Raw genomic sequence first — 288,358 nt, 5'->3', positions numbered from 1 at the left:
TGAAGTGCTGTCATCTTCGGACACTGAAATCAATAACATTTGTGCTAACCTAGATGCAGTGCTGCAGGATGCCGAGAATAGACCCAACAAGGGAAACCTATGCATATGTGGTCTGCCTGAGTCTATCAAAGACCTCCATGGTACAAATACTGCCCTTTTCCAAAAACTAGTCACTAACATTCATGTTGTTCAACTTGAAATAGACGGAGCTCATCATTCTCTCGGTGCCTGTAGAAAGGATAGCAAACCATGGGACATTGATATCAAAATGACCTTCTTCTGCACCAAGGAAGCCATAATGAAAGCAGCACATGAGAAAGGCAATCTCATTTTCTAAGGCCATCACTATCACATTATGTGCAGACCTGGCTTTAATTAATCTTCAAAAAAAAAAAGGCTTCAAACCATACATGGACATGCTACTGAAAGCTAACATTCACTATGCCTTTTACTTTCATTTAACTTGAGCGTCAACTATGCTGGGAAACTCCATGGCTTCACCATTGAAGGTGACCTGAAATCGTACCTACTTGACAAGTCCCCTTGTAGTATATGAATCCACATTCTGAAATTCCTGCACTTCCTTGAGAGACTTCACTTCCATCATGAGTAGACACAGACCGACGAGAAAACGGTAACACTTTCTCGTACAACTGGTAGACCTTCCATTCCATCACAACTAGACTGATGTGCAGGCTTTTGGCTTTGGTTTATACCTGATGTCATGCTGGATGATGATTTTTTTATTTAATTCCTTGTCTCCTTGTGCGGACTTGGTCTGTTGACCATCAGACTTTGGGGCCTGGTTTGTATTTCTGCAAACACATATGTTTTTGTGCATATTTTATAACTACCCATAAACCCTTTTATCTACAGTAGGACTTTCATTGCCTTTCGTTAAGGATGCCCAGTTTATAACTGTTTATGAATATCACCATTATTGGATGAAGGGGCTTTGTTATATTCTGTTAAATAGAGCCCCAATCTATATTATGTAGATCTACTGTATATTATTATCATCTACTTGTTGGTCATTCACTGGACTCATGTTATAATATTTTACTGGTTAATATCCGTCCTCACCTCTGTATGCCAGTGTTAGGACTGTCAAAGCAAATTCATACAGGTAACATACAAACCAGAAAGACAAACTCCTGAATACAACAGGTCCCTGTTCAGACTAGGAAAAGTCCTTTTTTGACCCTAGTCGGTCCCTGACTGACCACAGAGGCTGGCATGATAAGATAATGCAATGGAGCCCCCACTCAATGGCAGCTTACCCTGAATGTCCTTAGCTAGGCTGATTGCTACAGTAGCAATTCCCTAAGAAGTAAAGAAATCATATAGAAATAACTGCAACCAACACAAAATACAGCAAAGTGAATGAACCCAACAAAGTCTATTACCATCAGGAAACACCAGCAGGGGAAGGTATATCAAGCTGCACCTGAAAAGTGATAGGACAGAGTAAATAAAAAACACCCTTTATCCAAAACCGACAAACAAAGATAACAGAACTAAAACACCCAAAGAAAAGGTGAATCTGTTGTGGTTCAGCGGAAAGAAACGCCAACTAGAGAACACAAAACAAAGGGTTTGAATCCGGAAGCATGGCGTACAAAAGAACAAGTGGTGGATGCCGCATTCAGCACATTATCTATTTGGGCTTTTCGCCAACATAATTTGGAAAACTTCCCTGGAAAATGTGTCTTCTCCTCTTTTCATTTTCTACTTGTGACCAAAATGTCTATTTTGTACGTTATACTTAAAATCAAGAAAAATGTTCATCTTGACAGCCAAGTTTGTTTTAATATCCAGATTAGAAAGGAGTCCACACCCAACCTATGTGATATAGATACTGAGATTAAAACTTGCTTCCATGTTTGCAAAAAGTGTTGAGGGAGTATTGATGACTGTTTAGTTTGAACATGTATTTTGTAAGTCCAAGGTAGAGATGTGAGTGTCCAGGGAGAGAGATCCTTTTCCAGTTTCACCCATTGCTTAGGTTCCACAGGTCTGAACCAGTCCACTGCTCACACAAGAATCAGACTGATGGTATTTTTTTTTAGTCGGGCAGACTAGTACCCCCTTTGTTCTTGAGGCCAGCACAATATTTTAAAACGTATTCTAGGCCTCAACGTTCCCCAAACAAACTTTCTAATAGCCTTGTTGAGACGGGAGAAAAAGGTCTGAAGAACGCAGAAAGAAACAGTCTGGAATATAAAAAGATGTTTTGTCAAAATGTCCATTTTAATCAGATTAATACGACCGAGCCAGAATAGGGGTTTCAAGTTATAATTTGTTAGATTTTAAAAAGTTTGTTCAAGGATGGGGATATAATTTTAACGATACAGATCATCCAAGTTCCCTGGAATTTGTATACACAGGTACTTAATTGAATCTGTCTGCCACTTAAAGGGAATCTGTCACCCCATTTTTCGAGTATCAGCTGCCACCACCGCCATCAGGGGCTTATCTACAGCATTCTGTATTGATGACTGTTTAGTTTGAACATGTATTTTGTCAGTCCAAGGTAGAGATGTGAGTGTCCAGGGAGAGAAATCCTTTTCCAGTTTCACCCATTGTTTATGTTCCCCATCAAGCCCCAATGTAAACTGAAAGATAAGAAAAATGAGTTAGATTATACTCACCCCCCCGGGGGGTCCAGTCCGGTCTTGGTCCGATGGATGTTGCGGTCCGGCGCCTCCCATCTTCTAACGGTGACGTCGTCTTCTTTGCTGCCTGTCATGGCTCCTGCACAGGTGCAGTGCTCTGCCCTGTTCAGGGCAGAGCAGAGTCCTGCGGTGCGCAGGCTCCAGGAGAGGTCTGGCACCTGCGCACTGCAGTATTGAGGGCAGAGCAGAATACTGCAGTGCGCAGACGCGGGACCTCTCCTGGCACCTGCGCACTGCAGGACTCTGTTCTGCCTTCAATAGGGCAGAGTGTTGTGAGTTCATTTTTCCCTTCAACATTGAGGTCTGATGAACTCCCTCCTCTGGTGAAGGAAGGTAGTGAGGCTGATTACCAAACACATGGGCAGCTAGATGATGACTGGGTGGCTGGAATTGAGGACTGGATATAAGGCTGCCGACGCCCTTCTTCCTGGCTGGTGATTTTCCGGCTGGATTCTTGGAGACCAGTCTGATTCCTGCATCTCAAAGCTAAGTTTTCTGCTCTTCTTTGTACTCTTCAGTTTTGTTTTTGTTTTGCCTTGTTTTTTGGGGAGTTCTGCCATCACCGGCCGGGGGTGAGCTGAACTCCATTTTTGTCTCTGATCTGTTGATATTTTGCTCTGTCTTCAGAATATATCTGAGTGCTGATATAGTCTTTTGAAGCCTAGCGACTTCAGGGCCTGTTTTTCCTATCAGTCGGTTGGCTCATTTTGATAGGGTTTTTGCGGATGGCAGACAGCAGCTTTCCTATCCTGTCCTATGTAGTTAGCTTGGGCCCCATCATTGCTCAACCTATCTTTCTATCTGTGTTAGTGTTTTCATCTTGCTTCACCGTCATTATATGTTGGGGGCTGCCTATTGCTTTGGGGTCTGCTCTGGGGCAGTTTAGTTTTTCCCTTTCTGTCTTTAGGCTATATAGTTCTCCGGCTGTGATCGAGGGGTCTAGGGCACCGTAGGAACCCCCCACGGCTACTGCTAGTTGTTGTGGATAAGTTCAGGGGTCTGCAATCCGATAGCTGCCAACCTCTCTGGTTTTTCTGGAATTAGCTGGTATTTTGTTTTTTCCTCCTTCGGGGACTCATCATAACAGAATCACCAGCCATACCGCAGATCCTAGGGTACTCAATAGCAGGAGAGAATTGTAAGGAAAGAAAAAAAAAAAGGTGTCAGAATTTTTTTTTTTTTGTGTGCATATTTTTTCCTCTATATCTCTGAGGCCGTAGGGGGAATTTTTCTCTCAATTGAGATGAAGCAATTGTCTGATCGTGTGGAGCAGCTCGCTGCTGAAGTGCGGGGAATTTCCGCCTATCTTGCTCATTCACATGCTGCTGAACCAAAGATTCCTACTCCTGATGTATTTTTGGGGGATCGGTCTAAATTCTTGAATTTCAAGAATAATTGTAAATTATTTTTTGCCTTGAAGCCTAACTCGTTCGGGGAACTCCGCGCAGCAGGTTAAAATTGTCATCTCTTTGCTGCGCGGCGATCCCCAGGATTGGGCGTTTTCTTTGAAACCTGATGATGCTATTCTGAATAATGTGAAGGCATTTTTTCAAGCCTTGGGGTTGTTGTATGATGAACCTAATGCTATTGATCAGGCTGAAAAGACCCTGTTGGCATTAAGCCAGGGTTGGGATTTGGCAGAGTTGTACTGTCAAAAATTCCGAAAGTGGGCGGTCCTTACTACCTGGAATGATGGTGCCTTGGCAGCCCTCTTTCGGAAGGGTTTGTCAGAAACTGTATAAGATACTATGGTGGGATTTCCTTTTCCCTGTGGTCTTGACGATTCTATGTCATTAGCCATTCAAGTGGATCGGCGTTTACGTGAATGCAAAACTACATGAGAGATGTTACCACCTGTTGAACAAATGTCTGAACCTATGCAATGTGATAGAGTTTTGTCTAGGGCGCAACGTCAGGAGTTCAGAAGGCGTAATAAGCTATGTTTTTTTTGTGGAGATGCCTCGCATATTATTTCTGTCTGCCCTAAACGAGAGAAACATTGTGCACACACGTTTTCTGTGGGTGGTGTTCAACCTAAGTTTCTTCTGGCAATTACTCTGATCTGCTCCCTGTCCACATTTTCCGCCAAGGCTTTTGTGGATTCAGGAGCAGCTCTGAACCTGATGGACTTGGATTTTGCTAAACGTTGTGGATTTCCTATGACACCTCTGCGGACGCCTATCCCTTTGAGGGGTATTGATGCTACTCCTTTGGCGAAGAATAAACCTCAGTTTTGGACCAAGGTGGTAATGCGGGTCGCCCCAGACCATCAAGAAAATTGCAGATTTTTGGTGTTGCATAATTTGCATGATACCATTGTTCTGGGGTTTCCCTGGTTGCAAATCCATAATCCAGTTCTGGATTGGAAATCTTTGTCTGTGGTGAGTTGGGGTTGTCGGTGTACCCTTAGTGATGCTCCTGTTTTCTCCACCTCTCCCCAGTCGCATGATGTTCCTGACTATTTGGCTGACTTTTATAATGTATTTAGTGAGAATGAGTCTGCGTCTTTGCCTCCTCATAGGAGTTATGACTGTGCAATTGAGCTGAACCCGGGGTGTAAATTCCCCAAGGGTCGGCTTTTCAATTTATCTGTACCCGAGCATGAGACTATACGATCCTATATTAAGGAGGCATTGGAGAAGGGTCATATTAGACCATCCTCTTCACCCTTAGGTGCTGGGTTTTTTTTTCGTGGCTAAAAAGGATGGTTCATTAAGGCCTTGTATTGACTATCGTGCCCTCAACAAAATTACTGTTAAATATCAGTATCCGTTACCCCTGATTTCTGATCTATTCTCCAGAGTTAAAGGTGCTTGCTGGTTTACCAAGCTTGACCTCAGGGGGGCGTATAATCTTATTCGCATTAAGCATGAGGATGAATGGAAGACGGCGTTTAATACTCCGGAGGGACATGAGTAGTACCTGGTGATGCATTTTGGGCTCACTAATGCCCCTTCTGTCTTCCAGTGCTTCATGAACGATATATTCCGAGACTTTGTGGATAAATTTTTGATTATATATCTGGATGATATTTTGATCTTCTTCAAGAATTGGGACTCTCATGTGGAACATGTTCGGACTGTGTTCCGGATTTTGAGGGAGAATTCCCTGTATGTCAAGGGATCGAAATGCCTTTTTGGGGTACAGAGGATTTCATTTTTGGGATTTATTTTGTCTCCGTCAACTATTGAAATGGACCCGGCCAAGGTACAGGCCATTTATGATTGGGTTCAGCCCACTTCTTTGAAGGCCCTCCAGAAGTTTTTGGGTTTTGCTAATTTTTATCGGAAATTTATAGCTAATTTTTCTGGTATTGCCAAGCCATTGACGGATTTGACTAGGAAGGGTGCTGATGTGCTGAATTGGTCTCCGGAGGCTGTTTCTTCCTTTCAGGAGCTGAAGCGAAGATTCACTTCTGCTCCGGTTTTGCGGCAACCTGATGTCTCACTCCCGTTTCAGGTGGAGGTGGACGCTTCTGAGATTGGTGCAGGAGCGGTGTTATCCCAAAAAGATCCTGTGACATCTAAAATGAATCCTTGTGCTTTCTTTTCCCGAAAGTTCTCCCCATCCGAACGTAACTATGATGTGGGGAATCAGGAACTGTTGGCCATGAAATGGGCATTTGAGGAGTGGAGACATTGGTTGGAGGGAGCCAAACACCAAGTCGTGGTCCTTACTGACCACAAGAATTTGATTTACCTGGAGTCGGCCAAGCGCCTGAATCCTAGATAGGCTAGGTGGGCCTTGTTTTTCACACGTTTTGATTTTGTGGTCTCTTTTCTTCCGGGCACTAAGAATGTCAAGGCAGACGACCTCTCTAGGAGTTTCCTTGCTGATTCTCCTGTTGTGACTAAGCCTGCTACCATCTTAGGCGAGGGGGTAGTTCTTTCTGCCATCTCGCCCGATTTGAGACGTGCTCTGGAAGAGTTTCAGGAGGACAAACCTGAGCGTTGTCCCAGTGGAAAGTTGTATGTTCCTGACCAGTGGAGGAAGAGAGTGATGTCTGAAGTTCATTGCTCTGCATTGGCTGGTCATCCAGGTATTTTTGGTACTAGAGATCTGGTGAGTCGGTCTTTTTGGTGGCCCGCCTTGTCTCATGATGTCAGGAATTTTGTGCAGTCCTGTGGGACTTGCTCCCGGTCTAAACCTTGTTCTCGCTCTAGTGGCTTGTTGATGCCTTTGCCGGTGCCCAGGAGGCCATGGACCCATATTTCAATGGATTTTATCTCTGATATGCTTGTCTCTCAGAGAATGACTGTTATTTGGGTGATTTGTGATAGATTCTCTAAGATGGTCCATCTTGTACCACTCCCTAAGTTGCCATCTTCCTCTGAGTTGGTGCCCTTGTTTTTGCAACAGGTGGTTCGCTTGCACGGGATTCCTGAGAACATTGTATCTGACAGAGGAGTTCAGTTTGTGTCTAGATTTTGGGGGACTTTCTGTTCCAAGCTGGGAATTCAGTTGTCCTTCTCCTCTGCGTTTCACCCTCAGACCAATGGGCAGACGGAGAGAACAAACCAGACTTTGGAGTCGTATTTGAGATGTTTTATTTCTGCCGATCAGGATGATTGGGTTTCATTTTTGCCCTTGGCCGAATTTGCTTTAAATAATAGAGCTAGTTCTGCCACTTTGATGTCACCTTTTTTTTATAACTTTGGTTTTCACCCTCGATTTTCTTCAGGGCAGGTGGAGACTTCTGCCTGCCCAGGTGTTGACACTGTGGTGGAGAGAATGCACCAGATCTGGGACCAAGTAGTGGATAAGTTGTCTCTCTCCCAGGAAAAGGCCCAGCGGTTTTCGATCCGGCGTAGGACCGTTGGTCCCCAGTTTAAGGTGGGTGATATGGTTTGGTTGTCATCAAAAAATATCGCTATGAAGGTGGCTTCTCCTAAGTTTAAGCCTAGATTTATTGGACCTTACAAGATTTTGGAGATTATTAATCCGGTCTCTTTTCGGTTGGCCCTTCCTGTCACATTTAAAATTCATAATGTGTTTCATAAGTCCTTGTTGAAGAGGTTTGTTGAACCAGTAGTTCCTGTGGTGGCACCTCCTGACCCTATATTGGTTGAAGGTAACATGGAATATGAGGTAGAGAAGATACTGGATTCCCGTCTGGCTAGACGGAGACTCCAGTATTTGGTTAAGTGGAAGGGTTATGGTCAGGAGGATAATTCCTGGGTCTCTGCCTCTGATATTCATGCCGAATGATTGGTGCGTGCCTTTCATCGGGCTCACCCGGATCGCCCTGGTGGCATGGATGAGGGTTCGGTGAGGCTTCATTTTTCCCTTCAACATTGAGGTCTGATGAACTCCCTCCTCTGGTGAAGGAAGGTAGTGAGGCTGATTACCAAACACATGGGCAGCTAGATGATGAATGGGTGTCTGGAATTGAGGACTGGATATAAGGCTGCTGACGCCCTTCTTCCTGGCTGGTGATTTTCCGGCTGGATTCTTGGAGACCAGTCTGATTCCTGCATCTCAAAGCTAAGTTTTCTGCTCTTCTTTGTACTCTTCAGTTTTGTTTTTGTTTTGCCTTGTTTTTTGGGGAGTTCTGCCATCACCGGCCGGGGGTGAGCTGAACTCCATTTTTGTCTCTGATCTGTTGATATTTTGCTCTGTCTTCAGAATATACCTGAGTGCTGATATAGTCTTTTGAAGCCTAGCGACTTCAGGGCCTGTTTTTCCTATCAGTCGGTTGGCTCATTTTGATAGGGTTTTGCGGATGGCAGACAGCAGCTTTCCTATCCTGTCCTATGTAGTTAGCTTGGGCCCCATCATTTGCTCAACCTATCTTTCTATCTGTGTTAGTGTTTTCATCTTGCTTCACCGTCATTATATGTTGGGGGCTGCCTATTGCTTTGGGGTCTGCTCTGGGGCAGTTTAGATTTTCCCCTTTCTGTCTTTAGGCTATATAGTTCTCCGGCTGTGATCGAGGGGTCTAGGGCACCGTAGGAACCCCCCACAGCTACTGCTAGTTATTGTGTTTAGGTTCAGGGGTCTGCAATCCGATAGCTGCCAACCTCTCTGGTTTTTCTGGACTTAGCTGGTATTTTGTTTTTTCCTCCTTCGGTGACTCATCATAACAGCAGAGCAGTGCACCTGCACAGGAGCCACGACATGCAACAAAGAAGAGGACGTCACCGTTAGAAGATGGGTGGTGCCGGACCGGACCGCAACACCCATCGGACCAAAATCGGACCTGGACCGCCCCGGGGTGAGTATAATCTAACTAATTTTTCTTATCTTTCAGGTTACATTGGGGGTTTATCTACAGCATTACAGAATGCTGTAGATAATCCCCCGATGGCGGGGGGGCGTGGCTATGCCGTGAACGAGAGAGGACGCTGGCTAGGAGAGCTCCTCAATATCCTGCTAGATCCTGGATTCTGGACCCCTTTCTTAGTGACTTTCTTGGCGCTGTCTGGACCCCCTGGATGTCGGGACCCCGGGTACCCCGCAGCAGGATGTGAGGCGGCTTTTGAGAGCGGGCGGCCGGGAAGACAGGAGCGGGCGGCTGATCCTCCACGAGGCGGCTGCCATCTTGGACGCACAGCTCTGCCACTGAGAGCTGCGGCGTCGGCCCCCACCGCTGCACCACGCCGGGCAGTGAAGACATCGGCTGACGGATTGGAGGGGACATGCGGTGAGTGCCCTGAAAGAGTGGGCCCTGCGTGTTATCCTCTCTTTATCAATTGCTCACTGCGCCGGCTGAAGCCATTACTAAGGGAGGCTTTGTACATCTTCCCCCACTGCTGCTGTCTCTGTGGGGATCCCTCTCCCTCCCCCGGCCACAAGGAACTGTACTGTATAGTGCTGGCTGCCGTCCCCACAATTCATGTGGCCTCCCTCTGCGGCCTGAATCATAATTAACCATTACTAGCCCTGCTGTGATCCCCATCTGTGGTGGGAAATACCCGGAGCGCATGTTTCCAGCTATTTCACTGGATCGCACTGCAGATAACTATGAGTCGATTTAAGGGGTCAAGAGCAGCGGAAAAACTGAAGGAGTTTGTCAGACCCGACCCCACTGAAAGTGCACGTCCTGTTAGGAATACTTCCTCTCAAGTTCAACGCAAAAATCACCCTTCTAGGGGTGAAGAAGAGACGGAACAGGAGGAGTTGACCCTTAAACAGGTGCCTGAGCAGTTGATGCAGGCTATCTCTCTGACCAGGACATCCCTGACGGAGAAAATTGAGGATGTTTACACGGAGGTGGGGAGACTTCGTCACAATGTGCAGGCCATGAAGGGACGCATTACGGAAGTGGAGACGAGGGTGTCCAAGGCAGAAGATACCATTACACCTATGGAGGCTAAATTAACGAAAATGGCGGGCTCCATGAATGCCTGGAAGCAGAAGGCGGATGACTTGGAGAACAGAATGCGCCGGAATAATATCCGCATCATTGGTCTGCCTGAGCGCTCGGAAGTTCAGCATCCTAGAGGATTGACTTAAGACCTCCCTGGGAGATGAATTCTCCTCAATGTTCACTATTGAAAGAGCTCATAGGGTCCCTACAAAACCCCTGCCTGCGGGGGCCCCGCCCCGACCTTTCCTGGCACGCCTGCTCAATTGTAAGAACAGAGATACCATTCTGCGTAAAAAGTCCTATCAAGTTCAATAATGCTGTCATCTCCATCTTTCCAGACTTTTCCACGGAGCTGCAGAAGCAGCGGGCACAATTCATCGAGGTCAAGAAACGGCTCAGGGACAGGAACATTGTATACTCGATGATATATCCGGCCCAACTTCGGGTTGTTCATGAAGGTTCCTCCGTGTTTTTCACAGATCCAGCGGAGGCGACTGAATGGCTGCGGTCCCATAGGGGATCTCCTGTGAAGGAATCCTAATGTGGTGGCGGCTGTTACTTCGGATCCTTTCAACCAAATGTCTAATTGGAGCTCTCTCGGCGAGTATCCAGTTATCAACAATACCGGACACTGTGTTCAGTGATGGTATCCACTTGTTTATTTTTTGATGGGGGCGTGAGACTGTGCTCCTATATTACTAGGTTCTTGTTTTGTTTTTCCTTTTCAAAGGTTTTAGTTTTTACAGTTATTTAGATCAATGCCGCAGCCGACGCCAATTTTGCACTCTAGGTGAGATCCCTGCACCCTGTTCAGGCACCAGTATGCAACATATCCGGATGGACGGGAATGGGTTCTGAGGTGATTTGTATGACTTGGAATGTGAGAGGCATAAAAACTCCTCGAAAGAAAATTAAGGTGTTTTCACAAATTAGACACTATCGCCCTCACATTGTGGCTCTGGTTGAGACGCACCTGACGAGGGATGCGGTTCGGTGGGTGCAAGAACCATGGGTACAATGGTTTATACATGCTTTTCACACCAGTTATTCAAGGGGAGTTTCACTGTTAATTCATAAAGATGTTCGGTGGGAGACCAGGGAGGCCCGGAAAGATCCTGAGGGACGGTTTGTGTTTGTACATGCGCTGATCAACTCTCAGAAATATGTTATTCTGTGTATCTATAATCCCCCCCGGCCAATATGTCAATTATCCAGAAGGCATTGAGTTTCGCCCTGAATTGCCCAAACGCACATGTCACTTGTATGGGAGATTTTAATTTGGTCATGAATAGTCATCTTGATAAATTGAGATTAGATGATGGGGTACAGAGTGGGACCCCCCCGGTTGTGTTCCAACTGTCACAATTCATGGCAGGTAGTGGGTGGCTAGATCTTTGAAGAATGCGCCATCCTGAGACAAGGGAGTATACTTGCCATTCCTCCACTAAACGCTCTCTGTCTCGCATAGACTTCATCTTTGGATCCAGCAGTCTAGCAGTATGGGTAGATGATGTTGAACATGGAAGTAGGGGGATCTCAGATCATAGCCCGGTTGTTCTTAAGCTTAAATACGGGCCATCGACCAATAGGATAGTATGGAAATTGAACCCTTTTTGGCTGAAGTTGATAACATCGCCTGATAGAACGATAGATCAGTTACGTTGCTTCGTCTCGTCCCACCCTGAACCCCGAAATATCAATGTATTTTGGGATGCTCTTAAAGCTTATTTAAGGGGTTGTTTGTCCTCTACGATTTCTTACATTAAACGGGTGACATCGGAGGAGGATGGCGAGATGGAGCGACGTCTGAAAGATTCTGAGGCAGCCTATATATCTGATCAAACTAACAGTAATAGGGTGGAGTGGTTGACGGCTCAAAGGTTATATACTCAACATATTGACACCAAAGCGAAACGTAAATTATTTTTTACCGGACAATCTTATTTTGATATGGGGAATCAGGCAAGCAAATTTTTGGCTTACTTAGTGCGACAGCATAATACAACTAACACAATTCTACAGATTCGCAATTCGGGTGGTACTTTGGTTTCCTCAACTGAGGAGATACTGAAGTGCTTTTCTGATTATTATGGTTCATTATACAGTTCCAAGACTGATGTTGATGGCCCGGGGTGTCTAAATTATCTGTCAGATATAGAGTTTCCCACACTGAGTCCTTCCCAACGGGCCTTTATGGATGCTGAGTTTACTCTAGAGGAGGTGGAGGATGCCATAAAAGATATGGCCTCTGGGAAGGCTCCTGGACCGGATGGTTTTCCTGTTGAACTTTATAGGAAATACCATGAGATACTGGTGCCCCTTTTGTTGACGGTGTTTCATGGGATTTGGGAGGGGGGATGCATGCCGGAATCCTTCTATGAGGCTAATATAATAGTTCTCAAAAAGGAAGGGAAGGACCCTTTAGATTGTGGATCTTATAGGCCCATATCATTAGTAAATGTGGATTATAAGATTTTTACAAAAATTTTGGCCAAAAGGGTGAACGCAGTCATATTGGACCTCATACACTCTAACCAAACTGGTTTTATGCCTGGTAAGGGCACCTCCATCAATATTAGACGAGTCCAGTCAGTGGTCCAATATAGCTCTCTGGTACCGGATAGTGAATGGGCATTGGCATCTCTTGATGCGGCCAAGGCCTTTGACTCTCTTGAATGGCCTTTTTCTCTGTGCATGTTTGCAGAGGTATGAATTTGGAGATAGATTCCAAAAATGGGTCAGTGTTTTATACATGAATCCTAAGGCCCGGGTCATCGTAAATAATTCCATATGTGAGCCATTTTCATTGCATAGGGGAACTCGTCAGGGGTGTCCCCTTTCCCCGCCCCTTTTTGCTCTTGCTATTGAGGCACTGGCAATTTGTATAGGATCTTCCCCTAGTGTTGCTGGTATAGAAATAGCGGGTCGGACAGACACCATAGGCCTATATGCTGACGATATGGTGATATTTATGGACAAAGCGGAGGAGACTCTGACAGGAGTCATCACTACTATAAATAAATTCAGTAAATATTCTGGCCTATATAAATTGGGAGAAATCTGCCTTGATGCCTCTTTCCCATGCTCCAATGCCACGACTGGAGACTCTCTCCTTACTGCCAGGGCCGGTTTTAGGCAAAGTGAGGCCCTAGGCAAAGTTTAAAATCGGGCCCCAAATGCTAGCATATTGCACATCACAGAAGCATTTTGATTGTATTTACATGTGCTGAGTTCAGGCCGCTAAACGAGTGTGATCGACAAAATTGAAGAAGTCGTTCAACACTTGTTTCCCAGCCTCTTTCCACCATCTGAGAAAGAATGATGGGAACAGAATGATCACTAATGGATCACTAAGGGTATGTGCACACGTTGCGGTTTTTGCTGCGGATCTGCAGCGGATTTGGTCCTGTGGATCCGCAGCAGTTTCCATGCGGTTTACAGTACCATGTAAACCTATGGAAAACCAAATCCACCATGCACATGCTGCGGAAAATTCTGCGCAGATTTGCTGCGGTTTATTTTCTGCAGCATGTTACTCCTTTTTTGCGGAACCGCAGCTGCAGTGTACGTTCTGAGACATACAAATCAATCAATCTCTCATCCACACTGCAAAACCGCACTAGAACCTGCATCAAATCCGCTGTACACATGCTAGGAATCTGCAGGAAAAATGCATGTGTTTTACCCTGCGGTTTCTGCCAAGAGATATTGATTCTCTGCAGAAAAAGCCGCAGACTAATCCGCAACGTCTGCGCACACCCTAACAGATCACCATACAATATCATGTTATCAGCAGCACATCTACAGTTTACACCCCATAGTCCTCCATATAATATAATCTGCCCCATAGTCCTCCATATAGTATAATACACTCATCATAGCCCTCCATATATTAAAATACATTGCTCAGTCCTCCATATAGTATAATACACTCTTCATAGTTCTCCATATTGTATAAAGCACCGCCATAGTCACCCATGTAGTGCAATTCACTTCCCATAGCATAATGCACCCCATAGCTCTTCATATAATGTATTCTCCATAGTCTTCAATGCAGTATAATGCAGCCCACATATAGTATAATGCAGCCACCCAATAGAGCATAATGCAGCCCCGCCATACAATATAATGTAACCCTCATAGAATATAATGCAGCCCCCCTCTTATAGTATAATGCAGCCACCCTTTAGAGAATAATGCAGCTACCCCAGAGTATAATGCAGCCACTCCACAGAATATAATGTAACCCCCCATAGAATATAATGCAGCCCCACCCCCCATATAGTATAATGCAGCTCCTCTATAGAATATATGGTAACCCCCTCATAGGAAATAATGCAGCCCCTTATATAGTATAATGTAGCCCCTCCATAGAATACAATGTAGCCCTCCTCATATAGTATAATGCAGCCCCCATCGAATATAATAAATATAATACAGCCCCCCCATAGAATATAATGTAGCCCCAAATAGAATATAATACAGCCCACCTCCCCATAGAATTTAATGTAGCCCCTCATATTATATAACACAGCCTCCCCCTATAGAATGTAATGTAAAATGTACCCCCCATGGTATATAACACAGCCGCATAGTATATAGCCCAGCACCACATGGTATACAGCCCAGCCCACCATGGTATTCAGCCCAGCCCACCATGGTATACAGCCCAGCATGGTATATAGCCCACCATGGTATAATACAGCCCACCATGGTATAATACAGCCCACCATGGTATACAGGCTGTATACCATGCTGGGCTTTATAATACATTCCAGCATGGCATAATACAGCCCAGCATGGTACATAGCCCCCCAGAATGGTATAATACAGCCCAGCATGGTATATAGCCCCCTAGATTGGTATAATACTGCCCAGCATGGTATATAGCCCCACAGAATGGAATAATACAGCCCAGCAAGGTATAATATAGCCCAGCATGGTATATAGCCCCCCACAGAATGGTATAATACAGCCCAGCATGGTATATAGCCCCCTAGAATGGTATAATACTGCCCAGCATGGTATATAGCCCCACAGAATGCAATAATACAGCCCAGCATGGTATAATATAGCCCAGCATGGTATATAGCCCCCCCAGAATGGTATAATACAGCCCAGCACGAAATAATACAGCCCAGCATGGTATATAGCCCCCCCAGAATGGTATAATACAGCCCAGCAAGGTATAATATAGCCCAGCAAGGTATAATACAGCCCAGCATGGTATATAGCCCCCCCAGAATGGTATAATACAGACCAGCAAGGTATAATACAGCCCAGCATGGTATATAATCCCCCAGAATGGTATAATACAGCCCAGCACGTTATAATACAGCCCAGCATGGTATATAGCCCCCCCAGAATGGTGTAATACAGCCCAGCATGGTATAATACAGCCCAGCATGGTATATAGCCCCCCCAGCATGGTATGATACAGCCGAACATGGTATATAGTCCCCCAAGGGTGGCCCCACAGTCCAGTACTCACAATAGAAAATAAAACTCCACCTTTTCCTTGTGCCTGTGTTGCTGGCTGCTCCTGTCTCCTCCTGCTCTGTCTGGCACACAGTGAGAGCGCGATGACGTCATCACACCCCCACTGTGTCAGAGGCAGTGCGGGGAATGATGGGAGAGGGAGCATCAGCTGACGCTCTCTCCTCCATCACTGCTTCCTTCAATGCGGCGGCAGCGGGAGTCGGCGCTGGGGGCAGGCGGGCCCCCCTGCCTCACAGTGACTTCATAGCGGCTGTGTGATGTGCCGCTGGCTGGGGGCCCCTGGAGAAGTGGGGGCCCTAGGCAGCTGCCTGGTCTGCCTGCCCCTAACGCCGGCCCTGCTTACTGCCCATTGTAACCAATTTTAAATATCTGGGTGTTTATATTTCTCAAGGCAGTAAATTTGATCTGCAACTTAATATACAACCATTGCTGGAGACGGTCAGAGGTAAATTTGCGATCTGGGGTAAACTTCCACTGTCTGTAGCCGGGCGTATTAATTTAATTAAAATGATATTGTCGGGGTCGTAAACGACAATGAATCCTCATTCACCAGTCATTCCAAATCATTGTGCGAGCGCAAAACATCTGGTACCGATTAAGAATGACTCAGACACGCAGCTGATTCAGTCTTAGCTAATGTCCTGCATCTACACCTGTCAGGAGCAGTACAACAACTGGCTTTTATTTACAAATACACAATACTATATTGAGTGTTAGGGGAAGGCGTGCATTAGGCGGGGTTTATGCAGTATACATCTAGTGTCCAGTCTCTCTCTGATTCGTCAAAACGTCTCCCGATGGCTACTTCTTCTTCACATTCCTGAGTTATCTTTTTTAGGAGAAATGAAACTTAACTCTTTAGACACTGAATTTAAGTGAAAGTGAACACTGGCAGCCATCTTTAATACAGTTACATTTGCATTAGCAAGCAATTAGGAAAAACTTATTGTTTCACAGTATAAAAATATAAAAGTTATATAAGAAAATATATTTTCACCTTGACAATCCCCCCTAAACACTAAGTTTTTCCCTTAATGAAAGATCCTTCGAGACTGTCCATGTGATGGGAAAAGGGGAGGTGGATTTCTTCATCCAGACACCTCAGAAGCTCTCCCCTAGCGAGAGGCCTCCAGGCAGCTGAACCCTTCACTAACCTCACATGGAGTTCTCCCGCTGTCCCTAAACTAAGTCTCTTAACATCATCTGAGAATGGGGGGTTTTGTCTACTCTCTTGAGGGGAATATACTTAGGGATCTTCCCTAGATCAGTACCATCGTACTCTGGTGGGTCTACTTCTTGATTGAGGAAGGTGCCAGTCGGAGTTGCTTTGGCAATAACCTTTTTATACAAGGGAATAACACAACAAAGAGTTATTGATCCAATTACAAGGAGGGCAATCAGTACTATACAAGCTTGTTGAAGGAATCCCTTGAGTCCACCCAACCAGCCGGAAAAGAAAGATGTGTCTACTCCAGCATTAGTTTTCAATTCTGCTGCTAACCCAGTTATCTTTTTAAGGGCTATCATGGTTTTTCCATTCACTCCAGAGTTCTGAGGGATATAGGTACAACACTCCTCTCCCACCATCCCACAAACTCCTCCTTTCTCATCTAATATCATATCAAGGGCTAGTCGATTTTGGAGTGTCATTCTAGTGTTAGGGCCCAGTTCTTCAACTATACCTTGGAAGGCATCTTGGCTGAAATTGACAAACCTTTGTTCACTGTAATATATGTAATTGATCCATTCAACATTTTTATTAATCTGCACCTGTGGGATTATAGAAGCAAAGCCAGCATAGATATGGTTCTGGGCTTTAAATTGGTCAGGCACCCCCCTTGGCACTCCAATAGCATCAATATATACTAGTGGATCTTCTTCATAACTCATATGGAGCTGATCGAGGCTTCTCCTTTTCCTGGTAGGTTCATCAGGTATCTTTGGATCCCAGGGTAGAATCTTGAACTGCATAGCTAGTTTAACAAGGGTGCATTGGCCTGTCCAGGCATTTGGCAACCTAGGACGGAGCTTACCATCTCCACATAACCAATAAATGTCATACATATATTGTGTATGTTTGATTAACAAGTCAGTATCTAGAGAACTATTCTCTTTGCAGAAACCTGTCTCGAAGATCCCTACTGGTGTACCTGTGTTGTCGTGGGAATTATAGCAGGTGTAATTGTCAGCTAATACAGTTACTTCTCCTGGGACCTTTAGTTTGGGTTCCTTATGAATTAGTGGGACGTAATCTGGGCAATCAGTGGGCTTCAAACCTTTCAACAAATTCATGACACAGGCAGTGGTGTTTAGGTATGCTCTGAGTATTCAACTGGTCATTCGGAATAACAAAGGTAGCTGGAGTCAAACGACTCAGAGTACAAGCACCTTTTACCCCTACTGGCAACCATTTATATGCATTGTCTCCACATACCCAGAACATGTCACTAGGTAGGTCCCATAGGGCTGAATGTTGTAATACCAGTCTATGAACTAAATCTATGAACGCAGATACATTCTGAAGCATACACCAATTTGGAAGTTGTCCTAAAGGGCTACAATACCCTACATCGGGATTTCTACAGGTGGGAGTTCCTTTCTCATATCCAGATGACTCGTTGCAAGGTATATTACCTGAAATATTAAAACAAGTTTCATTATTGCCCTGGGGAAATAAATTGGAATACTCCCAGGACGTGTTATGCAACCTTCTTTCTAGCAGTATTGGTTTGAAGGCATCAGTAGAGTGGGAAGTTACATTAAAACTAACTTGTAGGCCATACATTGGAATTTGCCCCAGGTAGGTTAACCGAGTTCTATTCCTGGGTACCCAAGCCCCCCCTTTATATGCCAGATATTGAAGGTATGTGTTACTTCCTGAAAGATTACCCTGCCACCAAGGGTATCCTACCCATCCCACAATAGGTATTCCAACAGTTGTGTTCCATAACTTCACATTATTTGTGGCATTATTAGCGAGTGTATCAGAACAACTGGTCCAGGCAAATAATTCCTCGGGTGGCACAGGAATAACAAGGAACGGAATACTAGTGGCCGATATTGGTGAATGTGTGCAGATCCAGCAATCTGCTGGAGACTGAGTGTCTTTTGACCAATCATTTAGTATTTTTTTCATGATGTTGTATAAACTTATTATTCAAGGACATTGGAGAATTTAGATTGTCCCACGCAGCTACCATTATTACAGATAATGCAACAAAACCAAACCAAAACATTATGCACTCTTATGCTTTGTTAATTCTTGTGGCTAGTTTGCAATGCGATGCGTGGATCCAGGTTGGTCGTCCTTCCAACTTAACAGCAGTAGGCGTTGTCAGGAGTACTTGGTAAGGTCCTTGATATCGGGGTTCAAGGGTCTTTCTGGAGTGTTTCTTGACATATACGTAATCACCAGGTTGTAGACAGTGAGTTCCTTCCACACTATCTGGATCTGGAATGGAAGAGAAAACTAGAGAATGCATTTGAGTTAAATGCTTTTGCAACTGGATTACATAACTTGTCAAATTATCCACATTGAGTGTTAAGACCTGTGGGTAGTACAACCCTGTGTTCGGTGGTCTTCCAAACAGTATCTCGAAGGGTGACAGTTTAGTTTTCCCCGTGGGTGTGTACCTTACTGAGAATAATGCTAATGGGAGACACTCTGGCCATGGTTTATGGGTTTGTTCCATGGTTTTCTGTATTTTCAATTTTAGTGTCCCGTTCATTCTCTCTACCTTCCCTGAACTCTGTGGGTGGTAGGGTGTATGAAATGCTTGTTCTACACCTATCATTTGCATTACATTTTGCATTACCTCAGCAGTAAAGTGTGTACCTCTGTCTGATTCAATTGTTTCAGGGACACCGAATCGTGGTACTAGTTCCATCACCAGTTTCTTTGCAGTAGCTCGAGCTGTAGCCGTTTTCACCGGGTAGGCCTCTGGCCATCCAGAGAAGAGATCTACACATACTAGGATATTTGCATACACTCCTACCTTGGTAGCTGTATGTCGTCAATCTGCCGTCTCTGAAACGGGTAGAGAGGCCTAGGTGTTTGCTTTCTTAGGGACTTTTACTGTTTTACCTGGGTTGTGCTGTGCACAGATGAGGCATGATTGTACAAGTTTCGCGGCTGCGCAACTGAAGCCAGGAGCGATCCAGAAGGCATCTACCATGGCACACATGTGACTTTTTGAGGTGTGATTGGGGCCATGTGCTGCTTGCGCCATGATTGGGAACAGGGACTTTGGTGGGCACATTTTATCCTTATTCTCCCATACTCCATTTGAGTTCAGCTCAGCTCCCAGTCTCCCTCGGTGTACCTTCTCTGTTTGGGCAGCCTTTTGCTGGAGGGATTTCAGGACATCTAGACCCAATGTGGCTGGAATACGCTGACTCCCCGCCACCGTCCACTGCTCTCTCTAGGCCGCCTTGTGCTATTTTAGCAGCCTCGTTCGCCCTTCTATTGCCCTCTACCTCCACGGAGTCACCTTTGTGTGTGCTTTTACCTTGACAATGCCAACCTGGACTGGTAACATCAATGCCTCCATCAATTGTTTCACCAGCTCTGCATTTTTAATGGGCTTCGAATCTGTGAAAATATTAGCGACTTTACCTGCAGCGGCTCTACACGCCTCAGTGAGTGCCTTCAACTCTGCCTCCTGCGCCGACATGTGAGGAGAGAGTGGTTCCGCTCGGATTACCTCATGTGAGGATACTACTGCATATCCAGTGTAGAATCGTCCATCCTGGTGGTATCTGGGGCCATCTACAAAAAAGAAACTCAAAGTCTGCATTAGGAACAGGTTTTTCATGAATGTGTGCAAACCCAACTGTCTCCTGACTCATCAGTTCTATGCAGACATGTTCATGCGTCATGTCAAAGTATCTTTCCTCACGCGCTAATATGGTCACCAATTCCCCCTTTTCTGAATCCACAGGCAGGAGGGTGGCTGGATTCAGAACGTTACATCTTTTGAGGAGTGACATACTCAGGAATTAGTAGAGCACACTCAAGTCAGAGCTGTCTGGCCATAGACAGATGTTTTGGTTGAACTTGTAGGAGTATGGCATGGATGTCATGTGGGGAATAGATTGTCAAAAGAAACGTCAGTGTCATCTCACATGCCTTTCCTATTACGTCTCCACTTTTTTCCTTGTGCTCCAGCATACATGACAGGTCGTTTTATTGTCCTTGTTTGCTCAATTTCTTTAGCTACCTTAAGGAGGTCTTTCGGATCTACATGTCTCCATTCAGGTCTGGCTGTCTGTACTGCGTCTCGTAAGTCTTTGTTCATACCGTCAATGAATGCATCCACCAGTATTCTAACATCAAGTGGGTTTATGCAAATGTACCCCATGTCTGCCCATTTCAGCTGTAACCGTCCAAGGTATATCTCTACTCTCTCTCCTCTTTGCTGTGTCACATTAGTCAGGAGTACAGACTGCTCTGATTGTTCCACTGCAGCCCATTGTCTTAGTGACTCACAGTACGTCTCCCCAGATCGTGCAGATTTATCATCCATGCCCCAAGCCTGATTCTTTGTCACATCTGTGTGTCTTAATTATATGATCTAGTGCGTCACCTGCCTTTAAACTCACCAACCTCTCTAAGTCTGCCCAGGTACACTTATATGTTTGCTGTACTTCCTTTATGTGTCTGTAAAACGGGAATGGTTGGTCTTCAGGGGCAGGCAGCTGCTTCAGCAAAGCTAGCTGGTCAGAGGGGCTCCAGGGATAATACACCTGTATCTTTCTTATTCTAGTCACACTTCTAGGTCCTGATGGGGTTGGCCGTCTGATGTCTACTGTCAGCTTACTCCTCAAGGGCCAATGTCCCCACTACCCACTATCCACACTATTATGTCAGCTTCTTATGATCTTGTCTGGATAGGATTTAGTGCAATTCTCTTAGGTCAGTAGCACAGGTCACACAAGTAGCTATTCAGTCTGGATTTGTCTGAGTCTGACCACAGTGTTTACAAGTCCATCTGTTTTGTCTGGGTCTCTGGTTACACTTTGTCAATCAAACATTCATAATACACCTTCCATACTGCTGCACATTCTCAAGCATCATTTATTCACTTGCTATTTTCTTCCCTTGTCTGTGCCTTTTTGTACATCCAAACATTCACACTCTGGTATTTTTGCCTTTTTCAATGTTTGTCCCACTTGTTTTACTGCTTCCTTCCTTCTCTGTCTCTTGTAATTTGACACAATTTGCTATACAAATCAATCACACAACTAGAAGCAGGTTCAAACACATTAATGACCAAGCAATCACTTACAATTCCCTTCTAAATTAGGCACCATATCTTACTTTTAACTTCCAATCTTCAATTAAGTACTGTTGCTTTAAAATGCACAAATCTTTCAGCGTGTACCTTACGGATAGAATTACAGAGAATTTTGAGCACAGCTCACACTCAGCAGAGATAAGAGCGAAGGGAGAAGAAAAACTACGCAGCGCCATCCTTCACCCCTCCCGTCAGAATGCAGCGTCGTCCTTAACAGAATTCTGTAGTTCTTTAGACTTATCAAAATCAATTTCTACAAAGAAACTCAAAATCACGGGATTTCACTGTAAGAGCAGATAACTGTATAATGAGATTAACCATGCCTTGCCCTTTTTCAGGCCAAATGCATTCAGGAAACTTTACAATGCAATGCCACATATAACACGAACTATATCATTACTCAATTCATTCAGTCTCAGATGTAGATTTGAAATATCTATAACGCATCTGTCCGGGATACGGCAATGCTCGGGTGTCCTGTAATCATATATAGGGCCTGCAGTGTGTAACACTATATCACAGGGCAAATTCCCTCCCTGGGTGGACATAGCGTCTCCTGGATGCAAGGGGCCATAATTGGCAAGGTAGGCCTGACACTCTTGGGTTATGGCTGGGCCTCCCTTTTTAGCTATCTGTTGGGCCAAACCACCTCTATGCGACAGGGTAGAGTTAGCTGGGTTCACTATGGCTCCTACCTGGTGGGTAACTATGTCCCCATACCCCACTGAGAAAAGAACCTGGGAGCCCTGAGGTGTGATGTAATAGCGTGAATGACAGGGGAACCAGATTTCAGGGTCATGGGGCAACCTAGAGGATTTGTTGAGAGGGGTAGGTAGTGGGCTCCTTCCGGGCCGGGGGGATTCGAACGGACCTAATAGCAGTGGCGGGGCAGGGGGAATTGTAGCAACCTGATTGTCAGAATCTTCTGATCCCTCATCATCTCCGATGGCTTGGCGCCTCATACGCATTACGGACCGGAAAGCCGTACTGCCGGTCAGGGCATCAAGAGTGAAGGGACCTTGACCAGGTGTATTTACAAATATCACAGTGGGTTGCACCGGGAGACTAGGCCCAGAGGCCGGAACAGAAACAGGAACATTAGAGGTGGGAACAGCATCGGTCGGTGCCGGAGGTTTCTCAGGAAGTGGTGGTCCCTGATAGTACTCGCCGGAAAGTGTTACCAGCGGACATAGTGGCTGGGGAGGAATTCCGGGTGCACCAAGATGGCTGCCGGTGGAGGCGTGGCATGCCCCACTTCCGTCCATGGTCTGGGCGGAACCCCAAGGACGGCCCGCCCCACACACACGGCAGGTTTCCACCCAGGTTGGATTCTGCACGCCACAAACAGGACACACCCACGTTTCTGGAGAGCTCGTCTTGTCGCCATTATAGGGCGGTGGTTGGGACTGCATTTTCATCATCAGTGGCACGGCGGCCATTTTACAATCTATAAGATCACAGTTCAAAGGCATTTTATAACCAAACACAGGTTCCGCATTGTCTGATCCTCCTTCCCCATCAATCTCTTTCCATCCTTCATTCTTCAAGCCTCGCGCAACTCGCAGATGAGCTTGTGCTTGTTCTAACAATCCTTTATCTTTCAACATGCCTCGTTTGTTCTCTATGAGATTATGCCACATAGCCGGCTGTAATCTCCCTGACGAGGGCAATCCTACATGCTTATACAATCTCTCAACATTCTTGACTGCCTTCTTGCCTTCCCGTGACGCTACTATTGCCTTGACCTCCACAGCATCCTCATCTAACTTGTGGGGCACAGACTTCTTCTGCTTTAAGATACGCAGCATGACTCTTACAGAATACTATGGTTCTCTGCAGAAAAACCACTGGTAGCGATATCAACACTGATGTTCCACAGTACGGAGCCTCACGTTCGACGTACTAGGAAAAGAGCCTCGCGCTCAATATTTCCTTTCCCTAACCTTGAACAGCAGTGATTAACAGATTATCCTGCCACGATATTCCAACAGTCGGGAGGCGGTCTCCTAGTGAGAGCCCTCCACAGAAATACAGGTGGTCCCTTCTCGGGACGTCTTAATTACCTAGCTGGTACAATATCACAGAGGCTGCGTCTCCTATCCCTTCCTCTAGGTTGCCCCACAATCTGCAACTAGCTCAATTTATCACTCCACTTCACTACTAGACAATAGTCACGGGTAGGGTGGTTGAATGGAGTACAATGACCGGTGGAGGAGGTGTGGTGTACACGAGGACGCGCAGAATGCGACGTCTCTCAGTTGCTGGTTCAGAGCGTGGCACAGGATCGCACTCAGTCTCACCACTCGACCGGTCACCCCTCAGACCCAAGGAGACCACAGACAAACCAATAACGGCTGAGACACTAGCAAGTGTGACACATACAGTGTATATGATCTCACTTACCGTGTTTTGGAGGGTGATCAGTCCTCGAGGTCAGCCACTACAGGTATCATCCACAGACATCCAGGCATGGGTCCAGAGGAGCCTCGGATCACTGTCCACGCCCCCCGTTGGGCTCCAAATTGTCAGGGTCGTAAACGACAATGAATCCTCATTCACCAGTCATTCCAAATCATTGTGCGAGCGCAAAACATCTGGTACCGATTAAGAATGACTCAGACACGCAGCTGATTCAGTCTTAGCTAATGTCCTGCATCCACACCTGTCATGAGCAGTACAACAACTGGCTTTTATTTACAAATACACAATACTATATTGAGTGTTAGGGGAAGGCGTGCATTAGGCGGGGTTTATGCAGTATACATCTAGTGTCCAGTCTCTCTCTGATTCGTCAAAACGTCTCCCGATGGCTACTTCTTCTTCACATTCCTGAGTTATCTTTTTTAGGAGAAATGAAACTTAACTTAACTCTTTAGACACTGAATTTAAGTGAAAGTGAACACTGGCAGCCATCTTTAATACAGTTACATTTGCATTAGCAAGCAATTAGGAAAAACTTATTGTTTCACAGTATAAAAATATAAAAGTTATATAAGAAAATATATTTTCACCTTGACAATATTACTCCCCAAGCTTAGTTACTCTCTCCAACATAGTGCTGTAGTGGTGCCCAAATGCTTTTTCGCTAATCTGAATTCCCAGATCACATCCTTTATATGGGGGAAATCCAGGCCAAAACTTAAACTAACCACTCTACAGAGGCCCGGTGGGGGTGGGGGGGCAGCATTACCCGATTTCTTCCTGTATTATCTGGCTGGGCAGGCCAAAGCCATAAGTACATGGATGCCCGGAGGTCACCTTCCTAATTCTGAAAATCATCTACTTCATGCTGCACAAATTGCCCACTGGGTTTTTTGGAAAATAAGGAGGAAATAAATGTCTCGCGACTGTTACCCATGCTTCATCTGGCACGATCGATATGGATACAGAGTAGGGGGGTGGTTGGATTTGTGGATATTATAGCTGAAATGCCCCTATGGAATAATGGCTACCTCCCGGCGCTACTTGAACATCCATCCGCCTAGTTTTGGGCTCAGTATGGTGTCTCTACGATAGGTGATCTATATGATCATGGAACTTTGATGTCCTTTGAACAATTACAAGTTAATCGCAGTGTCCCGAGATCCCAGTTTTTTCGTTATTTACAACTAAGGTCAGCTTTTCAATCGCACATGAGATGTATAGGTATAAATAATACTATTTCGTCTTTACCCTTGATAGGGATCCTTAAATCACAGGGCCCCCAAGGTCTCATCTCCTCTCTGTATACATATATGTTGTCAGTGGGGACAGAATGTACCTTAGATTCCGTTAAGAAGAAATGGGAGAGGCTCATCCCAGATATACAGGGAGAGGAGTGGGAAGAAATCCTGGAGTCACCAATCTGGGTGTCTCCGTCTGCCAATAACAGGATGATACAGTTATATATTATAAATCAATCATATTTGACTCCAATTCGACTCTTTAAGATGGGCCGATACCAATCATCGGAATGTTTGAGATGTCATTCAATAGATGCAGACTTTATCCATATGATCTGGTACTGTCCTATTGTTGCACAATATTGGAGGGACGTGACATCACTATTGACATCTCTGGTACAAATCCCTGTTCCCCTTGAGCCGCTGGTCTGTCTATTTGGAGTATGGGATGAGGCATGGGGTCAATATGTTGGGATTTTTCTACGGGAGACAATATTTATGGCACGAAAGGTACTAGCATTACGGTAGATGGGAAATTCACCTCCTTCTCTCGGTCCTGGATCAATTTGGTGAATTCGATTATCCCATATGAACGTACGCTGTATCAGAACAGAGGGTGCCTGGGTAAATTCGAGAAGATTTGGGAGAGGTGGAATCCCTCTCACCTCACTTTGCAGAGTAGAGATGTCGCATAGTAAACAGCTAACTATGTGGAAGTAGGCTGCGGAATTGTTTATGTTCTTGTAGACGTAGGTATGGTTTAGAAGTTAAAGGGAAGGTGACATCCCCAAAAAAAATTTTTCAGCATTTGAAAAAATGTAAAGAATTAATGTTTACATTTTCTTAAAAAATATTATCATTTGTTTTTAATTTTGTAAAATATGAAAAATAATTTTAAAAAGTTTGGCATTTCCACTTGTTAACACTAGGGGGAGCAGCTACTGAAGTTTGGCACAAAAACCTAGTGCTACTAGCTCACATTACTGCACTGGAGTAAATATGGGCGGAGTCTGCTGACATGGGTGTGATGTCACTCCTCTCCTCCCCTTCTGGGTGTTTGCTAAGGGAAAAGAGAGGATGACATCTAGGAACACAGTGAGCAGCCATTTTGATGGGGCCTGCAAAGTTACTGATTGTCTTTTCATGTAAAGTCTGGATCAGAACAGGCCATCAGTCAGCAGAAATGTTTCCTGGATTTCTGTGGAGCAGACAAGCAGACGGTCCATCCATGTATATAAAACACAGCACTCTATGTACAATCCCTGGCACCGAACAGGGCGCCCCACCATAGACCAGCGCACTGCTCTCCTGAAATACTCTGTGCTGCTGTCACCCTGCTCCTTCCACCATACATCAGGCCCTGTCGCCTCGCTTTCACACATTGCCAGGACAGGATCTGAGGAGAGGAATGGGGTCTTCGGTCACTGAGGATGGCAGGCAGCAAGGATTCTGGGAGCAGGGAGACAGCAGCACAGAGTATTTCAGGAGAGCAGTATCACACGGGATAGGATTAAGGGCCTGTCACACTAACAGATATCGCTAGCAATATCGCTATAACTTGTGACGTTATAGCGATATTGCTAGCGATATCGCTGTGTCTGATACTTACCTCCGACCCGCTCCCCCGCTGGTTATTGCTGATCGCGCGAGAACGTCCAGGACTGTTTCTCGTTGTCAGCTTCCTGCGGCGCTTCCTGCTGTGACGACGAGTGACGCGTGGAGCCGGGCGGGAGGACGCAGGATCGCCTGGTGTGACAGGTAAGTAGCGACCCCCGTCCCCAGCGATGTCGCTGGTGAGATCTGCCTGTGTGGCAGCTCACTAGCGACCACTTAGCGATGCACCAGCGATCCTGACCGGGTCATATCGCTGGTCGGGATCGCTGGTGCATCGCTAAGGCTGGTTTCAACGCAGCATGTTGCATTTTTTGGCCCTGCAAAAAAGCGCATGCGCACATATGCGCACGTTTTGCGCTAAAAATGGCCATTATAGCCTATGGATGCGCATATGTGCGCACTGGCATGCTCATGTATGCGTTTTTTTGCATATGCGTTTTTTTTTTTTAACCATGGAATTTAGGGGTTTGGGTTAGAGTTAGGGTTAGTTAAGGGGGTTTAGGGTTAGGGTTAGGGTCAGGGTCAGGGTTAGGGTTGGGGTTTGGGTCAGGGTTAGGGTTAAGTATGGTTTTGTTAAGGGTTAGGGTCAGGGTTAGGGTTAGGGTTAGGGTCAGGGTTAGGGTTGGGGTCAGGGTTAGGGTTAGGGTCAGGGTTAGGGTTAAGTATGGTTTTGTTAAGGGTTAGGGTCAGGGTTAGGGTCAGGATTAGGGTTAAGTATGGTTTTGTTAAGGGTTAGGGTCAGGGTTAGGGTTAGGGTTAGGGTTAGGGTCAGGGTTAGGGTTAGGGTTAGGGTTAGGGTTAGGGTTAGGGTCAGGGTTAGGGTTAGGGTCAGGGTTAGGGTTAGGGTTAGTTAGGGTTTAGGGTTTGGGTTAGGGTTAAGTATGATTTGGTTAAGGGTTAGGGTCAGGGTTAGGGTTAGGGTTAGGGTCAGGGTTAGGGTTAGTAAAGTCATGGTTTGGGTAGTGTGAGGGGCCACCTAAAAATGTTGGAAAAAAACGCAAACGCGGTAAAAACGCACTAAAAACGCATACAAACGCATAAAAACGCTGCGTTTTTTTCATGCATGCTCATAAAAATGCTTGAAAAAAACGCAGCAGTTGTATGCTTATGTATGCGTTTTTTCAATGCGTTTTTTTGCGGGAAAAACGCGCTGCAAAAAAAAGCAAGTGTGAAACTAGCCTAAGTGTGACGATACCTTCAGATACACGGCTCAGCAGTCAGTATCACACAGGATAGGATTAGATACACAGCTCAGCAGTCAGTATCACACAGGAGAGGATTAGATACACGGCTCAGCAGTCAGTATCACACAGGAGGATTAGATACACAGCTCAGCAGACAGTATCACACAGGAGAGGGTTAGATACACGGCTCAGCAGTCAGTATCACACAGGAGAGGATTAGATACACGGCTCAGCAGTCAGTATCACACAGGATAGGATTAGATACACAGCTCAGCAGTCAGTATCACACAGGATAGGATTAGATACACAGCTCAGCAGTCAGTATCACACAGGAGAGGATTAGATACACGGCTCAGCAGACAGTATCACACAGGATTAGATACACAGCTCAGCAGTCAGTATCACACAGGAGAGGATTAGATACACGGCTCAGCACATAGTGTTATGATTGAGTCACCGTAGGAGGCAAAAACAGAAATGCTAGCTAAGTCCTGAAAACCAGAGAAGTTGGCAACTATCAGATTGCAGACCCCTGAACCTATCAACACAACTAGCAGTAGCCGTGGGGGGTTCCTACGATGACCTAGACCCCTCGATCACAGCCGGAGAGATACATAGGCCTAAAGAAGGAAAGGGGAAATCTAACTGCCCCAGAGCAGACCCCAAAGCAATAGGCAGCCCCCCACATATAATGACGGTGAACCATGATGAAAACACTTACACAGACAGAAAGACAGGCTGAGCAAAGACGGGGCCCAAAAACTACCTAGATAGGAACGGATAGGAAGGCTGCTGTCTGCAATCTGCCAAAACCCTATCAGAGACAAAAGCCAACAAGCTGATATAAAAATGGCCCTGAAGCAACTAAGCTTCAAAAACTAAATCAGTGCTCAGGTACTTTCAGAAGACAGAGCTCAAGGAACACTGCACACTCCAGCAGGGAGTGGCAGAATCCAAAAAGCAAGAAAAACAAAAACAAATCTTAAATGCAAAAGGCAAAACAGAAAACTTAGCTTTAGGAGAGCAGGAATCAGACTGGTGTCCAAGAGTCCACAGAGAAATCACCCGCAGGGCAGAAAGGGCGTAGGCTGCCTTAAATCCAGTCAGTGACTCCACTCAGCCAATCGTCTTCATTAGTCCCAGGTGTCTGATAATCAGGCTCACTACCTTCCTTCACTAGAATAGGGAGTTCACCCGGCCTCAGTGACGGAGGGGAAAATGAACTCACAACAACATAGTATCACACAGGAGGATTAGATACACGGCTCAGCACACAGTATCACACAGGAGAGGATTAGATACACAGCTCAGAAGACAGTATCACAGGAGAGGATTAGATACACGGCTCAGCACACAGGAGAGGATTAGATACATAGCTCAGCAGTCAGTATCACACAGGAGAGGATTAGATACACGGCTCAGCAGTCAGTGTCACACAGGAGAGGATTAGATACACGGCTCACCAGACAGTATCACACAGGAGAGGATTAGATGTCCAGCAGATTGCCAAGTGTTTTGAAAGAGCATGGAGCAGCTCCTCCTATGTTTTGCAGGGGCAGCAGCTGGTCGGGTGTTTTGGAAAGAGCAGCTGGGTCTCCAGCAGCTCGTCCTGGTTCCTCTCTTACAGCTGGTATGTGCAGAGTGAACATCCAAGCCCTGTTATGCTGGAACAGTACAGCATCCAGGGCTTGCAACAGAGTGTAACTGGAGCTAACAGGAAAGCACTGGGCTCTAATAAGATGGCGCCTGGCCACACCTACAGCTGTGATTGAGATGCCCACAGAGGCGTGGCCAGTTCCCTCCTGATGCAGCTGCAATGATACAGATAGGGTCGGGAGCCGACCGTTATGTCTTATGTCCAGGGACTGCCATAAATGAGCATGGAAAGTGTCGTTCAGCAGCCAGAGAGGTAAGATGGCAGCCCCCAGTGGCTGCATTACTACAGAAAAAAAAAAATCCAAACACACCACTGAGTCAAGCTTAGGGGACAATATCTTTTTAAACTATTTTCTTTTTTACATTCAATTATGAAAAAACACGGCACCTTCCCTTTAAGTAGATTTCATCACTGGAATAATAACGCAAGACCATTGTGATTTAACTGGCATTATGTTTTGCTTTATTTGTATACAACCGATGCGCACATTTTGCTATGCATTTTCATGTCATATGAAGCATTTGTATATTTTGTATTAAACTTGACATCGTATACCAGCGTGTGTATTGTATAGCTGTTTGTGGTTCAATAAGCAAATTTAAAAAAAATAAGCCCCTGATGGCGGTGCCGGCAGCTGATACTCAAAAAATGGGGTGACAGATTCCCTTTAAAGGGAAAGTTAGAAATTAGTTGTTGTGTTACTTGTGGTTGGGGATTCTAAAATAGATTTAGACCCTGCTTTAGATACAGAGCAGGGACAGAGCTTTTTGACCTTTTCGACTGTTGGAGGAAACTGCATCCTACAACAAAAGACTTTACTTTCTACTTAAATCTCCATTCCTCTTTGTGTTCGCGAGATCACATATACACCTGACTTCATCTCCATCCCCAAATTAAGTCAGCTAACATCATAATCCCTCAATAGTCAGACTAGAGTTTCAGTCTAATATTCATCTATAAACCCATCTCCTCAGTCTTTTATATGGTGCCTTAATAATTTCCTCTTTACAATTAAGGATGTTGTTTCCAAAATTTCCAAAATTGAAAATGCTTTTGAAACATACTTTCAATTTAATATCGGTTCTGCATCTTCTCCTGTATCTGTGAGAATCCCACAAGACTACTCTCTGAGGTATCTTAATAGTCTCCATTAGTAAGTCTTCACACCTTATCCACATACAATTGCTATTTAGTGGGTTGGGTCGCCTGGAGTCCGTATTGAAGCAGTCCTTATCTAATGTATTTAAAACCTGAACATCTGAACAATGTCTAAAATGAACAGGATTCAGACAGGCGCTTCTTACTATGGGCTTGTGGTGCAAGACAGCTCTTTTGTGCATGCCACACAAGAGAGGGGTGGGGTCTCTCAAACCATGCTAGGCAAGGAAAAAACGGATTAAAAACACATGTGACATGCAGAAGTGTGAACAAGTCGGTAAGACAACGTTCACACCACCCACTAACTGAGACACAACAAGAAAACAGATTTGCAAAAATACTCTGCAGTAAAATATATGACAGTAATCAGCAAGTGCTGGATAACAAATACAGGGTATTTAGTCGATACTTTTTTTGCAAAAAAATGTATACCAAGCTGCTTCACCGCGTCAAGGTAACCCGTATTGAAGCAGTCCCTATCTAATGTATTTAAAACCTGAACTTCTGAACAATGTCTAAAATGAACAGGATTCGGACAGGCGCTTCTTAGTATGGGCTTGTGGTGCAAGACAGCTCTTTTGTGCATGCCACACAAGAGACGGGTGGGGTCTCTCAAACCATGCTAGGCAAGGAAAAAACAGATTAAAAACACATGTGACATGCACAAGTGTGAACAAGTCGGTAAAACAACGTTCACACCACCCACTAACTGAGACACAACAAGAAAACAAATTTGCAAAAATACTCTGCAGTAAAATATATGACAGTAATCAGCAAGTGCTGGATAACAAATACAGGGTATTTAGTCAATACGTTTTTTTTCAAAAAAATGTATACCAAGCTGCTTCACCGCGTCAAGGTAACCCGTATTGAAGCAGTCCCTATCTAATGTATTTAAAACCTGAACATCTGAACAATGTCTAAAATGAACAGGATTCGGACAGGCGCTTCTTAGTATGGGCTTGTGGTGCAAGACAGCTCTTTTGTGCATGCCACACAAGAGAGGGGTGGGGTCTCTCAAACTATGCTAGGCAAGGAAAAAACGGATTAAAAACACGTGACATGCACAAGTGTGAACAAGTCGGTAAGACAACGTTCACACCACCCACTATCTGAGACACAACAAGAAAACAGATTTGCAAAAATTCTCTGCAGTAAAATATATGACAATGTATTTATCTAATGTATTTAAGAAGCGCCTGTCCGAATCCTGTTCATTTTAGACATTGTTCAGATGTTCAGGTTTTCAATACATTAGATAGGGACTGCTTCAATACGGGTTACCTTGACGCGGTGAAGCAGCTTGGTATACATTTTTTTGCAAAAAAAGTATCGACTAAATACCCTGTATTTGTTATCCAGCACTTGCTGATTGCTGCCATATATTTTACTGCAGAGAATTTTTCCAAATCTGTTTTCTTGTTGTGTCTCAGTTAGTGGGTGGTGTGAACTTTGTCTTACCGACTTGTTCACACTTGTGCATGTCACATGTGTTTTTAATCTGACAATGGGAAGTAGACCAAAATATCCTCATAAGCTAGACATCCTGCTATGATCCAAAGTAATTCTGGAACAAATGAGAGACAAAGTAATTGAGATCTCAGTCTGAAAAGATTATAAAGCTATTTCTTCAAAGCTTTGGGACTCCAGCAAACCACAGTGAGAGCCAATATCTACAAATGGGGAAAATATGGAACAGTGGTGAACCTTCCCAGGAGTGGCAGGTAGACCAAAATTACCCCAAGAGTGAAGCAACGATTCATCCAAAAGGTCACAAAAGACCCCACAAATGCCATCATCCAGACCGGGTTTTGAGTCCTGTTTTCCCTTTTTCCCGGTCTGGTCATGTCGAGAGTTAACCTTTCCCAGCCTCACTCTGGGTTCAGGTTGGCTATTTATCTCTGCTTCCTGCAGGCGATGTCAGTTATAGTTTTTGCCTAGGGCTGCTGTAGCTGACTCTAATTGCTCTCATTTGTCCTGCTGCATTTGCTGTCTGAGCCCATGTCTCTGTTTTCCCCTATTCCCGTATTGACTCGGTGTTTCCCTTTAGTGTGCTGACTCCCTGGTTTTGACTTGGCTGGTATCCTAACCTGCTTCTGTCTTATCTGCTCCTAACCGTTACTGACCTTCTCGGTTAGCTTCTGACTCTGAGTTTGTTCATTCCGTTTGGTACCGTGCTACTTTTTGTTTCTTGACTTGGCTTGCTTGACTATTCTGCTGCCTCGTGTGGTGTCCTCACTGCTGCACTGCAGGCCACCTTTGTTTAGGTGCAGTCCTGCTTCCATTCTGCTTCCATCTAGTGGAGCCCGCACCTACCTGCATTGCAGCAGCGTGATAACAACTACATTCAAAGAACTGCAGACCTCACTTGCCTCAGTTAAGGTCAGTGTTCATGACTCCACCATAAGAAAGAGACTGGGCAAAAACGGACTGCATGGCACAGTTCCAAGACGAAAATCACTGATGAGCAATAAGAACATAAAAGCTCATCTCAGTTTTGCCAGAAAACATCTTGATGATCCCAGAGACTTTTGGGAGAATACGCTGTGAACTGATGAAACAAAAAAGTTAAACTTTTTGGAAGTTGTATGTCTCATTACATCTGGTGTAGAAGTAACACAGTATTTCAGAAAAGGAACATTATACCAACAATAAAATATGGTGGTGTTAGTGTGATGGTCTTGGGCTGTTTTGCTGCTTCAGAACATGGAAGACCTGCTATGGCAAATGGAACCAAGAATTCTGCGGTCAAACAAAAAATCTTGAAGAAGAATGTCTGGCCATCTATTCATGACCGCCAGCTGAAACACACTTGGGTTATGTAGCAGGACAATGATCCAATACAGACCAGCAAGTCCACCTCTGAATGGCTTAAGAAAAACAAATGTAAGAGTAAACTGGTCAAAGTCCTGACTTTAATCCGATTGAGATGCTGTGGTATGACCTTAAAAAGGCTGTTCATGGTCAGAAACCCTCCAATGTGGCTGAATTACAACAATTCTGCAAAGATGAGTAGGCCAAAATTCCTCCAGAGTGTGGTAAAAGACTCATTGCCAGTTATTGCAAATGCTTGATTACAGTTGTTGCTGCTAAGGGTGGCCCAACGAGTTATTAGGTTTAGAGGGCAATCACTTTTTTTACACAGAGCCCTGTATATTTGGATGTCTTTTTCCCTTAATAATAAAGATCTTAATTTAAAAACTGCATTTTGTGTTTCCTTGTGTTAGTTTTGTCTAATATTTAAATTTGTTTGGTGATCTGAAACATTTAAGTGTGACAAACATGCAAAAGAACAGGAAATCAGGAAGGAGGCAAACACTTTTTCATAAACTGTATTTAGAATCCTAGAATCGTAGAGTTGGAGGGGACCTCCTGGGCCATCTGGTCCAACCCCCTGCTCAAAGCAGGATTCGCTAAATCATCCCAGTCAGATGTCTGTCCAGCCTCTGTTTGAAGACTTCTATTGAAGGAGAACTCACCATCTCTCGTGGCAGCCTGTTCCACTCAATGATCACTCTAACTGTCAAAAAGTTTTGTCTAATATCTAATCTGTGTCTCCTCCCATTCAGTTTCAACCCATTGCTTCTAGTCTTTCCTTGCGCAAATGAGAATAAAGATGATCCTTCTACAATGTGACAGCCCTTGAGATATTTGTAGACCGTTATTAAGATGATGTAGATGTGCATATATTTGTATATGGACATCTACAGCAACCATTACCGCTAACTCCCCAAAAATCTCAGTCAAGTCTTGTCAACACCTCTGTCAGCTATACTTTATAGCAAGTAGCCTACATTTAATTCATACACTGCTACCAGTTTCTTCATTCGCCTCATAGTTCCCACTCAATGTCCTCAGGATGTCAATATTATGGGAACAAACATAACTTCGTTGGACATCTAAGCGGTGATTAAATCTCTGAAGGCTTCTAAATCTCTAAGCCCTGATGGCTTCTCAGCTCTTTCATATAAAAATAAATGCGCTTGTCTTCATAGTCACCATCTTGGAACCACAAAGAAGGAGGGAGTCTATAAACTACCACCAAAGAGTATAATCCTTTAAAATAGAATTTTATTAAATTATTCACTAAAAATAGGATAGGTAATAACCAACTGCTGAACACCAGTTTAACAGGGACAGGAGTTATCAGCAAAATGCAAAAGTGCAAAACATATCAACAGAACCAGATAAGTACACCTCCATGTACTAACTAATACATTATACAAATTTAGCAGCAAAAATAGAAAAAAGTGCAAAGTGCAAAAAATTGCATCAGTGATAATACATACTAAAAAGGAAATCTAATTTAGGACAATTCATTTTCCAAATAACTTTATTAAAATTTTCAAAATTAACAGTAGTGATTCTACAGTAGTATAATAAAGTAGAAGTTACATTAATTAGAATTTTCAAAATTAACAGTAATGGTTCTACAATAGAATGGTAAAGTAGAGGTTACATTACAATATAAATTATATAAACTAACAGTATTGTTTCTCTTCAGTATGATTAGGAGTTAAATAAACCCCTATAAAAAATAAAGACAAGCATACATATATTAATACAACAGCTGCAATAAAGGTATTAATATCGCTTAATACATTGCTTACTAACAGACTCAAAATATAAATTATATGTAGACTTGTCGCATTAGAACAGAGGAAGAATCCGCAACTTGCAGATAGACTTCCTAAATTGGGAAAGTTCGTGGAAACTCTGCAGATGTTCTGCATATTAAAGGATTCAAGACATAACGGGATATGAGGTCTCATCCAGGATTCATCCAGGCGTTTCTCTTCATTTATTCAAGGACGCAAGAAAGGACATTCCCTCTTGAGCGGAAAGAATTGAGATAACTTTTCCCCCATGGTTAACCAAAAGCTTAGTGGGAAACCCCCACCTATATAATACACCTTTTTTGCGAAGTAGTGTAGTAACCTCACTAAAATTCTTTCTCGACTGGATAGTATCTTTTGAGAGGTCTGCAAATATTTTGATGTGATCGTAAGGGTGGGGAAGTTGTTTGTTAGTTTTAAGATAGTTTAGAAGTTTTTCTTTAGTAGAGAAAAAATGGAAACTCAGAATTGTGTCCCTGGGGATTTCGGCCGAAATAGATCTAGGGCGGGGCAATCTATGTATTCTGTCCATCATTAATTCTGATTTTGGGATGGAGGGTAAAATTTTAGTTAGAATCTCCTTAACATAGTTTTGTAGACTATTTTGATTTATTTTTTCTGAGATTCCTCTTAGTTTGATGTTGTTCCGCCTATTGCGGTCTTCAAGGTCAGCTACAGTCATATGTAAAAGTTTGGGCACCCCAATTAATGTTAACCTTTTTTCTTTATAACAATTTTGGTTTTTGCAACAGCTATTTCAGTTTCATATATCTAATTACTGATGGACTCAGTTATCTTTCTGGATTCAAATGAGGTTTATTGTACTAACAGAAAATGTGCAATCTGCATTTAAACAAAATTTGTCCGGTGCAAAAGTATGGGCACCTCAACATAAAAGTGACATTAATATTTTGCAGATCCTCCTTTTGCAAAAATAACAGCCTCTAGTCACTTCCTGTAGCTATCATTGAGTTCCTGGATCCTGGATGAAGGTATTTGTGACCATTCCTGTTTACAAAACAATTCCAGTTCAGTTAAGTTTGATGGTCGCCGAGCATGGACAGCCCGCTTCAAATCATCCCACAGATGTTCAATGATATTCAGGTCTGGGGACTGGGATGGCCATTCCAGAACATTGTAATTGTTCCTCTGCATGAATGCCTGAGTAGATTTGGAGCGGTGTTTTGGATCATTGTCTTGCTGAAATATCCATCCCCTGCGTAACTTCAACTTCGTCACTGATTCTTGCACATTTTTGTCAAGAATCTGCTGATACCGAGTTGAATCCATGCGACCCTCAACTTTAACAAGATTCCCGATGCCGCCATTGGCCACACAGCCCCAAGGCATGATGGAACCTCCACCAAATTTTACTGTGGGTAGCAAGTGTTTTTCTTGGAATGCTGTGTTTTTTAGCCTCCATGCATAACGCCTTTTTGTATGACCAAACAACTCAATCTTTGTTTCATCAGTCCACAGGACCTTCTTCCAAAATGTAACTGGCTTGTCCAAATGTGCTTTTGCATACCTCAGGCGACTCTGTTTGTGGCGTGCTTGCAGAAACGGCTTCTTTCGCATCACTCTCCCATACAGCTTCTCCTTGTGCAAAGTGCGCTGTATTGTTGACCGATGCACAGTGACACCATCTGCAGCAAGATGATGCTGCAGGTCTTTGGAGGTGGTCTGTGGATTGTCCTTGACTGTTCTCACCATTCTTCTTCTCTGCCTTTCTGATATTTTTCTTGGCCTGCCACTTCTGGGCTTAACAAGAACTGTACCTGTGTTCTTCCATTTCCTTACTATGTTCCTCACAGTGGAAACTGACAGGTTAAATCTCTGAGACAACTTTTTGTATCCTTGCCCTGAAAAGCTATGTTGAATAATCTTTGTTTTCAGATCATTTGAGAGTTGTTTTGAGGAGCCCATGATGCCACTCTTCATAGGAGAATCAAATAGGAGAACTACTTGCAAGTGGCCACCTTAAATACCTTTTCTCATGATTTGGTACACCTGGCTATGAAGTTCAAAGCTCAATGAGGTTACAAAACCAATTTAGTGCTTCAGGAAGTCAGTAAAAAGTAGTTAGGAGTGCTCAAATCAAGAAAATGATAAGGGTGCCCATACTTTTGCACCGGACAAATTTTGTTTAAATGCAGATTGCACATTTTCTGTTAGTACAATAAACCTCATTTGAATCCAGAAATATAACTGAGTCCATCAGTTATTAGATATATGAAACTGAAATAGCTGTTGCAAAAACCAAAATTGTTATAAAGAAAAAAGGTTAACATTAATAGGGGTGCCCAAACTTTTACATATGACTGTAGTTTACTGCGCAAAAGCTGTATTTCTTTTTGGGAATTTGTCTGTTCTTTTTGTAAAGAGCCTCTATTTTTTTATCATTTTTATCATTTTTGTCAATTCTATTATTTAATGAGTCTAGATTTGTTTGTAATAATTTAGCATGTTTATCAAGAGTGGATTCTAGATTCCTGTTAGCGCCAGAATTAGATCTTTAACATATTGTTCCGAAGCTCCTCTCCCAGATGCCTGAATACTGTCTAATTCAAGGACATTCAAGGACAATTCATGAAGCAATACTCCATTGAAATAATCAATTATAAAAATGAAATAACATATTGACCAATTGGAGATGTGCAAGAAGAAAGCACATTAAGGTGTGCAAACATCAGCTAAAATAAAGTGCCAAGTGCTAAACGCTGGTTGCACAAAAGGTGCTATTCTCTGCAGTGACAAGTGTACAACCCACAATGGGTTAAGAAATACAATAAAGGGTGTAGGAGACATAGAAATTGCAACTTACTGGCTGTTTAAGGATAACGGCAGTGTCCCTGCTGCCTCAACGCACGTTTCGTAACAGACTTCTTCTGGAGGCATGTGTTGGGGAGTGATTCAGGGCTATTTAAATAACGCCCAATCAATCGCAATGGTTGAAATACAATTAACCAAACAGATCATGTGTTTAATACCGCTGGTTGTTAACTAAAGGTGCCGTAATGACAGCTAGGTCCCAGCGCATATGGTGCATGCGCAGCCAATCCCGCATCCTACAGGATCTTCCGGTTTTGGACAGCAAGCAACACACAGCCGTCAAGGAGACGGCACATGCGCAGTGCGGTCCTTTGTCCGCACACCCAAAGAACAGACGCCGGGCTGGCGGCACATGCGCACTGGGTAAAGCAGCTGAAAAAAACAAAAGAACGGCAGAAGATGCTTGGAGCTTACGTGAGGGTATGAAGTGTATATACGGCGCTTATGCACCTGGAGGCAGTGAAGGAGCATGAAGTGAAAAACATAAATAGGAAAAGAAACAAATATAAAAGTGAGAGTGTAGTGAATAAGTGAAAGAATGGGGAAAGAGCCTAATTTGGCAAAAAAATACCGCAGGGAATCTGTATTAGTCCAAAGGGCAAAAAGAAAAACTAAAAACTAAATAAATATAAGTAATCAATTATGATAAATATATACCATTCCTGATATACATACACTGCATATAAATGAGAGAGAAAAAATAAAAATGAAAAAGACAATAAAAAATAAATGAAAATACACAATAAAAAATAAACCAATGGGTACGAAAAACCTATCCATAATTATTATAGTGTAAAAGTCCAAACAATCTTCTGCAGATTTTATTTGTCTTCCTGATTGAGGGCATCTTCCGTGATAGAATAAACCAATGGAATCAAAGGCTTCCATCAAAGATATGTCTTCGGATAAATTAACCCAAACAGCAAAAGGCACAAACCACTGGAAACGAGCGGTTAGAGATACGATATAAACCTAAAATGTATATACATGAAGAAAAAGATTAAATATCAAACAAGAAAAATAAATCCTTTACAAAGGATAAGGACAAGATAAAACCCCATAAAAAATCCTACCCCTAAAAAAAGTGAACATAATCCCTATAAGAAAGAACCAAAACCAAAATTTTCATTTAGACCTCCCGGAGCAACCGTCCCCAATCGGTATATCCAGTGACTCTTCACCTGCGCTAAAACCTAGAGAGAACCCCCCCTCGAGGACCCGGAGAGACCTGATCTATGGCTCTAATATCTATTTATTAGAGCCATAGATCAGGTCTCTCTGGGTCCAGCTGTCATTACGGCACCTTTAGTTAACAACCTCCGGTATTATACACCTGATCTATTTTGTTAATTGTATTTCAACAGTTGCGATTAGTTTGGCGTTCTTTAAATAGCACTGAATCCCTCCTCAACACACGTATCCTGAAGAAGTCTGTTATGAAACGTGCGTTGGGGCGGCAGGGACACTGCGGTTATCCTTAACCCCTTTACCCCCAAGGGTGGTTTGCACGTTCATGACCGAACCAATTTTTACAATTCTGACCACTGTCCCTTTATGAGGTTATAACCCTGGAACGCTTCAATGGATCTAGGCGATTCTGGGTTTGTTTTCTCGTGACATATTGTACTTCACTTTAGTGGTAAAAATTTTTCGCTATAACTTGCGTTTATTTATGAAAAAAACAGAAATATGGAGAAAATTTTTAAAATTTGCAATTTTCAAACTTTGAATTTTTATGCCCTTAAAACAGAGAATATGTGACACAAAATAGTTACTAAATAACATTTCTCACATGTCTACTTTACATCAGCACAATTTGACATTTTTTTTGTTAGGAAGTTATAAGGGTTAAAAGTTGACCAACAATTTCTCATTTTTACAACAAAACTTACAAAACCATTTTTTTAGGGCCCACCTCACATATGAAGTCACTTTGAGGGGTCTATATGGCAGAGAATACCCAAAAGTGACACCATTCTAAAAACTGCACCCCTGAAGCTAATCAAAACTACATTCAAGAAGATTATTAACCCTTCAGGTGCTTCACAGGAGCAGAAGCAACGTGGAAGGAAAAAATGAACATTTAACTTTTTAGTCACAAAAATGATATTTTAGCAACAATTATTAATTTTCCCTAGGGTAACAGGAGAAATTGGACCCCAAAAGTTGTTGTCCAACTTGTCCTGAGTACGCTGATACCAAATATGTGGGGGGAACCACTGTTTGGGCACATGGCAGGGCTCAAAAGGGAAGGAGCCCCGTTTGACTTTTTCAACCTAAAATTGGCTGGAATTGAGATCGGACGCCATGTCGCGTTTGACGAACGTCTGATGTGCCTAAACAGTGGAAACCCCCTACAAATGACCCCATTTTGGAAACAAGACCCCCTAAGGAACTTATCTAGATGTGTGGTGAGCACTTTGAACCCCCAAAGACTTCACAGAAGTTTATAACGCCCGGGCGTGAAAATAAAAAATCATATTTTTTCCACAAACATGATCATTTAGTCCCCAATATTTTGTTTTCCCAAGGGTAACAGGAGAAATTGGACCCCAAAGGTTGTTGTCAAATTTGTCCTGAGTACGCTCATACCCAATATGTGGTGGGGAACCACTGTTTGGGCACACGGCAGGGCTCAGAAGGGAAGGAGCCCCGCTTGACTTTTTCAACCTAAATTTGGCTGGAATTGAGATTGGACGCCATGTCGCGTTTGACGAACGTTTGATGTCCCTAAACAGTGGAAACCCCCCACAAGTGACCCCATTTTGGAAACTATACCCCCTAAGGAACTTATCTAGATGTGTGGTGAGCACTTTGAACCCCCAAGGGCTTCACAGAAGTTTATAACGCCCGGGCGAGAAAATAAAAAATCAGATTTTTTCCACAAACATGATCATTTAGTAGTCCCCAATATTTTGTTTTCCCAAGGGTAACAGGAGAAATTGGACCCCAAAAGTAGTTGTTCAATTTGTCCTGAGTACGCTGATACCCAATATGTGGTGGGGAGCCACTGTTTGGGCACATGGCAGTGCTCAGAAGGGAAGGAGCCCCGTTTGACTTCTTCAACCTAAATTTGGCTGGAATTGAGATCGGACGCCATGTTGCGTTTGACGAGCGTCTGATGTGCCTAAACAGTGGAAACCCCCCACAATTGACCCCATTTTGGAAACTAGACCCCCTAAGGAACTTATCTAGATGTGTGGTGAGCACTTTGAACCCCCAAGGGCTTCACAGAAGTTTATAACGCCCGGGCGAGAAAATAAAAAATCAGATTTTTTCCACAAACATGATCATTTAGTAGTCCCCAATATTTTGTTTTCCCAAGGAAATTGGACCCCAAAAGTAGTTGTTCAATTTGTCCTGAGTACGCTGATACCCAATATGTGGTGGGGAGCCACTGTTTGGGCACATGGCAGTGCTCAGAAGGGAAGGAGCCCCGTTTGACTTTTTCAACCTAAATTTGGCTGGAATTGAGATCGGACGCCATGTTGCGTTTGACGAGCGTCTGATGTGCCTAAACAGTGGAAACCCCCCACAATTGACCCCATTTTGGAAACTAGACCCCCTAAGGAACTTATCTAGATGTGTGGTGAGCACTTTGAACCCCCAAGGGCTTCACAGAAGTTTATAACGCCCGGGCGTGAAATTAAAAAATCTAATTTTTTCCTCAAACATGATCATTTAGTCCCCAATATTTTGTTTTCCCAAGGGTAATAGGAGAAATTGGACCACAAAAGTTGTTGTCCAATTTGTCCTGAGTACGCTGATACCCAATATGTGGGGGGAACCACTTTGTGGTCACATGGCAGGGCTCAGAAGGGAAGGAACCCTGTTATGAATGGGTGACCGAGGAGAAAAAAGCAAAACAAGCTAAGTCACAGAAAACCAGAGAGGTTGGTAACTATGCAGATTGCAGATCCCTGATCCTTCCACACAACTAGCAGCAGCCGTGGAGTGTACCTACGATGTTCCTAGACGCTTCGTCACAGCCGGAGGCCTAAATAAGCCTGAAGCATGAAAAGGGGAAAACTAACTGCCCCAGAGCAGACCCCAAAGGAATAGATAGCTCCCACACATGTATTGACGGTGAAACAAGATGAAAGCACAAACACAGGCAAGAAAATAGGCTGAGCAAACGATGGGGCCAAAACTAACTAGCAAGGAAAGGAAAGACACTGTCTGCAATCTGCAAAAAACCCTACAAAAATAATGTCCAACACTTCTGATAGCAAAATTAACCCTGAAGTCACTAGACTTCTCCCACTATATCAGCACTCTGAAATATTCTGAGACAGAGCAAAAACAGACCAAACTAGTAAGGGACAAAAAGCAAATTGGCAAAATACTGTTAAATAAGAGTGGAAATTCAGCACAGCCCCCAGCCGGGGCTGGCTGACCACACAAAAAACTGAATAGACCAACAAAATCAAGTGTGAACATTAGCAGAAAAACTTAGCTTTAGATGACTGGAACAGAGCTGAAAACCAAGAGCTGACAAGCCAGAAGGAATCACCAGCAACTGAATAGGGCGTTGGCTGTCTTAAATCCAATCTGAGACTCCTGAGGTCCAATCGTCATCCTCTTTCTCAGGTGGCAGATCTCCACCGATCAAATCAGCCTCACTACCTCCTGTTACCACCAGAGGGAGTCTGGAAGGAGAACTCACAACTGGTGAACCAGAGAATGAACTCACAACAGAACCCCGTTTGACTTTTTCAACCTAAAATTGACTGGAATTGAGATCGGACGCGTTTGACGAGCGTCTGATGTGCCTAAACAGTGGAAACCCCCCACAAGTGACCCCATTTTGGAAACTAGACCCCTTAAGGAACTTATCTAGATGTGTGGTGATCACTTTGAACCCCCAAGTGTTTCAGTAAAGATTATAATGCCCGGGCGTGAAAATATAAAGTCCTGTTTTGTTCCCACATAAATGATCATTTAGTCCCCAATTTTTAATTTTCCCAAGAGTAACAGGAGAAATTTGACCCCAAAAGTCGTTGTCCAATTTGTCCTGAGTACGCTGATGCCCCACGTGTGGGAGAAAACTACTGTTTGGGCACACGGCAGGGCTCGAAAGGGAAGTAATGACGATTTGGAGAGCAGACTTTGATGGAATGGTCTGCGGGCGTCATGTTCCATTTGCAGAGCCCTTGATGTTCCTAAACAGTAGAAACCCCCCATAAGTGACCCCATTTTGGAAACTAGACCCCCTAAGGAACTTATCTAGATGTGTGGTGAGCACTTTGAACCCCCAAGTGTTTCACTAAAGATTATAATGCCCGGGCTTGAAAATATAAAATCCTGTTTTGTTACCACATAAATGATCATTTAGTCCCCAATTTTTAATTTTCCCAAGAGTAACAGGAGAAATTGGACCCCAAAAGTCGTTGTCCAATTTGTCCTGAGTACTCTGGTACCCCACATATGGGAAAAAACTGTTTAGGCACACGTCGGGGCTCGAAAGGAAAGTAGTGTCGTTTTGGAATGCAGACTTTGATGGTCTGCGGGCGTCATGTTCCGCTTGCAGAGCCCCTAATGTGCCTAAACAGGAAAAAACCCCACATGTGACATCATTTTGGATACTAAACCCCAAAGAACAAATCTAGATGTGCCCCCAACTAATCTAATGTAAATTAGTAGTGCATGGAGGTGTGGTACAATTTGAAGCAATCCTTCATACACAGGCCAGGTTTTTCGGGGCAGGTGTCGCATTGATAAGTGGTGTCCCTGCGTATTCCTTTTTTGTAACACACTCGACACCTTTTTTGCGGCTTACCTTTTCTTGGGGTTGGCGGGACCACCCCCGGAAAACGCTGACCTGGTACAATACGAGCACCTTCAGTTCCAGTAGTACTGGGGCCTGCTCCTTCCTGAGTGCCAAACATCAGGGCCTTAACCACTACCTCCTGGAACTGAAGGTACGACGTATCGCTGGGGCATGCACATTGTGACAGCAGGAATGCATTGATAATTTCCATTTGGACGATGTGCACGGCCAGCTTTTTATACCACACCTTGGCCTCCCTCAATGCATTGTACAGTTGGAGGAGTTGATCGGAGAGATCAACGCCCCCATGTTTTTGTTGTACCCCACTACACATATCGGTTTGTGGAGCTGTGTAGAGGTACCTAGTACAGTGCAGAGGGTACTGCCATCACCGTGTGTGGTGGTCAAGAGATGGACATCTCTCTTGTCCTTGTACTTGACCACCAGCAGGTGGTCGCTACATTGGGCTCTGCTCTCGCCTTTTCGGAGCATCTGCCCAAGTAGCGTCTTCGGGAGGCCTCTCTGATTTTTGCGGACAGTACCGCAGGCTGCAGTACGTCGCTCAGAGAGGGATTTATAGAGTGGGATGCTGGTATAAAAGTTATCATTGTAGAGGTGATATCCTTTATCCAGCAGTGGGTGCACCAAATCCCACACAATTTTCCCACTCACTCCCAGGAAAGGAGGACACTCAGGGGGTTCAATCCGGGTGTCCTTCCCTTCGTAAACTCTAAACCTGTGGATGTACCCTGAGGTACTCTCACACAGCTTATAGAGTTTGATTCCGTACCTGGCCCTCTTACTGGGCACGTATTGACGGAATCGCAGCCTTCCTTTGAAGTGAACCAAGGACTCATCCACGCAGATGTCCCTTTGGGGCAAGTACACTTCAGCAAACTTTTTGTTGAAGTGTTCGATGACCAGCCAAACTTTGAAAAGATGGTCAAAGTTGGGATCATCTCGTGCGGGACACTGTGCTTTATCAGTATAATGCAGAAACTTGTGGATGGCCTCAAAACGCGTCCAGGCCAAGACCATTCGGAACACTGGAGTGTTGTATAAAATATCAACACTCCAATATTGCCGAATTTCCGGCTTCTTCAGTATCCCCATATGGAGGACCAGGCCCCAAAACTGCGTCATTTCAACTGCGTCTACAGGAGATCAGTTTGAAAATAATGAACGCGGGTTTTGCTCCAAAAATTGACGAGCGTACAAATTAGTTTGCTCCACCATGATGTTAACAAAATCCTAAGAGATAAAGACTTTGAAAAAGTCAATTTCTGTGAGGCCGGTGGTGTCAAACTTGATTCCTGATTCTGCCACAAAATCAGTGTCTCGTAATTTTCGGGGGGGCGAGGTCCATACGGGGAGCACTTGGTCAGCTGCGGGCATGGTGGGCGCTGCCTCATCTTCTGTCCTGGAGCGTCTGCGTGGCGGTTCCGCTGGACCCGAGGAGGAAGATGAGGAGGGGAAGAGGATGAAGAATCCGAAAAATAAAGAAAAGTGGGATCGCCATCCTCGCTATCAGTGTCGGAGGCAAGTATAGCATATGCCTCCTCCATTGAATAGCGCTGTTGGGATGAATTTGATGACATTTTTGTGTAAATATGGTGCTTGGGTGTACATGTACACTTTATTGAAAACTATGTGTACGTGAGGGGGGAAGTGATTGGTGTAAACTTTCTGTAAAGAAAAAGCTGTGGAAAAAAGTCTAAAACAGCAGGCCCTAGCTGATGTGTCACTTATCAAAATTAGGCTGCTGGATGTGCGCACAGGATGGCGCAAGGGAGGGTGAAAAAAAAAAAAGGAAAACGGCAGGCACAAACGCTGATAAGTGAACTGTGTCACTTATCAAACTTTGCCAGCTGGGGGATGTGTGTGCAGAGTTGGCGCTAAGGGGGCTGAGAAAAAAAAGGGAGCACGAGTGTTGCTCGATGAACTGCGTCACCAATCAACGCTCGGCGGCTGCGCAAAGGTGGGTGGAGGGGGGTACAAAAAAGGGGGATGGGGGATTGGGGTGGATGAAGAGAGATTGGGCAGGGATCAACAGTTAGGGTTGTAGTTAGGTGGCACAAAGGGGTGTGAAAAAAATGAAAAACGGCAGGCACAAGCTTGGATAAGTGACGTGTGTCACTTATCCAAGTTTTGCGGCTTCGGGATGTGTGTACGGAGGTGGCGCAAAGGGGGCTAAGGAAAAATCAGTGAGCACGAGTGTTGATCGGTGAACTGCATCACCGATCAACGCTCGGCGGCTGCGCACGGAGGCAGCGCAAAAATGGGGTGGAGGGGGGTAAAAATAGGGGGATGGGGGGATTAGGGTGGATGAAGAGAAATTGGCCAGGGATCAGTTAGGGTTGTAGTTGGTGTCACAAAGGGGGGTGAAAAAAATGAAAAACTACAGGCACAAGCTTGGATAAGTGACGTGGTGGAGGGGGGTAAAAAGAGGGGGAAGGAGGGATGGGGGTGAAGATAGATTGGGCAGGGGATCAGGGACACTTACAGTTGGCGTTTTTTTCTTTCTTCTTTCTTTTCTGCAGGGATTGTGATGCTACTAGTTGTGGTACCACAATACCCAGCACAGGAGCTCTTGCTGCGTCCGACCTCTCTGCAGGAATCCTCAGCTAGAGTGAGGACCCCTGCAGACAGGTCAGAGGCAGGGCAGGGGCAGGTCACAGAGCGGTCACATCGCTGCTGTGACCTGTCATTGGTGGGATCGAATGATTACATCGATCCACCAATCCCTGATCTGGCTGGTGACCATGGCAACTGCCTAGGATCGGAGCTCACAGCTCCGATTCCTAGGCAGGTCATGCCCAGGTCACCAGCAGGGCACAGAGCGGTCACATCGTGATACCTGGAGCGTCTCCGCTAGCCCCTCTGCCTCGTTCATCACAGGCACCTGGAGTGCATCTTTTTGCTCACATGCTGCGTATCCCGCAGGTTCAATAGAGCATTTAGTGCCACATTCAAAGACCCTCTTCCATACAGATCAATTGAAAAAAGGCAACTAACGCCTAAACGTTGCAGGATTATATCTGTCTACCCCAGGGTCATTTTTTCATTTTTTTGTTATGTTGTGGTGTTTTGCCTTATTTCATTTGACTATTGGTGAATAAACTTATCATATGAGTGCCGAAGTTTTTGTACTACTATTTGGCCTTTTTTCTTCAGAGAACCATAACCGCAATTAGACAGTGAGCACCCCTTATATATTTTAATAGGAACAAGACCTGCACAAAGCTGGAATGGGCAACAAAACCATAAGTAAGACGCTGGGTGAGAAGGAGACAACTGTTTATGCAATAATAAGAAAAAGGAAGAAATACAAAATGGCAATCGATATTGATCTGGGGCACCATGCAAACTCTCACCGTGTGGGGTTTCCTTGATCATGAGGAAGGTGAGAGATCAGCCTAAAACTACACGGGGGGTTAATGATGTTAATGATCTCAAGGCAGCTGGGACCACAGTCACCATGAAAACCATTGGTAACACATTACGCCGTAAAGGTTTAAAATACTGCAGTGCCCGTGAGGTCCCCCTGCTCAAGAAGGCACATGTGCAGGCCTGGATGATTCTGTGAGAGATTGGGAGAAGATGCTCTGGTCAGATGAGACAAAAATTTAGCTCTCTGGCATCAACTCAACTCGCTGCGTTTGGAGGAAGAGAAATGCTGCCTATGACCCAAAGAACACTGTCAAGCATGGAAGTGGAAACATTATATTTTGGGGGTGTTTGTTTCTCTGCTAAGGGCACAAGACTACTTCACTGCATCAATGGAATAATTGATGGAGCCATGTACCATAAAATCCCGAGTGAGAACCTCGTTCCCTCCGCCAGGACATTAAAAATGGGTCATGGCTGGTGTGACGTCTGTCCGCGGATCTGGGCTGCAGTAGGGACAGCACCCCAAGAAACCCCGAGACCCTTAACCCCTATACAGGGATCTGGAATTGTAGCAAGGCCCAGGGGGTGGCTGTCTTGAAGCAGTGCGCCAGAGCAGGACAGTCGCCAATAGGGAAGAAGGCAGGGAGCCAAAAACGTAGTCAGAAACCGGTCGAGCAGCGGAGGTACAGAAGCGGCAGGCAGTGGCAGAGTCGAGAGTCCAGGCCAAGGTCACAAAACGGGAGAATAGCAGAGGTACAAAATCGTCAGGCAGTAGAGGGGTCAGAAATCCAGGCTGAGGTCAGAGTCAAACTGTCATGGTTTGAACAGGGTTCTTGCCCTGCACTCACAGGGTTAAGTGTTCGTGGCCTCTTTCTGGATCTGGGAGGGGTATTTATACTCACTCTTTACCAGGGTTCTCTGTCAGCTATACTGTTGTTCTGGTGTGTCAGACCCCTGGTGTGCGTGTATTCTGCGTTGCTTGTTTGATTCCCGTGTATGACCCGGCCTGTTCCCTCACTCTGTACTCCGTCTCTCGCTTTCGTACTACTGTCTTCTCCGGTTCTGACCTCCTGGCTTGGCTATCGTTACTCCGTTACAGTTTGTCCCTATTGTACCGTCTATTGCCCGTTCTGGTTTTCTGACCTATTGCTACGTCCTGACTATCCTTTCTGTCTAAACCCCGTGGTACTGTATTGCTATCTGGTGCTTTGACCCTGGCTTCGTCTGGTTTCTGTCTCTGTCTATGCCCCTTGGTAACATTGCCCCGTAGTTACCTTTCTAGGAGTTTCCCTGCAGCTCCTAGATCTGTGGAGCTTAGGCCACGCCCCCAGCAGTCATGTGCTTCAGGTCCTGATACTCTGAAGCACGCATCGTCACCGCTTCTGCCCTGCTCCACAGGTATCTGTGAGTACTGTCTTTGTACTCAGGACACCCGCACTGGCACAGTGAGCAAGTGCAGTGCGGTGTTCCTGACATTATAGCTGACCATTTCAGGTTTTTTTTTCCCCCTCTGAGAGGAAAAAAAAAAAAAAAGTGTGCTATCCTCATGGATCCCATACAAGCCTTGGCTGATCAGGTCAAGCACCTGACCCAAATGTTCCACAAACTTAATGTGGAACAGCGCATGATGGCCCAGACCCAGCAACAGTTGGTGGATACGGTACAGGGGATTCTTGTGCTGGGGATAGAGATGTGTCATTGGCATTCCCAGAATCTCCGGTCAAATTGCCAGACCATTTCTCAGGGGATAAAAAGGAGTTCAGGTCTTTCAGAGAAGGATGCAAGCTTTTTTTTTCTCTGAGGCCCCGCTCTTCCGGGGATGAGTTCCAGAGGGTGGGGGTCGTCATTTCCCTACTTCGGGGGGCTCCACAGGCATGGGCTTTCTCTCTCTCTTCCTCTGCTCCTGAACGCATGTCTGTGAATTTGTTCTTTGAGGCTCTGGGGCACATTTATGATGAGCCTGATAGAGTGCGTCTGGCAGAGGATATGGTGATGAGTGTGACACAGGGAAGGAACTCTGCTGAATGGTTCTGCTGAGTTCAGACGCTGGGCAGCGGAGGTCTCCTGGGATGACGCTGCCCTCCGGGGTTTGTTCTGTAGAGGCCTGTCCGAACGTTTGAAAGATGCCCTAGCCCTTCATCTTCCACCGGATTCTTTGGAGGACGCTATGATCCAGGCTGTCCGCATGGACCGTAGGCTGCGGGCAAGAGGGGTCATGCTGCAGGAGACCCCTTTATTCTCCAGTCTGAGAGACTCTGCATCTAGTCCTGAGCCCATGGAGGTTGGTGCCACGTCATTGGAGGAAAAAGAGAGGAGACACCGAAGAAACAACCAATTGTGCTTTTACAGTGGATCCGCTGGACATTGGAGAAGGAACTGTCCTTCTTGCCCTTCTTCAGTGAAGCCGTCAGGAAAACGACTGAGTCTGGGTAACAATCGAGGAGGTTGCCCAGACTCCCAGGTACCCTTTTACTCGCTTACTAAAATTCTGCTTCCGGTGGAACTGGAACTTACAGGCGGTCCGGTTGGGACTACCGCCTTTGTTGACTGTGGTTCTTCTATTAATCTGATCGATGCCAAAGTTGTGACTTTTCATAAGATAGGGACAGTCAGGTTAAAAGATCCTGTTAAAATCGTGGCAATTGATTCTTCTCCTATCACCCAGGAGGGAATTTGTTTCATGACTGATACCTTTTCTCTGAAAGTGGGTTCCACTCACGTGGAAAAATTAAGATGTTTTGTCATAAATAATCTGCCGGCTGGACTGATACTGGGTATGCCTTGGCTTCAACGTCACAATCCTACTATTGACTGGGTCACAGGGGAGATCATTCAGTGGGGTTGTATGGCTAATGGTCTATGTTGTAACTTGACAACCCTTGTCACCCCAGTAAAATCTGTGTCAGTGTCGTCTGTCGATCTGGAAGGTATTCCGGAGTGCCTGAAAGATTTTCAAGACGTATTTTCTGAAAGTGAGGCTGAGGCGCTACCACCACATAGACCCTTTGATTGTGCCATTAATCTAGTCCCTGGAGCCAAGTTACCCAAGGCTCGCCTGTTCAATTTGTCCGGGCCCGAACGTCTAGCCATGAAGGAGTACATTACTGAGAGTCTCCGCAAAGGGCATATTAGGCCTTCTGTTTCACCTGTGGCAGCGGGCTTCTTTTTTGTTAAGAAAAAAGATGGTGGTTTGCGGCCGTGCCTCGACTTTTGGGAATTAAACAAAATTACTGTGAAAAATACATACCCTCTCCCCCTAATTCCTGATCTATGTAACCAACTCACCGGGGCCAAGTGGTTCTCTAAACTGGATTTACGTGGGGCATATAACCTTATAAGAGTCCGTGAAGGGGACGAATGGAAAACAGCATTCCTGACGACTGAAGGGCTGTTCGAAAACTTGGTTTTGCCCTTTGGTCTCACCAACGCTCCTGCTGTTTTTCAGAATTTTATTAATGTAATTTTCTCTGATTTAATCGGTCGTTTTGTGGTTATCTATTTGGATGACATTCTGGTGTACTCGGTGGACAGTCAATCTCACTTGCACCATTTGCGGATGGTTCTCATGAGACTGAGGGAGAATCATTTGTATGCCAAGCTGGAAAAATGCTCATTTTTCATGCAAGAAGTATCCTTTCTGGGGTTGATTGTGTCAGGAGAGGGGTTCCGCATGGATCCTAAGAAAGTCCAGGCTGTTACGGAGTGGGTGCAACCTCATAACTTGAAAGGGTTGCAGCGATTTTTGGGCTTTGCCAACTTTTATAGGAAATTTATTAAGGGCTTTTCGCAGGTGGTAAAGCCTCTAACGGACCTCACTCTCAAGGGAGCTGATGTAAAAAATTGGTCTGTAGCTGCAAAAAACTCTTTCATGACATTAAAAAAGTGCTTTTCTTCAGCCCCTGTATTGGTACAACCCGACCCGTCAAGACCTTTTGTCGTGGAGGTTGACGCCTCGGAAGTGGGGGTGGGGGCAGTTTTGTCTCAGGGCCCTCCTACCCTTACTAACCTGAGGCCTTGCGCCTTCTTCTCTAAAAAATTTTCCTCTGCTGAGAGAAATTACGATGTCGGCAATAGAGAGTTGTTGGCGGTAAAGTTGGCTTTTGAAGAATGGAGGCATTTCCTGGAGGGGTCTGTTCATCCCATTACAGTCATCACTGATCACAAAAATTTTGCCTATATCGAGTCTGCCAAGAGATTGACCCCCAGACAGGCTCGGTGGGCACTTTTTTTTTCTCGTTTTCAGTTTACCATCACATTCCGCCCAGGATCTAAAAACATCAAGGCTGATGCCTTATCCCGAAGCTTTGATTCGTTGTCCCCTCCAGAACCTCCCTCCTCCATTCTTCAGCCAGGAGTAATGGTGGCCCAAATCTCATCTGAGTTACAGAGAGGGATTTTGGAGGCCCAGGCTCGGGCTCCTGGTGGTAAACCCCCGGGTAAATTGTTTGTACCGGAACGTTTCCGTCTCGGACTTATGCAAGAATTTCATGATTCTGTGTTGAGTGCTCATCCTGGGATTGCAGCTACCCGGGGGGGGCAATTGCGAGGGATTTCTGGTGGCCCTCTATGGTAACAGATATTAAAAAGTTTGTGACTGCATGTGGGGTGTGCGCTCGTTCTAAAAGTTCTCAGGTCCGGCCGGCCGGGGAATTGGTGCCTTTGCCAATTCCGGATAGACCATGGACACATTTGTCCATGGATTTTATCACAAATCTTCATCCTTCCAGGGGCAACTCGGTGATATGGGTGGTGGTGGATAGGTTTTCAAAACAAGCTCACTTTGTACCTCTCCCCGCGTTACCATCTGCTGAAACCCTGGCCCGCTTATTTATGCAGCATATAATTAGGTTACATGGAGTGCCTATGAATGTGGTGTCAGACAGAGGGGTACAGTTTGTAGCCAGGTTCTGGAGGGCTTTTTGCAAAAAGCTGGGGATTTCGTTGTCCTTCTCCTCTGCCTACCACCCAGAGTCTAATGGACAGACAGAGCGCACGAACCAATCGTTGGAGCAGATTCTGAGATGCTTGGCCTCTTCCAGGCAGGAGGACTGGTGTGAGGTATTGCCCATGGCAGAGTTTGCATTCAACGGTCGTGTGAGTCAGTCTACTGGGAAGTCTCCTTTTCAGGTCAACTATGGCTTTAACCCACATTTTGGAGAGTTTTCCCGTATGGATTCAGGTTGTCCTGGTGCTGAGGATGTGACACAACGTCTTAGAATTCTTTGGAGGGAGGTTCAGAGGAATATTTCCAAGGCCCAGGAAAACTATAAGCGGTTTGCTGACAGGAGGAGGGGGCCAGGTCCAGCATTTGCAGTAGGGGAGAAGGTGTGGCTATCCACCCGCAATATCAAGCTTAAGATACCTTCTATAAAGCTGGGCCCCAAGTTTATTGGCCCATACAAAGTTGTGGAGGTTGTTAACCCAGTAGCCTACCGACTGCAGCTGCCCACCTCCTTTAAAATTTCTAATGTCTTCCACAGGTCCCTGTTAAAGCCTGTGGGGACGGTGAGAGGATCCCTCATCAAATGCTCCACCAGTGCTGGTAGAGGGGCAGCTGGAGTATGAAGTAGGGCGCATTGTTGACTCCTGGTGGGTGCGCCGGAGACTCCAGTATCTGATACACTGGAAGGGGTACTCTCTGGAGGATCGGTCATGGGTTCCGGCCAGTTCGGTGCATGCCGATCGTCTGGTGCGGGCTTTCCACGCCAGATAACCAGACAAGCCTGGGGGTCCAGTGGCCCCCCATTAAGAGGGGGGTACTGTCATGGTTTGAACAGGGTTCTTGCCCTGCACTCACAGGGTTAAGTGTTCGTGGCCTCTTTCTGGATCTGGGAGGGGTATTTATACTCACTCTTTACCAGGGTTCTCTGTCAGCTATACTGTTGTTCTGGTGTGTCAGACCCCTGGTGTGCGTGTATTCTGCGTTGCTTGTTTGATTCCCGTGTATGACCCGGCCTGTTCCCTCACTCTGTACTCCGTCTCTCGCTTTCGTACTACTGTCTTCTCCGGTTCTGACCTCCTGGCTTGGCTATCGTTACTCCGTTACAGTTTGTCCCTATTGTACCGTCTATTGCCCGTTCTGGTTTTCTGACCTATTGCTACGTCCTGACTATCCTTTCTGTCTAAACCCCGTGGTACTGTATTGCTATCTGGTGCTTTGACCCTGGCTTCGTCTGGTTTCTGTCTCTGTCTATGCCCCTTGGTAACATTGCCCCGTAGTTACCTTTCTAGGAGTTTCCCTGCAGCTCCTAGATCTGTGGAGCTTAGGCCACGCCCCCAGCAGTCATGTGCTTCAGGTCCTGATACTCTGAAGCACGCATCGTCACCGCTGCTGCCCTGCTCCACAGGTATCTGTGAGTACTGTCTTTGTACTCAGGACACCCGCACTGGCACAGTGAGCAAGTGCAGTGCGGTGTTCCTGACACAAACAATAGCAAATCACACAGTAGCACATAGGGGAACCAAGAATATATCCGGCGGCTTGCAAGACCAGTCCCAAGGTATTTGAGGGATCAGGTCATCCCTCACAGGCTCCTGGACTGATGTCATCAGGACCGCCCCCAGGACCAGGCCAGATGGCGATGCACCAACCCCTCCATGACCGACAGAGGAGCGGAGCCTGCGTCCATCAGATGCCTGCACAGGAGCCACTTCTCTGTCGCCGCCATCACTCCCAGTGGCCGAGGCAGGAACAGCAGGCCCCGAGTCTGACGGCGATGTGACACTCCAGCGCCTCCTAGTGGCCGAGGCTGGGACAGCAGGCCCCGAGTCTGACGGCGACGTGAAAGTCCGGCGCCTCCTAGTGGCCGAGGCCGGGACAGCGGGCCCCGAGTCTGAAGGAGACGTGACAGCTGGGTGTACAAGCAAGACAATGACTCAAAACTTACAGCCAAGGCAACAAAGGAGTGGCTCAAAAATAAAATGAGACTTACCGGTAATTCGGTTTCTAATAACCTACCATGACAGCACACAGGAGGAGGATGTCATCTCATCCTAATAGGGACAGGACACACGAAAGAGGTCAAATAGCCCCTCCTTCCACCTCCTTTCCTCAGTGTTATTATAAAGGACCACAATAGTATGAATGCTTAACTATATTTATTACTACCAGTTCAAAATGATTAAGCAGAGGAGTGGGAATTAACAGTGCTGTCGTGGTAGGTTATTAGAAAGCAAATTACTAGTAAATCTGATTCTATTTTCTCTAATAACCCCCCACAACAGCACACAGGAGGAATGCCAAAGACTAATGCATATCAGCACAAACTGAAGGACACTCAGTTCACTGCCATTATTTGCACATGACATGTTCATAAATACTAATTATATATTTTTTATGGGTGCAAATTTATTATAATTTTTTACCTACCTCCTAAATACCTGTTTTTACTCTTTAGCATATCGAATTTAATTTTTTGGAAGATATTCACTACACTTCGTCCAGATTTACAAGGTTTCTTCACAACTATTGCAGGTATCTGTCATATTTACAATTGATCAGTAATGTTTTCTTGTGTCTGAATCATAGCGCGAGTACTCTTTTGTTTAATTTAATTTAATTACACAGGTCTGCAAAAAAAATTTTTTCAAGAGCTGTTTTGGTTATTCCACGTAATCGTTATGTTTTTGAGTGCGCTGAATCCGAAAATGACCTCCGTTTTGTCATAGGACATCACGTTTTCTGACAATTTAAGTAACTATGTTAAATAAGACAATACCTCAAAATAAATGAAAATAGACTCATAAAATAAATTTTTAATTACAAATGTTTCATGAAAATCATTTTTTTAACTGCAATGAGCTCACTAACACACACTAAAATCTATTCTTCTTCCCTGTGAGGCTTCTCTTGGTACATTTACGCTTGTGAGTAGCATCTGTAATGTCTCTCTGAAGCGTCCAACAGTAGTCTGCCATCATTGTAATGCTCCATCTTCCCTGGTATCTTCTTTCCATCTCTTTAATGTCCTGGTGGAATCGTTCACCTTGCTTTTCTCTCACAGCTCCCAAATTTTCAGGAAAGTTGTCAAGGTGGGAATGGAGGAAATTCACTTTCAAACTCATCAGGCAACCTAAAGCTTTAAATGCTTTCAGCATTCGTCCGACGATTTTTTTGTAGTCAGGGTCTTTGTTATTGCCTAAAAATTTCTCTACGACCTCTTTAAATGCAATCCACCCTTCTTTTTGAGGATGCGTCATAGTATTGATAAACTCTTGATCAGCTATAAGCCTTCTAATGTCTGGTCCGACGAACACACCTTCCTTCAATTTTGAAAACTTGGTGACCAAGTATTTGAAGCATTCTCCATCTTTTGGAAGTGATTTTACGAATTGCTTCATCAATCCCAATTTGATGTGGAGAGGTGGTAGAAGAACTTTATGGGGAGGAACCAAAGTTTCTCGGAGGACATTTTTTTCACCAACTGTGAGCACCCTCGGCTGCCAATTCTTCTTGGTCCAGTGATTTTGTCGGTCTCGACTGTCCCATAGACACAGAAAACAAGGGTATTTGGTATACCCAGCTTGTTGCCCGAGCAGCATGCACAAGACTTTCAAATCCCCGCACACTTGCCAACCGTGGTCTTCATATTTAAGTTTACGAAGAACCAATTCCAAGTTCTCGTAGGTTTCCTTGAGGTGTACGGAATGACCTACAGGGATGGAAGCATAAAAACCGCCGTTGTGGAGTAAAACTGCTTTGAGACATCTTTTTGAAAAATCTATAAAAAGAAGCCATGGCACTGAATCATATTGGATTTTGAATTGACCCATCAAACCTTTGACATCGATGCAATAAACCAACTCATCTTCCTGGGCAAAGTAAGGAACGAACTCGTCTTCACGATGCCTGAACCATGAAAAAGACACTCCTGGCAACAATAAATTCTTGCTTTTGAGCCTTCATCCGAGTAACTCAACGGCATCTTTGGGAAGATTCAAGTCTCTTACCAAATCATTCATCTTCTCCTGGGAAAACAATTTTGGTCTTGTATCATCTTCAAAGTCAGAAATTGATTCATCATCTGGTTCAGGTATGACTCCACCTTCATCGGAGCTAGTTATCTCTTCCAAGGTAGCAGGGGCCTTTGGTACTGTTATTATCTGTGCCATGGGGGATGGGATGAATTGCTGAGTGAATATTGGGGTATGAAATGGAATGCTTTCATTTTGAATTATACCCTTTCACATCGCATGAACAAAAGTAACAATCGTCACTATGGTTCTTTTGCTCTCGCCATACCAAAGGATTCCCATAACGGAAAGCTTTTTCCTTACCCTTGAACCAATTTCGGAGGTCCTCCACACACCGTTTGCACACTTTATGAGGCGCCCAAGCTTTATCTTGATCTCTAAGCTTTAGTCCGAAATATGCGAAGTATACTTTTTTTCACAAAGTCTGTAATATTCAGCTGTTGCTTCAATACTGTATATTCACCACAAATGTAACAGAAACTGTCAGGTGAATTAATACACTTCCACTGAGCCATAATGCTAATTTTGGGAAACACGGTTGAATATGAAGAGCTAACACGAACTGAGATTAAAAAGTGTGAACAGGCGAGAACCAAGATAAAACAATTGAAACAAGCCCGGGCATGTCAGAGCCCGCTCGTTCAGCTTGCAACATGTTGATGCTGGTTTCTTTAGCTCACTCTGCAAGTTCTTTTCTTTGAAAGTTATATTTTTTTGGCATTGTATATCTTCATTGCATTTATGTGAATTAATTAATAGTAATTTTGACTTTCAAAACCCTAAGATAAAAAAAAAAATTGAGAAAAATTTACTAAATTTGAAGAGAATTTTGCATTTTGTGGCAAATCCTGACATCCAGGATTTTTTTCAATATTTTTTTCGTTTTCAGCACACCAAAATACATGGAAAATAGATGAAAATAATCAAACAGCTTTTTAGTCGCAGACCTGTGTTATTAATAACTCCACTGTGGTAGGGGTCTTTGGTACTTGCAGCCGATTCAGCCCACATATACTAGCGCCGCTATTATTATTATTTTTGGATGTTAAATCAAGTCTATAATGTCTAATAAAGGTGTGGACAGACGACCAGGTAGCAGTTCTGCATATCTGCTTGATGGAGGCGCTAGCCTTTTCCACCCATGAAACTGCTACTGCTTTGGTGGAATGAGCCGTGTATTTCTCTGAAGGTGTGAGGTTCTGAATCTGATAGGCCTCAACAACTGCCCTCTTGATCCAATTCTTGGATACCTTTCTTCCCCTATTCTGGCCATAGGGTTGAATAAATAGGTTTTTATCTTTCCTCCTTGGTTATGTGGAAATAGTGTAAAACCACCCTCCTTACGTCAAGAGAATGTAAATCTTCCTATTTTTTTTTTATTCAGGCAAAATGAAGGTATTATTATGTCCGGATTCCTGTGGAAATCTGAAAGCACCTTTATTAAAAATCGGATTGCAATCGTTCGATTTTACCGCCAATGGGTATGAGGCCTAACAGTCATGGTGGTACCGAGCCTCCACTCCCCGATATAGAGAGAGAAGAGGAATTCCATCTATCCCAGATTTTATCGAGTTTCCCTAGACAGCCCCTGTTTTGATAAAGTGTTCGCTCATATGGAATGACCGAGTTTACCAGGTCAATCCAGGCTCTGCGAGGGGGGTTCGACCCTCCCATCCAACGTAACGCCAGCACCTTCTTAGCCAAAAAAAGTGTCTTGCATAGAAAAATCCTAATACAGTGCCTTGCAAAAGTATTCAGGCCCCCGGAACTTTTCACCCTTTTCCCACATATCATGCTTCAAACATAAAGATACCAAATGTAAATTTTTGGTGAAGAATCAACAACAAGTGGAACACAATTGTGAATTTGAACCAAATTAATTTGTTTATTTTAAATTTTTGTGGAAATTCAAAAACTGAAAAGTGGGGCGTTCAATATTATTCGGCCCCTTTAACTTAATACTTTGTTGCGCCACCTTTTGTTCCGATTACAGCTGCAAGTCGCTTGGGGTATATCTCTATCAGTTTTGTACATCGAGAGACTGAAATTTTTGCCCATTCTTCCTTGGCAAACAGCTCGAGCTCAGTGAGGTTTGATGGAGATCGTTTGTGAACAGCAGTTTTCAGCTCTTTCCACAGATTCTCGATTGGATTCAGGTCTGGACTTTGATTTGGCCATTCTAACATCTGGAACCAGCGCGGCTACTGAAGACAAAAGGACACATGCGCAGCTCCCGGGAGCTAGCTGAGAACTGTCGGCAGAGACGTCTGCCCTGACTGTCTTCATACTCCTGCTTACAGCTTACAGCCGTGCCACGGTCTGTCCTGCACACCTGTACACACTGACCACTGATGATGAAGATATGTAACAAAGCTTTTTTGACCACCAGTATCACTTCCCCTGATGAAGCTGTTTCATAACAGCGATATGCGTGGGGTACTGGTTTTTGTTTCTCTCCCTCCTTCTCCACCTGTTTGATCTTTCCCCAGGTGCCTCTCCACATGGATTTAGGATGGCTGCATATCACAATTCTTTCTGGCATTTTCAAGGATCACTTGGGCTAGATATTTTTGCAGCGCTTCTTTGAGCTGCTACTATTTATACTTCAACCTAGAGTTTGATCCTGGGGTGAATACATGGACCTCATTGACTATAGCAGGCACATTGGGTCTGGTTGTCTGCGTTAGCTGTTATACACAGCACTAGGGTTTTGTGCAAGTAATTCTATAGCTCTGCACATATTTATTATCTTTTGGTGAGCATGCGGTTGATTCTAGCATTCATATTTCATAGTATAAGGCTGGGTTCTCACATAACGGAATTCCAGCGGAAGTTATCACGAGAATTCCGGAAATTCCGTGGGAAAATAGCATTTTAAATTCCCATGATTTTCCCGCGGAAAAGCGTAATTAGCATGCAGAATGCTAGCGTTTTCCAAGCGATCTTTAGCATCGCTTGGAGAACTGATTGACAGGTTGGTCACACTCATCAAACATTGTGTTTGACGAGTGTGATCAACTTTTTACTATTGAGGCTGCCTATGCAGCATCAGTAGTAAAAAGATCTAATGCTGAAAAAAAATAAATAAAAAAAAATCGGGTTATATTCACCTTCCGATGTCCCTCGCAGCGTCCCCAGGCCTCTGCGATGCTCCGGCAGGTCCCGCTCCCAGTGATCCACTGCGGCAATGACCTTTGATGACGTCGCGGTCTCACGAGATTTCTACAGCATCGCGAGACGCGACTTCAGCAAAGGTCATCGCAATGCATCACTGGGAATGGGACCTGCCGCATGTATCGTTGAAGCCTGGGGACGTCGGAAGGTGAATATAACCCGATTTTTTAAATTTCAGTTCTATTTTTTACAGGGATATGGTTCCCACAGTCTCCTCTCCTCCGGACCGTGGGTACCACCCGCAAATGTTCTGCTTACTTTTCGCATGGTGGGCACAGCCACATGCAGAAAGTAAGCAGAACAATGCATTCCTATGTGGGCGGAATCGCCGTGATTCCGCAAATTAATGAGCATGCTGCGGATTTTTCCGTGATGCGATTCCGCCATGGGAAAATCCGCAGCATTAGCACAGCATTGCGGAATCCCATAGGATTGCATGGGATGCTTTTTTGGCGTTTTCGCTGCAAAATCGCGTGGTAAAAACCGCCGCGGAAACGCGAAAAAACCTGAACGTGTGAACGCAGCCTAAATGTGGCTATGTGTCTGTTCTATTGATTTATTTATATAGATTCATGTGATAGGTCATGTCAGTAATGTTGCATTAGTATATTTATGACACATCTTATTATATTTGGATGTACATTTGGGGCTGCCTTATTTACACTGTGGATTGTCTCAAACAGGTCGTACGACTATTTGATGTTGATTCATGCATTTGGAGGTGGATTATGTATGTGTTTTTACTGTTTTAACAATTTGTCAATAAAGTTGTTGTTACTTTTATATCTAATGTTGTTGGTGTGCGTATCTTCTAGTAGCATAACACATCTAACACCATACTCTAGATCCGAACATCGGATAATTCAATAATGACCTCAACTGAAGATATACTTCACTGTTTTTATGAGTATTGTACAACATTATATAATTATAATTATCAGATATAGAATTACCCACACTGGATACTACCCAGCGGGCCTTTTTGGATGCTGATTTCACTATAGAGGAAATTAAAAATGCTATGATAGGTATGGCCTCTGGAAAGGCTCCTGGACCAGATGGGTTCCCTGTTGAAATGTACAGAAACTATCAAGATATTCTGGCACCACTTCTTCTAAAAGTATTTCAAGGGATTTGGAGGGGGGACTGCTTGCCTGCCTCCTTTTAGAAAGCAAACATTATCATACTTAAGAAAGAAGGGAAGGACCCCCATGATTGTGGATCTTATCCCCCCATAACAATGGCAAATGTAGATTATAAAATTTTCACTAAGATTCTAGCCACTAGATTAAACTCAGTAATATTAGATCTTATACACCCGGACCAGACGGGCTTCATGCCCGGTAAGAGCACCTCTATAAATATCAGGAGGGTCCAGTCAGTGGTTCAATATAGCTCCCTGGTACCGGATAATAACTGGGCTCTGGCATCACTAGACGCAGCTAGAGCCTTTGATTCCCTAGAATGGCCATTCTTGTTTGCATGTTTACAGAGATATGGCTTTGATGCTAAATTCCAAAAATGGATTGGTGTAATATACGCAAAACCTAAAGCTCATATAGTTATAAATACCTTCATATCGGAATTCTTTTCTCTTTCTAGGGGAACGCGCCAGGGGTGCCCCCTCTCTCCGGCCCTCTTTGCCCTCGGTATAGAAGAGTTGGCAATACGTATGAGGTCCTCTCCGAGTATTAGAGGTATAAAAATAGCAGATAGTTTAGACACTATTGGTCTATATGCTGACGACATGGTGATGTTTATGGATAAAGCAGATGAGACGTTGCCATGTGATTACTACCATAGATAAATTTAGTAAATACTCCGGCCTATATATTAACTGGAACAAGTCCACTCTCTTGCCCCTCTTTCATGGCCCTGCGATCATCTTAGCTCTTTGTCCCCATTGCCCGTAGTATCTTATTTTAAATATCTAGGAATTAATATATCTAAAAGCAGTGATCTTGACCTACAAATTAATATCTTCCCATTACTGGAACTGGTCAAACTCAAATTCGCCTCTTGGAGTAAACTTCCCCTATCTGTTGCTGGCCATATTAATCTAATTAAAATGATTCTACTTCCCAAACTTAGTTACTCCCTCCAGCATAGTGTGGTGCTGGTTCCTAAATTCATCTTCACCAATCTGAACTCCCTGACCACGTCCTTTATATGGGGGAAATCTAGACCCAAACTTAAATTATCCACTCTACAGAGGTCTAGATGGATGGGGGAGCGGCACTGCCGAATTTGTATTTATACTATATGGCAGGACAAATTAAAGCTTTGAGTAAGTGGATGCCGGATAATAATCTATATAACTCGGAACATCATTTCACTTATGCTGCAGAGATTGACTGTCCATTAGGCTTTTTAGAAACAGATATACTTATTGCCCCCTGATTGTTGCCTCTACTCCGTTTAGCGAGGTCGGTCTGTACACAGATCAAAAAAGTGATACGCTTTGAGGGCACTATAGCTGAAATGCCACTATGGAACAATAACTATTTCCCGGTACTGTTGAACCACCCATCCGCTGGCTTTTGGATCTCACATAATGTTTCTTTGATTAAAGACTTACTGTATATGAAGGTAATATACTTATGTCTTTTGAACAAATCCAATATAAATATAATGTCCCTAGATCCCAATTCTTTCGTTTCTTCAACTCAGATCAGGCTGTCCATTTACATTTACGGTATTCATGTACGACCCAAGCTATCTCATCTCTCCCTTTAATAGGAATCCTTAAATCCCAAGGACCTCAGGGCCTTATCTCTACTCTTTACACGTACATGTTGTCTGCGGGAACTGACTCTGATATAAAGACAATGAAGGGGAAGTGGGAGGGTCTCATTCCTGATGCTCACGCAGAGGATTGGGAGGAGATTCTAGAATCTTGAACTAAAGTATCTCCAACTATCAATAATAAAATGACGCAATTATATATCTTAGCGTACTGTTTCACTTAGCGACGCACCAGCAATCCCGACAACGATACGACCTGGTAAGGATCGCTGGTGCGTCGCTAAATGGTCACTAGTAAGCTGCCACACAGGCAGATTTACCCAACGATGCAGCAACGATCCAGCGATCCGTATAACGACCTTGGCAGTCATTGGAACCTTGTCACACAGCAGCGATTCTGACGACTCCCGCCTGCCTCCATGATTTCTGAGTCGCTAACGAGGTCGCTTGTCAGTGTCAAACACAGCGATGCGCGCTGGCCAGCGGGACACCAGCGATCAAAAAATGGCCCAGGACATTCGAGCACGATCAGTGACATCGCAGCGGGGGCCTGGTCGCCGCTACGTGGCACACATAGCGAGATCACTGGCGAGGTCGCTGTTGCGTCACAAAATCGGTGACGCTTCAGCGATCTATGTGAGACGGGGCCTTTACACCAGTCATATCTGACTCCATCGTGACTTTTCAGGATGGGTCGTCTGCAATCCTCGGAATGCTTGAGGTGTCATACAATGGAAGCAAACTGTACACATGGTGTGGGGATGCCCCATTGTCCCATCATACTGGGCTGATGTAACATCACTGTTAACATCCTTAGTGCAAATTCCTGTTCCTCTTAGTCCATTATTTTGTTTATTCGGGGTGTTAGACGAGGAGAACTGGGGACACTATACAGTGCCTTGCGAAAGTATTCTGCCCCCTGGAACCTTTCAACCTTTTCCCACATATCAGGCTTCAAACATAAAGATACCAAATGTAAATCTAATTGGTCTATAGTTCTGTCATTAGAGCCTATCAATTTCAGCCAAAATGGATTTAGTTTCCAAAAAGTATTATGTTTTGATTGGCCAAAAAGTATAATCGAACTATGATCTGAAATTCCTTTGTTACCATGTTCTATGTTGACTACCCACATTGCTAAGCTACTGGAAACAAATATATAGTCTATATGGGATAGAGTACGTTTAGTAGATGAGTGACAAGTGTACTCCTTTACCCCGCGGTGGCACATCCTCCACAGATCCAGCCAACCACTATCCTCCATAAACAGCGCCACTGAAGAGGGAGATGAGGGTAAAGAGGAGGTCCCTCCTGAAATCTCACCGTCTAGTCTAATTCTATCGAGACAGTTAACCATAACTAGATTAAAGTCCCCCATACATATAATGTGTGCATCAGGATAATTTAGAGCAAAGCTCATTGCCATCTGAAGAATTTACATATTGGCTGGGGGGGGGATTGTATATGGGTCACCCTCCCAGGGCCATGGCGTACTCGGTACCGGGCCGGTATCAGTGGGATGTGTCACAGTGGCGGTGACCCGGACCGTGGCCCTGGGTGCCCAAGTAATAGGAAGATGCGAATGGTGAAATGTAGTTAGATGAATAGTTCGTGACGCCACCTGTGGTGCTCGGCAAGGGAGGTGTTAAGCCGACGCTGCATGCAGATCCGCTGGGACTGATGTTGTGGTGCAGCAAAGATGTAAAAGCTCCCCACAGGTGAAGCTATAGTCCCAGGGCAGTGTATATGTGGTCGGCATGGGGATGTAGCGGTGCCGGAAAGGTAGGAAGCAGACAAGACACAGCGGGGTGCAATTTCTGTACCTTTGCTTGGTAACTAAAGTCCAGGGTCCTGATTACAGATGGTATTGGAGCAGGCTAGCCTGGAAGCAATTCAGGGATTCTCTCTCAGCAGATGGGCTGTGCAGTCTCCTTACTAGTGCTGATTTGCGGGATCTCCAGTACCGAGTTACACTGAAGTTACTCCTGTCAGATGTTCTCAAGGACTCTACTTGCACGGCAGACAGCTGTAACCTCTCTCGGGGACTCCTCGCTCCTGAGTCCTGGCTCACTATCCAAGCTGCTGTTGTGCCCTCAAGTCTTAGATGGGAGCAGGGCATTTACAGCCTCATACTCCACTGGTGTCTGTTGCAGGGCCGTTAGTATCCGTACAACCGTGTAGACCAGGCTCCAGTTCATGCGCTCTCTCCAGAGATGAGCTCTTCCTCTCAGCTCTATCTCAGCGCTCCTTCCACACGTCTGCACACTTCACCTTCCGCAGACTAACTGACTACTCCTTCCTCTTGGCCCTCAGAGAGCACTCCTCCCCTTCATCCCGGTTCAGAGTTCCCCCTGCTGGCCTGGAGTGGAACTGTATTGCATGCATAGATTGACTGCGAGAGAGACCCATCATTGCCTCCAAGCCTGGCATTACCCTCCCCTGGAGGAAGGCAAAGCCACTGTGGCGACCATACTCCTGGGGGCACCACATTCCCCCCTAGTGCAAGTCAGCACTCCTGGGCTGAACAAAACATGAAACATATAAACAGACAATAATAATTGTACAAGAGTTAAAAACGTAAAAGTTACAAAAACCAAAAGCTTCAAAAATGGTCCTATGATGATAAGTCCAAGCATCAATGTCCATGGTCCATTCCTGGGCAAATGGTGAAATATACACAGGAAAGTTTTTGACCACACAAGTCCTGTGGTACGATGTCCATAAAATAAAACTGGCAAATCCAAAGGAAACTCTTACAGGTTACCTGTAGGCACAAAGCTTGAAAAACAGTTACATATATACACATACAATTTCAACATTTACATTTATCTATATACGATATCTGATGGGTGGTATCCCTTGTGTAATGCGGGTAGACCTGCGTAATACTGGTGTAGTGGGTAATGTACTGGATACACTACTGGGGGTTCTGCATGGCACAGGGATCCTAGATTGTCTGTGAACTCTTAGACTCACCAGGGGCATAACAGGTTCACCACTGGCAGGGCGAGGGTTCTCTGGCTCCACTGCTGGTGTGGCACCTGCTGCCTGATTTTCCTGATCCTCAGGATTTCCTTGAGTCACGTCTTCCTGTGCTGCCAATTGGGGAAACGTCAACACTGGCACCACTATAGCATCATTTACTTTGGTCCAATTCGCAGGGAATTCCCCCAGTATTGAGCAGACATTCGCTTCTTCCTCTGTGAGTTGGAGGTTATCTGGTTCTTCCACTCTTTCCTTCAGCAGGTCAGGACATAGTTTCAGGTGATCTCTTGATATTGCTGCTGAGGTTTCTTCTCCATCTTTGCTAATAAGGCATACCTAGGTATTATCAAAGTTCGAGGGCAGAATGGTATAAGGTTCAGCTTCCCATTGATCATCCAATTTGTGCAATCTTCTCTTCCTTTTTAAGACTTGTTCTCCCGGCGACAAATGAACGGCAGGTGCATTTTGATTGTAAAACTTTTCCTGCTTTGGTCTTGCCTGGGCTAGACTCTTTTCCACGCATTCTTGAACTCTTCTGTACTGTTGTTGTCTTTCTGTATCCCAGTCAGCATCTTGTGACGTTACTTCGGGCTTAAGGACTCCCATGTCCAAATCAATAGGCAGTTTACCAGGTCTTGCTCTCATTAAGTAGGCTGGGGTACAGTCGGTGGAATTTACTGGAATATGGTTGTAGAGGTCCACCAGATCTGGCAACTTCTCAGGCCACAGATTCCTCTCCTCCATGGGCAAAGTCTTCAGGAGGTCAATCACTACCTGGTTCATCTTCTCACACATGCAATTGGTCTGTGGGTGATACGGTGTTGTCCGGTTCTTCTTACAACCATACAAGTTACAGAATTCTTGGAACACTTCTGCCTCGAAAGCTGGACCCTGATCAGTAAGCACTCTTTCAGGATATCCATGTGGTCTACAGAAGTGCTGTTGGAATGCTCTGGCTGCTGTCCTGGCTGTCTGATCTTTGACAGCACAACTACCAGGAATCTTGAGTAGTGGTCCACAATGGTAAGAGCATAGATGTAGCCAGAACGGCTTGGAACCAGCTTCACATGGTCCAGGGCTACCAACACAAGGGGCTGTTTGGTGATGATTGGTTGTAGAGGAGCTCTCTGGCTGTTTCGATCCTTTCTGCGCAGGTTACATTGTCCACACTCCCGACACCACCTCTCAATGGCTTTCCTCATACCAGCCCAGTAGAACCTCTCCCGGAGCAATGCTTCCAACTTCTTCCATCTGAAGTGTCCAGCTCCATTGTGGTATGCTTCCAGGACCATTGATGCCTCTCTCTTTGGGACTATCACCTGCCAAACCAGCTCATGAGTACGGGCATTGATACTCCTCCGACACAGTTTTCCTTCATAAATGAACAGCCGACCTCTTTCCTTCCACAACTGCTGGGTTTCTTCAGGAGCATCCGACTCTGGACGTAAGTCAGCTTGTGACAGTAGCTCCTTCACCAGGCGGACTGCAGGGTCACTATCTTGCGTTTCTGCCCAATCATGATGGGGCAATGGATTCAGGGTGAGCTCCTTCAAGCCAGACCGTCTGTTTCTCACTCCTTGAGCACGCTGGGCCGCAAATGGCCGGTGGAAGGGAGGTAACTCTATTTCTTCAAGAGCCTCTGGGTCTTCTCCTGCATCTGGTAGGTTAGGCATTCTGGACAGCGCATCAGCATTGGCATTCTTGTGCCCTGCCCGGTACTTAATGTTAAACTCATAGTTAGATAGCCGAGCCATCCATCGCTGTTCCAGTGCACCTAGTTTTGCAGTGTCCAAGTGCGCCAACGGATTGTTGTCCATGAAGATAGTGAACTTGGTGGAGGCTAGGTAATGTTTGAACCTTTTGGTGACAGCCCAGACTATGGCAAGGAACTCCAGCTTGAAAGAATTGTAGTTGTCAGGGTTCCTTTCAGTGGGGCGCAGCTTCCTGCTGGCATAGGAGATCACTCTTTCTTTCTGTACCTGCGACAGTACTGCTCCTAGTCCCACGTTGCTGGCATCAGTGTACAGCACAAAGGGTTTGTCAATCTGGGTAGGCCAGAACTTCATCTCCTGTGAGAGCCATCTTGAATCTGGTGAAGGACGTTTCCAACGCTTCAGTCCATTCAAAGGTGGAATTTTTCTGTTTGGTCTTCTTGGACTGCCCCACCAGAAGATTTTGCATAGGGGTGGCTATTTCAGTAAAGCCTTTGATGAATCTTCGGTAGTAGCCTACCAGTCCAAGGAATTGGCGTACTTCATGAAGGTTGCTGGGCTTCGGCCAGTCCCGGATGACTGTGATCTTATCAGGATCTGGTGCCACACCTTCTGCACTGACCACATGACCGAGGTACTGCACCTTGGGTTTCAGGAAGTGTTACTTGGAGGGCTTCACCTTCAGGCCAAAATTGGACAAAACTTCAAACACTTCAGCCAGGTGTTCCAGATGATCTTCATAGGTATCATCCAGATACAACAGGACCGTCTCAAAGTTCATGTGTCCAAGGCAGCACTCCATCAGCCGTTGAAATGTTCCTGGGGCTGTGCAGAGTCCGAATGGCATATAATTGAACTCACAGAGACCCATTGGAGTGGTAAATGCTGTTTTATCCTTGTCTGCCTCTGCCTCGGGAACCTGCCAATACCCACTAGTGAGATCCAAGGTGGAAAAGTAGTTAGCAGTTTTAAGTGCAGCTAATGATTCCTCAATTCTAGGTAGTGGGTAGGCATCTTTATGTGTAATGCTGTTAATTTTCCTGTAATCAACACATATTCTCATGGTACCATCCTTTTTCTTTACAAAAACTATGGGAGCTGCCCATGGGCTACAACTGTCTCTGATAACGCCTGCTTCCTTCATCTCCCTCAACATACTCCTAGCACATTGGTATTGTGTTGGGGGTATAGGTCTGTACCTCTCCTTTATGGGTGGATGGTCTCCAGTGGGGATATGATGTTGAACCCCTTTTGCCTGCCCAAAATCTAGTGGGTGTTTGCTGAATACCCGCTCATACTCTTGTGTCACTCTGTAAACCCCATTTTTCTGGTAGGAGGGCGTAGAGTCAGTTCCCACCTGCAGTTGCTGGCACCACTCCTCCATCTGCTTCACAGAGCCATTGTCCTCCACCTGATCGGATGAGACCAAGGGCTCTGCTGCCTGCAAAGAGTTGTTATTGACAGTGAGCAGCTTAGCAACTGTGGCATACAGAGGGATCGTGGCCTCCTCCTCCCCACAATTCAAAAGGCGTACAGGTACTCTCCCCTTTCGTGCATCAACCACCCCTCTGGCTGTCAGGACAGTAGGCCTGCTATCGGAGTATACTGGTTCTACCAATGCCTGGTAATCTCTCCCTCTAAGACCTATAGCTGCCCAACACCAAACCAACATTTCACATCTAGGGGGTATTGCAATGGGGAAGGGATCACTCACTTTGACACTGCCAATTTCTCCACCAGAGAGTTCTACCTGTTGTCTTTGCATCAGGGCTCTGATCTCTTTTTGTTCACTGGAACCAGCAGTCTCAGCCACCTGTTGCAACAAGACAATAACCTCGGACAGACAGTTTTCAATTACATTTGTACCAAGAGTCATCATGGGATTACATTCACGTCGATCAATATCAACAACTATCAGACCTTGAGATTTTAGCTCTACCCGACCCACTTTAAGGCTGAGTTCACACGTGGCGTTTTTTTCACGTTTCCGCGGCGGTTTTAACCGCGCGATTTTGCTGCGAAAACGCGAAAAATAAGCATCCCATGCATTCCTATGGGATTCCACAATGCTGTGCTAATGCTGCGGTTTTTACCGCGGCGGAATCGCTTCACGGTAAAAACCGCAGCATGCTCATTAATTTGCGGAATCGCGGCGATCCCGCACCCATAGGAATGCATTGTTCCGCTTACTTCCCGCATGTGGCTGTGCACACCATGCGGAAAGTAAGCAGAACAATGGCGGATGGTACCCACGGTCCGGAGGAGAGGAGACTGTCCTCCTGGCTTTGGGTACCATATCCCTGTAAAAAATAGAATTTAAAATAAAAAATATTGTTATTCTCACCCTCCGACGTCCCGCGCAGCCTTCCCGCTTCTCTTCACGCTCCGGTCCCAGTAGTCCTTTGCGAAAATGCCCGCGATGACGTCCCTTCTCACGGGATCGCGAAGTCTCGCGGTCATTCGCGCGACGTCATCGCGAATTACCGCGAGACGTCGCGATCCCGCGAGAACGGACGTCATCGCGGGCATTTTCGCAAGGGATTACTGGGAACGCCTGCGCGGGACGTCGGAAGGTGAGAATAACACCGTTTTTTATTTTTTTTTTACATTCTATCTTTTACTATTGATGCTGCATAGGCGGCCTCAGTAGTAAAAAGTTGGTCACACTGTCAAACACTATGTTTGACGAGTGTGACCAATCTGTCAATCAGTTCTACAAGCGATGCTACAGATCGCTTGGAAAACGCTAGCATTCTGCAAGCTAAATACGCTTGCAAAATGCTAGTTTTTCCGCGGGAAAATCGCGGGAATTTAAAATGCGATTTTCCCGCGGACTGGAATTCCGGAATTCTCGCGGTAATTTCCGCGAGAATTCCGGTACGTGTGCACTTAGCCTAACAGTAATCTCTTTACATCCTATCTGCGGCAAAGACTGACCGTTACTGGCAACTACTGTCAGTTCATCAGTTGGGCCATGGGTAAGTTCTGAATCAGCCCAATACCTCTTGCAAAGAATGTACGGCATAGTGGTCACCTGGGAGCCAGTGTCCAGCAAAGCGTTCATGGGGATGCTGTCAATCACCACAGGAAGGATCGGTCTCCCTCCGACATACTTGGCTCTCCAGTTCTTTGGGCCTTGTGGTCCTACTCCTGGGGGTTGGCCCTCTGCCCCAGGGGTTGCTCATTTAAAGGACAAAATCTTGCAAGATGACCAGCCTTGTAGCAGCGATGACAGATGGGACGTCCGTCCTGGTCATAGCGATCGTTGTTCCTCCCTCGAAGTGGCGGGGTTCTCCTCCTCCGGAGCCACGGGACATCCTCTGGACTGGAAGCAAGCTGGATCTTTTCCTTGGAGGACACCTGCAGGGACTGAGCGGTATTGGTAAGTGCAGCCATCCCTTTGGTCAACTCCTGGACCTGAAGACGCATCTCCTCGGTTGGATCTTTATCCAGAGTCTGTGCATCAGCCTCCACAGGGATGGAAGGGAAAGATGTTCCTTCCTTGTGATAAGTCATCGCTGGGCGCCTAGGGGGCGCTGGACGGCTGTCAGTTGATTCCTGCAGTACCCGAATAGCCCTGTCCTTAAAATCAGCAAAGTCCAGATCAGGGTTTTGCAGGGTTATGATACGCAACTGTCCTCTGTGGTACTGGACAGGAGTCCTTCAATGAACTGCTCCATTAACAGCTTGTCTTCCTCCTTCACACTGTCAGGATCAACTTGCTTAACTGCTCGCAGCGCCTCCTGCAGGTTGAGAGCATAGTCCCTTATATTGTTCTGCGCCTTCTGTTTACAGCCAAAGAACCTCATCTAGATTTCAGCTGCAGGGCGGGTGTCAAAGGTGCTTCTCAGCTTGGCCAGGATCTTTGTAACAGTCTCTTTATCAGTGTCCTGCCAGGCTTTCACTTCTCTCTGCGCTGCACCCGTTAGCTGTCCAATTAGGATATTCACTTTCTGGCTCTCAGACAGAGGGTAGACTTTAAACAAACTTCACAGTCTCTCTTTGAATTCACTCAGGGTATGTGACTCACCTGAGTACTGCTGTAGCCAGGCCGCTCCCGGTATGTAGGGCATACATGAAGAGAGAAGGAAGATCCGGCACTGGAGACTTGATAAAATCCACGATAAGTTTTATTCACATAATTTCATGATAAAACCATAAAGGGGAAAACAGACCCCCACGCCTGACGCGTTTCGAACCTTAACCAGGTTCTTTCTCAGAGACATGAAACAAAACAGTTCACAAAATGATTATATACATTCCTAATCAGCAGAGGGACTCCACACGTGTATAATCAAAGAGGCAGACAACTAAGCCCTCAAATCACTGGTGGAGTCACTCCCTTGCAAGAAGAAAAAAAAAAAAAAAAAATGTAGGGCATAGACAGCGGCATTATGGGGACCGCTGCGGCGGGCGCTCCTCCTTGCGGTGCTGCGGGGTTGGCGGCGGCGGCCGCCGCTGCATTGCCGTGTGGCGCGGACATTCTCTTCCCCCCTAGTTAACGTTAGCCAGGGCCGGGGCTTGTGTGAGCTCACCGGCGGCCGCTTCGCAGGCCCGATACTCCGGGCTGTAGGCAGCAGCTCCTCCTCTTCTCGCACGCTGTCCTCTCTTCCCGCGCGGCACTTCACTTCTTCACGCTCTGTGGCAGGCTCCGCCCACAAAGGCCTGCCCCTTCTTCTTCTCGCGAGCGCCAAGCAGCGCGGCAATTGGCGCCAATTTCACACACAGTCTTTTACACAAACACAGTCTATGGCACACAGGACCCGGGGGTACCGGGCTCCGTAATCCTGTTCGTGACGCCAAATTTGGTCGCCCTCCCAGGGCCGTGGGGTACTCGGTACCGGGCCGGTATCAGTGGGATGTGTCACAGTGGCGGTGACCCGGACCGTGGCCTTGGGCGCCCAAGTAATAGGAAGATGCGAATGGTGGAATGTAGTTAGATGAATAGTTTGTGACGCCACCTGTGGTGCTCTGCAAGGGAGGTGTTAAGCCGACGCTGCATGCAGATCCGCTGGGACTGATGTTGTGGTGCAGCAAAGATGTAAAAGCCCCCCACAGGTGAAGCTATAGTCCCAGGGCAGTGTAGATGTGGTCTGCACGGGGATGTAGCGGTCCCAGAAAGGTAGGAAGCAGACAAGAGACAGCGGGGTGCAATTTCTGTACCTTTACTTGGTAACTGCAGTCCAGGGTCCTGATTACAGATGGTATTGAAGCAGGCTAGCCTGGAAGCAATTCAGGGATTCTCTCTCAGCAGATGGGCTGTGCAGTCTCCTTACTAGCGCTGATTTGCGGGATCTCCAGTACCGAGTTATACTGAAGTTCCTCCTGTCAGATGTTCTCAAGAACTCTACTTGCACGGCAGACAGCTGTAGCCTCTATCGGGGACTCCTTTCTCCTGAGTCCTGGCTCACTATCCAAGCTGCTGTTGTGCCCTCAAGTCTTAGATGGGAGCAGGGCATTTACAGCCTCCTACTCCTCTGGTGTCTGTTGCAGGACCGTTAGTATCCATACAACCGTGGAGACCAGGCTCCAGTTCATGCGCTCTCTCCAGAGATGAGCTCTTCCTCTCAGCTCTATCTCAGTGCTCCTTCCACACTTCTGCACACTTCACCCTCCGCAGACTAACTGACCACTCCTTCCTCTTGGCCCTCAGAGAGCACTCCTCCCTTTCATCCTGGTTCAGAGTTCCCCCTGCTGGCCTGCAGTGGAACTGTGTTGCATGCATAAATTGACTGTGAGAGAGACACATCATTGCCTCCAAGCCTGGCATTACCCTCCCCTGGAGGAAGGCAAAGCCACTGTGGCGACCATATTCCTGTGGGCGCCACATATACACATAGTATAACATGTGTCTTGGAGTTGATCAGTGCGTTTACAAAAGCAAAGCGTCCTTCCAGGTCTCTTCGAGCCTCCCTGACCTCCCATCTCGCAACACTATGTAGCAACAATGAAACTCCCTCTAGTAGCTAGTATGAAATGAGTGAATAAACCACTGTATCCATGGCTTCTGTACATGTCATTTGAATCTCTGGTGAGGTGCGTCTCAATCAGAGCTACGATGTGAGGGTGATGGTGCTTAATCTCAAAAAAAACCTTAATTCTCTTGAGAGGAGTCCCAAGACCCCTCACATTCCAGGTCTTACAGACAATTTCAGAATCCATGTCGCCTCATTTAGGTATGAGGTGCCGTATCATGCGAGTGGAGTTTACAGGCAACACACAGAGATGTTTGGCGGCAATATCTATAAAAACTACAACAAACAGGACTAACAAGAAAAAGAGAACAATAAGAAGCTCAAAAATAAAGGAGCAAAGTCCTGTGCTAATATCGTAGATCAAACAAGGGGATACCCTCGCTGGAAACAGTGTCCGGTATGGTTGTTAAGTCGGACGCCAGTGGAAGGAGCTCCAATTCTACAGTACTTCGGATAAATCTCAATTAGCTACAAACATATCAGGACTTATTTTCACGAGATGCCGTGAGAGCGTAACCACACAGCTGCCTCCGCCGGATCCGTAAAAAACATGGAAGAGCTCTCATGGACAATGCAGAGACGAGCTGGATATATCATTGAATACAGGATGTTCTTTTCTCTGAGCTGCATGTCCATGAATTGTGCCCTTTGCTTTTCGAGTTCCAAAGAGAAATCAGTATTGCAAAAAAAGGGGGAGACAAAAAAGCGCAATAGGGTCTTATCCACGTTACAAAAGACAGTATATCATGAAATATGCTCACCTGGTTAGGATGAGATAAGAGCGTGTAGGTAGCGGCTGCTGCAGATCCACAGGTCTTCAGTGACCAAAGAAATGATGAATCCAAAGGGAGTTTGTAGCTATATTCCGCGCTTCCGCTTTAGACAAATTCCAGGAGAATGCTGTATGATTGCAGTGGTTTTATTCTACGCGTTTCAGGGGTCTCATGCCCCCTTCATCAGGAAATACCACAAATACATACAGGTATCACAGACATAAATAGGTTTGTAAGGATGCTGGATTTCAAAAAAATGAGTGCCAACAAGTCAGATGGTGCAGTGTCAAAGTTCAATGACACCACATGGTTAACAGTTAACCTAAGATATATTACAAAAGAATACGTATTTTAAAAGATTTTTTGATTAAATTTTCGTTTACAAAACAGATAATAAAGTCAAATTTACGATTTAAACAAAAAAAAAAAAAAAAAAAAGGGGAAGGGGGGAGTTTATTCCTGTTTAGAGGTGGATACCTTACAAGTGGACTATCGTATGGAAACAGCAAACCGCTTTTTTTTCATTGAAACATTGCAATCTTAATACAAAAAGGGGAAAAAAGTAAAAACATAATTTTAATTCATTACCAATAAAAAATATATAATTTTAGTTAAATTCTAAAAAATTAAATATAAATTATTTTTTAGTATATGGGTGGCTTCATTAAAAGACTTATGTGTCAGGGGGTGAACACTAAAGCTGCCTGCGATCTTATCTATTAATGAAGCCACCCATTCACTCTGCCGCTTTATCCTGCGTTTTTTCTTTGAGCAGTAGTTGGCTCCTGCACAGCGTCCTGTGTGTTGCTGCATCTGATATTAACCCCCTTTTTTATGTGCTTCATGTTATATCTAAAATTTGCCCATGATCTTTGTATTAGTGAAGTAATGAATCCATGCTGTTTGCGTTCTCATTCTGAGCAGCGCTGGCTGCTGTGCAGCTTCTCGTGTGTTGCTGCTTTTAGCATCCTTTATTATTTTTTAACCCATTTCCTCTATACTAAAAAATAATTTATATTTAATTTTTTAGAATTTAACTAAAATTATATATTTTTTATTGGTAATGAATTAAAATTATGTTTTTACTTTTTTCCCCTTTTTGTATTAAGATTGCAATGCTTTCAATGAAAAAAAAGCGGTTTGCTGTTTCCATACGATAGTCCACTTGTAAGGTATCCACCTCTAAACAGGAATAAACTCCCCCCTTCCCCTTTTTTTTTTTTTTTTTTTTTTTTGTTTAAATCGTAAATTTGACTTTATTATCTGTTTTGTAAACGAAAATTTAATCAAAAAATCTTTTAAAATACGTATTCTTTTGTAATATATCTTAGGTTAACTGTTAACCATGTGGTGTCATTGAACTTTGACACTGCATCATCTGACTTGTTGGCGCTCATTTTTTTGAAATCCAGCATCCTTACAAACCTATTTATGTCTGTGATACCTGTATGTATTTGAGGTATTTCCTGATGAAGGGGGCATGAGACCCCTGAAACGCGTAGAATAAAACCACTGCAATCATACAGCATTCTCCTGGAATTTGTCTAAAGCGGCAGCGCGGAATATAGCTACAAACTCCCTTTGGATTCATCAAAGAGAAATCAGGGAAGATCGAATTGGCATTGTTAAACTTAATAGGGCTTTTTTGTTTTGACGTGCCAGACGTAATATAGCATCTCTGTCCTTACAATTGAGGAGGCGTGCCAGGAATGGTCTAGGTGGACTGCCCGGTGGAAGTGGCTTTGTGGGGACCCTGTGAGCCCTTTCCACAGAAAACGTGGAGGAGAATTCATCTTCTAGAGTATCCTTAAGCCAGCCCTCTAAGAATTGCTCAGGTTGTTGACCCTCCGAGCGCTTCGGCAATCCTATAATCTGAATGTTATTTTGGCGGTCTATTTTCAAGATCATTCGCTTTTTGCTTCCAGGCACTTATAGAGCCAGCCACTCTTGTTAACTTAGTTTCCATGGGTGGGAGATTATCTTCCAAGTGGAATACTCTCGTTTCCACTTCTGTAATGCGCCCCCTCGTGGTTTGCATATCCTGCCAGAGATGGCCCACCTCAGAGTGCACATCCTCTATCTTTTCGGTCAGGGATGCTCTAGTTAAAGATATGGTCTGCATTAACTGTTCGGATGCTTGCCTAAAGGGGGTTTTACACTAAGCGATATTGCTAGCAATATCGCTAAAACGTCACTGGTTTTGTGACGTTATAGCGATATTGCTAGCGATATCGCTATATGTGATACTTACCAGCGACCGCCTCCCCCGCTGTCCATCGCTGATCGCGCGAGAATGTCCGGCTCCATTTCTCGTCGGGGGCTTCCTGCTGAGACTTCCTGCTGTGACGACGAGCGACGCTGGATGCGGGCGGGAGGACGTCAGGATCGCTGTGTGTGAAAGGTGAGTATCGTGCGCTGCGTCGCTGCTGCATCGCTGTGAGATCTTTCTGTATGAAAGCTCACTAGCGATCATTTAGCGATGCACCAGCGATCCTGACCGGGTCGGATCGCTGGTCGGATCGCTGGTGCATCGCTAAATGTAAAAGGGCCTTAAGAGTGAGATCGTCTTGGTCCCCACCTCCCTATCAGAAGCATGGTTTTTACGCAGATCTGTAGCTTTAGCATGTGATGAATTGTGCCTGAGAGATCGTGCACGATCGGACGGATCAGTTCTTGCAAATTCTTTTAGTTTGTCAGCCGCCCCCGACCCTTTTGAGCGATTCATATTGAACAGCGATGCAAAATGGCAAGCTGAATAAACGTGTGCACACAAAGTCCCCTTTTTCCTCAGACTCCAGCAGCAATAGTGTTAATCTAGAATATATATATAAATATGCTCATTTATACTTGGTAGTAAAGAGGAGTGCAGGGAGCTCAGAATGGGGTCGTAGGATGAAGTGCTGAGTTGTGACTGGCCTGGGGTCGTCACCCAGGTCCCACAGCGCAGGGTGTATAGAAGTGCCTGCAGGGGGGGCCACAATCTGAGTGTACAGACCCCTGAAATGGCGGGAGCCGTGGGCTAGCTTAATGTGACCAGGGAGCGCGGGGCTCATTTCTCAGAGCTCACATCTCACTTCCCCTGCAAGTACCTCAAAGAATCGCTGAGTCAGCCCGCCGGTCCCATCAGGAGCGGGATCCGACAGATGGCGTATGTCTCTTTGCAGGAGACACAGGAGAAGATGGCTGCCGTCCACCACAGGCCTCACTCCCTCGCTGGAACAGCCGCGGGGCTGCCTCACCGAAGCCACTCAACACACCTCCCTGGGAGCTGGAAGCTGTCAGAAGCCTGGGGGACCGTGCCACAGGCAGGTATAGCGCTCTCAGCGGGTTCTATGCTCAGGATATTTGCCCGCATTATAGGAGCTCTCCCGAGATGCGTCCTCACGGCTCTGCTACATTGCCCCGCCCCCCGGATATACTGGTTTAGAGGCTTCAGGTTTATTATAACTCTGTGGGACCCATCTGGTTTCTTTATTAAGAGCTTAGAGTAGTGACCCCTGTTCTTCTCCCTCTCTGGGACTAGAGAGATTGCTCCTGAAGCTAGTAGTTTTCTGAGGCCTGACTCTAGAGTGGATTGGAGTGTCTGCGTAGAGAGCTGAGGGCAGGGGGTAAATTCTATTTTCACTCCTTCCTGGATGGATTTTAGGACCCATGGGCTGGAGGATATAACCCGCCATCTTGGAAGGAAGTGAGAAATATGCCTACTTTTCTGTGAGCATCATGGCTTACTTTGACGCTGGTCAAGGAAGAGAAAGATATTTCTGCCCCAGCCTCCTTTGGAGTAGCTTCACCTTCCTGATTTCCCTTTGCTTTTGTATTGGGAAGGCTGTTCCTGTGAGGGTCAAAAGGATCCTTTTTTGGGGTTCTTTATGGCTGTCTTTGATTCTGGTAGTGACTTCTTTTTGTCTGAAACTTTTTCCAATAACTCATCCAATGACGGCCCGAAAATATACTTCCCTTTAAAGGGGATGGAACATATTTTGATTTTAGGTGCTACGTCCCTGCTCCAAGATCTCAGCCACAGGGCTTGTCTCACTGAGTTAGATAGGGCAGCCGATATAGCCGCCACTCTGAGGGATTCCGCCAATGCATCAGCTTGTAAGGCTGTAGCATTTTGGAGAAGGGGGAGTGAAGCGAGGAACTCTTCTCTGGGGGTCCCTGCTGCCAGATGTTCCTCCAGCTGCCCCAACCAGCGAGACATTGACCAAGTGACTGATGTAGAGACCTGCTTTTGTGTTTAACAAGGCTGCTGACGTCTCCCAGGTTTTTCTGGAGACCCTCCATTTTGCGCTACAGAGTCTGGCATAAAGCCATATATAGTATCAGGCTGGTTGCAGCTCGGCGGTGCGCTGAGCTCTGGGTCACGTGGGGCCCCACGTGACTCTGACTTTCTGGTGGAGCGCAATCCGGTGGATGTGACGTCATCGGGGGGCCGCGCGGCTGCAATGGTGATTTCCGGGTCTGTTACTATTAACACAAGCCGCGGAGACACCATCACGTGTTTCTCAACGCAAGCAATGACTAGCCAGGACTTTCCCCGGGAAAGAACAACCACGGGAAGGGCAGTCTCCAATGAAGGAAACCACCTATGCCAAAACATGGTATCCATCCACAGACAGCTGTTTCGGGGTATTGCCCCTCATCAGTGTGGAGTAGGAAACTGGCTAGTAGGAGCAATGCCTAGTAAAAGACTGTGAAAATGAGGATGAGTGACCTCGTGGAGATCAAACATCCAACACTGCGGAGACACCATCACATGTTTCTCAACGCAGTGATCTAGAGCAATGCCCCCATCCCTTATGGGAAATATGCAAAAACATGCAAAACACAAGCCGCGGAGACACCATCACATGTTTCTCAACGCAAGCAATGACTAGCCAGGTCTTTCCCCGGGAAGGAACAACCACGGGAAGGGCAGTCTCCAATGAAGGAAACCACCTATGCCAAAACATGGTATCCATCCACAGACAGCTGTTTCGGGGTATTGCCCCTCATCAGTGTGGAGTAGGAAACTGGCTAGTAGGAGCAATGCCTAGTAAAAGACTGTGAAAATGAGGATGAGTGACCTCATGGAGATCAAACATCCAACACTGCGGAGACACCATCACGTTTCTCAACGCAGTGATCTAGAGCAATGCCCCCATCCCTTATGGGAAATATGCAAAAACATGCAAAACACAAGCCGCGGAGACACCATCACGTGTTTCTCAACGCAAGCAATGACTAGCCAGGTCTTTCCCCGGGAAGGAACAACCACGGGAAGGGCAGTCTCCAATGAAAAAAACCACCTATGCCAAAACATGGTATCCATCCACAGACAGCTGTTTCGGGGTATTGCCCCTCATCAGTGTGGAGTAGGAAACTGGCTAGTAGGAGCAATGCCTAGTAAAAGACTGTGAAAATGAGGATGAGTGACCTCGTGGAGATCAAACATCCAACACTGCGGAGACACCATCACATGTTTCTCAACGCAGTGATCTAGAGCAATGCCCCCATCCCTTATGGGAAATATGCAAAAACATGCAAAACACAAGCCGCGGAGACACCATCACGTGTTTCTCAACGCAATGACTAGCCAGGTCTCCGCAGCTTGTGTTTTGCATGTTTTTGCATATTTCCCATAAGGGATGGGGGCATTGCTCTAGATCACTGCGTTGAGAAACATGTGATGGTGTCTCCGCAGTGTTGGATGTTTGATCTCCACGAGGTCACTCATCCTCATTTTCACAGTCTTTTACTAGGCATTGCTCCTACTAGCCAGTTTCCTACTCCACACTGATGAGGGGCAATACCCCGAAACAGCTGTCTGTGGATGGATACCATGTTTTGGCATAGGTGGTTTCCTTCATTGGAGACTGCTCTTCCCGGGGAAAGACCTGGCTAGTCATTGCTTGCGTTGAGAAACATGTGATGGTGTCTCCGCGGCTTGTGTTTTGCATGTTTTTGCATATTTCCCATAAGGGATGGGGGCATTGCTCTAGATCACTGCGTTGAGAAACATGTGATGGTGTCTCCGCAGTGTTGGATGTTTGATCTCCACGAGGTCACTCATCCTCATTTTCACAGTCTTTTACTAGGCATTGCTCCTACTAGCCAGTTTCCTACTCCACACTGATGAGGGGCAATACCCCGAAACAGCTGTCTGTGGATGGATACCATGTTTTGGCATAGGTGGTTTCCTTCATTGGAGACTGCCCTTCCCGGGGAAAGACCTGGCTAGTCATTGCTTGCGTTGAGAAACACGTGATGGTGTCTCCGCGGCTTGTGTTTTGCATGTTTTTGCATATTTCCCATAAGGGATGGTGGCATTGCTCTAGATCACTGCGTTGAGAAACATGTGATGGTGTCTCCGCAGTGTTGGATGTTTGATCTCCACGAGGTCACTCATCCTCATTTTCACAGTCTTTTACTAGGCATTGCTCCTACTAGCCAGTTTCCTACTCCACACTGATGAGGGGCAATACCCCGAAACAGCTGTCTGTGGATGGATACCATGTTTTGGCATAGGTGGTTTCCTTCATTAGAGACTGCCCTTCCCGTGGTTGTTCCTTCCCGGGGAAAGACCTGGCTAGTCATTGCTTGCGTTGAGAAACACGTGATGGTGTCTCCGCGGCTTGTGTTTTGCATGTTTTTGCATATTTTCCATAAGGGATGGGGGCATTGCTCTAGATCACTGCGTTGAGAAATGTGATGGTGTCTCCGCAGTGTTGGATGTTTGATCTCCACGAGGTCACTCATCCTCATTTTCACAGTCTTTTACTAGGCATTGCTCCTACTAGCCAGTTTCCTACTCCACACTGATGAGGGGCAATACCCCGAAACAGCTGTCTGTGGATGGATACCATGTTTTGGCATAGGTGGTTTCCTTCATTGGAGACTGCCCTTCCCGGGGAAAGACCTGGCTAGTCATTGCTTGCGTTGAGAAACACGTGATGGTGTCTCCGCGGCTTGTGTTTTGCATGTTTTTGCATATTTCCCATAAGGGATGGGGTCATTGCTCTAGATCACTGCATTGAGAAACATGTGATGGTGTCTCCGCAGTGTTGGATGTTTGATCTCCACTAGGTCACTCATCCTCATTTTCACTGTTACTATTAACAGACCATACATACAACCTGGACCTTATGCCCCTTGATAAAGGCACGCCGAAACGCGCGTCGGGGCAGATAAGGCTGTCGGGGAAGGTGTTCCATTCTGCTCCTCATAAGGTAATTGCATCCTGATTTTGTGAACCTTTATGTTGCGCTATTAGCCTGATACTTTATATGGCTTTAAGCCAGACTCTCTGTTATGGATGCTCGATATAGTTACCTTATACCTGTAGTTATATTTATTCGTAGAGGAGCTATGTGTGAGATATATATGCACTAGCATGATGTTTTCTGTATGCCTGCTTCCCTGCAGTTTTGTCCTGGGCCTCGGTAGTGTGGTTGGAATGACGTGTTCCACCTTATAGCCCCATCTTTTATCTGTCCGTCTGTATACATTTTTATACTTGTATTCTAATAAAATTAATCTTATTGTTGACCTGATGACTGTATTGCCTTTTGACTGTGATTATATCATTGCAGTTGGTCACATACTGTCCTAGTTGGGTGTTTTTTTCTGAGATTGTGTTTCTACTCTGTACAAGTTTGGTTGACTTTTTCCACCAATTATGTTCATTAGACTTATCTTATATGTACATTTTACTGTGTTATGCACAGGTTATCTATCCGATGAAATGGACTATCGAGCCAAAGAGAAAGTATGGCTCAATCAACTGGAACAGACCTTCGGTGCTGGTGGGGCTACTGCACAGTGTGCTGGCGGCTCTGATTACGATGATAGGCTGTTGGTGATTAAAAACTCAGTAATTAAACGTTCCAAGTTATGGTGGAACAAAACATTTCTGGATAAATATATCCTTAACAAAATGATTCCCAGGGTCTTGAGGGTCTGTGTGATCCCCACCTTTCCTGTCGAGGATGATCAATTTATTAAAAAATGGGAGGAGACTTGTAATAGCCGCTCTGTCACCATTATGCAACTTTTGATTAATCTAAATAATTCTAATATTAGTGAACTAGATAAATTAATTGATGATACACAAGCAGCTTTGAGAACTGACTGCCCTAAGGATAGGCTACAACAATTTGATAGTGATTTGGAGAAATCCCTGGATAGTGTAGTGAAGAATATTCAAGAGAATCAACTTTCTAAATTCAGCAGGGATTTGAAGGACTATCAGAATAACAAAGCTTATTTTTGGAGGAAAACTCATTCTAGCCTACCTCGTATGCCATCAAATACTTCACTTTCCTCTGGTACTCTGCGGCTACGTGATCACTCATACCATCCCTATAGGAGGAAACATATTTATCCAACGGGCTTGGACAAAAGGGACAATAGGGTAATTAATTTAAGCCATTATGTATTATCTCCTTCTGATATATCACTTCTGGGGAGGGGTCTTTCTTTCTCACTGACTTCAGAATTTGACACATTTGCCACTGTTAAAGATCTAAACCTCTTTGCTAGGTCATTATTGCTGAAGAGGCATTTTTTCAATAATGATAGTAATGGACTTTTTCCCACAGAGGAGGAACAAAAGGCCCTAAGAACCCTGGAGGAGTTGGTGGTAGAACTTGTCCATGAGGGAGGTAAGATCCCTCCTTCAATACGTCCTCGTTCTACGAAGTTCCCCCCTGGCTACATGTTCACATGTTGATCTATTTGTCCAGGTGGTGACCCAGGAACTTATTCAGATCCCTAGATTTTCTGGGGAGGATAATCTGACTAGGGAGGAGCGTACTCGATTTAGGTACTTCCAGAGTCTCCCCGATGTGGTGCTGAAGCCAGCTGATAAGGGTGGTAATGTCGTCCTGTGGCCTATTAAACTATGCGAAAAGGAAACTTATGTGTCTGTTACAAAAAACTGACCTATAATCCTTTGAGTGCCTATTCTAGTCAATTGGAAACCATCATTAGAAGGGCTACACAGGACGACATCACCAAGGAGCTGGCTTCGGCGCTACTAGTAAGCCCACTGTGGCCACCTTTTACTTACTACCTAAAATTCATAAGGATCTGAGGTCACCGCCTGGACGCCCTATTGTGTCAGGGAGGGGAAACTTTTTGGAGCATGTCAATCGCTGGATTGACTTCCACCTCCAGCCCCTCGTTACGGTCCTCCCTTCCTATTTGAAAGACACTGGGGAGCTTTTGCGCAAGGTCGATGGTCTATGCCTCGAGGGTGAATCCCTGTTAGTTTCAGCAGATGTAGAGTCCCTTTATACTAACATCAAGCATACAGATGGTATTATGGCGGTTAAATTTTTTCTTCAAACCTCGAATCTATCTATTGGTTTGAGGGGACTCCTGCTGGAACTGCTGGAATTCACCCTCACACACAATTTCTTTGTTTTTAAGGGGTCCTTCTTCCTGCAGCTCCAGGGGACAGCCATGGGCGCGGCCTTTGCACCAACCTATGCTAATCTGTTCCTGGGGCTGTGGGAGAGGGACCTCTTTCTGTCAGGCCGGATGTTATCGATAGACCGCGTCCCCTTTTGGATGCGGTATATTGATGACATCCTGTTTGTCTGGCAGGGCACGGCCATCGACCTTGCGCAATTTGTCAAATGCCTCAATAACAGTGATCTCAATATCACCTTGACCTGCGAATGGGATAAAACTAGTATCAACTTCCTTGATGTTACAATCTCTAAGGATAGCAGTGGCAATGTGAAAACGGATATTTTCCGTAAGCCGACATCTACCAACACACTGTTACATGCCTCCTCCTGCTATCCACGCCATATGGTTACTTCCATACCGGTGGGACAATTCCTCCGCTTGCGACGTCTATGTTCCACGGATATGGACTTTGAGAAGTGAGCGGATGAATTGAAATTGCGGTTCTTGGAGCATGGGTACAGTAAGCGGATTATTAAGAAGGGCAAAATATTCTACACGCAATCAGTTGCTTTATAAAAAACAGGCTGTGGAATCTGACACTATGAATCAATGTAGGTTTATAGCGATGTTTCATCCATTCTCGGATCGTGTCAGATTCACATAAACAAAGGCATGGCCCATTTTGCAAGTAGACCCTGTAATTAGTCAATTTTTGCCTAAGCGTCCACTTATGTTTCGACGTGCTTGGAACCTACGCGATCTCCTAACTAGGAGTCATGACGTGGGCCTACAGTCACAAACATTTTTGGATACTGTTCCGATTGGGGGTGGTTGTACTCCTTATGGCCGCTGTGTCGCATGTCCCAATGTTGATAGATGCAATGATTTTTATAATTACGGTGGTACGAGGAATTATAAAATCAAAAAATGGATTACATGTACCACACGTTATGTCATCTATTTTGCCACCTGCCCTTGTGGGCTGATATACGTTGGGATTACGACCAATTAAAAGTTCGTATTAGAGAACATGTCTTGGGTATCCAGGCGGCCAGCGGACATGATGAGACAACCACCCTCAAAACAATCCCCAAACACTTCAAGTTATTCCATCAATGTGATAGTACCCTTCTAAGAGTACGGGGTATTGATATTTTGGATATAAATATTTGGGGAGGCAAGCTAAGCGCCTTGGCCAGTTGGAAAGTCCGTGGATTTGGACCCTCAATACTGTTCAGCCACTGGAATTAAATGAAAACCTCAGCTTTTTGTCGTTTTCTGTAGTCGCCAGCTCTCTGTGTTGTGCTATTCCTCCGCATAAACTGTTTTTATTTGGTTTTAATATTTCTTCTTTTTTACTTATTCTCTTGTAGATGTTCGTTGTATTGAATTTGGCTACCATTACCTGGATAGGTCGTGGACGTCCCTCAATCTTTTGGCTTGTTCCGCAGTCGTCGTTGTCTTCTACTTGTGCCATGTCTTCTTGGATACATATGTATATGCTTGCCTATGATTATGGTTTAGGGCATTGTATGCTGCCTTATTGACATACATGTATGTATGTGTTTCTTTAGATATACAGTATGCGTATTCCAACCATGTATTCATAAAATATATATATTTGTAATGTTCTATTCTAGTTTTGGCTATTCTTCATATGTTTCTGTAATACATATGTTAATACATCTAGTTATGGTCCAATATATGAATATATTTTCATTATAGTGATTATTTTGATCAATTGGACCGTTCTAATGTGTTTTACAATTGTATGTATGGATATATTTCTTATATGTATTACCTTGAATGGCCATAAAATGATATATATGGATGTGTATATGGGGGGTTTCTGTATTAATCCCTGTATTTTTGTAAAGGGTGCTTGGCGGTAATTGGCACGAACTGCGTTGTGGGATGATTTATTATGTTAATAATGTACTACACTGTGAGAATAATCTCTTGCTACTATATTGTCAGCCGTATTTACAATGCTGTTGTTCATGTGGCCGTTATGTGTATATTACTGCATCTATAATTGCTAATAATGATTTATTAATACCCTGTAATTATATGCATTTATTTATCTGGCCACATTTTGCACAGTTTATGTATAGTTTATGTACATTTTTGCACTATTCCGGCTGTCATTCTTTGCCAGCACTTGTGATGGTGCCTCCAGCACTTGAGATGGTGCCTCCTGTCTCACATTGCGGCGCGCGTGTGCCCTGCTCTCAGCATGTCGGCTGGTTGCAGCTCGGCGGTGCGCTGAGCTCTGGAACACGTGGGGCCCACGTGACTCTTTCGGCTGCCCGCTGGAGCGCGATCCGGCGGATGTGACGCCATCAGGGGGCCGCGCGGCTGCAATGGTGATTTCCGGGTCTGTTACTATTAATAGACCATACATACAACATGGACCTTATGCCCCTTGATAAAGGCACGCCGAAATGCGCGTCGGGGCGGATAAGGCTGTCGGGGAAGGTGGTCCATTCTGCTCCTCATAAGGTAATTGCATCCTGATTTTGTGAACCATTATGTTGCGCTATTAGCCTGATACTTTATATGGCTTTATGCCAGACTCTCTGTTATGGATGCTCGATATAGTTACCTTATACCTGTGGTTATATTTATTCATAGAGGAGCTATGTGTGAGATATATATGCACTAGCATGATGTTTTCTGTATGCCTGTTTCCCTGCAGTTTTGTCCTGGGCCTCGGTAGTGTGGTTGGAATGACGTGTTCCACCTTATAGCCCCATCTTTTATCTGTCCGTCTGTATACATTTTTATACTTGTATTCTAATAAAATTAATCTTTTTGTTGACCTGATGACAGTATTGCCTTTTGACTGTGATAGACTCCTGGGAGTCTGAGTCCTCTACCTGCTGAATCTTCCTCTTTTTTGCTGCTGGGGGAGCACTAGGGGCTGGTATTAGCTGGGAGAAGGATGCCAAGGAAGCTTGTATCTCCTGACGCACAATGTCCTTAATGTCCTTTTTCAAGGAGGGCTGTTATTCTTTCAAAACTTTCTCAATACACTCCTGACATAAGGGTTTGCCATGTGAGGAGGAGAGTCTGTTGGCATATAACGCACATTTGCGGCTAGTGACGTTGGATCCTGGGTGCAGGATCCCTGTCCCCCTGAAAGAGAGAAGGTAGAACATGACCTTAGTATCAATATGAGTATAGCTAGGAGTCTCCTTTCTTAATAAAACATAACTTTTAATACAACACTAAAATCATGGACAAAAAATGACAAAAAAGAAACCATGTATAAAAGTGCTCGTGCATACGTTTTCCATAGCAGGTCCACCTTTAACCATTTGTTTTCATAAAGCGGGAAGGGATAGAAAACCAATGGTTCTCTCTGACTCCCTGTCGTGCCACTGTACAGCTCCCGTCCTCACAAGGACAGGCTCCAAGTATGCCCTGCTATGGACAACCCACCAACCACAGGAAAAATGTATGTATATAAACTATATATGTGTATCTTCCCTACGCGTTTCCTCCCCATTCCTGGGGATTCATCATTCTGAAATGCCGTCTGTGGAAAATTCATATGTGTCTGTCTTCATTAAAGGGACCTGCAGTGGCAGGATATCCCTAGAGCCGGTGTGGCCGTCTGTGCCTCAGCCTATGTATGGGTCATTGGAAGGGGTATCACAGCACAACTTCATTCTTATTTACACTTATTCCATGAGGAATGCCCACGGCGTGTGACCTCATCATGGCAGCCCCTCTCCATGGTTGTACTTATAATCTATTGGAAATTTCAAAGGGTGGTGTCATTATCGCACAATGTCTGGCGACCCCCATTGGACAATGCGTCATCGTATCTCCGCCTGAGATTACACATGGTAAACTTCCATGTGTTCCATGTGGTGGAGCGCAAATCAACCGGAAATGGACACGCCATCTTGTGCGCGTCATATCCGGCAGGACAATAGTAGTTGGAACTTCCTGCATTCCATGTAGTGGAGCGCAAGTTGACAGGAAGTGGATGCGCTATCTTGTACATGTCACATCCGGCGGGCCAATGATAGCGGAAATCAGGATACTCAGTGCATTCCACTTAAGTGAAACACAAACCTGACGGAAATACAAGAAATACAAGAGACGTAGTGTTCTGTTATACCATCATCTAGGACATACATACACTCCCTTCCATAATGTACAAACTATATTTGTATTTCAAACATGTCTTGTTTTTTTATAAAGTCAAATCATGCATGTTATCTAATCCTTCAAGTACATTCATCAGATGCGAACTTCAACCAGATATATAAACACGGAGAATTTTCTCTATCTCCACACGTGTTTTCCTTCTAGATGTTCCCCTACATGGGGGTTCATCACTTTGTACATAACAATGTCTATAGCCTTCATGACAATATAAAAGTCCAGTGTAATTGATTAGGTCCCCTTATACTCAACCCTCAGTGTTTCCACCCATAATAGGGGCCCAGAGTTAGCATATATTTTATAGGAAACCTACCACTACCCCTTATAAACTGCAAAAGGGGCAAAAAGGGGGAGATCGGGGGATAGGTTAATTCAATAAAATGAGCCAGGAGTAAAAATAAGGGGAGGGAAGGGAAGGGGGGGTAGTTGGGTAAGGAGGGGGGCAGTGTTGGGGGGGACATACTGTAGATGTAAATAGAAGTTCTTTTTTGGGGGATGGATCTACAAAAAGTATCAAAATTCAATTGTTCATTCAATCCACAAGGATGGCAAGTATCCAATCTGAAGATCCATCTTGCCACTGTTAGGCATCAGGTTCCTGTTGCTGCACAGCAGGAATCCCGAGCCTTGCCTTCTGCGGTCTCCCATTCCTCTTCGGCGGCAGAGGAGGCTGCTCAGCAGATTCGTTGATCCCAGCGCTCTGCTCAGACTAGCACTATGGGTTTGGCTGCTGCTACCAGCTCTGGTCCAGCTATAGCAATGCATGTTAGTCAGTAGCGAGCTACTCCAGGGACTAAGTCCTCCTTTCGGTCCACTGAGCATGCCCGTGGGACGATCTCTCATTGGAGATCGGAGGTCACATGCTCAGGTCCTGCTCCTGCTCTAATTGGACCGTCAGGAAGGTCCCAGAAGGTCGTGGCTATAAAAGCCTCGCATGGCCGCCCCGCCATGCGCTATGATAGAGATTAACTCTTATCTCCAGGTGCTGCTGGCAGGCTTCTTTGGCTCAGACGCCGTTGTTGGCATACTCGTCTGCCAGGGCGGCTGTAGCAGAAGCCCCCTTTGGTTTCCGGTCACGGAGGAACTGCTGGAGGTCCTCTGGGCAGTTCCACAAGAACTGCTCAGTGACGAACAGTTCCTTGATCTCCTGGCGGGTGGTAAGCTCTAGACCCGAGGTCTAGTGCTCCGCAGCTCTCAGCAGTGCCCGCATGTGGTCGGTCCAGGTGTCCTTTGAGCCCCGCTGCAGGCTCCGGAACTTCCTGCGGTACGACTCCGGGGTGAGGTTGTAGTGCTGGATCAGGGCCCGCTTGATGCTGTTGTAGTCCTGCTCCTCCCCGGCAGGTAAGTCCCCCAAAACTTCCAGGGACTTACCCCTCAAATGGGGGGTCAGGTACCTTGCCCACTGATCCAGGGCCAGATGGTGTTGGAGGCAGTTTCTCTCAAAGGCCAGCAGAAAGGAATCCTGGTCTCCATCCTTTTCAAGCAGGGGGAAGTCCTCCGCCCAGACCTTGGAAGCCTTAGTCCCCGATGGGGCTGGAACGTCCAGCGGGAGCCCGTGCTGAGCTATCTCCAGTCGGTGCCGGCGCTCCGCGGCTTCACGGCATTCTAAAGCCTGCAGCACACGTTCGGCATGCTCACGCTCTGCTGCTTTCTCTGCCGCCACCAGGAGTCTGTCATGGGCGGCGTCGTTACCAGCCTCGAGCTGTGCCATAACCGCTTGGAAAAGGGCCTCCGATCTGGACAGGCTGGGGCGGGTAGGTGGTGGACAGTCCACTGCGGGACTGAGCACGAGGGTCTGGCTCCTTGGGGAGCCCTGGCTGAGCTCCCCCTCGCCTTCATTGGTATTGTCCTCCACCACCTCCTCATAGATCATAGCATTGGCCTCCCCCTTTGTCCTACTCCTGGTGCCTTCTGCCATCTTGGGAACCTCTGGTTACTGACACAGCTGCAACCCTGACCTCGCACACAACTTATTATATTTACACTCTGACCTTCTAGTGCTGGGCTGACCTTAAGACCCCGGCAGTGGAAGTTACCGCTGGTAGTCTTTAGTGTCTGGGAGTAGGTACCTGGATGTTCTCCCTAGGCTCCCAAGATCTCTCCTCAGGACCAAAACCCTTCCAGTCCACCAGGTAGTAGGTCTCACCCCTTACTTTTTTTTACGGCCAGGATATGTTTTACCTCAAAAACATCATCCTCCGAGACAGGGTCAGGAGTGGTACCCGGATCCTTAAAGAAGGGACTCAAAACTACTGGTTTGAGGAGAGAAACATGAAAGGAGTTAGGCACACGTAGGGAAGTGGGCAACTTCAGCTTGTATGAGACTGGATTGATCTGTCTCAAGATCTCAAATGGTCCGATGAACCGGGGACCCAATTTGTAGGATGGCATCTTTAACCGGATGTACTTAGAAAAGAGCCATACCTTGTCTCCGGGATGAAAGATAGGCGCATCCAAACGTCTCTTGTCCGCATGCCTTTTCATACGCTGGGAGGCTTTCTCCAGAGCAGTTTTGGTATCCATCCAGACCTTAGAAAAATCTTCGGAGAAAGTATCGGCAGCTGGAATGCCAGATGATCCGGAGATGGGAAGAGTTATTCCGGGTTGCAATCCGAAGACAATCTGAAAGGGAGACTTTCCAAAAGATTCACTTACTTGATTGTTGTAAGAAAATTCGGCCCAGGACAGTAAGTCTACCCAGTCGTCATGATGGGTGTTGACAAAGTGACGCAGGAATTCAGCCATGATTTCATTTGTCCTCTCCACTTGTCCATTGGACTGGGGATGGTACGCTGAGGAAAAATCCAGTTCAGTTCTTACCAGTTTACAAACTGCTCTCCAGAATCTTGAGGTGAACTGGACTCCTCTGTCGGACACGATGTGGAGAGGGAAACCATGGAGACGGAAGATGTGCCGGATGAACAGGTCCGCCAACTCAAGAGCAGTTGAAAGACCGGGTAGTGGAACGAAGTCAGCCATTTTAGAGAAGCGATCCACCACTACCCACACCACAGAACAGCCAGATGAGATCGGGAGATCTGTGATGAAGTCCATCGCGATATGTTGCCAGGGAGCAGACGGAATTGGAAGAGGCTGAAGCCTACCTGCGGGTAGATGCTTGGCCGTCTTGTTATGAGCACAGGAAGGACAGGCTGTGACGTACTCCAGAATGTCCTTAGCCATGGCAGGCAACCAGTAGTACCGGGAGATGAGTTGCAGAGTCTTTCTCTGGCGTGACCAGCCAACTTGGACGAGTGACCCCACTGACGGACACGAGTACGCTTAGAAGCTGACACGAAAGTCTTCCCGGGAGGCAGCCGGGCAAGATCAGTAGAAGCGACCGCAACTACCTTGAGGGTTCAATGATGTGCTGCGGTTCTTCTTCTTGATCAGGAGGTGGAAAGTGCGTCTGCTTTGACATTTTTGTCAGCTGGGCGAAAATGAAGAACAAAGTTAAAACGAGCAAAAAACAAAGCCCAGCGGGCTTGATGAGGATTCAGCCTTTGTGCAGTTTGGAGGTAAGCAAGGTTTTTGTGATCGGTGTATACGACTACCTGATGAAGAGCTCCTTCTAGAAGATGCCTCCACTCCTGACAATTTGATAGCCAACAATTCCCGATCTCCAACAGAATAATTCCTCTCTGCGGAAGAAAAAACCTTGGAAAAAAACCACAGGAATGCATTCGCCCGGAGGACGATTTCTGGGTAAGTACAGCTCCCGCACCTACTGAAGAGGCATCGACCTCAAGGAAAAATTGTTCATTGGAGTTACGACGATGAAGAACAGGTGCGACAGCAAAGGCCTTTTTGAGAGAAACAAGGGCCTCCTCAGCCTCAGGAGGCCAATCCTTCGGATTTGTACCTTTCCAGGTTAGAGCTGAGATGGGCTCCACTCTGGTGGAGAAGTTAGGAATGAATTGACTGTAGTAGTTGGGGAAGCCCAGGAATCGCTGTATGGCCTTCAACCCAGACGGACGAGGCCACTTGAGTACAGCCGATAACTTCTCTGGATCCATTTTTAATCCTGTGGAGGAAACAATGTAACCGAGGAAAGGCAAATAGGATTGTTCAAAGAGGCACTTTTCAAACTTGGCATAGAGTCTGTTCTCCCTGAGCCTCTGTAAGACCAGGCGCACTTGTCTGCGATGCGAGACCAAGTCAGTAGAAAAAATCAGAATGTCGTCTAGGTAGACAACAACACAGGTGTAAAGCAGATCCCTGAAAATGTCATTGACGAACTCTTGGAAAACAGCGGGATCATTGCTTAGACCAAACGGCATTACCAGGTACTCGTAGTGGCCATCACGGGTGTTGAAGGCTGTTTTCCATTCGTCTCCATCTCTGATTCGGATCAAATTGTAAGCCCCTCTGAGATCCAGCTTGGTGAAGATCCTGGCCCCTCGGAGACGGTCAAACAGTTCTGAAATTAGAGGCAAAGGGTACCTGTTTTTTACCGTGATCTGGTTCAGTCCTCGGTAGTCGATACAGGGCCGCAGGGATCCGTCCTTTTTCTTCACGAAGAAGCCTGCTCCTGCCGGTGACATTGGTTTTTGCATAAACCCTCTGGCCAAGTTCTCCTGGATGTAGTCCGACATAGCCTGAGTCTCTGCCTGGGAAAGAGGGTAAACTCTCCCACGGGGAGATGTTCCAGGAAGAAGGTCTATTGGACAGTCATACGACCTGTGAGGAGGAAGTTTTTCAGCCTCCTTTTTCCCGAAGACATCCGAGAAGGACCAGTAAGCGGATGGTAATCCAGGCAGGGTAGCAGGTTGGACCGGGGGTGAAGCTGGTTCAATCCGGGTCAAACAACGGTCCGAGCAGGAATCTCCCCAACATAGAATTTCGCCTGTTCTCCAATTAAGGACTGGTTCATGTTTCTGAAGCCAAGGCAAACCTAGAAGCAAGGGGTGAGACAAACCAGGGTACACATAAAAATGGATTCTTTCAGAATGCATAAGACCTACCCGGAGTTCCACTGGCTCAGTCTGGAACTGGATGGGTTCGGTCAGAGGCTGGCCAATGATAGCGGTTACCCGCAACGGGTTGGGAAGAGCCTGAACTGGTAAGTGGTAGCGATCCACAAGCGTCTGCTGGATAAAGCTTCCGGCGGCTCCGGAGTCCAACAGACAGAGTCCAGAAAATGTTATTGCTCCGCAGGTCACGGAGACTGAGATCTGCAACGAAAGAGAGGAACGTTCTCTACCTAGGGTGGCCTCTCCTACCGAGCCTAGGCACAGGAGTTTTCCGACTTCTTTGGACAGAAGCGGATCAGATGTTCGGAACTACCACAGTACAGACAGCTTCCGTTTTTGTGACGCGCCTCCTGGCGGCGGCTGGCCAGACTTACTCGATCTACCTCCATAGCTCCAGGAGAAGAGGATGAGGTAGACGTCTTGGAAGAATTAGAGTCCGTGTGGTAGGACCTCCTGTCAAGCTTTATCTCCATGGAACGCTCCTGAAAAAGCAGGTTAATCCGGGTCGCCAAGGAAATCAGGTCATCCAAGATGGTAGGCCTGTCCTGTCCCGCCAGCTCATCCTTAATTTTTCCAGATAGGCCCTCCCAGAAGGTAGCAAGGTCTCATTGTTCCAGGATAACTCAGACGAGAGGGTGTGGAACTGAACAGCATACTGAGCCACCGTGAGGGTTCCTTGGCGCAAGCGAAGCAGGGCAGAAGTGGTCGACGTGACCCAGCCAGGTTCATCAAAGGTCCTGCGAAAAGTTTCTAGGAAAGATTGAAGATCATTAACCAGCGGTTTTCCTCTCTCCCATAACGGATTCAGCCAGGCGAGAGCCTCTCCTGCTAGATGTGACATAATGAAGCACACTTTGGCACAGTCAGAAGCAAACATATGCCCCAAGATTTCGAAGTGTAGGGTACACTGACTGAGAAAACCCTGACACTGAGTGGGATCACCATGGAAGCGGGTAGGAGCCGCCAGGCGGGTGCCCTTGCTTGTCATGACAGCAGGTACCTGGGTGTTGCTAGGTGAATGAGGAGCAGCCGGGTTCTGCAGAGAATCCATGCGGGTGGACAGGTTACGTAGATACGTCGTGATCTTATCCTGTTGATTTCTTAAACGGGTCACCTCTTGGCACAACTCCAACGTCGGAGGCCTCTGGGGTCCAGCGGATTCCATGGCCGGAGCAATCTGTAATGAATGGAAGCGGAGGCAGAGATGGTGAAGTTCACATTCGTTTTTATTTTTTAAGTGGAACCTCGGGATCACGGTCCGGTGGGCTCCGAAGGGGGCGTGACTAGTGAGCCTCGGGCACCCGTAGTAAAGCCCCTCAGGCAGGGCCAGAATGGAATACCCAGAGGACACAGGTGCTACCTCCTGTTAGACCCCGAACACTTGGCAGCTGTCCCAGCGGGACCAAAAGGGATAACAAAAGTTACAGCAGAGTCCGTAATGCACTGGGTCCTGGATCCGGTTAGTTGGTATGGAGTCGGTTCCAGTGACCTTCACACAGTCCTTGGACTCGGATGGCTGTAGGCGGAACGGGATGGCTTAAGCCAAGATGGTTGCTGACATAACCAGGTAACACAGGATACTGATATGCTGTGGAAACAGAGAGCATTAGACAATGCACAGAGACTGCAGATGCAGCACAGACAGGTTAGCATGAGAACCGGCTGTAGCAATGATAGATACTCGTTGCTCCGTCGCTCTCCCTATGGAGGAGAGGCCAGAAATAGCAGCCAGTGCGCTGCCATTGGTTGATTGCAATTTTTGAATAATGCACGCCGCCCCTTTAAGAAGGCAAGAGAGCCGGTGGGCGTGCCCTAATAGCCTTAGCTACAGATCTCCTCACAGGGCGCCAGGAGGAGGAGGCAGAAGGGAGGACAGGACGCTGAGCAGCAGCATGAGAGGCTCGAGGTGAGTGCCCAGAACGGAGAGCAGCGGCAGGCCTGGACGCAGCGCCAGGACGGGGGCCAGGTGTAATAGTGGCAGACCTGGGCGCAGCGCCAGGACGGGGACCAGGTTTTACAGAAGGTATTCTGGAGTACCTGAAAGAATTCGAAGATGTCTTCTCTGAAAGCGAAGCCGAGATGTTGCCACCACATAGACCCTTTGACTGCGCTATCGAGTTAGTCCCGGGGGCTAAACTGCCTAAAGCCCGTCTGTTTAATTTGTCTGGCCCTGAGCACTTGGCCATGAAAGATTACATTGCTGAGAGTCTTCACAAAGGACACATACGTCTCTCAGTCTCACCTGTGGCGGCAGGGTTTTTTTTGTAAAGAAAAAAGATGGCGGTTTACGTCTCTGCCTCGATTTTCGTGAGCTCAACAAGATTACTGTACGAAATACGTACACCCTTCCGTTGATTCCCGATTTGTGTAACCAACTTTCAGGGGCAGGGGTCTCGTCTGAATTGGAATGGGAGATTCAGGGGGCCAAGTTGCGGGCTCCGGCGGCCAAGCCGGGGGGTAAGTTGTTTGTCCCAGAGAAACTTCGCCTGAAACTCTTGCAAGAGTTCCATGAATCCAAGCTGAGTTCTCACCCTGGTATTTCAGCAACGCATCTGGCGGTGGCTAGGATCTTTTGGTGGCCTACCCTTGGTTCGGACATAAAAAAATTCATTGTTGGTTGTGGGGTCTGCGCTCGTTCTAAAAGCTCTCATAGCCGGCCGGCAGGGGAGCTGATGCCCTTGGCAGTGCCCGAAAGACCATGGACTCACTTATCCATGGATTTTGTTACCAATCTCCCTCCATCTAAGGGTAATACGGTGGTATGGGTAGTGGTGGACAGGTTTTCTAAGCAGGCTCATTTTGTACCCCTGTCCGCACTACCGTCAGCTGAGACGTTGTCCAGGTTGTTTGTGCAGCATGTGATCCGGTTGCATGGAGTACCCCTGAATGTGGTGTCTGATCGTGGTGTGCAGTTTGTGGCTAAGTTTTGGCGTGCTTTCTGCAAAAAATTAGGGATGTCTCTGTCCTTTTCGTCTGCAAACCATCCTGAGAGCAATGGTCAGACGGAATGCACTAGTCAGTTCCTGGAACAGATCCTCAGGTGTCTAACTTCTGCTAGACAGAATGACTGGTGCGATACACTGCCGTTGGCTGAATTTGCCTTCAATAGTCGGGTGAGTCTATCCACGGATATGACTCCTTTTTTGATCAATTATGGGTTCAGTCCTCATTTTGGTGAGTTTTCTCGTCTGGACTCGGGGTTTCCCGGGGCTGAGGGCTCTGTTCAGCGATTACAGAATACGTGGGCAGAAGTCCAGCGGAGAATATTTAGGTCTCAGGGCAGGTATATATTTTTCGCGGACAGGAAACGAACACCAGGGCCCACGTTTCAGGTTGGAGACAAGGTTTGGCTCTCCATGCGAAACATTAAGTTGAAGGTTCCTTCAGCCAAGTTAGGGCCCAAATTCATTGGCCCATACAAGAAAGTGGAAAAAATCAATCCAGTGGCGTATAGGCTGTGCCTTCCACCCTCTTTCAAGATCCCTAACGTCTTCCACAAATCTCTACTGAAACCTTTTGAAGCAGTCCGGGGAGACTCCGAGTCCGCTGCTCCTCCTGTTTTGGTCGAGGGGCAGGTGGAGTACGAGGTTGGTCATATCGTAGATTCCAGGTTGGTACGGCGGTCGGTACAGTACCTGGTTCATTGGAAGGGGTATGGACCGGAAGACAGGTCCTGGGTACCGGCCCAGTTGATGCATGCTGATCGCCTGGTGCGGGCTTTCCATGCTAAGTACCCGGGCAAGCCTGGGGGTCCAGAGGCCCCCTGTTGAGAGGGGGGTACTTTCATGATCTCAGTGCCGGTTTGACTCGTACATGTGGGGTTAATGTCTGGAACCAGTACTGATGACTGGCATTTCTGGGGTTAAAGGTTGTGATCCCAGTGCAGGTTTACCTGCACACCTGGGGCTTATGATTGTGGCCTCTCCCTGGTTCTGGGAAAGGCTTCTTATAGCCTCAGGAAGCTCCTATCCCCGTCAGTTATACTTTTGCCCTTGGCATAGTGTGGTGACCCGAGTGTGTTTGTGCTGTGTTCTTGTTTATCTGATACTCTGTGTACGACTCGGTCTGTTCTCTGGATACTGCTTGTTGGATTCTGCTTGGCACCTTCTATGTCTGTTTGGCTTTGACCACTGCCTGGCCCCAACTCTCCGTTCTGTCTCATCCCTGGTACTTTACTGTTATCTCTGTGTATGACCCGGTTTGTCTGACTTTGAGAATTCATGTATTAGTGTTCTGCCTATCTCTGACAGCAGGACGCTAAGCCCCACCCTCTTGTAGTCACATGACCGTAGGTCCTTCACTGCTCACTGACTTTAGCTTCTCCAGGTCCTGTTTGCCTGAACTATCCGGCCGTGTCTGACCCCGGGCCCCTCTGCAGTATGGGAGAGTCCTTGCTCAGCGGTGGCTGCATGCCGACCTTAACAGGACCGTGACACTGTGCTTGCCAAGAAGGGTTTTGCCACCAAGTATTAAGTCATATTTGTCAGAGGGATCAAATACTTATTTTTTACTGCAAAATGCAAATACATTTATATAATGTGATTTTCTGGATTTTAATTTTGATATTCTATTGTTGAGGGAGGGCTAAATTAACCCTTCACGGTTGACCAGGTGATTTCCAAATTAATCCACAAGATGTTGCTATCAACTGAGAATGACCAGACGGAGATGTGTCTCTGTATGGGAGGATCAAAGGAGATCGCTAACCCCATTTATTATGTCACTTTTTTTATAGTATTTTGCTTAATTATGCAAAGTACGTAGCTACCAATAGCATCGTCGTGATACATTTACTTTATAAGCCAATAGTATTGCAAGAAAATCGGAATATGTCCCTAGCTACGTGACGTAGAGAATAGAACAACAGCACATTCATTAGAGTCTCATATCTTATATCTTGTTCGGACTGGGACAGTCTGGTTTCATTACAGCCGTGAACTTTCCCCTAGTTACAAAATTTAACTCGTGAACAACAAAATGGCGTCGCAAACACAAAAATTGAATCTTTGAGAACAAGATGTCCCATACATCTAAATACTGTACTTCACACTATCTCTCAATATTAAAATTAACCTACCCTTAAATTTATAGACTGTTCATGTTTTTGACAGTGGGCAAACTTACAAAATCAGCAAGGGATCAAATACTTATTTCCCCCACTGTACAGTAGAATGCACATCCCATAGTCATCCATATAGTAGTATAATGCACAGTCCAGTCATCCATATAGTAGTATAATGCACAGCCCAGTTTTTCATTTAGTAGTATAATGCACAGCCCATAGTCATCCAAGCAGTATAATGCACCAGCCATAATCATACATGTAATATTATGCACAGCTCATAGTCATCCATATAATAGTATAATGCAGTCTGTGCGCCGCATAAAATTCAGCTTGATGTGGTCGGTTATTCCACCAATTTTGGATACTCTGACCTAAGGTTCTCTTGCTCCGGACTGCCCAACATAGGTGGTCGAATGGGGGTTCTGGGACACTATGTGGCCGGAACAATGGCAATGCAGATCGGGCTGCATCTCTGGCACCACCTGTATTAACCCGTAGCCTTTGGTAGAGTCGAAGTGCCGCATGACTCCCTGTGTTATCCAGTGGCCAACCTTGCCACCTCTGGGGCGCTTCAATTGGGCTTGCACCCACTTCTACAGCTCCTTCTTGTTCTACACAACCAGCGCCACCCACGTAGCTTTAGCAGGGTCCGGGACCAGAGGCTATTCTACATACTCCCAGGGGAAGGGGGCTGAGGACGCTGGCTGAGATGGGACCCCTGCAGGGGGCTAAAGTCTACTCACTGCGAGGTCCGCCACCATCACCTTCAGTTGCACTGCCCGGCAGCATGGCTTCAGCCATACCAACACAGCCACTTGTGCGTGAGGTTCAGGTTTGGGCTCAGGGACCGACCGGGGAACCTTGGTCTTGGGGTCCGGCTCTGGGTATTGAACCATGCAGAGGGTTCAAGTAGATTATCTGATGGCTACAATCTTCCCAACCAAATTTCCTGACCCAGCTCCTGAATTTTCTTTTGCCATTTAGCCAGTCTGGGCTCACAGCAGAGTGTCGCATTATAGAATTGCTCCATGATAACTTGCTTATGACTCTCTCTGCTTACCAATGGTGCCACCCTGCTGTACCGAGGGTCTATTCTTTCAGCGCTTCCCCCTTTTCCTGGGTGGAGCTACTTCCGGCTCACCTGCCCGTTTTCTGGGAGTCTACGCCCGTTCTCCATTGACTTTCTGCAGTGGGCCTGGATTATTTTTCTTCTGCAGCGCCCATTGGGGCAGGCACCACTCACTACAGGCTAGTCTCTCTGGACAGGACACTTCCCATGCCGGATGGATTTCTGCTCTGTTTCACTTTGTTGACGCCCACGATGGGTCAGTTTTGCTATTTCGCCCCACTCACCACCATCTTGAAGTTGATGTTCAGCACCATCTCCGTTTTCACTGGATCCTTCCCTGCATGTGTCAAGTTTTCTTTATTCATCAATGGATCCCTTTTATCAACACTAGCTCCCACCCACTGGGCTAGTCCTATCATTAACTCTTTCCTATCCTAAAGACTAAACTTTTTGTCCTTATCCTATGCTGTTCATAAACCATTTACTATATAAACCGTACTTCTGGTATCCTCAGCTTACCTCGCACTATACACTACTCACATCGTACATTAACACTTTGCATGATTTATATAGTGTACCTTAGAGTCATAGAATCGTAGAGTTGGAAGGGACCTCCTGGGTCATCTGGTCCAACCCCCTGCTCAAAGCAGGATTCGCTAAATCATCCCAGACAGATGTCAGTCCGGCATCTGTTTGAAGACTTCTATTGATGGAGAATTCACTACCTCTCGTGGCAGCCTGTTCCACTCATTGATCACCCTAAGGCTATGTGCACACGTAGCGGAACTCTCGTGGAAGTTACCGCTAGAATTTCGGAATTCCTTTCAGTGGGAAAATCGCATTTTAAATTCCCGCGATTTTCCAGCGGAAAAACTAGCGATTTGGAAGCGTAATTAGCTTGCAGAATGCTAGCGTTTTCCAAGCGATCTGGAGCATCACTTGGAGAACTGATTGACAGGTTGGTCACACTTGTCAAACATAGTGTTTGACAAGTGTGACCAACTTTTTACTATTGAGGCTGCCTATGCGGCATCAGTAGTAAAAGATAGAATGTAAAAAATAATAAAAAAAAGTGTTATATTCACCTTCCGGCGTCCCGCGTCTTGCGAGGAACAGGGACCACTACAGTATCGCGAGACCGCGACGTCATCAAAGGTCTCGCAAGGCATTACTGGGAACGGAAGCATCGCTGAGGCCCGGGAAGGCTGCACGGGACGCCGGAAGGTGACTATAACACCATTTTTAATTCTATTTTTTACAGAGATATGGTACCCAGAGCCCAGAGGACAGTCTCCTCTCCTCCGGACCGTGGGTACCATCCCCAAATGTTCTGCTTACTTTTCGCATGGTGGGCACAGCCACATGCAGGAAGTAACCGGAACAATGCATTCCTATGGGTGCGGGATCGCCGCGATTCCGCAAAATAATGAGCACGCTGCGTATTTTTCCGTGATGCGATTCCGCCGCGGGAAAATCCACATTAGCACAGCATTGCGGAATCCCATAGGATTGCATGAGATGCTGTTTTTTTGCGTTTTCGCGGCAAAATCGCGCGTTAAAAAACACAGCAAAAACGCGACGTGTGAACGCAGCCTAAGGCCTCTTTCACACATCAGTTTTTTGCCGTCAGGCGCGATACGGCTTTGTTTTGCAAAACCGGATCCGGCGAAATGCAATGCCGGATCCAGTTTTTCCCCATTGACTTGTATTAGCGCTGGATCGCTCCGGATGGCATTGCGGTTCGTCCGTTTTTTGCCGGATCCGGCTACTTGTCTCATTCCGGCGCCTGGAAAAAACGGCTACTGTAATGTTTTTTGACTCCGGCGAAAAAGCCGGAAGCGCCGGATCCGACGCTTCCGGCTTTTTGCCACAATGAAAGTCTATGGGCGCCGGATCCAGAAAAAGACGGATCCAGCCACCGGATCCGTTTTTTTAAGTCTGCGCATGCTCAGATCCAATTGGCCAGCCCCCAGGAAAAAGATATAACCTGCTAGACGGATCCAGCAGAAAAACGGATCCGTTTCTACAGTTCTCCAAAATTTATGCCGGATCCGTTTTTTCTAAAAATAGCCGGATCCTGCCTGACGGCAAAAAACTGATGTGTGAAAGTAGCCTAACAGTCAAAAAGATTTTCTAATCTGTGTCTCCTCCCATTCAGTTTCATCCCATTGCTTCTATTCTTTCCTTGTGCAAATGAGAATAAAGATGATCCTTCTACAATGTGACAGCCCTTGAGATATTTGTAGACAGCTATTAAGTCTCCTCTCAGCCATAGTTTACCATAATACAGTACAAGACGCTCATCACTATTACATATAAACCCGCATGACGCTGTACACACAGTGCGATGTGCTGTCTTCTGGCCCAGGGTCAGACTGTCCACATCTCTACACATTGACCATCATGATGGCAGCAGTCCATGGGTTGGTATCGGTGGCAGTGCGCCTCCTAAGGCTGTGTGCACACGCTGCGGATTTTGCTGCGGTTCCACAGCAGTTTTTGCTGCGGTGTACAGTACCATGATTCCCTATGGGAATCAAAAACCGCAATACAGACGGTGCAGAATTTTCCGCGTGGATTATCTGCAGTTTTCAATCCGCAGAAAGAATTGACATGTCAATTCTTTCTGCGGATTCTGCTGCGGTTTGCCATCTCCTCCATTGAGGAGATGAAAAACCGCAGGTAAAACCGCAGGTATTTTGACCTGCGGTTTCACCTGCGGATTTTACAAAATCCGCGCGGATGAATCCACACCTAATCCACAGCGTGTGCACACACCCTCATGCTCCTCACCCCCAGCAGTATACTTGTGGGGTGCAGATGGGAGTGTCATGGTGGTGGGGGGCTCTGAAGGTCCCCATATCTCTCATGTGTGGTACCTGCGCCTACCAGTATTACATGAAACACTCTGCTAATTATGCAAATTGTCTCTTCAGAGAGGAAGAGGACTAGAGGACTAGGACCTCTTCCTCTCTGAAGAGACAATTTGCATAATTAGCATATTTCCCAGAGGAGCATTGCGGCTTTAAGTCTCCTCACCTCGACATGCTTAGCATGTTATTCTCCGTAAGGAGAAATGATACTTCTTGGATATCGGTCAGACGCCTCTCTCACAGCCAAACCAGATCTTCTCCCACTTTGCACTGATGAGGGGCAGTACCCCGAAACACAGTGTCTGCAAATGGAGATTCTGGCTTGGCTTTTATCCTAAGTCATGTAACTAGGCTCGTTAAAGGGTCAACATTGACTTTTAGGATTGCTACCTCCAATAGGTGGCACTAGAGTTCTAGTCCTCTTCCTCTCTGAAGAGACAATTTGCATAATTAGCATATTTCCCAGAGGAGCATTGCGGCTTTAAGTCTCCTCACCTCGACATGCTTAGCATGTTATTCTCCGTAAGGAGAAATGATACTTCTTGGATATGAAACACTCTGGTCACGTGCTTACTGCTGCTGGGACCCCCAAATATCCATAACTACGGCTGTAGACCCCCAGCTACCCGAGCAGCCAACTGACGCCACATCTTACACGCGTAGCCACTCCTGTCACCTGGGAGCCCCAGCTCTAGGCCCGTTGCCTGGCAACCTCCTCACTCACACGCTGTGGGCTGAAGCCCATGCATATACCTCGCCAGTAGTGGGACGTGCATTCTGATTGGCTGAGTTTTCTACTTCCCTGCTTTCCATTGGCTGCCGCTCTCTGGCCATACAACGTCACTTTCTCACACCATCCCATAGTGGAGTGCCGGAGAGCCGCCGCGATAGGTGGATGTGCGGTGCCGGTAGGCGTGTCCTGTAGTCCTCGCGCTGCCCGGTGCGCTCTGCTATTGGCTGGGGAGCGCTGTCAGTCAGGTGGCCGCCGTGTGGTGGCGCGGGAGGGCAGTGCTGTTATAAGGAGTATACTGCAGGCGCCGCACGCAGTGCTGACGGTCAGCAGCAGGCACCGAGCCGGGAGCATCGCCACCACGTACAGGTGAGCAGGTTCTGCAGCTGGGGAACTAACAGTCCCAGCATGTCTCACTAGCCGGATGTGCTGTGTAACTAGCCAGGGGCTGAAGGCTCAGCTCTCCCAGATGCTAGGGGCCAGGTTCTCCCCTGGCACTACAAGTCTCAGCATGTGGTGATTTGCGTGGCAGCAGATTAGGTGCCCTGTACATCTCATCCTGCCTTCCAGAACTACAGGTCCCAGCGTGGCTCTTGCTCCTTGCTGCTGTGCATTGTTTTGGAGAACTACAAGTCTCAGCCTGATTATTTAGCTGTGTGGCACTACAAGTCTCCTCATGCACTGATCGTTGTTCTGTCAGCTGATTTTCCACTTGTGGGGGAACTACAAGGCTCAGCATGTTTGTATCGTCCCTTGCTGCATTCTTGTATGGGTTGTAGACAAGCTGTGGATCTTGTGCAGACCAAGAACTACAAGTCCCAGCATTCCTTACTGGTTTGTTGTATAGGAGGTTTGGAGAACTACAAGTCTCAGCATGTATTAATGTCCTCATTAGCCGGCTATCCAAATGTGGTGGACTACAAGTCTCAGCATGAAGTGACGTTTTCATTAAGTGGCTTTTCTGCTTGTGAGGGGAACTATAAGTCTCAGCAGTCATGGATGGCTTCCTGTGCCTGGATGTGAGCGGTGGTCAGGGTCTCTTTCCTGTCTTTCCACCCTCCGCTGTTAATAGGAATCACTTTTTTTTGTTTTCTTCTTATTGGCATTTCTTCCATATTGAAGACACATTGGGTGGCACACGCAGGGTTACAGGAAGCCGGTCACAGACAGGCTACTGTAGGTGTCTGCATCTGGATGCTGGAACCTGTAGTCCTCCAAACCCCAGTGCAGAATATCTGGGCAGGTGAGCGATGCTCCTGGTTATGGCACCGCTCCATCCCAGCTAGGACGATGTGATCCTCAGGAGCAGTTGTCAGGTAGTCACCAGCTATAATGTCCTGGCTGTGCAATCCCTCCTGGGTATAATAAGCCGCACATCACCAGCGTGCAACGTGTCCGCACTAATCATACCAGATGCTGGGGGGATTCCCGTCTTATCATGTGGGGTTACGCCCTAGAGCTCCCACCTTCCCATATTACCCAGGAGCCTATAGACCGGCCCGGACCACCAATCACAACAAAACACCCCCTCAGACTTAAAGCGAATCTGTCGCCAGGTTTTTGCTACCCCGTCTGAGAGCAGCCTGAAGTAGGGGCAGAGACCTTGATTCCAGCGATTTAGCACTTAATTTACTGGGTGCAGCCGTTCTGACGCGATCAGAGTTATTAGCTGTAGCAGAGCTGAGAAAGCTAACCCCGCCCACACCACCGCTTTCTGTGTACATTGTCTTTTGACAGCAGGGAGCAGGGTTGGACACCTTGGCACTCAGCAGCTAGTCCCAGCAATGAGGCTTTGTTCGCACGTCCGGAATTCCTGCAGAGTTTATGCGTTTTTGCCGTGTTTTTTTCGCTGCAGAAATGCATAAAATAAGCAACCCATTGCAGTCAATGGCATTCCGCACATGCTGTGCTAATGCTGCATATTTTTCCGCAGCAAAATCGCATTGCGGAAAAATACGCAGCTTGCTCATTCTTTGTGCAGAATCGTGGGAATTCCGCACCCATAGGAATCCATTGTTCCGCTTACTTTCCGCATGTGGCTATGCCCACCATGCGCAAAGTAAGCGGAAAATGTGCGGATGGTACCCAGGGTCTGGAGGAGAGGAGACTGTCCTCACGGCCCTGGGTACCATATCTCTGTTAAAAAAAAGAATTAAAAAAAAAAATGGTGTTTTTCTCACCGTCCCGCGCAGCGTCCCCAGGCCTCACCAATGCTCCCAGCAATTCCCGTTCCCAGTGAAGCATTGCGCCAATGACCTTTGATGACGTCGCGGTCTCGATACGCGACGTCATCAAAGGTCATTGGCACAATGCTTCACTGGGAACGGGACCTGCCGGGAGCATCGCGATGATCGGGAAGGCTGCGCGGGACGCGGGAAGGTGAGAAAAACACCATTTTTTTTTTTTATTTTTAACAGATCTTTTTACTAATGATGCTGCATAGGCAGCCTCCATAGCAAGGCTACTTTCACATTAGTGTTTCTTAGCGCAGTGCTTCGTGTGCAATAGAAACGCGTCATGCGTTTTTTAGGCGCATGCGTTTTAACCAGTCTCAAGCCATGTTAACTCTTAAAACGCATGCATTTTTTAATGCAAGCGTGCGCATGTCCATGCGCACGCCTGCGTTCCCATAGACTGTAATCCTTTATTTTGTCGCATTCCGTGCGCAAGTGTGCGCATGCGGGTTTTTTGCGCCGTTGGACGGACCCAAAAATGCAACAGGCGCGTCTGGCGTCCCTGGGCGCACACCTTAAAAAACCGCATTTGCACGAAAATGCATATGAACGCGTGCAAACGCTAGACCATGCGCCCCCCATGTTAAACATAGGTGCGCATGACGCATGGACGCGCACGATGCGCTGAGCAAAAAAACCGCTAATGTGAAACCAGCCTAAAAAGTTGGTCACACTTGTCAAACACTATGTTTGACGAGTGTGACCAACCTCTCAATCAGTTCTCTAAGCGATGCTAGAGATCGCTTGGAAAACGCTAGCATTCTGCAAGCTAATTACACTTGCAAATCGCTAGTTTTTACGCGGGAAATACGCGGTTTTTCTTGCATATTTCCCGCGGAATGGAATTCCTGCGGAAATTTCCGCGGCAATTCCGAAATGTGTAGCCTTAAACAGAATCTGTCACCACCTGGGGAACGTGTATGACCTATTAATATGGGCATACAGGTAATAGAAATGTTACACTGCTCCACCTGTCTGCCTCATATTAATGGTCTAGTTGTGGAGAAATGTTATCTTCTGTCTTCATTATAATACTACCTCCATCCCATTGGTGTCAGTTATGGCCCCGGAATCCTGCGCCCTGCACACCCTCAGAAATCCTCACCTCATCCTCCCTTCTGAGGGCGCTGCATTCAGGGATCTTCTGCGCAGGCGACTTCTGCTCCAGCGACCTCCGGTGTGCGCGCCGATAAGGTGTCTCTCCCTCCCTGCACAGTCATCACTAGGAACCCTGTGTACATGGCGAGGACTATGCAGGGAGGAAATGGGGAGAGCACTTTATCAGCGCGCACACTGGAGGTCACTGGAGCGGACATCGCCTGTGCAGAAGATCCCTGAATGCAGCGCCCACAGAAGGGAGGATGAGGTATTTCTGAGGGAGTGCAGGGCGCAGGCGTGGGATTCCGGAGCAATAATTGACTCTGATGGGAGAGGGTAGTATTGTAATGAGGACAGGAGGCAGGGATTTCTTATAGCACCGCACAACCCGGAGCCTGGAAGAAAGCATTAAGAGAGAGAATATAACACTTCTCTACAACAAGACCATTAATATGGGCATACAGCTAAGACTAGTGTAACATTTCTATCACCTGTATATAATAGGTCATATACGTCTCGGGGAGGGGGAGGGGGGGTGACAGATTCCCTTTAAATTTTTTGTTTGTTTTTAAATAATGGCTGACCAGACAATGTGACATTTGCATTTTGTGTTCCTCTAGTCCATTTGCAACAATGAATTGATCCCTCAAAAAATGAAGCTGAGGGGACAGAATAGCGGAGCAGTGTGCCTGCGGAGCCTGTAGACACCAGCCTGGGGTCACTAAGGACCCCCTCCTCGCTGTCTCAGCCTTCCGCTCTCTGCTCGCCGGACTTTGCCCTTCCAGTATTCATTCCTATTTTGGAGCGTCTTATTTAGAATTTAGAAAAGTCAAAGATGCTATAGGATTTTTACAGGATGAAAATGATGAAATGGTAAGACAGGATGTTGAGAAGGCTGAACTTTTAAATTCCTATTTTGCATCTGTTTTCTCTCAGAAAGGAAATGTAACACCAACTGTTATTCACTGTCCTATTAAGGGAATAGAAGAATCCAGGATATCTATAAACAGAAAGATAGTGAGGAAACACTTAGCTAACCTAAATGAATTCAAGTCTCCAGGTCCAGATGAATTACACCCCAGAGTACTGAAGGAGATAGCAGAAGAAATTTCTGAACCACTCTCCATAATCTTTGAAAATTCTTGGAGAACAGGAGAAGTGCCAGAAGACTGGAGAAGAGCAAATGTTGTTCCTATCTTCAAAAAGGGGAAGAAGGTGGACCCAGGCAACTATAGGCCGGTGAGTCTGACTTCTATACCAGGAAAGATCTTTGAACAAATTATTAAACAACATGTATGTCAGTACCTGGATAAGAATGAAGTGATCAAACAGAGTCAGCATGGGTTTGTAACTAATAAGTCATGTCAGACTAACTTAATTTCCTTCTATGAAGGTATCACTGATTGGGTGGATCAAGGAAATGCTGTAGATATAGTATATCTTGACTTCAGCAAAGCATTTGACAAAGTCTCTCATACAATCCTTATTGAAAAAATGACTAAGTATGGAATGGACAAGGCAACTGTTAGGTGGATTCATAACTGGCTTAGTGATCGGACCCAAAGAGTGGTCGTAAATGGCTGCACATCCAGTTGGAAGAATGTCTCAAGTGGGGTACCACAGGGCTCTGTCCTGGGCCCTGTATTGTTCAACATCTTTATCAACGATTTAGATGAAGGAATTGAGGGTAAACTGATTAAATTTGCTGATGACACAAAGCTAGGAGGGATAGCTAATACTAGAGAAGAGAGAGAGAGGATTCAAAAAGATTTAAATAAACTGGAGAAGTGGGCAGTAACTAACAGAATGGTTTTTAACAGGGAGAAATGCAAAGTACTACATCTGGGCAATAAAAATGAAAAAAGCATATATAGAATGGGAGGAATAGTGCTAAGTGACAGCACATGTGAAAAAGACTTGGGTATACTAATAGATCACAGACTGAATATGAGTCAACAGTGTGATGCAGCAGCAAAAAAGGCAAATGCAGTTCTAGGATGTATTAACAGAAGCATACAGTCTAGATCACGTGAAGTCATTATTTCCCTCTACTCCTCTTTGGTCAGACCTCATCTGGAATATTGTGTCCAGTTTTGGGCACCACATTTTAAAAAAGACATCAACAAACTGGAGCAAGTTCAGAAAAGAGCGACCAGAATGGTGACCGGTCTGCAAACCCTGTCTTATGAGGAAAGGTTGCAGGATTTGGGAATGTTTAGTTTGCAAAAGAGAAGACTGAGAGGAGACTTAATAGCTGTCTACAAATATCTAAAGGGCTGTCACATTGTAGAAGGATCAACTTTATTCTCATTTGCACAAGGAAAGACTAGAAGCAATGGGATGAAACTGAATGGGAGGAGACACAGATTAGATATTAGAAAAAACTTTTTGACAGTTAGAGTGATCAATGAGTGGAACAGGCTGCCACGAGAAGTGGTGAGTTCTCCTTCAATGGAAGTCTTCAAACAGAGGCTGGACAGACATCTGACTGGGATGATTTAGCGAATCCTGCTTTGAGCAGGGGGTTGGACCAGATGGCCCAGGAGGTCCCTTCCAACTCTACGATTCTATGATTCTGGCTTTTCCCTCCGTCATAAAGGTGTAAAGTGACAACTGTGTCGCTTCTCATCTCATCAAGAAAAATGCCATTTTATCAGTTCTTCCTAGATGTGGTGGCGCGGCCACAACCTACAAGTCACAGAGCATAGATCGCAGACTTCATTGTCCTCCCAGAAAGCTTTTGGGGCCCCAATTGGTGGCGGACCCTCTCTGCCACCGTAAGACCGGGGAGCAGAAGCTGGCTCTACAAGGGACAGGCCGTGCATTCCGGTCCAGTCCGGGGGCCATGTATACGGCTGTTTGGCTGCACGGCCGGGGTCACACTTGTGAGAAAGTCGCGTGAGTCTCTCGTCTCAATCCTTGGCACCGGCACTCGGACCGGAGCGCTCAGCTGCATGTATATCTATCCGAGTGCCGGATATTGAGGTGCGAGACTCGTGTGAGTTTCCCGCAAGTGTGATTCCCGGCCTAAGACTCAAAGACGAGCTCACTGACAGGTGCCTAGTTAACTCATTGTGCAGCCAGCAATACACGGCGCAACACCGGCTGTAAGAGGAAAACGATGCAAAATGGAAAAATCCTTTTTAGCCCCAAATACATGTATTTAAGTTAACGACCGACCGATATGTGAAAGGTTGTTTTTTTTTTTTTCACCTTTTTATGTAATGTTTGTGCAGTAAAATGTATATCTCACTAATGAGCCTCTATTTGTGTGGGGAGGGGGCACTTTTTCATTTAACACTGATTGCCTTTTTTTATTTTTTGCCCATTATGTCCCCAGTACAAACATCTCATGGGGAGACTGAATTTTTTTTTTTATTGTTCAGTTTATCACTGAAGTCCAGGGTCATTACCTCTCCTTCACCTGGATCTATTCCTAGATGTGGCTCTTCGCATGTAAACATGGACTGTGGACGTGGAGTTTCTAGGGGCAGAATTACTAAAAAAAACACTCGTGATCAGACACGCCACTAGGGGGAGCTCTCTACACCCCCACTTCAGTCATTAGGAGCACTAACCCTGTAGGAAAGTATCCTATGCAGCCAGCTCCCTCTAGTGGCCGCTTCTAGGAGCATGTCGCGGACGATTTTGCAGCGAGTCCCCTGGTCCTGAAAGCCGTGATGGCAGCCGTGCCACACACAGTGTGACGGTGTATTGGTCACATGATACGATTGACCTTCGTGAAGAAACTACCGCGGCGTCAGCCTGTGTGGGGGGAGAGTCGTCTTGCCCTCATTAAATATGGCGGCGTGAAGCCTAGTCATGGACAGTGCCGCAGTGAGAGGCAGCGCGCGTGCGCAGTGTGGGCGGCGCCGGCTGTGTCAGTGCGGGCAGGAGTGTGATGAGCGCGTGTGACCTCTCCGCGGAGTGACTGCCGGGGACACGGGCGGGCTGGCCGGGCACCGCCTGCGGTAAGAGGGGCGGCGGAGCACTACAAGTCTCAGGTGGCTTCACACTCGTTGCCGGTAATGTGCACAGTGGCCTGATCTGCTAGGAGTTGTAGTGCTGGCTCTGTGAGGTGATGGTGGCCCCCATCCCACAGCGAGGAGGTGCTGGTCATTGTAGTGCCGCACGCTCCGATGCCCTCCGTCTCTGTGGATTGTGGGGTTTGGCCTTTAGCATTAAACATCCTGATAATCCGCTGACGACCAAGGATTTCGGGGAGCCCCGCGGTGTGCCCCCTGACCAAGCAGCGACGTCCCCGCGGTGTGCCCCCTGACCAAGCAGCGACGTCCCCGCGGTGTGCCCCCTGACCAAGCAGCGACGTCCCCGCGGTGTGCCCCCTGACCAAGCAGCGACGTCCCCGCGGTGTGCCCCCTGACCAAGCAGCGACGTCCCCGCGGTGTGCCCCCTGACCAAGCAGCGACGTCCCCGCGGTGTGCCCCCTGACCAAGCAGCGACGTCCCCGCGGTGTGCCCCCCTGACCAAGCAGCGACGTCCCCGCGGTGTGCCCCCCTGACCAAGCAGCGAGGGCCCCGCGGTGTGCCCCCCTGACCAAGCAGCGACGTCCCCGCGGTGTGCCCCCCTGACCAAGCAGCGAGGGCCCCGCGGTGTGCCCCCCTGACCAAGCAGCGACGTCCCCGCGGTGTGCCCCCCTGACCAAGCAGCGAGGGCCCCGCGGTGTGCCCCCCTGACCAAGCAGCGAGGGCCCCGCGGTGTGCCCCCCTGACCAAGCAGCGAGGGCCCCGCGGTGTGCCCCCCTGACCAAGCAGCGAGGGCCCCGCGGTGTGCCCCCCTGACCAAGCAGCGAGGGCCCCGCGGTGTGCCCCCCTGACCAAGCAGCGAGGGCCCCGCGGTGTGCCCCCCTGACCAAGCAGCGAGGGCCCCGCGGTGTGCCCCCCTGACCAAGCAGCGAGGGCCCCGCGGTGTGCCCCCCTGACCAGCCGCACCCGCAATCCACCTCAGTAAGGGTTTTTTTTTTTTTTTTTTCAGCCCTATGATTAAAGGGATCCGTCCGTCCTTGTGGCCCAAGTGTGCAGTCACTCTGATTGTCCTGGTGATGGCGGTCATGCGACCCCCAATTCTGCAGTTGGGCAGCTCCTGGCCACATCCAGACTAGACTGTTTCCGGCCTTCCTCAATCCCCCTACACTAAGGCCGGACACGTCTAGTCGGGATGTGGCCAGGAGCGTGCATGTCGCATTCTTGTGGTCACATGATACTCCTGACCGTGCGATGTAAGGACTCACAATCTGCAGTGACTCGAGGCCGGACAGCGCCTCGGACAGAGCAGACTACCTGTCCCTCACCCTCTTGTCTCCCTGAACACACAAACAGTGGCTTTACAATAATACTCGCACAATCGTCCGTCCTGATGGGATCATTACTGGGTATTTGGGTTTTTCTTGTTTTCTCCTTCTCACTTTGTGCCCCTCCACACTCGGGTCTTGTTTCGTGGCATATTGGCCTACATAGGAGCTGTGTACACCGAACACTAGCGGATATTGGGGGGAAAACTCAAAGCCCCCTTTCCCTTAGATTGGGTTTCTGTACCCCAGAGAATGAGGGATCTTCAGGCCCGTCCTGAACGGCGTGAGGTGCAGCTTCTCGGCCTAGCGCCGTCCCATAGACAATGAATGGGGCAGAGCACTTGCACCTTCACGAGCGTCCAGAGCCCTGATCTCGGTGGTCTCACCCCCTGAGATCAGCAGGATTTCCCTATGCTGTAAATGGCTTATTATTTGGGGGCTTCCGTCCACTTAAGATTATTTGCACATTTTTATGTTTATTGTTTTGGCAGCAGGAAAAGAAAGCATCCATGTCTGTAATCATAAAGGATCGGCTGTATGCGCCGTCCTACAGCAATAGTGCGGGGGATATGCATGCCCCCCAAGCCTTTGCTGCAGTTCAGAGATCGGTGGATTGTAATTATTCTGTGACCTCACCCCATTACCTTGCCTTTCTTCTGCTTCTTCCCCCTCTGTCCAGATTGATCACCATGCCTGGATCTCTTCCTGTCTCCGCTGAAGCTTCCTGGCCTAAAGATGTGGGAATCGTCGCTCTGGAGATTTACTTCCCGTCCCAGTATGTTGACCAGGAAGAGCTGGAGAAGTTCGATGGGGTCGGAGCGGGGAAATACACCATTGGCTTGGGTCAGTCCAAGATGGGCTTCTGCTCGGACCGAGAAGACATCAACTCCCTGTGCCTGACCGTGGTCCAGAAGCTGATGGAGAGGAACAGCCTGTCCTACGACTGTATCGGAAGGTTGGAAGTGGGAACGGAAACCATCATCGACAAGTCCAAGTCTGTGAAGACCGTCCTGATGCAGCTGTTCGAAGAGTCTGGCAATACAGACGTTGAAGGCATCGACACGACTAATGCATGTTATGGGGGCACCGCTGCCCTCTTTAACGCCGCCAACTGGGTGGAGTCCAGCTCTTGGGACGGTAAGTTTCACAGCAGAAAACTGCAAATTGTCTCTTCAGAGAGGAAGAGGACTAGAACTCTAGCGCCACCTATAGGAAATGGCAATCGTAAAAGTCATTGTCGACCCTTTAATGAGCCTTGTTACATGACTTAGGATAAACACCAAACCAGAATCTCCATGTGCAGACACTGTGTTTCAGGGTGCTGCCCCTCCTCAGTGCAAAGTGAGATCTGGTTTGGGTGTGTGAGAGGCATCTGACCGGGATCCAAGGAGTAACGATTCTCCTTTTGTCTTATTTCCCAACGAGCATTGCGGCTTAAAAGTCTCCTTATCTCTGCATGCCTGACATGTTCGCTCTTCGTAAGGTGCTTCTTATAATCATAGAATCGTAGAGTTGGAAGGGACCTCCTGGGCCATCTGGTCCAACCCCCTGCTCAAAGCAGGATTTACTAAATCATCCCAGACAGATATTTGTCCAGCCTCTGTTTGAAGACTTCTATTGAAGGAGAACTCACCACCTCTCCTGGCAGCCTGTTCCACTCATTGATCACTCTAAAAAAATTTTCTAATATCTAATCTGTGTCTCCTCCCATTCAGTTTCATCCCATTGCTTCTAGTCTTTCCTTGTGCAAATGAGAATAAAGATGATCCTTCTACAATGTGACAGCCCTTGAGATATTTGTAGACAGCTATTAAGTCTCCTCTCAGTTTTCTCTTCTGCAAACTAAACAATCCCAAATCCTGCAACCTTTCCTCATAAGACAGGGTTTGCAGACCGGTCACCATTCTGGTCGCTCTTTTCTGAACTTGCTCCAGTTTGTTGATGTCTTTTTTAAAATGTGGTGCCCAAAACTGGACACAATATTCCAGATGAGGTCTGACCAAAGAGGAGTAGAGGGAAATAATGACTTCACGTCGTGATCTAGACTGTATGCTTCTGTTAATACATCCTAGAATAGCATTTGCCTTTTTTGCTGCTGCATTACACTGTTGACTCATATTTAGTCTGTGATCTATTAGTGTACCCAAGTCTTAATCCATGCATCTTATTGCTTACCGGAGGGTGGTGGCTGCAGTGAAGTGGGGTAGCTGCTGGTGGAGGCAAGAGTGGAGCGTTGCTACAGGCGGAAATAAGGGCATCTCCGGTGCTGCTGTGGGTGTCTCTGGTGCTGCGGACATTTTGTGAAAGGCCAGAGTTCCCACAGGTCCACTGTTTCCCATGCGGTGGACTGGACTCCAGGAAAATGGCTGCTGGCTGGGGGCGGCGCATGCACCGATGGAGATCTTGGGAGATGAGATTTTGAGCCGAGATCTCAATCATTGCAAGTGCTGCCCCCGGCCAGCAGCCATTTTCCTGGAGTCCAGTCCACCGCATGGGAAACCGTGGACCTGCGGGAACTCTGGCCTTTCACAAAATGTCAGTAGAGCCCCCGCAGCACCGACGGGCACCTCCTCATTGCGGCCTGTACTGAGCAATTTCATGGGTGCCAACACTTTCGGCCATGACTGTAGAACTGTAGTTCTTTCTGACGCTGGCTTTTACACCGTGAATGCTGCAGGCTCTGCTCCTGAACCCTCACCGTACACAACCTGGAGACTTCTGCCATGAATATGAGGCGGATGTGACTCAGGCAGTTGTGTGTTTTAATACCTGTCCTGTGACTCCCTTCTGCCAATACCAAAATTGTACAGTTGGGTCTATTGCAAAAAAAAAGCAAAGTGCTTGGTGCAAAAAAAAAAAAAAAAAATGAAACTTGACCCCTCATCACAGCAGCTCATTCAACCTATGCGTTTCATTCCACTGTATAACATCGGACCTATTCTGCAGGACGCTATGCTCTGGTGGTCGCTGGAGACATTGCCGTGTACGCCACAGGAAGCGCCAGACCCACAGGAGGGGCCGGAGCCGTCGCCATGCTGGTGGGGCCGAATGCAACTCTGGTATTAGAAAGAGGTTAGTTTAGCTCCGTGTGCATGACGGCATGGAACACCGCTGCCCTCTAGTGTCCTGATACTACGCCAACAGACAAATATAAAAGTTTTTGGTGGTGCTTAACCCTTTCCCAACAAAACTTATTTTTATTTTTGCGCTTCCCCTTTTTTTTTTTTTTTTTTTCTTTATCCTCCCTTCCAAGAGCCATATTATTTTTTTTTTTTTTAAATTCCATCAATGATTAACCCCTTCCTGACATGAGACGTACTATCCCGTCCACGGTACCCGGGCCCGTATGACCGGGGACGGGATAGTACGTCTACCGCGATCAGCGGCGCCCACGTGGTGAGCGCCGCTGATCGCGGCCGGGTGTCAGCTGATTATCACAGCTGACACCCGACACAATGTGTCAGGGGCGGTCACGGACCGCCCCCGACACGTTAACCCCTTGCACACCGCGATCAAACGCGATCGCTGTGTACCGGGAGTTAAAGGGAAGCATCGGCAGGGAGGGGGCTCCCTCCGTGCTTCCCTGAGCCCCCCACGGCAGCGCAATGTGCAGCGCTGCTGCGGGGGGCTCCTTTCCTCCAGGCCCCCGAATACAAGATGGCGACGGGGGCCTTCGGGGGCCTGGGGAAGCTGGCTTCCTCAGTGCCTGCAAAGCGCAGGCATGAGGAAGCCTTGTGCACTGCCTGTGACAGATTGCTGATCTGTCACAGTGATCTGTGATGTGACAGATCAGCGATCTGTCACAGGACAGTGATGTCCCACCTGGGACTATGTAATAAAGTAAAAAAAAAAATTAAAAAAAAGTGTAAAAATAAATTTAAAAAAATCGTCAAATTAGTAAAAAAAAAAAAAAATATTCCCCAATAAATTCATTTTTTGAAAATAATAATAAAAAAAAACAATAAAAGTACACATATTAGGTATCGCCGCGTCCGTAACGACCTGCCCTATAAAACTGTCCCATTAGTTAACCCCTTTAGCGAACCACTTAAAAAATAAAAATAAAAAACGAAGCAAAAAATAATGATTTATTATCATACCGCCAAACAAAAAGTGCAATAACGCGCGATCAAAAAGACGCATATAAATATCCATGGTACCGCTGAAAACGTCATCTTGTCCCGCAAAAAACAAGCCGCCACACAGCATCATCAGCGAAAAAATAAAGTTATAACTCGCAGAATAAAGCGATGCAAAAATAATTATTTTTTATATAAAATAGTTTTCATTGCATAAAACCGACAAAAACATAAAAAAACGACCTAAATGAGGTATCGCTGTAACCGTACTGACCCGAAGAATAAAACCGCTTTATCAATTTTACCGCACGCGGAACGGTGTAAACGCACCCCCCCCAAAAGAAATTCATGAAACGCTGGTTTTTGTTCATTCTGCGTCCCAAAAATCGGAATAAAAAGCGATCAAAAAATTTCACGTGCCCGAAAATGGTACCAATAAAAACGTCAACTCGTCCCGCAAAAAATAAGACCTCACATGACTCGGTGGGTCAAAATAAGGAAAAATTATAGCTCTCAATATGTGGTGATGCAAAAACTATTTTTACAATAAAAAGCGTCTTTTAGCGTGCGACAGCCGCCAAACATAAAAACCGCCATAAATAGTAAATCAAACCCCCCGTTATCACCCCCTTAGTTAGGGAAAAATAATAAAATAAAAAAAATGTATTTATTTCCATTTTTCCATTAGGGTTAGGGCTAGGGGTGTGTTGGGCTAGGGTTAGGGCTAGGGTTAGGGCTAGGGTTAGGGCTAGGGTTAGGGCTAGGGTTAGGGGCGTGTTGGGGTTCGGGTTGGAGTTAGAATTGGGGGTTTCCACTGTTTGGGCACATCAGGGGCTCTCCAAATGCAACATGGCGTCTGATCTCAATTCCAGCCAATTCTGAGTTGAAAAAGTCAAATGGTGCTCCTTCCCTTCCAAGCTCTGCTATGCGCCCAAACAGTGTTTTACCCCCACATGTAGGGTAGCAGCCTACTCAGGACAAATTGCAAAACAATTTTTGGGGTCCAATTTCTCCTGTTACCCTTAGGAAAATAAAAAATTGGGGGCAAAAATATCATTTTTGTGGAAAAAAATGATTTTTTTATTTTCACATCCGAGTGTTATAAACTTCTGTGAAGCACTTGGGGGTTCAAAGTGCTCACCACACATCTAGATAAGTTCCGTGGGGGGTCTAGTGTCCAAAATGGGGTCACTTGTGGGGAGTTTCAATAGTTTAGGTACATCAGGGGCTCTCCAAACGCACATGACACCCGCAGACCATTCCATCAAAGTCTGCATTCAAAAACGTCACTGCTTCCCTTCCGAGCCCCGACGTGTGCCCATACAGTAGTTTTCTCCCACATATGGGGTGTCAGCGTACTCAGGACAAATTGGACAACAACTTTTGGGGTCCAATTTCTCCTGGTACCCTTGGGAAAATAAAAAAATGGTGACTAAAAGATCATGTTTGTGGAAAAAATACGAATTTTTTATTTTCACGCCCGGGCGTTGTAAACTTCTGTGAAGCACTGGGGAGGTCAAAGTGCTCACCACACATCTAGATAAGTTCCTTAGGGGGTCTAGTTTCCAAAATGGTGTCATTTGTGGGGGGGTTCCACTGTTTTGGTACATCAGGGGTTTTCCAATCGCGACATGGTGTCCGATCTCAATTCCAGCCAAAAACGTCAAATGGCGCTGCTTCCCTTCCGAGCTCTGCCATGCGCCCAAATAGTGGTTTACCCCCACATGTGGGGTATCAGCGTACTCAGGACAAATTGCACAGTAACTTTTAGGGTCCTGTTACCCTTGGAAAAATAAGAATTGAGGGTGAAAAGATCATTTTTGTGGAAAAAATATCATTTTTTAATTGTATGGCTTTATGTTATAAACTTCTGTGAAGCCCATGGGGGTTCAAAGTTCTCACCACACATCTAGATAAGTTCCTTAGGGGGTCTAGTTTCCAAAATGGTGTCATTTGTGGGGGGTTTCCACTGTTTTGGTACATCAGGGGTTTTCCAAACGCGACATGGTGTCCGATCTCAATTCCAGCCAAAAACGTCAAATGGCGCTGCTTCCCTTCCGAGCTCTGCCATGCGCCCAAATAGTGGTTTACCCCCACATGTGGGGTATCAGCGTACTCAGGACAAATTGCACAATAACTTTTAGGGTCCTGTTACCCTTGGGAAAATAAAAATTGGGGTGAAAAGATCATTTTTGTGGAAAAAATATGATTTTTTAAGTGTACCGCTGTACGTTATAAACTTCTGTAAAGCCCTTGTGGGTTCAAAGTTCTCACCACATATCTAGATAAGTTCCTTGGGGGGGTCTAGTTTCCAAAATGGGGTCACTTGTAGGGGGTTTCCACTGTTTAGGTACATCAGGGACTCTCCAAACGTGACATGGCGTCCAATCTGAATTCCAGCCAATTTTGCATTGAAAAAGTCAAACGGCGCTCCTTCCATTCTGAGCTCTGCCATGCGCCGAAACAGTCGTTCCCCCCCCACATATCAGGTATCTGCGTACTCAGGACAAATTGCACAATAACTTTTGCAGTTCAATTTCTCCTGTTACCCTTGGTAAAATAAAAATAATTGAACCTGAAGTATTTTTTTTATGAAAAAAAGTTAGATGTTCATTTTTTTTAAATATTCAAAAAAATTCCTGTGACGCACCTAAAGGGTTAATAAACTTCTTGAATGTGGTTTTGAGCACCTTAAGGGGTGCAGTTTTTAGAATGGTGTCACTTTTGGGTATTTTCTATCATATAGACCCCTCAAAGTGGCTTCAAATGTGATGTGGTCCTAAAAATAAAATGGTGTTGTAAAAATGAGAAATCGCTGGTCAACTTTTAACCCTTATAACTTCCTAACAAAAAAAAATTTTGGTTCCAAAATTGTGCTGATGTAAAGTAAACATGTGGGAAATGTTAGTTATCAAGTTTTTTGTGTGCCGTATCTCTGTGATTTAAGGGCATAAAAATTCAAAGTTGGAAAATTGCGAAATTTTCGCCAAATTTCCGTTTGTCTCACAAATAAACGCAAGTTATTTGAATGAAATTTTACCACTATCATGAAGTACAATATGTCACGAGAAAACAATGTCAGAATCACCGGGATCCATGGAAGCGTTCGAGAGTTATGACCTCATAAAGGTACAGTGGTCAGAATTGTAAAAATTGGCCCGGTCATGAACGTGCAAACCACTCTTGGGGGTGAAGGGGTTAAGGCATAACTTGTATAGGTTTTTTAAATTTTATTTTACATGTTTTAGAGGTTAAAAACCAGAACTTTTTATGTAAGAAAAAAATTAGGGTTTCAGTTAAAAAAAAAATAAAAAAACGAGATAGATATATCTTTTTTTTTTTTCCAATTTTGTAAGTCGCGAAGGAGATGTATAAATTAAAAAAAAAAAAAAAAAAAGTTTTCAAACTATATAATTCAGTATTGCAGCATGTAATGAAAGAGACAATCTGTTGCATTGGAACCATTTAAATGCTTTTGTCAGACTTACTGTGGCAACTAAATGGTTAAGCAGCAGTGATCGTCTCTAGCTCTGGTCGCTGCTGGTAGAGGCATGTGCTGGCTGTATAGCACAGCCGGCTCCCCGCCTTTGGAGGACGGAGCTTGCTCCATACACACGCCTTACACTAGGGAGTAGAAGGTCGCCTTCGCCGGTTTGGTAGCCTCCTTCCACCGCTGACCTGTGCTCTTCCTAATGTTGCAGGGTTGCGTGGGACCCACATGCAGCACGCGTACGACTTCTACAAGCCTGACATGGTGTCTGAGTATCCGGTGGTCGATGGGAAATTGTCTATCCAGTGCTATCTCAGTGCATTGGACCGCTGCTACTCCACCTACCGCAAGAAGATCCAGTCACAGTGGCAGAAAGGTACCCGGGCTTCCGTCTGCTGCCGGCAACTTGGCATTTGGAAAAATTCTGACTTTTTTTTTTTTTTTTTTCCTAGAGGGAAACGATAGGCCGTTCACCCTGGATGACTTCGGCTTCATGATTTTCCACTCTCCTTACTGCAAACTTGTGCAGAAATCTCTTGCTCGTCTGTTACTGAACGACTTCATTAGCGATCCCAGCCCGAACCTGGAGGATGGCATCTACGCCGGCCTGGACTCATTCCAGTAAGAGCTTCTGTATAGATGATATTTTTGTTAATGTAAATTGTTAATGACCGGGTGATTGTGTTTCTTCTTTTTTTTTTCTTTCTAAAGAGATAGAGAGAGATATATATATTTTTACAAAGAAAAAAAAAAGAATATAATATCGCTTCATTGGGGGACACAGGAACCATGGGTGTGTGCTGCTGACACTATGTAGAGAAAAAGGTTAGCTCCTCCTCCGCAGTGTACACCCCACCGACTGGCACTAATTTGCTCAGTTTAGCTTAGTGTCAGTAGGAGGTGGACACGGGTCTTTCATTAGACCCATATCTACCTCAGTGTGCGTAGTTTCTTTTCAGGTTTTCGGAGGGATACAGAGTGAATGGTCACAACTGTACTCCCACAAAGAGACTGAGTACGGCGTGTACTGCCACCCCGTATCCTCATAGCTCTCCACAGCAGGACCAAGAGCTCCTAGCACGGATGCGTGTCAGGCGATCCAGACTGGTCCTCGTCCCCCCGTCTCCCACCTACTTGCCCACAACAGCCTGTTGGTCTGGAAGAGACGCGGACATCCTTCTACACTGGATGATGAAGGTACCATCTTCCACAGGGTTTTGCCCCTCAGAACACAGGAACAGGTAGAGGGTAAGTATGGGACCCCTGAGTGGCATGTCTCCCGAGGTATCACGGCTCCTCTCAGCAGCCTCTTCCTCACCCTGCCCCCCCCCCCCTCCCTCCCTGGCTGCACTTATCTCATCTCATTTCATCTCAGCAGCCGGGCTTCAAGCAAAGATCCACTGTGGAGCGGTCGCCGCGGCACTGCAGCAGTGTCTCCGCGCCGCCCTGCGCTTCCCAGTGGCCGCCGCATTTACTCCTGGCCCCGGCTTAAATTTGGGCCTTGCTCTGCGTCGCGGCCACGCCCCCCCCCCCCCCCCGCCTTCATCCTTAGGCGGGCTTCTCTCCCGCTTGTTTTAGGTCCGCCCACTGCTCTCTCCCTCGGTGTCTGTGCTCCTGAGGTGGGGCTTGGCCCACCCACTCCTTGCCTGCCTATTGGCAGCGGGCAGCGCCATCTTCGGCCTCCTTACTGTGGTTAGCCCCGCCCACTCCTCCCTGTCTCCTCAAGGAAGTGCGTGCTTTTCTATCCTGCTCCTCTCAGGCTGCCTCCATTTTCTCAGCCTGTCAGCCGGACTCTGTCTCCTCTATCTGTGGCCCTGCAGGTCCAGACGAGCTGTACAGCATCGCTCGCTGGAAGCATCTACAGGACACCGGACCGTGAGTAGCTCTGCTTTGCAGACTGACACCCTCCTCTGCCTCCTATCCCCCATCCTTCTGGCACTGCTTCAGTGACTTTCCTTCATTATGTGTAACTCTAAGCCTGATCGTGCTCGTCCTCCTGCTTCCTCCACTTGCACTTTAGTCAAGTACTTTGCATGTTCTTCTTGCAAACGCAAACTTTCCTCAGGTCAGTCCACTCCCCTCTGCCTCGACTGCAGCAATCTCATTGAGCCCGCCGCCCAGGAACCCCCTATGGCTCCACGAGACAGTGAATCCCAGATTCCTGGGTGGGCTTCTTCTTTATCACAATCTGTGGCGGATCTCACCAGGGTGTTACAGTCCCTAGTGGCTGTTCTTGATAAGTTGCCCCTGGACACTTCTGCAGGATCCAGCAGGTCACAATGCGCCATCCGAAGGGATTTTAGAGCTGGATTTGGACCATACCGCGGACATGAAGGTTACAGTACAGAACCTCATTGCAGGGATCAACCACACTTTCGAGATCAGACTCCCCTGCGAAACCCTCAGATCAGGAGGTTTCGTTCTGACGGGCAGAAGCACCTTCCAGAGTCTTCGCTTCTCACTCTGAGTTTGACAAGCTACTTACCAGGGAAAGAGCAAATCCGACCAGGCGCTTTCAAAGAGGGAAATGTCTCGGCGTGCTGTATCCATTTTCTCGAGCGCTCACCGACAACTGGTCGGCTTCCCCCTCTGTAGACGCTCCTGTGTCCAGACTATCTAACAACACGGTCCTTCTGATTTCAGGTGTGGTGTCTCTGAAGGATTCTAACGACCGGATCATAGAATCCTTAGCAAAGTCAGCATTCGAAGCGGCTGTGACGGTGCTAAGCCCGGTCTTTGCTTCCACTTGGGTAGCAAAGGTCATAGCAACTTGGGCGGAGGATCTCCGCCAAGGCATTCTTGATGGAGCCCAACCGGAGCGACTGGCCGAGCTAGCCAACCAGATCTCCCATGCAGGGGAATATTTGGTCTCTGCCTCCTTAGATGCTGCGTCTTGCGCAGCTCAAGCGTCCAGCAGCAATCCGGCGTACAATTTGGCTTAAGGCTTGGCAGGCGGATTTGTCATCAAAAAAGTCCCTTATCAATCTGCCTTTTCAGGGAGCACGTCTCTTCGGATCCCAGCTGGACCACATTATTAAAGACGCCACTGGGGGCACAAGCTCTCTTCTCCCTCAGTCCAAGCCTTGTAGACCCCCCCAAGGCATCAGTTTCGGCCCTTTCGGTCTTTCCGCCGCATCGCGACGGCAGAACCTTTTTCCAACCAACAAAGGCCGCAAGCACACCAGGATAGGACGAAGGTCTCCTTTAGGCCCACTCCCTCCTGGCGATCTCACTCCTCCCAGGGCAGATCCTCCAGGTCCAGAACTGGACGGTCCACATCGGCATGACTATCAACAAAGTTCTGAGGCGCATTCCCAACTGGACGGCCGACTCCTTTTCTTCAGAGACGTCTGGTTTGCCTCTGTGGAAGACGCTTGGGTCAAGGAAGTTATATCCTCAGGATACAAGATAGAGTTCGTTTCTCGGCCCTGGGATCGCTTCTTCGAGTCCCGACCTCCAAAAGACCCCGCCTTAGTTCTGGGTTTCTTTGCATCCATCGCCTCTCTTCTCCGTTCTGGGGTGATTGTGCCCGTTCCCGAAATGGAACGATTCACAGGGTTTTGCTCAAACCTGTTTGTAGTGCCGAAAAAAGGCAGCGTGGTTCGGCCCATTCTGGATCTCAAATTACTGAACAAAAGGGTCCGCCTGCGACATTTCAGGATGGAGTCCCTTCGTTCAGTAATCGCTTCCATGGAGGCACAGGAATTCATGTGCTCAATAGACATTCAAGATGCCTATCTGCATGTCCCCATCTTTCCCAGGCATCAGAAATTCATGTGTTTCGCTATTCATCAGGACCACTACCAGTTTGTCGCCCTGCCCTTCGGTCTCGCCACCGTGCCCAGAGTGTTTACAAAGATCATGGTGGCGTTGATGGCCCTGTTGAGGATCAGAGATCTCGTCCTCTTTCTGTACCTCGACGACATTCTAATCAAAGCTCCGTCCTTTCCCCAGGCTCACCAAAGTCTTACCATCGTTTTCGACACCCTGTCCAGATTCGGGTGGCTCGTAAACAAAAGGAAGTCCTGCCTTGTTCTGACTCAACGTCTTGTGTTTCTAGGCTTATTGTTCAACACCCGTCAATCGAGGGTCTTTCTCCCCGAAGAGATGATCTCTCTGCGGCGAGATATACGATCGCTGCAGAGCCCCCAACTTCCATCTTTCCGGTCAGCCATGAAAGTCTTGGGAAAGATGGTGGCGACGGCCGACCGCTTCAACAGGCCATCCTGTCTCGTTGGAATAGGTCTGTCCTTTCCCTGGATCATCCAATTCGCCTCTCGTGCCGGGTCAAACAGTTCCTCAATTGGTGTCTGACCTCACCTCTCATTTCCCTAGGCCGGTCATTCCTTCCGATTCACTGGCAGATTGTGACAACGGACGCCAGCCTTCTCGGCTTGGGTACAGTGTTTCGCAATCAGACTGTTCAGGGTCGGTGGTCGACTCAAGAGACAACTCTGCCGATCAGCGTCCTCGAGATATGGGCAATTTATCTGTCTCTCAATCACTGGGAAAGGCTTCTCAGGGGTCTGCTGATCCGGATTCAGACAGACAATGCCACAGCGGTGGCATACGTTAACCACAAAGGGGGGGACACGAAGTTCCTCGGCTCCAGCAGAAGTATCCAAGATTCTCCACTGGGCAGAGGTTTCAGTCCCAGCAATATCCGCGGCGCACATCCCGGCGTGGACAACTGGGCTGCCGATTTTCTCAGCCACGAGGGTCTCGCGGCAGGAGAGTGGTCCTTACATCCGGACGTCTTTCATCAGCTTTGCCGTCGTTGGGGGACTCCGGACGTAGATCTTCTGGCGTCTTGCCTGAACAGGAAGGTCCCACAATTCGTATCCAGGGCCCGAGATCCTCTCGCAGTGGGCGCCGATGCTCTGGCCATTCCCTGGTCGCAGTTCAAGCTCCCTTATCTGTTCCCTCCCCTTCCTCTTCTTCCCAAGCTGTTGGAGAAAATCAAGGTGGAAGGGGTACCAGTCATCCTCATCGCTCCGGATTGGCCCAGAAGGTCTTGGTTCGCGGACATCGTCAACCTTCTCGCGGACGCCCCCTGGAAGCTTCCAGACAGAGCAGATCTGCTGTCTCAGGGTCCAATCTGCCACCCCAATTCTCGGCCGCTCAATTTAACAGCGTGGCTGTTGAAACCGCGGTTCTGAAACGATCGGGTTATTCACACCATGATCCGGGCTAGAAAGCCATCGTCTTCCAGAATTTATACATATGTGGAAGGCCTATTTCACTTGGTGCGAGGCCAATGACATTCCTCCCATGTCCTTTTCACTCCCTTCTATCCTGGGGTTCCTCCAGGCAGGCCTAGATGCGGGCCTTGCCCTCAGCTCTTTAAAGGGTCAAGTCTCGGCGCTTTCCATTCTTTTCCAGAAGATGTCCTCCCGTCCGCAGGTCAAGACTCTTCTTCAGGGAGTGGCTCATGCGGCACCTCCATACCACGCTCCCGTGGATCCATGGGATCTCAATCTGGTCCTGGAGGCTCTACAAGGTTCACCCTTTGAACCTCTCAGGGAAGTTTCCCTATCCCTTCTCTCCTGGAAAGTAGCCTTTCTGGTGGCCATCGCCTTCATCCGGCGCGTGTCGGAATTGGCGGCCCTTTCTTGTCGCCCCCCTCCCTTCTTGGATATGGTGGTCCTGCGGCCCCTGCCTTCCTTCCAAAGTTGGTGTCCACTTTCCACCTAGATGAAGACCTTGTTCTCCCGTCCTTTTGTCCGGGTCCAATCCACCCTCTTGAGCGCTCCTTGAACAAGCTACACCTGGCCAGGGCGATGAAGGTCTACCTGGCTAGGATGACTCCCTTGCGGAAGACAGACTCACTTTTCATCATTCCAGATGGTGCGCGGAAAGGTCAGCCGGCCTCCAAGGCTACTATTGCTCGCTGGATAAGATCAGCAATTTTGGAAGCCTACCGGGTCAAGCATCGAGTGCCCCCCTCCTGGAATTAGAGCTCACTCTACCCGGCAGTGGGTGCCTCCTGGGCGGTGCGCCACAGAGCTTCTGCGCTGCAGCTTTGCAAAGCTGCAACCTGGTCTTCGATCCACACGTTTGCCAAATTTTACAAGGTCGACACCTACGCTACGGCGGACGCCAGCCTAGGCAGAAGGATCTTGCAGGCGGCGGTGGTGAGTTCTCAGACCTAATGTAAGTTTGCTTCTCCCTCCCCAGGACTGCTTTGGGACGTCCCATGGTTCCTGTGTCCCCCAATGAAGCGATAGAGAAAACAGGATTTTTGGGTTGCTTACCGTAAAATCTGTTTCACGGAGCCTTCATTGGGTTACACAGCACCCTCCCATGTTCTGCAACTCCTGTTCTTCTGTTTGTTGGTTACAGTTGAGTTGTCTGTTCTGTTTTTACTCTATTTGTTACTTCTCCTACTGCTTTCTCACTAACTGAGGATATTGGTGCTGGTCGGTGGGGTGTATACTGTGGAGGAGGAGCTAACCTTTTCCTGTACATAATGTGTGTGTGTGTGTGTGTGTGTGTGTGTGTGTGTGTGTGTGTGTGTGTGTGTGTGTGTGTGTGTGTATATTAAAAATTTTAATGGTTTTATAGTCACTGGCACAAAATGGGGGTGATTTCAACTTATGTCTTTGTTTTTTCATTTCTTTAAAAACTTTATTTTCTTTATTTAATAATCCCCTTAAAAGTCTTGCAGGTCTGACCTCCTGTGCTAGACATAGTAATGCATCAGTACTGCTCTGTATAGCAGAAATCATGATCTACAAATACTGGCCGTGATCGGCAGACATCCAGCTGTCATGTCAACCCATCGGTGCCCCCACAATCACGTCATAGATGTGCCGAAGGGAGCATGGAGTGATGCGCTCCCCTGTCGGTGCATGTTAGCCCCTTTACAACCTCCGCCGTACTAGTACAGCGGAGGTCGCTTCCCTCCCTTTGATGTGGGCTTCAGCGCTGAGCCCACATCTTTCCCAGCACATGTCAGTTGTTTTAACAGCTGCCATGTGCCTGGAACAGCCGCGGGTGGAATCGAGATCCACCCGCCGCTATTAACCCGTTAAATGCCGCTGTCAATCTGACAGCAGTATTTAACGTGCGATTCCGGCCATTTCGCCGGATATTCTCCCACCTTTGACCCCTGTTACATGATCGCAGGTCACTGGTGAGTTGGCATGACAACCAGAGGTCTCCTGGAGACCTCTGTGGTGGTCAGTGCCATATTACTATGAGCGCCGTTTGGTAGTCAGCACTCATAGCAAGTCAGCAATTCTGCTACATACAGGCTGATCATCACCTGTATGTAGCAGAGCCAATCAGGTTATGGCAGCTTCTAGTCTCCCATGGAGACTATTGAAGCATGCGAAAAGTTATTTAAAAAAAAAAGTTTAAATTGCCCCATTCAAACTAAAACAATACAAAAACCAGACATATTTGGTATCGCCAAGTTTAGAATTGCCCGATCAATAAAAAAAAAAAAAGTAAAAACGACAATTACTTCTTTTTTTTTTTTTTCTTGCCGCAACATTGCAATAACCCCTTAACCCCTGGAGCTTTTTTCAGTTTTGCGGTTTCCTTTTTCGCTCCTCTTTTTCCCAGAGCCATAACTTTTTTTTTTTTTTTTTTTTTTTTCTGTCAATATGGCTGTGTTATGGTTTGTTTTTTGCGGGACGAGTTGTACTTTTGAACATCACCATTGTTTCTACTATATCAGGTACTATAAAACGGGGGGAAAGAATTCCAAGTGCGGTGAAATTGCAAAAAAGTGCAATCCCACACTTGTTTTTTTGTTTGGCTTTTTTGCTAGGTTCACTAAATGCTAAAACTGACCTGCCATTCTGATTCTCCAGGTCATTACGAGTTCATAGACACCAAACATGTCTAGGCTTTCTTTTATCTAAGTGGTTAAAAAAAATTCCAAAGTTTGCTAAAAAAAAAAAAAAAGCGTCAATTTCACAAAACCCGTAAGCATCTCCATTTTTCATGATCTCGGGTTGGGTGAGCGTTTATTTTTTGCGTGCCGAGCTGACATTTTTAGTGATACCATTTTGCCGCAGATACGATCTTTTGATCACTCGTTATTGCATTTTTATGCCAAGTCGCGGCGACCAAAAATCATAATTCTAGTGTTTTGATCTTTTTTTTTTCCCTCACTTCATGGTTGAACACAGGTTCGTTTTTTATTAATCGGGCGATTCTGAACGCGGTGATACCAAATGTGTATGTTTGATTTTAATTTTTTGTTTTACTTTGAAAGGGGGAGCTTTGAACTTTTTATGTATTGTTTAATTTTTTTTTTTTTTTTTAAACTTTTGGCATGCTTCAATAGACTCCATGGGAGACTAGAAGCTGCCATAGCCTGATCATCTCTGCTACATAGAAGCGATGGTCAGATCGCCTCTATGTAGTAGAATTGCTCACTTGCTATGAGCGCCGACCATTGGGTGACGCTCACAGCAATCTGGCACTGACAACCATAGAGGTCTCCAGGAGACCTCGGATTTTCATTACGTGACGCGGGTCACTGGTGTGCGTATTTCCAGAAGCCCTTGTTAAATGCCGCTGTCAGTTTGACAGCGGCATTTAACTGGTTGTTGGCCGCGGGTGGATCACAATTGCATCCGCGGCTATTGCGGGTACATAGCTGTTCAAAACAGCTGACATGTCCTGAGAAAGATGTAGACTCGCCGCCGGAACCCACATCAAAGGGAGGGAGTCCGACATCAGCGTAAATGTACGCCTGATGTCAGAAAGGGATTAAAATGCAATAATGGGTGATCAAAAGATCGTATCTGCACCAAAATGGTATCATTAAAAATGTCTGCTCTGCACACAAAAAATAAGCCCTCACCCAACCCGAAATCACGAAAAATGGAGGCTTACGGGTCTTGGAAAATGGCACAAAAATTTTTTTTACCTAAATAAAAAAGAACCTAGACATGTCTGGTGCCTGTGAACTCGTAATGACCTGGAGAATCATAATGGCAGGTCAGTTTTCTCATTTGGCAAACAATGTGGAATTGCACTTTTTTTGCAATTTCAACGCAATTTGTTTTCCTGTTAATGGGCACACAATATGGTAAAACCAATGATGTTGTTCAAAAGTACAACTCATCATGCAAAAAACAAGCCCTCACATGGCCATATTGGTAGAGAAATAAAAAAGGGGAGGGGAAAAACATAAAAACGAAAATGGGCAGGGTCTCTAAGGGGTTAAATCCCGCTGTCAGATTAACCTCGGGATTTAACAGGTTAACAGTCGCAGGTGGAGCACCGATCCACCCACGGCTGTAAAAGGCACATGTTGGCTGATTAAATCGCTTACCATGTGTCAGGAAAGATGTGATGCCTCATCAAAGTCAGGGACAAGACATATGATATAAATCAAGTGTCGTTAAGGGGTTTAAAGTAACCTTATGTTAAAATCCCGTATTGGTGCCAGAATGACATCATTGAATAATGAGCCTAATAGTAGAATTTATTCTGATCTGTCAAGTAATTGTCACTTTGGGGGGAGCTTCTTTCATTCAAAGATTACACTTCGTGTCATTTGAAGAAAAGCCTGATCTTTTTGGAAAGGACCATGTGCAGAGACTGTGCTGTTGTTCATCAGTATTGGGCAAAAGTCCTGGAAAAAATGGTGATGTCCCAGGATACAGGCTTCCATAAACGGCAGCTACAGGGGAAAGTGCTCACTATACAGCTCTGGAGTGGGACTGATGGAGCTTCTCTTAGTAGACCCTTAATGGCTGTCTACAAATATCTCAAGGGCTGTCACATTGTAGAAGGATCATCTTTATTCTCATTTGCACAAGGAAAGACTAGAAGCAATGGGATGAAACTGAATGGGAGGAGACACAGATTAGATATTAGAAAAAACTTTTTGACAGAGTGGACAGAGTGATCAATGAGTGGAACAAGCTGCCACGAGAAGTGGTGAGTTCTCCTTCAATGGATGTCTTCAAACAGAGGCTGGACAGACATCTGACTGGGATGATTTAGCGAATCCTGCTTTGAGCAGGGGGTTGGACCAGATGGCCCAGGAGGTCCCTTCCAACTCTACGATTCTATGATTCTACTTATCTGTGGCTGCCCCTTTTTAATTAAATCAGTGGGCAGCCACGGACAGACAGGTGATCAAATTTCATGTAACATATTGGCAAAAAATGTCCAGAATTGCTCATATGCTGTCAGGTGAAAGGACCCGGCCTGTTAAGCCAAAGTCTAGTCTGAACGTCTGAGTTTTGGGATCCCAGCATTCAGAACAAGATCCCACAACAGTCTTGCACGTTCTGCTGCTGCTTCAAGCAATTACCGATCAGTAACCTCTCTAATGGGGTGTCCTATTTATCGCTAAGTAAACGATGCAGCAGTGCTAGGTTTGGTCAGTATCAGATTCCAAATTACCAGGCGAGATCTCGCACTTTCACCCTTAGAAGGGCTGTGAGGGTTGTGGGGTCCTGCTCTGTATACCGGGATCCCACAACTTAAACTTGGTAATAAGTGTTGTTCAGGATCAGGTCACTGGCCGCACAAGGACCAGGGACTTTGGGTTCAGGTCACTGGCCGCACAAGGACCAGGGACTTTGGGTTCAGGTCACTGGCCGCACAAGGATCAGGGGACCTAACAACTCACTAGTTCTTCTAAACCCTAATGATACAATGTTTGTTTAGAGGAGGGTGCCTTTTATGCACGGCGTTACAGTGACCATGTGGTTTCGCTGCTAACAATCTGTTTGTAATTCTCTCCGACTTTAACCACTGATCCACATTTTGACCATCCTCTGGGAGTGAGGTGGCACAGATGTCTGCAGTACTGGCAATGTAGAATAGCTATCCGGCTGAAGATGGTAAGTGCAGCCTGCTTTTTCTCTTTTAGGGATGTGAAATTGGAGGACACGTACTTCGACAGAGATGTAGAAAAAGCTTTCCTGAAATCCAGCGCGGAGTTCTTTGATCAGAAGACTAAAGCGTCATTGTTGGTGTCGCGGGAGAACGGGAATATGTACACGCCGTCTGTGTATGGCTGCCTGGCCTCCGTCCTGGCTCAGTGAGTACTGTCTGATTTCTCTCGCTGTGGGGAAAATAAAAAAAAAATGCCATACAAATATTAAATTGTTACATTTGTATAATGTAATTTTTCTCCCTTCAGGTATTCCCCTCAGCAGTTAGCAGGACAGAGGATTGGAGTATTTTCATATGGATCTGGTTTTGCTGCTACTTTGTACTCCATTAGCGTTTCCCAAGACGCCACACCGGGTAAGAGTGACATTATCAGAATATTAATCTGTTGTCCAAATCTCTGTTTCCTCCTGTGGTGGCGTTGCGGGGGATCTGCACACTTTCTGCTGGATCTCTGGTGCATGGAGGGTTTTTTTTTATTCTGGAAGCAACCCTTTAACATAATGGGATTAGGAAAGCCGCACTTTGAGCTTCGAAAAACCCTTTAAAGTAATGTGTATTTTCATAGTAAAGTCCCGGTGCTGCCGTCTGATCTTGCACCTTGCTGTCTCCAATAGGCTCGTCTCTGGATAAGCTGACGGCCAGTCTGTCTGACTTGAAAGTAAGATTGGACTCCAGGAAAAACGTTCCCCCCAGTGTGTTTGCAGAAAACATGAAGTTAAGAGAAGACACCCACCATTTAGGTAAAGGCTCCGGGGTGACTCCATTAGTGACTCGTTTTGACAGTACGGTGATAATGTGTTTTTGTTCTGAACTTGCCATTTTCTGTTCTATGCAGCCAGTTACATACCTAAGGGCTCCGTGGATGAGCTGTTTGCTGGCACGTGGTACCTGGTGCGGGTGGATGAGAAACACCGGAGGTTTTATGGACGGACCTCTGTACTGAATGACGGCCCTCTGGAGGCAACTCAGGGATTGGTCCACTCAGCAAATGCTAGTGAGGTAATAAAACTACCGTCATGGCGTCTATGCTGGGCAGCATGCACTCACCTCAACTTTGAGATCACAAAGCAATGCTTTAAAGGGAACCTGTCACCCCCCCCCCGGGTGTTTTTAATTAAAAGAGCCACCTTCAGTAGTACTAAGGCTGCATTCTGTGAAGGTGGCTCTTCTGTTTCTGACCCCTAGTAACGCCGAAACATTGGCTTTTAGAAATAGGTCCCCATACCTGTTGTGCGTCCCATAGGTATGGTGTGTCCCCCTGGATCATCCGCCTCCCAGCCGTCCATCATGCCCCTTGTCTTACCTCTGGACACCGCCTCCAAGCCATCCATCATGCCCTTGTCTTACCTCTGGGCACCGCCTCAAGGACCTCAATCATGCCCTTTGTCTTACCTCTGGGCGCCGCCTCCCAGCCGTCCATCATGCCCCTGTTGCGTCTGGACAACGCCTCCAAACCATCCATCATGCCCCTTGTCTTACCTCTGGGCGCTGCCTCCGAGCCATCCATCATGCCCCTTGTCTTACCTCTGGGCACCGCCTCCAAGCCATCCATCATGCCCCTGTTGTGTCTGCATTACTAGGGGTCAGAAACAGAAGCCACTTTCAGCAGCACTAAGGCTATGTGCACACGTAGATTTTGGTCCTGCAGATTTGGAAAAATCGGCAGGTAAATTCTCAGGTCAAAAGACCTGCGGTTTACATGCAGATTAGCCTGCGGTTTAGCCCTGCGGTTTCACACCTCTAAAATGGAGGTGTGAAACCGCAGCGGAATCCGTACAAAGAATTGACATGCTGCGGATTTGAACCTAGCAAGTCCGCAGCATGTGCACATCGTTTTCCAGTTTACCATTGAAAACAATGGTACTGTACAACGCAGCTAAATCTACTGCGGACTCGCAGAGCCTGAAACGCACATAGCCTGAAACGCACATAGCCTAAGGCTAGTTTCACACTAGCACTTTTGAGCGCAGCGACGGCCTGCGCATGGCCGCCGCTAAGCCCTGCCACGCCTCCGCCGGTAGCTCCGCCTACCGGCGCATGACGCTGCATGCGTCCTGCGTCCCCTATCTTTATCACTGGGGGCGCAGGCCGTGCGCAGTATGCGTTTGACGGTGTGCCGACCTGCGCCAAACGCAACCTGCTGCAGTTTGGTTGCGCTGGCGCACCGTCAAAAAGGCGCATGCGCCGCCAAACGCATACTGCGCACGGCCTGCGCCCCCAGTGATAAAGCTAGGGGACGCATGCAGCGTCATGCACCGGTAGGCGGGGCTTAGCGGCGGCCGTGCGCAGGCCGTCGCTGCGCTCAAAAGCGCTAGTGTGAAACTAGCCTTAGGCTGCATTCTGTGAAGGTAGCTCTTTTACTTAAAAATGCCCTGGGGGAGGGGGTGACAGGTTCCCTTTAAGCCCTTTACGGTCTTGGACATGTAGGTATGTCCCAGGTCGCCGCCCCCTGTCTGATGCAAGCTCCAACGTTGAGCCCCCAACTTTTACAGCACATGTGCCCCTAACAGCCGCAGGTGGAATCGCAATCCACCCGCATCTGTTAACATGTTAAATGCCACTATCAATCTGACAGACATTTAACATGATTGCATAGAAAGAACACCGTGAGCACAACTCAAGATGGTGCTAAGGTTAGGTTCCCAAACCGTTAAAGCAACAAATATGAACCTACCACTCAACTTAAAGGTATTTGTAAGGCGGTTTATTGTAGTACTACAATAAACCGCCTTAGGCTAGTTTCACACTAGCGTTTATGAGCGCAGCGACGGCCTGCGCACGGCTGTCGCTAAGCCCCGCACCCGCCGGTAGCTCCGCCCACCGGCGCATGACGCTGCATGCGCCCTGCGTCCCCTATCTTTATCACAGGGGGCGCAGGCCGTGCGCAGTATGCGTTTGGAGGCGCATGCGCCTTTTTGACAGTGCGCCGACGCAACCAAACTGCAGCAGGTTGCGTTTGGCGCAGGTCAGCGCACCGTTAAAAAGGACGCATGCGCCGCCAAACGCATACTGCGCACGGCCTGCGCCCCCAGTGATACAGATAGGGGACGCAGGGCGCATGCAGCGTCATGCGCCGGTGGGCGGAGCTACCGGTGGAGAGGGGGCGGGGCTTAGTTGCGGCCGTGCACAGGCCGTCGCTGCGCTCATAAACGCTAGTGTGAAACTAGTCTTACAAATACCTTTAAGTTGAGTGGTAGGTTCATATTTAACATGATTGCGGCGGAAGTGCATCACAAACCCCACCTATCGGCGTCTGTGTCACATGACCGTGGGTCACCGAAGGGTTAGCATGATGACCCGTGGTCTTTGGGAGACCCCTGTGGTTGTCATCGGCGAACTACTATGATCGCTGGCCAATCGCTGAAGCCCCGCTATGTGTAGCACAAGTGATCAGAAGATCGCAACCTCTAGTCTCCCATAGATTAGATTAGATTAGATTAGATTAGATTAGAGACTATTAAAGTTAGTAAAAAAAATATATTAAACAAAATCATCACCCCCCCGCTTTTGCCTCATTCAAAATGAAACTTATATATATATAAAATATACATATTTGGAAACGCCCGTTTCAGAATCGCCCAAATCAGTATAAAAAGAATTAATCTGATTGGTAAACTGCTTAATGAGAAAAAAATCAAAACCGCAGAATTGCATTAAAATGCAATAACAGGTGATCAAAAGATTGTATCTACACCAAAAGGGTATCAACAAAAAAATTTCATCTCGGCACAAAAAAGCCATCACACCCCGCCCCAGATCTCGAAAAATGAAGACGCTACGGGTCTCTGAAAATGGCCCTTTTTTTGTGAAAATTTGGATATTTTTTTTTTTCCACCACTTAAATAAAAAAAATAAAAAAAAACAAAACAAATATACAGTACAGACCAAAAGTTTGGACACACCTTCTCATTCAAAGAGTTTTCTTTATTTTCATAACTATGAAAATTTTAGATTCACTCTGAAGGCATCAAAACTATGAATTAACACATGTGGAATTATATACTTAACAAAAAAGTGTGAAACAACTGAAAATATGTCTTATATTCTAGGTTTTTCAAAGTAGCCACCTTTTGCTTTGATTACTGCTTTGCACACTCTTGGCATTCTCTTGAACCTGTTGGGTGATCCGTTCTGTCTGTACCATGAGCAGCACGAATCCGGGAGAGCCTCCGTAATTGTAGGCGGTGGCCTTAGGCCTCTTTCACACATCAGTTTTTTGCCTTCAGGCGTGATCCGGCTTTTTTTTGTAAAACCGGATCCGGCAAAATGCAATGCCGGATCCAGTTTTTCCCCATTGACTTGCATTAGCGCCGGATCGTGCCGGATGGCATTGCGTTTCATCCGTTTTTTGCCGGATCCGGCAACTTGTCTCATTCCGGCGTCTGGAAAAAACGGCTACTGTAACGTTTTTTGTCTCCGGCGAAAAAGCCGGAAGCGCCGGATCCGGCGCTTCCAGCTTTTTGCTACAATGAAAGTCTATGGGCGCCGGAATGCGCCGTATCCAGAAAAAGACGGATCCAGCCACCGGATCCGGTTTTTTTAAGTCTGCGCATGCTCAGATCCAATTGGCCAGCCCCCAGGAACAGATATAACCTGCTAGACGGATCCAGCAAAAAAAACGATCCGTTTCTACGGTTCTCCAAAATTTATGCCGGATCCGTTTTTTCTAAAAATAGCCGGATCCTGCCTGACGGCAAAAAACTGATGTGTGAAAGTAGCCTTACTGTGAAACCCAAAGGCATTTCATTAAATAAAAATCCATAACAATAACCTGGAATAAAGAGATTGGTCATGGGGGTGGGTCCTCATTGCCTTTTGTCCCACTTGCTCTGCCCAATTGACAAGTCTCCAGTGGCGTAACTATAAAGTTATGGGCCCCGGTGCGAACTTTCAAATGAGGCCCCCCCATGCCAAAATACACACGCGGCTCTGCTCCGTACACCTCGTACACACGCGGCTCTGCTCCGTACACACGCGGCTCTGCTCCGTACACACGCGGCTCTGCTCCGTACACCCTGCAAACCCCTCCTGACCCCACACAAACTTTACCTCATCCAGCATCATGACAACCAGCAGAGTCCTGTAGACAACGAGGCTCCTGATCATGTGACCCCTGACTCCTCCCCTCCTGTGACGTTATCACAGGTCCTGTGCGCACAGAAATGAACAGCCTAGGACTTCATTGCAGGCTGTGGGGGCTGCGGTGGGTCTATCTGGGAGGGTGAGGATGGGGGGGGGGCTTGGCGGTTCAGTGCACGACGCGGGGGGTCAAAAATGGGACTATCCCGTGAGAATCTGCACGGTTGGGAGATATCATGGTCTGACCTACCGGGCCCCTGACTCCCCCCGGGCGCAGTGGCATAGTTTTCCCTGAAATGACATAGTTTCAAAGTAAAGCATGGATCTCTGGAGTTAAGGCCGCATGAATAACCTAGCAAGTTCGCTTTTGAAGGAAAAAGGCTTGTTTTCTGTTTTGTCCTAATCACATCTTCTCTGATAACAGCACTTCCTGAGCCCGGCTAAGAAGGTGCCGAGAATCCCCACAGAGATGGAGGCCATTTCTGTAGCTAATGGAGACCACTGACCCGACTTTCTGGACCGAAGCATTTCACGTTCATGGATTGAGCTACAAATATCATCCTCCCTGAAACCTGCACCTTTTTATTTTTTAATAGAATCGCTACAAGATATAAAAGTGTTTAAAGAACAACTCTAAATATGTAATATTGTAAATAGTGAAAGGGCTTCTCGCTCCTGGGATCCGCCGTCTACAGAATGTTTTCTATCTTTTTAAAAAAAAAAAAAAAAAAAATAGGGAATTGGATATTTTTGGTTGTTTGCTGCACTTTGTTTCTAGTTCTCCTAGATCGGGGAATATCCCTCTGTTGTAATTGGGAACCATTGTGATTTATAAAGAAAACCTGTATAGTGTCCACCCCAGAGGTGCCTGAGCGAGTGCCCCGTCTCCCAGAGCAAGGCTCCCAGAAACCGTGTCCTTCTATCACTAGAATACACTTTATTTTCTTGCTTTTAGCAAGTTGTCCTGAAACCACATACCTCAGACAGTATTTATTTCTTCCTACCCGGCGCAGTGCGTTTTTGATGTACAGAATTGTTTCTCGTCACCAGGAGAAGGCTCTGAAGATCACATTGGTGCTAAATCTTAACTGTAAAAAAATGTAGAAAACTTATGTAAATTGAGGTTTGTTTTTTAATTTTTAGCTATATCTGCCACCTACATATAATGGAGGTGGCTTTCTAGTACGTTGGGTACATATACACATGGATCCTAAGGGGAGATGTACATTTCCTTCTATATTTCTGCCGCTCGTGGGATCCAATAGCAGCAGGAGGCTCCTCAGGAACCGTTGACTCTGTCACTCACTTACTAGGGAATTGGTAAATCGCTAATGCTGCCTACTCTGTGTGAACTTGTAAAAGGGATATCACTAAAAGGCCCTGCAGACCTTCACAACCACTTTCCTACGTTTTTAATGCATCTAAAAGGAAAAAATGTAAAAGCCCCTTTGTAAATAGTATTCATTTAGGACACATTTTTCTTTTCCTACAGCTTTTATGATGACTGTTCTATCTCCATGGTAACAGACTACAAACAAACCAAGTGTAGTCAGTGTCTGCGGTCATAATTTATATCTTACCTCTACTTCTTGATCGTAACATTATATCAGTTTATTATCTATTGCCAGAATTGGAGGACAGGTAAAAGGAGGTATGACTTTGGAATTATTTGTGGTCTGTTACCATGGAGAAGAGGCTTTGGTCTGAATAGCGACTAGTTACATTAACTTCGTTAGCGGCTTCGTTTATATTTTTTTTTTCATTTTGGACACATTAGGACAAAGTATTACAACGTTCGTTATGTTTGACACAAAGTGGTGTAACTTGGTTCTGAAAATCTATCTGGTTCAGTTCCTTTAATGATGATTTCCTTCTACAACTCACTTTGTATCTTGGTTGTGTAATTATTCTCTGATTTGTATAATAGTGTACTCTCTATATAATTTTTTTTTTTTTTTTTTTTTGTACAGGTGTTTTTTTTTTTTTTTTTTTGTTTTTTTTTTCAATTAATCCCCATAGGAAATGTACAGGACACAAATCTAAAATTTATTTTAGATTAGGGCTGATGGGTTTAAAATTATGGGCAAATTGGTTCTGTAGAAAAGAGAAGGATGAAAAAACGAACTTGGAAGTGATGTAAAACCTTTAAAAATAAAGTTTTCACAGGATTGTCTGCTGGTGTATTATTTATTTTTTTTTTTATTTTGTATGTTCTCTGTAGAAAAAGGCATGGGGCTGCGCATCTGAAAAAATTATTTCATCTATTGCGGCTAAGCAAAAATTCCATAAGTTGCTACGTACCTGCCTGTTGTGCACTGCGCATTCTGCCTTGCTGGGGATTCGGCTGCCTCTGCTGACGTCACTTCGACACCGCAGCGGATTCTCTTCTGTTCCACTCTGACAGGGCGGGACCGCTGACATCATTCTAATTCCCGCTGCTTTACTGCGGGAGCCAGCTGTCAATCAGAATGACGGAAGTCCCGCCCCTTCGACAGCAGGGCGGAAAAGAAGCCGCTTCTCAGAAGAAGTGACGTCAGCAGAAATTCAGTCGTGCTGAAGCCTTTACTTAACGAGATCCTATACGGACATCTCCAACACTGAGGATATGTGCAAGTACTGAGGTGTTGCAGGAAAAATGCAGCATAAGATACATGCATTTTTGATAAGCGGTGTCCCCCCCGCTCCCATCTTCATTCATTACGGTGAAATCTGCAGCATCTAAATCTGCAATAAAAAAGTAACGTGCGCGACCTTCAGGAGTCTGATTCACTTTGCTGGTACTAGGAAATTCTTCAGGTTTTGTGACCTCTGCATGGAAAGAAAAAACCTACAAAACCGCAGTGTGTGCGCAGGCCCTAAAGGTAGAAGGGGAGCATTGTGCTGGGAAACAGCAGTAGTGCGGGGGCTACCATCCCATCCGGTGTCTGCGCTTTATAACCCACCTGTACTTGTGTTGCTATTGAATGGCGGCCATGTAATACATTTCCCCGGCAGGAGCTGGATCGTTTGCTGCTTCCTGACTCTTCCAGGTGGACCGTCCGGCAACTTCATTTCTTTATCCCTCCCAGCCTTTTTTTTAAGAGTTTGTGTCCCTAATAAATACCATTGAAGTCGCGCCATTAACGACAGTACCCAAATAATAGTAAAATAGTGATTTATAGAACATTTAACATCACATTGCAAGATGCTCAATACCACCTGCACGGAATTACAAAGGGTGTCATTAATGTAGTCCTCAGCTTGCAGTACAGAAAAACACAAAAAAATGCAAAATAACACAATATTTAATCGAACATGGTCTGATAATTTACAGGTAGAGAAGAAGCTAAACAAGAATAAAGTGCACATGCCGATAACCAGTGGACGGTACAGTAGAGCGCCATGTGAAATATAGCTGCAACATGCACGTACGAGGCTGCAAACCGCGGACGGGATTCGCAAGCAGGGCCGCCAAGGACTGTGAGCACCCGGGGGGCGTTTATGGGTTTTCACTGTCCTCACTGGGGGCTGATCCCAGGAAAAGATAAGTTTCCCATTTCCTAAACCGAAAGGGGGTCCGTAGATTCAACTTCTCAGCCTAGTGATGGCGGCTCATGGAGACGTCCATGGATCTCTGTCCAAGCACGGATTGTCCACGGTTCTCCGCATGACTGTCCCTTAGAAACACATAAAGCTGTCATGCTCTGGAGGGGAGATCCACGGACCTCTCTTTGACCCCTTAGGCTTCATTCACCATCAGTGTATTTTTGTTAGGGAGACATTTCCCCAGAACTGTTGGCATGTGCACGTGGTTTTTTGTTCTTTTTTTCTCGGAATGATGGTCTGTAAAAGGAAAAAAAAAAATCTCATTTGTCTGATTTTGATCCAATTCAATGAGTCCATAATGGGAAAAAAAAAAAGATGAACACTCAGAAGCCATTCTACGTCCATCCTTGTGCTGTCTGTTCTTTTTACTTATAATGCTGGGAGAAGTTTGGAAAACCACCATCAATTTTTTTTTTTTTTTTTTTTTTTTTTTTTACGTGAGGAAAAAAGGATAGTAAGAAGCGCCACACGGTCCGAACGATTAAAATCCGACTCGGCGCACTGGGGTATGACAAAGACAACTGTCATTGTGAATGAGGCCCTGCCTTTAGGGGGAAGGGTTGCACGAATTCTCCAAAGAAGTTTTTCTATATAAATAATTATAGAAGTAGTGTAACCAAAAGTCCCATGCTAAAGGGGGTCATCCGCTTAGAAATTAAAAAAATGATTAGATTGGCATAAAAAAAACAAGGCAGTTGTAATCACCTTAGTGATCCACCAACACTCCTGCGTCCCCCACTAGCCTCTACTTTCTGCTCCTCTCCACACCGGAAGGGACTGCTCGGCTAGGCAGTGACCCACTGCAGACAGTAATTGCTCACAACTCCCCATGTCAAGGACGTTATCACCCCACCAGGCAGCTGATACTAGGGCTAGGGTGGGAGGGAAGTGTTGGAATGGGACTGACGGGTATCAGTGACGTGAGGATCGCTTCTGTTTGTTTTTTTTGTTTTTTATTTCACACTAACCATGTAAAAACAAAATGGCTCATTCCTAAAGAATTTTTATATTTCCCCCAAATCAGTGCCAAAGATTATGGAAAATTCCAGGACTGGTTTGATTTACAAATGATTTTCAAAGTGTTGAGCAAAAATTGAAAAAGTGCAAAAATTGAAGGTGGATGAACATTTCCTCGCTCCGAATTCACAAAACAGGTCCGATGTCAACGGCTTCTATGTTACTTAGCCGAAATCACTGCCGTCCTCTACACCTTGAAAAGTAAGGATGTAATGATATCTTTCTGATATGAACACTCATTATTGGGCAACACTAAAATATACTCGGGAAGACGAATCAGTATCAAAAATAGTGATTTCCAAAATGTCTCCTGTCAAACAGTGGTCACCAGTAACTGTAAAGCTCAATTCTTTGTGTATGACAGACGTAGGAAAATAACCCAAAGTCCACTGGTTAATAAAAAGTTCAGTACGAAATCCTATCAGTATGGTAAACGCTATATATAGGGTTCAACCAAAAATGTAGGGTCTTTATGTTAATTCTGTTACATAGTAAAGACAAAAAGTAACATTGATAAAAATGTACTTATATCCAATACTCATGCGGCTACGTACAATTGAGGTGGAACAGTCAAAAATTACGCCAAGTATTTCAAAACCCAACACGACTGCCAAAGCTTAGTGTTGCACATTTTTGCAGAAGGTATGTCTCTTATTGGAGAGGCCTGTTAATGCATTTTGTATAGTGGGTCCAGGTTCATGAACTGAAAGAGTTGCAGATAATTTTGCCTGCCATACATTAGTCTGCCTCTCCGTGCTTCACAGACCTGTTTTAGGTCCACACCACCCCCACAAAATCAGTGAAAAAAAAGAAAAGTATACATAAAAAATCCTAAACTTCAAGATGAAAACGAGCAGATATAGGTTTTAGAAATGACTAAGTTATGTAGTCAGGCTTACCCACTAACTCAATTTTTTTGGTGGGATGGTCCTGCAAGCCAAACCCCTCTAGTGGCTGGGCTGAAATTAACGCTTTGTAGTCACACATCTGTACAAGTCGGACTGAGATCGGAGCGCAATGCTTGGACTAATCAGCGGCTCTCCCTAACCGAGTGTGACGGTAGAAATATATGAAGCTGTCACGCTCGGGTCGGCAGAGCCACCGGCCAGTCTGGCATTGTGTTCCGATCTCGGTACGATTTGTACAGACGGCCTGTAAGGATGTGTAATGTTTGGAAAAAAAAAGGTAAGAGTATAAATAATGGGTTTACCCATAAGTTACATTGACAAATATCTAATCACTGGGATTCCTATTGACTAGGACCGGAGTGCCAAGTCTCCCAGTCCTCCTCTCTGCCACTGGGATTGATTAGAGCCACATGGTCCCACATATACCCTGCCGCTCTATTCACTGTCTACTGGGCCGATGGGGCTAGTAAGCATTCAAGCAACGGGGCACCCAGTCGTCAGACATCAAAGGTGATAAATATTAATTTTGGGAAAAAAAACAATTTTAAATATTGATAATCATTCATAAATATCTGTTTTCATGGTGCATGTATAATGGCATATGGAGTCTCTGTGGCTCATTGCCATACAGTGTGCCAACATATTATGGCGATATTTGGTCCTAGAAGTATGGGACTAATGTAAGATATAACAGGCAGCGATCTCTAGGGATACCACAAAGAATATGACCTTTTAGAGGGACCAGCGCAGGAGTCGAACAGATTACAGAGATCTTTAATAAGCAGCCTGAACAGCTGCTAATTGTCACGTATTCACTTATCGGAAGTCTCCAGTGGATGCAGATTCCCGGTCTGGTATTATTATGCATATCTGCTTTATTCCACTTATGAGCGATCTGCTGATTTATATCTTATTCCAGGACCCCTTGACGTCACTCGATTTTTGAAGCTTTTATCATGGTCACCCTGCTCCGAACAGAAGGAGAGAGAACATCTGCAATATCTGACTGGTTTCCTACTGTAGGTAACGTCTTCTAGCGTGGACAGTCAATGACAAGATCTACAGTTTTACTAAAGGAGCGTAATATTAGAATAAAGATGAAAATGGAAGATTCAATCATAACGAACGTTCACCGGGTGGAATAAGATGACAACTGATCGTTTCGTTTTGGCCAACCGATGACACGTTGTCCATCATGAAGACGGCCATGTTTGAAGTTTACTGCTGATACACGAACAATCTTTCAGTGAAAGGAATCCTTCTATAATGCATGCCGCTTCTGGCAATACATCGGTTCTTAGGCTAATTTCACATTAGCATTTACGGCCGCAGCGTGGGGCTGCGCACGGCCGCCGCTAAGCCCCGCCCCTGTCGCGCCTCCGCCGGTAGCTCCGCCTACGGGCGCATGACGATGCATGCGTCCTGCGTCCCCTATCTTTAGCACTGGGGACGCAGGCCGTGCGCAAGTATGCGTTTGGCGGCGCATGTGTCCTTTTGACGGTGCACCGACCAGCGCCAAACGCAACCTGTAGCAATTTGGTGCGCTCTGCGCACCGTCAAAAGGACGCATGCGCCGCCAAACGCATACCTGCGCACGGCCTGCGTCCCCAGTGCTAAAGATAGGGGACGCAGGACGCATGCAGCGTCATGCGCCCGTAGGCGGAGCTACCGGCGGAGGCGCATCAGGGGGCGGGGCTTAGCGGCGGCCGTGCGCAGCCCGACCCTGCGGCCGTAAACGCTAATGTGAAATTAGCCTTACTCATCTGAACATGTATGGTCGCGTCAAACAATTATAACCGCCAATGTCAATTAAAATTTGTATGTCCGCGTAGGCGAAATGACTCAACGACTGTTCATCCATTAGCTAACGTTTATCTAAGATTTGAAGGCCCCACCTGCATGGACATTAGATAAAGTCAACTGAACCTACTGATTTTGCAGGATCAGATGGAGATTTAACGTGTAAGGGGGCCTCCTAACCCTTCCCTGACAGATGATGTCAGGTGGAAGAAAAGGATCCGGCCTGTCAAGTTTTATTTGCCAATTACTTTGTTCAGTGTGGGGATAAGACACTGCCAGAAGAGCCTGGCAGCAGCTTTTTCATAAAGAACACATGCAAATTAACCTGGAAGTGCATTGAGGGAGTGTCACTGCTTTCGGCGTACATGAACACCACCTTTATCCCCCAATGTACTTCCAGGATAATTTCCCTACACCTTCAAATCTTGATTTATCAGTGCTGACCCATCAGTGTACAGGTATCATCATACCAGATATCATTTCTCTTCTTGCACTAGGACTTATACAGCCATATCATATTTCAGTAGTAAAATCATCCTGAAAGGTTGACTTTAAGATCGGATCTCTTGTCGATTGCTATATTGGTTAATCAACTGATAATTTTGATCAGCGAGTCTCATTGTGTTATGTATGGCGTAAAGAATACCCCAGAGTAACCTGTGTCCCTACCCTTCAGCCTCTGAAGTAAGCGTAACACAGTTTTACCTGGAGCATTCCATTATTTTTTTTAATGATTGCCTATCTTCAGACAATAGCTCCCCTGATCTGGGGATCTATACAAATGATCGATATTTTATGACACTCCTGTAAAGCGTTGATCATTGCACCCTGGCACAAATTTGTAGAGCAAGACTAATATTGGCATCTAAAATAATGTTAGGCCTAAAAATTATACCAAAATATTTTTAATGTTAGAATTTGTTACTTTGCCATAAATATGTTTTTTTTTTGTTTTTTTTTATTTGGTGTAAATGCCATTGCTCTCCTCAATCTGGAGCTGCTTTTCTTTTTTTCCTGCTCCTCTCTGTTCCTGAGCTATGGACAATATTCCATGTACATTATATTTAGTCCGTTTAGCCAAGTGGGCATGGTTCTTGACTCTTCTATACGGGAGTCTTAATGAGGCTCAGTTGGCCAAAAATAAACAACAGATACATTTCTGGGGGCACATCTAATTAATGGAGAGGCGCAGAAGCAAAAGAAAACCAACGACAGATTCGGGACAACAGCGGAATTTAGAATAAGTTAAAAAAACACATATTTATGGGAAGTGACAGCTCCTCATACAGTGTCCAAGTCTCATTGACAGATTCTGTGCTTGCTCGGTAGGGCCTCCCACTAGGCCTAAAAGCAGTAGAATATCCCAGAATCCCGAGGCTATAAAGCTGCATTTTGAGGCTTGAGAAAGGCCAGATATAGCCAAAACGTTGCCTCGTCTTCTTATTATTGTGATTTTTTTTAAATATATGGAATAAAGATCTAACTTTTTAAGGAGTATCCTCCGGTGCCTCAGGATTCTTGGATACTCTAAGTGACTGGTCCTCTTGAACGTTATGATGACTAGTGCAAAGATTGACACTAAGGAGGTTGCCATTTTCTCAAGTGAACCACACTTCTTGCCTGTTCTATTATTGCGTAGATGTGAATTTGTTGAACGACACCATTGGCACTCTCAATTTCCTTAAAGCAAACCATTTAGACAAACATTGAAGCTGTTTGAGGGTGAAATATTTGCAAAAAGGTATTAAAGGCATCACTGAAAAACTGTAAAAAGTTATAAAAGTAAGTAAGCAGCCTCTCGTTTCTGGGGTATTTCAGTTCATTTTATCAAGCATTTTTAAAAGTCTTATAAAATGGAACAAAGTTTAGATGTGTGCCGGGTTTCTCGGCGGGTTCGGTGAGGCCTCTTTGTGGTCTTTTCTTTTGGTTCTGGATTGGTTATTATCGGGACGCACTCTACGGCTCTTTTCTTCTGGACTCTGTGAAGAACAATCCGATAAATCCCGGTTATTGAGCTTCGTGAGTCTTTGCCTCGATTGTTAAGAATATGATCCTCTGTAATCCCCAAATTTTCCAGAGTGTTCTTCACTTCTGTTTCATCGTCCTTTAGGGTACTCTTATCCAATAAGTGTTTTGGATCCAATTTGAATGGTTCTAATGGTTTTGGATACTGGATGGTTTGCATCCATTCACTGTTCATGATGTAATCCACACTGCATCTTTCTGATGGTATGGGCTGAAGCATCCCTTTAATCAACCTCTGGCAGGGTTCAGATACGATAGGAGGAATGACATATGTACCATCAAGAATGCACTTCTTTAATTTGGCCACTGTGTCTGCTCGGAACGGCATACTGCCTGTCACCATGAAGTATAGAAGTATGCCTAACGCCCAGATATCAACAAAAATGCCAATGTAGTGTTCATCTCGAAAAAGTTCCGGGGCGGCGTATGGAGGAGAACCACAAAATGTGTTTAGAGTTTCTTCTTTTTTACTTATTGTGCTAAATCCAAAGTCTCCGACCTTCACGCATGTGTTACTTGTGTAGAAGACGTTTTCGGCTTTCAAGTCTCTGTGTATGATTTGGTTGTCATGCTGAGGATTAAAGAAAAATAAAGGTTGGATGGCAGTTAATCAGATTTGCAAAGTATTATTAAAGGATTAGGCATTTTACAATTATTGTTGGACGGATCATTATGAACAAAGGACAGAACGTGCTGAATTGATTGTAACACGGAACAGAGGAATAGATGGGTGAATTTCCATTGAGCAGTAATCTGAAACTTCTCTTGTGCTGCACCTATCCTTTAGAACCTGATCTCTGACCTCAAAAGGCACTTAAAGTATCCACTTACTATTACAGTTATTACTATCTACGGCTCATTCACAAGACCAATTTTTATGGCATGACATCACATGCGCATCCTACCATAAACATGATGTTGTGTCAGTCTGGCTAATCCAAAGAGTATACAAAAGTGTCAGTTCAACTCACCCCTCCTGTGTTAGGCCACGTGCACACGTTGAGGTTTTGGTCAGTCTTTTACATCAGTATTTGTAAGCCAAAGCCAAGAATGGGTGATAAATACAGAAGTGGTGACGTGTTTCTATTATACTATTCCTCTGAATGTTACACTCCTGGTTTTGGCTTACAGATACTGATGTGAAAAAAACTCACCAGATACTCAACATGTGCACGTGGCCCTAGAGATAAGTGTCGCAGGAGACTTCAAGGGTAGACCATCTGTGGTTTGAGTGTGGTGTAAGGAGTATGGACTGGTCTTCCAGGTCAACTAGCTCTCCATGGTCCAATAGGGAATGTTCTCCAGCATCAGATAAAAGTAGTTAAAACGTGACCTGTAGTCGTGTAGGATAGAAAAAATAGCGGAATGAGCAAATATAAAAAAAAAAAACAATTCTTACGCGTTTCAGTCAGAAAAACCCTTAATAGCTGGATGATTAAGGGTTTTTCTGACTGAAAAGCGTAAGCATTTTTTTTTTTTAATATTTGTTCATTCTGCCAATGTTTTCATCCTATATGATTAAGGGCTACGTTTTAATTACTTTCCTTTGCTGCTGGAGCACATTGGACCATTGAGAGCTAATAAAAAGAGTAGCCAGTGATGCCGTCAGGTTAGAGGTGGTTTGCAGGGCTCTGTCTCTGGTGACCACAGACTACCGATGTGGCCGCTGGACAGGATCCTTTCGAATCTATTTGCGCCATCTCTAACACATAGTCTTTAAAGGGGTTCTTCAATCTTAGGCATTTATGGCATATCCACAAGATCTGGAACCAGTGCCATACACTTCAATAAAGAGGTGTCCAATCCAATATTCATCCAAAATGTGTACAATACTATCTCCATTTGAACACCATTGTTACTGGTCTAGGGTAAATCTTCGAATGCACCGTGTTTGGACATTGGTTCAACAGACAAAGACCTTCAAGGCGTATATCTCACACATGATCGAAAACACCAAGTGTAGAATATGTGGAAGCCATGCCTCACCATATGCTTCACAGCAGACAATATCTGAGAGAAGATCACTTTGCTTTCTGATTCAGTTAATTTTCCATCTGTGTTAATTTTGGCAAATAGCTCCCCTCCTCCAGCATACTCCATCACAAGATGCAGCTTAGACAGAGTCTCCACCACCTCGTAAAGTCGGATGATGTTAGGGTGATGCAATTTCTCCATACTGGAAATCTCTCGTGATAGCAGTCGTTGAGTCTTCTGGTCCAGCTTGGTCTTGTCCAATATTTTGATTGCAACTTTTTCTAGAGTTAGAGAATAAAAACAAGTTTACTACCATTAAATTATACCAGGGATTGGCTGCAGTGGTCAAAACATCAGGCTGCTGAGACAAATGTGGTACCTTGGAAGTGGTGGTGGGAATTCATGTTGTCATTTTATATATTTTTAAGTCGGACCACTTCTTTAAGTAACGTAATCTGTGGCACAATTCCCATTTCCAAAATTCAAGAGTTACCAAAAAAATTATAAAATGAAAAAAAAAAACCTTTAAAGTTGTATGTATCCCCCAGCTGCTGTAGTAATGTCAAACAGCAGCTCTCAAGTGCGGCCCCTTTAGCTGTATGAGTCATGTACCATCCATTCTGGGCCACCAATGACAGGAACTTGTATCTGTGCCAAGAGACAGCACAGTCAGGATCTGTGTGAGAGAAGGCGGCCGAGAGGAACTTTCATCCACTCTATGGGGTCGCATTTGTCGTGCGCAGCTAAGTGCTAAAGCTGAGACACTTCACATACTAAAGGCAATTCAAAAGGATTCACCATTTTGCTGCTGCAGAGCCAAGTGCTCTGCAAAATTACTACAAATCTGTTAGACCTATTGCTCAGTCCTGACAACCCTCTCTGCTCCCCTCTCCCTTCTCTCAGTGTTAAAGATAACAGCATGAAGGGGGTTATAAACAGATCTGAAGTGGAAAGGGGGAAAAGTCTCTAACTCTATATGGAGGGCAGAGAAAACAGCCTATAGATAAAGAGGAAAACAGAAAGGAAATAAGTGCAGCTCTGGAGCTGTGCTGTTAGATGAAAGCGAGTGCAGACAGTAGTACTCTGGATACCACAGTGCTCTCATCCAGCCTGTATTACCAGGAGAAACACTCCTACTAGAGAAAAAGCAGAAACTTGGATCCAGCTGCAAACTGTTTCAAGAGGGCTGAAAATGAATGAAGGAATGAAGATTATAGACTACAGACTGAAACTGCAATTTTACTATAGGGGTTATCTCAAAATCATAAATGGGTAAAATTGCAAAGAATTGCAAAATTGCAAGATATCTCTTATTAAAAAATCCCCTGAGCTCTCAAGAACACCGGGATTTTCAATTTTATTGTTACCAGCCACCCTGGCTACCTAGGCAAGGAGCAAGAGGCACAAGCAGTCTCTCTCTCTATGCTTTAGAGGGAACCTGTCTGCAGGATTGTAGGATTGTGCTGAGTAACCTACAGACAGTGTCAGGTTGGTGCTGTTATACTGATTCAAATTATACCTTCTGGAGACCTAGACTGCGCTAAAAGATGAGCAGCAAGGTGTATATCTTCTTTAATATTTTCTTTGCCCATGGTGAATGTTTGTTTTTCAATTCTGGAGTGGAAAACCCATTTGACATCATTGTAAGTCCTAACACAATGAAAGAAATTAGAAACTCCTATGCTACAATGCAAAATCCATTATCAGGCCCCCAACGGTCATGATTTTGTAAATGTGGTCCCCTTAGGCCCCAACTATAACTGCAAACTATTCCCGCCTCCTTATAGATAAGCTCATGCAAAACAAAATACACAAAGAACAAACTAAAGCCCAAAATGTCTATATATTTTTAAAAAATAAATGAGAACCATTTACCCTTGACATGAATGTTACCTTTGGTAAGGACATGAATCCCAAGTTTGACTTGTGAGAAATTTCCACTTCCTATTTCCCCGCGCAGCCTGTAAAGGCCGATCCTTTTACCCAGTGCCATCTCCTTGACCGTCTTCTCGTCGTGTGACATATCATGGGTGAGCTTCTGGAAGGGCGTCAGCTTGCGCTGCTTCCCTTCTCCATCTTGTTCATAGCATTCTGACCGGGCATAATCTTCCAGGCTGTCCTGCTTGTTCCAGCGGGAGTACCGCTGGTGTCCTGGACCCCCTCCATTCATGTACATTGCTGTCATGGTCAACATTTGGACACCTTTAGTTAGTAGTCTTATTATACAAGGGTGGAATATAACAAGTCACTGCCAGATGGTCTAATAATCAAAAATGTCAAGCGAATGAGAGAGGAAGCACTTTTTTTTATAGAATGAAATATCTCCAAGTCTTATCGATGGGTGTTAGGTTCCTCCTTAAAAAAATGTTCTTCAAAAAATGGTTCCAGAAGACGTCATGTAGGAGACACCTCACGTCTCCTTCTCAATTCACCAGAGGAGGATATTTCAGCTTTCTTCTTCAGTTTCATCTTCCAGTTGACTGCAAGCACTGCCTTGTCCGATGTCCTCAGCTCCGAAAGGTCTACACGTGAGGCACAGCTTCCAGCCTTAGGGAAAAATCCTGCAGATCTGCAGACGCTGGCTAGTGCTCCAGGGTGATAAGTCACTTTCTGAGTCACATGACATAACAGAGCAGGATTAAGCGACTGCAATGTCACATTAGCCTCCTAAGCACAGACAAGTCTGCATTAGATGCCTCTGAGCCTCCTCAAAAGTTATCCAGACGTCTGGTCCCACTAAGGAGAGAAATGGAAAGAATATCATCAACACATATGTAAAACACTTTTTTCACACACATGGGTGAACTTTTTATGGAGTGGTATGATGTCATGGTCAAAACTTTGTTCTAAATTGAAGAACTACAAAAGTAATTCATAAAATGTAACCCCCATATACCAAATATAAATGTGCTTTAGGTATCAAGTATCAAGAGACAGTAATATGGCTCCATACAGACTCCAAGTTTTAAACTACATCCAAAAACGACTATGGATCAAGCACCTAGTTGTAAGATACATAATACTACATCCATAGAAGTCTATGGGGCCATGTTGCACAACACTTGTTAAAGGGATAGTCCGGCCTTAGGCTACAAGTCGGCGTGACTGCAAGTATGTGATTTGCATACATTGCTCAAAACAAGTGAATTGAGCGAGGCAGGTAATAGTCTAGTCGTAATGTGGCCAGAAGTATGCAAATCACATACTTGCGGTTACATGTCCTTTGCTCCTGGCGCCGGGAAATTCCCACAGCACGCAGTGCATGTGATGTGAGGATTCACAAGTCTGCAGTCACATTGGGTGACTGTAGACTTGTAACCTAAAGCTGGACAACCCATTTAAGCTTTGTTGGCCAGAGCAGAGCACCGTCCTGGATACTTCGGGCCATCCATGACATGGTGGTCATTCAGCTCTATGGCTGCCATGTAACAGCTCCTACAGTAAACAACTTTCCAGCAAGAAAAAAAAAGGGTCTCCGATGGTTGACTCTCAATGATCTGCTGGTTGGTGCTCTGGCTCAAACATTAAGGGGGATGTTTGCAAAAAATAAACTTTTAAAGAAATTATATTACATTAAGAACCAGAAGATAACAGAAAAAATGCAGGGAAAAACGGAATGCCTCACCGTGTCAATGTGCTTGGAAGCCTTGAATTTGCCAGCAGCGATCCAAAAAATTCCGTCTGATCGTCAGATCACAATGAGAGGAAAAAAAAAAAGTTGTCGGATCACACAGCTGAATAATTAAAAACAATCATACCATCATAAAAACGTGTAGATATATCCACAAATAGATAAAAACAGAGTCACATTCTTACGCGTTTCTGGCTATCAGTCCTTAGTCATAGAATGTCAACCAGAAGATACTTTTTCTTTTTTAACCTCCCATTCTGGCAGTCATACGTTTTTATTTTTATGTTTGAGGTCTCGTATTTTTGCTTCTTAAATTGTACTTTCTATTGACTGTTCGCAATGATTTTTTTCTGGGTTGTCTCCGTGTCTGTCCTTTATCACTAAATAATACAATAGCCAATAAACCAAACCCTGTCCATCTGCTGAACATCAAGAGGACCTCATGTATGTGGAAAAGGTGACCCTATGAGTAATCAACGGGATGTGTGGATACGCAGAAGTCTTAATTAGTATGTGTCCAGCAGTGCCGTAAGCTTCCATTCCCAGGCTCTTCATGGCGGTTACCATAGGGAAAGTGGAGGGTGAGCAGAGCCCTAGTGACTGAGCCTTGCCTCAAAAGTGTTCCCACCTATCGTTATAGGGAAATGTATCACATCTACACTGATCTCCTGAATACGACATTATCCCCTGGACTGTCCTGTTTCCTAGACTAGGAAATGGAAATAATGGCGTGTCCAGCAGAACTTTATCTGGACTGTCCCAGAAATGTGGTTATCCCAGTTTTATAGCCATAGAATTAGTGGAATACATGATCGACATCTTTGTCAGAGTCAGGTGTATAAAGCCTCATTCAGACATCCATTTTTTACGTATGTGGTTTTCTTGGATAGCACACGTCCCTGTTATAGTCCATAGGACTGTTCATGTCAGAGCTTTTTTACGGACCGTGTGACTCCAAGTGGGATCCAAATCTTGGATCAAGAACACCCATACAAGTCTAAGGATCTGTGAAAATCGAGGACAGCACGCAGCGTATCTAGGGGGAGAGGCAGGCAGGGCACCCAATGTGGAGGTCTGAGGTGTCTCCCCGGGTGGCTGCATTTTGGCGCCCTCCCTCCTCCAGACTGGGAGTTTCGTTCACTGAGCCGACTGGCAAGGTGCAGCGCGTTGGCTCAAAAGTGAACAACTGTACTCGTGTCTTTCAGCTTCAGAAATTGAAGGTTTTCAGAATGTCGTCAGCAGCTTGATCTGGTCACGTGATCACGCTGCAGACGTCACTTGACGGTCACAGATGAGCGTGAAGAGCATCGGTGGTAAGTGCTTCAGTGGAGATGTACTGCACATTAAATTATCCCTTTTCACCGCAATTACTCGAGTGTGCCCAGTTTTCGATACTATAATTCACGGTTTGGGAACCTACTGGATGCACCTCCATGCCTGGCTGCGCTAGCAGTATTACTTTTCATTAGTGGAGATGAAGACACCGAAGACTCAGTGTAAAGAGGGGGAGGATTTAGTGTGGAGGTGACATTTACTCTGTGGGGGGAGATTCAGTGTGGGGGAGATTTACCCTATGGGGAGGGGATTTGCTCTGTTGGGGTGAAATTTAGCATGCAGGGGTGGGGGAGGTTTATTGTCAGGAGATATTTAATGTGAGGGGAGGGGTAGAGGAGATTTTAATGTGGGGGCAGGGATGGGAGAGATTTAGTGTGGGGGAGATTTAGTGTAGTGGAGATTTAGCTTAATGGGAGAACATTTTAGGCCATAAGTTTGGGGACTGCGGACACAATATGGGGAGTGGGAGACATTTGAAGACACAGTATGAGGAGCAAGGGAGAAATGTGGGGCATGTATGAGGAAACAGTATGGGGAGACGGGTGCAGACACAGTATGGTGAGTGGGGGAGATAGGTGCGAACAAAGTATGAGGAGCGAGTAGGGGAAAATATGAGGGAGGATGGGTGCAAGTGTAAAAAGGTGGCACGGAGTGGTAGTCATGGGCGAGTTCACTAAGCAACAGTCAGTGAGCACCCCGGCACCTTGTACATGAAAAGATAAATAAAGTTCCGGTACTGCTATACAGTTGATTACCTCCATGCCACGTTCACTTCTCATTGCCAGGGAGGAGAAGAGACAGACAATGACACATCCAATGCTTTTTATAACAGGAACATTTATTTGCATCAGTACCTTCAGGCACAGATTATAAGCAGGTTTAGCAGTATCAATATCTTCAAGCACAGATTCTAAGCAGCAGGCAGTCCTTCACATTCAGCACACACTCTGTCCTAGTTGCTGAACCTCTAATCTTTTCCTGGGGTGCTGTGCTACTTGGATATGGATTCTGTCCCTTCTCCACAGCCTCTATTCAGTCCTCAGCCTCAGCTGCTGACTCTCTTCTTGTGCACTAGTCCGCGCACCATCTTGACCCTGTCTTGGCCTCAGACTGCTGGACTCTCTTCTAGCACCCTAGCCCGCACACCGTCTTGACCCTGTCTTGGTCTCAGGCTGTCGGGCTCTTGTACTCACGTGGACCCTTGACTCAACGTGTATGGCCTCTTGTCTGAGCGTGCTTACACCATCATTGGTCCACACTGTTTCGGTAATGCTGCTTTGCCTCTACAGGGCGTCCTCAGGATGATACTTCCAACCACTGACTCTGGTCCCAGAGGTCTGGAATCTTCCTACTCTTGCCCCATCTCTGCAACACAGCTTCTATTTACTCCTTGCCCTTGGCATGGCCACCCAGGCACTGCACTCTATTCACTTCTTGCCTGGGGCATGGCTGCCCAGGCTCTGACTGACACTGACTTCCTGCTGCTATTTCCTTATCTACTTGCTCTCTCCTACAAGTTAACCCATGCCTGCTTGTAGTCTACCACCTAGTGGCCATCCTGTCACAACATTCACTCACATGCACAACACATTTGCAGTATATATTAGAACACACATGTGGGGATGAGTAGCAAGAGAAGAAGAGGCACCATACTACCCCCCACACAGACACAGTATGGTGAGTGGGGGAAGTGGTGCAGACACAGAATGGGGAGGATAAGTGCGAACGCAGTATGAGGAGTGAAATGAAAAATGTATGTGGGCACAGTATGGGGAGCGAGGATGATGTGAAAGGTAGCAGGAGGGATGTGAGAGGAGACAGTATGAGTAGGGAAGGGGAAACATGTGAGGAGACTATTGTGCAGGGAATATAGTGAGGGATAGTTATTTTTTCAGGGGCTCAGTGTAGGGCAGATATTTTGATTCAGGAGCATTATAATGACTGTTATTTTTAAGGGTATCATGTGGGGATATGTTGCACAAGACAGGGGAAGATGGAAGTCTGCAGAGATGAGCTGTGGATGAGAAATGTCACCATGGAGTCTGGACAAGATAAAGAAAAAAATAAATTGAACGACTCCAGAGACAACATCATCTATCAGGTGCCTGGGCGTAAATGTTTTTTTTGTGATACTAATTCTCATTTATATTTATGTGAGGAGCATTAAAGGGGTTTTCCTAGTTTGTGATGAGTCTGCAGTCATTCTATGTGACTGCAGACTTCTGAATTCTCATAGTGCACACTGCACGCTGTCAGGATTCTCTAGTGCCGGAGATTTGCATACATGCGGTCGCCAGTCACATACCAACGAGACATGTGTGGTCTCACTCAATGAAAATGAGTTGAGAGAGGCTGGACAAATCTATTTGGAATATGGCCAGAAGTATACAAATTGCATACTTGTGCTCACATAACGGTCCTCTCTTGGCATCGGCAAGGGAGAATCCTTAAAGTGTGCAGTGAAGGCGCTGTGAGAATTCAGAGGCCTGCAGCCACCTACAGTGACTGCAGACTTTCATGTGAAACCAGGGTGCACGCTTTAATTATAAAATGAAGCCCTGCAGCCAAGCGTGTAATATCCTCACTGTCATGATTCAGCTCTGTTTGCAGGTTCCAGCAGTCATCACATGGCCGCTTCGCTCATATGCGATTTTCACACTTACGGTCATATGACAATGAGCTTCTCTCAGTTTATGACTGAACATTGAGAGAATTAGTTAGAGCAGCTCGTCGACATGTGACAGTAAGGCTATGTGTCAACGTTGCAGAAATGCTGTGGAAATGTCTGCAGCATTTGCACAACTCCCTGCCGCGGGTAAAACGCATGTGGAATTCGCATGCGTTTTCCCGCACAACACAAGCGCTTTTAGCTTGCAGATTGCTTGCGCTTTTCCAAGCGATTTGAAGCATCGCTTGGAAAAGTGATTGACAGGTTGGTCACACACAAGCATAGTGCTGGACAAGTGTGACCAACTTTTTACTATTGATGCTGCCTATGTAGCATCAATAGAATGTTAAAAAAAAAAAATAAATAAAAACTAGGGATATACTCACCTTCTGTTGGCCCCTGGAGCCCTCCCGCCTGTCAGCCACGTTCCGTTCCCAGATTAACCTGCAGATGTGGGGTTAATCTGCGGATTAATAGCGTTATTATGGAATAAAGTTGATTTTCTCCCGATAGCGTTCGGCTACGTGCAGGCGCCGGGCAGGTTAGTAGATTAGCCCCATATCTGCAGGTTAATTGCGTTTTTTCTGGAGACCTGTTCCCTTTAATATGAGATCTGTAGTGGTCCAATTCTTGGCACCACCACCCATCGGCAAAATATAAAGGCTTCAAATCTCCGATCAGCTTAACGTATCCTTGATCGTTTACGAGCCACAGGTTTGTACACTTCGTGGCGGTCATGTCTGGTATTACAGCTCAGAGGAGCTTCAAGTCCCTCAGTTCACAATATTAAACTTTTCAACCAAAGTTTAACTTTAAATTTTTTTAAAGCTTTTTTTTAAGTCCAGTGACTATTGTATCACACTGCTTTACTGGGAAATAATAATGCAAATTGGTGCAAAATTTCCCCCAGAATGTTTACCTCAGCTGCTCCCCCTAGTGTTTAAAAGTGGAAATACCAAACCTTTTAAAATTATTTTTCATATTTTACTAAATCATAAACAAATGATAATATTTTTTAAGAAAATTTAAACATTAATTCTTTACATATTTTCAATTGCTGGAAAAAAAATTTTTTTTTGATGCGTCCTTCCCTTTAAAATAATGCTAATTAGTGACTTTCAGCAATGTTTCCTCCTTTGTAAAACCTCTTGACAGCCTGTCTCTGATCTCCACCAAACAAGGGATGGAAGTGACATGAAAGGACATCACACGGAGTCATAATTACAGTGCACTTTGTCCATGAAAATAATAGTAAATCACAATAAAATGATGAAAGTGCTGCACTGTGATGAAGAGCTCGTGATTAACAGATGGCCACGACAGCTGAATGGCTTGTATCCAAGGACGACATTTAGGCTAAGTAACCTTTTTTTTAGCTAATCAAAAATACATATTCACACCATGGTCACACCACACTCAGTATTTGGTGAGTTTTTTACCTCAGTATCTGTAAGCGTGAGAAATACAGACGTGGTGACGGGTTTCTATTGGTTTTGGCTTACAAATACTGAGGTAAAAATCTCACCAAATACTGAACGTGAGCATTTTTTTTTTTTTAAACTGAACATAAGAAAATTAAGGCTGTATTTCCATGTGTCGGCTCGGTCACAACACTATAAAAATCACAGACTCGTTACACTTAGGCTGCATTCACACGCATGGTCATGGCGCAGTTTTATCCCACAGCAGCGCTGTGCCACTAGGGTCTTTCACCAGTATTATTGCCCAATCATCTCATAGCTACAAGAAACAATGGGCCATTTCTCCTCAGTGCACTGTACGGTGTGTATGACCTCCATATGGTGTCTAAATTTTTATTCCCCCATAGAAACTGATTTTATCACCAGTCTTAATGAAGGCAATTCGCAGTTAGACACTCCGATGTCATTAAGACGTGCACGCATCATCTAATATATAAAGCTCAATGTGGGTGTGTGTGTATGTCCGGGATAGGCATCCGCACCGTTGCAGCTACAGCCACAAAATTTGGCACAGTCACACATCTGGACCCCGAGAGTGTCCTAGGCTATGTTGTGAGGCGAAATTTTAACCCCGCGCGTTCCAATTCACCAATGGGGAAAAAGTGTATGGGCACTGGACTATGGGATGGAGGATATGTGATGGGTATATGGGCACTTGACTATGGGATGGAGGATATGTTTGACAGGTATATGGGCACGGGACTATGGGATGGCGGATATGTATATGGGCACGGGACTATGGGATGGAGGATGTGTGATGGGTATATGGGCACGGGACTATGGGATGGAGGATGTGTGATGGGTATATGGGCACTGGACTATGGGATGGAGGATATGTATGATGGGTATATGGGCACGGGACTATGGGATGGAGGATGTATGACGGGTATATGGGCACGGGACTATGGGATGGTGGATATGTATGATGGGCATATGGGCACGGGACTATGGGATGGAGGATATGTGATGGGTATATGGGCATGGGACTATGGGATGGAGGATGTGTGATGGGTATATGGGCACTGAACTATGGGATGGAGGATATGTATGATGGGTATATGGGCATGGGACTATGGGATGGAGGATGTATGACGGGTATATGGGCACGGGACTATGGGATGGTGGATATGTATGATGGGCATATGGGCACGGGACTATGAGATGAAGGATGTTTGATGGGAATATGGGCACTCGACTATGGGATGGCGAATATGTATGACGGGTATATGGGCAGGGGACTATGGGATGGAGGATGTGTTATGGGTATATGGGCACTGGACTATGGGATGGAGGATATGTATGACGGGTATATGGGCACGGGACTATGGGATGGTGGATATGTATGATGGGCATATGGGCACGGGACTATGAGATGAAGGATGTTTGATGGGAATATGGGCACTCGACTATGGGATGGCGAATATGTATGACGGGTATATGGGCAGGGGACTATGGGATGGAGGATGTGTTATGGGTATATGGGCACTGGACTATGGGATGGAGGATATGTATGACGGGTATATGGGCATGGGACTATGGGATGGTGGATATGTATGATGGGTATATGGGCACGGGACTATGGGATGGAGGATATGTATGACGGGTATATGGGCACTGGACTATGGGATGGAGGATGTGTGATGGGTATATGGGCACGGGACTATGGGATGGCGGATATGTATGATGGGTATATGGGCATGGGACTATGGGATGGAGGATATGCATGATGGGTATATGGGCATGGGACTATGGGATGGAGGATATGTATGATGGGTATATGGGCATGGGACTATGGGATGGAGGATGTATGACGGGTATATGGGCACGGGACTATGGGATGGAGGATGTATGATGGGTATATGGGCACGGGACTATGGGATGGTGGATATGTATGATGGGCATATGGGCACGGGACTATGAGATGAAGGATGTTTGATGGGAATATGGGCACTCGACTATGGGATGGCGAATATGTATGACGGGTATATGGGCATGGGACTATGGGATGGAGGCTGTGTTATGGGTATATGGGCACTGGACTATGGGATGGAGGATATGTATGACGGGTATATGGGCATGGGACTATGGGATGGTGGATATGTATGATGGGTATATGGGCACGGGACTATGGGATGGAGGATATGTATGACGGGTATATGGGCACTGGACTATGGGATGGAGGATGTGTGATGGGTATATTGGCACGGGACTATGGGATGGCGGATATGTATGATGGGTATATGGGCATGGGACTATGGGATGGAGGATATGCATGATGGGTATATGGGCATGGGACTATGGGATGGAGGATATGTATGATGGGTATATGGGCATGGGACTATGAGATGAAGGATGTTTGATGGGTATATGGGCACTCGACTATGGAATGGCGAATATGTATGATGGGTATATGGGCATGGGACTATGGGATGGAGGATGTGTGATGGGTATATGGGCACGGGACTATGGGATGGCGGATATGTATGATGGGTATATGGGCATGGGACTATGGGATGGAGGATATGCATGATGGGTATATGGGCATGGGACTATGGGATGGAGGATATGTATGATGGGTATATGGGCATGGGACAATGAGATGAAGGATATGTATGATGGGTATATGGGCACTCGACTATGGAATGGCGAATATGTATGATGGGTATATGGGCATGGGACTATGGGATGGAGGATGTGTGATGGGTATATGGGCATGGGACTATGGGATGGAGGATAATTATAATTTGCTACAACTAACCACAGTTAGTTACTATGCCCGGGCAGCGCCGGGCTCTTCAGCTAGTTCTTAATAAATCAGGAGCGTCTGACAAGTGGCATCCACTTCTGTGCGCCATGCCAAACATATTACTCTAGTGCCTGACTGGAGTAAGATTTGCAGTGTAAAGAAAGTTAAAGCTCATTATGAATTAGCCAAGCTATAGAATCATGCCTCTGCCATGCCCTGTCCCATCCCAGCTCAGTCCAATTTGGGGGACATGGGAGAAACTGGATTGAAAACGTCTAAAGACGAAAAAGTTTTGCACAATTCTGAGTTAAGAGAGAATTCTGGCAAAATTGCTTTGCTGAATTACACCAGTTTATTTGGAGACCTTGATCTGAAAAATGGACTAGCAGAGTGTATGCTGCATTTCTATCTGTCCATGTGTAAAAAAAAACCTCTTAATGTGAAGTACCCCATTCACTTGCTGTCAGTATGCGGTCCTTTTGGCACATGGGAAAAAATATGCTTGAAAGATCTAAAAAGGCAGCTTTAATAACACAATACAAGCACATGTAAAAGAATGCAATAAAATTACGTTAAAAACCGCAATAAAAACACATGTAAAAAATGCAAAAAACATGTAAAAAAAAGTAATAAAAACACATGTAAAAATGCAATAAAAACACATGTAAAAAAATAATAAAAACACTTGTAAAAATGCAATAAAACCACATGTAAAAATATTATAAAAACACGTTACAAAAAGCAAAAAACACAATAAAAACACATGCAAAAACGCAATAAAAACACATAAAAAGTAATAAAAACACATACGAAATGCAATAAAAACACGTAAAAAGATGTAAAAAACGCAATAAAAACACATGTGAAAAATGCAATAAAAACACGTTTAAAAAATGCAATAAATACACGTAAAAAACGCAAAAACACGTAAAAAAAGCAATAAAAACACATGTAAAAATGCAATAAAAAATTGTAAAAAGTGTAATAACATCATGTTAAAAAATGCAATAAAAGCACATGTAAAAAAAATCGCAATAAAAAAGTAATAAAATACACACATAACCTAATTATTATAATAGATGCAGAAAATCTGCAACATCAACAATTCACCAAATTCTCATTGTGGGAATGTCGCTTCAATGTTGGGTTAGGGCTCACTAGTTTTTTTTTCATGAGAGAAATGAATCGATTTTGATCACTGTTTTTTAACTGATTTTCAGCCGTTTTTTTGGCTCGTGTTTCCATTTTTACCACCAGTGTGGCATCCTTTTTTCTCATATACAAGAAAAAACATAAAACCATTTCCCGGCTTCTCCTGTCTGTCAGTCTGGATTCAGATGAGCACAAGTAGAACTGTCCGTTTTGCAGACAGTAAGATTCCGTATTGTCGTTTACACCCTTGTCGCCCCATTTATACTTCAACAATTAAACTCTTTACCAGACCCAAATACAGTTTCCTATATTAGAAAGGCTGGCGTGGATCCCGTACTTACGGCATCGGTCTTAATCACCTATTGAGTTTGATGGGTGCGTCTGATCCAGATTGCTTAGCGTGATCTGTGATTTTGCCCTCGGGGTCAGCGTAATAACATTCACCTTGCATTGGCCTGTGCGCAGCCTGGCGTGCTAACAGAGTATGGTCGATCCCAAAATACACTGGTCTGAATAAGCCCTATAAACGCCACACACTCGGATGCAGCAGACGACATTTGTGCATTATCCAGTTAAATTGGATATTTTCATCAACAAATTTAAACAAAAATTGGACATTTTTCCTTCTTTATTTATGGATCAATGAGCTACAAAAGCACCCTAGAACTGGAGATGTGAAAAGGCACGTAGACGATAACGCGTACATGTTTTATTAGGTGCAAAAATGTGTGAAAGGGGCCTTACTGGAACATCCGTAAGGAACATGAAACCACAGCGGCCGCCCCAAGAGCCTGGTATATAACAGCTGCACTGTGAGAATACAGCCGCACTGACAGCTACAGCGGGTTTGTCCTCTTATGGAAGTAAAACACAGAACAAAAATAGTGCCGGCATGTAAACATCCCTGTGATCCCCCTTCTGCCCGATTATTTGTAATTCTGTGTTATGATATCACTTATTTTCCCTGCTGCGACAAGATATGAAGAACGCTCGCTCTCTGTCGCCTCTGGTGCTTGAACTATTTTATGGATACTCAGAGCAATTAAAAGGGACCTCCCTGAGACTCTGGGTCCTCAGAAGTTCCGGGAAATCCTCACTGTTGGATGCATTCTTCCATAATGGAAAAATCCTGACAATGTCTGCTACACAACCAGGCCCATTTGGGCCCTAAGACCCCATTCAGACATCCGGTAGTCACGTACATGTTCTTTCTGTGCTTTTTCTCTGGATAGCGCATGTAACCATTATAGTCTATGGAGCTGTTCACGTACCAGTGTTTTTTTTTTCTTTGGACCAAGCAGTCAAAATAAAGTCTACGAGATATGTCCATTTTTATTCCGAGTCACTGATTAGACATCAGTTTTTCTCATACAGTGGTATCCATGATTTTTGATGATGAAAAGCACCGATGAAACCCTAATCAAAAACACTAAGGAAACTGATCAAAAACTCTGATCAAAACCACTGACGAAACTGATCAAAAACACTGATGAAATGCTGATCAAAAACACTGACAAAACTGATCAAAACCACTGACGTACCACTGATCAAAACGCTGATTAAAAACACTGACGAAACTCAGATCAAAAACACTGATAAAACACTGATGAAACTCTAACCAAAAACACTGACAAAACTGATCAAAAACACTGATGAGACTCTAACCAAAAACACTGAAGAAACTGATAGAAAAACTCTGATCAAAAACACCAATGAAACTTTGATCAAAAACACTGACAAAACTGATCAAAAACACTGACAAGACTCTGATCAAAAACACTGATGAAACTCGGCCTGTTTGTCTCATACATGAAAAAAAACAACAGTGGCCTGATTGAACCCTAAGGCCGGGGTCACACTGGCGAGGAATACGGCTGAGTGAGAGGCGCTAAAAGCACGCATTACACACGGACCAATGATTCCCTATGGGGTCCCTCGCACCAGGCGTATATTTCTCATCCGTATTCTAGGCTCCGTGCCAATCGCAGCATGCTGCGATTGTCAGCGTACTACGCCCGTAATACGCCAACGCAAGACTATGGGTGCGCAAAAAATACGGATTACACACGGACCACACATGTGACTTGCGAGAAATACGCACCCGGTGTCTTTTAGCAAAGCCGGCAATTCAGTGCGCTATACAGTAAACTCACACTGACAGGTTTAATAAAGAAATGAATGAATAGATATAGACACATAAAATACATATATATATATATATATATGCATTCTATGTGTATATATCTATTCTTTCGCTTCTGTTTAGAAACCCTGTCATTGGGCTCCATTATATGTCCATTTTGCAAGCCTGCGAGAAAATCTCGCCATACGGATGGCATACGGATGCTAACATGCGCAAAATACGCGACCACACCTTGATTACGGATGACATACTGAGCACTATTTAGGGGTCTGTCATCCGTATTACGCATGTAAAATACTGACCGTATTTTGCGTCGGTTAGTGTGACCCCGGCCTTAGCCTTACAAGTCTACAAGTCTATGGCTCCATCAAAAATCACCTACAGCACAAATGGAGGGGAGAAGCTTTGCAATTTACTTTATTTTTCATCAGTGAAAATCACAGATGATAAAAACAGACACACTGACCAAACACTGATGAAATCGGTTCCATACAAGAAAAATCACACACTTCTGAATGAGGGAATCTGTCGGCAGTTTTTTTGCCATGTAATCAGAGAGCACCATAATGTAGGGACAGAGAGCCTGGTTACAGTGATGTGTCACTTACTGAGCTGTGTTTTGGTGTTTCAATACAATCAGTGTTTTATGAGCAGGAAATTATCACTACAGGACAACTGGTCTCATGCCAACCCCCACCCCTCCAACACTACTGGTTATCAGCTGTCACTATACAATGTACTGAGAAAGCTGTGGTGTGGCCGGGGTTACACACAACTCAACAACTGAGCTCTGCTAGATCAGTAACAGAGAAAACTGTGACTCTATCATACCTGCACCAGTAAGCCAAGTGAGACATTGCGGGATTCAGGGTCCCTGCCTCCTTCTGCTGTCAGATTACATAGCTAAAACCTACTGACAGATTCCCTTTAAGGACCAAGACCTTTTTATTATTATTTTTTTCATCCTGACAAAAAAAAGCCATAATTTTTGTATTATTATTTTTCAGCTATGTAGCTGTGTGAGGGCTTTTGTTGTTTTTTCCGGAGGAGTTATATTTTTCAGTGTCCCCATTTTGAAGTGACTAGAACTTATTGATTTATTTTTATTTTTGGAAGGAAATGTAAAACAGCAATTCAGCCTTTGTTTTTTTTGCATTTTTTTTACATGGTAAAAATAACGAGTTAACACTATTCTATGTGTTGGTATAAATGTATCAGTATCCAATATGTCTTTTATATTTTGCTACTTTTGAAAAAAATACTATGGAAAAATAAGTCAGATTTGTGTTGCTACATCTGGATAAACGTAAGTTTTTCTTTATTTTTCGGCCATATTATTTACAGAATGAATACTATTTTTTTAAAAATCTGCCATATGGTTACAGTACATAGATATGGGCCTTTTTAGTGCTGATTTTTATGGTGTTTACAAGGGGAAAGAGCTCACAGGATTTGTTCTTAAACTTCTGTACATTATTATCCTGGGAGCCATTCACCCTTGGTTTGGAACAAGAAACTAGCACAAAATAAAAAAAGCCCCTATCTCTGGAACTGTATGGCAGATTTAAAAAAAAACCTCAAGGCAAAACTCAAAAGAACAAAAAATGGCCAACACGGTGACAGGTGATCTTTAAATGCATTTACAATTTGGGTCACCTTTTTATGTGGCCTATGGTTCTAGCACCATAATTTACATCTTTCTTATGCTGTAAAGATGACCTAATGCGGTTGATAAATTCTTCATCTAAACTAATAATTATGTCACAAAGCTCGTCCTCATCGTCACATCACTGTCTTTAAAAGCTCTTGGCCAAAATGTTTTGGAAGAACCTAATTTTGTTTTGAAAAGAGAGTACATAAAAGGTCACACTGTAATTTTTCTGCTTAAATAATACCCCCATACAATGCCAAATAAATACTATACAATATCATAGTTGTGTCTACATAATCGTGTTAGATGATGCTCAAATAGCAGTGCTATATAGTATTGCTATACAGTGCCGGAATAATGTCACAGTAATAAAGTGGAAGATCACAAGACAGTAGATGCCATAACCTATGATGGAAACATGCTAGATGTCCTTTTTGCCCTCATTTTGAAACACACAACTCAAATTTGGCCTGTAGGATGATTATATTTGGCCCACGATGCCGGCACCAGTACCCTCCAACCCGCCCAGCATTGCACTTTCAACTGTATCAGTATTCTGGATGCCGATACAATTGAAAGCAATTATGGTAGAGGGAGCTGTCAGCTGACACTCCCTCCACCATCATTCTACCTCTGCGTCTGACGTCTCAGCGTAGCAGGTGCGATGATGTCATTACAGTGTACCCGGTGTACTGAGCAAGGAAGAGCTTCAGAGCAATCGCTGTCAAGATTGGAGCAGCAGGGGAATAAGGAGAGGTGAGTGTTTATTTATTTTTAATGAGTGGCCCATTATACTGTATGGAGGACTATGTGGGGCCATTATACTGTACAGCGGACTATGTGGTGCCATTATACTGCATGGAGGACCATGTGAGGCCAATTTTACTGTATGGAGAACTATGTAAGGCCTATTATACTGTATAGAGGACTATGTGGTGCCATTATACTGTATATAGGACTATGTGCGGCCCATTATACTGTATAGAGGACTATGTGGTGCCATTGTACTGCATGGAGGACTGTGTGAGGCCCATTACACTGTATGGAGGACTATGTAGGGCTTTCATACTGTATGGAGGCTTTTGTGGGGCCTTTATACTGTATGAAGGAGTATGTGGGGCCTTTATACTGTATGGCTGACTATGTGGGATCATTATACTGTATGGAGAACTATGTGGGGCCATTATAGTGTATGGAGGACTATGTGAGGTCAGATATTCTGTATGAAGAACTATGTGAGGCCCATTATACTGTATATAGGACTATGTGGTGCCCATTGTACTGTATGAAGGACTATGTGGTACCATTATATTTTATGGATGACTATATGGGACCCATGATACTCTTTTAAGGGCTGTGTGGGGATCATAATTGGGCATTATACTATGTTAGGGTCACCATACTTTGCAGGGGGTATAGTAGGATCATCATGTTGTGCGTGTGGAGGGTACTGTGAAGGAATTCACTGTGGGAATATCATACTGTGTTTGGGGGACACTTGTGTTGGCATCATACTTTATTATCTCTATTATTTATTCATTCAAGTTTTTTTACCCTTTGTTATTACAAATTTAAATTAGGCTATTGGGCCATAAGCTTTTTACTGCTCTTACATAGCATATTATTATTATTCCAGTATGCCCCATTTGTGATTATGTGTTTATTTTATTTGTTGGTGGGACAACCCCTTCAAGTTTGCTTCCATATGAAACGGTTCATTGTTATATTTGATGACAAGTAAAAATTTCCTAAATTGTAGACATTTTATTTTAATAAATATCAAGGTTGGCCTCGACTTTGTCCAAGTTTTTTCATTTTGTCCTTCTGTGTATTTGAGTTTGTCATCCCTGTTTAAAGCTACAGTACAGAACTGTATATAATTATTATTTTTGCGTCTCTACGAGGCTAAATAATAAAGAAAAAAAGGGAATCTCATTAAACATTTCATTTTGGAAAGCGACAGAAATGCAATCCTAAAAAAGACAATTGGTTATTGCTGAGCATCGAGTCTCGTGGGCCAGACAGGATTACAGGCCTCTGCTAATGACACACAGGTGAGAAACCTACAAGCTTAGGCAAATCCCGTCCATGAACTAGGCCGACATTGTGAAATCCTGCCAGAATAAAAGCCAGCACACATTGTTCCAGAGCATAGGCTGGTAATGACTATAGAGCAGGCGTGCCGCATCAGCCAAAGGAACAATGGTTCTCCGTGCTACAAATCACCTTATTTTTCCTAAATGTAATTTTATTAGGAACAGCAGGTATAGAAGAAATGTTTTCATCTTGATTTTAACAGTTTTGCTAGATCTGAGTCACAGGTACCATGTTATAAGGAAAACATTCTAACTCCTTAAAGGGAATCTTTCAGCGCAAACCAACAGTATAAACTAAGGACATACCCTTGTAGGTTATATGGCATCTTTAATAATTGCTCCTTTCATGATCTAATCACTTTCTGCAGAAACTGAAGTTTAATCAAATATGCTAATTAGGGCGCTTAGTGCACCCTGAGTGTGCACCTGTTTTTCGTGCCCGACCTCCCTCAAAATGATTGACAGCACTGGCCCGCTGAGGTTTTGCCAAAGGCAGTGTTCAGCGCAGGCAAGACTATGCTCTAAATCACAAATGATTGAGGCTGAACATGCCAAACCAGTGGATGGAGTAGTGCACTGAGCTTCTTGGCCACACCGAGGGTGCACCGAGCACCGTAATTAGCATATTTGTTAAACCTCAGTTTTTTTCAGAAATGATGCAAGGATTAGAACACTAAGGCCATGATTCATCAAGACTGGCATTGTTTGATGGACTTGATGAGGGGCAGTGCTGGAATCAGACACTTGTACTTCATGAAGAGGTGCATGCAGTCCTTCCTGGAGTAAGATTTGTAGTGAAAGCTGTCGTTTGTCACCACACCCCCATCATAGCTCTGCCCAATTTATCAAAGTTGGACAAAAATGCGGTTAGAATGCAATTATTCAAACCTGCCGGAATAGAAGCTTTTGTGAATCGGGCCCTATCGGTGTGACTTTTATATTGGCTATGTCCCCTAGAAGACTATATGTTTAGTTTATACTGTCAGTTTGGGCTGACAAGACTCTCTTTAAAGAGTAACTTCTAACACTGATTACACAAGGACTACAAGACGGATTTCTTCTCCCAGGTATCATTTTAATCTGTATAACAGCGGCAACCTGACAATGCCTGTAGTTTACTTAGCAAAATTCTGCTGACAGGTTCGCTGCAGCCAATTTTTCATTTTTGGGCAGATTCATTTTTTTTATCCTTCAAGCAGCCATACCTTTTTATTTTTCCACTGACATATGATGACTTGTTTTTTTTTTTCTTTTTGCAGGATGAGCTCTAGTTTTGAATGGCTCAACCGCAATGGAAAAATAATTCCAAGTGAGGTCAAATGGAGGAAAAAATCTAACAACATGATTCTTCAGAACAGTACAATTATAGTGATATGACAAAATTACTAATTTAGTGGTTCAAAACAATTATGAGTCAAGATGAAATGTTTAATGATACCATTCTGGGGTATCGATGCTTTCAGAATTGCCTAATCTATCAAGTTATAAAAATAATTAATCTGATTGGTAAACGATGTAGCGTAAAAAAAGTCAAAGCCCCAGAATTACGTTTCTTTGGTCACCTCTACTTTGCATTAAAATACAATAACGGGCGATCAAAAGATCATATCTACACCAACGTGGTGTCATTAAAAACAACAGATCCGCATGCAAAAAATAAGCCCTCACCCAGCCCAAGATCACGAAAAATGGAGACGCTACGGGTCTCGGAAAATGACGCTATATTTTTTTTTAACAAACTTTGGATTTTTTTTCACCACTTAAATAAAATAGAACCTAGACATGTTTGGTGTCTATGAACTTGTAATGACCTGGACAATCATAATGGCAGGTCAGTTTTAGCATTTGGTGAACATGGTAGAAAACAACCCAAAAAAACAGTTGTGGAATTGCACTTTTTTGCAATTTCACTGCACTTGGAATTTTTTTCCCGTTTTCTAGTACACGATATGGTAAAACCAATGGTGTCATTTAAAAGTACAACTCGTCCTGCAAAAAACAAACCCTCACATAGCCATACTGACGGGAAAAAAAGAAACTCAAAAACGAAAATGGGCTGCGGCGTGAAGGGGTTAATGCTTCTCTGTGTAAAACTAAGTAGTGAAGTTAGTGGAAGGTTCAAGGAGCAAAACATAATTTTTCCACTTTGGTCCTGGTGCTCATAGATAATTGAGAGGGGCTTTTTCTTCCTATTCGTGCTTCTAAAGGACCTATCCTGTTCGGTATTACACAGACTGCTACTGATTTAATGTGGCACAGTGTAATACCTCCTTATCCCTGTGGTGGCGCTGCATGAAAACTGAACACACGCTGCCTAGTTTCCTCACAGAAGACAGATGATTGCTGCAGCAAGAAGGCACATTAATCTGTTTAGAGCCAATAATCCATCTAATGTGTAGAGATTTTCAATAGTGACCAGCCCCTTTAAAAAAGATTTGCTGTCTATTTCCTACACAATTTATCACACTACCTAGAAGCAAAGATAATTTGATGCTAAAACGTCCATCCTCTATATCACAGTGCCTGTAGCGGCAGAATTAATGCTCACATGTTCTACATGCCTACCTCCTACTCCCACGTCGGCTCGTTACCTTCCCCCACTTCCCAAAAACAAAAATGTCGTTCTAAGAAAAACGATGTCGTTTGTACCACAAATAGCAATGTTGTGCAAACCGCTGAGAGCAAACATGAACATTTTTCCATTACGTTATTAAAATAATGTCTGCATACAGGAATTCTAGATTTTTTTTCCTATATAAAAATTGCAAACAGAGAAGTATTTGTAAAGTATTATGTCTGCAATACTGAGTACTACACAGATTAATTACCAAGCGATGCTGTCTGGGATGCAATAATCTCTGGGGTGACAATATTGGGAACATATGACAAAGTCCTTGTAATTATTGTCAGGGGTTTAGCTAAGGGGGCACTGGCGGGTCATGTATCCCGGATGTCAAGCAGAGGTCACCATAAGCGCCTCTGCCTTGCCCAGGGTACATTAGAAGAGCTAGGTCAGAATACTGAACCTTTACCGCAGATGAAAGGAAACCAAGCTACAACTCTGGTTAAAGCAAAGAATCATTATCAGAAAGTTGTGCGAGATGATTACAGAGCTTAATACCAACCAGGCTCGGACTGGCCCATAGGAGAACATGAGAATCCTCCGGTGGGCCCCTGTGAGGGAGTGCTAATGAATAGTGCTATTACACTTGAATCACAATTTGCAGAAAAAGGTATAATCTAATCATTCATTAAACAAGCTATCCAAATTAATATTACATAGAAGCAAAAGTAAATTCATGTATAAGGGTCAGGTTATTTTTGCGTGTAGCTGAATAATCCAATCGAAGCCATCGTTCTCCTGTAAAAAATCCAAAATAAAAAAGGCAACAATATCCAACACCTGTCCACCATACAGTCTTGTCCCACGCTGCAATCTATCTGAAGGGGTTAAATAGTTTACAACTGGGAGCAGCGCTAACACGATCGGCCCGGCTGTAAACTACGGAGGAATGAAGGAAAATCTGCCTGCGCAGCCTCCCCGCCTGACCGAAGATGAACTGATTAGCGTGGGAAAGTTTCTGAACATTTTCCCATGCTATCCAAATTAATATTACATAGAAGCAAAAGTAAATTCATGTAATAGGGTCAGGTTATTTTTGCATCTTTACCAATCCTGTCCGACACTGACTGCTACCAATTTCAATTTTCCTAAGACCTTCCAGAGAGCCAGAGCTCAAAATTCCAAACCCCACTCAAAATTGGCATTTTGGAGCATTTCATGCCTGTTTAGGGGCATTTGGGGACAAGTTTTTTGTAATTATTGCCCTGATTATAACTGATGAAGTATTGGCAGGGTGAGAGGGGGGATCCTGAGAGCTATGCTGTTAAGGGATGTACGATAACTATATAGGTTCAGAAATTGCAGTTGCACCCAGGTCCCCAATCCTCAGAGATCCCAAAGGGTTCCTCCTACTCCACAAAAGAACACCAGTACAATAAATAGAGTATGCTAGTTTTGCATCCGGTTCTTTGTTAGAATTCAGAACCAGTCACTTGCCATAAATATGTAATTTTTGTATCAGCTGTAAACGCCGCTGTTCTCTTGAATCTGGCCTTGTTTTACTTTTATTCCTGCTTCTCTCCATTCCTAAGATATGCCCATCTCTTCTCTGTATGTAAATCTAATCCTTTAAGCCAAGTGGGCATGGTCATCAACTCACCCAACTGGCTAAGAATATATGATTATACAAGGAAGAAAGGGCCTTATCTCAGGAACAGAGAGGTGCAGGTACAAAAGAAAAACAACAACGGATTCTGAAGAACAACAGCATTTCCACAGATTACTAAGTGAATACCATGTGTGATACTTCTAGAAGATATCTACTCAAATGTGCCATGTCTGTGATTTGTAGATGCATATTTATGGCATGAGACAGGTCCTCTATAAAGTTATGTCTGAAGATATTCCTACTGGATCCACATGGTGGATATTTGATTGACAAATATACCAAAATCCACAACCGGAATATCCCACGAAACTATTTAGCTACAGGAGACAGCACCTTGAAGAAAAATTACAAGCAATCCATGGAAAATTAAGATTATTTAGGATAAGACTTAAGGGAACATTTGGGAATTTTTCCACTCCTCCCTTGTCTAGACTTTCCCTTTCCCTGGGTAAATAATAGTGAATGTGAGAACTGATCTGAACACCAGTGTGAGTTCTCACTTACATTCCATCCGTTCAGTAGAAAATATTTTTCACTGCAGGTATGTTAGAAAGTTTAGCCAATGCATACTGATGTGGACAACATATTTGGTTAGAACGTCAGGGGGGTGGTCCTGACAGAAAGAACCGCAGTAGAGACGAGGCTCTGGGTGTAGGACACCGTATTTGTAACGACGAAACTGCAGAGTAAAGTGCTGATGTTGTACGGGCCTAAGGCGGCCACAGTGACTGAGCTGACAGGATCATCACAGAGTGAAAAGGGGCGGTACGTATAGATACGGTGTGTGAAGCGGCCCTGGACACGGAGGGCCGTGAGAAAGAGATATTGCGGTGTGCTGTGAGGGCCGTCAGTCGGACGGTGGAAAATAAACTTGGACCTGTTGCACCCAGAACCTGTCTCCATCTTGTCTCTGTTTCGTCTCTGCGCGGTAAGGAGAGGGACCACCCCCCAGCCCGGCCCACGACCCTACATACGCCTACTGGAGGTGGACACTCAAACATAATAAACTGCGTCAGAACCCCAGCTTGGGGGTGGATCAATCATGCTTTGGGGTTGTGTTGCTGCCAATGGCACGGGGAACATTTCACGGATAGAGGATGACCCAGGAATCTCACAAAACTGGAAGAATTTTCCAAGGAAGAATGGTTGAAAATCCCTCAAACAAGAATTGAAAGTCTCTTGTCTGGCTACAAAAAGCATTTAGAAGCTGTGATACTTGCAAAAGGGGGTGCTATTGGTGCTAATCATGCAGGGTGCCCAAACTTTTACATAAGCCCATTTTATTTTTTTTAATATTTAAAATGTAAAAGATGAAAATATATATACTGTATATATATTTTTCTTAACATACAAAGGAAATGTGTCATATTTAACTTTAGGCCTTTTAGAGATCATTTCATCTTCAACTTGCTTAACTGTTCACAATAACAGTAATTTTGACTAAGCGTTCCCAAACATTACTATGCCACTGTACATAATGCAGAGGTATATGCCTGTTTAAGGCACCCAGCTACCATGGTAACTGTGATGACACAGCATTTTACCTTAATTAGCCAGATGTCTGTTTTCAGTAAGCCAGGGGGAATATACTGTTATATATATGTTGACTTTTGAATTTATGTTTTTGTTCTTTGGCTGGTCAAGAAAACACAGACTTTAGTTCATATAAGCCTGTAATATTTACTTTTAAGTTGACGTTTGTTGTAACATATTGTGCTGTTATCCTTGATGATAGAGACACAGGGTAATAGAACAATGATGTTTGCTGATATGATATGATTACACATTGTTCAGGCCAACCAGTTTGTTGACTTTCAAAACAGTGGAGGAAAAACTATGCAAATATATGAAATAATCTAAGAATGCCAGTTAATCTCATCACCATTCTGTCCCTTGACCTGTGAATTATTGTTTGAATAACATACGGTAACGATATATATAAAGGGGTTATGCCTTTGTAACGATAAATCCAAGACATCCAGAGATTCTGCAAAACACCACAGCTAGGAACACTCTACAAGTCAGCAGCCAAGACATCTTGGCTCCATCACGATGGACAAAGATTTAACATTCTACAGGATGTCAGTGTAGGAGATCATGGCACCAACTGAAAGATTACAGATCTACTCAATTGATCATCATTGAACATATGGATACATTTGAGGTTGTCAGGATTTGGACCCACTGGTCACTTTAGCCCCTTTGGATACATATGGGAAAGCCAGGTTTGGGACCCATCGGTCACCTGGCTCCATGGAGATGTTCGGAGAAGCCAGGATGTGACCCTCCTGTCACCTGGCCTTGTACCTCAATGGACTATCATCTTCCTAAACTTTTCGTTAACTTTTCTCTGTGCCACAAGTGGGGGTAGTCGGCCCTGGAAGCTCTGAATTCACAGCTGCACTTATCCCGGTGAGTCAGCAGAAGGGTGAGACTCTGTAATTGTGCACCATCTTGGGTATTTGCTGGGACTGTTCAATGTGTTATTTGACTGTTTTGTGGTTCAACAAAGTATTGCCACACTGTTTTACCCTCACCCTGTGTAGTCTGAGTAGTATTACGCCCACGGTAAAAGAGAGTGGGCTTTCGGTGGGATGATTCCCGGTTCATGCTTTTTCGACTATTGGACTAAGGCATCTACTGACCCCTGTGTCTTCACAATATGATATAACCCATCTGCGTCCCCCAATATGATATAATTTCAATGCTCTTTTAGGGATTGACAGTAGCATCTAAATGGTTATGAGCAGTAGAAAGAGCTCAGCTCCTGTCACTGCTGTTTTTAGAGACTGATGCCGGCTGTACAACAGAACCGACATTGACTGCACCGGAACTCTAGTGGAGGGCGCACTGGTACACCAGTACGCCTTTAAGCTTTGCCGCTGACCAGGAACATTAAATTACAACTGAGTAGTCCAATAAGACTAAAATGAAAAAATAGCCCAACCATAGAACAGGCACATTTTATTGTTCAAATCAATGCAGATCAAATGAACCAGCATTAGATCAGCATGGCATCCTTAGATAATTAAAATTGATTTTAATAAGAAATGCAGGAGTTGTGTAGACATCTTCGTGTAAGGGTCTTCCAAACTCCCCAGTCTATTTACCTGCCTTCTGCTGCATCGATATCAGAACATACTCATTTGGAGTACAGATGATGCCAGTGAAATGGGTCACCTCAGCACCTGTTGTTCTCAAAAGTACAACATTTATAGAAGGACCATTTAACTGCAAGCATTTGTACTCCGAATGAGTACGTTTTGAAATTCCGTAATAAAATGATTTGGAGTTTCATAACTTTCCACACTGGACAAAATAGTATAAAGTTTAGTTACTTTTAAACCAATGTTACAATTCTCAGCAGATATAGGGTTAACTTAAACTACTGCAGACTTCAAAAAACAATTAAACTTCAAAGATAGAGAACATAAAGGCTTGCCTGTATATTAACAGAGTTGTTTGCATAGAAGCAGGCCACCCATTCACAAAGCATTTAGTATTATATCCTATGGTCACCTTCTGTGCAGATCTGTGCAGTGTGACTGAACTAATCATCCAGCTCATCCTCTGGAAACAAGTATCACACACATTTTATGTTATATACTGTACGGTATATTCTATTTTAAAATGTGAGGAGAATTAAAATATCTGATAATTGTGTATGAGTATATATAATGAGATACATTATTTTTACTCCTCTCTATGGTATATTGCATGCAGACATAGGTTGCCCATAGACAGAACTTAAAACGGGTTGTCCACTACTAGGACAACCCCTTCTCGATCGAAATGTTTGGCCTCAATAAAATAATAAAGCCTATACTCCCCTACCATTCTGGCCCCGTTCCAGTGGTGTTGGCATTCGCTCTCCCCGGGGCTCTCATGCGATTGTTATGACACGTGGACCCAATCCGCGCTGGCGTCATCCTCCCCGCCTTCGTGCCGATTGAACATGAAGAAGTCAGAGATTAGTTGCAGCCCTGACGACAGAAGGCGGGGGCCAGTGAAGCCAGCGCTGATTGGGCATCGGGTACCACGTGTCATGCAACCTTGTCAGAACCCCGGGACCACGAGTGCCGACACCGCTAAAACGGCGCCATCACAGGAGGTGAGTATAGGTTATTTCATTTTATCGGGGGCCAGCCATTGAGATCGAGAAGGGGTTGTCTTAGTAGTGGACAACCCCTTTAAGTTTTGAGGCAATCCATACGAAAGATGTGGACTTTTCCCTCAGAGATTACCGTGTACATGTAACACAGTTCCAAAGACGTGAATGACAAATGTGAATTTGCTGAAAACTCCTTTAGAGAGGACCTGTCACTTGCCGTAGATATGTACATATTGACGCTTTCTTGTGAATCTGGAGTTGTGTTCTTCTTCTCCATTCCTGAGATATGGTCCCCTCTTCCTCGTATGTAAATCTAGTCTTTTATCCAAGCAGGAGTGGTCTTCTTCAGCTGTTCTCTTTTAGCATATTCTTGAGGACCACATCCAGTTGGCTAAAAAGACTAGATTTATATACAGGGAAGAGGGAGCCATATCTTAGGAACGGAGAGGAACCAGAGGAAAAAATAAACCATACTATTTTCAGGAGAGCACCAGCATTTATACCACATAAAAAGTATGACATATTTATAGTCAGTGATTGTTCATCTTTAAGAATCGCAATGACATATTTTATTACATTAAGATAAACAGCACAGACGGAAAAAAGTGAGTGTGTGGTCCAAAAGGTCACATACCCGGCTTGACTTTCCATCCAAATTCAATGGATGGAACATCGACATCGTATTACAGTACTGGTATTGTATATGACATTTTTAGAAATTTCATCCATGTCCCACAGAGAAAATCTGCGGTGTATAATGAGCAGTAGGGCCAATTTAACACGTCCAATTTAGTCTGCAGATCTACTCCACAGTTTTCACCCTTTTGTGCAGATTTTGGTGCTGCAGATTTTCAGCGGTGACCCATGAGGACCTACGCTAACAAGATACCGAACAGTGAACAACCAGGGATCTGATAGTTCATCATTTCTACATTTAAGGCAGAGATTATTCCTATTTAATGAAGGATGTTAGAAGTCTTGTCAGACATTGAAAACATTCTTGATCTAGTCATGGATATTTTCAAAGTAAGAAACAGAAGTATGTTCACCTTTTTTCACCACCATGGATCCTGCACATGTTGGAAGTCTGTGCTGGCTACAGAAGTGATGTTTATTCTGTCTGAATGTCAAAAGGACCATAGAACTCTGTGATTGGCTGCAGCAGTCAGATAACTAGAAGAGAGAGTGTTTATAGAAAAGGTTGCGCGGCACTCCGAGTGAATGGGGTGCACGAATAGGATACCACTCCGAAATATTTAAAGAAGAATTCGGCATTCCCAAATATGTGATGCAAAAATCATAGATAAGGTTTTATTGAGTAGCTACTCCTTCCAGCACTTTTGTGCTATTCTCCCTAGCGCACCAGTACGCGACACCATTTTGTCTAACTTGTTCTTGCGGTCCACAAACACTGAACACAATAGTTCTGATGAAGGCCTAAGAATTGGCCGCAACGGCAACGTTTTTGTCTACAGTGGATAAATTGTCAATAAAACCTTATCTATGATTTTTGCATCACATATTTGGGAGTGCCGAATTTTTCTTTAAATATGATTGGATTATACATCACTCTTTACGTAATTGCGCTGCACACAACCTGATCAGGTGAGTGGCCAACCCTCCAACTCACCTCACCAGTTGACCACGGGGTTACTCGGAGAGCGCCTCTTGTTTTTAATCTCCCCAGAAGCGCTCTTCTAGTCACTTGACCGCTGCAGACAATTATAGGCTTTAGTGCCCCTGTTGACACCGGGACGGTACAGACATTGCTTCCAGAGCCGTCAAAGACATCTGGAGTGTCATTTGCTGGATCCTCGGGTGTGATGGAAGGAGAATATGCCTCTGTTTATTACTTGTAAAACATCTCTGCCCAAAAGAATTGCTTTCGACATCACACAGCCTCTTTAAGATAATTAAAGGGCGAACATACCAAATGTGCAATCTGTGCAACTACCCAAGGGGACAAGGGTATCTGTAAGAAAAATAACCAAGTTCCCCACTGTCTATTCGAAGGGCCTAGACTAATGGGTCCCATCGACGGCTCAAAAGATGATTGTGCATTGGCACTTTGAGGAATTTTCTGGAGAAATAAGGGGCCCATATACTGCTCTTGTAGGATCTCGGATTAATCAGATAGAATCGCCATGTCCTTACGCTCAGCTTTATATTTGGGGCGCTCGCTGTAGATTCTACGCTTTTGGGTGAACTTACCTTATGTGTGGTTGACCGTCAGCACATCGGATCTATGCTCCTGTCCCTCAGTGGATTTCGACTCTTATTCACCATGTGGCTAGGGCTTCTCCAGAATATTCTTCTCTCTGGGTCTTACTCTCTTTTTATACAGAACACCATAAGAAATCAGAGTTGCGCAGATAATCTGCTTCCTCCTGCCTGGAATACTAGGAGCGTTTTGATCTGCCTCTTGTACAAGATGTGAGCTTGGCTGTTTGTGCAGTTTCCTCCAATTTACATGTTCCCACTAAGACAGCCTGTCTGGCTCTGAATCTTCCTGTGCTGTTCCTGCCTGCTCCACACAATGCACCGCTGTGCTGGATAATTGACACTCTTCTCACAGAGCAGAATCTGTTTAGGAATAGCACATAATGACATTCTGGAGGGTCATACAAGAGTCAGGCAAGGACAAAGAGGTTTAATGGCGGAAAATATCACAAAACTTTCAAGCTGGTACAAAACATCTTTATATACCTACCGAGCAAACTGAGGCGTACTTCACGGCCAAATCTTACTCTCTGGCCTGAGTCATGAGGAACATTTTAACCCGACACCTGATAGCTGGATTTTTATCAAAGAAGGAAAGAACATGGCAGAATTTAGTAAGGGATCTGGTAGGAAGGACCCAACCAGGCTTGGACTGGCCCACAGGCAAACAGAAGAATCCTCCGGTGGGCCCCTTTGCAAGACTGAGCCACCACTTTCTTATATGAGCAGTACTTGGCACAATATACTTGAATCAGTATGTACAGTCAGAGGCGGCATCTTATTCATTTATCAAACTACTCAGTTCATTGTTATAGAAATTTGTGACAGAGGATAATGTCACATTTGTACAAAAGGGGGTCCTGGAGTTGGTTACTGGTGGGCCCTTTGCACCCCAGTCCAACACTTGAATCAACACCTATATAAAACACCTATATAAAAAGGGTTAAGTGAGCTAAGTAGGCAGAGGTGGGTTGCAATGTCCCCTTGGTCTCCCTTTCACTGCACTTTCAACAGTCTCCATATCTTGAAAAATACTGATGTGGAGCAGGGAGCCATTGGCTTTCTGCATCACCGAACGCTCTGCTATGCTTCAGGCCTGTGTCCCGTGAGGTGCCAGGAATATATTCTAATCTACATTGTGCCACCAACAAGAGCAGGCCATATGCCAAAAGAGGTCTGATGACTCAGCTGCTCAGGGGTTTAGTGAATATTCCTTTTTTGGGGGGAGGTGAGAGGGCACTTTAGCTGTCTTTGGGCATTAACAGGAGACTCTAAAGGTACTGTCACACTTAGCGATGCACCAGCGATCCCGACCAGCGATATGACGCGGTCAGGATCGCTGGTGCATCGCTAAGTGGTCGCTAGTGAGCTGCCACACAGGCAGATCTCACCAGCGACATAGCAGGGGTCGGGGGTCACTACTTACCTGTCAGACGAGGCGATCCTGACGTCCTCCTGCCCGCGTCCACGTGTCGCTCGTCGGCGCCACAGGAAGCCCAGCAGGAAGCTGATGACGAGAAATGGTCCAGGACGTTCTCGCGCCATCAGCGATAATCAGCGGGGGAGCCGGTCGGAGGTAAGTATCAGACATAGCGATATCGCTAGCAATATCGCTGCTACGTCACAAAAACCAGTGACGTTACAGCGATATTGCAAGCGATATTGCTTAGTGTGACAGGCCCTTAACTGCATGGAGCACTATAATTGTAAAGGGAACCTAAGGGGGCATTATTAATGTGTAGGGGACACAGAGTTGGGACTATTATTGTCAATCGGACACTAGAATCATAGAATCATAGAATGGTAGCGTTAGAAGAGACCTCCTGGACCGTCTGGTCCAACCCCCTGCTTAAAGCAGGATTCACTAAATCATCCCAGACAGATGTCTCTCCAGCCTCTGTTTGAAGGCTTCTATTGAAGGAGAACTCACCACCTCTCGTGGCAGCCTGTTCCACTCATTGATCACCCTAACTGACAAAAAGTTTTTTCTAATATCTAATCTGTGTCTCCTCCCATTCAGTTTCATCCCATTGCTTCTAGTCTTTCCTTGTGCAAATGAGAATAAAGCTGATCCTTCTACAATGTGACAGTCCTTCAGATACTTGAAGACAGCTATTAAGTCTTCTCTAAACCTTCTCTTTTGCAAGCTAAACATTCACAAATTCTGTAACCATTCCTCATAGGACATGGTTTGCAGAGTGGTCACCATTCTGGTCGCTCTTCTCTGAAATTGCTCCAGTTTGATGCCTTTTTTAAAATGTGGTGCCCATTGGGCCGTATTACTCTGTGGAGGCACTATTATTGTTTTAGGGGCACTGATACTGTGTGAGGACACAAAGGGGGGGCACTAATATTATTTGGAACACTATTAACATTTGGGGCACTATCTAGTTAACACTTAGGGGAAATCATAGATACAAAGTAATGATGAAGCAGCAGGATGGGTTGGTAGAATCGATATCTACCAATATGGTGGTGTTCTTGTAAGGAGATGGCCCGTCCCCCTCCTTCTGCTATGTGACTCTCCTGCGCACTTCCTGTGTACCCATGATACATGTGAGGGGCTGGGTCAGCAGCAGAGAGAGGAAGCTGCTGTTTCCCTCCAGTTCTGCCCAGAGTGTCAACCAGGGCAGATGTGGACAACAAGAGGGGCACTGCCAGACTCTCGGTTGGGAGAGATCTGCTGCCCCGGACCAAGAGCCTTTACGGACTAAAGAATTGCAACACAGGCCCTCAGGACTTTGAAGGGGCTTTCACTGAAGGGGTCTCAGGTGCCCAGATTCCAGTGAGCGGTTTACTGTGAACTTTGGCTGCTGCGGTCATTGTGGGTGCGACTGCAGCGAACGTCAGGGAAAGAGCAGGAAAGCCAGTGTTGTATTTGTCTTTCATGTCCATTCTTCAACTCCGTTCAATTAAAAGTTACTGTTCTCTCTTGGAATACAGCTGCATTCCTGGACTCTTAATTGCCCGGACTGCTGCGACCAGGAGAAAGAGAAGGTAACTCTGGGGAAAAGACTGAATCCATCCCAGATTGCTTGTATAAGGGGCCGGGGTGTCTACAGACTGTGTTTAGTGGGTGAGCTCGGTCCGGACTACCACCCCGGTGCCCCTTGTATTACACTCGTATAGTACTATTTATGCAGTAACCAACAGTTTGTCGGTATTATTTAGTCATGATGTAGTGATAATGTGCTGTCCTGGTGTGGAGGTGTTAAAATTTACATACTGGAATGTTGACAAACACATTAAATCACAATCTGCTTGGAATTTGGCTAAAGTGGGGTGAAGACTATAAGAGATCCCCTCGCCGATTTTAAACCCTTTGAGAAGGCAATCGTGGGGTGATGGAGAAGGCAGTGACGGGGATGATGGGGAGAAGGCAATGATGTGGAGAAGGCAATGATGGGGTGATTGAGAAGGCAATGATGGGGGTGATGGGGAGAAGGCAATAATGGGGGTGATGGAGAAGGCAATAATGGGGGTGATGGAGAAGGTAATGATGGGGGTGATGGGGAGAAAGTAATGATGGGGATGGTGGAATGGGCAAGGATGGGAATGTGGGGGAGGATGAAATGATGGAGGTGATGGAAAGGGCATTGATGGGGTGGGGGAGAAGGCAATGATGGAGATGGGGCAGAAGGGAATGATGGTGGTAGTGGAAAAGACAATGATGGGAGTGGTGGGGAAGGAGGTAATGATGGAGGTGGTGGAAAGGGCAATGATGGGGTGGTGGGGGAAAAAGCAATGATGATGGGGGTGGTGGGGGAGAATGCAATGATGGTGGTGATGGAAAGGACAATAATGGGGGTGGTGGGGGAGGAGGAAATGATGGAGGTGGTGGAATGGGCAATGATCGGAGTGGTGGGGGAAGAGACAATGATGGGGTGGTGGGGGAGGAGGAAATGATGGAGGTGGTGGAATGGGCAATGATGGGGTGGGGGAGAGGACAATAATGGGATGCGGGGGGAGGAAGACAATGAGGGGTGTGGGGAATCGGGATGGGAGGAAGGAGGACGTATAATGGATTTAGGAACAGGTAGAAGTGGAGGAAGACATTATTATCACTTATTATATCTAACACAGGCCCTTATTATATAGTGTACGTACTTATTAAGTATAACACAGTCCCTTAGTATATAGTGTACTCACTTATTAAGTCTAATACAGTCCCTTAGTATATAGTGTACATACTTATTATGTATAACACAGTCCCTTAGTATATCATGTACGCACTAATTCTGTATAACACCATCCTTAGTTACATAGTTTCCTCTTTTATCATAATAGTGTCCCTTATTACATACCATCCTCTCTAGTTATATATGGTGCCATCCATTATTATATAGCTTCCTCTGCTGTTATGTACAATGCTTTCTCTTACATAGTGTATTCTTGTTAATTTTGTTATTCACAGCGCCCTCTTTTATTACATAGATCTGTCTCTTTTTAGATATAAAATGACTGCTGATGGAGGAGCCGGTGACCAGACTACCAGTCCATCATCTCCTCCATTAGAAAGGAAGCTTTCCCACGCTCCATCAGCCATCACTGCATTATACAGCCAACAAGACAGGATGGTATGCAATAAAAAACAGGGCTCTATACAATCCAATATGTAAGGGACTGTGCTGTACATAACAAGAGAGGGCACTGTATAAAGGACAGCAATGTACATAATAAAGGAGACTATGTAACATGTATGTGTGTGTGGCTATATATATATATATATATGTATATATATATATAGCTTTGTCGCCATAACAGGAAGGGGGCCCAGACACATTTCTTGCACAGGAGACCCAAGCTGTCAGTGTCTGCCCCTGACTAACACATTTTTTTCATTAAAAATGGCGGTCTAATCATGTGCAAAAAGCACTTTATATAGTTATATCATGCCTGCTCATTTAGTCATAGGGTGTGCTTCATTTCATTCAGTCACGGTTGTCACAATTTTAATGATGTTCCCGGTGTTGTGCTGACGTCACTCAAATACACCTTGAAAAATCCTGCGCTTGTGCAGTGTACCGTGAAGCCGCACTTCTGCAGTGTCAATCGGAGAGCCGTGCATGTGCTGAGACAAGCGGTTCCGGACACACAGTCAGTGAAGCTGGGTACTACGCACAGCTTCAGTAGGCATGCATGGGAAGTCGCTTGTCACGGCGCAGGCGTAGCTCCCCGATCGACAATGCGCAAGCGCAGGATTTTTCAAAGCGGATTTGTGTGATGTCAGCACAACCCCGGGAACATCATTCAAATTGCAATAACTGTGACTGAATGACATGAAGCACCCCCTATGACTAAATGGGCAGGTACTATATAACTACAGTATATAACGTGCTTTTTGCACATGATTAGACTGCTGCTTTTAAATTAAAAAATGTCTTAGTGATGCACAGTGCACATCAGTAACAACGCACTCTGGACAGTTAACATGCTAAAAAGGATATGACAGGATCCCTTTAACCCCTTAAACCCCCAAGGGTGGTTTGCACGTTCATGACCGGGCTAATTTTTACAATTCTGACGACTGTCCCTTTATGAGGTAATAACTCTGAAACGCTTCCATGGATCCTGGTGATTCTGACATTGTTTTCTCGTGACATATTGTACTTCATGTCAGTGGTAAAATCTCATTCAAATAACTTGCGTTTATTTGTGAAAAAAACAGAAATTTGGCGAAAATTTTGAACATTTCGCAATTTTCCAACTTTGGATTTTTATGCTCTTAAATCACAGAGATATGGCACACAAAAAACTTAATAAGTAACATTTCACATATGTTTACTTTACATCAGCACAATTTTGGAACCAAAATTCTTTTTTGTTAGGAAGTTATAAGGGTTAAAAGTTGACAAGCGATTTCTCATTTTTACAACATCATTTTGTTTTTACGGACCACATCACATTTGAAACAGGAAAGATGTATATCTTTGTACCGTGTTAGCCAGTAGATAGAAAAATATTCAGGATTGAGAGTCCTCAGTAGTTGATACCTTTTAATGGCTAACTGAAAAGATGGTAATACATTGCAAGCTTTCGAGACTACTCAGGTCTCTTCATCAGGCTAGACTAATACAAAATCTGAAGTCACATATTTATGCACAATACAGCCTAGAAAAAATGCAATAGATAAGACAAGTGACGTGAAGCAGAACTATCAATGTGGGAGAGGGAGAAACATAAATATAAACATTGGACCAGTTCATAGATAAGGAGTCTGGATGTTTTATGGTCCTCTGATTGGGGTCTAGTTCTGTGTTGTGATGCCCCGCAAGGTTTTAAAAGGGAATTCCTTAATTGGTGTAAAAAGACATAAATCCATGCGACACATTCATTCCAGCACTGAGAGTGTCAAAGTTCGTCATAAATTTGTACTCACATAAATTTGCAATCACATTTGAAGTCACTTTGAGGGTCTATATGATAGAAAATACGCAAAAGTGACATCATTCTTAAAACTGCACCCCTCAAGGTGCTGAAAACCACATTCAAGAAGTTTATTAACCCTTCAGGTACTTCACAGGAATTTTTTGAATGTTTAAAAAAATGAACATTTAACTTTTTTCACAAAAAAAATTACTTCAGGTCCAATTTTTTTTATTTTACCAAGGGTAACAGGAGAAATTGGACTGCAAAAGTTATTGTGCAATTTGTCCTGAGTATGCTGATACCTGATATGTTGGGGGGAACCACTGTTTCGGCGCATGGCAGAGCCCGGAAGGGAAGGAGCGCCATTTGACTTTTTCAATGCAAAAGTGGCTGGAATTCAGATCGGACTCCATGTCACGTTTGGAGAGCTCCTGATGTGCCTAAACAGTGGAAACCCCCCACAAGTGACCCCATTTTGGAAACTAGACCCCCCAAGGAACTTATCTAGATATGTGGTGAGAACTTTGAACCCACAAGGGCTTCACAGAAGTTTATAACGTACAGCGGTACAATTAAAAAATCATATTTTTTCCACAAAAATGATCTTTTCACCTCCAATTATTATTTTCCCAAGGGTAACAGGACCCTAAAAGTTATTGTGCAATTTGTCCTGAGTACGCTAATACCCCATATGTGGGTGTAAACGACTATTTGGGCACATGGCAGAGCTCGGAAGGGAAGCAGCGCCATTTGACTTTTTTTGGCTGGAATTGAGATCGGACACCATGTTGCGTTTGGAAAGCCCCTGATGTGCCAAAACAGTAGAAACCCCCCACAAATAACACCATTTTGGAAACTAGACCCTCCAATGAACTTATCTAGATGTGTGGTGAGAAATTTGAACCTCCAGGGCTTCACAGAAGTTTATAATGTACAGTTATAAATAGAGATGAGCGACTTTGCCTTTTTTCGGGTCGAGTCGGGTTTCACGAAACCCGACTTTCGCAGAAGTCGGGTTGAACGAAATCGGCCGATTATCGTGAAAAGTTGAAGGCCGACTGAAACACGAAACCCAATGTAAGTCAATGGGGAAGAAAAGTAGGCAGTGAGTGGAGGACAGGAAACACACCTAGAGTGCCCATTTTAATGCCAAAAACATCAATTCTTATTCCTTAAGCTTGTCAACCTTAATTTACTTTATAATAATAGTTAGGCATTGAATATTGGGGGTTATTTGGCTAAAGTTGTGGGAGGGGGGGTCGTGGGCCCAGGGCAAAAGAGTGTCACTGGGCTCCTTTAACACATGACACAATTGAGAAAACTGGGTCTCCCTCAGAGGTCATGGGTCTTCCAGCAGGTCAATGACCCAAAACACACTTCAAAAAGCACTAGAAAATGGTTTGAGAGAAAGCACTGGAGACTTCTAAGGTGGCCAGCAATGAGTCCAGACCTGAATCCCATAGAACACCTGTGGAGAGATCTAAAAATGGCAGTTTGGAGAAGGCACCCTTCAAATATCAGGGACCTGGAGCAGTTTGCCAAAGAAGAATGGTCTAAAATTCCAGCAGAGCATTGTAAGAAACTCATTGATGGTTACCGGAAGCGGTTGGTCGCAGTTATTTTGGCTAAAGGTTGTGCAACCAAGTGTTAGGCTAAGGGTGCCAATACTTTTGTCTGGCCCATTTTTGGAGTTTTGTGTGAAATGATCAATGTTTTGCTTTTTGCTTCATTCTCTTTTGTGTTTTTTTCATTTAAGACAAAATAAATGAAGATAATAATACCAAAGAATTTGTGTTTGCAAGCATTTTCAGGAAGAAACTGAGTATTATCTGACAGAATTGCAGGGGTGTCAATACTTTTGGCCACAACTGTAGCATAGTTTAAACATTTAAAATCTCCATGTTTATTTAAGGAGTCCGACAAAGACACTCACAGCCTCAGTATGGATTAGACAACAATCTAAAAAGTAGAAAAAAGGAAATGTTTTTGAAGCGTACACCAGTATACACTCTTGGGGTATTTTTAAATCTTCATATATATTTCTGTCTCAGTAAGACAGTTCAGACTCTCCGCAAGAGGAAACGAGATGGATAAAAGTACAGACATAAAGTCGAGTGATTGCAGAAATTTAGGAATTACTAATCAGGGGAAAAACTCCCGGGAGAATTCTCAGAGGCGATGCTGACCCACAATTACTTTGTGTGTGGAGACAGCGAAAACAATTCTTTGTGAAGAAAGGGTTGCTGTATTGCAGTACCGTTGATCCCATCACCGTTACTCATTTCCATCAAATTTTGATCACAGGGAGAGATGTAGACATGGTTCTCACTGCCTATCATGATCTGTCAGGTAACTTTGGAGTGCAAAAGACAGAAGCCACAGGCTGTAGGCGATCCTATTGGATTGGCATGAGAGGGCACATTTAAAAATGTGGGCAGGAATGTCACACGTCTGTGAGTAGGAAAACTGAAAGCTGATGATAAACCATCACTGCATCTCATTGTGAGTCGACCTCCATAAGAAATGGAAGCCATTGATCATCTGAAGCCAGAGCCCGGCCAGCAGGACAGGGCATAGCTACATCTTAACCATCATCTATCAGTTCACCAAATTTGTAGTGGCAGTCCCAGGGAAGGATTTGACAGCCCAGACTACACAGCAGAGGAGCAGGGAGAGGTAAATATTGCAAATGCTGGGGCCCTGCCCAAGCAAGGCGGCCCACTTGTGGGCGTCGTTACTGGTACTGGGCCCCTCATAGTATGCCGGTGTGTCTCACAGCGGGTCTGCACCCCCACCGTCAGAGACACTTGATTGCACTATGAGGGACCCTGTGCCAGTGCCAGTGCTGGCGCCCAAGAGTCAGCCCACCCATCTGTCCAGGGCAATGGCACTTGCACGGTTGCGTGCACTAGGTGGTGACCCCGGCCATGGGAGGGGAGGCAGCCCAGTTAGGGAGGTTTAAAAAATGGCATATGTTGATGTTGGAGAAGTCCGAGGAAGAGGAGGACAAAATCGAGCCATTTTTCTGGCAACCTATGTGTCATCAGGGGAAGGTGGGACAAAATCCTTTGAAACCCATGCATGGTTCATTTTAATGAAGGTTAGATCATCAACATTTTGGGTCGACAGACGGGTCCTTTTTTCTGTCAGGATTGAGCCAGCAGCACTGAAGACTCTTTCCGATAGCACACTAGCAGCAGGGCAAGCGAGCTCCTGTAAGGCATATTGTGCCAATTCAGGCCAGGCGTCCAGTTTAGAGGTGGATCGCCCTCCCAGGGCTGTGGGGTACTTGGTACCGGGCCCGATGAGCTTCAATAGGAGATGTCACGGCAGCTGTGGCCCTGGGCGCCCATTGGAAAAAGGGGTTGTTTCAGTGTGCTTGTGGTGATGAAAGTTTATAAGTGATTCGTGACGCCACCTGTGGTGTTCGGCAAAGAAAATATAAGCCGACGCTGCAAACAGATCCTCTGGGACAGATGGTGTGGTGCAGCATTGATGGTATAGCCCTCCACAGGCAGGGCTGTAGTCCCAGGGCAGAGTAAATGGAGTGACACGTAGATGGTGCAGTGTCAGGTGCAAGAGATGTAGCAGTGCTGGGCAGGTTGGAGCAGGAATAAGTGGAGGACACCAGGGCATGTAGTTCCAAAGCTTTATTCACAGTCTGTTGTACAAACAGGTGCCTGCCTCTGTCCCGTGTCCTCCGGGTCAGGGACTCAGTCAACCTCCAGGCCCGATGGAATACTCCTTTCCAACACTCCGCCAACATGTACCTTTCTGAACGTCTCCTCTTATAGCGCCTTTAGGTGAAGTACTCCTAGTACTGAGTTACACTGGAGTTCCTCCTGTCCGATGTTCTTATGAACTCTACTTGTACGGCAGACAGCTGTAGCCTGCTTCGGGGACTCCTTGCTACTAAGTCCCGGCTCACTATTATGTTGCTGTTGTGCCCGCAAGTCTTGTGTGGGAATAAAGTGGTCACTACTTCTATTCCTCCGGAGTCTGCTGCAGGACCATTAGTATCCGTACAACCTCGGGGACCGGGCCCCGGCCTTGCGCTTAGAACTTCAAGGAAGGGTTCTCTTCTAACCCAAGTCCTCTGTTCTCTTTTACTCCTCACGTTCCGTACTGATCTTCCTCTCTATGGAGAGTCAGGCTTCCAGTCTACGTTGCTCTCTCTCTCTTCCTTTCCCGTGCCAGCAGACCCAGGTCACTGGGATCTGCTGCAGCACTTCCATTCATCTATCCCTCTCTCCGGGGATCTTCTTCTCTCCAACTCTCTAACCAACTGACTGACTGACTAATCCTAAACTCTTCCCGCTCTTTGTAATGTCATCTAACTCCACCCAGCATGTTTCATGTTCCAAGCAGGGAGCCACCAAAGGGTGCTTTGCTATACTCCAAGCAGGGAGCCGCCGAAGGTGCTTTGCTACACTACTTTGTGGTGTGGGGTGCAGGTGTTGGAGTGTGGTCAGGAGTCTCCACCTTACCTGGATGGTAGGATACCACACCTCAGGAGGAGGTGCAGTACCTCTGTAGCGACTGAGCCTCAGGGGCGCCACAGAGGCCAATAGTCAAAGGGGAATGACCTGTGAGGGAGAACATTGATATGGGACGAGAAGTAGTTTGTAACCATAGTTGACAACTGCTGTCTCCTGTCACTTTCAATCGATGCAGTATTAAAAGTCGTGTAAGCGGGACTTGAAAAATCAGTCCACAACATGGTCATGAAACCCCTGTCTCCAATGCCACTTCTGATGTGTGCACCACAAACACCTCTTCCATGTTGCCCCCTACGGCTCGTTGGAGAACTATCACCGCTGCTGTGTGCTGGGAATGCCTCAAACAAATGGTTTACCTGAGTTGCTTATTTGTTAGCCAATATTAGGTCAAGGTTCTCCTGTGGCATGATGTTTTGGAATTTGCCTTTATAGCGTGGATCCAGGATGCTGGCCAACCAGTAGTCGTCATCGTTCATCATTTTGCGGGGGTCCCTTTTAGGATCTGCAAGGCATAATCTGACGTGTGGGCCAATGTTCCAGGTGTCAAAGATGCACTGCGAGTGCTGGGTGGAGGAGCACTTTCTGGCAAATCCACATCCCTCCAGTCATGCACAAACCCTGTACCAGACCTTGCCACGCCAACATTTTTTCTTGCCCCATGAGAAGCATCCTCCTCCCCTAAATAATCATCTCCATCATCATCCTCCTCCTCCTCTTCCTCCACCTCGTCCAGGAGAGGTCCCGGAGCAGACAATGGCTGACTGTCATCAAGGCTTCCCTCCTCCTCTTCCTCATCCTCCTCGGCTGCAGACGCCTGCTCCTTAATGTGCGTCAAAGTTTGCATGAGCAGATGCATAAGTGGGATGCTCATGCTTATGATGGCGTCGTCTGCACTTACCAGCCGTGTGTATTCCTCAAAACACTGAAGGAATTTACAGGGGTCTTTCAGCTTCGACCACTGCACACCCGACAACTCCATGTCTGCCCTCAAAGTGCCTGGCCGTGTATCCTCCCACAAATGCATTACAGCCTGCCTCTGTTCGCACAGCCTCTCAACCATGTGCAGGGTGGAGTTCCACCTTGTTGCAACATCCATAATTAGGCGGTGCTTGGGAAGTTGGAGCAATCGCTGCAGCTTCTGCATGCGACTGGAGTGTACGGGCGACCGGCGGATGTGCGAGCACAGTCTTCGGACCTTCTCGAGCAGGCCTGTTAACTCCGGATAATTATTGAGGAAGCACTACACCACCAGGTTCAAGGTGTGAGCCAGGCAAGGTATGTGTCCGAGTTTTGAAAGGGCTATGGCTGCCACAAAATTCCGGCCGTTATCACTAACTACCTTGCCTGCCTCAAGATGTACACTGCCCAGCCATGACTCAGTTTGTCGCTGCAAGTAGTCGGCCAGTACCTCCGCGGTGTGTCTGTCGCCCAAACACATCATCTTCAACACAGCCTGCTGACACTTACCACTAGCTGTTAGATAGTGGGACACCGAGTGTGCAACACTGGCAGCTGCAGATGGAGTGCTCATGCGACTGCGCTCTGTGGACGAGCTTTTGCTTCTGGAGGAGGAGGAGGGTCGAACGCCTACAGCCAACTGTTTCCTATACCGTGGGCTAGGCAGCACTGTCCCACCGCCGCTGTCCCCTGTGGACCCTACATCCACCACATTAACTCAGTGCGCAGTGATGGACACGTAACGGCCCTGGCCATGCCTACTGGACCATGCATCTGTTGTGAGGTGCACCTTTCCACTCACTGATTGCTTGAGTGCATGGACTATGTGGTCTTTCACATGAAGGTGGAGGGCTGGGATGGCTTTGCGAGAAAAGAAGTGCCGACCGGGTAGGTCATAGCGTGGTACTGCGTAGGCCATGAGTTCGCGGAAAGCTTCGCTTTCAACCAACCGGTAGGGCATCATCTCTAACGAGATTAGTTTGGCAATGTGGGCGTTCAAACCCAGTGTACACGGATGAGAGGATGAGTACTTTCTTGTCCTACTCATAGTCTCTGGTAGGGTGAGCTGGACTTGAGAGCTGTATATGGTGGAATTAGCGGTGGACATGGCGGACTGAGAGAGGGTTGATGATGGTGATGGATTTTGTGTTCTTTCTGATGGCCTAGATTCAGTCTTTCGTAGCAATAACATTGTGATTCCCTGACTGCTTTGGCCATGCGACGACACCTCAACATTTGCTGCTGGTGGTGTGCTAACCGGTGGGCTTACAATGGGGGAAACGATGTAGCGTTGCTCACTACCTTCATTGGGAGCAGTTGCACATGTGGTACGTGAGGTTTGGTAGACCATCCACACTTGCAAGTGCATGGTGGTTAAATGTCTAAGCATGCAACTGCCATTCAAATTTCTCAGATTTTTCCCTCGGCTAAAGGTCTTTGCACACTTCTTACAGATAACCTTTGCCTGATCATTAGGATTTTGTTCAAAAAAATGCCACACTGCACTCTTCCTACTATGGAAGACATTTTGAGGCCTTGCAAGCTGAGCTAATTTGACTGTCTGGCCTAGCTGTCCTGCAACTCTTTTGGTTTTTGTAACCCGTTTTTGGACTGCTCCGGGCCTGCCAGATAACAGCTGTTGCGATGTCGATGCCTGCAGCGGATGTTCCTCCTCCTCTTCTGAGCTATTGGCAGCGGCACCCTCTTCCCCCAATGGATGCCAATCTGGGTCAACAACTGGGTCATCCATCACCTCCTCTTCAATGTCATGTGCACCTTCCTCTGTGTCACCATGTAAGGTGGTATAGTATGCGGGAAGGGGCACCTGAGTTTCATCAGGGTCAGATTCTGGCTCAGTACACTGCGAGGACAATGTAGTGCTCTGAGTGAATGTACCAGCAGATAAATCTGGCAGTGGCTGTGCATCAGTGCACTCCATGTCAGATTCTTCTTTGACTGGGTAATTCACGATTTGACTTGATAACCCAGGCATGGTATGTGAAAAGAGCTCCATGGAGTAATCTGTAGTGTGGCCTGCCGCATCCTTTACTTTTGGTAGGGGTGAAGGACACAAGGAAAGGTGTGGTTCCTGACCATGAGCCTCCAATGATGACTCAGTGCTTTTACTTTTTGAAAGTTCAGAAGAAGAGGCGATAGAGCTGGAGGCTGTGTCAGCAATGTAAGCCAAAACTTGTTCCTGAAGCTCTGGCTTTAAAAGCGGTTTACCTACTCCCAGAAAAGGGAGCCTTCAAAGTCTTGTGGAGCCAGATGATGACGCAGGCTCAACACCTCCTGCATTAGGTGCTATTGTGCTTTTGCCACTACCAGCAGATCCACCACCACCACCAACACCATCATTACCAGCTGGCAACCCCCGCCCACTTCCACTGCCTCTTCCAACACACTTCCTCATTTTTGGGAAAATGTACCAAAATACCACCAGCAATATGGTACTGTAAAACAAGGTACAAGGTGTATATAGTATTGGGGAGAATTTGAATCTCCCTACAGACTTGAGGACACTGAACTATTATCTCAGGCCCAGTGTAGATTACACCTCAATATAACAGGCTGAAATTGGATGGTGTATAAAATGTCTATATAGGACTGGGGAGAATTTGACTCTCCCTAGAGATTTTAGCAAACTGACAATGATGCTCTCAGTCCCAAGTATGGCAGCAGGCAGCCTAATAAGCAGGACTGCTGCACACAAAAGTGTGGAAAAATGAATGCAGGGCAAAAAAGAGGATGAAAAGCATTTTTGCTTTTAAAAAAGCAGTTTGCACAGCAGTGTGAAAACAGCAATGCAGCTATCAGGGAGCCTAATAAGGCAGCCTAATAACCAACAGAGCTGATGCACCAAAATATAGCCTCCCCTTGCACTGCACACTAACTGGTGTGTTGTACAGGCAAAATCGCTAGCAGCAGAAGCAGTGTTTTGTATCTTCTTCCCTGCCTAACGCTCTCCCTACAGAATCAGCTCTCCCTATTCTGAGATCAGCACAAGTAAGATGGTGGTCTGTGTGCACGCCCTTTTATAGCCCCTGTGATGTCACACAAAGCAAGCCAATCACTTGCATGCCCTTCTCAAAGATGGTGGTGACCGCTGCCTATGTCATCGCGTTGCCCACAGTGTGCGTCCTCCATCATTGGCTGAAAAAGGGCGCTGGAAGCATCTTTTGAAACGCGACTTTGGCGCTCTGGTCGCCGACCTCGTGGCCGACCTCACGCTATGGTCGGGTTTCATTTCATGAAACCCGACTTTTGCGAAAGTCGGCGACTTTTGAAATTGACCGACCGGTTTCGCTCAAGTCGTCATAAAATTAAAAAATCAAATTTTTTCCACAAAAATGATCTTTTCACCCCCAATTTTTATTTTCCCAAGGGTAACAGGACACTTAAAGTTATTGTGCAAATTGTCCTGAGTATGCTGATACTCCACATGTGGGGGTAAACCACTATTTGGGCGCATGGCAGAACTCGGAAGGGAAGCAGCGCCATTTGACTTTTTTGGCTGGAATTGGGATTGGACGCCATGCCACATTTGGAAAGCAAAGCCCCTGATGTGCCTAAACAGTGGGAACCCACCACTATGGAACATATCTAGATGTGTGGTGAGCATTTTGAACCCCCAAGGGCTTCACAGAAGTTTATAATGCCCGGGCGTGAAAATAAAAAAAATCATATTTTTTCCACAAACATGATCTTTTAGTCCCCAATATTTTTATTTTCCCAAGGGTAACAGGAGAAATTGGACCCCAAAAGTTGTTGTCCAATTTGTCCTGAGTACGCTGATACCCCATATGTGGGAGAAAACTACTGTTCGGGCACACGTCGGGCCTAGGAAGGGAAGTAGTGACGTTTTGGAATGCAGACTTTGATGGAATGGTCTGTGTGTGTCATGTCACGTTTGGAGAACCTCTGATGTGCCTAAACTGTTGAAACTCCCCACAAGTGACCCCATTTTGGAAACTAGGCCCCCCATGGAACTTATCTAGATGTGTGGTGAGCACTTTGAACCCCCAAGTGCTTCACAGAAGTTTATAATGCCCGGGCGTGAAAATAAAAAAATCATATTTTTTTTTCCACAAAAATGATGTTTTTGCCCCCAATTTTTTATTTTCATAAGGGTAACAGGAGAAATTGGACCCCAAAAGTTGTTTTGCAATTTGTCCTGAGTAGGCTGATACCCCATATGTGGGGGTAAAACACTGTTTGGGCGCATAGCAGAGCTTGGAAGGGAAGGAGCACCATTTGACTATTTCAACGCAGAATTGGCTGGAATTGAGATCAGACGCCATGTTGCGTTTGGAGAGCACCTGATGTGCCCAAACAGTGGAAACCCCCCAATTATAACTCCAACCCTAAGGGTACCGTTACACCTAGCGATGCACCAGCGATCCCGACTAGCGATATGACGCGGTCAGGATCGCTGGTGCATCGCTAGGTGGTCGCTAGTGAGCTGCCACACAGGCAGATCTCACCAGCGACATCCCTGCGGACGGGGGTCGCTACTTACCTGTCAGACGCGGCGATCCTGCGTCCTCCCACCCGGCTCCACGCGTCGCTCGTCGGCGCCACAGGAAGCCCAGCAGGAAGTGGCCGACGAGGAATGGTCCAGCAGCTTCTCGCGCGATCAGCGATAACCAGCGGGGGAGCCGGTCGGAGGTAAGTATCACATGCAGCGATATCGCTAGCAATATCGCTGCTATGTCACAAAATCGGTGACTTTACAGCGATATTGCTAGCAATATCGCAGTGTGTAACGGGGGCTTAACCCCAACACACCCCTAACCCTAATCTCAGCCCTAACCCTAGCCCTAACCCTAACCCTAGCCCTAACCCTAACCCTAGCCCTAATGGGAAAATGGAAATAAATACATTTTATACATTTCCCTAACTAAGGGGGTGATAACGGGGGGTTTGATTTACTATTTATGGCGGTTTTTATGTTTGGCAGCTGTCATACGCTAAAAGACGCTTTTTATTGTAAAAATAGTTTTTGCATCACCACATTTTGAGAGCTATAATTTTTCCATATTTTGATCCACCGAGTCATGCGAGGTCTTATTTTTTGCGGGACGAGTTGACATTTTTATTGGTACCATTTTCAGGCACGTGACATTTTTGATCACTTTTTATTCCGATTTTTGGGACGCAGAATGAACAAAAACCAGCATTTCAAGAATTTCTTTTGGGGGTGCATTTACACCATTCCGCGTGCAGTAAAATTGATAAAGCGGTTTTATTCTTCGGGTCAGTACGGTTACAGCGATACCTCATTTATATGGTTTTTTATGTTTTGGCGCTTTTATGCAATAAAAACAATTTAATATAAAAAATAATTATTTTTGCATCGCTTTATTCTGCGAGCTATAACTTTTATATTTTTTCACTGAAGATGCTGTATGGTGGCTCGTTTTTTGAGGGACAAGATGACGTTTTCAGCGGTACCATGGATATTTATATCCGTCTTTTTGATCGCGCATTATTGCACTTTTTGTTCGGTGGTATGATAATAAAGCATTATTTTTTGCTTTGTTTTTTATTTTTATTTTTTAAGGGGTTCGCTAAAGGGGTTAACTAATGGGACAGTTTTATAGGGCGGGTCGTTACGGACGTGGCGATACCAAATATGTGTACTTTTATTGTTTTGTTTTTTTTTATTTCCAAAAAATGAATTTATTAGGGAGTATTTTTTTTTTAATTTATTTAGTGATTTTTTTATAAATTATTTTTATACTTTTTTTTTATTTTAACTTTAATACAATGTCCCAGGGGGGACATCACTGTCATGTGACATATCACTGATCTGTCACATCACAGATCGCTGTGACAGATCAGCGATCTGTCACAGGCAGTGCTGCAGGCTTTCTCATGCCGGTGCTTTGCAGGCATGAGGAAGCTGCCTCCCTGCAGACCTCCGAAGGTCCCCATCGCCATTTTGGATTCGGGGGCCTGTAGGGAAAGAGCCCCCCGCAACAGCGCTGCACATTGCGCTGCTGTGGTGGTCTTAGGGAAGCACGGAGGGAGCCCCCTCCCTGCCGATGCTTCCCTAAACCCCCGGTACACTGCGATCGTGATTGATCGCAGTGTGCCAGGGGTTAATGTGTCGGGGGTGATCCGTGACCGCCCCTGACACATAGTGCCGGGTGTCAGCTGTGATAATCAGCTGACACCCGGCCACGATCAGCGGCGCTCACTACATGAGCGCCGCTGATCGCTATGACGTACTATCCCGTCCATGGGCATAGAGGCCCGGGTCCCATGGACGGGATAGTACGTCAGATGGCAGAAAGGGGTTAAAGTCCACTTTATTTTTTGCATTAATTGGAGTAGTAACATAGTCTACTGTAGATTTAATGTTTTAAGTGTTTGGCTTATGCTATCTATTATCTATCTATCTATGTATCCATCTATCTATTATTTATTATCTATTTATATATATAGTATCTATATATTATCTATGTCTATCAAATATCTATTATCTACCTATCTATCTATCTTATATTATTTATCTATTATCTATCTATTCATCCATCCATTTATCTTTGCCTTATGACAGTGAATGAACTAAGCTCAATTAACAAGACCTAAAGTAATCTATCAAATTAAACATTGTCCCAATAAAGTCTCCATCTTTCTATCATTCTCATTGGACATATGTTATTTCAGGCGGCAGTGTCGCTGGCATGTAATAAGCTTCTTCTGGCACAGGGTATATACAGTACTGAGTAATCCATCCAGGATTTCCTCGCTGCCTGGCTGAGCTTAGTGATGCCCCAGTACACACACAGCTGTTTGTCAAAGACGAAGGCCAAGAAGACAGCACAGAAATGGCCTCAGGTGGAGAAAAGACTGAGCAACATGCAAGGAACTATTCTCTTTGGAGAGAGGATACAGCTAGAAATTTGTAGCAAGCAGTCTTTCTTTCTAATGAGCAGAAAACTAAAAAGACACTGAGGTCACCATCACCATCTAGGCTTCCCCGAAAGGCCACAAAATGGAGCAGTGTCTGGGTGCTGCTTCTCATTGATGTACTATAAGGACCCTGTACCAGGACTGGGCAATCTTCTGTCGCTTATGAAGTAACAGTATGGTGTTATACTGGGTCATTTCCTCTCTATAGCTTTTCTTTAATCCTTTGAATGTAAACAGCACCCACGAGACTCCATTGACAATAATCCGGCATGTTGGGTTTCTGTAATTGTGTCTGTTTTACAGGGAAAAAAAAAATTCTCTACATGCCCTCCATGCGTAATGTGGGGTCTGTCACTCTCTACTGCCCTCCATATGTGGTGCAGGATTAGTCACTCTCTAACTGCTCTCAATGTAGAATACTGTGTACAATTTTGGGATCCAGTGTATAAGAAGGAAATGGTGTTACTTTTGGGGGCGGCGCTGGTCTCTGCTCGCTCATTCTCACAGTGCGCTCTGTTGCCGAATTGTCACTTCCATTAGAGTCAGTGAGGGAGCGCACTGTCACTGTACACCGAGAAGAACAGTGCACAGTGACAAGATACTACTGAGCATCTGCTGGAATTGACAACGATGCATGCTCAGTAGAGCAAGGAGTAACCCAGACCCTGAAACAGACCTCACTGATGACATTTCGATTCAAGGTGGGGGCAGAGGCTGTGGCAGTGACCACTGGGATTCTCAAAGCATCGTCACACAGGACGTAGTAAAAAAAAAAAGTAAGATAATTTAGTGAGGCAATGATAGAATTTTTAATTAAAGTTTAATTAAAGTACATTAGAAAAAAAAGATTATGACATTATATAGATAGAGATTTTGGATGAAGATAAATTTTAGTTTCAGAACACTCATTTAATGAAGCAAGGTCCAAATGTCTTGTTTCAACCTGTCATTAGGTCAGATTTTAGATGCCTCACATGCTTGGTTGGAGGGAACAGGGATGTTGCACATGCTATGGACATGTCCACAGCTAGTTTATGGTGTCTCAATACCTCAAGGACCCTTTTATTTGCATATTAGGGTATATAGAGGAATTATTAACCTATGGGTTGATGGGGGTAAACTCGCTATTGGTCGTTTATTATATATAGCTAGGAAGGTTATTGTTAAAATCTTAGGACAATTGTTCTCTGATACAACTGGGAAAGGAAGTAAATCCTAAATGTAATAGAATGGTCCAGTGTGAGAGATTATGGTATCCATGGATGGAGACCCCTGGGTTGGATCCTAGGTATCTCCTAATGGATAGGATGTGTCCATGTGTCAGATGTTCTTTATATCCTCAATATATACGGTAATAAGAATAGAACTACTGGAAAACAACACGTTTGTTATATGTCTTTATGGGACTACATTCTACAACAACCGTGATGAAGAATAGAGTTAAGCAAATTTTTCAAAATTCGGTTCCGATTATGATCGGCGACGAATATTGTTTTTGCAATATTCGCCCGAACACAGCCGACCGCCATTGGTGTAGAAATGAATGAATATGTTCATCAAGCATAAATTCGGCATGGATAGGGTATCAATATGGCACGAATATGGCAAATTCAGATTCGGCGACTGATTCCGAACATATTGGCTCAACTCTAATGAAGATCTCTTGGACTATTCCACCATTTTACACCTTCAAAAAAGAACATAGAGCTCACCAGCAGTAAAGATGAGAAGATCGGGTGGTTGAGGGATGGTTTTGGGAAGATTTCTTTGCATGTTCTTGAAAAGGTCAATAAAAAGTGTTCTCGAAAAAAAGTTCAATAAAAGTTCAAAAAACCCTCATCTGATTAAAAAAGGGGAATTGGTTGAAGAGTAGATCTGATTAATCAGTAACAATACTTCTGTACTTTTACAAATACCCTTCTTACATTTCATATTAACTGTGTACAATATGTGAAATTCCCAGAAAAATAAAGAATATATCACACGGACTCTCAGAGGACATCACTTAGCTTGGTGTGAGGTCTCGTGTGACTTAGCGTTAGCCATGTGGATTCTCTGTTGACTTGTTAGTCTTTTGGATTAATGTAGTTAAATCCCATAATAACAAAGGTCTCTAATTTATCACGGCACTCTGAGTACAGCATAAGTCCCATCAAATATATGGTTACCTAATATTCCTCCTGCACAATAACTGGGTTATAGAATAGAATGTATAGAATGTAACTAATATTTACATGTAGTACCATTTATGTTAATAATGGTCAATGACGTCCCATCGGTCAGCCCCATTCCTAAGGCTGTGTTCACACCTAGCGTAAATACTGTTTCGTTTTCTGCTTCTTCATAATAAGCAATAACAATCTTTTCTGATTATTGTGTTTTTGCTATGTGGGCTTTTTCAAGTGTTTTCTTTCTTGGTGCAGATTTAAGGCAGTGGTTTTGTATGTGTTTCTTTTCTTTAGCACAGAAAAGCTTTTATTCTACACTTTAAAGGGAATCTGTCACGGGAAGTTGGCGGCCTATGTAAATGGCCTGTGTCCGGTCATTTGAGCGGTGTTTCTTCTTAATAATAATAATAATAAATTTTGTTTCTATAGCGCCGACATATTCCGCAGCACTTTACATTTCAGAGGGGATTTGTACAGACAATAGACATTACAGCATAACAATAATCACATAGATCATAACAGATACCAAGAGGAATGAGGGCCCTGCTCGCAAGCTTACAGTCTATGAGGAAAGAGGTAGACACGAAAGGTGGGTGGTAACAGTTGCCCTGATTTTATGGACCAGCCATAATGTTAAGTGTGTAACAGTACAGACACAGAGGGCTAATGGATGCATAAAGCTTGTGGGAACATGATGTGGGGAACCTGGTTATGGTAAAACTTTTGGCTGTGCCACACAGGGATAGATTCGGTTAATGTGTTGAGGCAATAGGCCAGTCTGAATAAATGCGTTTTCAGGGCATGCTTAAAGTTGTGGGGATTGGGGACTAATCGTATTGACCTGGGAAGTGCATTCCAAAGAATTGGCGCAGCACGTGTAAAGTCTTGGAGACGGGAGTGGGAGGTTCTGACTATTGAAGATGCTAACCTCAGGTAATCAGCAGAACGGAGGGCGCGGGTAGGGTGGCATGCTGAAACAAGGGAGAAGATGTAGGGTGGCGCTGAGCCATGGAGGGCTTTGTGGGTGAGGGTAATAAGTTTATACTAAATTCTGGAGTGGATGGGTAGCCAGTGTAATGACTGGCACAGGGTAGAGGCATCGGTGTAATGATTGGTGAGGAATATGATCCTGGCTGCAGCATTCAAGACAGATTGGAGAGGGGAGAGTTTGGTAAGAGGGAGACCGATTAGAAGAGAGTTACAATAGTCGAGACGAGAATGAATAAGAGAAACAGTAAGAGTTTTTGCAGAGTCAAAAGTAAGAAAAGGTCGAATTCTAGAAATGTTTTTGAGGTGCAGATGACAAGAGCGAGCCAGTGATCGAATGTGGGGGGCAAAGGAAAGCTTGGAATCAAGTATGACCCCAAGACAGCGGGCCTGTTGCTGGGGAGTAATAGTGGAACCACCCACAGAAATTGCAATGTCGGGTATAGGTACATTAGTAGAGGGAGGAAACACGAGGAGTTCAGTCTTTGACAGGTTCAGTTTCAGATATAGTGAGGACATGATGTTAGACACAGCGTTTAGACAATCGCCGGTGTTTTCTAGAAAGGCTGGCGTGATGTCAGGAGAAGAAGCGTATAATTGGGTGTCATCAGCATAGAGATGGTACTGGAACCCAAATCTACTGATTGTTTGACCAATAGGGGCAGTGTACAAGGAAAAGAGGAGGGGGCCTAGAACTGATCCTTGAGGAACCCCAACAGTAAGGGGAAGGTGAGATGAGGAGGAACCAGCAAAAGATACAGTAAAGGAGCGGTCAGAGAGATAGGAGGAGAACCATGTGAGATTGCTTTATGCACGCGCGAACTATGGAGTTGAACTTCTCTAATATCGGCAAAGATCGCGGACGGGGGCCACGGATGGGGTGGAGAAAGAAGAAGAAACACCGCCCATCGGACCAGACACAGGCCATTTACATAGGCCGCCAACTTCCCGTGACAGATTCCCTTTAAAAACACAACTGAGTTTTTACCATAATTTTTAAATGCTTCAAAACCTTCAGAGAAAAAAAACAAAGCTAACAAAGCACAGTTCAAAAGCCACTTCAGACACACAGAGAGCAGGAGTTTTCCTTAAATCACATCCACTGAACAGTTCATTGTAGCACATTTTCAGCGCAAAAAAAAAAATAACGAAAAAAAACACGCAGTATTTAGGCTTTATGGGAACATTGCCTGAATCACCATCTGACTTTGCAAAAGCAGCAGCTGCTTGCCTGGGACAGAACAATTTGGTCGGAGGTTTAGTCAAGGGCTTACTTAGCTAAACACGACCGTGTTGTATCCTTTATTTCACAGATACAACACGTAACCATTATAGTCTATGGTGCTATTCATATGTCCGTTTTTTTTTCAGTGTCACGGATGACAAGGGCCAATACAAGTTAGATATTAGAAAAAAACTTTTTGATAGTGAGGGTGATCAAAGAGTGGAACAGGCTGCCACAGGAGGTGGTGAGTTCTCCTACAATGGAAGTCTTCAAACAGAGGAATCCTGCATTGAGAAGGGGGTTGGATATAATGACTCCGGAGGCCTCTTCCAACTCAATGGTAAAAACGGACACACGGATGACACGCAAATCAAACACATTCGACACACTGATCCAAAGAGCTGGTGACACGTTACCATTTTTCATGTACATGTTTAAGCACGGACGTCTCAATGAGGCCTAACAAACAGTAGTTGCTATGGGGTCAGTTGCAGAGGCGCTCAACTTCATTTCCCCATGACCGGAGGTTCACAATGACACAGCGCTCAGCGAAATTAGTGTGTATTGTAAATGAATAAAAGTAAAATAATAAATTGGCCAATATGAAATATTCCATAAAGTGGGTTGTCTAAATACAATTGACCGGGCAAACATTGTACTGACGAGATAACATGCAAGGGCATCACTAGACGTGAGGTCTCTAAGGTCTAAGTATCATTATATAATATCAATTAACTGCAGGTGCAGCTGGTGAGGTATCATAGAATGTGAGGTTTGCACAAGCCTAGGCTAGAAACCACAGGTTTAGAACGGCTTGTCAGTAGCATAGCTACCGGGGGAAGGACAGAGGGGGGCGGTCGCCCCGAACCTCGCACTCTGAGGGGGCCCACCCGAAGCTACGCTACTGTAACTCGCGCCTATACATTTACATTCTATGGCAGAGCAGGCAGAATCGATCTCCCTGCACTGCCGCCCAGCCGCTATGGGGCCCCTCAGCAGGTGGGGGGCCCCTCGTGCCAGCAGTGCGCCCCACCCGTAATCGCAGGTTCAGCTGTATCGGCTACATGCCAATACAGCTGACCGCACTGATGAGAGGAGCATTACGCTCCCTCTCCCATCATTCCCCTGTCAGTGTCTGACGTCACAGACGCCGACACTGACAGCGGGTGCGATGACTTCACCACTACTCGGCACCTGTGGTCCGGAGATGTGCGGGCGCTCGGAGCAGCGGAGAAACCAGGAAGAAGAGAGGTGAGTATTTATTTATTTTTTATGGGGTTGCATTATACTATAGAGTTTGCCTATGGGGAGTGCATTATATTAGGGCCTGCATTACATTATAGAAGCTGCCTATGGGGGTGCATTATACTATAGAAGCTGCCTATGGGATGCATTATACTATATGGTGACCTATGGGGATGGGGAGTGCATTATGCTATATGGAGACCTATGGGGAGTGCATTATACTATATAGAGTCTTCCTATGGGGAGTGCATTATACTATATGGAGCCCTATGGGGAGTGCATTATACTATATAGAGTCTTCCTATGGTGAGTGCATTATTCTATATTGAGACCTATGGGGAGTGCATTATACAATATAGAGTCTGCCTATGGGGAGTGCATTATACTATATGGAGACCTATGAGGAGTGCATTATACTATATAGAGTCTTCCTATGGTGAGTGCATTATACTATATGGAGACCTATGGGGAGTGCATTATACTATATAGAGTCTGCCTATGGTGAGTGCATTATACTATATAGAGTCTGCCTATGGTGAGTGCATTATACTATATGGAGACATATGGGGAGTGTATTATACAATATAGAGTCTGCCTATGGGGAGTGCATTATACTATATGGAGACCTATGAGGAGTGCATTATACTATATTGAGGACTATCTGGTGTATTATGATATGGATGCTATCTAGGGGGCCATCATACAGTGTGGGGATTATAGTGACGGGGCCATCATACAGTGTTGGAGCCATTAAACAGTTTGTGGGATATTAAGGGGTCAGTATATATACAGTGAGGGGGCATTATACTGTGTATAGGGGAGTTGTACAGGGGGAGATTCGGGACATTATTAACTGTAAAGTGGGCACTTATTGTTATAGGGAACTCAGGTTACTGTGACTGTCAAAGGGGTACACAGGGCAATATTACTTTCTAGGGGACAAAATGTGGGCAGTGTTTTCTAGGACACTTGCACCCGGCATCGCTATATTATAGAGGGTTGCTTTAGAATTTAGAGGGCACAGAGAACCACACAGCAGGTGCATTAATAGGGTCACATACGGCAGCAGCGGATCACCATTGGAATATCAGCAGGATGAGGAGTTTGTGCAGGATGGGAATAGATGGAGACGGTGCTGAAAATATGAGATGTGAATGTGTCTTTGTTGTATTCTCTGCAGACGAGTCCTGGCTGGAAGATGTTGTCATGTCGGTCTGGGCCAGATGGAAAAGACGTGAAAAGTGAACGATTCCATCAGAAAGATCGTCAGCGGTAAGTCATTATCTGTAACTGTGCTGTGATCTCTTATATGTTCTGTAGGACTGGTATCTACCACTGACCACATGGCGGTAATATCCATGTTGGTCTTTATATAGAGATTATTTTCAGTAACAGCGCGGTCATCTGCTGAGGTTCTCCTCCACTATTAGGATGCACTGGTTAGGGGTCCACTCCTGGTCCAAGTTTAACATTTTTGTCTTGTGGGAGTGTCCCTCCCTGTAAAATAGGCTGGATGTGAAGTCTGTGTGTAGCCAGTGGGCTGAAGTATTCTCATATTTAGCTCATATGTCTTCACAATTTCTATCCTGCACTTATTTCTTCTTCATGCTTTTCCACCCTTTTATAAAGCCTGCTGTTCTCCCTGACACTATACAAGCTTTCTCCCCTCTCCACACTGTGGAGATCTGTTTATAAGCCGTTCTCTGGTGCTGTCTCTAAGGGCTCGCACACACAACCAATTATACATGAGTGGTTTTCACGGATAGCACCCGTACCCCTGCTATTCTGAGTGGCTGTGCGCATGTCCAATTTTTTCCTTGGATGCAGTGGTCCAAGGGAAAAATAGGTACCATGTCCGATTTTGATCTCATCAAAACCGACAATGCAAGTCTATGAATTTGTGGAAAACATTGGACTGCATTCGGATGACATCTGAGTGCAATCCGATTTTTCACGAACTGACATAATGGAGGAGGTGGAGAAACTTTTTTTTTCTCTCCACCTCCGAGAAAAACTGATCAAACTCTGGTCAGAAAAACTGGACGACCGTAAAACAAATTTACTTTCATTTTGTCAGCTTTTGAAAAATTAAGGAAATTTGAAGTGGCAAAACAATGTGACTAGTGATCATGCCCATACTCTGTGTCATAAAACATGATGACAGCCATAATCTAATGTGATCCCCATTCCAGTCTCTGCCACATGACAACCCTTCCTGTCCCAGCGATCACAGATCCTAGTCTTTTAAGTCAACTACCAGATTCATTTGAATGAGGGTGACCTGCAATACCGAACTCAAACTACTGGCAAAAGTGGCGCTGTTTATGGAAAACGCAGACCCCTTTTTTTTTCTAGTGCCCCTTTAACTTCTATCATACGACAGGTTTCTAATGATCCTAAAATAACATTCTCAGTAAGTAAATGTCAGAGGCGGCCGTACATTGTGCAGTGTTCACTTGTCCTTCTGATTATCAGATCTCCATTGGCTGCTTAGTGTTGAAGTTGGCACAGGACCCATGACTCTGGAAGGAACCGGCTGGCGTAACACGCTTGTTCACCACCAGGATAAATATTTTTTTAATTTTCGACACGACAATGACATTCACAATACAAGTAAGAATGAGCCTCTTATCTAAATGCTGCCATGTTTGCCCATGTTTTCCGCACACTATGAAGCATGTCACCACCAATCCTTCATAGAGACGAGTTTAGTGTAAAGCTACACATAGGGATACCTTTTTTATTTACTTTTATTATTAGCCCCATACGCAAAAATAATAAAAGTAAGAGATAACCCTGTTCATTTCGAGTCCAGGCTGCTTTACTGCGGAAAACAGGCTGTCAATCAGCATGCCGTTTTCACTGTCGCCCCACTGATAGAGCAAAGTAAGAGATAACCCCTTTCATTTCTATATATGAGTGGAGAAGAAAATCTCTCTAAAGACTATTTTTGCTGTGGCGATCATTGTGGCGCCCCTGAGGCTCAGTCGCACAGAGGTCCTGCACCTTCTCCTAAGGTGTAGTGCCCCACCATCCAGGTAAGTTGGGAACTCCTTGCCACACTCCAACACCTGCACCCACACACAGGATAGTTCAGCACAGGACCACATTGCGGCTCCATGCTTAGAGGGTAGCAGAGCACCTTTCGTGGGTCCTTGCTTCGTAACACGAGATGTGCTGGGAGGTGGGTGGAGTTCAGATTCATATAAAAGGTTGGGAAGGTTTAGAATTACAGTTCAGTTCAGACCGGGAGGTCAGGCAGTCAGAGGAGTCTGACCGCAGGATAGAGAGAAAGGAGCCACTCAGACAGGAGTGAGGATCCCTGGAAGAAGGGATGGAGGAAGGAGTGCTGCAGCTGCCTCAGTGACCTGAGTCAGCTGGCACGGCAAAGAGAAGAGAAGGAGAAAGATGTAGAACTGTAACCTAAGCATCCATAAGAGAGAAAGACAAGTACGGAACGAAGGAGTAGAGAGAACAGAGAGGAGTTGTGGGTTGGAAGAGGAACCCTGCCTATAGGTTTTTAGCGCAAGGCCGGTGCCCGGTCCCCGAGGTTGTATGGACACTTATGGTTCTGCAGCAGACACCGGTGGAGTAGTTGGCTGTAAATGCACTACTCCCATCCAAGACCTGGGACACAACAGCAACACGGATAGAGAGCCGGGATCCAGGAGCATCCCCGAGCAGGCTACAGCTGTCTGTCATACAAGTAGAGTTCTAGGAACATCTAGTAAGGAGGCATTCCAGGGTAACTAAGTACTGGAGTGCTTCACCATTAAAGGCACATTGGCGGAGTCGTTCAGGAAGGTACATGTTGGCGGGGTGTTGGCGAGGAAAGTCCTATCTTGCCTGGAGGTTGGCTGGGCCTCTGCCCCGGAGGACACAGTACTGAAGCAGGCACCTGTGTGCACTACGAACTGTGAGTAATGCTTTGAAACTGCAAGCTCTGGTGTCCTCCGTTACTTCTCGCATCAGCACCGCTACATCTGGGTATCAGCATCCACACCATTCGGTGCCTCTCCTCATCCATTGCACCTACACTGCCCTGGGACTACAGCTCCACCTGTGGGGAGCTACACCATCTTTGCTGCACCACACCATCAGTCCCAGCGGATCTGCACGCAGCGTTGGCTTAACATCTTATTTGCCAAACACCACAGGTGGCGTCACAAACTATTACATTAACCACAACCCCCATTGATTTGGGCGCCCAGGGCCACGGACCGGGTCACCGCTGCTGTGACACAACCCCCTGACACTGGCCCGGTACCGAGTACCCCACAGCCCTGGGAGGGCGACCCAGAAACATTCAGCGATCAGTCGAAGAATGAGCAAATGTGGCCTAAAAAAAAATTGTTGTAATGTTGTCAGCAGCAGCACATCTTCATGTGTAAATGCTGACAAAGTGCAATCTGTATGGGGAGCAAACATCATATTAACAAGGCCTTAAATAATTGTCAGTCGACCTGTTTCATCATTCATCAGACTGTAGAATAGAACCTCAACTTAGTAGTAAAGTTATTCAATAGTGATGAGCGAACGTGCTCGGATAAGGTGTTATCGGAACATCCTCTGAGTCCCCGCGGCTGCATGTCTCGAGGCTGTTCGACAACCACAACACATGCAGGGATTGCCTAACAACCTGGGAGGAAGGATCTTTAACTGCACTGTCGAAGACACCATATTATGAAAAAGGAGATCCAGGATTTTATTAGCCAACGTGTTTCAAAGTTCACAGACTTCTTCATCAGGACAAAACCTATGGTGTCTTCATCAGGAAAGTTAGAGATCCTTCCTCCATGGTTGTTCTTTCCGTTGTATCCTAGATCTGCAGCAGCTGTTCTTCTGAACTTTCTTTTGTGTTGTGGTACACAACCCTACCAGGTCAGCACATCCTGGCACCTATCGTTCTCCTATCCTCTATCTATTGTCTTCCAGTTTTCTCCTATTGAACATTTGCATATTATCTCCAGGGAAATTTAGAAGATCAGCTCACACAATGGATCAAGAAAATTGTTGGGCACGTGACCATTTTTCAAACCCATTTTTATAGCCAACAAGAGTAAGAGCCTTAAAACAGGGGAAAAACGTGAAATAGGTGGAAATGTTTGTCTGAAGGTGAGGGGGGCGGGCAAAGAACCGGGAAGGGAGGATAGGGAGAAGAACCCAGACCTAAGGCTCTAAAGGACAAAATTGCTAGGAGCAGGGACATTAATGGTGACACAAGGGGGGCGCCTGTAGCATAGGCACTAGAGAGGAACCTGGAGCAAATAATGGTTCAATTCACAGCCATGGTCCCCTGAGAAATGCAGTCACTGACTGGCTAAAGTGCCTAATGCAGTGCAATGGCTGAGCAGACTGCGTATAATAGTCATCTGCATCCATAACACACATAAAAACGTGATGTCCCTTGAGTCTTTGAAAAACATCCCGTCAGTAGAATTTGCCTTTGCTGAGTTGATGAGATAATTGTCACAAAGCGTAATTAAGTGCCACAGATTACAATGTCGTACAGCTGAAGGATAAAAGTCACGGTTCCCACAATGGCAAATCAAGAATGTATCTAGCTAATCCACTCTATGTTCTGTAAGATCAGGGTTATCCTTAGCGCAGGCACATGGCTGCTTCCGTGCCTGTTATGTAACCAGCAGAAACACTATAGTAGAAGACTTGAGAAAATCCAGAGGAAGCACAAATCTATAGATTTTAACAAATTAATGTGAAATTCGGCTTTTAACAATTTTTTATAGTTTAAATCTACACAAAGAGGTGAGTAACGTTTAAGTTTTAGTAAGGCTAGGATCACAAGACCTATCTGAGAAAATCAGTTCAACTATGCTGATCACACTCTGATCAGATTGAAAACTGCCTCTTCACAGAAGAAGAGGACTTGAACTCTATAGTTCCACCTGTTGGATGGGACCAGGAGCCCTGACCCGACTCAATCCTCAGGTCATCCGATCCCTTTTCCCCTTCCCCCTTTTTGTGAACCATGGTCCCATTAAAAATTAGTCCCATCAGTCCCTGGGGAAAGTTCAAGTTGAAAAGCATTAAGCACAGTTCATGGGAACAATGGGACACAGTCCATAGGGCAGCTACACACAGTCCTTAAAGTTACAAAGGTTGTTGGCCCTTTAAGGGTTCACAGTCCCACAATCCAGCAGGGGGTGTACAAAAGAACTGGGAAGGGGGAAAACACACACATAAAAACCTTTTCTTTATCTGTGGCTGTACCAGCCAGTACCGAATGCTTTCATTTTTTTAGAGCCTCCTGCCCTCAGGAATGCTCAACAGTTCCTGCAATTGTGCAACATTCATGCTGTAATCTGTCCGCTTTTTTAACTTTAGACGACATTTTATGTGGCCACATTTAAATAAGGGTCTCCTTGAACTCTCCACCACAGCCAAAGTAGGTGGCCGCTCCTAGGCTTTGGTAAATTATCACTGTTGTGCCCGATGAGAAGCTGGACGAGGACTCTCCACTCCCTCTCCTGACTCTCCATGGACTGTGGAGCTCGGAGGTTTGGGCACGGCCCAACTCGGGTCTCTGCTGCCAACTGCTGGGCAACCAGGTTTTGGGGCCTAGCAGTGGTGGCCCTCACTTCAGGAGCCGCCGCCACCTGTGGTTGCGTGGCCTTCTGAACCTCCGCCGCCCGCCGGTCCTCTTCTGGGGAGATCAGGGTGACCGCCACCGCAAATTTTCCCTAGGCTCGTCTTCCTTGATGAAAGTGACCCAGTCGTACTCAAGTGGAGAATGTTCAAACCGGATGGATCCGTCATTCATGTACATTTGGTCCCTGTTTCAGCCCCTCGAATAAAACCGTAGCCACGTTTCTTATTAAAATATTGGATCAGGCGGTGAGTCATGCGGCTGGCCATCTCCCCTTACCTGGGTCCCTGCAACTCTGCCTGGATCAGCTTTTCTCGACGCTTCTTCTCATGTACAACCCCTGCTATCCACTCATCCTCCTCAGGGTGGGGATCAGGATCGCCTCCTCATACATCACGGGTAGTGGTTTAGGGGAAGGAGATGGTGTCAGACTCACAGTATGAGTTAATTCTGGTGGTAACACTGCCGCAACTGCTCCTCGGCCACTCCTGCTCTCTGCATCTGACCATGTCAGAGGAATTATCTCCAATGGTTTAGGAAGAGACACGTCTGTGGGGTCCTCATCGGGGACGTCCACCTCAAGTAGGTCTCCAGGCCGTTGCTCCCGCTCTTTGCACACCATGTTCCCCTCCCAGTTCATACAGTTAATACCGCAGCGGAAAGACATACTGCATTTTATAAGACTAGTGACAGAGTTAGGAAACTAGAGTATGAGTGTAGGATTTGGACACAGTAGTAAGAACAGTTATGATTGGTTTAGTACAGTGAGGGACACTGTAGTTTAGGAAGTTAGATACTGTAAGTTCAGGACAGAAGTAATTAAGGATATAGGGAATTTCCCAGTTGGGCATGGTAGGGGTAGTTATAGTTGTGACACTTCCTGTTTTAGATTAGCTACTAGTTAGTGAGTTGGATGGAGATCAGTAAGATTGTTCCAGAAACTAATTCAGTGGAAGCAACAGTTCTGGGCCATAGGGCTGAAAGTCACACGGATACGAAGAAACAGAAGCCTCATGAGAACGGCAGCGACTAGGTTTAGTGGGATATACCAGAAGGTCTGAGACCTACGGTCTGAAAAAGAAATGGAAAAGCTATCCTTATTTTCGCCCTCGGAGGGGAAAACGGGCGGGGATACCCAAGCAAGAACTAGATCGGAAAATCAGGAAGCTGCGGTACAGTATGCTACATCTCAAAGGCAAGGATTGCCAGGAGAGCAATGGGCAGCACAGGTGGAAGGAACTCTGACTAATGAAAATAACTGTGCGGCATCTGTGACTGAACTGAACTTGTTGAGTAATGTTGATAAGTTAAAAATGGAGTTGGAGTCTATCAGTCAATGTGTGCTGACATCTGGAACTGGGACCGTGCAACCCATGGAGATCTCCAATCCAAAAGTGAATGATGTGAACTGCACACAAACCACAGGACAGAAAGGACATTATATTTTCTTTGCAGAGTGCCGGAACAGCAGCCCCTCGCCATGACTACTATCCTGGCCACCTCATGACATGACAGTCCCTGTTACACCCTTACATGTTCACATTAGGTGATTGATTAGTTCTACCAAAATTGTCAAGTTCGACTGTCATTCATATGGCTACACTTACTGTCACCAAGACTCCAACAATGCCCTACTCTCTGGAAACAGAACAGCAAAAAAATATATCAAAATGTGTATTTCGACTCAAATTCAAAGACTCAACATCAGAAAGACAGTAAAGATTTCCCTAAAGAAACTAAAAACCTTCAGTCTCACGTCTAAACCCTGATCCAAAATTATGCTTAAGCGATGAGACACTTCATTAAAATTTCTCCTAAGGTAAATAGGTCTCTTAAGTTCCTCAATCCTCTCTTGTTTTAGATCTTATGGTTGTAATCACCTTGTGGTTCAGATATCATCCTGAAGATCACCTCCTGGTTTCAGCTATTATCCTGCAGAGTCAGCATATGGTATAGATGTTGTCCTGGGGATCACCTCATAGAGGACTGGATTATCTTGGAGATCACATTGTGGTCCTGGAAATTCACCCAAGGTTTTTTTTTTTTAAATCACATAGTTTTTATTGAAGAAAATGAGAAGGATAACAATACATACATAAGCAAGTATAAACATATCAGCAATATTACTTTTCTTACATTTTTAGTAATACAAGAAAATCTCCCCTTAGAAACTAAGAAAACCCTCCCCGCACCCCCCGTCATCACGCTTACACGAGCCCTGGCTTTGATGAGTTCCAGAGAGGCTAACCCCGGAAAGTCCAACCAACCCCCCATATATCGTCATAGCGCTTCATTTTGCCTCTCTTCATATACACACTCCGCTCCATAAGTATCACAAAATTGACTCTGTTCACAAATTCCTTTCTAGTAGGATGATCTTCATCCTACCAATGTTATTTAGTAGTCTTCCTTGCAACATATAACATCTTGGCTATCGCCATTCTGCCCCATTCGTCCGTCGCCACCCCTTCTACATGCTCTAAAATACACGTCAATGGGTCTCGAGTAATATTTAATCCCATCTCTCTCTCTATCACATTCAAGACCACTATCCTGAATGCCAAGGTTTCGAGGTTATCGTGAGAATCAACTTATGGTACATAGGTTATATGAGAAGTCATCTGATGGTTCAGACATAATTCTAGTCATTTCTTTAACCCCTTCTTGACATCCGATGTACTATCCCGTCCATGGGACCCGGGCCCCTATGCCCATGGACGGGATAGTACGTCTACCGCGATCAGCGGCGCCCACGTGGTGAGCGCCGCTGATCGCAGCCGGGTGTCAGCTGATTATCACAGCTGACACCCGGCACAATGTGTCAGGGGCGGTCACGGACCGCCCCTGACACGTTAACCACTTGCACACCGCGATCAAACATGATCGCGGTGTACCGGGGGTTAAAGGGAAGCATCGGCAGGGAGGGGGCTCCCTCCGTGCTTCCCTGAGCCCCCCACGGCAGCGCAATATGCAGCGCTGCTGCGGGGGGCTCCTTTCCTGCAGGCCCCCGAATCCAAGATGGCGACGAGGGCCTTCGGGGGCCTGCAGGAAGCTGGCTTCCTCAGTGCCTGCAAAGCGCAGGCATGAGGAAGCCTTCTGCACTGCCTGTGACAGATCGCCAAACAAAAAGTGTAATAACGCGCAATCAAAAAGACACATATAAATATCCATGGTACCGCTGAAAACGTCATCTTGTCCCGCAAAAAACGAGCCACTACACAGCATCATCAGCAAAAAAATATAAAAGTTATAGCTCGCAGAATAAAGCGATGCAAAAATAATTATTTTTTATATAAAATAGTTTTCATTGCATAAAACTGACAAAACATAAAAAAACGACCTAAATGAGGTATCGCTGTAACCGTACTGACCCGAAGAATAAAACCGCTTTATCAATTTTACCGCACGCGGAATGGTGTAAACACACCCCCCCAAAAGAAATTCATGAAACGCTGGTTTTTGTTCATTCTGCGTCCCAAGAATCGGAATAAAAAGCGATCAAAAAATGTCACGTGCCCGAACATGGTACCAATAAAAACGTCAACTTGTCCCGCAAAAAATAAGACCTCACATGACTCGGTGGGTCAAAATACGGAAAAATTATAGCTCTCAATATGTGGTGATGCAAAAACTATTTTTACAATAAAAAGCATCTTTTAGGCCTCTTTCACACATCAGGTTTTCGGCGTCAGGCGCGATCCGGCGCTTTTGACTAAAACCGGATCCGGCGAAATGCAATGCCGGATCCGGTTTCCCCCCCATTGACTTGCATTAGAGCCGGATCGAGCCGGATGGCCATGCGTTTCATCCGATTTTCGCCGGATCCGGCAATGTGACGCGATCCGGCGTCTGGAAAAAACGGCTACTGTAACGTTTTTTGTCTCCGGTGAAAAAGACGGACATGCCGGATCCGGCGCGTCCGGCTTTTTCACACAATGAAAGCCTATGAGCGCCGCAATGCGCCTGATCCGGCGACAGCCGGATCCGGCGGCCGGATCCGGTTTCTTTGGTCTGAGCATGCTCAGTAGCTCTGCCCACAGGACATATATAAAAGCAAGACAATGGGACCCTCAGCCACACCCAACATGCCACCCAAGCCAAGAACCAGGAGCAGGAGAAGGCAGCAGACATCTGCAGCAGCAGCACCATCAGCACCACCCCAAATGGAGCAGCATGCTGAACAACGGGAGGGGAGTCCAGCAGCAGATGAGAGACGGTAATTATCAAATCCCCCATTCCTCCAAACTAGGGCTATGGAATATCAAGATATTCATTGGCCCTTTGTTTCTCTTTATTCAACAGCCGCCCAATAGATGCAGCAGCAGCAGCAGCAATGGCAGCAGCAGAAACACCACCCACAGCCATGGAGTCTGGCCATGAGGAAGACAGCACATCTTCTGGGAGCCCTCCCTCGCATCGTCAGCGTTTGACGGTAAGTTTTTATTTCCAAAATCCATCATCTCTGTAATATATGTGTATTCATTGCCTTTTATTTCAAAACAGGAATCACAAGATGAAGAGGAGCTCCCAGAAGAAGAAGGAAGGGGTGGACAGACACTTGGAGTGGGCTCACAATTGGTAAGTTTTTTGCATCAAACGCAGAAACACAACATCACACTACACACAACTCATAGAAAACAATGTTCTGCAGACCACACACAGCAAACAAATGCCTACATCCAAAGACATAACATTTTTTGTTTTCTTCTCTAGTCTTCCCAATCTGGTGCTCGGCCAAGAGGTCCTCGCAGTGCCTCCCAGGGTCGTCGGCGACAGCAACGCGGCGGTCACCAGCGTGTAAGTATAAATATTTTTGCTTTGTTTTTTTTGCACTTTTTATTTCATTTCTTTTGTGGAGGCTAATTATGTTATTTTTGTCTTTTTCTTTAACAGCCTTCACAGCGTGCTCCCGACTCTGACGGTGAGGATGGAGGGATTGATGTGGACCACCTCATCGATCTCGTCAGAGAAAGGGAGCCGCTCTGGAATATGGCTGACCGCCGCCACGCTGACCTGATCGTTACCCGACGACTCTGGGAGGAAATCTGTTCGCTCCTTGTGGACCGCTGGGAGGACCTCGAAGCTCGGGCCCAGATTAAAGAGCATAAGTATATACAGTACCGGTTGCTTGATTTAAACCAGTGTTTCCCGAACTCCAGTCCTCGTGGTCCCCACGGATCATGTGTTCAGGATTTCTATTTACTTTGGAAATCCTGAAAACATGACCCCTGGGGACCATGAGGACTGGAGTTTGGGAAACACTGATGTTGTATACTAACCACTTTGTCCTTTCTCGTTTCAGGGGAGAGAATTGTGAAGCGGTGGCGGTCGGTGAGGGATCGTTTCAAGAAGGAGTTCAATAAAGAGATGCGGGCCACGAGTGGATCTGGAGGACGCAGGAACAAGTACAAGTACGCACGAGCCCTGTCGTTCCTCCGGGAGACAATGCTCACCAGAAGGTAAATATTACACACCACATGTGACAAAAAAATGTTTAGATGTAACTTTTTTTTTCAGCCAGGGCCATACCATGTCACTATTTTAATTGTTTTTTTCTCTTTATTCCACAGCACGGAGAGCAGCACTCGGGAGCCTGCACGATTGGACCCTTCTGAGGCGATCCCTGAGGAGACCGGCACCGAGGGACACTTCGACCGCCCCGGTACATCTGCACCTTCCCAGCCTTCCCACACATTCGACCCATCTGTCCCATCCACCAGCACAGGAGCATCGTGGCCGCCTACATTACATGAAGCTGCTGGTGAGGAGATCGCTTTCCCTTTACCCCACCCTTCTGCCCCTGCCACCTCTAGTACACCTGCGGGTACTGGGCGGCAGCGGCAGAGGGGTCAGGAAAAGACTTATGCGCCAGAGTTCTTGCATCTGAATGCATCTTTCCAGAACTGTCTAAAAGTCTTGTCAGAGCAAATCTCCGCAGGCTTTCAGCAGATCAACTCCAGCATTCTGGAGGTGAAGACACTTCTGCAAACCATGCATTCAGAAGCAAGATCTTCGCCAAACCACACCTTTTTCAGGTCTGTTGTGGAGCGCATGGAAACGCTCTCTCCTGCCCAGCAGATGCATGTAATGCATTCATGCCACGCTGCTCTCCAGCAAGTTACCTCCCAACCTCCTCCTCCCACCACAGTAGTTCCTCCACCTGCACCCCCTCCAGCCACTTTCCATCCTCCCCCTCCTATTACATCTACACCCCCTCCAGCCACTTTCCATCCTCCCCCTCCTATTACATCTACACCCCCTCCAGCCACTTTCCATCCTCCCCCTCCTATTACATACCATCCACCTCCCCAGCACCAGCAACCTCCCCAGCACCAGCAACCTCCCCAGTACCAGCAACCTCCCCAGCACCAGAAACCTCCCCAGTACCAGCAACCTCCCCAGTACCTGCAAACTCCCCAGTACCAGCAACCTCCCCAGTACCTGCAAACTCCCCAGTACCAGCAACCTCCCCAGTACCAGACATCTCCCCACTTCCAGCAACCTCCCCAGTACCAGACATCTCCCCACTTCCAGCAACCTGCCCCGTACCAGACATCTCCCCACTTCCAGCAACCTGCCCCGTACCAGACATCTCCCCACTTCCAGCAACCTGCCCCGTACCAAACTCCTTCCCCATACAACTTGCCATCAACATCATCTGCTCCTACAGTCCCTGCCCAACCCTCCACTCCACCACCCACCACCTCTTCTGCTTCCCACATGTCCACCCATTCTGTAGTTTTTTCCACACCTTCACCTCTAACTGTTCCTTCCCCACCACGATCCCAGTCCTCTCTCCACACTCCCAGTGTCGAAGTGTCCCGCAGCCCCTCCAGCAGTATTTCCACCACACACTACACAGATTTATAATGTGTGTATTTAAATAAAAATGACCAGTTTTATGGTTTCAAAGCTTTATTAAACAAGTTTATTAAAATTTTAAAAAAGTTTACTAAAAAAAACATTTTTCAATAAAAGTTAAATTATTTTACACTGGTTGTCTGTCATTTCTTTCTGCGGCGAAAAAGGTTAAATACAGGGTATTTAAAAGGTGAAATGGTATTCAAAACTAGGTATATAACTGTGGGTAAATTTTAGTTTTTTGCCACAGTTGTGTTCCTGGTTGTGTTTGAAGCAAAGTATTTCACCTAAAAAGTTGTGTTTATTGTTGGTGATTTCCTAACAATGTACACAACTTTTGTTAAAAGGTGAAATACTTTGCATAAAACACAACCAGGTACACACCTGTGGCCTAAAGCTAAAAATAGAGACCATGACAAGATAGCCAACTTTGGTTGGCAAAGGTATATACTGTTGGTACAGAAGGTACACAAGTTTGGTTGGGCACAAATCTTTCACACTCTGTCATCCTGCCAGTGTACTCTGCCTTGAGGTGACATAAAGTATAGTGCAAAATTGTCCCTCATTACTGAAACCGTCACAGAACTTCTAGTGGTAATGTCATGGTAATCTTGCAAGGTGGTTTCTTCAGAGGTGTCCTCAATGGAAATGGGTTCCTTGCAGATAACAAAATTGTGGAGTACCACGCACGCTTTGATCACCTCGTCCACAGTTTCTGTCTTGAGGTTGATCGCAGTCAATAGGACCCGCCATTTGGCTGTCAGAATACCAAAGGTACATTCAACCATTCTTCTTGCTCTTGTGAGGCGGTAATTAAAAATGCGTTTTGGTCTTGTAAATCCTCTGCTAGAGTACGGTTTCAAAAGGTGTTCTGACAGCTGGAAGGCTTCATCCCCTACACAGACAAATGGCATAGGTGGACCAGATGTTTGCAGCAGCGGTCTAGGTGGTGGGAACTGGAAGGTGTTTCCATACAGTTTACGCCCCATGGCAGACAGTTTGAAAACTTGAGAGTCATTGGAGCGGCCATAGGCCCCAATATCAACCGCAATAAATTTGTATTCCGCGTCAGCGATGGCCATGAGGACAATTGAAAAATATTTCTTGTAATTGAAATATTCCGATCCCAATCCAGCTGGCTTTACAATGCGGATATGTTTCCCGTCCACAGCGCCCAAGCAGTTGGGAAACTGACATATCTGTTGAAACTTGTCAGCAATTTCAATCCACCTCTCTGTTGTGGGCTCTGGTAAAAACTCTTCAGCTAAGGAGTCCCACAGTGCACGGCATGTGTACTTCACAATTCCAGATATGGTGGAAATCCCGAGTCTGTACTGGAAATGCAGTGACGAAAGGGATTCTCCAGTTGCAAGAAATCTGTGGGGAATTAAAAAACAATAAATTAGTTTTAAATCACAGCATTACATACCAAAACTGAGCTATAACACTTGGAGATACAAACTACCACCAACAAGATTGCAGTGAAAGTGTGCTCTGATGCGATCACATCCAATAAATGTGGCTTACCTTAAAGTCACCATCAGACGCTCTGCGGGTGAAACAGAGAAGCGGCAATAGGTGTCCGCTTTTCTTATGAGGTGTACAATGCGCTCCACCAAGTAATCAAAATTCTCCATTTTCATCCTAACATATCCAAAAAATTTATCCGGGTTTCGTCGAAGGTCCATGCAGAGTGTAGAATAGACCCCACGCGTCATTCTCTTGGCTGTGATGGGGTGGATCCACAAACGTCGTCTACGATGCCTGATGCGCTGCTGTCTCGCTCTCTCCTTCTCCAGAACAATCACCCTCAAACGATTCGCCTCCGCTATAAAATCCGCCAAATTCTTCAAAATATTTCCAATGACAACATCCATCTTCGCCAGTAACTTGCTCTTCTCTCCAACCTGCACTTTCTCCTCGACAACCTGTCAAAGAAGGGCTGTAGGAACACTCTATATATAGTTTTCCAGTAGCCAATCCCGTTCGGAAGGCCACAAGGGTCAATTTTAAAAACCGGATCCTGCGTAATCCGTCGAAAAACGGATAGAAAAACGGATGAACCGGATGAGACGGATCCGGTTTTGTCTGTCAAGAAAAAGACGGGTCCAGCAGAAAACCGGATCCGTCACATCCGGTTTTACTAAACATTTGCCGGATCCGGCGTTCCGGCACGACGCCGGATCGCGCCTGACGCCGAAAACCTGATGTGTGAAAGTAGCCTTAGCGTGCGCCATAAATAGTAAATCAAACCCCCCGTTATCACCGCCTTAGTTAGGGAAAAACAATAAAATAAAAAAAATGTATTTATTTCCATTTTTCCATTAGGGTCAGGGTTAGGGCTAGGGTTAGGGTTAGGGTAGGGTTAGGGCTAGGGTTAGGGTTAGGGCTAGGGTTAGGGTTAGGGTTAGGGCTGAGATTAGGGTTAGGGGTGTGTTGGGGTTCGGGTTGGAGTTAGAATTGGGGGTTTCCACTGTTTGGGCACATCAGGGGCTCTCCAAATGCAACATGGCGTCTGATCTCAATTCCAGCCAATTCTGAGTTGAAAAAGTCAAATGGTGCTCCTTCCCTTCCAAGCTCTGCCATGCGCCCAAACAGTGTTTTACCCCCACATGTAGGGTATCAGCCTACTCAGGACAAATTGCAAAACAATTTTTGGGGTCCAATTTCTCCTGTTACACTTAGGAAAATAAAAAATTGGGGGCAAAAATATCATTTTTGTGGAAAAAAATGATTTTTTTATTTTCACGTCCGAGCGTTATAAACTTCTGTGAAGCACTTGGGGGTTCAAAGTGCTCACCACACATCTAGATAAGTTCCGTGGGGGGTCTAGTGACCAAAATGGGGTCACTTGTGGGGAGTTTCAATAGTTTAGGTACATCAGGGCTCTCCAAACGCACATGACACCCGCAGACCATTCCATCAAAGTCTGCATTCCAAAACGTCACTGCTTCCCTTCCGAGCCCCGACGTGTGTCCATACAGTAGTTTTCTCCCACATATGGGGCGTCAGCGTACTCATGACAAATTGGACAACAACTTTTGGGGTCCAATTTCTCCTGTTACCCTTGGGAAAATGAAAAAATTGGGGACTAATTGATCATGTTTGTGGAAAAAATACGATTTTTTTTATTTTCATGCCCAGGCATTATAAACTTCTGTGAAGCCCTTGGGGGTTCAAAGTGCTAACCACACAACTAGATAAGTTCCTTAGGGGGTCTCGTTTCCAAAATGGCGTCATTTGTGGGGGGTTTCCACTGTTTAGGCACGTTAGGGGCTCTCCAAAGGCAACATGACACCCGCAGAACATTCCCTCAAAGTCTGCATTCCAAAACGTCACTACTTCCCTTCCGAGCCCCGACGTGTGTCCATACAGTAGTTTTCTCCCACATATGGGGTGTCAGCGTACTCAGGACAAATTGGACAACAACTTTTGGGGTTCAATTTCTCCTGTTACCCTTGGGAAAATAAAAAAATTGGGGACTAATTGATCATGTTTGTGGAAAAAATAAGATTTTTTTATTTTCATGCCCTGGCATTATAAACTTCTGTGAAGCCCTTGGGGGTTCAAAGTGCTCACCTCACATCTAGATAAGTTCCTTAGGGGGTCTAGTTTACAAAATGGGGTCATTTGTGGGGGGTTTCCACTGTTTAGGTACATCAGGGGTTTTCCAATCGCGACATGGTGTCCGATCTCAATTCCAGCCAAAAACGTCAAATGGCGCTGCTTCCCTTCCAAGCTCTGCCATGCGCCCAAATAGTGGTTTACCCCCACATGTGGGGTATCAGCGTACTCAGGACAAATTGCACAATAACGTTTAGGGTCCTGTTACCCTTGGAAAAATAAGAATTGAGGGTGAAAAGATCATTTTTGTGGAAAAAATATGATTTTTTAATTGTACGGCTGTATGTTATAAACTTCTGTGAAGCCCTTGGGGGTTCAAAGTTCTCACCACACATCTAGATAAGTTCCTTAGGGGGTCTAGTTTCCAAAATGGGGTCATTTTTGGGGGGTTTCCACTGTTTTGGTACATCAGGGGCTTTCCAATCGCGACATGGTGTCCGATCTCAATTCCAGCCAAAAACGTCAAATGGCGCTGCTTCCCTTCCGAGCTCTGCCATGCGCCCAAATAGTGGTTTACCCCCACATGTGGGGTATCAGCGTACTCAGGACAAATTGCACAATAAAGTTTAGGGTCCTGTTACCCTTGGAAAAATAAGAATTGAGCGTGAAAAGATCATTTTTGTGGAAAAAATATGATTTTTTAATTGTACGGCTGTATGTTATAAACTTCTGTGAAGCCCTTGGGGGTTCAAAGTTCTCACCACACATCTAGATAAGTTCCTTAGGGGGTCTAGTTTCCAAAATGGGGTCATTTTTGGGGGGTTTCCACTGTTTTGGTACATCAGGGGCTTTCCAATCGCGACATGGTGTCCGATCTCAATTCCAGCCAAAAACGTCAAATGGCGCTGCTTCCCTTCCGAGCTCTGCCATGCGCCCAAATAGTGGTTTACCCCCACATGTGGGGTATCAGCGTACTCAGGACAAATTGCACAATAAAGTTTAGGGTCCTGTTACCCTTGGAAAAATAAGAATTGAGCGTGAAAAGATCATTTTTGTGGAAAAAATATGATTTTTTAATTGTACGGCTGTATGTTATAAACTTCTGTGAAGCCCTTGGGGGTTCAAAGTTCTCACCACACATCTAGATAAGTTCCTTAGGGGGTCTAGTTTCCAAAATGGGGTCATTTTTGGGGGGTTTCCACTGTTTTGGTACATCAGGGGCTTTCCAATCGCGACATGGTGTCCGATCTCAATTCCAGCCAAAAACGTCAAATGGCGCTGCTTCCCTTCCGAGCTCTGCCATGCGCCCAAATAGTGGTTTACCCCCACATGTGGGGTATCAGCGTACTCAGGACAAATTGCACAATAAAGTTTAGGGTCCTGTTACCCTTGGAAAAATAAGAATTGAGGGTGAAAAGATCATTTTTGTGGAAAAAATATGATTTTTTAATTGTACGGCTGTATGTTATAAACTTCTGTAAAGCCCTTGGGGGTTCAAAGTTCTCACCACACATCTAGATAAGTTCCTTAGGGGGTCTAGTTTCTAAAATGCGGTCATTTTTGGGGGGTTTCCACTGTTTTGGTACATCAGGGGTTTTCCAATCGCGACATGGTGTCCGATCTCAATTCCAGCCAAAAACGTCAAATGGCGCTGCTTCCCTTCTGAGCTCTGCCATGCGCCCAAATAGTGGTTTACCCCCACATGTGGGGTATCAGCGTACTCAGGACAAATTGCCCAATAACGTTTAGGGTCCTGTTACCCTTGGAAAAATAAGAATTGAGGGTGAAAAGATCATTTTTGTGGAAAAAATATGATTTTTTAATTGTACCGCTGTACGTTATAAACTTCTGTAAAGCCCTTGTGGGTTCAAAGTTCTCACCACATATCTAGATAAGCTCCTTGGGGGGTCTAGTTTCCAAAATGGGGTCACTTGTAGGGGGTTTCCACTGATTAGGTACATCAGGGACTCTCCAAACGTGACATGGCGTCCGATCTGAATTCCAGCCAATTTTGCATTGAAAAAGTCAAACGGCGCTCCTTCCATTCTCCGCTCTGCCATGCGCCGAAACAGTCGTCCCCCCCCACATATCAGGTATCAGCGTACTCAGGACAAATTGCACAATAACTTTTGCAGTCCAATTTCTCCTGTTACCCTTGGTAAAATAAAAAAAATTGAACCTGGAGTATTTTTTTTGTGAAAAAAAGTTAGATGTTCATTTTTTTTTAAATATTCAAAAAAATTCCTGTGAAGCACCTAAAGGGTTAATAAACTTCTTGAATGTGGTTTTGAGCACCTTAAGGGGTGCAGTTTTTAGAATGGTGTCACTTTTGGGTATTTTCTATCATATAGACCCTCAAAGTGGCTTCAAATGTGATGTGGTCCTAAAAATAAAATGGTGTTGTAAAAATGAGAAATCGCTGGTCAACTTTTAACCCTTATAACTTCCTAACAAAAAAAAATTGTGCTGATGTAAAGTAAACATGTGGGAAATGCTAGTTATCAAGTTTTTTGTGTGCCGTATCTCTGTGATTTAAGGGCATAAAAATTCAAAGTTGGAAAATTGCGAAATTTTCAAAATTTTCGCCAAATTTCCATTTTTCTCACAAATAAACGCAAGTTATTTGAGTGAAATTTTACCACTAACATGAAGTACAATATGTCACGAGAAAACAATGTCAGAATCACCGGGATCCATGGAAGCGGTCCAGAGTTATGACCTCATAAAGGTACAGTGGTCAGAATTGTAAAAATTGGCCCGGTCATGAACGTGCAAACCACCCTTGGGGGTGAAGGGGTTAATGAGTACCTATCGCCAACCTGGGACTGCCTTTTTTAATTAATAAGAGTGGGCAGCCCCAGATTGGTGATTTGTTTAAATATTATATATTAAAAAAGTCCCTCAGAAGGTTTCCCAAAGTTCCCCTAAAGGTTCCGACTTTCTAGCAAAAGTTGGGCCTGAACTATCGATTTTTTTGACCACAACATGCAGAGCGGGATCCCACAACCCTCTGCGGCTGCTCTCACAGTGAAAGCCTGTGTACTTTACTACTGTGTTAAAGAGAACCTGTCACTAGAAATAACGCCATTAACCTGCAGATATGGGGTTAATCTGCCGGTTAACAGCCTTACGATGCTGTCCGTTCCTCATTGTGGATTGGTATGAGACAGCGAGAAGGAGCTGACCCATGCCTGGTGTACTGGGTTATCTGTGCTCCAGGTGTCAAAAAAGGTTATGTACACCTTGGCACATAATTTTTTATTTATTGTCCATTTGCTTCAAATATAAAAAGTTAAGCAACTTTCTAAACATTCTTTCTTCATTAACAAAATCCTAGCATTTTGCTGCTCCAGAGTATGTGTTAGTTCTTTATCTAGCTGAGTGATCTGCAAAACTAATACAAATATGTTAGCTCCCGCTTAGCTCTTCCCCTTCCATCTTGCAGTGTTATAGATAACAGAAGAAATGTGGAGAGGATTATGCACAGAATTCCACAGTGAAGCGAGAGGAGAAAGCAGCTACAGTCTCTGAGAGAGCAGAGAAAGAGAGGAAAGCAGGTGAACATAAGCTAAAAGCAGGGTATAAGCTATGTTGATATATGAGATAATGAAAATAGCGGAACTCTGGATACGCACAGTCCTCCATACCAATCTATACTACTATTAAGGCCGGGGTTAGACTTGGGAGAAACTCGGACGAGTCTCGCACGTCAATTCCCGCCACTGCCACCGGGACTCGGGACCGGAGCGCTCAGGTGCATAGAAAGACATGCAGCTGAACGCTCCGATCCAAGTGTCGGCGGCAGTGGTGGATATTGGCGTGCGAGACTCGTCCGAGTTTCTGGCAATTCTGACCCCGGTCTAAGAAAGACACTCCCACAAAAAAGAAAAATCTGAAGCTTCGATTAGGCTACAAACTGCATATGATAAGGCATAAAAAGAATGAAGACATATGATGACTGAAGCAATTTTATCAACTAAATGTAACCACTATGAAAAATTGAAACTTTCCATGTAGAAGGTAGCCATGGCCTTTTGTATCCCAAGTGGTTGCACATTTGTATTCTGGCAAATCTCCAAAAACCTTAAAAGCAGCCATTTTAATGCATAAGTTGCATAATCAATATCCCATCTATGATCCAATTTGTGGCAGTCCGGTGAATAAATAGGGCTCTTGGTACTTGTTTGTTTTTAAACATTTTTAGAATTTGTAATTAGAATTAAAGGGAACCTGTCATGTAAAAAATGCTATTAACCTGCAGATATGGGGTTAATCTGCAGGTTGATAGTGTTCTGAAGCTCCCTGGCACCGGAACTGAGAGCCCCATTGCTGGGAGGAAATTATTTTTTTTCCCCCTAGTAGACTCCGACTTTCAGTTATAGGGGTACGGTCGGCACGGCTTCAGTCACTGATCAGTGCATAATGAGGAACAGGTGTAACCTCGACCCCAGCACTGACTGACAGCCGGATCAGAGAAAGGCTGCCGGGAGGAATAAAGTTCATTTCCTCCTGGCAGCGGGGCTCTCAGTGTGGGCATCGGACAGCTTCAGATCATTATTAACCTGAATATTAACCCCCAGATCTGCAGGTTAATAGTGTTCTTTTATATGACCGGTTCCCTTTAACTATGTAAGGTCGCGTAAATATGCATGTGCCCATACAATAGGCAGTATAAATCTGAGAAATCTAGCCTAGGTCTGTGCAAACAAACAATTCTATAATATCACAGTCGCTGGCACCTGCAAATAATATGTAAATGATCTTTTTACCCGGGCAAAGGCGTCTAAGGCCTTTAACAATTACTATCGCTACAATAACCACTAATATGCTGGTATATATATACACTGCCGATTTTGCAATGTTTCTCCTCTACAAAGAATAGTGATTCTATCTCCCAGAGTGAAGTGTACTTACGATAAAAAATTCAGACCTCTTCATCCTTTGTAGGTGGGAAAACGTGCAAATTCGGCAGCGTGTCAAATACTTATTTTCCCCACTGTACGTGTATTACAGAATTATATTGTAGAGGTGTATCGGATAATAGTACAACGTATAATCATTATATTGTCAATTATCTGAGTAAAATGATGAACCTAGCGTATGATCAGTAAAACATTGGAAGTTTTGTAATTAACAGCCCATTCAAAAATGGCAGGCAGCTTTAGTTCAGAAAGCACTGGCGAGCCCATTCACCGACAGCTGCGATTGCGAATATCCAGCTCTCTGTCAGGCAGCCATATCTTAATGTGCATCTGAATAAACAGTAGAACATTCCTGTAGCCCGGGGGAGATGGGATGACGATCTCTGCGCTAATTAGCTTCTACATAATGCGTTGTGGGTGATTTATCATTTCTTACAGCACAAACATTGACATAATATAAAAATATTTCACAAGCACAGGTTACGAAACCCCCTAATAAACCACCATGGAAGGCGGGAATGAACATATACTGGAGAGGAAAATGCTCTCCTTTACAATACTGCATTGTGTTGTTCCTCTGTTATTCCTCCTGGAAATGTGTGATGAAATTGATTTTGGAGTGTCATCATAAGGCATGGTATCTAGAAGGGATTGTCCGGCCTTAGGTTACAAGTCTGCAGCCATTCTGTGTGACTGCAGACTTGAGAATCCTCACCATGTGCACACTGCGTGCTATGATCCACATTCTAGGAGTGGTGAGCGGCCGAGCGCGTGACTGCAAGTACATGATTTTCATACATGAGGTCACATGCCAACTAGATGGGCACTGCCTCCATCAATATATGTGTATTGAACAAGGACGCAAACGTCTAGTCGGAACATGGCCGGAAGTATGCAAATAACATACTTGGAGTCATATGACCGCTGGCTCCCAGCACTAGCACTGGAGAACCTTGACAGCACGCAGTGTTCACTATGTGAGGATTCGCAAGTCTGCAGTGACATAGAGTGACTGCAGAATTATACCTTTAAAGGGGTATTCCCATCTCCAAGATTTTATCCCAATATGTAGTAGATGTAATAATAATAATAATTGCAAATATCTCCAATTAGAAATTTTTGCAAATTTATTAAAAAAGAAAAACTGAAATGTCACATGGTCATGAGTATTCAGACCCTTTGCTCAGACACTCATATTTAAGTCACATGCTGTCTATTTCCTTGTGATCCTCCTTGAGATGGTTCTACTCCTTCATTGGAGTCCAGCTGTGGTTAATTAAACTGATAGGACTTGATTTGTAAAGGCGCACACCTGTCTATATAAGACCTCCCAGCTCACAGTGCATGTCAGACCAAATGAGAATCATGAGGTCAAAGGAACTGGCCAAGGAGATCAGAGACAGAACTGTGGCAAGGCACAGATGTGGCCAAGGTTACAAAAGAATTTCTGCAGTGCTCAAGGTTCCTAAGAGCACAGTGGCCTCCATAATCCATAAATGGAAGAAGTTTGGGACCACCAGAAGTCTTCCTAGACCTGGCCGTCCTGCCAAACTGAGCAATCGTGGGAGAAGAGCATTGGAGAGAGAGGTAAAGAAGAACCCCAAGATCACTGTGGCTGAGCTCCACAGATGCAATAAGGAGAAGGGAGAAAGTTCCACAAAGTCAACTATCACTGCAGCCCTCCACCAGTCGGGCCTTTATGGCAGAGTGGCCCAACGGAAGCCTCTCCACAGCGCCAGACATATGGAAGCCCTCATAGAGTTTACTAAAAAAACACATGAAGGTCTCCCAGACTATGAAAAATAAGATTCTCTGGTCTGATGAAACGAAGATAGAAATTTTTGGTGATAATTCTGAGTGGTATGTGTGGAGAAAACCAGGCACTGCTCATCACCTGCCCAATACAATCCCAACAGTGAAAGATGGTGGTGGCAGCATCATGTGGTTGTTTTTCAGCTGCAGGGACAGGACGACTGGTTGCAATTGAAGCAAACATGAATGCGGCCAAGTACAGAGATATCCAGGATGAAAACCTCACCAGAATGCTCTGCACCTCAGACTTGGCTGAAGGTTCACCTTCCAACAAGACAATGACCCTAAGCATACAGCTAAAATAACAAAGGAGTGGCTTCAGAACAACTCTGTGACCATTCTTGACTGGCCCAGCCAGAGCCCTGACCTAAACCCAATTGAGCATCTCTGGAGAGACCTGATAATGGCTGTCCACCAACGTCCACCATCCAACCTGACGGAACTGGAGAGGATCTGCAAGGAAGAATGGCAGAGGATCCCCAAATCCAGGTGTGAAAAAACTTGTTGCATCATTCCCAAGAAGACTCATGGCTGTACTAGCTCGAAAGGGTGCTTCTACTCAATACTGAGCAAAGGGTCTGAATACTTATGACCATGGGATATTTCAGTTTTTCTTTTTTAATAAATTTGCAAAAATTTCTACATTTCTGTTTTTTTTTGTCAAGATGGGGTGCAGAGTGTACATTAACGAGTAAAAAATGAACTTTTTTGAAATTACCAAATGGCTGCAATGAAACAAAAAGCGAAAAATTTAAAGGGGTCTGAATACTTTCCGTACCCACTGTAGGTAGGAGAAACTGAAAAATGTTTGGTATTCAGAAAATGAGGTGTTGTGATAGTTTTCTAGGTTTGTTATGAATAAGTTAGAATGATAAAAATATATTTATTCATGATTACTACTAGTGATGAGCAAACGTGCTTGGATAAGGTGTTATCTGAGCATGCTCAGAAGCTAACGGAGTGTCTTCGGCATGCTCGAAAAATATGTTTGAGTCCCCACAGCTGCATGTCTGTTTGACAGTTGCAACACGTGGAGGGATTGCCTGTTTGTTAGACAATCCCTGCATTTATTGCGGCTGTCTAACAGCCGCGAGACATGCAGCCACAGGGACTTGCTTAGCACATGAGCATGCTCAGATAACACCTTATCCGAGCACTATCACTCATCACTAATTACTACCATATCTGTCCAAACAAGACAGAAATGGCAGTGGGATAACTAAAGCCATAGAGCATGAATACACAGCAAAAGTCGATAAAGCTTTTTGTTTGCAATCATCAGAGCTGGAGCTCTGTGCAAACAGGTCTGTGTGAGACTGAACACAGGCCAGAGAAAGCAAAGCTACCGACACATCCACGAGTGATACAGCAGTGCAGTCGCCCATGGCAACATTTTGATATTGACTGTTATGGACAATCTGGCTGTGAACCCGGAGGATAAAGTTTGAGTTATTTTTGTAAGTTGACCAAATAAAGATGTTTAAGTTGGACTAACCTGGGTCATTGCCTCTTTACCACACTGTTGTGAAAGCCGCAGCATTACAATATCATTTTTTACATTTTAAAAATTACAAAAAAGGAAAATGGGCAGATGCAAAAGTTTGGCCACCCTGCATGGTTGGTACCTAATAGCACCCCCTTTTGCAGGGGTGAACCTAGCCTCTCTGCTGCCTGAGGCAAACAGCAAAATGATGCCCCCCCCCGCACACAAAAGGCCCCGTTACATTTAGCGATGCACCAGCGATCCCGACCACGATATGACCCGGTCAGGATCGCTGATGCATCGCTAAATGGTCGCTAGTGAGCTGCCACACAGGCAGATCTCACTAGCGATGCAGCAGCGGTCGGCGGTCTATACTTACCGTCAGACACAGCGATGATGTCTTCTTCCGCCCGCGTCCATGGCTCGCTCGTCGGCGCCTGCAGGAAGCCGAAGATGAGAAATGGACCAGGCCGATCTCACGCGATCAGCGATAACCAGCGGGGGAGCCGGTCGGAGGTAAGTATCGCATGTAGCGATATTGCTAGTGATATCGCTGCTGCGTCACAAAATCGGTGACGCTTTAGAGATATTGCTAGCGATATCACTATGTGTAAAGGGCCCTAAAGTAAATTTTTATATCTATCCTGTAAAACTGAGTACAATAGTGGACATTTTGATTTCGATAAATAGAAAAAAAAGTTGTCCAACACAAGGATGTCAGCACCATCACACGCACATACAAGAGCAACACAGAAGTATCCAGAACAAGGGTCATTAATGGCAATAATAGGCCTGGTACAGGGCAGAACTGAGACAAAAATGCAGCCCTGCCACACAAATCCCACCAGCCCACAAACTATAACACTTCTCACCCCGATCAGTGAATTTTTGCTATACTTTGTTATCCCCTCATCACTCTCTTATAGGAGTTATTTGGAGCCACATGTGAATGGCGCCACAGTGTGTATGATCGACCACAGCTCGATTTACATGGTGCTCTTCAAAGCTACGTTTCTCCCCATACCCGGCTGCTCTGGTCTCCTCAGTGTATTCTGATCTTCCGCACTGCTTGGCACAGGGACATCATTAACTTTACTTATATAATTGTCCACTTGGAGTGATAGTAATAGTGATTTGTTTGTACCCTGTTGTCTAGAGCTGGCCCACTTTATGGGGGTGCTCAGGGCATATGATTATACACCAGTAAAAAGTATGAGAGGCTCAATGTGACCAGTGCCACCTAGTTTCCTACCCCTCTTATTCTACTGGTACTGTGGGCACACTGACTGGTACTGAGGAAAAGAAAGAAAGAACAGAGAGAAAAAAGAAAGCAGAGGGAAAGAAAGAACAGAGAAAGAAAGAAAGGAGAGAGAACGAAAGAGGGGAAAGAACAGAGAAAGAAAGAAAGGAGAGAGAAAGAGAGGAAAGAACAGAGAGAGAGAGAAAGAAAGATTAGAGAAAGAAAGAAAGAACAGAGAGAAAGAAAGATTCTATAAAGATACTATAGCAGCCCAGCTCCCATTGTAATGCCCATCTGAGCGTCCCGATGCAGGACATATCATGATCCTCTCACATGGCCGGCATCCCCGAGTCCAAGGCGATCCTGCTGTCCGCGCTGTTGGAGGAGGACACGGTGATAGATCTGAAGCATTCCCTGAAGTGCCTCCATGGGTCTGTCACAATCTCCTCCCTAAATTACCTCATTTCCGGTCAGCTTCTAGCATGTCACTTCCGGTGGAACGTCACATGCGAATTTTAAAGTGCTCCTCTGGGCTCCATGTAGTCCTGTGTCCATCAGAAAAGTAAGCTCCCGGCTGGGGCAGACTCTCTCTCAAAATCGGGACTGTCCCGCTCGGAGGTATGAATGCTCCCCACCATACACCTTGTACACATATGGCTCCGCACACCTCATACACATACGGTTCCGCTTTTTATGCCTCGTACACACATGGCTCCACTCTGTACACCTCGCACACACCTCGCACACACACGGCTCCACTCAGTACACACATGGCTCATGCCGTAAACCTCGTACACATGCGGCTCTGCTCCGTACACCTTTTACACACGTGGCCATGCTCTGTACATCTTGTACACACATGGCTCCACTCCGTAAACCTTGTACACATGCGGCTTTGCTCAATACACCTCGTACACACGCGGCTCCGCTCTGTGCACACACGGCTCCGTTTTGTACGCCCCATACACACGCGGCTCCGCTCCGTACACATCTCTGCTCCGTACACGCGTGGCTCCGTACACCTCACACATGCGCAGCCTGGCTCTGCACACCTTATACACACATGGGTCTGCTCCGTACACCTTGCACTCGCGTGGCTCCACTCCATACACCATTTACACACATGGCTCTGCTCCGTACACCTCACACACGTGGCTCCGTTCTGTACACCCTGTACACGCGCGGCTCTGCTCCGTACACCCTGTAAACACATGGCTCCGCTCCGTACACCTCACACACAAGCGGCTCTGCTCTGTACACCTTGTACACACATGGCTCTGCTCCGTACACCCTGTACACATGCGGCTCTGCTCCGTACACCTTGTACACACATGGCTCCACTCCGTACACCTTGCACACGCGTGGCTCCACTCCATACACACATGGCTCTGCTCCGTACACCTCACACACGTGGCTCCGTTCTGTACATCCTGTACACACGCGGCTCTGCTCCGTACACCATGTACACACATGGCTCCGCTCCGTACACCTCACACACAAGCGGCTCTGCTCCGTACACCCTGTACACACATGGCTCCGCTCCGTACACCTTGTACACACATGGCTCTGCTCCACACACCCTGTATACGTGCGCCTCTGCTCCGTACACCTTGTACACACATGGCTCCACTCCGTACACCTCACACACAAGCGACTCTGCTCTGTACACCTTGTACACACATGGCTCTGCTCCGTACACCTTGCACATGTGGCTCTGCTCCGTACACCTCGTACACACATGGCTCTGCTCCATACACCTCACACACACGGCTCTGCTCCATACACCCTGTAAACCCCCCCGACCCCACACATAAACTTACTGATCCAGCACCATGGCAACCAGCACAGCAGAGTCCTGCACACACTGAGGGCTGTGCCACAGGACCTGTGTTGAGGTCACAGGAGGGGAGGAGTCAGGGGTCACATGATCAGGGTGCCCTGACTCCTTCCCTCCTGTGACCTCATCAATTACAAGAGTTATAAGACTCTGCACGCTACCGCAGCACCAGCGTGCAGAGGCTAATTGTAGGTGCTGCGGGTAGCAGAGCGCATAATGCCGCCCCCTGCTGCCAGCCGCTTCAGCAGCTGGCTCAAATCACCTCGTTATAGGTGCGGCCCTGCCCTTTTGCAAGTATCACAGCTTGTAAACGCATTTTGAAGCAAGACAAGAGTCTTTTAATTCTTTTTTGAGAGATTTTCATCCATTCTTCCTTGGAAAATTCTTCCAGTTCTCTGAGATTTCTGGTTTGTCATGTATGCACTGCTATTTTGAGACTTAGCCACAAATTTTCAAAAATGTTCAGACTAGGGGACTGTGAGGGCTTTTTTCTTACAGACAGTCCAGATGATGTTATGTTTGCATCAATAATTTGTTGTAATTTCATTGAATCCATTCTTCCCTCTACTCATGAAATGTTCCCCGTGCCATTGGCTGCAACACAACCCCAAAGCATGATTGATCCAATGCTTAATGGTTGGCGAGATGTTCTTTCCTGAAATTATGTGCCCTTTTTTCTTCACATACCTTTGCTATGTTCTTATAGCCTTCTCCTGCTTTGTAGGCCTCCACCATTATCATTTTCAGAGTGCTGGCCAGCTGCTTAGAAGAAGCAATGGCTGCTGTATTTTGGCACAAGGATAAAGTTTGGTAATTTGCATCACTTGGCCTTTCTTTACGATGACAGTGAACAAACATAACCCTAACAGGCTAATTAAGGTCTGAAACCTTGGTCAAAGTTATTGGAGATCACAAATCTCCAAGAATGCGCAAACTATTGCATCTGCCCATTTTCATTTTTGTAATTTTTAAAATGGAAAAAAAGACTATATATATATATATATATATATATATATAAATTTTTTTTTTTTCCCCTAAAATACAAATGAAATGTGTCATCTTTAACTTTTGGCCTTTTAGAGATCATTTCATTTTCAGCTTGCATAACTGTTCACAATAACCGTAATTTTTACCAGGGGTGCCCAAACTATTACATGTCACTGTACCTCCGCCATCCAGTACTGAGGATTAAGACGCAAATTTATATTTCTTATTTAAAGGGAAGTTTGCTCTTCATTTCATCTAACAATATGCTTATGGATTGTGGAGAGAACCAGATCCAGGGTAACGAGGGGAGGACTCCGCAATCGTGTTATCCTGATCAGAACTGCTTACTATGACTGCATAGAAACCCATTGTATCCAGTATTACATTATTCTTCATTGTCAACACCATGTGATTTCAGTGTCTGCACATATTATAGTGGGTGACAAGTAAGTGATGAAAGGCAAACACCAGCACGGGTAAACTGGAAGCTGAGGCTGCTCTGATGCTTCTAATCTCTTCCACGTTGTGTAATCATCACGTGTCCTAAAGCAATGGTCGTCCCAGTGTGGTGCTCCCGCTATGGCAAAAGCACAACACCCAGTGGGTCTGCATGATGGGACTTGTGATCTTACAACAGACGGAAGGTCACAGGTTGCCTACAGGCTGTATACTATTCTGTATCTATGCCAGATGTTGCTCTTTTAAAGGGAGGGTAGAAGAAAGTTCCTGGGTTTGCAAATGCTGTTCTTGGGGCCCCCAACTAAGAGCTATGACTTCACCTGCACTTTACAGTTTATCTATATCACACTGTGTTATGTCAATGTATTCATTGACGCAGCTCTACCCCTAGATCATCAAGACCCAATTGGCCTTGGACCTCCAGTGTTAATCACATCACGTGTCCCACCATCAACTCCCAGGCAGCTTGTCATGAACTTGAATCATAGTGTTTTGTCCACACTTGTGCTCTTCCATGTTACCCTCTTCAGTTTTGTCAGACTTTAAGGCAGCGCTATTCTTGCCATCAATATGATGGAACCATGACATGGCCCATTACAAGTTGAAGTCAATAGAGGTCTGTCTGGTGCCATTTGGATCTTGCAGCCCTCCTTTCATTCCATGCTGAAGAAGGGGTCCAGGATTGGACCCTTCAAGACAAATTTGCAGAGGGTTAGTATGCAACTCGCCTTTTCAAAGACATACCCATAGGGAATCTAGATTGTGAGCCCCAATGGGGACAGTGATGATAATGTGTGGAAAGCGCTACAGAATAATGGCGCTATATAAGTGAGTAAAATGAATAAATCTAGGTCAAAGGCAATATTTGGGCTATCCCATGTAATGACTGAGACTTCACCTCACCTCCATGACCCTACTATATGTCCTCCACCCGCAAAACTTAGACTTACCCCTTTGCAAATTGGCACAAACCTAAATCATAGCATGGGGTATAATATTCCTTAGAAGCTATACAGTGATATAATCAGTGCACTGCACGGCATCGTTATGGTTCAGTATCATAATTTAGAGGCACCCAAATGCATCGATTGCGATTTTTAGGGACATGATAATACTATCTGGCCTATTTATTTTCTTCCCAGAAATGAGAACGAACTTGTAGAAAATTCCCATTAGGACATAGGTTGAGGGCCGTTTATATGAGGCGGATCTGCCGGACTTCTCACATTTGCTTCGATACTTGAATATAGGATATGTTCGCATTTTAGTTGAAGTCCTGTGTGCAATGCTATTCTTGTCATTAATGTGACGGGTCCTTGATGGACCCCAAAGAAGTCCACCAAGGTCTACCGGCCGCAATTGGGATCCCACAGCCATTCTTTTAACCCATGCGGAAGAAAGGTGATGAGTATGGGAAACCAATTTAAGCAGATTTAATTCCATTTATGTGATGAAATCTGTAGCCATCTAGCAGGACCAGGATTGTGTTACGTACCGCGATATGTACATATTATAAAACGTCTATATACATATATATTCTCCGGAGGGAACTGAATTCTTACATAGAAAGTTTCACTCCGTAGGCTAAGCCTTATTAATTCTTTCATGTCCTGCAGATATCAGGGGCTACGTAGACCACATACAAGTATATAGTTCATGTGATGGCCATGCCGTTCTACATAAATCTGTCTTGTCCAGGGGTGCGCAGAACGCAAACCAGAAGGACCTGTGCTCACTTCGCCTAAGTTAGTCATATCCTGGACGATCCCTCTAACACCTTCCCAGAAGATGACCGGTAGCCTCTTATTGATTAAGATATCATCTATGCAGCGACCACTGCCCAATCCATCCTATATATCTACTACGTCAACAGCTCGGAGAATCCGGAGAAGAAAAATTTTAAAAAACCCCCCATAAAATATGACATATACCAGCGCGTTTCATGGACATATGCAGCAGGGATCACAGGCATAAGCAGAAATCTGCACAGAGATAAATCAAGAACCGTGTATGTCGTTACCTTCTGTTGCTACATTGCTGGTGGTCCGCGGAGCTGGGGGTCTTGAGCAGGCGGTGCTTTATGTAACCACCAACAAGCACGAAGGCTTCATGTGTCGCTGTCGCTGCTGATGCTTTTCCTAATATTCTGCACCAGGGCAGCTGTTTTCCAATTTGCAAAGCCATCCATTCCAGAAAAACAGGGAGGATCTCTGTGAATGGGAATGGTGTGTTAGCAAGAAGGAGGGTGGCTGACCGCAGACCCTCATCCCCCTGAGGCTGTGTTTGTGGTGGGAGGTGGAGGAGCTGGGACTATAGCTATGGCAACTAGAAGGAATTAGCAAATCTAATGCTTTCTATTTCAGGTAGAAACTAAGGTGGCTTTCGGGTTCTGAGATGTATTACCTCTGCAGATCCTATTAGTTTTACCTTCTCTTTTCGTGTAGTTTGTTATGTAACAAGCAAACGTATAATTGTTAGCAGTGTTTATTTTACCTTTTTTTTTTTACTTTGCTTCCTGCCTCCAGGATTTTTGCTAAAAGTAGTTTCTTGATACAATGTAAGAACTTGAACCGACAAAGCAGGTTTCAAATTATATTCCCTTTCAATATTCTCAATATTTTGATCTGATTTCCATCATATTTTTTTATTGAGGGGGGGGGGGTTAATTTCGTGCAACATTATAAGAACATTTTTAATGTTGGATAATAAGATAGGGCAGATCTCGCTTTTGGAACAAATTGCCAAATGTTTTGAACCCTTGCGCTATTTTTGCAGGGTGGACACACCATCGGTGCAATCTGTGCAACAGCACAGTGGCCCAAGAGGTAAGGGAGCCGACTTCTGCCTCCAGAGCAGATGGAAGTATACTTTATTATGAGCTATTAGACAGAAAAGAGCGCATTACAGTGGCATGTAAAAGTTTGGGCACCCCTGGTCAAAATTGCTGTTATTGTGAACAGTTAAGCAAGTTGAAGATGAAATGATCTCTAAAAGGTCTAAAGTTAAAGATGACACATTTCCTTTGTATTTTAGGCTAATATATATACCCTAAAATACATATAATATATATAGCCTAAAGATGAAAATATATATATTTTAATCTTTTACATTTTCAAAATTACAAAAAAGGAAAATGAACAGATGCAAAAGTTTGGTTAGTGCCTAGTAGCACCCCCTTTTGCAAGTATCACAGTTTGTAAACCCTTTTTGTAGCCAGCCAAGAGTCTTACAATTCTTGTTTGAGGGATTTTCATCCATTCTTCCTTGGGATTCTTCCAGTTCTGAGAGATTCCTGGGCTGTCTTGTATGCACAGCTATTTTGAGGTCTAGCCACAGATTTTCAATGATGTTCAGATCAGGGGACTGTGAGGACCATTGCAAAACCTTCAGCTTGAGCCTTTTGAAGTACTCTACTGTGGATTTGGACAGGTGTTTAGTATCATTATCCATTTGTAGAAGACATCCTCTATTCAGCTTCATCTTTTTTGCAGATGGCGTTATGTGTGCTTAAAAAAATTGTTGAAATTTAATTGAATCTATTCTTCCCTCTACTCGTGAAATATCTCCCGTGCCATTGGCTGAAACACAACCCCAAAATCATGACTGATCCACCCCAATGCTTAATGGTTGGCGAGATGTTCTTTTCCTGAAATTCTGTGCCCTTTCTTCAACGCACATGCCTTTGATTATTGTGGCCAGACAGTTCTATTTTAACCTCATCGGTCCACAGGACATGTTTCCAAAATGCATCAGGCTTGTTTAGATGTTCTTTTGCATACTTCTGATGCTGAATTTTAGTGTGAGGGTGCAGGAGAGATTTTCTTCTGATGATTCTTCCATGAAGGCCATACCTGTGCAGGTGTCTCTGAAGAGTAGAACAATGTACCACAACTCCAGAGTCTGCTAAATCTTTCTAAAGGTCTTTTTCAGTCAAGCAGGGGTTCTGATTTGCCTCTCTAGCAATTCTACAAGCAGCTCTCACTGAACTTTTGCTTGGTCTTTCAGACCTTATCTTACCCACCATTGTTCCTGTTGACTGCCAATTCTTAATTACATTTTGAACTGAGGAACGGGCGACTTGAAAATGCTTTGCTATCTTATAGCCTTTTGCTGCTTTGTGGGCCTCCACCATTTTAATTTTCAGAGAGATAGGCAGCTACTTAAAAGAACTCATGGCTGCTGTTTTTTTGGCACAAGGTTAGAGGAGGGTGGGTGTTTATTACAAGGGCTTTCTGCCTGTGTCTACCGGCGGTTCTAGCCCGGGGGTCCTCTTCTGTCTGTGTCCATTGAATCATAGAATGTTAGACTTGGATGGGGCCTCCAAGGTCATCGTGCCCAACCCCCTGCTCAATGCAGGATTTACTAAACCATCTTACACAGATGTCTGTCAAGCCTCTGTTTGAAGACTTCCATTGAAGGAGAATTCACCACCTCTCGTAGCAGAAGGTTTAGTTCATTGATCAGCCTCAATGAAAAAAAGTTTTTTCTAATATCTAATCTGTATCTTGTCCCTTTCGGTTTCATTTCATTTCTTTTTGTGCTTCCATGTGTAATTGAGAATAAGGATTATCGATCTACACTGTGACATCCATCCAGGTCTCTTTAAATTCTTCCAGTTCTTCCTTCTTTTCGGGATTGTCACAGATTGTGCAGCGAGATATTCATTTACCAAAATCTCCCATCCATCTCGGACATTTCTGTCCCTTAGAACATCCAGCCATTGGACCTTCACTACCCTCTTTCTGATTCCAATAAAATCTGCCTTTCTGAAGTCCAACCTTAAAGTCTGAGTCCTTGCTGGTCTTCCTCCTCAAGTAATCCAAAATTGTACGATAACATGATCACTGCCTCCTAAATTCCTTGCCACCTTTACTTCCTCAACCATTTCCTCCCTATTGGTAAGAATTAGTTCCAAGATTGCAGATCCTCTTGTGCTTTCTTTTACCATTTGAAAGATAAAGTTGTCAGCAAAAGATAAGAATTTTCTGGATGCATAACTTTTGCCTGAGAGAGATTACCAACTAATATCTATAAAATTTAAATATCCCGTGATCACTATGTTGTACTTTTTTGAGAACAGAGTCATCTGATGTAAAAAAGAGTTCATCCATATCTTCACTCTGTCCAGGTGGCCTATTGTAAACACTTACAATAGTGTCCATTCTGTTCTTCTCTCCTTGTATTCTTACCCAAACAGTTTCTATAGAGCTACCAGTCTCTGAATCTTGGATCTCTATGGAGATAAACATTTTCCTAGCATACAATGCAACACCTCCTCCCCTCTTGTTAATCGTGTTTCTAATAAATAAGTTGTAGCCTTCAAGGTTTGTATTTTAATCATGTGTATCATCCCACCATACTTCAGTGATGCCTTTTGACATCATATCTCTCTTCCTTTGTTAGCAGCTCCAATTCTCCTTGTTTGTTTCCTATGCTCTGTGCATTTGTACAGACACATTTTAGTTTGTAGTCAGTTTCTCTTGCTTTTCTATTTTTATTCAGAATTTTTACTTTTGTTCTTTATTTCCACCTTTAATAGCAGAGTTCTCAAAAGAATTCATTAGCTGCATATTTTTTCCTGGCTGCATATTTCCTATGTAGTATTGCTCTAGTTCCAAGCTCTCCTGATGAGTGCAGCAAGATGTCTACCAAATATATATTTTCATGTTTTTGAAAGATGCAACCCATCTCTAGTAAGAAGCCCATAACACAGGTAATTCACTCCGTGGTCAAGAAATCCAAGACGTTGCTGACAGCACCATCGACGTAGCCAGTTCACCTACAGAATTCTGTTTAATCTCCTTGGTCCATGTTCATCCACTGGGAGGATGGATGAGAAGACGACCTATGCAACCAGTCCCTTCACTTTCCAACCTAGGTCTTCAAACTCTCTGCATATAGTTTTCAGTTCTGTTTTTGCTCCTATGTGTATTGGTGGGCATGGATAGTCGTCTGTAGCACCGGCAGATCTTGATACCCTAACAGACACATCTTTGATTTGAGCACCTGGAAGACAGCACACTTGTTGTGAGGTAATGTCCAGTCGGCAGATAGTGCCTTCTATTCCTCTCCGTATGGAATCCCCCACGACCACCACTCTCCTTTTCTTTTTCACCACAGCGCTTCTTTTTTCTCCCTTCAAGAGGCATCTGATTTCTTACCGGAGTACTTTTTTTATGTACATCTTCCTAGTAGTCTTGCATGAGAGCCTGGTAGAGGTTCTTCAGCGGTATGGTTGCTGACTGCCTCCTCATCTTAATGTGTCTGTGGGTCACATGCTTCCACCTCTCTTCTCCATGTACATTGGAAGGTGCTTCTCTTCTACCATTCTGAATAGTTATTTCTACTTTGTTGTTAGCTTCTGCAGGAACACTGGAAAGTTCTTCTCTTGCAACATTTTGAAGCGATTCTTCTGCTCTGTCAAGGAAATCCTTATCTTCTTTGATGAGCTTGCATTTTTTGCCACGTAAAGTTCCTTTTCCTCTGTCAAGTCTGGAGACATATAGCACACATTACAGTACACCATATGGGTAATCTTTTCCATGTTGCATAAAAAAAAATTTCTGTGGAATCGCCATAAAGATTTGCGGCGACTCTTCACTATCGCAGAATGCACCAGGAATATGCAAATGATCTGCCTGGAGGTTCAATTCCTTGTTTGACGATTTCCTTCGATCAGATCGATCCGGCTTGATTCAAGTTGTCGAACATGTAAAAAAAAAGTGTCTGGCTATATGCAACAATTCTGATGTATTTACAGGAATGTGACCCATAACTTCCTGCCTCAGGGTCAGATCAAGGTAAGTAGAGACCCTTGGGCAACAAATTTGATGGAGGATGCACTGTTGTACTAGCAATAAAAACTTACCATCTCATACCGGCCAGCCACTGCGCAGTACTTACAAGCAAGGCAGCAGTGGTGGTCGGTCTCCTAGCCAATGAACTGTAAATGAAACTACTAATATCTTAAGAATAACTGTAAATTTTAAGAAGCAACAAATTGCAAAAGTGTTGGTTTTTAAAAACGCAATCCAACAAAATCCATCAATGAAGATGGGAATAACTCTTTAAAGAGGTTGTTCACTGCTCGGACAACCCCTTCTCAATCACTATTTTTAACCCTTGTAAAATAATAGCATCTATACTCACCTCCGGTGTCTGCACTGTTCCAGCAGTATTGGCACTGGCTCTCCTGGGGATAGCGTGACATTGGCTGCAGGGGCCGCATGACATAACAATCAGCTCTGGCTCTTCTCTTCCTGCCTTCGGACAGCTGATAACTGTTGCTCTCTCATTTTCTCCTGGTGTATGTGACACCTAAATGTTACACTATCCCCGAGAGAGCCAGTGCCAACACCACTGGAACAGCGCTGACACCGAAGGTGAGTATAGGTGTTATTTTACTGGAGGGAAACATAGGGACTGAGGAGGGGTTGCCAAGTATTGGACAACCCCTATAATGCTCGGCAGCTGGATATTTTTAGCTAGCTGAGTATTATACAATCTCATTACATATTCATCGTTGTGGTCCATCCTTGCCAGACTAACAGCGAAGGGTTAATACTTGAATAAGCTGATGAAACCCTTGAGCTGCACTAGTTTATAGGATAACGGATTACGCCTGGCTTAATATTACATGGTCGTATTTGCTATGGAGAAGATGGAATGGACTGAATCAGGAAAATTACGGCTTACTGAGAAAAGACAACCAATTATTTATGTTTCCTGTTGCCTCAGCAGCGCCATGGTCTATGTACATTGTCTTCAGTGCCGTAGTCTATGTACATTGTCTTCAGTGCCGTAGTCTATGTACATTGTCCTCAGCGCCGTAGTCTATGTACATTGTCCTCAGCGCCGTAGTCTATGTGCATTGTCGTATTTGCTATGGAGAAGATGGAATGGACTGGAGCAGGAAAATCATGGCTTACTGAGAAAAGACAACCAATTATTTGTTTCCTGTTGCCTCCGCGGCGCCGTGGTCTATGTACATTGTCCTCAGTGCCGTAGTCTATGTACATTGTCATCAGCGCCGTATTCTATGTACATTGTCCTCAGTGCCGTAGTCTATGTGCATTGTCATCAGTGGGGCTCATCATCTAATTTGCTCAAATTCAAACATAACCAAATTGAACAAGAAACCAATGAACATATCAGATTAGTTTCATCCCAGATGCTAAAACCAAAGTATCCAGAAGGAAAAACCTGGACAAACATCACACAGATTCTGCCCTAGCATGGATTCAAGTCCAGGGCAAACTTATTAACACTGTCTAACTTTTACGCAAAAGTGCAAACAGAGTAGGCAGCCTTAGAGGGAACCTGTGACCAGGACAAAAGTGGACAGCTTTCACTCTTATTTTATTCCTGCTGCTCCCCTGAGTATTTTTTATTTTTTTTTAAATCCGCCCTATGGTTCCAGAATTATGGACCTATTTATGTTGCTAATTCTTATAGTTTTACAAGTAGGCGTAGCTCACAGTTTCCCTGGGGGTGTGTCTTTAGGCTGTTCTGCATAATTACCCTGTTAGTCCTGCCCCCTTGTAAAGACCGTAAACATTAGCACTAAATAAAAAAAGACTGTAGGAATAGGTGATTTAAAAAAAGAAAAAGATGGCAAACTCAGAGGAGGATCAGGAATAATATAGGAGTAGAGATGGGCAAACCCGAAAAGTAAAGTTCGGCGTCCATACCGAACTCCTACTGTTCGGGCACGGACACCAAACAAGGACTTCACCAGTCTGTGTTACTGTTTGGGTTCGGCTGCCCGAACAACAAATGTTTGTCGCATTGTCTTCTGATCGGCAGTGAAATCATCCCTACCGGTCAGAGAGCCGCGGTTCACACGCTGTCAAGACAGTGTGAGTGCCCAGCTATGATCAGAGGTATACAGTTTACCTCTTGTCACTGTTGTCAGCTGATGGAACTACTGATCCCATCATCCGACACCTGTAGCCGTTAATAACAGTGAGAGCAGGAGCGGCAGATGGGAGTATTCATCAGCCTGCTCCTGCACTGTAAATAAATTTAAAAAAAAAAAAAAACACCCGGTGTGGGTCCCCCTGTATTTTTGATAACCAGCCAGGCAAAACTCACAGCTGTGGGCTGCAACCCTCAGCTGTCAGCTTCAACTTGGGTGGTGATTAAGAATAGAGGGAGCCCCACGCTGTTTTTTTAAATTATTTAAATAACAAAAATGGCGTGGGGTACCAATTTTTGAAAACCAGCCTTGCTAAAGCAGACAGCTGGGGTCTGGTATTCTCAGGCTGGTAAGGAGCCATGGATATTGCCCCCCCAGCCTAAAAATAGCAGCCCACAGCTGCCGAGGAAAGGCACATCTATTAGATGCGCCAATTCTGGCACTTTGCCCGGCTCTTCCCACTTGCCCTGTAGCGGTGGCAAGTGGGGTTAATATTTGTGGGGTTGATGTCACCTTTGTATTGTCAGGTAACATCAAGCCCACGGATTAGTAATGGAGAGGCATCCATAAGACACCTATCCAATACTAATTCTATAGTTGTATTGTAAATACACAGCCAGAATAAAGTCCTTTATTCCACCGAAGCCCTTGATCTCCTGTAATAAACCAAAAATAAAAAAACAACAATATACCATACCTGTCTATCATTCTGTCCACGCCATAATCCATTTCTGGGGGATAAACAGTTTTCAACCTGGACGGTGCCAAGATGCAACCGTCCAGGCTGAGTTCCCCACCGGGCTGAACTGCTGTGACCTCCGTGAAATCCCCGCTAGCACCGTGAGAAAATCTCACTGTGAAGAAAGACAGTGCAACACTTTTACTGAAACATAAAAATAATTTTTAGCCCCCCTCCCGAATATTGCCCATGCTCTGGAATTCTGTGCCCCAACACGTCCGGTTATCCACCACATTTGGATCCTTCAAACGGAACATGAAAACCCATCTCTTCAGGAAAGCTTACAACCTGTAATGACCACGCGGCCACCTCAACACCATTGAAGCTACTGCCTCACCAACACCTGAGCTACTGCAACTCCCCGACCTACTGTCTCCTTCCCCATAATCCCATAGAATGTAAGCCCGCAAGGGCAGAGTCCCTCATTCCTCTGTACCACTCTACCTTTGTTAGTTTGTTTACTGTAAGTGATATCTGTATTTTGCTGTAACCCCTTCTCATGTACAGCACCATGGAACCAATGGTGCTATATAAATAATAATATCCCATTTGTTCCTTTTTTGTTTTGCTACTTCTACCATATTAAAGAATGTAAAAAAAAACCCCTCCGTTTTGCTTATCTTCTGAGAGATGTAACTTTTACTGAAGGGCTGTATGGGGAATTTTTTTCTTAAACTTGCAGGACTTGATTTATTATTTTCCATTAATACCATGTAAGGGAGCATATGACATTTTGATCACTTTCAGCCTGTTTTTTATGACTTAAGTCATAAAGACATACAGACATAAACCTGTAAGTCACTGGCCCTTAAAGGGAACCTGTCAGTCGGTTCATTCTTGTATAATCCACGACAGCAGAGGTCTTCCAAGGAGAGTAATTGCTCTCTGCTCCTGATCAGACGCCCCCTTTATTAACCTAAAAGTTCCTAATAGACTGTATGAAAATATCTGCATATTATATAGGGCAGATCTAAACTGTCTGACATACTTAATCCCGCCTGTGATGGCTGCCTGGACGGCCTCAGGGAGTAGGGTATAGCGTAATGTCAATCATCCATCATGGCACTGCCTAGGGCTCAGCATTCCTGCAGCAAGAACCTTGCATCTGTGCACAAAACACTAAAAAAGGGATGGTGGTGGTTTTATACAGTGGCATGTAAAAGTTTGGGCACCCCTGGTCAAAATTACTGTTATTGTGAACAGTTAAGCAGGTTGAGAATGAAATAATCTCTAAAAGGCCTACAGTTAAAGATGACACATGTCCTTTGTATTTTAAGGACAAAAAAATATCTTTTTTTATATTAAAAATTACAAAAAGGGAAATGGGCAAACAAAAAGTTTGGGCACCCTTGGAGATCTGTGTGCTCAGATAACTTTGACCAAGCTTTCAATCCTTGATTAGCCTGTTAGGATTGTTGTTCACTATCATCATTGGGAAAGGCCAGGTGATACAAATTTCATACCTTTATGAAAACCTAGACTCTTACAACCTTGTGCCAAAAAAACAGCAGCCATGGCTTCTTCTAAGCAGCTGCCTAGCACTTTGAAAATGGTGGAGTCCTACAAAGCAGGAGAAGGCTATAAGAAGATAGCAAAGCATTTTCAAGTTGCTGTTTCCTCAGTTTGAAATGTATTTAAGAAATGGCAGATAACAGGAACAGTAGAGGTCAAGATAAGGTCTGGAATACCAAGCAAAATTTCAGTGAGAGCTGCTCAAAGGATTGCTAAGAGAGGCAAATCAGAATCCCAGCTTGACTGCAAAAGACCTTCAGAATGATTTAGCAGACTCTGGAGTTGTGGTACATTGTTCTACTGTTCAGAGACACCAGCACAAGTATGGCCTTCATGAAGAGTCATCAGAACAAAATCTCTCCTGCGTCCTCGCTATAAAATTCAGCATTAGAAGTATGCAAAAGAACATCTAAACAAGCTTGATGCATTTTGGAAACAAGTCCTGTTGACTTATGAGGTTAAAATAGCACTCTTTGGTCACAATGATCAAGGGTATGTGTGGAGAAAAAATGACACAGGATTTCAGGAAAAGAACATTTAGTTAAATTAGTGAATAAATGTAGAATTGGTGGAGAGAGGTTGTACTTGATGGACCTCGGTCTCTTCAACCTATGTAACATCTTGCCGACCATTAAGCATGGGGGTGGATCAATCCTGCCTTGGAGTTGTGTTGCAGTCAATGGCACTGGGAACATTTTTCAGGTAGAGGGAAAAATGAATTCAAAGAAATTTGCACAAATTGTTGATGAAAATATAACACCATCTGTACAAAAGCTGAAGTTGAAAAGTGGATGGCTTCTACAAATGGATAATGATCCGAAACACAAAATCCACAATAGACTACCTCAAAAGGTGTAAGCTGAAGGTTTTACAATGGCCCTCGCAGTCCCCTGATCTGAACATCATTGAAAATCTGTGGCCAGTCCTCAAAATAGAAGAGGATGCAAGATGACCCAGGAATCTCAGAGTTGGGAGATTCTTCCATGGAAGAATGGATGAAAATCCCTCAAAAAACAGTTGAAAGACTCTTGTCTGGCTACAAAAAGCATTTACAAGCTGTGATACTTTCGAGGTGCTACCATGCAGGGTGCCCAAACGTTTGCATCTGCCCAGTTTCCTTGCTGTACTTTTTAAAATGTAAAAGAAAAAATTATATATATACATTTTTTTTCCCCTAAAATACAAAGGAAATGTGTCATCTTTAACTTTATCCCTTTTAGAGTTAATTCCATTGCTTTTTCCCAGGCAGCTCGGATGACAAAGGCCAATATAACTCTATGGGTCTGTGAAAGACACATACAGCACACGGATGGCATCCGTGAGGCATCACAAAGTATAGGAAAAGCCTTGTAAATTCTTTCTTTACCCATCCTTGATGACACACTGCTGCACAACACTGTTGCCCGTGGTACCATTTCTTCACTTAGATGTTTAAGTACAGACGTGTGATTGAGGGTTTAGGGAATGGGATTTTAACAAACAGGATTTACCCAGTGTAAAAATTCTACAGCGGATTTTAGTTGAACTCAAGATTTTCCAGAAAACAGTGTTGCAAAAATACTTAGGTTTTCTGTTGTGTAGCTGGTAATAGGCACAGGTCCTTGTCAGACGTCCCCCCCATTTCAGCAGTGCCTCTGCACGCCAGCGTCATCTAGTGGAGGAAAGATGCACTGCACATCCTCAGTGTAAGGCCGGGGTCACAGGAGCGTATAAAGAGGATCTGATTTTCATCTGGAAAAGTGGGACGATTTTTTCTCACTTGTCATCCGTGTGCTGACCGTGTGCAATCCTTTTTTAAGTCAGCAGCCATTAACTGTTTACAGAAGTGTAATGTATCCATAAAAATCAGACTCCACTCCGGCTGTATCCGATTTCGAAGTGAAGTCTCAGCATGTTGTGATTTTTCGCGCAGTTTCTGATCAGCGCTGCCTCATTGAATAACACTGGTCCGAGTATAATGCAAGAAAAATCAAGATAGCGCTTGTCCAATTTATAAGGCGGTGAGAGCGAGCCCTGTACAAATGATACTTTGATCACTCTTTATTGCTTTCTTTGGGTATGGGGGAAATTGCAGCGTCTCAAAAGATAAAAAAAACCCAAACTACTGTACCGATTAACGTACAGTCGCAATCAGCGATCGAGCTTTCTTGAACTCGACTGACCATAACAAATGTTTTATTTTAATTTCTTTATTTTTAAAAATAGAAGGACAGCGATTCAAATTCCAATATTCATTTTTTTAAACAACTTTTTTTTTTTTTTTTTTTTAGAGATTTTCCTATCTTAATTTTTTAAATTTTTCTTTTTTAGTCTGCTTACTAGATTTACCTCTGCGGTCTTACGATTGCTAGTACCGTACACAACAATACCACACTATTAGGCTACGTTCCCACAATGAGCCTTTTCTGAGTTTTTGACGCTGCATATTTTTGAAAAAAATGCAAGTATCCGATTTTACTTAATAGGTGTAGAAATGTTGTATATAGTGAAATCACTGTTCTCCGATGAAGCCGAGCTTCTTTCCAATAAGTCACTGCCCCTATACAAACAAAGCAGGGCTGCGGTGCTCTCGGGAACTAGGTGGCCTAACAGAGCTATGCTAGCAAGTTCTAGACCTTACAATTTCAACCATATTTTAGGCACATTACTGACTGGCCGGACGACCCCTTTTGAGACATTTTCAGACTTGAAAGAACAAGGGAAAAAAAAAGCCTATAAAATAAATGACAGGAGATGCTGCATGGCGGTATTATTTTATTACCCAGTAACATGGAGAAAAGTTTTATTTACAGTCCCGTTTCCATTTCTCTTTAGCACTGGTAAATGTTATGGCTTGTAGGCTTCCATAACCGAGCAATGATACAGAAGCTGCTGTAAGAAAAAACAAACCAAAAACTCTCCGCAAAAATCGGAGCCTGATTCTTCTCATAGGGCACAGTATCCACAGGAAATAAGGAGCTTTACAAAAAATATATACCCTAAAAAAAGGATGGTTCTCAGTCACCCACTAAGGCATCGCCGCCACGTAACATACGATCTGTGCACGGTTTGTATCCGCTGATTGGATCAGTCCCAGATGAGACACAACCCCCTGTAGAGCCGACAGGTACATTCAGCAGCCATGGCCACACCAATCAGCGCATCCCTATAGTCCACCCTCTATTATCGCCATCCACGCCACCGATCCTTATAGAATGGGGCATCTCCATGGGTTTCATTCTGTGTCATAGGCTTTACGTCCCTGTGCCGTCACTGACGAGGAGCGAGACGTATCTGCTCCATTGTAATGAAGGTCCTTACATTGAAATGACGGCAGTGCAATGCTTCTCGGCAATCGTCCACCTCCCCAACAAATTTTTATTTTTTTTTTTTACATTTTATTCCTGTTCAGGATACAAATTCTTCATACAAATGAATAAAAGATCATACATTAAGCAAGAAAAAGGGGGAGAACATAGGAGATATAAATAATATATCAGAAGCAAGGGTTCAAAATAAACAGCGAATGTGGCAGTCTACAAGAGACTCCAGGCTAGTGTCGGGAATATAAAGTGCCAACACATGCATGTGAACATCTGCAGGCGACAGACTGAAGAGAGTGCTGGAAGATCAATCTAGGGAGGCCGTCAGTATGCTTATTCCTCACTTTACTGCATGTTGAAAAGGGGCAAAATGCCAGAAACTCTAAATTACTTTGAAAAGGGGACTAATGAAGGGTAAAAAGTAGTACGGTGGCTCAAGTAACCAGAGCCCAGCTATGAAGGGATTGTCTCAAGCTCTTAAGTAGTTACAATGGCAACGTGTTTGTAAAAACGAGCAACTTTACAATTTACATCCAACTAAAAATCCTCTCAAGTACAGAGGAAATGTTAACTGCTCCTTGACTAGGTTACCTCTGCAGTCTCAGGGTGGCCGGTTACCTAGGTAAGAAGCGTGTCACTTGTAGGCTCATTGACTAGGTTACCTCTGCAGTCTCAGGGTGGCCGGTTACCTAGGTAAGAAGCGTGTCACTTGTAGGCTCATTGACTAGGTTACCCCTGCAGTCTCAGGGTGGCCGGTTACCTAGGTAAGAAGCATGTGTCACTTGTAGGCTCATTGACTAGGTTACCCCTGCAGTCTCAGGGTGGCCAGTTACCTAGGTAAGAAGCATGTGTCACTTTTAGGGTCATTGACTAGGTTACCCCTGCAGTCTCAGCGTGGCCGGTTACCTAGGTAAGAAGCATGTGTCACTTGTAGGCTCATTGATTAGGTTACCCCTGCAGTCTCAGGGTGGCCAGTTACCTAGGTAAGGAGAGCCTGCAAACGCCACTCTGAAGCTTGCCAGATCACTGCCTCTGGTTCCAGCAGAGTGTGCTCGGTTCGAACCAGTGGTGCAATCAAGCCTCGTTCAGGAGCACATTACCTCCTCAACAAGGAAGTCGGGAGCCAGTGGAGCCGTGAACACAGAACATGCCTTTAAGTAACCAATCAGAGACAAGATAATTATTCCACTGGAGCACAGATCTAATAAAGTTGTCAGAACTTAATAACAATAATGCCAGGAGCGCTAAACTGCAAAGAGAAGGAACTCTGAAAAAGTGTGCAGGATAAAACTAGGACGGTGGCTCAAGTAACCAGAGCCCACCTTTATTTTTTAATTAGAGGTAGAAATAAAAATTCACTTCAATTGGTTAGCATAAACAAAAAGTCTAATTTTCCCCTATGCACCATTGTGTCACCCACACTGCACCCTCACGTCTGACGATGGTGGACGGACTCCAAAGTCCAAGTGAAATGCTTACTACAGAAAAGAGATTCTTTGGTCCTTTCACAGCTCTCATGTGCGAAAGGCTAAATGTAGGACATAAGGATAATCCTGGAGAGGGCGAGAAAGCCGCACATCAGGGAGTACAATGGCTCCGTAAATCATAAGTGCACACATCTAATGTCAGAGTGCGGCTTTCCCATTTAGCTCCCATACTGGGAGGTGGAGAATAACTGGTTTCCTTCTTTCATACACTTGAAATTAAATTTAAGAATATAATGAAGTAATCTTGGCTTTACATTTCTAATTTTTAAAGCCAGTAACACCAGAGGGGTGCTCCCCGCCAATGACGCCATCATGCTGCTCCCCATTTTGTTATTTTTATATGAAGCAAATTTAAAGGGGTTCCTTTCTAACCAGCTATTTGCCTACAACCATTTGGATATTTGTGTTAAAAAAATAGTAAGAAGATCTCTTTAAGGCCGGGATCACACTTGCGTATGTGATGCGAGAAACTCGCACAAGTCTCTCGCATCAACACCCGGAGCTACTGCCGGCACTCAGGACCGAAGCTGAGGCTTCATGTATTTCTATGCAGCCGCACACCCCGGTTACACGTGCCGGTGGCAGAGCCGGGGTGTTGATGCGAGAGACTCGCATCACACACGCAAGTGTGATCTCGGCCTAAGACAGATTAAAATGCCAGGTTGATCTAAAATTGCCAAAATATAGCAAGCCATCTTTATTTTTTTTTTTAATTTTAAGACAGATTTGCCGCTGAACTGAAGGCAGTCTGAGAAGCCTGACATGTTTGCAGGTTGGCTTTTTTTGCACATATAATTCTAACTCAGCAATAATAATCTGCTTGTGTAAAGTTGCTCAGTTGCACCTATATATTTTCACCTCTTCATTGTAAGTTGGGTCATGTGATCCATAGTTTCACCCCCAGTCCAGTACCTGTTCTAAGGTATAAACAGGAAAATCAGAATCTGACTTCCTGTGAAATACAAGATGACATTGCCTATCCAGTGTATCCTATAAGACAGTCCATCTCACCCCCGCCTCCTGCTTGTAAGAGCTTACAGGGAGGAACCCATTAGGCTATGTGCCCACGGTGCGTGTTAAAACGCACACCAAAAACAGGACTCCTTCCCAGAAATTGCGCGTTTTTTCCGCGCGATTTCACTGCGATTTTGCCGCGATTTTCGTGTGCGATATTCAAGCACTTTCCAAGCGATTTGAAGCATCGCTTGGAAAGTGATTGACAGGTTGGTCACACTCGTCAAACATAGTGTTTGACAAGTGTGACCAGGTTTGTACTATTGAGGCCGCCTATGCAGCATCAATAGTAAAAGATAGAATGTTAAAATGCTAAAAAAAAATAAAAAAAAAAAAATAAATAAATAAAAAATCGGGGGATATTTACCTTCCGGCGTCCCGCGCTGCCTTCCCGGGCCTCAGCGTTCCCAGTAATGCCTTGCGAGACCTGTGATGACGTAGTCTCGCGTTGCTATAGCGATCTCGCGAGACCGCTAGAGTCACGCGAGACTACGTCATCACTGGACCGTGCCGCAAGGCATTACTGGGAACGCTTAGGCCGGGAATGCAGCGCGGGACGCCGGAAGGTAAATATACCCCGATTTTTTATTTTTTATTCTTTTTTTTACAGGGGTATGGTGCCCAGGGCCTGGAGGACAGTCTCCTCTCCTCCACATCGTGGGTACCAACCGCACATGAGATGCTTAACTTCCCACATGGTGGGCATAGCCACATGCAGGAAGTAAGCGGTTCTCATGCATTCCTATGGGTGCGGAATCGCAGCAATTCTTTGCGATTCCGCACAAAAGAATGAGCATGCTGCGATTTTTTCCGTGATGCGATTCCGCCGCGGAAAAAAGCGCAGCATTAGCACAGCATGTGCGGAATGCCATAGGAATGCATGGGGGGCGTTGTGTACACAATTTTTAAACGTTTTCGCGCCGAAAAGCGCGGCAAAAACGCTTAAAAATCACTACGTGGGCACACAGCCTTAAACACGCAGGATGTAAGGGGCATAGGTACATAGGATACAACAAGAGCGTGCGAGTCAGGGGACAGCAGTTATGTCACTGATCATTGCTGCAGTTAGCTAGAGCTCAAAGCAGAACAAGCACAGTGCGATGAGACTGCACCTGCTCCACAATGCCAGTGGCATCATGAGAAATGTAAGCTGAAATTGGGGAACAATATTCTGAAGAAGGAATTGACTTGGCAGACAACCCAAAATGGCTAAACCAACTAATTCAGGTACATACAAGAGCTAGTAGCTTATTTTTAAATATTAGCTCTGCTGCAATATATAGGCAAAAGGTTGCTGGAGTGTAGTAATTTGGAGAATGTGTGGCACACAATTTATAGTCCGGTTAGAAAGACCCCCTATAAAACTAGTAATCACTTTACAATGGTGACCGACATTGTAAAATAACAAAAGGAATTCTTAATGAAAAAAATAGTCAATACACAGAAGTCCATAATGGCAGAAAATTAAAGGGGTTCTCGCAACTCCTTTTCTTCAGAACACACCACTCCCAGCCTTCGGCTTTGCAGGAGACGGTGCCTTCCTCAAGATTGACAGTTCAGTCGAGCGGCACGGTTGGAACGCTGTTCCGAACTGTGGCTGCCCCAGTCAGTTAGCAGAGGCAGCTTTACCTCTACAGCTTGGAAGAAGAGCAGGGGCATGGAGGCTGATCGAATCCAATGATCTGACCATATCCACAGTAGCGCCAGCTCCTTACCTAAATAGCTGACCACTCAGATCTCAGGGTGGCCGGTAACCCTAGAATACGAGCTGTACATTATAGAATTAAAACTCTTTCCGTTCTTGAGAACGAAAAAGGATTTTTAGAAAGAAGTAAAATTGCAAAGTTGCTTGTTTTCACAAGCATATTGCAATTCTAACCACATAAGAACTTGAGACAACCCTTTTAATGAGTAATTACACATAAAAATAATGTATTTTAGTTTGTCCACTTTTCTAAATACCTCCCACCCCGGATAGAGTTAACTGGTCGGATGCCTATGTATTGAAATAGCTGAAGGGGTGAAATGTCACATCCTGTGATGGGAACATACAAGTCTTAGAGATAAATCCTTTAGCCGCTCTACCTGTGGTAATTACCTAGAACAAAACCTTTACAATGTGCAGGAAGAGAGTACATTCTAAGCGCTATGACTGACGACTGACGGGAGTCTTCCTTTAGAAGAGAGTATTCGTATCTTCTACATTTATACATCAAAAATAAATATTTGCAAGGGCAATGTCTCGGCGGAGTGGTGGCCGTGTAAGTGTGGCTGACCATTCATTTAAATGGGAATTATCCACACATACATGTAAATGAATTGGGAAAGCTGTGCTAGTGACTCGTTCCAAAATGGGCCGAGTCGAATGCTCTCCCCGTTCATTTACAAACATGTTCTGCAATTTTTGGAACTCCCATACAAGTGAATGGAGAGAGTCGTGTATGCACGGCCGCCTCTCCTGATGGGGCCCCATTCTGGAGATAGAAGTGGGTCATGCATCTATGGCATGTCTATATAGAACAGAATAACCCCTGATATACGCTGCCAGACATTACTGACCAATACTGAACAGGTCGTGTAGACAGAAGGTTATTAGGAGCAAAACATTGGGCTATATCCATGAAATTAACATAATCATTCCTTTTTCTATGAGGTAAACGGAAGAATGTAGCACCGGGCGTCCCAGGGCTGGCACATGGGGGGGGCATTTCTAAAATCCTCTGTGAACAGAAGTCAGCCTTCTGTGTGATACACTGCATCCTATTCAGCTGCAGCTTCTATGTGTGTCAGCTCCATCTGTCTTATCTGTATGTTCTCAGAATCTGTGTGGACGATGTGATGAAGCGCGGCCACCTCCGCCTGGCAGGATTGTTCCACAATAGTGTGTTCAATATGTTGAATATTGGACTCGTCCAGGAGTTCTGCCTCCACCTCCTCCATGTGTATCTGATTGACATGTTCAACGTGCACCTCCTCAACGTGCACCTCGGTCCCCGGGTCTATCTGAAGATGCTCCACCTCTATGTGACCCATGTGGACCTGCGTCTGTAGGTCCAGTATGTGTGCACCTTTCACTTGGTTCACTTCTAGGAGATCTTGGTGCAAGTGACCGACTGTTAATTGAGGTGGATCGACTTGAACTTGAATTACTTGATCTACCGGCACCACATGGACTTGTTCCACCTCCTCCACAAATGTCATGGAAGGCACGGTCTCGGTTTCTGTTTGTTCAGTTGAAACGACGACCTCGGTCACTATTCTCTCGGCGATGTTGTGAGTGTCGCGGAGATGTTTCCTTAGTTCAGTGCCCTGCATAAACCACATATCGCACAGTGTGCAGTGGTTGGGTTTCTCACCGGTGTGAAGAACTAGGTGGTCTTTAAACTGGTCCCAGCAATTAAAGACGCTATCACAGACCTAGTAACGAAGACAAAAAAAAGGATGCTAATTATACATATTTTGTGCCTCATGTATCACACAGCGTAGGTCGCACTATGCTGCACTAGCTATATACATTGGTAGGGTTCACATACTTTCACAATGACCATCTCTGGGAGCAGAGAAATAGTACACCAGACTCAGAGGAGCAGATTATTACAGCCTGAGCCTAGAGCCGGCCAATAGAAGATGGCCACATTTGTTACCCGGCCCATTCTGCGCCATTAATTTGATGCATTTCCTTAGACATGTTATGTACAATGCTCTTCCGTATCTCTTCCTCTAGGTTGGCTTATTACAGACCAAACATTGTGAACTGTGGCACTTTTAGGTCATGGCATTTCTGTCTAAAGGGGGTTTTACACATAGCGATATCGCTAGCAATATTGCTAAAACGTCACTGATTTTGTGACGTTATAGCGATATCGCTATGTGTGATACTTGCCTCCGACCGGCTTCCCCGCTGTCTATCGCTGATCGCGCGGCTCCATTTCTCGTCGTCAGCTTCCTGCTGTGTGAGACGAGCGACGCTGGACGCGGGCGGGCGGATGTCTGGATCGCTGTGTGTGAAAGGTGAGTATTGTGCGCTGCATCGCTGTGAGATCTTTCTGTGTGAAAGCTCACTAGCGATGCACCAGCAATCCTGACCGGATCGTATCGCTGGTGCATCGCTAAATGTAAAAGGGCCTTAACGCCCAGACCTTTATCATTTCCTCTCCTAGACTGAGTGTACCAAGGAACTAAATGTATTTGGGACGCTCAATAAATCTCCTCCGTCCTCATACACAAAGCTGCATATAGTAACACAGGTCTGAGGATATGCTCACACGTTGCATATTTTTTTTCAGAAGCAAAAACCTGGTCTCTTTGAAGTAAAACCGCTGCATTAAAATCCCTGAGTTTTCAGCATTTTTGGTGCATATTACTTGTGTCATTCGTTTTCAGTACATGTGAGGTTGTCCACTACTTTAGCACTGAAGACCTATCCTTAGGATAGGTCATCAATGTCTGATCAGTCGGGGTCAGATACCCGGCACCCCCGTGGATCAGCTGTTCTTGGCCAGACCTGCTCGATTGCGGATCTGCTCCATACTTTGATTGTGGCCATGGCTGGGTACTGCACATCCGCCTCCTATTGAAATCAACGAGGTAGAGTACCCTGCTGCGGACACTGACAGTCAGAAGACTGAGCAGCTCCACAATCAAGCAGCCGCTGATAACATCTGATTGGTGGGGGTGTTGCGTGTCAGACCTCGACCGATCAGGTCATCAATGGAAAAATAGTAGACAAACTCTTTAAATAAATATGAGACATACCGGCCACCAATGTCCAGTGGATCTTTCCCAGCAATGTGCTGCCACTCCATCCTGGGCCCAACTGACTACACCTCCCTATTGTTGGGATCTGTTCAGCTCTCGGTGGTCGACCCTCTAACAAAGCAAACACTCGCAGCACGTGCGGAGCCACCTACCTGGCATTCATACAATTTCTTCCTCCCCTTCTTCGCACCGACACCGTACTGACAGGCGGTGAGATGACATTTAAGGGTGCTGTTCCTAGCAAAATGCTCGTGACAGTTCGGACATTCGAAGGGTTTTTCACCTATTTGCCGAAAATAAAAAGATTACAGTAAATTAGTTGAGAAAAAAGTGTCACAATCTCCTACAATTTGTCTGCACTGCAGAAAAGCATCAATGAGATTAAAAATAGTTGGACTCGAGCGTGCAGATTTATTCGGATTGCTTTCCACCATTCATGGCTTCCAGTGAGGACTGATCGGGACGACGTCCACGAATATCTGCAGAATAGGTGGCGCTGTATAAAGCGGCCATATTTCCAGAAATCTGTTATTTGCATCCCTAGTACAGCAAGCTAAACCGAGGAGTAAAAACCATATACGATTGCCATAGCACGTGTTGTATTCTGTTTTCTGGTTTCCCTGTTTGTTAATGGTGCATACGACCGATGCTACTGCCGTCATTCGGGAACAGACGCTCCATGCATTTCACATTCCCTAATCAGGACATTTTGGTAACCTCAGCTGTTGAATACCCACATAACACGTGGCACCATTCAGGTAACGGGGGCTAACACACTTTCCCCTTGATAAAATCCACAGTGGGTTACTCACCTCTGGGGGTAGGGTCGTATTGTGGAAGGGGGAACTTTTTTAAAGCATCAAATAACGTTATCAATGATGGGGGCTTCCAGAATATTAAACATGCGGCTATATGATCTGCACATGATGAATTCGATAACTCACCAATGTATTCTCATCAGCCCATGCCTGACCATGCATTAGGGGTCCCAGGAGGTCCTCTTACACTTCTGTGTTTGACAAGAAGTTTTACTGTGTGGGCACATGTAAACAGCAGTTATTAAGGGGGCGGCTAGCTAAGCCTTCTCCAATGTAGACCGGGGGAGGCCGGTGTACCTACTGAAGTTAGCCGTCAGCCACCTTCACTTCCTACGGCGGTCATATGATGATACGTGAAGTCCAGTCCAGGGTGGGGTACACATCATTTAGCAATGTTTTTGTAACCTTTCAACCCCTTAGTGACCAGGCCAATTTTTACAATTCTGACCACTGTCACTTTATGAGGTTATAACTCTAGAAAGCTTCAACGTATCCCACTGATTCTGAGAGTGTTTTCCCGTGACATATTGTACTTCATGCTAGTGGTAAAATTTCTTCTAAATGACTTGCATTTATTTACAAAAAAAAAAAAAAAAAAATGGAAATTTGCAATTTTCAAAATGTTAAAATTTTTGTGCCCTTAAATCAGAGTGTCAAATTGCACAAAATAGTTAATAGATAACATTTCCCACATGTCTACTTTACATCAGCACAATTTTGGAACCAAAATTTTTTTTCATTAGGAAGTTATAGCAGTTAAAAGTTGACCAGTGATCTCATTTTTACAACAAAATTTACAAAACCATTTGTTTTATGGACCACATCACATTTGGAGTTTTTTTTTTTTTTGTTTGGGGGGGGGGGGGGGGGGTCAATATAACAGAAAATACCCATGAGTGACACCATTTTGAAAACCTGCACCCCTCAAGGTGCTCAAAACCACATTCTAAAAGTTTATTAACCCTTCAGGTGCTTCATGAGAACTAAAGCAAAGTGGAAGAGAAAAAAATGAACATTTTACTTTTTTCACAAAAAATTTACTTTGGAACCAAACTTCTTTTATTTTCACAAGGGTTTCAGGAGAAAATGGATAACAAAATTTGTTGTTCAATTTCTCCTGAGTACGCAGATACCCCATATGTGGGGGAAAGACACTGTTTGGGCGCATGGCAGGGTTCAGAACGGAGGGAGCACCGCTTGACTTTTTGAACGCAAAATTGGCTAGAATCATGGCGGGCTCGTTTGGAGACCCCCTGATGTACTTAAACAGTGGAAACCCCCCAATTTTAACTCCAACCCTAACACAGCCCCTATCCCCAACAAACCCCTAACCCTAATACCAACTCCAATCATAACCCCAACACAACCCTAACCCCAATCCTAGCTGCAACCCCAACTATAACCCCAATCATAGCCCTACCCCTACCCTAGCTATATCCCCAACCATGACCCTAACTCTACCTGTAACCACAAATATAAGCTCAACCATAACCCTAAAGGAAAAAAAAAAAAAAAAAAAGTATTTTTATTAATTTTCCTTAACTAAGGGGGTGAGATGGGGGGGGGGGGGTCTGATTTTTTTTTTTATTTTGATCACTGTGATAGAGTCTGTCACAGTGATCAAAATTAACCAATAGGAGAAATCTATTGTTGCCAGCCGGCAGATCTCGGCGGATGCACTGCCCATGCGCCAGCCATTTTCTTCCCAGAAGATGCGGCAGGCACATGGGGGATGCAGGAGGGTCCAGGGACACTGGAGGTACCCCATTTGTCTCTCCTCTGATGTGCGATCACATCAGAGAGAGAAATTAAATAGGAAATTGGGATTTTTTTTTGTGGTCGCCGTTATTCTGTGAATAATGGCGATCACAACACTGGGGTTGGTAAAAAACGACCCGAATCATGTTCTCTGGGGTTTCAGCTACCCCCGGTAGCTGAGACCCCGGGAGATTTTCTGACTCTGGGGGGCGCTATCCACTCATTTCTCAGCGCCGTTAAAAAGCAGTGCTGAGGATTAAGAACCCTTAACTGCCATCGTTAAAAGGCGTATCGAGGGTCGTTAAGGGGTTAAAGAGAACCTGACAGCTTCCCCATCTACCCCAATCCGCCCTCATGGCATCATTCCTGTCTTAATACAGTTTCAAACAAGACCCCTTGGGCGGCTTCTTGCTTTACGAGTCGGTTTTATAATTTGACCAGTGATGAACTGCTAATTAGTGGGTGACTAGTCGTTGGGGTGTTATACCCCGGACTAATCATGTTATTAGGAACATCACTTGCAAAAGCAGAGTCACCCATTGGCTCGTTGCAGATTTTGTGCGTACGCACTACATTCACCCTCCCTGGCGACTGTCTACGGGTCCTCGGTGAATGGAAAAACCGCTGTCTCCGTGGGCATGGACAGTGCGCAGATGAAGCCGGGGAGTGTTAATATGCATAGTACAGGAGGGTGAACAATGCACACGTACACGAGGTTTGGTGGGGATGCTGCTCTTGCAAATAAGCCCACAGGGGCGAAATACCATGATTAGTGAAACGACCCCACAACTAGTCACCCACTCATTAGCAATCACTAGCCAAATCATAAAAGTGACTTTATGGTGATTTACAAGAAAGAAGCCACTAAAAGGGGTTTGCCTGAAACTGTATTTAATGTGGAATTACAGGGGGAACTTCTGCATTTACCTTTTTTCCAAGAACCATAAACAACTTTTCTGTCCACATAACCATATGAGGGCTATTTTTTGGTATGACTCCATTCATTTTACAATATAAATCTGATGTAAAGAAAAAAAAAAAAAAAATCAAACTGTGAAAAAAAAATGCAATCCAATCATTATTTCCCGGGGGTGGGGAAGTTGGGTTGTTTTTACAGTGTTAATTCTGTGTTATGAAATGACTTGACAGTAGGATTCTTTAGGACAGTTGAACAGAGAACGAGAGCTACAAAATGGTCAGTGATGAACCAGCTGAATAGTCTTTAGCTCTTCGATTATGTGCACACGACGTCTTTGTCAGGAGGAAACTGCTTGGAAAACTCCTGAAAGAGCCCGGCAAAAAAATGCACAGTAACGTTCAAACGACATCACTGTGAGCATGATCAGTCTTATGTCATTTCTTTAAAGTTCATGAATCTTAAAGCGGTTAAAAGTAATAAGATGTTCGTTCTTCGGAGGCTCTCATTGGAAGCCGTCCGTTTTTTATGCTTGAAAATACAGAGCAAAGAAGCCGGTGGAAAAAATCCTGAAAAGACGCCAGCAAAGACACTTCAGGAATAGGACCTACGTAGTTCTGGCCACGTTTTAAAGACGTAGTGTGCACATAGCCTTAGCTGTAAATAGAACAAGAGACCTGCTGTGCAAGTCACGATTTTAACAAGTAGTTCTGCAGCAGCTGCTGCCCCCTGCTGGCCCGAACCGTGCATGTGCACCTATGGGCAATATTACCTGTATGTTTCCTTAGGTGTTCCTTAAAATGTCCAAAGTGATCAAACTGTTTATCGCAGTACTGACAAACGTGGATTTTTTTGCCAGGTTTCGGCCTTTTGCTGCTGCCGGTTTCTTCTGGGTGATAACAGTTGAGGTGTTGCTTCCACGCTATCTCGCGGATGTAGCTTTTATTGCATATTTCACACTTATAATTGTCAGCGGAGTGTGATTTCATGTGCTCCTTTAAATGGTAAAACAATTTAAATGAACGATTACATTTCTGACAATGGAACATGTTGTTGACATGCGACAGATGAACTTCCATAATCTCAATGCCTTCTACCTGTTTGCCCGCAGCGTCGCTTTCATTGGCGCTGTCTTCTTGAAGCTGTCTTTTTCTCTCGCCCTGGCGGTATTTACTGGTAATGTCCGCTAGGAGCGCCAGCGCGGAGTCATCCGACGTGCCTGTGCTCTGGAGGTATTTCACAGACTGCTCTGGGGAAGTCACCGCTTCCAGAGCCGCCACGTTCTCCTCTAACTCTAAGGTTCCTTCAGTTATTTCTACCTCAATCTCCACTGGCTCGCCCTCCGAGTTCGGCAAACTTTCGGTGATCAAGTTGCTTGTGTCCAAAATCTTCCATCTTTTCACACTTTCTTCTTCTTGCGGCTTTTCTTCGATGACTATGGTTTCTTTGTTCCTAGCAAATACAAAGAGGCTCAATAAATGCGTGTAAGGTTCAGAAACTACACGGAAGACACGGGTGCGATTATAGGGGTTAAGTATCTACAGCAAAATAATACGTAAACACTAATTATAATAGCACTATAAATGCATTATTTGCAGGATAACATACACTGGTGTACGGGCTTGCGCCCATCGTTTCTCCTTCTCCGGCGGAGGACGCACATGCGCAGAATATGATTAGGCCAAATACTAGACTCATACTTCCTGTTGTGTACAGCAGCCACACGGACACAGACTAGCTCTGGACTCACTGACTTCCATAGGCGTTTTCTAGGCATGCTCTGATCTGCGACAAGTGCTATGTGAAGGTAGGGGGAGGAGGGGAGCTGTGAGTATCACCTACTGTGAATGGCACCGACCAGAAAAGGAGTCTAGTATTCATTTTAGTTAGAAAATTGAAAGTTTTTTTTATTATTGTTTCATTAAAGATGGCAATATGCAAAGCTGGAAATTATATAACAAAAAACATTAAAAAAAAATTAAAAGTTAAAAAGAAAATTTTAAACAAATAAAAATTAATTAGATGGCACTGGCGCTAGTCCACCGAAAAGACAAAAAAGGTCCAATGTTCCCAGATGCAGCTGGTGGGTTACAGGCTCTGTGCCGGTGCCTGTTAAAAGAAGCTAGAGCTGAAGATAAAGAAATACACCGCGCTATACTGGGAAATAAAATAAATCCGGTTACTCACTTGATAATGTGTAAAGGAACTCGTGGTAGAAGATATACAGCGATATCCAAAATTATTCACACTGTCACAGATCTATGTTGCATCCCATTTGCATACAAAAAGGCTGCTGGATAGATGATATAGGGTTAGATAGCAATAAGCCCGGTTATATATCTGCAAACAATATATACTAAACTTGTATTACTCACTTGAGTATACCAAAAAATATGAGATCCTTGCTGTAAATAAGGCCGCGTTTGAGGCGGCAATATTGATGTACTGATGCGGCAAGATTCACTAGCGGGCACAGGCTATCACTAATGCCTATCTACCTTACAGTGCCTGAGCTACCAGCAGTTTGTACATTGTGACAACTATCAGGACCATGTTGGTTTAATCTAATCTATTTTAGCCCGCAGTAAGTTCTGTATCTGTCATCTAAGCCTCTATACACTCCTTCATTTTTTCCCTGCTCCATTCTAATTGTACATTCTTGCATCAGAACCTCAAGGTGCAAGCATATCAATCTTGCCGCATCAGTACATCAATATTGCCGCCTCAAATGCGGCCTTATTTACAGCAAGGATCTCATTTTTTTGTATACTCAAGTGAGTAATACAAGTTTAGTATATATTTTTTGCAGATATATAACCGGGCTTATTGCTATCTAACCCTATATCATCTATCCAGCAGCCTTTTTGTATGCAAATGGGATGCAACATAGATCTGTGACAGTGTGAATAATTGTGGATCTCGCTGTATATCTTCTACCACGAGTTCCTTTACACATTATCAAGTGAGTAACCGGTAACCGGATTTATTTTATTTCCCAGTATAGCGCGGTGTATTTCTTTATCTTCAGCTCTAAAAATTAATTAGATGTTTTTAAGAAGGATGTCTGCAAGATTTTAAAAGGAATCTGTCAGCAGGTTTTTGCTGTGTAAACTCTGCCCCCTCCTGTGATAAGCAGCACACTATTTATAGACAATGCACACACAGAGCTTGGTGTGGGAGTGTCATGTTGGACACTGTTCGCACTAGGGTGTCCGGCAGACAGCGGTAATACCCCATCCTACCACTTTGTTCTCAGCGGTGCTGGTTGGTCTTCTGATCCGGCTTGGATTGGGTTAACAAGGTTGTCATTCTGGCAGAGGGCTTAGCCACGCCCTCTGTCTTTAAATTGTCCTGCGTGACTATGGGCGTCGCCGACTATAGCGCTTGCTTTGTGCTAGCGATACCGGTCTGGAGTGGTGGTCTAAGCGGCATACTGTTTCTGGTGTAGTATATTCCGTTCTTGCCATTTTGCCTCCCTGTGTTGTATTTTTAGGTTGCCCTTGCACATTATTGTATTCTCCTGTGTGTACGCGGTGTGGTGCGTTTCCTTTATCCCTGTCCATACTTATTTGTGGGGTCTGGTGTTTGGTCTCCTCACTGGGTGGAGGGTGGTGGGTTCTGCTTAGGGCTGGACAGGTGACAAGGACAGGGTGGAGGCCCAGGCAGGCACACCTTCAGTGTAAACCCTGGGTTGAGGTACAGACAGGGTTTCCCCTAGTCTGAGGGACACCGCAGGGGCCCCGGGGTTTTAGCCTATAGTTACCTAGGCTTCCCATGACATTATAGTTGGCCCAAATTTTATTTACCATGGAACCTATAGTCTCCATAACCAAGTAGCTGGAGACTCTGTCCATACAGGTCACTGAACTGAGGGGGGCAGTCCAGCAACAAGGCCTGTCAGCTCCTGCTGTGCAAACTGAGGCAGCAGTCAGGGCAGCTGAACCCAAGTTACCTCTTCCTGAACGATTTTCTGGTGATCGCTGTAAGTTCGTTGTATTTCGTGAATCCTGCAAATTGTATTTTCGCATGCGTCCACTCTCCTCAGGAAATGAGGCTCAGCGTGTGGGCTTGGTAATTTCCTTGCTGAGTGGTGATCCACAAGCATGGGCTTTTTCACTACCTTCTGATTCACATGCATTTGAGTCCGTAGACTTTTTTTTTCTGCTCTTGGTTTAATCTATGACGATCCTGACAGACTGACGTTAGCAGAGTCTAAAATACGCTCTCTACTCCAGGGTGAGCGACTGGCGGAGGATTATTGTACGGAATTTCGTCGCTGGGCTGTGGACACTCAATGGAATGACCCTGCACTAAGGAGTCAATTTTTGCATGGGGTTTCTGGAAGAGTTAAACAAGCTCTGCTAATGTATGAGACTCCCGCCTCTCTGGAGGCTGCTATGGTGCTTGTAGTACGCATTGATCGCCGCTTTCGTCAGAGGTCGCAGGAGACATTGCCTGTGGGGGGGGGGCAGTTTCTGGTGAGGTCGCCTCGGGTGAATCCATGGAACCTATGCAGATTCGCCGGTATATCACATACACATAACAAGCATAAATGTCCCTTGCCCAGAAAGCAAGGGGTCTGTTTTTTTTGTGGCAAAAAAGGACATTTTATTAATGCTTGCCCCCTGGTACCTAAGAAAGACGTGCCGGTGGAAAACTGCTAGGCTCAGAGGGTTTGGAGGAGTCTAGTCTGAGCCTTTGCATATCCTCTGTGGTGGTCTCCCAGTGTATGCTCCCTGCCAAGGTAGTAATCCGGGGGCCAAGAGCTGTCGATTACTGTATTTGTAGATAGTGGTTCAGCCGCTAATCTCATTGATGAGAGATTCGCACATACAGTGGGATTTAAGGTGGAAAAGCTGCCTAATCCTATCCGGGTGGTTACCATCAATGCCTCCCCTCTCTCACAAGGGGAGATTAAAGAGTTTGTGGCTGATGTTAAACTCCACATTGGGGTCCTACACTGAGCGGGTAACATGTAAGGTGCTCAGTAATTTACCTGCTCAGGTAGTTCTGGGGTTTCCATGGTTGTCTATGCACAATCCGGTGATTGATTGGAAAACCCAGGACATAATCCAGTGGAGCAGATATTGCCAGGAGAGTTGTCTGGCCACGTGTATCTCCGCTGTGACTCCCAGCATCCCGGAGCCACTGCTGGACTTTGCTGATGTATTTTCTGAAAGAGGTTGTTCAGAGCTGCCACCGCACCGACCCTATGACTGTGCTATTAGGTTAAAACCGGGGGCCAAGTTATCGAAAGCCAGGATGTTTAATATCTCAGGTCCTGAGAGGCAAGCTCTCAAAGAATACATTGCAGAAAGTCTAAGCAAAGGGCACATCAGGCCTTCATCATCTCCATTGGCGGCAGGGTTGTTCTTTGTCAAGAAGAAAGATGGCGGATTACGCCCGTGTCTGGATTTCAGGGAACATCACGATACTGTCCTGGCGAGCCACCCAGGGGTTAAGGGCACTCTGGAACTTGTATCACGTCGTTTTTGGTTGCCCAAAATCCGGCAGGACGTGGCCTCATATGTGTCAGCCTGTACCACGTGCGCGCGGGCCAAGACACCACGCTCCCGTCCTGCTGGCAAGTTGCATCCTCTCTGTGTGCCCAGTAAGCCATGGACTGAGATTTCCATGGATTTCATTACGGATTTGCCCTCCTCGGCTGGGAACACGGTCATTCTGGTAATAGTTGATCGGTTCTCTAAAGTGTCGCATTTCGTTGCTTTGCCATCTTTGCCCAATGCGAAGACCCTTGCTCAGGTATTTATTCGCGAGGTGGTCAGACTTCATGGTGTCCCGTCTGACATTATATCTGATAGAGATACACAATTTGTGGCAAAATTTTGGAGAGCTTTTTGTTCACGCCTAGGGATTAAATTGTTTCATTCATCGGCTTTCCATCCGCAGTCGAATGGGCAGACTGAGCGTATGAACCAAAACCTGGAACAATACTTACGCTGTTTTGTGTCTGACAATCAGGAAGAGTGGTTGGCGTTTCTTCCTCTGGCTGAATTTGCGATAAACAATCATTGTCAGGAATAGTCTGGGGAATCTCCCTTCTTTTGTGTTTATGATCAACATCCCCAATTTCGTACCTTGCGCCAAGGGTGCTCTGCGGGCGTCCCTGAGGAGGACCAGTTGGGAGCACAATCGTCATCCGTTTGGAGGAGAGTAAAGCAGCGCTTGCTGAATGTAGGTTCTAGGTACAAACGTGTGGCTGATGGTAGACTTGTGCCAGGTCCGGACCTGTGTGTGGGTGATTGGGTGTGGTTGTCTACAAGGAACATCAATACCATCGCTTAAGTTGGGTCCCAGGTTCATTGGTCCGTTTAGGATCTCCGCAATTATCAACCCTGTGGCATTTCATTTGGAGTTACCTGCCGTATACAAGATACATAATGTGTTTTACAAGGCGTTACTTAAGAAGGTCATGGGTGCTGTTGATGTTTCTCCTGTGCCACCACCTCCCGTCATGGTGGATGGCACGTTGGAGTTTGAGGTGTCCAAGGTGGTTGACTCTCGGGTAGTGCGTCGCACTCTACAGTACCTGGTCCACTGGTGTGGCTATGGTCCTGAGGAGAGGACTTGAGTGCCGGCTTCGGACATACATGCGGACCGTCTGGTTACAGTGTTTCATCGCCGCCATCCGGACAAGCTGGGTCCCCGACATTGTGAGGTTCCTGGGGTCCCTCGTAGAAGGCGGGGTACTGTCATGTTGGACAATGTTCGCACCAGGGTGTCCGGCAGACAGCGGTAATACCCCATCCTACCACTTTGTTCTCAGCGGCGCTGGTTGGTCTTCTGATCCGGCTTGGATTGGGTTAACAAGGTTGTCATTCTGGCTGAGGGCTTAGCCACACCGTCTTTAAATTGTCCTGCGTGACTATGGGCGTCGCCGACTATAGCTCTTGCTTTGTGCTAGCGATACCGGTCTGGAGTGGTCGTCTAAGGAGCATACTGTTTCTGTATATGGTGTAGTATATTCCGTTGTTGCCATTTTGCCTCCCTGTGTGGTATTTTTTGGTTGCCCTTGCACATTATTGTATTCTTCTGTGTGTACGCGGTGTGGTGCGTTTCCTTTATCCCTGTCCATACTTATTTGTGGGGTCTGGTGTTTGGTCTCCTCACTGGGTGGAGGGTGGTGGGTTCAGCTAAGGGCTGGACAGGAGACAAGGACAGGGTGGAGGCCCAGGCAGGCACACCTTCAGTGTAAACCCTGGGTTGAGGGACAGACAGGGTTTCCCCTAGTCTGAGGGACACCACAGGGGCCCCGGGGTTTTAGCCTATAGTTACCTAGGCTTCCCATGACAGGGAGGAGATAGCTGTGGTGTGGGCGGAGTTAGTTTTATCATCTCTGCTTCATTTTAAATCTAAAAATTCTGAGCGAGTCAGAACGGCTGCATCCAGTAACCTAAATGTTACATTGTTAGATTCAGCTTCTTTTTGCCTACATTATGCTGCTCTCAGACGAGGTAGCAAAAACCTGCTGACACATTCCCTTTAACATGCTCACTAAGGGTATGTTCCCACGTAGTTTTTAGTCTCTGCGGCTTTTGTAGCGAAAACCGCAGGAAATCCGCAGGACAAAGTGCTGCGGTTTTTCTGCGGATTATCTGCGTTTTTTCCCTGCGGTTTTACACCTCATAATGGATGAGGTGTAAAACCGCAGCGTTTCTGCACCAAACAATTGACATGCTGCGGATTGTAAACCGCAGCAAAACCGCGCGGAAAAAAACGCAGCATGTGCACAGCTTTTTTTTATTTCCATAGGAAATAAAGGTACTGTACAACGCAGCAAAATCTGCTGCGTTTCTGCAGAGCCAAAAACGCTGCGGAAACGCAGCAGAATCCGCAGCGTGTGCACATACCCTCAATATTCTCTTGGGTCGCTCAAAATAAAAACAAAAAAAAAAAAACCTAAACACTTTAATAATCTACTGTGAGTAAAAACTGGACATTGATGAGTGTCCCCCCAGATGTCTATCAAAAAAAGCCCCCACAATAGGCCACTTACAGCCGTAACTTGTCTAACAATACTGCCTAAAATAAAGAGAACAAAGTAAAGCGATACCACCATGCTGCTGTTTCTCACACAGGAGCACCCTCATGCAAGGCAAGGGGATCTTCAGTAGATCCCTGGCAGTCATGGAAAACCATCGGCACCCTGCAGTTGTTGCAAGAAGTCAATGGCCACTAAGGGTATGTGCAGACATTCAGTAATTGGCAATGCTTTGGACGCAGAACATGTCTGCTGCGTCCAAAGTGCTGCCAGCTTTTGAATGCAGGCGATTCTGGATGTGATCACTGGACCGTGTGCACCTACCCTTAGAGTGCCAAGCCCCCTAGGCAGCGTGCTGTAAATGTTTCCGCCAAAGTTTTACAGAGGCGGTTAACAGCAGGGGATAGAGCTCCCTCCACCAGTGACTATTAGGGGTGACACCTGGACCACCTGGTCATTTGAGGATTGTGTTGAGGTAATGTTGGTTGGGGTTTTTTACCCCCTTAGATGGGTAATAGTCAAGCCCTTGGTGGGAAGGATTTCTTTCCTTGTTTATTAGTATGTGGGCTTATGGCAATAGTTGGTATGAGGTCTAATTAAGCACACCATATGCTATAGGCAGTACATGAGGGCATGGTGGCTCTCTTTATATACATAATTATGGATATTTATTTACATCCGGCACCTCTTTTTGAGGTGATATAGGCCTTTTTGGTGTAGCTCTGTTAGATACCTTTATTTTGGCCTCTGTTTCCCTTTAATACACCATATGCCTCTTGAATTATAGATTTGTATATCTTTCTACCTTCTCTCTGTGGCTGGTGGTGGTCCAGGGTGTCTTTAGGCACTGTCTGCACTTTAGTCTGCATTTTGCATATGTCCACCTTCTTGTCCTGTTGTGTCCTTTCTAATAAAGAAATATTTATATGATAAAGGATCTTTTGGTCGTATTTTTGTGGTTTCCACATCCATGTTCAGTGACTATTAGAGGCAGATGATGGGAATGGGGCAGGCTCAGTTTCTGAGCATTCTTCGAAGAAGGGGACTCAAGGCCTGACGTAATAGTATGTCACGTGTCAGGAAGGGGTTATACAGGATAATGTATTCACATTTGGATCGTTACACAAGATATACCATAAATGTGTAGAGACCCTAAGACCCTGCCCCTCTCTCTGCTCAAATGTTTATGAAACCTATAGAAGTTAATAGAGTTGCAGACATGGTGACTGCTTCACTAGGCGGCTCAAGGAACCCACATTTTTTAACATCCAGTAGTCATTTATGGCATATCCTGTGTACAAGAGGAGAATACCCCTTTAACCGCAGATGTTATAAAGCAGCCGTAAATGTAAAAGTGAGACCATGTAAGAAGTCCATAAAGGGGTAAATTAGTTGGTGTTCCCTCTAAACTGGGCCTTACTGGTGTTATGATGCTGAGCTGGTGCACTCTGTTTTTAACTCTTTCAAGGGCAGCATATAGATGATTTATACTTCCGACCCACGGGCAGTGTGAATCAGGGACAGGCTCCCTTATTGCAAGGGGAAGAGTCTTGAGGAGATCATTTGCATATTCCCAGTGCCTTCTGGGATAAGTGAAGAGTCTCCGCGAGCTCAACGATCACTGGGTTTTGGCCGTTGCAGCTGAAAAGAGGAAATCGGAAAACCAGGGGAAGAGTCTTGAGGAGATCATTTGCATATTCCCAGTGCCTTCTGGGATAAGTGAAGAGTCTCCGCGAGCTCAACGATCACTGGGTTTTGGCCGTTGCAGCTGAAAAGAGGAAATCGGAAAACCAGGGGAAGAGTCTTGAGGAGATCATTTGCATATTCCCAGTGCCTTCTGGGATAAGTGAAGAGTCTCCGCGAGCGCAACGATCACTGGGTTTTGGCCGTTGCAGCTGAAAAGAGGAAATCGGAAAACCAGGGGAAGAGACTTGAGGAGATCATTTGCATATTCCCAGTGCCTTCTGGGATAAGTGAAGAGTCTCCGCGAGCTCAACGATCACTGGGTTTTGGCCGTTGCAGCTGAAAAGAGGAAATCGGAAAACCAGGGGAAGAGTCTTGAGGAGATCATTTACATATTCCCAGTGCCTTCTGGGATAAGTGAAGAGTCTCCGCGAGCTCAACGATCACTGGGTTTTGGCCGTTGCAGCTGAAAAGAGGAAATCGGAAAACCAGGGGAAGAGTCTTGAGGAGATCATTTGCATATTCCCAGTGCCTTCTGGGATAAGTGAAGAGTCTCCGCGAGCTCGACGATCACTGTGTTTTGGCCGTTGCAGCTGAAAAGAGGAAATCGGAAAAACCGTGCGCCTATCGGCGCGCGAATTTTGGCTCATCTTTCATCGTTTTTAAGAAATCTCAAGATGGAAGAGGCCAGGAGCCATTTGGTGAGCTGCATTTCTTGCTACATGTTCACAGACTTACCAGTGGAAAAGCCAAACTTCACATGCCACAAATGCAAGCTTGTGTCCCTGTTGGAGGAAAAGTTGCAAAATCTCGAAGAGAGGTTAGCTACGTTGAAGATCATTAAGGAAGGTGAAGAGTTCTTGGACAGAGCAGAATTATCTCTTCATGTTACAGAAAGAGAAGAAATTCGAAGTGCACCTGAAGAAACAGAGGAATGGAGACATGTGACCCAGAGAAGCAGGAGGATCAGGAGGCAGTCAGCACCCATACTGCTCAGAAACCAGTACCAGGCTCTCACGCAGGAAAATGATGAAGAAATACATCAGGATAAGACTTTGCCAACAAACAGCAACCTTGTACGCCTTCAGAGTCCTCCTGGATGGAGAAAGAAAAATGTTGTGAAGAAGAAACGGAGAGTGGTGGTCATGGGGGATTCCCTGTTGAGAGGAACAGAGGCCGCTATCTGCAGACCGGATATAACTTCAAGAGAAATGTGCTGTCTTCCAGGTGCAAAAATTAAAGATGTGTCTGACAGGATATCAGGACTCTTCAGACCTACAGATGACTACCCATTCCTGCTACTACATGTGGGGACAAATGACACCGCAAGAAACGACCTGGAAACCATCTGCAGAGACTTTGAAGACTTAGGCAAGAAAGTGAAAGAACTGGGAGCGCAGGTGGTCTTCTCTTCCATCCTCCCAGTGGATGGCCATGGAACAAGGAGGTGGAATAAGATTCTGCAAGTGAACAACTGGCTACATCGATGGTGCCATCAGCAACGATTTGGATTTCTGGATCACGGAGTGAACTACTTATACGATGGACTACTTGCTAGAGATGGGGTGCACCTTACGAAGACTGGAAAGCATGTATTTGGAAGTCGCCTTGTTACACTTGTAAGGAGAGCTTTAAACTAGAACAACATGGGAAGGGAAGCAAAAGACCAGAAAAAGCCATACACCTGACAAATGCTATTGAGAACTCTGCTAATAGAAGTGGAAAGGAAGAACAAAGACGAAAGAATCTAATTAATAAAAATATTGGAGAAAGAGAAACCAATCACAAACTAAAATGTTTCTATACTAATGCACAAAGCATGGGCAACAAACAAGGAGAATTGGAACTACTAACACAGGAAAAGAAATATGATGTCATTGGAATCACTGAAACTTGGTGGGACGATACACATGATTGGAATACAAGACTAGAAGGATACAACTTATTTGCAAGAAACAGACTTGATAAACGAGGAGGGGGTGTTGCATTGTATGTTAGAAACGCATATATCTGCACAGAGATTGAAGCTTCAGAGACTGGGAGTTCTGTGGAAACTGTTTGGGTAAGAATACAAGGACAGAACAATGGAAAGGACACCATTGTAGGCATTTACTACAGGCCGCCTGTGCAAGCTGAAGATATGGATGAACTCTTTATGCATCAAATGGCCAAGTTCTCCAAAAAATATGACATAGTTGTCATGGGAGATTTCAACTATCCAGACATTTGTTGGGAATCTCTCTCAGGCAAAACTAACAGGTCAAGGAAATTCTTATCCTCTCTTGCTGACAACTTTATCTTCCAAAAGGTAGGGGAGAAAACAAGGGGAACTGCTACCTTGGATCTAATCCTTATAAACAGGGAGGAAATGGTTGAGGAGGTAAAAGTGGCTGGAACCCTAGGAGGTAGCGACCATGCTATTTTAGAATTTTGGATAACTAGAGGCGGAAGACCTGTGAAGACTCAGACGTCAAGGTTAGATTTCAGAAAGGCAGATTTTAAGGGATTCAGAAAGATAATTGGAGGGATCCAATGGCTGGATATCCTTAAAGACAAAAATGTCCAGGAAGGATGGGAAATCTTGAAAAATGAAATTCTCAAAGCACAGTTGTTAACAATTCCGAAAAGAGGGAAGAATAGGAAGCATTTAAGGAAACCAGGATGGGTGAACACAGAACTTAAGCACATGCTAAAAAGGAAGAAAAAAATGTTTATAAAATGGAAAGAGGGAGGCATATCTAAAGAAGAATATAATGCTGTCTGCAAGAACCTGCAGGGCACAAATCAGATTAGCTAAAGCTGAAAATGAATTGAGGCTTGCAAGAGATGTCAAAAGCAATAATAAAGGATTTTGGGGATATGTCAAAAGTAAAAGAAAAGTCAAAGATGCTATAGGATTTTTACAGGATGAAAATGATGAAATGGTAAGACAGGATGTTGAGAAGGCTGAACTTTTAAATTCCTATTTTGCATCTGTTTTCTCTCAGAAAGGAAATGTAACACCAACTGTTATTCACTGTCCTATTAAGGGAATAGAAGAATCCAGGATATCTATAAACAGAAAGATAGTGAGGAAACACTTAGCTAACCTAAATGAATTCAAGTCTCCAGGTCCAGATGAATTACACCCCAGAGTACTGAAGGAGATAGCAGAAGAAATTTCTGAACCACTCTCCATAATCTTTGAAAATTCTTGGAGAACAGGAGAAGTGCCAGAAGACTGGAGAAGAGCAAATGTTGTTCCTATCTTCAAAAAGGGGAAGAAGGTGGACCCAGGCAACTATAGGCCGGTGAGTCTGACTTCTATACCAGGAAAGATCTTTGAACAAATTATTAAACAACATGTAAGTCAATACCTGAATAAGAATGAAGTGATCAAACAGAGTCAGCATGGGTTTGTAACTAATAAGTCATGTCAGACTAACTTAATTTCCTTCTATGACGGTATCACTGATTGGGTGGATCAAGGAAATGCTGTAGATATAGTATATCTTGACTTCAGCAAAGCATTTGACAAAGTCTCTCATACAATCCTTATTGAAAAAATGACTAAGTATGGAATGGACAAGGCAACTGTTAGGTGGATTCATAGCTGGCTTAGTGATCGGACCCAAAGAGTGGTCGTAAATGGCTGCACATCCAGTTGGAAGAATGTCTCAAGTGGGGTACCACAGGGCTCTGTCCTGGGCCCTGTATTGTTCAACATCTTTATCAACGATTTAGATGAAGGAATTGAGGGTAAACTGATTAAATTTGCTGATGACACAAAGCTAGGAGGGATAGCTAATACTAGAGAAGAGAGAGAGAGGATTCAAAAAGATTTAAATAAACTGGAGAAGTGGGCAGTAACTAACAGAATGGTTTTTAACAGGGAGAAATGCAAAGTACTACATCTGGGCAATAAAAATGAAAAAAGCATATATAGAATGGGAGGAATAGGGCTAAGTGACAGCACATGTGAAAAAGACTTGGGTATACTAATAGATCACAGACTGAATATGAGTCAACAGTGTGATGCAGCAGCAAAAAAGGCAAATGCAGTTCTAGGATGTATTAACAGAAGCATACAGTCTAGATCACGTGAAGTCATTATTTCCCTCTACTCCTCTTTGGTCAGACCTCATCTGGAATATTGTGTCCAGTTTTGGGCACCACATTTTAAAAAAGACATCAACAAACTAGAGCAAGTTCAGAAAAGAGCGACCAGAATGGTGACCGGTCTGCAAACCCTGTCTTATGAGGAAAGGTTGCAGGATTTGGGAATGTTTAGTTTGCAAAAGAGAAGACTGAGAGGAGACTTAATAGCTGTCTACAAATATCTAAAGGGCTGTCACATTGTAGAAGGATCAACTTTATTCTCATTTGCACAAGGAAAGACTAGAAGCAATGGGATGAAACTGAATGGGAGGAGACACAGATTAGATATTAGAAAAAACTTTTTGACAGTTAGTGATCAATGAGTGGAACAGGCTGCCACGAGAAGTGGTGAGTTCTCCTTCAATGGAAGTCTTCAAACAGAGGCTGGACAGACATCTGACTGGGATGATTTAGCGAATCCTGCTTTGAGCAGGGGGTTGGACCAGATGGCCCAGGAGGTCCCTTCCAACTCTACGATTCTATGATTCTAAGTATCTGCAGCTTTTCAGAGACGACTTACTATAGATGTGGCCAGCAAGAAAAGGTGAAGTGGATGACTAGTCACAGAGGCGTGCTCCCTGCTAGACTGACGAGTCTCTCTCCATTACACAAATAGTGAGACCTGTCAATCAAACTACTGAGCTGGAAAAACCTAAAAGGGGCACAGCCCTCCTGGGGACCACTCATCTACCGGCACCTTGCTCCCAGCCTATAGTCAGAGTACGGCAGCCGGTGCCTGATTCATGCAGCTCGTGGTTCGGGCAGCATGAAACTTCTCACCGGTTACATTAAACTTGTTCCCCAGACAAAGAAAACTCTGCTCTCTCCATGCAGAAACATTGACACATATGACAGGCTTATACCTGAACTCAAGTGCTTTGATAGCCTCGTGCATCTGGAGATACTCGGCTGCCTTGTATATGTCCACGGCCTCCTCCTCCCCCTGCAGCATCAGTTTTGCCGTGTATGTGAACTCTATGAGATGTCGGAAGGCGGCATTACTCACTCCTGTGTACGGAAAAAAACACATCATTAGATTTACACCCATGCACACAAGGACACACCTGTCAAAGGAACCATGACAATTATTTCATTCTCCTAGTGAAGCTGTATTCTTTTAGTTGGACATCTATAAAACCTACTGAAATGTCAAAAGTCACAAAAGGCAAAAAAATGCATTAACTGAGAAAATATCAGCAGGTGTTTGTTATGTAATCTGAGAGCAGCATAATATAGGTGCTGGGACCCTGATTCCAGTGATGTGTCACTTACCGAGTTGCTTGATGTGATTTTGATGAAATCCCTGTTATCTGCTGCAGATCTAGCAGTTCTCTGAATGCTGAGCTCTGTATAACCCCACCCACATCACTGATCGGCTGCTCTCTGTGTACACTATGCAGAGGCATTACGCTGCCAATCAGTGGTGAGGTGCAGGGTTACACAGAACAGGAGGCCTACATGGTATGAGACACTAGTCCTGTAGTGATAATATCCTGCTGATAATACACTGATTTTATTGAAAACAAGCAGCCTAGTAAGTGACACATTGCTGCAATTAATGTCAATTACGTCGCGGGTGGATAGGTGTTCTGCCCGCAGCTGTTAACCAGTTAAATCCTGCAGTCACTCACTGACATCGGGATTAAACACACACTGGAAGGAAGCACGTCATTAATCTCACCCATCAGCGCCCCGTCACATGATCGTGAGGCTCCAATGGGTTGTCATGACAACTAGGGTTCTGCAGAAGACCCCCATGCCTGTCATTACGATACTCCTGTGAATACTGGCCAGTGGCTGGCGCTCATAGAAGATCGTCATTTCTCCTATACATAGAGAGCTGCTATGTACAGTGCTGAAAAAAAAACTTTACAAGTTCAACGGAACCACAAAATCTTACCATTCAAGTATTTTATTGTGGATATTTTGTTCCAATTAGCATTTTGTCATGTCATCCTTACATTTTATCACCATCTGCAGCCGTTTAGGCAAGGATTCAGCATGGCTGGTGAAGTACGTGGCGTCCATGGTCACCCGGTGTCCTCAGCGCCTCCTTTAGATTGTTGATGTTGCTGGGCCGTGTCTCTTGAACCTTGTTTTTCATTAAATTCCAGGCATTTTCTATGGGGTTAAGGTCAGGGGATTTACCTGGCCACTCTAAAATGTTAATGCTATGGTCACTGAGAAACCGCCACGGCCTTGGCTTTATGGGCACGGGCTCCATCATGCATAAAGTAATCACACTGATGAATGACCCAAAAATTATAGGAAATGTTCTTCCAAAACATTACTATAACTGCTTGCTTTCATACTTACAGTCTTGGGAAGGAAGTATAAACCTTCCCGGCCCATGCTTTCACTATCACACGCTCAAGGTGTTTAACAGTCTTAACCGTATATTTCGGGTCACACCGTGAGCGGTACTCAGGCGAGCCTCCCCTGACCGAGCTGAGAGCGCTCTCATCGCTAAACTTCACTTTCTTCCACTTTTCACATGTGAAATCTATTCTTCTCCATTGCTGCTGTGAGACGGGGCTTCTTTGCGGCATGGCGACTTGGCGGTAGACCCAGGCCCTTCTGCAGGTGGAGACAAATTGTCCTAGTTGCGATGTTCTGGAGGAGTGTAGAGGACTTGTTTTTCAGTTCAGAGCCGGGTATAGAAGGACTTGACACCACTTTATGCTTCAAAAGCTTGTCAGTCCTTGGTGAAGTCTTCTTAGGTGCACCAGAGCCTGACCTCCTCTGCGGTACCATCCCAGGAGGCAACGACGCAGCTGACTGCTTCACTTGATAAATTGTCTTTTTCGACACTCCCAGATCGCTAGCTACAGCAATCACCGAATCCCCCTTCTCTAGCAGAGTCAAAGCACAGGATTGATCTTCCATTTTAAGGTTCTTCCAACCCATTGACGGAGAAATCAAAAATGGTCTAATACCAAAACTGTCTTAATTTCCCATAGCTTCCAATCAAGAGTGCAGCTTTCATTTTACCAGAGCAGTGTGAGATGTGGAAGCTGAGCTTTGATTGGTTGCTATTAGACAGTTTTTGATTATCTCCCCCATTGAGCGCACTTTTAAGAAGTGAAATCATGATGCAGATTTTACATGTAAAGATTTTTTTCTTTTTTTTTTGTCACACAAGTGTAAAGATTTTTTTTTCCCAGCACTGTATAGCACCAGTCTCCTAAAAGGACTATTAAAGTTTTTAAAAATATGAAGAAAAAAAACAAAAGACCACAAAAGTTCAAATCACCCCCCTTTTTGACCCATTAAAAAAAAAACAAAAAAACATATATTTGGTATCGCTGAATTTGTAAAAGTCTGATCGATCAAAATAGAAAATAAATTAATAAAATCGGTAAATGGCGTAATGAGAAAAATAATTAACACACCACAATTACATTTTTTTGGTCGCCACAACATTGCAATAAAATGCAATCAAAATATTGTATCTACCCCAAAATGGTATAAATAACTCACCCAGCCCCAGATTCCAAAAGCATACACACACACATACTCATTATGATCTGGGGAATCATACTGCCAGGTCGGTTTTAACATATAGTGAACATGATAAACAATGGAACTCTACCCGAATTATGAATACATCGCAACAATCCCACCTTTGCCATTCATTGCACAACGATGCCCACCCGCCATCACTCTCCCCCAGGCCTTATAAAGCAGTCTGATCATATATTGGCACAGAAACAGCAGAGGGCAATGATGGTGGACAGGTGCAGTGAGCATTACACCCAGTTACCACCACGTCTAGCAAAAAAATGCATCCAAGAGACACAGATACTATCGTCAAAGCCCGTTAGGACCCCAGAAATGGCTATCCCTACACCTAGTGAAGGAGATAGGCTCAGTAAAACCTTGGAAATAATGGAAAAAAATAAACAATTTTACAGTTAACTAAATTTTCATGATAACTGAAAAAATTACCTTCTATTTCCACCAACGGCTCTTCCGTAAAATCCTTAAAGAATTGGTGGAAAAAATGGCTGCAGGCGGCAAGAACGGCCTTGTGGGCTTTGAAATGGTGTCCTGAAAATAATACAGGAGGCATTAGTATGATGTATTCACTCCCTATGATATAAAATAACTATTCTTTAAAGGGATTGTCCAGTAGAAAGGTATGGATAGCATATCCTTAAGACAGGTCACTAAAGGGGTTCTCTGGGGGATAAAAAAAATAAGACACAACAACAATCTTCAAAAGTCTTTATGATCTACTATTGAGATACTAGGGGTTCAGTGGTAAGAAGAAGCGATTCACACTGCTATCCATCCTGTCTGATCTAATGCTGGACAAAGCAGGGTGCTGAGCTGAGGTAAGAAGAGGCTGCTCACACTGCTGTCCCTCCCTGTGTATCTGATCGAATACTGGAAATACCAGTGTGCTGAAGTAAGAAGAGGCTGCTCGACTCTGCTGTCCACCCCATCTTTCCGGTCCAATAATAGAGATACCAGAAGTGCATAGGTAAGAAGAAGAGGCGGGTGACACTGCTATCCATCCTGACTGATCTAATGCTGGATATAGCAGGGTGCTGAGGTAAGAGGCGGCTGCTCACACTGCTGTCTTCCTGTCTTTTCTTCTACTACCGGAGAACCCTTTTAAAATCAGATCAGTGGGGGTCCTACAGGCAGCACACCCACAGATCAGCTGTTTGCAACGACTGTCTGACAAGTGCCAATCTGTACACTGGAGACTGAGATATTCTCAAACCCTACAGACACGTTATCAATATATAAATTTAGGAGAAAAAAGGGAGCAAACGAATCCAAGTAGTATAAAAATATCAAAATCCTTTATTAAACGCGAGCACAGACAATATATATATAAATAACCAGCAAAGTTGCAAATGACAAATAGACACCAATATTATGAAGGCAGGTGAGGTGAGAAAAAAAACCCAAAAAACTACACCTATATAATCATTAGCCAGGATACTTTGTAAAATATGCTGACACGGGCTGTTACAAATGCCAAATAATCGCCATATAGGCTGGACAAAATATCCTCAGGGCAACCAGCCGATGTGTAATCAGGCAGTTTTTGAGGGGTTAATGGTCAGGAATCCTAAAGCGCCCACTTTCTACCTCCTGCCCAAAATACACAAGGACGCCGCCGACCCTCCAGGGCGTCTGATCGTGTCCGGTATTGAGAGTTTATGTGACCCGGTATGTAAGTTTTTGGATTATCTAAAACCCTTGGTTGAAGCACTTCGCTCATACATTAAGGACACGAAGGACGTCCTTACGAGGGTCGACGGCGTCCTTGTTGATTCCTCCACTCTCCTCGTCACTGCCGATGTCGAATCCCTGTACACCTGTATCGCTCATGCACTTGGCCTGGATGTGGTTCTCTTACTGGGCATGTCCGACCTGGATGGTTCTCTGTGCGAGTTGATCCTCAAGCTGTTGCGCTTTGTCCTCACCCACAATTTTTTTGTATTTAAAGACCAGTTTTATCTTCAGCGGTGCGGCACCGCCATGGGCGCGGCCTGCGTGCCTTCGTACGCTAATCTCTTCCTCGGTTCGTGGGAGAGATTCATTTTTGGAGACGGGGGCGCGCCGGCCGCCTCCCGTGTGCTGTGCTGGCACCACTATATTGATGATATATTGTTTTTTTGGGATGGGACGGTGCAACAGCTCAGGGAGTTCATGGCGTGGCTTAACAGTAATGACTTCGGTATCAAACTTACCTTTAGGTATGATTTCAAATCTATTGACTTTCTGGACGTCACTCTGGAGGTGGATCATGATCGCCACATCCAGACTGACGTCTACAGAAAGTCGATCTCAGTCAATGCACGCTGAATCTGCGCACAGTTTTTCTACCATTAGAGCCATCCTGGTCGGGCAGTTCCTAAGGATGAGGCGAATCTGCTCCACAGATGATAGATTTGAAAACCATGCTCGCGATTTGCGGACATGGTTTCAGGACCGAGGATACAGTAACAGGTGTATAGGGAGGGGATATGACAGGGCGAGGAGAACGGTATGTAAGGATTTGTTGTACCCCCAGGTGGTCAGTGGCGGTGGAAGGGTTGGGAGGGGTGCTTCTGGTCCTACTGGCCCTATTCGATTCATTTCAACTTTCAATCATGAGTGGGACCATATGAGGGAGATTCTCTCTAAACATTGGGCCATCTTGAGTTCCGAACCATCCTTGCCTCCGACTATTGGAGATCGCCCTATGATGACCTCTAGAAGGTCTAAAAATTTAAAAGATCTCCTTGTTAGGAGCCACTATGTCCCATCACGGACTAATCCATTTGGCTCCAGGGATCCGGTCGCTGGATCTATTCCCTGCGGCCACTGTCTTGCCTGCTCGAATGTCCTGCAATGCTCTACATTCCACACTTCAGATGGTTCTAAAGAATTCCAGATTGCCAAGCGTATATCATGTGGTAGTACCAATGTCATATTATGCGACATGTGGGTGCCCCATGATATACGTTGGTTTGACTTCAAGAGAATTACGTGTGAGGGTGCGTGAGCATGTGCGGGACATTCGGGCGGCCAAGACATTGGCCGCCTGCTCTACCCTCAAGACTATCCCTCGCCACTTCAAGATGTTTCACAATTGTGACCCTCAAACATTTATGGTGAGAGGAATTGACTGTATCCACCTGAGGGTTAGAGCAGGGAACTACAAGAAGATTTTAGCCCAAAGAGAGACTAAATGGATTGCCACCTTGGATACCGTGACTCCGAAAGGTCTCAATGAGTCCCTAAGTTTTGCCTCTTTTTTTTAAAGTTTTTTAGTCTTATTTTCTGTGCCTCTCCTGCATCCACCATTTCGCACATTTCCCCCATGTCCGTGGTTATTTTATTTGTTTTTAACCCTTTGTGTGTTTTTTCACTCTAGTGTCACTTTTTAATTGTGGCTATTTTGGATTAATGGGATCCTCCTGGGACCTATATTGTGGATGTTTCCTCTGGATTCGTCGCTGGGCTGATATGTCATACTAGTGAAGATGATATTCCGGATATGAACTTATTTCTGTGTCCCCTGTAGGTGTATGGACAATTTCCATATATACCATCTACTCATTGGGGATTTTTAGCATAAATATCTTGTGAAGTACATCACAGAAGGTATTATGTAAATCAAAGGAAAGGCTCTTCAGCTGAAACGCGCGTTGGGGTGACGCTCCTGGATCCGGCTCCTGCCCCCTGTGTTTATTTCAGGTACTAGCCACCTTACAAAACTATTTGGGGTGTGGGTTGCTGCACTGCACACTGAACTAAGTTCTGTGGTTTGGTGCACCGATAATAGATATGGTATTATTTGTCTATATGGTCCTTTTGGCCTGATTCGTAATGATTGCTATTTAGCTTTTATATTATTCATTATGTCACATCCCTTTCCTATCTATGATATCCTATCGGGGACCACCCTATTTATCTATTTGCTCTTCCAGTATATACACTCACTGGCCACTTTATTAGGTACACCATGCTAGTAACGGGTTGGACCCCCTTTTGCCTTCAGAACTTCCTCAATTCTTCGTGGCAGAGATTCAACAAGGTGCTGGAAGCATTCCTCAGAGATTTTGGACCATATTGACATGATGGCATCACACAGTTGGCGCAGATTTGTCGGCTGCACATCCCTGATGCGAATCTCCCGTTCCACCACATCCCAAAGATGCTCTATTGGATTGAGATCTGGTGACTGAGGAGGCCATTTGAGTACAGTGAACTCATTGTCATGTTCAAGAAACCAATCTGAGATGATTCGAGCTTTATGACATGGCGCATTATCCTGCTGAAAGTAGCCATCAGATGTTGGGTACATTGTGGTCATAAAGGGATGGACATGGTCAGCAACAATACTCAGGTAGGCTGTGGCGTTGCAACGATGCTCAATTGGTACCAAGGGGCCCAAAGAGTGCCAAGAAAAAATTCCCCACACCATGACACCACCACCACCAGCCTGAACCATTGATACAAGGCTGGATGGATCCATGCTTTCATGTTGTTTACGCCAAATTCTGGCCCTACCATCCGAATGTCGCAGCAGAAATCGAGACTCATCAGACCAGGCAACGTTTTTCCAATCTTCTACTGTCCAATTTCGATGAGCTTGTGCAAATTGTAGCCTCAGTTTCCTGTTCTTAGCTGAGAGGAGTGGTACCCAGTGTGGTCTTCTGCTGCTGTAGCCCATCTGCCTCAAAGTTTGACGCACTGTGCGTTCAGAGATGCTCTTCTGCCTACCTTGGTTGTAACGGGTGGCAATTTGAGTCACTGTTGCCTTTCTATCAGCTCGAACCAGTATGCCCATTCTCCTCTGACCTCTGGCATCAACAAGGCATTTCCGGCCACAGAACTGCCGCTCACTGGATTTTTTTGCTTTTTCGGACCATTCTCTGTAAACCCTAGAGATGGTTGTGCGTGAAAATCCCAGTAGATCAGCAGTTTCTGAAATACTCAGACCAGCCCTTCTGGCACCAACAATCATGCCACGTTCAAAGGCACTCAAATCACCTTTCTTCCCCATACTGATGCTCGGTTTGAACTGCAGGAGATTGTCTTGACCATGTCTACATGCCTAAATGCACTGAGTTGCCGCCATGTGATTGGCTGATTAGAAATTAAGTCTTAACACACAGTTGGACAGGTGTACCTAATAAAGTGGCCAGTGAGTGTATATTATGTATGCTTTGATCCACTCTGTGTCTTTTACCAACTTGTGCCTCCTTGGGGTAACTTTCCCCATCCATGTATTTGTATATCCCCAAAAAATAGTTATACTTTTGCATACTAGGATATTGGTCATATTTTTTTCTTAGTTTTCATTGGGGATTTTTGAAGATATGCTTATTAACATCCATTGTCTCCGTTTTTGAATCTTATCTGAATATGCCTGTGCCATCTGTCACATTACGTGGTCTCAGTGTTACACCTGTTTTATGATTATAATTGTGCGTGTTTATATATGTTTAAAAAAAAATAAATTTTTTTGTTTATATATTTATGTTGCCACACATGCAACAGTATATCTTTGGTCAGAAGTGTGAGGTGTGCCCTTAGATTTCGGCCATGCGCATGCGGTTCGTGCCCCCCAGTTGCCCTCTTCATGCGACCGGTGTCCATTTGCCTCGGACACTCGCGCGGGGGTTAATCCTCTGCGCGTGCGCTCTGACGCTGGACGCCTGTTTCATGGTGGAGGACCTGGTGGCAGCACGGCACACGCGCCGCTATGGCCGCTCTCATTGGTGCATACGGGTCACGTGACTCTGCATGTGACCGTTACTAGGACTACATAAGGTCCTGCAGTTCATTATAGCCTCATCTTCTTGAGAAAGCGCCTCCTGAGCGTGAAACGTACGTCGGAGGTTTGTTCCACGGCTGGGGGTAACTGAGCACCACCTGGTAAGCTTTTTCCATATGACTGTCGCTGATATATGATGTAACTTATGATGAATGTTATGGATTCTGCTTGCTGTCATTAGCCCTATTGCCTGATTACACATCGGCTGGTTGCCCTGAGGATATTTTGCCCAGCCTATATGGCGATTATTTGGCATTTGTAACAGCCCTTGTGTCGGCATATTTTACAAACTATCCTGGCTAATGTTATATACAGGTGCAGACTTTTTTTCACCCCCACCTGCCTTCTTAATATTGGTGTCTATTTGTCATCTGCAACTTTGCTGGTTATTATATATATATAGTCTGTGCTCCCATTTAATAAAGGATTTTGATATTTTTATACTACTTGGATTCGTTTGCTCCCTTTTTTCGCCTAAATTTGTATGTTTATGGAGCGAAACATAATATTATTATGGTGGCTTATTTCCATGGATTGCCGCATTGTGTTTTGTTGAAAGTATTGGGCTCATGTTTATTTCTAACGTTATCAATATATATCTAAACAACGGGCAACCCTTTCAATATGGCAAATCCCCAATATCACCCTCTTATGGTTTGCTGCAATTACTTGGGCCTTGTTCTCATTAGGGCTATATGCTATCTTTCTGGCCTCCCCAACCACACACACACAATCAGCCGAGGGACATGTGTTCCTGAACACCCCCAAACACATTATATGGTCGGCTAGTTCCATGAAAATCAATAGGTTCGGCCAAATCTTTCTTTATCCATTGTGTATTGCCAGGAGTCAATAATCTCTAATGTCTTGAAATTTTCCCCAAGGGACATCGTAAACGTAAGAAACGGACATTGCTATGCCCGGGGCTCATAGAATGGCGTCTGTACTGAATGCACTTCTCACATGGGTTATGTCTAATCATTTCCAGACTCATGAATAGCAAATTTTGACTTCTGTAATAAGAAATTATTTCATGTCTATTTTCTTTTGAAGCAAATTTTCAGCTTGTGATGTGATGCAGAGCATTGGAGACACTTACCATCCACAATCAAGGTGATGTCCGTGAATTGGTCCAGTTCCCGCTGCTCATTTAACCGGTCCATCATGACTTTATAGTGGTCTGGAAATTCCTGCATGCAGCCCATCGTCTCCTCCGCTTCCATACCTCAACAGCTAGTCTGAAAATCAGAGACAAGTCAGGAGACTGTTCACACTGTGCTTGGCAGTGTGATTATGTCTTCAGAAAATGTCATCTGTTTGAATTTTAACCAGTAAGATATGTTGTAAAAAACAAAAAACTAGACAAGTCTGAGATCTCCGTAATTACATCCCCAGTTTGTTTGTTACTATACTATGGGCACTAATAGCAAAACCCAAAAACCAACAGCAGAATTGCACTGCTTTCACATGTTCATACCATCTGGGAGGTTTTATTTTTTCCAGATAATTATATGGTAAATTGAAAGGCGTCATTCTACACCACTACTCGTCTTGTAAAAGCAAAGCCCGCATACGGCGCCCCCGATGGAAAAGTAAAAACAAGACGGAGAGGAAAGGCGCAAAAATAAAAAACTGCCCTGTCCTGCAGGGTTTAATTAGGAAGAAGTGCTGTTCTGCGTCATGCAACGTCGGGTCCTTCGGCGTAGACGCAAGGTGAACAATCCTGGCCCGGCAGAGAGGCGCCTGATTGGGGCCATAGGCTGCATTATACTTTTCTTAGGCTAGTTTCACACTAGCGTTTATTTGACGCAGCGCACGGCTCCGCTAAGCCCCCCACCCCCACCGGTCATCACCGCCTACTATTGCACATGGACGCTTGCGATCTGCGCACCCTATCTTTAGCATAGGGTGTGCAGATCGTGCGCTAGTAGGATTTTGGCGTGCGCTGCGCACTTTTGAAGGTGCACCCGTGCGCGCCGAATGCAGCATGTTGCATTTCGGCGCGCACGGGCGCACCTTCAAAAGTGAGCAGCGCACGCCAAAATCCTACTAGCGCACGATCTGCGCACTATGCTAAAGATAGGGTGCGCAGATCGCAAGCGTCCATGTGCGATAGTAGGCGGCGATGACCGGATGGGGCGGGCAGGGAGCCGGGCTTAGCGGCGCCGTGCGCTGCGTCGAATAAACGCTAGTGTGAAACTAGCCTTACAGTATTATTCTGTGCAGTGTAACGGATGGGGCACAAAGTTGATTACTAAGGGAAACACATTTTTGTTGAGTTAAATCTAACACTTGTTTTGACTAACGTGCTGGAATGAATGTGTCGCATGGATTTATGTCTTTTTACATCAATTAAGGAATTTGCTCCTAAGACCTTGTGGGGGCATCACAACACATTAGGAGACCCCAATCGGAGGACAATAAAACATCCGGACTCCTTATCTATGAACTGGTCCAATATTTATGTTTCTCCCTCTCCCACAATGATAGCTCTGCTTCGCGTCACTTGTCTTATCTATTGCGTTATCTGCTGTTTTGTGCATAAATATGTGACTCTTCAGATTTTAGTAAAACGAAAAAAGTGGTTTGGTACCGTGTTAGCCAGTAGAAAAAAAAAAATACATAAAGTGCTCTCAGTGAGCATTTTATATATTTTCTTCAGATGTTGTATTAGTCTAGCCTGATGAAGCGACCTGAGTAGTCTCGAAAGCTTGCAATGTGTTACCATCTTTTCAGTTAGCCATTAAAAGGTATCAACCGCTGAGGACTCTCAATTCTGAATATTCTTCAGAATCTTTCTTCTTATCTACTGGCTAAAGGGATGTGATACTTACCTCCGACCGGCTCCCCCGCTGTCCATCGCTGATCGTGCAGCTCCATTTCTCGGCGGGCGCTTCCTGCTGGCGCCGACGAACAACGCGAGGACGTCAGGATTGCCGCATCTGAAAGGTAAGTAACGACCGCTGCATCGCTGTGAGATCTGCCTGTGTGACAGCTCACTAGCGACCATTTAGCGATGCACCAGCGATCCTGACCGGGTCGTATCGTGGTCGGGATCGCTGGTGCGTTGCTAAATGTAAAGGGGCCTTAGCACGGTACAAAGATATATATCTTTCCTGTATCAAGAAGGGGGGAGTGAGAGTGACGGCCGTGTCCTCCCATCACCAGCCTGCAGCTCTCACTTGGAAACTGAAAGCAGTGGGTCAGCCGTTGCTATGGTAACTCTGCAGCGTATATTTCCCAAGCTGCCTGAGCCTTCACGTGACGTCACACACTCCGCCCTTCTCATTTCCTATTGGCTACACGCCGAGCATCACACTGCGCTCTTAACCAATCACAGCTTTGACCTAGCAACCGGAAGGCCTAGCTTTACCGCCCTCCTCCTGATCCCCCAAAATCAGCTGAGAAGACCCCGCACACAGCGCTGCCCCACCCCGCCACACGCCGCGGAGGTCCGTGCCACAATGCCTTCGGTAACCAGCCCCTCAGTACGGGCCGACGCTCCACTCTCCACAGTGTCGGCGCCAGTCGTTATTACGTCATCAAAACGCGCATTAAAGTCTCCCCCTCACACGCTGCGGGTCTTCCCCCCGCCACTGTGGTGAGAAGAACCCGGCTCCCCTAACCCGAGGCCTCGGCCCCGACTATCGGCATCCCGGTACTCACCGCCACTAGTGACACTGGCTGCCCGCGGCCTCCTCCTAGCGAATGTGGATGGCTGTGGGGAGAGGGCGGGCGACTCGGCTTCCCAGCAGCCCCCGCACCGGAAGTGGCGTCATGGAGCCGCTAAACTGGCGGGAAAACGTGAGGAGATTCAGAAGCGGCGTGGGGAAGTTTGCGGCACGGAACGGGCACAGCTGTGCAGGCGGACGGCGAGCCGCAGCTCCAGGCATTGGGGCCCGGCCCCGCCGCGCAGCCTGCTGGGAGTTGTAGTCTAACAGGAGCTGCAGGCGCCTTGTCCTGGCGCTTAACCCTTTCCAGCCTGCCCATAATGGTGAGCTGTCTGACCAGAGGAGGAGGACTCCTTGTTATTTGCGGAGCAGGTTATAGCTTCCGCTCAGTTTATTCGTGGTAAATGGGAAGAATCTGAGAGTGATGAGACTGCGGCAATGGAGGACGCCATCTGCCTCTGTGCGTTGGGTTTCTGTATCATTTGTGTGGAAGAATTACCTGGAAACAGCAATGGAGGAGAATGTGAAATGTGTTAAAAATTAGGGTTATGTCATTTTATTTTTATATTGTCCAGTAGCTGCAGCTGTGTAAGGCCTCGTTCACACGGAATGGCCGCAGTGCGTCCGTTTTTACCATCGATGTGTCTCTCAGATGGCTAAAGAGACATCAATGGCTCGGCTCCTATACCTTGCCATGTTCCTCAGGGACTGTCTGCTGACGCCATCCGTGTGCTGTACGTGGTTTTTACAGACCCATAGAGTTGTATTGGCCCTACTCATCCATGCTGCCGGAATAACAGAGATTGGTGAACAACCGCATAGACTTTAATGGGTACGTGTGTATCCCTGAAAAACAACATGCAAGATGGACGTGTGAATGAGGCGGAAGAACTTGTATTTTGTGTCCTGATCTGATACATACATGATGATTTTGATCTCTATTTCATTTTTTAAGGGGCGGTGCAGTCGTGGAAGTTGCATCACTATTATTGTTCTTTTACCTTGTGGGGAGACTTTGCTCAAATCGACTATTCATGTTTCATTCCGTCAGCCATGACGGTAGCCTGTGCCAGATGGATGGGAGCGGGAGTCCTGGCTCTTACATGACGGCATCTGCAGCTCCTCTTTTGTTTAGTTGGCCGCCCACCTCATCATCACCACATGAGAAGAACCGAGGTTGGCGGCAGGTATGAATGGGTGCTCTCGCTCCCATCTATTGGCCACAAATTAACCCCTTCATGACCCAGCCTATTTTGACCTTAATGACCTGGCCATTTTTTGCAATTCTGACCAGTGTCCCTTTATGAGGTAATAACTCAGGAACGCTTCAACGGATCCTAGCGATTCTGAGATTGTTTTTTCGTGACATATTGGGCTTCATGTTAGTGGTAAATTTAGGTCGATAATTTTTGCGTTTATTTGTGAAAAAATCAGAAATTTGGCGAAAATTTTGAAAATTTCGCAATTTTGAATTTTTATTCTGTTAAACTAGAGAGTTATGTGACACAAAATAGTTAATAAATAACATTTCCCACATGTCTACTTTACATCAGCACAATTTTGGAAGCAAAATATTTTTTTGTTAGGAAGTTATAAGGGTTAAAAGTTGACCAGTGATTTCTCATTTTTACAATAAAATTTACAAAACCATTTTTTTTAGGGACCACCTCACATTTGAAGTCACTTTGAGGGGTCTATATGGCAGAAAATACCCAAAAGTGACACCATTCTAAAAACTGCACCCCTCAAGCTACTCAAAACTACATTCAAGAAGATTATTAACCCTTTAGGTGTTTCACAGGAACTAAAGCAACATGGAAGGAAAAAAAGGACATTTTAATTTTTCCAACAAAAATTTTCTTTCAGCATCAATTTTTTCATTTTCACCAGGGCAACAGGATAAAATGGATCCTATAATTTGTTGGGCAATTTCCCCTGAGTACACCGATACCTCATATGTGGTCATAAACCACTGTTTGGGCGCATGGCAGGGCTCAGAAGGGAAGGAGCGCCATTTGACTTTTTGAATGGAAAATATGCTGGAATATTTAGCGCTTGCCATGTCGCGTTTGGAGAGTCGCTGTGTGCCTAAACACTGGAGCTCCCCCACAAGTGACCCCATTTTGGAAACTAGACCCCCCAAGGAACTTATCTAGATGCATAGTGATCACTTTGAACCCCCAGGTGCTTCTCAAATTGATCCGTAAAAAAAAAAATACTTTTTTTTCACAAAAATTATCTTTTAGCCTCAGTTTTTTCATTTTCACATGGGCAACAGGATAAAATGGATCCTAAAATTTGTTGGGCAATTTCTCCTGAGTACACCAATACCTCATATGTGGTCATAAACCACTGTTTGGGTGCACGGCCGGGCCCGGAAGGGAAGGAGCGCCATTTGACTTTTTGAATGGAAAATTAGCTCCAATCGTTATCGGACACCATGTCGCGTTTGGAGAGCCCCTGTGTGCCTAAACATTGGAGCTCCCCCACAATGTGTAGTGAGCACTTTGAACCCCCAAGTGCTTCACAAAAGTTTATAACATAGAGCAGTGAAAATAAAAAATCATTTTTTTTCCTCAAAAATGATTTTTTAGCACGCTATTTTTTATTTTCACAAGGGTAACAGGAGAAATTGGACCAAAAAAGTTGTTGTCCAGATTGTCCTGAGTATGCTGGTACCCCATATGTGGGGGGGGGGGGGGGCACTGTTTGGGTGCACGGCAGGGCGCAGAAGGGAATGAGCGCCATTTGACTTTTTGAAATGAAAATTAGCTCCAATCGTTAGCGGACACCATGTCGTGTTTGGAGAGCCCCTGTGTGCCTAAACTTTGGAGCTCCCCCACAAATGACCCCATTTTGGAAACTAAACCCCCTAAGGAACTTATCTAGATGCATAGTGAGCACTTTGAACCCCCAGGTGATTCACAGAAGTTTATAATGCAGAGCAGTGAAAATAAAAATTCTTTTTTTTTCCTAAAAAAAATTTTTTTAGTTGGCAATTTTTTATTTTCACAAGGGTACTAGGATAAATTGGACCCAAAAAGTTGTTGTCCAGTTTGTCCTGAGTACGCTGGTACCCCATATGTGGGGGGATCCACTGTTTGGGCACACGTTGGGGCTCAGCAGGGAAGTAGTGACATTTTGAAATGCTGACTTTGATGGAATGGTCTGCGGGCGTTATGTTACATTTGCTGAGCTCCTGTGTGCCTAAACAGTAGAAACCCCCCACAAATGACCCCATTTTGGAAACTAGACCCCCCAAGGAACTTATCTAGATGTGTGGTGAGCACCTTGAACCCCCAAGTGCTTCACAGAAGTTTATAATGCAGAGCCGTGAAAATAAAAAATCATTTTTTTTCCCTCAAAAAAAATGAATTTTAGCACGCAATTTTTTTTTTTCACAAGGGTAACAGGAGAAATTGGACCCCAAAAGTTGTTGTGCAGTTTGTCCTGAGTACGCTGATACCCCATATGTGGGGGATGACCACTGTATGGGCACACGTCCGGGCTCGGAAGGGAAGTAGTGACGTTTTGGTATGCAGACTTTGATGGGAATGGTCTGCGGGCATCATGTTACATTTGCAGAGCCCTTGATGTACCTAAACTGTGGAAACCCCCCACAAGTGACCACATTTTGGAAACTAGACCCCCCAAGGAACTTATCTAGATGTATGGTGAGCACCTTGAACCCCGAAGTGCTTCACAGAAGATTGTAACGCAGAGCCATGAAAATAAAAAATCTTTTTTTTTCCTCAAAAAATGAATTTTTAGCTCGCAATTTTTTATTTTCACAAGGGTAACAGGAGAAATTGGACCCCAAAAGTTGTTGTCCAGTTTGTCCTGAGTACGCTGATACCCCATATGTGGGGAGGGACCATTGTTTGGGCACACGTCGGGGCTCGGAAGGGAAGTAGTGACGTTTTGAAATGCAGACTTTGATGGAATAGTCTGCGGTCGTCATTACGTTTGCAGAGCCCCTGATGTGCCTAAACAGTGGAAACCCCCCACAAGTGACCCCATTTTGGAAACTAGACCTTCCAAGGAACGTATGTAAGATGTGTTGTGAGCACTTTGAACCCCCAAGTGCTTCACAGAAGTTTATAATGCAGAGACGTGAAAATGAAAAAATCATTTTTTTCCACAAAAATAATTTTTTAGCCCCCAATTTTTTATTTTCCCAAGGGTAACACGAGAAATTAGTCCCCAAAAGTTGTTGTGCAATTTTTCCTGAGTACGCTGATACCTCATATATTGGGGTAAACCACTGTTTGGGCACACATCAGGGCTTGGAAGGGAGGGAGCACCGTTTGACTTTTTGAACGCAAAATTGGCTGGAATCAATGGTTGCACCATGTCGCGTTTGGCGACCCCCTGATATGCCTAAACAGTGGAAACCCCTCAATTCTATCTCCAACCCTAACCCCAACACACCCCTAACCACAGCCCTAACCCCAACACACCCCTAACCACAAGCCTAACCCTAATTCCAACCCTAACCCTCTTTCCAACCCTAACCCTAATGGAAAAATAAAAATATTTTCTTTATTTTATTAGTTGTGCCTACCTATGGGGGTGATAATCGGGGGGTTTATTTACTTTTTCTTTCATTTTGATCACTGTGAGAGTGATCAAAATGAAAGAATGGAATCTGCAGCCGGCAGATTCGGGCGGGCGCACTGCGCATGCGCCCGCCATTTTCTAAGATGGCGGCGCCCATGAACCGGACACAGGGAGCGACAGGGGGACTTAGAAGGTGCCGGGGGAGGTGAGAGGGGGTGAGGGGGTTATCGGAATCTGGCGGGGAGCAGAGGGAATGGGAGGGGGGCAGATGATGACAGCGGCGGCAGATCGCCGCTGTCATTCAGTGGCGGGGGGGGGGGGCGATCGCCGGTGTGGGGGGGTGTGGAATCGGTGTCTCCAGCCATGGCCGATGCTACAGCAGCATCGGCCATGGCTGGATTGTAATATTTCATCATTTTTCATTGATGAAATATTACTATCGCTCTGATTGGCTGTTTCACTTTTAACAGCCAATCAGAGCGATCGTAGCCAAGCGGGGGCGTAGCCACGCCCCCTGTGGCGAAGAACAAAGCCCCCTGTATCTGCGGGTCGGGTGACCTTTCAGTGACCTAGGTCACCCGACCCGCAGGGGGGCTTTAAAGTCATGACGCCACATAGGCGTCATGGGTCGTTCTGGCACGACTTTTCATGACGCCTACGTGGCGTCAAAGGTCGTGAAGGGGTTAATGTCATGGTGGATGGAATAGGACCAGTTCTACTCAGGGATTAAATTAGTTATATTTTGATTTGACTTTGTGGACTTTTGTGTGTGGGGGGGGGGGTTAAATGTCATTTTTTTACGATATTGATCAGTCCTCCTTAGAGGACGTGCGCTTATGATTTCATTGCTTGTTCTATAACCTGCAGTACTACAGTACAAGCAAATTTTGTGAATGTCTAAATTTTCAGAAAAAGTCCTGGTACAATTCAGCATGTCCTAGCCTGAAAAGGGGTGGGGATAAATCTCGCCCAAAAGTGGATGGCACTGTGTTATTTTGTTTGCATTCTAGGGGCCACAATTGACACTTGTGCACCACGCTGTACATGCAAGACATAAAATTAAAAAGTGACCAAAGAATAGTTTAAATGCAAAAAATTACAGCTTGTTATATATAGAAACAACCCTGATGCTTCAGTCTCCATTTTTCTGGACTTGTCCTTTGCGAAAACTGTAATGTAATAGGTTTTCTGGCAAGAGCCTAACACAACAAAAAAAACACCATACTACACGTTCTGGTTAGTAGAGTTCAATGAGGGAAATGGAGTCCAAAATTTAAAACTTTGGTTTGAATTTGATCTCCTTTTCAGCAGTGGCTGCCTTGTTAGTAGTACATAATAGTGCGGACTATGGCAGAGGTCACAATACCTTCATATTGCTTGGTGGGGGCTACAGTGATCCTTTAAAGATAATCTGTGATGATGATGAAGAGGCAGTCACCCTGATTCCAACGATGTCACTTACTGGTCTTATTTGCTGTCGTTTTTATATAATCACAGTTTTCTCTGCTGCAGATCTAGCAGGTTTCAAATGTTGAGCCCTTTAGAACCCCTCTCCCATCACTGACTGGCAGATTTTTGTGTACTCTGTGCATGGGTAGAAAGCTGCTAATCGGTGGAGGGTGGGGTTATACAGGGGGGAGAACGAAATGGCACCAGATACTTAGTACTTTATTAAAATCTGCTAAAACCAAAAGCAATGAGCTGGAATAGAAGTAAAAAAGGTGGGACCAATGGAGCAAATACTATACCACTATTTATTTAAAATGATCATTTTATTAATTTTCTAAAATAAAAAAAATACAAAAATTTGTAAAAAAAAAAAAAAAAAAAAAAGCAAGAATGCTTCAGGTACATGCACTGGTAAATTATTGTAAACCATGAATCACATTTGAAAATGTGTGTATAATATGGTATTATTATTCATTTTTATAGCGCCATTTATTCCATGCTGCTTTACATGTGAAAAAGGGGCATACATAGACATGCACATTAAATATGAACAATACAAGGCACACAGAAGGCGAGAGGACCCTGCCCGTGAGGGCTCACAGTCTAAATCACAGTATATCTATGTTTATCTTAAAATACTTCATAAACTGCTAAAACCATATCGAATATATAAAGAGTTAGGTACGGTGACAATTTTTGACAATCAATCAAGCACAGGATTTTTTTTTTTTTATATTACAGAAAAATAAAATAGTATACAGTGTGTAATCATTAAAGTATTCACAGATTGATGTCATTATTAGTTCTAAAGTCTTTACTGCGCCTTTAAATTTCAACAATAAAGTAGCTCGGGGATAGTGTATCCCAGGGAGATGTTTATATGAAGCATGAACAGCTTCAGATCTCATTAATAAATCCCAAATCAACATAATCTGTATAGCAAAAGTGAAGGGATTAGGTTTACCTTGTTCATGTCCAGGA

The 288,358-nt window shown here is 45.1% G+C and overlaps 3 protein-coding genes and 2 long non-coding RNA genes across 8 annotated transcripts; 2 read left to right on the top strand and 3 right to left on the bottom strand.

The window, feature by feature from the left end:
* The first annotated feature begins 81,001 nt into the window (after positions 1–81,001).
* Positions 81,002–86,221, top strand: LOC141097208 (uncharacterized). The gene is made up of 4 exons (XR_012233873.1): positions 81,002–81,207; positions 81,706–82,391; positions 82,579–82,641; positions 84,769–86,221. It is a non-coding gene; the product is annotated as an uncharacterized lncRNA (long non-coding RNA).
* On the bottom strand, positions 85,443–101,775 carry LOC141097209 (uncharacterized). The gene is made up of 2 exons (XR_012233874.1): positions 101,721–101,775; positions 85,443–86,533 (listed from the first exon to the last, which is right to left on the bottom strand). It is a non-coding gene; the product is annotated as an uncharacterized lncRNA (long non-coding RNA).
* A 721-nt stretch (positions 101,776–102,496) lies between these two features.
* HMGCS1 (3-hydroxy-3-methylglutaryl-CoA synthase 1) lies at positions 102,497–136,620 on the top strand. Of its 2 annotated transcripts, none has more exons than XM_073584322.1 (10): positions 102,497–102,653; positions 111,604–112,061; positions 113,871–113,996; positions 118,705–118,869; positions 118,946–119,114; positions 129,343–129,513; positions 129,616–129,722; positions 129,983–130,108; positions 130,204–130,367; positions 134,872–136,620. In XM_073584322.1, exons 2-10 carry the CDS (start codon positions 111,614–111,616, stop codon positions 134,950–134,952), a joined length of 1,557 nt encoding a protein of 518 aa, XP_073440423.1. In that variant the 5' UTR covers positions 102,497–102,653; positions 111,604–111,613; the 3' UTR covers positions 134,953–136,620. The 2 variants fall into 2 exon arrangements, with proteins under 2 accessions (XP_073440423.1, XP_073440424.1); XM_073584323.1 differs by lacking the exon at positions 102,497–102,653 and adding an exon at positions 109,430–109,587.
* Positions 136,621–141,688: 5,068 nt separating this feature from the next.
* NIM1K (NIM1 serine/threonine protein kinase) lies at positions 141,689–231,647 on the bottom strand. 2 transcript variants are annotated; one of them, XM_073584325.1, is made up of 5 exons: positions 231,386–231,647; positions 149,382–149,437; positions 147,650–148,492; positions 145,769–146,037; positions 141,689–144,353 (listed from the first exon to the last, which is right to left on the bottom strand). In XM_073584325.1, exons 3-5 carry the CDS (start codon positions 147,948–147,950, stop codon positions 143,604–143,606), a joined length of 1,320 nt encoding a protein of 439 aa, XP_073440426.1. In that variant the 5' UTR covers positions 147,951–148,492; positions 149,382–149,437; positions 231,386–231,647; the 3' UTR covers positions 141,689–143,603. The 2 variants fall into 2 exon arrangements, with proteins under 2 accessions (XP_073440426.1, XP_073440427.1); XM_073584326.1 differs by lacking the exon at positions 231,386–231,647 and adding an exon at positions 175,214–175,878.
* Positions 231,648–247,614: 15,967 nt separating this feature from the next.
* On the bottom strand, positions 247,615–281,598 carry ZNF131 (zinc finger protein 131). Of its 2 annotated transcripts, XM_073584321.1 has the most exons (8): positions 281,364–281,596; positions 278,797–278,935; positions 272,357–272,458; positions 269,272–269,416; positions 255,684–256,038; positions 255,359–255,581; positions 251,247–251,377; positions 247,615–249,753 (listed from the first exon to the last, which is right to left on the bottom strand). In XM_073584321.1, exons 2-8 carry the CDS (start codon positions 278,918–278,920, stop codon positions 249,097–249,099), a joined length of 1,737 nt encoding a protein of 578 aa, XP_073440422.1. In that variant the 5' UTR covers positions 278,921–278,935; positions 281,364–281,596; the 3' UTR covers positions 247,615–249,096. The 2 variants fall into 2 exon arrangements, with proteins under 2 accessions (XP_073440422.1, XP_073440421.1); XM_073584320.1 differs by having other exon boundaries at positions 255,359–256,038; positions 281,364–281,598.
* Positions 281,599–288,358: the final 6,760 nt, after the last annotated feature.

This window comes from Dendrobates tinctorius, unplaced genomic scaffold, assembly GCF_039654945.1.
Source record: "Dendrobates tinctorius isolate UK_male_01 unplaced genomic scaffold, ASM3965494v1 ptg000083l, whole genome shotgun sequence".
NCBI lineage: Eukaryota > Metazoa > Chordata > Amphibia > Anura > Dendrobatidae > Dendrobates > Dendrobates tinctorius.
This window is presented reverse-complemented; position numbering and strand designations above follow the sequence as displayed.

Coding starts and splice junctions, on each gene's coding strand:
- HMGCS1 (XM_073584322.1), top strand. CDS start 111,614: ATGCCTGGATCTCTTCCTGTCTCCGCTGAAGCTTCCTGGCCTAAAGAT. Junction 113,997..118,704: donor AACTCTGGTATTAGAAAGAG/GTTAGTTTAGCT, acceptor CTAATGTTGCAG/GGTTGCGTGGGACCCACATG. Junction 118,870..118,945: donor CCAGTCACAGTGGCAGAAAG/GTACCCGGGCTT, acceptor TTTTTTTCCTAG/AGGGAAACGATAGGCCGTTC.
- NIM1K (XM_073584325.1), bottom strand. CDS start 147,950: ATGTTGACCATGACAGCAATGTACATGAATGGAGGGGGTCCAGGACAC. Junction 146,038..147,649: donor GATTCATGTCCTTACCAAAG/GTAACATTCATG, acceptor CTCTAACTCTAG/AAAAAGTTGCAATCAAAATA. Junction 144,354..145,768: donor TGTCTGCTGTGAAGCATATG/GTGAGGCATGGC, acceptor TTTAATCCTCAG/CATGACAACCAAATCATACA.
- ZNF131 (XM_073584320.1), bottom strand. CDS start 278,920: ATGGAAGCGGAGGAGACGATGGGCTGCATGCAGGAATTTCCAGACCAC. Junction 269,417..272,356: donor GCCGTTGGTGGAAATAGAAG/GTAATTTTTTCA, acceptor TTCCGTACACAG/GAGTGAGTAATGCCGCCTTC. Junction 251,378..255,358: donor ACACCTAAGGAAACATACAG/GTAATATTGCCC, acceptor TTCGGCAAATAG/GTGAAAAACCCTTCGAATGT.